At 42.0% G+C, this 288,358-nt stretch overlaps 9 protein-coding genes across 22 annotated transcripts in view; 5 read left to right on the top strand and 4 right to left on the bottom strand.

The window, feature by feature from the left end:
- xpo7.S (exportin 7 S homeolog) overlaps nt 1–33,837 on the top strand; it is a 40,887-nt gene extending 7,050 nt beyond the window's left edge. Inside the window, 26 exon segments of the mRNA NM_001091028.1 lie at nt 1,140–1,233; nt 4,163–4,329; nt 6,284–6,349; nt 13,750–13,854; nt 14,160–14,325; nt 14,483–14,556; nt 14,669–14,788; nt 15,185–15,331; nt 15,551–15,723; nt 15,872–16,065; nt 16,995–17,100; nt 17,289–17,424; nt 20,235–20,308; nt 20,858–20,938; nt 21,651–21,714; nt 26,058–26,166; nt 26,246–26,352; nt 28,941–29,029; nt 29,332–29,439; nt 30,004–30,086; nt 30,262–30,476; nt 30,653–30,791; nt 31,574–31,734; nt 31,949–32,047; nt 32,163–32,290; nt 33,744–33,837. Coding sequence (NP_001084497.1) covers nt 1,140–1,233; nt 4,163–4,329; nt 6,284–6,349; nt 13,750–13,854; nt 14,160–14,325; nt 14,483–14,556; nt 14,669–14,788; nt 15,185–15,331; nt 15,551–15,723; nt 15,872–16,065; nt 16,995–17,100; nt 17,289–17,424; nt 20,235–20,308; nt 20,858–20,938; nt 21,651–21,714; nt 26,058–26,166; nt 26,246–26,352; nt 28,941–29,029; nt 29,332–29,439; nt 30,004–30,086; nt 30,262–30,476; nt 30,653–30,791; nt 31,574–31,734; nt 31,949–32,047; nt 32,163–32,290; nt 33,744–33,837 — 3,099 coding nt within the window.
- A 7,702-nt stretch (nt 33,838–41,539) lies between these two features.
- pbdc1.S (polysaccharide biosynthesis domain containing 1 S homeolog) lies at nt 41,540–49,415 on the bottom strand. The gene is given in 6 exon segments (NM_001094344.1): nt 41,540–43,042; nt 45,845–45,956; nt 46,219–46,359; nt 47,073–47,132; nt 47,227–47,292; nt 49,355–49,415. Coding segments are annotated over 6 exon segments (513 nt in total). The 5' UTR covers nt 49,397–49,415; the 3' UTR covers nt 41,540–42,950.
- A 4,873-nt stretch (nt 49,416–54,288) lies between these two features.
- npm2.S (nucleophosmin/nucleoplasmin 2 S homeolog) lies at nt 54,289–60,028 on the top strand. Of its 2 annotated transcripts, none has more exons than XM_018255051.2 (10): nt 54,289–54,442; nt 54,800–54,870; nt 57,208–57,296; nt 57,386–57,502; nt 57,842–57,935; nt 58,122–58,252; nt 58,447–58,469; nt 58,705–58,735; nt 58,850–58,903; nt 59,962–60,028. In XM_018255051.2, the coding sequence occupies exons 2-9, from the start codon at nt 54,813–54,815 to the stop codon at nt 58,892–58,894; spliced, it is 588 nt and encodes a 195-aa protein (XP_018110540.1). In that variant the 5' UTR covers nt 54,289–54,442; nt 54,800–54,812; the 3' UTR covers nt 58,895–58,903; nt 59,962–60,028. The 2 variants fall into 2 exon arrangements, with proteins under 2 accessions (XP_018110540.1, XP_018110539.1); XM_018255050.2 differs by having other exon boundaries at nt 58,444–58,469.
- Nucleotides 60,029–62,847: 2,819 nt separating this feature from the next.
- Nucleotides 62,848–95,944, top strand: dmtn.S (dematin actin binding protein S homeolog). Of its 7 annotated transcripts, NM_001094335.1 has the most exon segments (18): nt 69,680–69,736; nt 74,801–74,956; nt 75,971–76,041; nt 77,040–77,098; nt 80,865–80,939; nt 81,349–81,504; nt 85,246–85,290; nt 85,377–85,488; nt 85,753–85,809; nt 86,371–86,511; nt 87,651–87,745; nt 87,979–88,084; nt 90,271–90,308; nt 90,461–90,509; nt 90,823–90,830; nt 90,912–90,977; nt 92,099–92,179; nt 94,583–95,944. In NM_001094335.1, coding segments are annotated over 15 exon segments (1,161 nt in total). In that variant the 5' UTR covers nt 69,680–69,736; nt 74,801–74,956; nt 75,971–76,041; nt 77,040–77,080; the 3' UTR covers nt 94,697–95,944.
- Nucleotides 95,945–114,761: 18,817 nt separating this feature from the next.
- Nucleotides 114,762–119,038, bottom strand: nudt18.S (nudix hydrolase 18 S homeolog). Of its 2 annotated transcripts, none has more exons than XM_018255048.2 (4): nt 118,783–119,038; nt 118,277–118,434; nt 116,086–116,299; nt 114,762–115,597 (listed from the first exon to the last, which is right to left on the bottom strand). In XM_018255048.2, the coding sequence occupies exons 2-4, from the start codon at nt 118,430–118,432 to the stop codon at nt 115,053–115,055; spliced, it is 915 nt and encodes a 304-aa protein (XP_018110537.1). In that variant the 5' UTR covers nt 118,433–118,434; nt 118,783–119,038; the 3' UTR covers nt 114,762–115,052. The 2 variants fall into 2 exon arrangements, with proteins under 2 accessions (XP_018110537.1, XP_018110538.1); XM_018255049.2 differs by lacking the exon at nt 118,783–119,038 and adding an exon at nt 118,737–118,777.
- Nucleotides 119,039–120,808: 1,770 nt separating this feature from the next.
- Nucleotides 120,809–144,747, bottom strand: reep4.S (receptor accessory protein 4 S homeolog). The gene is given in 8 exon segments (NM_001093429.1): nt 120,809–124,359; nt 124,854–125,023; nt 126,442–126,574; nt 127,902–128,015; nt 134,430–134,550; nt 135,173–135,249; nt 136,283–136,355; nt 144,694–144,747. Coding segments are annotated over 8 exon segments (786 nt in total). The 5' UTR covers nt 144,726–144,747; the 3' UTR covers nt 120,809–124,293.
- Nucleotides 144,748–145,342: 595 nt separating this feature from the next.
- On the top strand, nt 145,343–223,405 carry sftpc.S (surfactant, pulmonary-associated protein C S homeolog). 4 transcript variants are annotated; one of them, XM_041587727.1, is made up of 7 exons: nt 145,343–145,453; nt 150,252–150,334; nt 219,409–219,502; nt 219,750–219,890; nt 221,393–221,512; nt 222,058–222,165; nt 222,539–223,405. In XM_041587727.1, exons 1-7 carry the CDS (start codon nt 145,358–145,360, stop codon nt 222,650–222,652), a joined length of 756 nt encoding a protein of 251 aa, XP_041443661.1. In that variant the 5' UTR covers nt 145,343–145,357; the 3' UTR covers nt 222,653–223,405.
- An 11,863-nt stretch (nt 223,406–235,268) lies between these two features.
- bmp1.S (bone morphogenetic protein 1 S homeolog) lies at nt 235,269–275,913 on the top strand. Of its 3 annotated transcripts, NM_001090275.2 has the most exon segments (20): nt 235,276–235,542; nt 242,952–243,047; nt 255,747–255,902; nt 256,184–256,301; nt 256,445–256,623; nt 256,974–257,079; nt 257,758–257,882; nt 260,050–260,165; nt 260,451–260,553; nt 260,660–260,776; nt 264,147–264,292; nt 264,581–264,776; nt 265,633–265,758; nt 265,854–266,014; nt 266,361–266,541; nt 268,639–268,764; nt 269,619–269,746; nt 270,815–271,028; nt 274,274–274,524; nt 275,240–275,663. In NM_001090275.2, coding segments are annotated over 20 exon segments (2,934 nt in total). In that variant the 5' UTR covers nt 235,276–235,388; the 3' UTR covers nt 275,375–275,663.
- Nucleotides 275,914–284,314: 8,401 nt separating this feature from the next.
- phyhip.S (phytanoyl-CoA 2-hydroxylase interacting protein S homeolog) overlaps nt 284,315–288,358 on the bottom strand; it is a 10,809-nt gene continuing 6,765 nt past the window's right edge. Inside the window, exons 3-5 of the mRNA XM_018255047.2 lie at nt 287,873–288,047; nt 286,896–287,013; nt 284,315–284,970 (exon numbers count right to left, since the gene is read on the bottom strand). Coding sequence (XP_018110536.2) covers nt 284,445–284,970; nt 286,896–287,013; nt 287,873–288,047 — 819 coding nt within the window. The 3' untranslated portion in view covers nt 284,315–284,444. The remainder of the gene's footprint in view (nt 284,971–286,895; nt 287,014–287,872; nt 288,048–288,358) is intronic.

The following is a 288,358-nucleotide window of genomic DNA, read 5'->3' as shown; positions in this document are numbered from 1 at the left end:
TAAACCTGGGCAGGGTCTAATAGTCCGCTTTGTTTAGCCGAACAATTGACTTTATGGCCACATTCACAACTTATCAACATCTGTATGGCCCAAGTTGCCAGATAACCCTAAGGTGAGCCAGTGTGTTGCCTCCTGGAGAGCAGAACGTAGAGGATAGCATTAATAATTTGGGAAGGAAATTATAGCAGTTTCAGCAAGACGTAACTAAAGACGAGGATAGTTTGAGAAACAGGAGATTTAGGATATGGTGTCTGTGCTCAAATTTTATCTTTTATTTGGAAATGATGTAGTGTGGAGTTTATTAACCTGTGCTTCTGCAAATGGTGTTAAACTACAAATCTTATTATCTTACCTACAGCCAAAGGGCACTTGTAAATTTAATTTAGCAGCATCTGAAAGACTCTAGGTTGCTCATCTGTAACACAGACTGTATGTAGTGAATATGTATTTAGTTTTTATGTAGGGCCTCGTAGTAGTGCACTGAATAGTTTTTGGGGAGAAAGCAAGAGTGATTTGGAGGTAAATTAGGTTAAAAAATGCCTGTGCATTAGATGTACAAGTGGATGTAATGTTAAACGAATTGTTCAGTGTAAAAATAAAAACTGGGTAAATAGATAGGCTGTGCAAAATAAAAAATGTTTCTAATATAGTTAGTTAGCCAAAAAATGTAATGTATAAAGGCTGAAGTGACTGGATGTGTAACATAATAGCCTGAACACTTCTTCCTGCTTTGCAGCTCTCTTGGTTTCCACTGATTGATTACCAGGCAGTAACCAATCGTTGACTGGGGGGGGGCGGCACATGGGTCATACCTGTTGCTTTTGAATCTGAGCTGAATGATGAGGATCAATTGCAAACTTACTGAACAGTTATGTCCCATGTGGTCCCCCGTATAGTCACTGACTAACTCAGAGTTAGAGAGCTTGAAAAACAGGAAGTAGTTTTCTGTTCTGTTAGACATCCAGTCAATCCATCTATTTACCCAGTTTTTATCTTTACACTGAATTGTTCCTTTAAATGTGTGAGTACTCTAACTTTAATGGCATACAGTGTAGAAGGAGATGGTAAAGCTTATATAATGAAGTATGGGACAGTAGTTTTTTTCATGCATAAATAACTTTTTTTGCTTCCCTCCCCAGTCCTCATACTCTCAGTTACTGGCCGCCACCTGCCTCACCAAACTTGTGTCACGAAGCACTAATCCCCTCCCTCTGGAGCAAAGGATTGATATCAGTGAGTATCCGCAGTTTATTATGAGTTTCTCTGCTAGACTGATTTTTCTGGGTGGTGGACTGAAACGTAATTTAAATGTACTTCATTTGCAAGTGCTGTTTAGAGCGTAATGGTTCTGAAGTAAAACATTGTGTCTATGTGGACCCTGTTTGATTGTCATTGACTGCAAGGTGTCTTTTACACACACATTAAAGGGGTTGTTTACCTTTAAATAAACTTTTAGTATCATGCAGAGAGTTAAAGTCTGAAACTATTTGTAATTGGGTATCATGTTTTATAATATGTGGTTATTGAGTTATTTAGCTTTTTATTCAGCAGCTCTCCAGTATGCAATTTCAGCAATCTGGTTGCTAGGGTCCAAATTATCCTAACAACCATACATTCATTTGAACTAGGCACTTGACTATGAATAGGGAAAGGACTGAAAAGAAATATGAGTAATAAAAAGTAGCAATAACAATACATTTGTAGCCTTACAGAGCATTTGTTTTTTAGATGGGGTCAGTGACCCCTTTTTGAAAGCTGTAAATAGTCAGAAGAAGAAAGCAAATAATTAATAAACTTTATAAAAAAAATTTTTAAAAAAAGTTGCTTAAAATTGGTCATTCTATAACATACTAAAAGTAAACTTAAAGGTGAACCACCCCTTCAAGTTATAATGGTCATATCATTCACAATGTGGTGTTCTATTTCAGAAGTAATTCCAAGTTTCCATATAGGCTGGCTGTTGAACAAGGTGGCCTTTCAGGCTGGCCTACTCAGAACCCCCTTTTTTTACAGCCCTTGATTAAAACAATAAACTCGTGTATTTAGCCACTTAGATCAGACCAATGAAGTAGAGAATAAAATACTTCCATGATATGTTATACAGGTATGGGATCTGTTATCCAGAATGCTCGGGACCTCGAATCTGTCCATAATTTGGATCTTCATACCTTAATTCTACTAGAAAATCATGTAAACATTAAATAAACCCAATAGGCTGGTTTTGCTTCTAATAAGGATTAATTATATCTTAGTTTGGATCAAGTACAAGGTACTGCTTTATTATTACATAGAAAAAGAAAATAATTTTTAGAAATTTGGATTATTTGAATAAAATTAAGTCTATGGCCTTTCCGTAATTCGGAGCTTTCTGGATAATGGGTTTCCGGATCCCATATCTGTAATGTACAGTATGTAGCTGTTCATATTGTAATTAGTTGAAATGAATGTTAATGAACCCTTGTGATACACATGGGGCTTCAGTGCTAGTGCAGAGGCCACTGCTAGGCAGTTGCTAGGGTAATTTGGACCCTTGCTGAAATTGCAAACTGGAGAACTGCTGAATAAAATGTGAAAATTTGTCTCGAAATATCACTCTCTACATCATACTAAATATTAATTTAAAGGTGAACAACCCCTTTATGTTTGCCCTGGAGCAGTAACCCATAGCAACCAATCAGCAGGTGATATTTACTGGTCACCAGTTTAAAAGCAAATCTTATTGGTTGTCATGAGTTCCTGCTCCTCTGCAATCTTATTTTTCCTGTTAATAGGAAGGTGACACAAGTGAGCCCTGTGCTTTAGTCTCTGCCTTTAACCAGAGATGAAGTACAGGGCTCCCTTTGTGCATTGCACCAATCTTTACTTGGTTTTGAAATCATTCTCTGTTACGGGGAAACTAAGTACAAGTTCATGGACTGCCTATGTCATGCCCATAAGTGCAACTTATGTGGCATTTAGTAGGAGGTGTACCGTATATACTCGCGTATAAGCCGAGTTTTTCAGCCCCCAAAATATGCTGAAAAACTCTACCTCGGCTTATACGTCCAAGAATAGTCGCCGGCGTCCAAGAATAGTTTTTTTTTTTAATTCAGGTACAGTTTATTTAACAGAACTTGCATCATAACTTGACAAGTAGGGGCAGATTTTTTTTAAGAGTCAAAACTGCCCTGGCCATTTAAGAATTCGAATTAGACTATTCACCTCCTAGAACCTGCAGAATTACGGTATAAGTCAATGGGAGAGGTTCAGTGACCAATTTGGCGTTGTTTGTAGCCGAATATTCGAATTTTCGAGGAAAATAGAATTCATATTAGTTAAAATGAATTTGAAATAAATGGGCCTTGTATTGTACATAGCAGTGGTGGTAAAAACGGAGAAAAAAGTTTTTTTTTTTTTTTTTTAAATAGTACATTAACATTCATAGAGGGCATGTGGATACATTTTTCTTTTAAATATCTACTTTTAGAATCAGACCAGGCTATTTCTTGGCCAGCTGATAAATGCTTGGAGAGAAACAGCCCGACCAATCAGCTCTGCTTTGTGATGTTTGCAATTTATCCTTAGCATTCAGCTCAGATTTAAAAGCAAACCGTTTATGATCCATGATCCCCCCTTAAGTCACTGATTGTTTACTACCTATGTTATAGAATGGCTAATTCTAAGTAGCTTTTCAATTGGTCTTTTTTGTTATGTTTTCTTTTTTTCATCGTTTTTAAATTATTTGCCTCTTGCCTTTTTTTGTTAAAAAACAAATGCTCTAAAAAAGCTACACATTTGTTATTGCTACTTTGTATTACTCGTCTATCTTATCAGGCCTCCTCCTATTCATGTTCCAGTCTCTCATTCAATCAATTCATGGTTGCTAGGGTAATTTGTACCCTGGAAACCAGATTGCTGAAAATGCAAACTGGAGAGCTGCTGAATAAAAAGCTAAAATAACTCAAAAACCACAAATAAAAAATAAAAACCAAATTGTCTCAGAATATCACTCTCTACATCATACTGAAAGTTAATTCAGAGGTGAACAAACCCTTTAAAAGAGACAGTCGTGGGGGTGATCCATCCACTAGGTGGCAGGGCTCATACAGGCAGCTCTGCTTTAATTTTGCTGTCATTTTTTAGGTGGCTGCTAAAGTTTGATGAACATCACTTTTTTCCACAGGGAATTATGTGCTGACGTATTTGGCCACCCGGCCAAAGCTTGCCTCCTTCGTGACACAGGCTCTGATTCAGTTGTATGCCCGGATCACCAAATTAGGCTGGTTTGACAGTCAGAAGGATGAATATGTGTTCCGAAGTGTCATTGGCGACGTGACGCGTTTTCTGCAGGTTAGACATCAATGACTGTTATTGCCATAATTATTATTATTATACATAAGAGTTCATCTTGGTTATTTTTCTAATTATGGACTACAATAGAATCCCCATTTTACTCATTCGAAGTAACGATTTACAGACAATGTATTGATCTTGTTAGTACAGGTACGGGACCTGGTATCCAGAATGCTCAGGATTTGATGCTTTCCGGATAACAGATCTTTCCGTAATTTGGATCTTCATACCTTAAGTCTACTATAATAATATAATGTAATAATAGGCTGGTTCTGCTTCCAATTAGGGATGCACCGAATCCAGGATTCGGTTCGGGGTTTGGCCGGGATTCTGCCTTTTTCAGCAGGATTTGGATTCAGCCGAATCCTTCTGCCCCGCCAAACGGAATCCAAATCCTAATTTGCATATTCAAATTAGGGACGGTGAGGGAAATCACATGACTTTTTGTCACAAAGCAAGGAGGTAAAAAATGTTTTCCTCTTCCCACCCCTAATTTGCATATGCAAAATATGATCCAGGTTCAGTATTCGGCCAAATCTTTCGCAAAGGATTCGGGGGTTCGGCTAAATCCAAAATAGTGGATTCGGTGCATCCCTTCTTCCAATAAGGATTAGTTATATATATATATATATATTAGTTCATATCTTAGTACAAGCTACTGTTTTATTATTATAGAGAAAAAGGAAATTTTTAAATATTTGGATTATTTGGATTAAATGGAGTCTATTGCAGAGCTTTCTGGATAACGGGTTTCCGTATAACGGATCCCATGTATTTTAAATCTTTTAATTTCACTCAAATATAACAATCATGGGGGACAAACGGCAATTTTGTGAACATTATGACAACATTTTTATTTATAATCATGTAAAGGTTTTCTTTTGGGGCCTTGTGGTGTCATTCACGGAGCCCACTGATCACCCACATTATTTGTTTCCTCATTGAAACACAATGTTAAAGGATCAGTAACATCAATTTTTTTTTATTAAAAAAAATCATTCGTGTAGAACGACTCTGAAGATTTTCATTCATCCAGGTCATGGTATATCTTGTATAGGTAAATCTAAAAACAACTGGACTTGCTGAGTAATCATTGAAGACGTTTCACTACTCATCCGAGCAGCTTCTTCAGTTCAATACTGGCGTCCTGTGGCGGATTTCAGCTTGCAAGCGCCCTGTGTGAATTTCCATAGTGCGTTTTCCATTAGTTTCAGTGGTAGTGCAGTTTATGCGTATTTACGCCTGGCTGTTCTTTTTTAAAAACGCAACGTAAAAACGCCACGTCTGGCCTTGCCCTTAGGACAGATGGCTGTTGTTACAAAGTAACAGTAGTTAGCCAGCTTCGCAAAGTAGTCAGAGAGATCATCAGAAGAGCGTTAAAAATCATGAAAAGTCTGCATATTTTTTAATTGATGTATATTGCAAAGTTGCTTGAAATTATGTTTACTTTTCAAAAAAGCTTGTTATGTTTTTGTGGAGTTCCCCTTTAAAGGCAGCTGTTAGAATTGATACAATAGTTGCTAATATTCCACAGATACTGCTGAGAAATGTATCCACTAAGGGGCATATTTATCAAGGGTCAAATTCGAATCAAATTTGGACTATTCCCTAGTTAAAGTACATAAAAAAATAGATCGAAATTTGAAAATTCACCTTGACCTATGATAAATCTGCCCCTAAATGTATCAAATTGTAACAGTCCAGATTCTGCTTCTGGATCACTGAGCTGCCAGACTGAGAGACTAGAGACACGCACTTTAAACTTACATTTTGGAAAAACTGTGAAAAAAGTCTTTGATATTGGTGAACAATCTGAAAACAACTCAACTGAAAAAAGTGTTTGTGAGGTGCAGAACCCCTTTAATGCTCCCTGGTTTCGATTTTTCAGACGTGCCCTGCGTGTATTTTTGAATCTCAATAATAATTTACTTAAATCCCTTTGTCTCCTCAGGACAGTGTGGAATACTGTGTTATTGGAGTCAGTATTTTATCGCAGTTGACAAATGAAATCAATCAGGTGAGTGCTGCTGTGTTTTCATATAGACCAGAAGCTAGGATATTACTTGCTGCATGTCTCCAGTTTGGAGCCCAGCTAGGTTTGCTTTGTTACATATGTTTGGGGTCAGTTTACTACAGTGCATTAAATTTTACATTAACTCTTTAAGTGCCAGCAGAATTGACCATTTTGGTTACGCAAAATGCCAGACGATTTTGAAACATTTTGTGCTCTCTCACTTTAGGGGCATTTTCTGAGGGGAAACCTATAGTTTACCTAGGAAAACTATAAAAAAAAATTTTGGGGAGAAACTGAGTTTTTTTCATGTATTTCCACCTCTGCAAAAAGATTAATAGTGCTAAATACAAAAAAAAATCAAAAATTCCTATTTTTCACAATATATGAACTTATACCAGAAACATATTTCATTTTACGCATGAAAATCCGACTGATTTAGAAAGCCTCATGTCTCTCGAACGTGCCAATACTAGATATGTATAGTTTTAGGCAGATTTAGGACATCTGTACAGCAAAAACTCCCGGCAGTATATTACTAAATCCTAAACCGTAGGTTTACCCCAGAAAACCATATATTTTTGGAAAGTACACATTCTGCTGATTCCAAAATGGGTAACTGTCTCTCTACTCCTAACTACCAAACATCAAAGCTTGTCTGAACTAAGTGTTTTTTATAAAAATGTATTGTACATTTTGAAAAATCACTTCAAAGGTTTTATTTTGCTGCTCTGCATATCACACACTATATTGAATACCAAGAAAAAGCACCCTGAATATGATTGCCAGGGGTCCACTGAACAGTTTAATCCCCATTGTGCATAGGTTTACCAAAGTACCTGGCATTTAGAGATCCAAATTGTCTTGAAAAATCAACACATTGACTGCATTTTTTGTGGGGTAAAAACACAGAAATATACGTTTACCCCCCCAAAACCATATATTTTTGGAAAGGACACATTCTACCGAATCTAAAATGGGTACCCATGCCTTTCTGCTCCAAACTACTGAGTCGCAAGGCTTTCCCAAATTTGTCGTTTTTGGTGAAATATCTGAAAATTGCCTCAAATCTTCAACTCCCAGCACCATTATCACCCATGTATCATTACATACCAAGAAAAAGCACCCTAAATATGCCAGGATTCCTCCAAACAATTTGGTGGCCATTGTTCATAGGTTTACCAAAGTAACTGGCATTTAGAGGCCCCAAAATGAAGTACCGTATATACTCGAGTATAAGCCGACCCAAGTATAAGCCGAGGTACCTAATTTTACCTACGAAAACTGGGAAAACTTATTGACTCTAGTATAAGCCTAGAAACAACTACAGCCCTGTCTCCCAGCAGCGCACATTCTGCCAAAGCGACCCCCCAGCGATCAACCGGACTTCTTTGCAAAGTTGATGGTGACAGAGAATTGCCAAACGGATTACTGTGTGCATTGTCCCACTGTCCCACTACCATGTGCAGAGGGTGCTGTTTAGATATTGCCATCACTGTTAATCTTTCGTATAACCAACAGAGGGCGCTGTGTGATATTGCAGTCACTGTTAATCTTTCATATAACCAACAGAGGGCACTGTGTGATATTGCAGTCACTGTTATTCTTCCATATAACCAACAGATGGCGCTGTGATATTGCAGTCACTGTTATGCTTTCATATAACCAACAGAGGGTGCTGTGTGATATTGCAGTCACTGTTATTCTTTCATATAACCAACAGAGGGCGCACTGTTATTCTTTCATATAACCAACAGAGTGCTGCGTGATATTGCAGTCACTGTTATTCTTTAATATAACCGCTGTTATTCTTCCATATAACCAACAGATGGTGCTGTGATATTGCAGTCACTGTTATGCTTTCATATAACCAACAGAGGGTGCTGTGTGATATTGCAGTCAGTTATTCTTCCATATAACCAACAGAGGGCGCTGTGTGATATTGCAGTCACTGTTATTCTTCCATATAACCAACAGATGGCGCTGTGTGATATTGCAGTCACTGTTATTCTTGCATATAACCAACAGAAGGCACACTGTTATTCTTTCATATAACCAACAGATGGCGCACTGTTATTCTTTCAAATAACCAACAGAGGGTATTGTGGGATATTGCAGTCTCTCCCCAAGTGGTACTGTTGGTATAGGAATGATTAAAAGTGACTGCAATCTCAGCTACTCGGGTCGGGTACCGCTGACCCGAGTATAAGCCGAGGTAGACTTTTTCAGCACATTTTGGATGCTGAAAAACTCGGCTTATACTCGGGTATATACGGTAAGCACATACAAATAGTCCCGTGGGTAACTTCAGCTAATGAAAGATCAACACATTGACTGCATTTTTTCTGGGGTAAGAACACAGAAATATATGTTTACCCCCCAAAACCATATATTTTTGGAAAGGACACATTCTACCGAATCTGAAATGGGTACCCATGCCTTTCTACTCCAAACTACTGAGTCGCAAGGCTTTCCCAAAAATGGCAGTTTTGGTGAAATACCTGAAAATTGCCTCAAAGCTTCAACTTTCCAGTATTGTATCGTCCATGTATCATTACCAGCATAAAGCATCCTAAATATGAATGCCGGGGGTCTACTAAACAGTTTGATACCCAATAAACATAGATTTACCAAACTATGTGGCATACAGAGACCCCCAAATCCAAATAGGGCATATGAATTTTCACGTATAACACTCTGGCTACTACAACATAAGCACCCAATGAGAGCCCCTAACAGTATGGAGACCCTAGAAAACCATATAGTATAGTAACTTACTGAAAATAGTCACAAAGCTTGCATTTTACTCCATTATATACCCCATAATTTTTAACGTACCAACAAAAGTCATCCTAAATATGAATACCAGGGGTGTACTGAACAGTTGGATGCCTGAAATGAAAAGATTTACCAAACTAGGTGGCATACAGAGACCCCCAAATGAAAATAGTACATATGAATTTTCACGTATGACACTCTGACTGCTACAATACAAGCACCTGGTATGTGCATTATGGACCATAAGACTCCCTAACAGTATGGAGACCCTAGAAAACCATATATTTTCCAAAAGTACACATTCAGACAAATCTAAAGCAGGTTAATACATTTTTCTACTGCAAACTACCAAACCGCAAAGCAATGCTAAACATAACACTTTTATGAAATTTCTGAAAATAGTCACAAAGCTTGCATTTTACCCCATTATATACCCCGCATTTCATGACGTACCAGCATAAAGCATCCTAAATATGAAAACCAGGACTGTTATGAACAGTTTGATGCCTGATAAGATTTACCAAACTATTTTGCACACAGAGACCTCCAAATATTTATATAGCAGACAAAATTTCCATGGTCAAAATGAAGTAACAAAGAACAGAGCGCAATGGTATAAAATCACTAAAATCCAACAAAACCGGAAAAATCAATGCTTTTTTTTTTCGCCTACGTAATCAGCAGTCAGAATCAATGTTTGAATATTTTAGTATGGCCAAATAGGTTTTATGGACAGAAATAGGGGAACAACTTCGCAAAGCAAAATCACCGAAACTGCAGTATAATCACCGAAATAACATACAAAAGGTATTGCGCAGTGCAACATAGCATACGCTATTCGCAATGGCAATAAAAGTTTTTTTCAGGCAAAAAAAAGACGATGCGCAAAAAAAAAAAAAAAAGTGCGTGTGTGTGTGTGTGTGTATACTGACCAATGCATGTTGTGCGTGCGTGTGGGGATGCTGTGAATGTGTGACCCCCCTGATCCCCCAAACATGTAGGAAAAGCCGTTCCTTAACCCTGAAATGCTGCAGAACGTAGAATCTACGTTCTATTGCATTTCAAGTGCCATTCCCACAGAACGTAGATTGTACGTGGGGTGGCACTTAAAAGGTTAAGTTTCCACATGTTATAGCTGCGAATATTTTTCCGGCAGAATATTCGCAACAACTAAATTTACTAAACAGCAATGCCCTCAGAAATCATTGCGATAACTGCGTTAACAAACCAGCCTACGTTAGTGGTAATTTTAGCAGGTTGCAAATTTTCTGGCGAAAAATTAAGTTTTGTTTTATGGCGTTTATTATGGCATGATTCATGGCAGGGCCGGAACTAGGGGTAGGCAGAGTAGGCACGTGCCTAGGGCGCAAAGCTGAGTGGGCGCCAGGCACGTACCTGCTCTGTCACCTACCCCGTGTTCGGTCCCGTCTGCCGCTGGTGGCGTGCGCATAAATGCTCTTCTGCGCATGCGCGCACCTATGCGCAGTCAAGCGCGCACAGAGCCGGCGCCGTGGCCCGCCAGGTTGCCTAGGGCGCCTGGCCGGGTTGGCCCGGCTCTGATTCATGGCCAGATATGTATCTTCAAAACTGCTAAACTTTATAGATATTATCAACAACACAGTAAACAGATTTCACCCAATCAAACATGTATGCATCATATAAATCCACATTTCAATACATCCAGTCACAAGATTTACCCCCTGCCAATAGAATCATATAAATAATCCAAAACATCTTTGATTATCCTGTCACTTCTCTCTTCTGTCAGGAATGGCAGCATGAACAGAATGATGGGTAAAACAAGGTGTTCTGGAATATTTCATGTCCCCTTGAAAATCTTCTAGCAAAAAAATAAATTACTAGGGATGCACCAAATTTGGTATTCGGCCGAATCCTTGGTGAAAGATTTGGCTGAATCAGAATCCAAATTTGCATATGAAAATTAGGGCCAGGAAAGGAAAAAGTGGAAAAAAATCTTCTTATGTGACAAAGTCACATGATTTGCCTACCCAACCCTAATTTACATATGCAAATCAGGATTCGGATTTGGTTCGGCCAGGCACAAGGATTCGGCCGAATCCTGGCTGAATCCCGAACTGAATCCTGGATTCGGTGCATCCCTATGTAGATGTCGCTAAAATGTTGCGAATATTCTGGCGTTAATTTTGTCTTTCGTACATTTAGCTGTTTAGTAAACCAGCCATTAATGTGTACGTAGCGTTATTTTCAGCAAATGCGGTAACTGGCGAAAACATATTCTTGCGCAAGGAAATTGGAAATTTATATTTACCGCAGGTTACTAAACTGGCGAAAACATATTCGGCGACAAATTTGTCTATATTTTGTGTGCATATTTTTACCGCTCTTTAGTAAAAGGACCCCCTTAGACTGTGTTGTGTGTGTTGTTATTATCCTTTTATTTGTATAGTGCCAACATATTGTGGCAGTGCTTTACAGACTTTATACACCATTCACATAAATCTCTGTCCATGTCAATCTTACAATGTAAGATGCGCTGCATTGCTCTCTTAGTTATGTACTAACCCCAGGAAATGGGAAGCCTCCAGTAATGTTGATTTGAAATACAGTTCTTCGACTTAATGCTACTCCTACAGTTTTAGGGTTACAACACCCAAACTCTCCACACTTCTTCGTCCTATAGCGTAGCAGGTTACTTGTGCTTTTCTAAGCGATCCCACCCGCTATCTTTTTACGGCGGCACTCAGAACACCCAATTTTTCCATTCACTTTGACAGGGAAGATTTTCAAACTGCTGCCACTCTTCCAGTTTTGAAGCCACATTCACCAAACTTAAATCACATAGTCATGGGGTCACCCCAAAGGAAACAGGGTCATTTGTTGGATGCCCCAAAGTGGGACAAGCCAAACAGCCAATCAAATTTCACCCATTGACTTTCAATAGGGAAATTTAAACTGCTGTAAATGTTAGAGCGCCGCACTCACAAAACTGAATCACATAGTTATGGGGTGAACCCAAATAAAAATGCCATATTGGTTAGATGCCCTAAAATGGGAGAAGCCAACAACAGCCAATTAAATTTCACCCATTGACTTTCAATAGGGAAATTTAAACTGCTGCCAATGTTAGAGCTTTGAGGCCGCACTCACAATACTTGAATCACATAGTTATGGGGTGAACCCAAATAAAAATTCCATATTGGTTAATGCCCTAAAATGGGAGGAGCCAACAATAGCCAATCAAATTTCACCATTGACTTTCAATGGGGATATTAAAACTGCTGCCAATGTTAGAGCTTTGAGGCCAAACTCACCAAACTTGAATCACAGAGTTATGGGGTGAACCCAAATTAAAAGGCCATATTGGTTGTATGCCCTAAGTGGGAGGAGCCAGCAACATTTGAATGGGGAATTTAAATTGCTGCCACTCTTACAGCTTTGAGGTCACACTTGAATAATATAGTCATGGGGTTAACCCAAATGAAAAGCCATATTGGTTAGATGCCCTAGAGTGGGAGGAACCAACAACCGCATTGAGTGTGAATGGGGAAATTTAAATTGTTGCCACTTTTACAGCCACACTCAATATTGGTTGTGGGAAGAGCCAACAGCCAATCAGATTTTATTCAGTTAGCTTACATGTTTTTTCAAACCAACATGAAGTTTGTTCTCAAACTTCCCTTTCTAGTTACACCTGTTTTCTTTTGGGTATGGATAATGTGATGATAAGGCTGTGTTTACACATACCCAAGAAATACTGAAGAGCTTCTTCAAGACTCTCCTTATTATATGCCTGAAGTAAATGAACATGTTTTACACAAACAATATACTGCCCTGCGTCATTTATATTCAAATACATTTTCCAGTAGTTTTTAAATGTTGAATTTAAACCACCTTTTAATGTGTAGGCTCCCAACCTTTCCCTTTGCTCAGACCTTCATCTCAGGTTCCAGTTATAGCGTTTAAAGGAGAACTAAAGCGTAACTAAAGAAGCAGCAAGAAATTTTGTACATTATGTTTTGGGATTCTTTGCCAGCCCAAGGCAACTACTGCCCTTTAGCAGTAAAGATCTGTGTCTCCAAAGATGCCCCAGTAGCTCCCCATCTTCTTTTCTGCTGATTCACTGCACATGCTCTGTGCTACTGTCACTTACTGAGCTTAGGGACCCACTCACAATATACAATACACTTAGAATATAAATGTCACAATATAAGGCTGATTAGTAATTAATACAGATAATTACTACATGGCAGTACAGAAACCAGTGCAACTAGCATCAGAATTTAATAATCTGCCTTGCAGCATCAGCGTATATTACAGGCCAACCTAATTTTTTGCTTGATAATTAGCAACAACCCCATAGCTTATCAAAAGCTGCTCAGAGCCAACTGAGCATGTGAGTGTCGCAGACACTTTCCAAGATGGTGACCCCTAGTGACAAGTTTGAAGTCCTGGATCATTGCTGCTATTGAGAAGCTGAAATTTTAGGCTGGCGCAATAAGTTCAGTATATAAAATATGGCATTTTTGTCCATATATATTTGTAGGGTTTAGTTCTCCTTTAAGCTCCAGTTTTTTGTGGCATGTGTAGTCAAGGATATCTGGCAGACTGCAGTACGATATGTTATAAAAATTTTTGTGGTCATGTAGGCAGATGCCACACACCCTCTGACAAAGCACCGCAAAATCGCCTCATCCTTCAGAGACTCCGCACTGTTTGAAATCTTCACACTTTCATGCAACCTACTCAAACAGGTACGTTGACTTTTCTGTGCAAGGTCTGTACTGATTGAGACATGTTTACTTTAATAAATTTGTTCTTAAAAATCACATTACTGTGTGTTAGCATTTCTTTCTCTATATAAATGTATATTTCTACGAAAAAAAGTGTCAAGCTGTATTGATAGTGTTGCTGTCACCTAATTGGTCAGATGTAAGCTCACATTCTTCCCAGCACTATCAAGACATCCTCAGTATTCATAAATAGGTTCAACTTTCTGTTTTGCTTCCCTAGATGGGAAGTGTTTGTTTTATGTCTCACTAACATTTGACTTTTACAGGCCTCAGGAAAGTCTTTGCTCCTCTCAGATGGTTCTCAACATGATCTTCTCATGCAGCTTCTCAAACTCACTCACAATTGTCTCAACTTTGACTTCATTGGTACTTCTACAGATGAGTCCTCAGATGACCTCTGTACAGTGCAGATCCCCACCAGCTGGCGCTCAGGTTAGTAAATGATATAGTTCAGAACCCCATCAAGCTATCATTTTAGTAGCGGGGACTACTTAGTCTAGAGGAATGGTTCACCCCTGTTGGTGGTTAAGGTCCCTTCCAGCAAACAACATGATACATATGTCTGTGTGACCTTATTATGTCTTTGCAGCATTCTTGGATTCCTCAACACTACAGCTCTTCTTTGATCTGTATCATTCCATTCCTCCCAATTTCTCCCCACTGGTGAGTGCTCACTCAGATTTATAGCAAATGATTTTAATTTCCCTCCCTCCTTCTCCTCTATGTGGGGCCTGCCCTGAATGACCAATTTGCCCGTCTCTCTTTCTTTCCCCAGGTCCTATCCTGTCTTGTACAAATCGCCTCTGTACGGCGTTCCTTATTTAATAATGCAGAAAGAGCCAAGTTCCTCTCTCATCTTGTTGATGGAGTGAAGAGGATATTGGAAAATCCTCAAGTAAGTTTGGGAACGGGGCAGCAGTCTTCATCTACCAGTCTTCTTATGTGTTGATCCAAGTCGGGACTGAGATTCAAAACAGGCCCTGGCATTTCAAGTACACTGAGGCCCCAAAAGCTCCCCACTGGCCTACTAAATAGTGACTGTCTTTAAAGCAGCCCCTATGACATTTGCCAAAATCTACATATTGCCAGTCCGGGCCTGTATGGATGAAGGCAAAGATGACCACTTAAAAAGAAAATATTTATTCCGTTCTTCTGTAAGTTCACGTTTCTCAAACTGTTCTAATAATCAAGCAGCTTCTGGGGCTCAGACATGAATGCACGAGGCAGCAAACTGTGTACAGATTTCCTTATTGGACTTGCATAACGGTTAAGTGCACTTTTATTCCTACAGAGCCTTTCTGATCCCAATAATTACCACGAGTTCTGTCGGCTTTTAGCCCGCTTGAAGAGTAACTACCAGCTGGGGGAGCTTGTGAAGGTGGAGAATTATCCAGAAGTCATCAGGCTCATAGCTAACTTCACTGTTACCAGCCTGCAGGTATGAATAATAGGATGAAGAAAGCACACTATTGATCAGTATAAAACCATTATGGCTGCAGAAATATCAGAAGGAGATCAGGTTGAGAACTGTGATCAGGTAATGTAAGTGGGTACCTTTGATTACATATACCTTCAGGGGAAATGCTACAGGATGTAAGGATATATTTGGGCTGAGTGTATAATTATCTGTGCCTAATTATCAACTTCTCACCCACAGCACTGGGAATTTGCCCCCAACTCTGTTCATTACCTCCTGAGTTTGTGGCAACGTCTCGCAGCATCTGTTCCTTATGTAAAAGCAACCGAGCCACATCTCTTGGAGACCTACACACCGGAGGTGACGAAAGCCTATGTAACATCTCGACTGGAATCTGTACACATAATCCTCAGGTAAGTGTTATAGAAACATTGGACATTTTTAATTGTAAATGGATCTCGCAGAGTTCCATTTTGCAGCAGGATAGCATTGCTTTACTGTGACTGAATCTGTCATAAAATATAAATAGCAAGATCATTTGAATCAATTATCTTGCTACAGGGATGGCCTGGAGGACCCTCTCGAGGATGCAGGTCTGGTGCAGCAGCAGTTGGATCAGCTGTCAACCATTGGACGCTGTGAGTACGACAAGACCTGCGCTCTACTGGTTCAGCTGTTCGACCAATCAGCACAGACCTATCAAGAACTGCTGCAGAGTGGCTCTGCTCCCAGCATGGAACTAGCTGTGCAGGAAGGTGAGACCAATGTGTGGTTGTTGGGGAATAATTTGTCTTACCTTTGAGCTTTCCTGTGTGTCAGATGTTTGCTTTGCCTGATAAGCAGTGGCCATATGGGTTGTAATATCTAAATCAGGGGTGCCAAAAAGGTAGATTGGGGTCTACCAGTAGACCTTTAGCTGGTGATCAGTAGATCTCAAGACACCATCAACAAACAGCTTGTCTTTTCATTCAGATATGTATTACATTAAGGATACATAAGAAATAGATGTTTAAATGTAAGTATTTAAGTATTATTTTCATGGAACAGAATACTTACAATGCTTTTATGGATGTAGATCATAATGTGACAACATTACTAAAAGTAGACCTTGCATTAATAAAGTATGGGCACTCCAGCTTCCAAACCAAAATTTTATAAAGAGACCCACATAACACAGAAACCCCTAATATACCCATCACAGTTACCTGTTTCTTCAAAAAGTATGAATTAATGCAATTTTCTATGCTGAAATCCATATGTTTAACAGTTCTCGTTCTGCATCATTTGAAATCCTGGCAGGGAAGGAGGGACTAAAACAGTGATGTAACAAATTGTAACAACTTCTCCGCAGCTTACAGACAGCATACAGGAACTACATAACCCACAATGCATTGCACTGTGATGTTCTTTTCATTATTGAAATCACGTGTGCAACCAGCTCAGCAAAGTAGTCAGACAGATCAGCAGGAGAGCAGGGGGCTAGGCTTAGGTAACTCTTCCAAACCTTTAAAAATCATAAAAAGTCTGCCTATTTTTTAATTGATGTATATTGCAAAGTTGCTTGAAATTATGTTTACTTTTCAAAAAGCTTAAGTTATGTTTGTGTGGAGTTCCCCTTTAACTTTGCCTACTCTTGAGTTTCTCAGATCTGTATCAGTCTAATCCTTTTCTTCCCTCCCTTTAGGTCGCCTTACGTGGTTGGTTTACATTATTGGGGCTGTAATTGGAGGGCGGGTCTCCTTTGCCAGCACAGATGAGCAGGATGCTATGGATGGAGAGCTAGTGTGCCGGTGAGAATTCTAGATCTGTCTTGAGAATGATAAAATGATATCAACTGCTGGGTTTGAACATCTGGTGGAAGAGAATATAGCCATGAAGCCAAAGAGACTGTGAAAGCTAAAATGGTATAGTCAAGTGCTAGGGTTATGTTTTTGCTGTAGTGCCATTAATCTATTAAATTACCTTTTCTTCCTTACAGGGTCCTTCAGCTGATGAACCTCACAGACTCGCGCCTAGCACAGGCTGGCAATGAAAAACTGGAACTGTCTATGCTTAGCTTTTTTGAGCAGTTTAGGAAAATCTATATAGGAGATCAGGTGCAAAAGTCCTCCAAGGTGAGACTGGAAAGAGAACTTTGTGTTATGAGGGCTTACCACATTTATAAATGGTAGGATAACTGGGAAATATGGACATCAATTCCACCTCCTTTCACTTGTCACCACTGTCAAATGGTTCCCATTTATTTAAATATTAAATGTGCTGTCTATGGCAAAAGCTTCTGATGATAGGCACTATCCCTCAGAAATGCAGAAATCTAGGTTCCAGAGTATTACCAGCAGAAGTGTCTGTCTTGGGCAGCCCAATGCTGATTTAGGTTCACAAGAAACAACTGTCAGTATAGACCAGTAGTTTCCAAAGGTTTCCAAACTGTGGGGCATAAAGCAGTGGCAGGGTTGGCAGTTACTGTATGTTTAGATTTTGGGAAAAATGCATATTTGCTGTCCTAGATAAATTTAGATGTAGGGATGCACCAAATCCAGGATTCGGTTTGGGATTCAGCCTTTTTCATCAGAATTCGGATTTGGCTGAATCCTTGTGCATGGGCGAACTGCATATGAATCCTAATTTGCATAAGTAAATTAGGTGTGGGAAGGGAAAACGTGACTTTGCTGCCCCTAATTTGCATATACAAATTTGGTTCGTATTCGCGAAGGATTCTGGGATTCGGCCGAATCCGAAAAAGTGAATTGGGTGCATCCCTGTTAAAAAGTGTAGCTGGAGGGTAAATTAGAGTGATATTGTAGGGTAAAAACTTATTTGCTGTCCTAAATTATTGGAACCATGGCTTGCTGACTAATACAATGATATCTGTAACATTGTTAAAAGCTAACAGGGATCCCGACTAGTGATGGATGAATAAATTCGGCAGGGGCAAATTTGCTCCGAATTTCCGTGCTTCGCCACCGGAGAATACATTTGCGAAAAAATTTGCCCATCACTAGTCCTGACTAATACTTGGGCCACCAAGGAGACTTGAACTTGAACAGTAGCCTCAAAACATGTTAGGGAGGTGGCACAGGGGGAACTTAGTCACCCAGTGACTAATCTTTTCTACTGCGGGCAACTAATCTCCCCAAATGCCTTCCCACCGACAAGAATGGAAATGTCCGGTGGGATAGCATACCTATTGCTTAGTTTTCCAAAGTTGACCAAAGCCGCCTCACTAGGTAACTTCGGGCAACTTCGGAAAATCAACGCATTTGCCATCCTGCCGGCGATTCACAATCTTGCTTGCAGGAAGGCATTTCGGGGAGATTAGTCGCCCCCACAGTAACGAAGATTTAATAAATAATGTAGTGTTGCTCTGCACTGGTAAAACCGGGTGTTTGCTTCAGATAGACTATTATAGTTTATATCAGGAGTCCGCAACCTTTACTATCAAAAGAGCCATTTTGGACCCCTCTTCCACTTAAGAAAAATGGAGCCGCAAAACATAACACAGCTTATAATCTTTTAAAAGTTTTAACCTTTTTTTTTTAATTGTAACTGTTACAACAATAGAATACAACAAACAGAAGTACAATGTGTATGTGTAGGCCTACTTTGAAATAAATTAAACACTGAATAGCCCTATTAAATGCTAGTGTTCTCATCTGTTTAATGTGACCTTTGTTTCTGAAGCTCCATGCTGATCTTCCCTCTCTTGTCTTGAGTGTGTGACTGCGTTAAGGACCATGATGAATCATCTTGCTGTGGCTTGGTCTTGCCAGTCACTCCTGGGATGTCTATACAGCCCTCGCATCTGCTGGCAGCTTATTGAGTGTGCGACCACGGCAAGTTAACCGTTTGCTTACCGCGGTCGCACACTGAAGAAGCCTCCATCAAGTGCGAGGGCTTTATAGATAACATGACAGCCAAAGCCACAAGACTGAGCCGCAGCAAGCAGGATGAAGAGCCGCATGAGTCTCCGGAGCCGCGGGTTGCCTACCCCTGGTTTATATAAACAAGTTGCTGTGTAGCCATGGAGGCAGCCATTCAAGCACAAGACAAATAGTAGATAACCGATAAGATATGTAGAGTCGCATTGTATACTACAGAGCTGATCTCTTATCAGCTGTCTATCCTGTGCCTTTTCCACTTTTTCAGCTTTGAATGACTGCTCCCATGACTACACAGCAGCTTGTTTATATAAACCAGGGGTCCCCAACCTTTTTTACGCACATTTTAATGTAAAAAAGATTTGGAGAGCAACACAAGCATGAAAAAAGCATCCAGGAGATGTCAAATAAGGGATGTAATTGGCTATTTGGTAGCACCTATATGGACAGGAGTATCTGTTTGTCAGTACATCTGGTTTTTATGCAAACAAGACTTGCCTCTAAGCCAGGAATTCAAAAAGAAACACCTGCTTTGAGGCCACTTGGAGCAACATCCAAGGGATTGGTGAGCAACATGTTGCTTGCGAGCTACTGGTTGGGGATCACTGATATAAACTATAGTAAAGTTGCTGAAGCAAACAAAGCAGTTTTACCAGTGCAGCACAACAGTGCATTATATTTTAATTAATGTAATATTAATTTGTTTGCGTAACTGTTCTTTTAAAAAGTTTGATGGCCACTGTAGTAGACATACTTTAATCTCCCTGAGATAACTGCCAATTAAAACCACCTACATGACAAAAGCCTCCAGGATGACAAACTTTCTACCATTAGAATGACCAGCTTAGCATGCTGGAAGCTATCATTCATCAGCAGGTTGGAGGCATTATCTTCCTGAGGGGATACTTCCTGGATCCTAAATCCGGCTCGCTCTGTTGGTAGAAATGACATTTTTTGTACCAGTTGGTAGGACACAGGTTTACTTTCTCATTTCTTACATAGCAAACCCCTAATTATGGTAATTTTTCCTGTTTCTTGGGTTGCAGCTATATCGTCGCCTTTCTGATGTGCTCGGTCTTAATGACGAGACCATGGTGCTGAGTATCTTCATTGGAAAAATGTAAGGTCCCAAAAAGTGTCCTTTCTAATGTGCTGTGTATTCTTTTTGCTAACTTCTACATGGGGTTTGTCTGCTGAGAGAACCATATTGTTAATTCTTGAGTGGGAGCTGCCATTCTGGTTGGACAGAAAAGCCAAATTGAAGAATAATCCGTAGACTCGGACGAGTCCTGGTGGCCAAGTGGTCCTGGAAAAAATGGTGGACTGCTTACTTGGCTTTACCAAGCACTTACTATTGAGTGTGGAATCTCTCAAATGTGGGAGATCCGCAATGGACTACCTTACAAAACAGCCATTGTTTCCTATCCCATAACCAGACACTCTTTCCAGGTTTTTTTTTTTATAGCTGTATCATTGTCGTGATGATATTAATGATATAGCAATGGCCCCTGACTCTTTACTTGATATTTTATTTATGTATTTTTTTTAAAACATTGTAAATTAGCTTGTTTCCCCCTGTACAATCAAGAAATGTCAGTATATATCTTTTAGCCAAGCACATGCATTTGTTATGTTGTTGTTGCTAATCACTGTTTTTTATCTTGTACAGAATCACTAATCTGAAGTACTGGGGTCGCTGTGAGCCTATCACATCCAAGACGCTGCAGCTGCTGAATGACTTATCAATAGGATATCCTAAGCTGATTGGTTACTTATCACATAGGGATGTTTGGAAAGGAATTAATGGTCCTCTAAAAGCCCAACATATGTATTGGTCATTTGATTTGTGCTGTTAACCCCCCTAACTTTTAGGTTTGTTTGGTATTGCCTGCTTTTTTCTATTTATTGTGTTCTGTTTCTCTACTTGAAACATGCACACTTTTTTTTGCACAGGGCTGCTGTGTGTGTGGGAATTGGTACAAGAGCTGTGCATTTTAGTAGAAACAAAATTACTGATACTTAGGTATGGCCTTCAGCCATGTTTAAGTAATTTTTTTTGATAGTCTGGATATCTCATGGCTGTCAGTTTTGCCTACTATATACATGCATCAATGCCAACAATGAAGTTTATGCTGAATGCCCAGACTTTTATCAACATGGATCCAACTTGGCCTACGGTTGAGAAGGGACTATAGTGACATTAGAGGTAGTGGCACAACACCAATAAGGGATAGGCAGCCCATCTGTAGCACACAGTAAAATTTGGAGGGGGGTATCAGGCCAGTCCATTCACCACTGTGCTAATAGTTTTAATATTGCCCTTAAAAAGAACATACGGGAAACATTTACCAATTCAGTGCATGTTCCCTGCCATACTGTTTAACACTTGTTAAGTATGATATGAATTGGGGCTGAACTGTCAGTCCTTGTGTACAATTTTGCTTATCCTTAACTACCTGCACTTATAGCAGTGTCAGAAAGCTGGTAAAACTCAGCGCAGTCCAGTTCATGTTAAACAACCATACGGTAAGTGAGGAAACGCAGATATTTTTGTGTCATAACTGTGGGTGAAATCGCTCTTCTTGCTGAGATGTGCCAATGTTTAATATAATACTGTGTCTCTAAAATTTACATTTTAATATCTACACCCCTCAGGAGAAATGGGAAATATTTTGTTTACGGGTGTTGCTAATAGAGGACTTTCCCGTGGAAAGATTTCATTATATATTATTAATTCAGTTAATCTATTTAAAGCCTCCTTTAATGTTTGAAATAATGAAGGTGAACTAAACACCTAATTTGTTGATTATATGGAATTCTCATAAATACAGCGCCTGCCCCAAAGTTTAACACCATCCAATCCAAGTAAATCGGTTCTTTTTTTTTGGATGAATGGACATTCAATACATATCATAGGCATTTCTGATTCATACAAGTACCATTACATCCCATATTAAATCACCTAGTTTAAACATTTTTCTTATTGCAATAATACATATCTTTATTTCTATTAAGGGTCTTTATAGCTTCAACTATTGTTACTTACAATGAATCTGTATACATGTGACAATTTCTCTCTTTCATTTCCCCCCCACCTTCTTACATAATACCTGAAATGGCCTATTGTGTTACAATTGGTGGGTGGGTCATGGAGGAGGATTCTCTTTGTATACCAAGAGGTCCCTTGGAAGCATTGCATCAATGCCTGTTGTTTTTCATTATTTAATATTGTGATGTAGCTCTCCCATGTCTCAAAGAATTTTTTAGCACGCACTTCTTTCTGCGTAGAGGCTTCTATCCAGTCCATATTAACAAGTGGGGCAATTGTGACTTAAACAGGGTAATGGATGGAGGCTGTGGTTTAATCCAGCCCTGGAGGATTGTTTTCTTTGCCACTGCTGAAATTATGATCAATAATCTCTTGCCTTTGGTTAATTGAGATGGTAGGTGTGATGTGAGGCCTACTGTAGCCCACTCTGGGGACAATGGGGTATAATTTAGAACAGGGGTCCCCAACCTTTTTCCACCCGTGAGCAACATTCAGATGTAACCAGAGTTGGGGAGCAACGCAAGGATGAAAAAAGTTCCTGGCTAGTGCTAAGTAATGGTTGTGATTGACTATTGGTAGCCCCTATGTGGACTGGTAGCCTGCAGGAGCCTCTGTTTGGTAGGACACCTGGTTTTTATGCAACAAAAACTTTCCTCCAAGCCTGGAATTCAAAAATAAGCACCTGCTCTGAGGCCACTGAGAGCAACATCCAAGGGGTTGGAGAGCAACATGTTACTCACGAGCTACTGGTTGGGGACCACTGATTTAGAAGATTTGCATTGAAGTCTCTTGCCTCCCTCCAGAATTGGTGGGCAGTTCCAGAGTGCATGGAACATGTTGGCCTCTTCTTGGTTACATTTCGGGCACCTACTATGTTGCCACATTTTTAGTTTGTACAATTTTAGAGGGGAATAATAAGAGCAGTGGAAAATCTTTAGGAACATTTCTCTATAGGAGGGCATGGAAAGTGCCTCTTTGCAATTATTCAGTGCCTTCAAAATATCTGCCATGTCCAAGTCAGGTAACCATTGTGACCATTTTCCTGCCCCTTCCTTTCCTTTGGTATAGTCATAACATAACTTGTGCCCCTCCTCTCCAATAACCTGTCTGGGGGGGTTGTCCCAGTCTAGGTCTGAAAAACAATTGCAAACCCTTTTTGTGTAGCTTTGTAATTGCATGAATGCCATGTTGTGTGCATGTACTGTGGGAAATGTTTACCGAAGCTCTTGGGAAAGTCAGTGGTCTTTTAAGGTTTTTCTTCACTACATGTTTTATGGCTGAGAGGCCGTCTTCCTTCCATCTTGTGTATGGGTAAGAAGCCTGACCGTGGAATTCTTCATTGCTTAAAGGAAAACTATATCCCCAAAATGAATACTTAAGCAACAGATAGTTTATATCAAATTGAATGACATATTAAAGAATCTTACCAAACTGGAATATATATTTACATAAATATTGCCCTTTTACATCTCTTGCCTTGAACCACCATTTCGTGACTCTATCTGTGCTGCCTCAGAGATCACCTGACCAGAAATACTACAACTCTAACTGTAACAGGAAGAAGTGAGGAAGCAAAAGGCAGAACTCTGTCTGTTAATTGGCTCATGTGACCTTACATGTGGTTTGTATGTGAGCACAGTGAATCTTACGATCTCAGGGGGCGGCCCTTATTTTTTAAAATGGCAATTTTCTATTTATGATTACCCAATGGCACATACTACTAGAAAAGTATATTATTATGATAATGGTTCATTTACATGAAGCAGGGTTTTACACATGAGCTGTTTTACTCAGTATCTTTTAATAGAGACCTACATTGTTTGGGGGGTATAGTTTTCCTTTAAGAAGGTGCAGTGTATTGAGTGGTGGCAGTTTAATTATGTTTGGATTTTAATATGTGTCACACCTGCCAGGTGGACATTATCAGCGGGTTGTTCAGTAATTCCTGTGTAATTTCCTGTTTGTGCATGTGTAGTGAGTAACATAGTAAGTTAGGTTGAAAAAAGACACTCCATCAAGTTCAACCTTTTTACTTTTTTTGATATAACATTTTCTGATATAACATTATGGTTACCCAGGGGTTCAATGACTTGCACATTTGCTATATGTTCTGGATCACTACATCCAGAATAGCATTTTTTTTTCCGGTTGATTCCTCAACAACCTGTGCCATAAAATTGTCATGCAACAAGTTTATAAACTTGTTCCCATTAACTGATCTGGCAGTACTGTTGCTCCAGTCAATATCTGGGTAATTAAAATCTCCCATTATCATTACTTTACCCAAACTAGCAGCCTTTTCTATTTGCATCAGGAGCTTTGTCTCTTCCTCCTCACTTACATTAGGGGGTCTATAACATACTCCTACAATTAATTTGCTGGACTCTTTACAATTGGTGAAGAACTCCACTCATAAGGGCAAGGCCAGACGTGGCGTTTTTTACACTGCGTTTTTAAAAAAGAAAGGCCGGGGCGTAAATTCGCCACTGAAACCACACGCGACCGCCGACACGCGTTTTTCAGCACGCAGGTTTCTTTTCCCAAAATGCACTTCTCATTGTTCTCATTGAGAATTTGGACGCCATATTTAAAATATGCTGCGTATTTACACAAAGTGTGGTTTCAAACGTGCAGATCCCATAGAGTCTATTGATTTGGTAGTTTCTTGACGTATTGGCACTTCTGCTGCTGAAAAAATGCCAATACTGGCGTCCTGTGGCGGATTTCAGCTTGCAAACGCCCTGTGTGAATTGCCATAGTGCGTTTACCATTAGTTTCAGTGTTAGTGCAGTTTATGCGTATCTATGCCTGGCGGAACTTTTTTAAAAACGCCACGTCTGGCCTCGCCCTAAGACTTCTGCCCAGGGGTTTGTAAAGCATGAGTCAATATCCCACATTGTATACATTGATGTGGTATATAACTAGGGATGCACCGAATCCACTATTTTGGATTCGGCCGAACCCCCGAATCCTTTGTAAAGATTTGACCGAATCCTAATTTGTATATGCAAATTAGGGGTGGGAATGGGAAAACATTTTTACTTCCTTGTTTTGTGACAAAAAGTCACCCGCCTCCGGGGAGGGAAATTCCATGACTTTTTGTGACAAAACAAGGAAGTAAAAAATGTTTTCCGCTTCCCACCCCTTAATTTGCATATTCAAATTAGGGTTCGGTATTCGGCCGAATCTTTCTCGAAGGATTCGGGGGTTCGGCCGAATCCAACATAGTGTATTTGGTGCATCCCCAGTTTTATTTTAGCATACATGCCAGTGTTTGTAAAGGGTATAGCAGTTTGTGGGAAGGCTATAATTTTGATTAGGTTTGCCCTTCCTATGCAGGAAAGAGTATGATGTTTCCAGCTGTTGATTTCATCTTTGAGTGTGGTTATTACCCGTTTAATGTTTAGGTCATATAGTTTGTGGTAGTTGCGCGGGATGGTGATACCTAGGTATTTTTCCATTCTTGTGTTTCGGTGGAGTTTAGTGAGAGGGCTGTTGATTTTTCAAAATTAATGAGGTCCCCAAAGAGTCGTATTTCTACTTAAATGACTGGGAGAGAGTGTTCAGGATCTGATATGTAGAGTAGCAGATCGTCCGCAAATGCGGTTATTTTTAGTTCAGTGCGTATCTTGTAAGATTCTGAGTAGAGGGTCAACTGCTAGGTGAAATAGTAGGGGGCATAATGGGCATCCTTGTCTGGTGCCCCTACGCATTGTGATGGGATCCAGATTGCTATTATTAGCAATAAGTGTGGTCTAGTGATTTTGTATAAATTGCCTTGATGTAATAAATTGGTTCTTTTATCTGGACTTTGTTACAGAGTGAGCACTTCTCCTTCCTGGGAATTAATAGTCAATCCAACCTGTCAGACATGCGGTGCCGAACCACCTTCTATACTGCTCTAGGACGTCTTCTCATGGTGGATCTAGGTATTGCTTGCTTAATACAATTGGGGCAGTCGGCACGAATTGTGTAGACACAGTCATTGTTCACTTTCTCTCTGCTTAGGCGAGGATGAAGAGCAGTTTTCTCAGTTTATGATGCCACTCACTGCTGCCTTTGAGTCGCTTGCGCAGATGTTCAACAGCAACAATTTTAATGAACAAGAAGCCAAGGTAAAAATGAAATGTAAAAGAAGAAACATAATTGATTTTTATTATAAACATTCACGCTGAATGATGTCCTATAAACTTGATGGCATTCAGCAAACTGGATATATTTTTCAGATCCATCTTATAAACTGAGATTACAGATCAGAGAAAAGTCCTATTGTATGAATGGGATATATACTGGTGATCCCTCCTATAAACTGAGATACAGACCAGAGAAAAGCCCTATTGTATGAATGGGATATACACTGGTGATCCCTCCTATAAACTGAGATACAGTCCAGAGAAAAGCCCTATTGTTTAAATGGGATATACACTGGTGATCCCTCCTATAAACTGAGATACAGACCAGAGAAAAGCCCTATTTTATGAATGGGATATACACTGGTGATCCCTCCTATAAACTGAGATACAGTCCAGAGAAAAGCCCTATTGTTTAAATGGGATATACACCGGGATCCCTCCTATAAACTGAGATACAGACCAGAGAAAAGCCCTATTGTATAAATGGGATATACACCGGGATCCCTCCTATAAACGGAGATACAGACCAGAGAAAAGCCCTATTGTATAAATGGGATATACACGGGGGATCCCTCCTATAAACTGAGATACAGACCAGAGAAAAGCCCTATTGTATTAATGGGATATACACCGGGGATCCCTCCTATAAACTGAGATACAGACCAGAGAAAAGCCCTATTGTATAAATGGGATATAAGAGGGGGGTTGTGGGTGCACTCCTAAGGCCATATAAAAAAAAATATATAAATACAATAATCCCCTGTCTAAAAAAAGAAAAACAGGGTTTTTTGTTACAAAGTTATGATCATAAAATTGGTAAGCCGCCATACCACGTCAAGGTAAACCCCATACGGCGGTCCCTAACCTGTTTACCTGCGATCAAAATTTAAAACCTTGGTTTCAATCTGGACTAGATCCTCCCCCGCCACCTGCATATGCGGCTTTTGAAGGGGAGACTGCCCAGACCAACGCCCATTTAAAAAAAAAAAAAAAAAAAAAATGTGAATGTGAAGAGACTTTAATGAAGGTTTTAAATTTTGATCGCAGGTAAACAGGTTAGGGACCGCCGTATGGGGTTTACCTTGACGTGGTATGGCGGCTTACCAATTTTATGATCATAACTTTGTAACAAAAAACCCTGTTTTTCTTTTTTAGACAGGGGATTATTGTATTTATATATTTTTTTTTATATGGCCTTAGGAGTGCACCCACAACCCCCCTCTTGTACCTGAAATGTAGCCGGAAGCTGTGGCTAAGCTTCATGTGGTTAGTGCACCCTCATACCCACCCCTTTAAATTAACGGTGGCCCTATGTCCTTGTTGCTTTTTATTAATCCTTGGTTTGGGCATTTTCTCTCCCTTAAAAGCCACAAATGCTAGCGGCTGGGGAGGCTTTGGCCTTTTTATTACCAACGCCTGTGAGACACTCATTATATTTGCTGCACTTATCACTAGGTAACACTTGCACAGACCCACACACATTACACCTATTACACTCCACATTTAGCTTTTCCTTTTTCATCTCCCTCTAAATCTATACTCACACCTGTACTTATACTCACACACATACACACACAAGTGTGCACTTATATATACAACTTTACTTTTCCTTCATTAAAGTCTCTTCACATTCACATTTTTTTTTTTTTTTAAATGGGCGTTGGTCTGGGCAGTCTCCCCTTCAAATGCCGCATATGCAGGTGGCGGGGGAGGATCTAGTCCAGATTGAAACCAAGGTTTTAAATTTTGATCGCAGGTAAACAGGTTAGGGACCGCCGTATGGGGTTTACCTTGACGTGGTATGGCGGCTTACCAATTTTATGATCATAACTTTGTAACAAAAAACCCTGTTTTTCTTTTTTTAGACAGGGGATTATTGTATTTATATATTTTTTTTTATATGGCCTTAGGAGTGCACCCACAACCCCCCTCTTGTACCTATAAATGGGATATACACCGGGATCCCTCCTATAAACTGAGTTACAGACCAGAGAAAAGCCCTATTGTATAAATGGGATATACACCGGGATCCCTCCTATAAACTGAGATACAGACCAGAGAAAAGCCCTATTGTATAAATGGGATATACACCGGGATCCCTCCCATAAACTGAGATACAGACCAGAGAAAAGCCCTATTGTATAAATGGGATATACACCGGGATCCCTCCTATAAATTGAGATACAGACCAGAGAAAAGCCCTATTGTATAAATGGGATATACACCGGGATCCCTCCTATAAACTGAGATACAGACCAGAGAAAAGCCCTATTGTATAAATGGGATATACACCAGGGATCCCTCCTATAAACTGAGATACAGACCAGAGAAAAGCCCTATTGTATAAATGGGATATACACCGGGATCCCTCCTATAAACTGAGATACAGACCAAATAAAACCCCTATTGTATAAATGGAATATACACCGGGGATCCCTCCTATAAACTGAGATACAGACCAGTGAAGAGCCCTATTGTATAAATGGGATATACACTATAGAATATTAGTTGAGGAAATTCTGTTGTTGCCTGATGTAATTAATAGCTTGCTATCTATCTTTTCTATGCAGAGGAGCCTGGTTGGGTTGGTGAGAGACCTACGAGGAATCGCCTTTGCATTTAATGCAAAGAGCAGCTTTATGATGCTGTTTGACTGGATGTATCCTTGCTACAGCTTGATATCATGTGTATTGCAGAGTGAAACACTGTAAAGGTGACGGACATGCTTAGATAGCAACCCTGCTGTGCTCAAAATAAGTAACAGATGGCCATTACTGAAAGCCACTGGGCATGAGACCTATTGCACAGAAGGGCCATGGGCATTTACTATGCTAGATGTTAACAGGAATGGTTAAAAACTCGGGAATAATAGTAACATTAACATGTTTGCTTTGTCTTAGCCACTCAATGTACAATGTTGGAAATAGAGTTGTCATTGTATTTTACCTTAGCCTTTCTCAGATACCCAGCTTACATGCCAATCCTGCAGAGGGCAATAGAATTATGGTTCCATGACCCAGCTTGTACCACTCCCATCCTCAAGTTAATGGCTGAGCTGGTACACAACAGGTGAGGGCCTCTTAAAGGAAAACTATACCCCCTGAACAATGTAGCTCTCTATAAAAAGATATTGCATACAACAGCTCATATGTAAAACCATTCTTCCTGTAAATAAACCATTTTCATAATAATGTACTTTTTTAGTAGTATGTGCCATTGGGTAACCCTAAATAGAAAATTGCCATTTTAAAAATAAGAAACAAATCATACTTGTTGGGTCACATGAGCCAATTAACAGAGATTTCTGTCTTTTGCTCCCACACTTCTTCCTGTTACAGTTAGAGTTGTAGTATTTCTGGTCAGGTGATCTCTGAGGCAGCACAGAGACTATCACAAAATGGTGGTTCGAGGCAAGAGATGTAAAAGGGAAATATTTATTTAAATATATATTCCAGTAAGATTCTTTAATATGATATAAACTATCTGTTGCTCAAGTATTTATTTTGGGGGTATCGTTTTCCTTTAAGGCTTTTCTGCTTGTACCATCCTTTCTTTCTGTAATGAAGCCCTTTTGATCTTTATTTCGCTTATTCATCTTCAGTTAACCTCTATTTGCTCTCTCTCTCTTTGCAGGTCTCAGAGGTTGCAATTCGACGTTTCGTCTCCTAACGGGATCCTTCTGTTCCGAGAGACCAGTAAAATGATCACAACTTATGGTGCATAAACCAAAGCCCATTGATCTTAGCTCTCTCTTCATCTGTTCCACCACACTTCTTAGGACATTAGTCTGCCACTGTCCAACCTTTGTAGTATCTCCTGTATCTATGTGCAACCTCTAGTAGCTGCCCCTGGCCTTCGCTCTGTACATGAGGCAATCTTTCTTTCAATCAGGTAACAGGATCCTGACCCTAGGGGAGCTTCCAAAGGAGCAGTTGTATGTGCTAAAGCTGAAGGGAATCTCCATCTGTTTTTCGGTGCTGAAAGCCGCTCTCAGCGGGAACTACGTCAATTTTGGAGTCTTCCGTCTGTACGGGGATGAGGCTCTGGACAATGCCTTGCAGACTTTTGTTAAACTGCTGCTTTCGGTGCCACACAGTGACCTGCTGGTATATACATTATTTTTATATATATATATATATATATATATATATATATATATATATATATATATATATATATATATATATATATATATATATATATATATATATATATATATGTGTGTGTGTCTGTGTTGACAAAGTTTCTGGTTTATCAGTGCTAATGCAACCTGTGCTTTCAGGATTATCCCAAGCTGAGTCAGTCCTATTACTCGCTCTTGGAAGTACTCACTCAAGATCACATGTCCTTCATTGCCAGCCTCGAGCCCCACGTCATTATGTATATCCTGTCCTCCATATCCGAGGGACTCACAGCTTTGGGTAAGTCGCCAATGCTTATGGGAAGATTTATCAAGGGTCAAATTTCAAATTCATGCGTTTTTTTTAAACTAGGGTGCACCGAATCCAGGATTCGGTTTGGGATTCGGCCAGGATTCAGCCTTTTTCTTCAGCATGATTCAGCCTAACCGAATCCTAATTTACATATGCAAATTAGGGGTGTGGAGGGAAAAACCCCCACCCCTAATTTGCATATGCAAATTCTAGCTCGGTATTCAGTCAAAGCTTTCGAGAAGGATCCGGAGGTTCGCCCGAATCCAAAATAGTGGATTCGGTGCATCCCTATTTTAAACTCCCATGAACTTGAAATTCAACCAATCGAAATGTGTACAAAAACAATCTAATTTTCTAAACTCGGGTGAATAGGATCTACCTGAAAACTCGAATAGAATTTGATTTGAGTTTTTTTTCTCAGAAAAAACCTTGAATGTCAGGAATGTCTCCCATTGACTAAAACAGCAATTTTGCAGGTTTTAGGTGGCGAATAGTCGAATTTGAGTTCTTAAAGGGCCAGAGTATGATAAATCTCGAAAATCAAATTCGAATATTTAAAAAAAACTTGAATAAAATTTTAACAATTCCCTAGTCAAATTTGACAGTTAAAAAAATTAGAACATTGGAATTTTCAATTCAACCCTTGATAAATTTGTCCCTTTATTGTGTAACTTGCTAGTGTATTACTGTGTGGTGTTGTGTGCGTTACCTCCAATGCGTATTTGCGTCTGTCTCTTGGTTCTTTTTGACTCGGTGTTCCCTTCCCAAAGACACCATGGTGTGCACAGGCTGTTGCTCGTGCCTGGACCACATTGTCACATACCTCTTCAAGCAGCTGTCTCGCAGCGGGAAGAAAAGGGGAGCCCCTCCGCCGCAGGAGAGTGAGCGGTTTTTGCACATCATGCAGCAGCACCCCGAGATGATCCAGCAGGTAACACCTACACTTTCAAAAGGGCTGGTCACTGATCTCTCTACTCTTTGCAGCAGTGTGTGGTTTTCCAAAGAACATTTGCGCAGTTTAGGACTTATGCTGATAAATCAGCTGCAGCTCACTGCATGCCCCACCTAGTGGCGAAATACAGAATCTGTTGTGAATTGAATATAACAAATGTCATTTCTCTCCCATCCTCTGTACTCTCTGCCAGATGCTCTCCACAGTTCTAAATATCATTATATTTGAAGACTGCCGGAATCAGTGGTCAATGAGCAGACCTCTTCTGGGATTAATTCTCTTAAATGAGAAGGTATCAATTTACTTCACTTTTCTGTATGGTCACCCTCCTTCTGCCCCATGTCTCTCCTCCTGCTGCCTTTCCCGGGCCTTGTTATCTCCCTGACTTTATTTGTTTGTTTTGTCAGTATTTCTCAGATCTGCGGAGCAGCATTGTAAGCAGCCAGCCCCCAGAGAAGCAGCAAGCCATGCACCTGTGCTTTGAAAACCTTATGGAGGGGATTGAAGGGAACCTACTCACTAAGAACAGGGACAGGTACATGATCAATCAATTGCCTTGTGAATGAAGGTGCTTTTTTCCCGTGTTGTTACTGCAGACACAAGGCATTTTTATAAGAAACCTGACTGTATGCAGTGAAATTCTCCCTTCATTTACTGCTGTGGATAGGAATTGTCAGACGGTCCCTAACTGCTCTGCAGGGAAAAATCATACTTATGAACAGCAGGGGGAGCCCCCCGCCTTACTTCCTAACCATGCAGAACTCAAGCAGCTTTGTTTGTTTCCCTGTAGAGCAGTCGGCGACTGTGTAGAGATTTGTTTTGAATTTTATTTTTGCCTTTACATCCCCTTTACTGTTTCCACCTCCGGCTGCAGGGACAAAGATCATGGAGCCGTATTTAAACAGATAAACTGGGATTACTTTTGGCTGATTATTTTGTTGCAGCCACTGGTTCTGCAGAGTTGGAGAAAGTTTGTATTTAACAATACAAAAACTATAAAATCCACATTAGATTACATGACAACACAGGACCCAGTGCAGTCTGCATATACTGATGATTAATCTTGCTGTGTCGGCTTCTGGCAAATATTATTTGACTTGTGCTGTTTTGATAATTTATGACGATCCCTAAGCAGCTCAGACCACACTGAGCATGTGCACAGTCTTGGTCTTGCAATGATTAGGCTTGTGGTGCAGTAAGTTTATGTTTAGTATACAAAATACAGCCTTATTCTATATTAGACTTTACTTCCCCTTTAAGTAATTCTCTGCTATACGGATTCAAAGTGCTCTCTGTCTTATGAACTCCCAAGCTTGAGAATGACCGTCCTAGTACTTTCTCAAAAAATCTTAATTTCTTCTGCGTCCCTCCATGTCAGTACACACGGGCATAATTGCCCCTCCCAGACCAGGAGGTAGGACCTATAACATAGCCAATCAAAATGAATCATGACCTGTAAGACCACGTCTTCCTCCTCACAACCGTTATTTTTTTGTCCTACTGGACAGGGTTTTATGTCCAATTTCCTAGTCCTAAATCGGTTATTATTGTGCACAATTACTGCTATAGGACGTCTTTAAATATAGACTGTAATTTTGACAGAGATAGAGAACAGGGTCTGCTCTATTGAAGGAACAATCTGCATTTGCATTTTTGTTGGGCAATGCTGACCCACAACCCAACCTGGACTCGCAGTGATGGCCTGGTTTTTTTTGTTTTTTTATAGCCCACGCAGCACTAGTGAGATTATCTCTAACCATTGTGCCGAGACTCTGATGGCTACAAATGGAAATGTGGTTAGCCAGTGACCTTTGCTGAATGTCATTCAACCTATAGTAAGCTAGGGCTGTGATCAGACTTCAGGCCTATTATTTCCATTACAAAACTGTAAAGTGGAAATAAAATGTAGGGTTAATTTGTCTTTCAGATTTTAAAAATGTATATATAACCCTATATTTAACTGGCCCATGCTTTATCCTCCTCTACAGGTTTACACAGAATCTCTCAGCCTTCCGACGAGAAGTGAACGACTCCATGAAAAACTCATCCTGCGGCCCCAACAGTAACGAGATGATGAGCTGACCTCTCCATTCACCAACCTTGATCACCATCTTCTCTCCGAATCATCTTCCCCTCCCTTGTATAAAAACCTGCACATTTTTTTGGTAACGTTTTGAATTCTTTCTACGGATGGGGAAAATATATATATCTGACTAGTGGATCTCCTGCTGAAACTCCTATTAAATGGAGGCTCGCGGGGAGTTACTGAGCGAATGCGAGAGAGAGGAAAAACACTTGTTCACCAGGACTGAACTCCCTATTGAAAATTACAAATATAATGTATGTATGTCATTTTGAGTGACCAGTAAATGCCCGTTACAGCCCCCATCCCTTTTCCCTTCAGCGTGGATGTACGGAGGACTGTCAGGAGCATTGTGCTGTTATGGAGTAATGCTCTGCAGAGACTGCACTGAAAGTGTTGAAAGGTTCTGCAAGGACATTTTGTAATAAACAATCCTCTTTACTGAGGACGCAGCCCTCTCTGCTTATTTTGGCTATGGGGAATGACATGCCCCCGTTTCTTTTGAATTCTGGGAAGGGGTTATTGCCAAAGGAGGTTGTCAGCACCTTCGTCTGCATACACCACCTTTACACATTAACGGAACATGAGATATTTTAATAAATGTGTCTTATGCACCTGTTTAGCAACATATAGGCAACATTAATACACTGTTCCTATACTTGATCCTCTCCAATCATTGTAGTGGATATAGTGATATATGGGCACACTCATTTTGTAGCTACTTGGTCTCAAGCACACACAGATTTTAAAAAGCATCTTGAGCACCAATTATGCCAAAGCACTTGAAACTAGAGCCCTGCAACGGGTCAGGTACCCACAAAAACCTGGGGGTTGCGGGTAGAAGTTCCGGGTGCAGGTATAGATGCGGGTTGGGCCGCGGGTCTTCTCAATTTGGATATTTACTCTTTTTCTGATCCGATGATGTCACTTCCAGTTTACAATGACAGCACTTCCTGATTCTTGATGGTCAGCAGGTTGCGGATAGAGAGATTTTTGTACTTACCGTTAAATCTTTTTCTCTTGTCCTATATTGGGGGACACGGGCACCATGGGGATGAAGATCCTGCAGCTGGAGATGGACACTATGTTGCAAAAATTGACTCCTCCTCCTCCTGCTCTGGGCTTCATCCCCTGCCTCCTCCTATTACTCTCAGTTTCAACCGAAGAAGGAGCAGAATAGCCCAAAAAGCCAGAAACAAAAATCAGCAACAACACCCGAGTACAACTGGAAAAAACTCAGATCAAAAGGAACTGACAACAAGGTATAATACAATCACAAAAACAGAATGTGAAAACAGTGTCAGAATCGGGAGGGAAGGCCTGTGTCCCCCAATATAGGACAAGAGAAAAAGATTTAACGGTAAGTACAAAAATCTCTCTTTCTCTTGCCTAAATTGGGGGACACAGGCACCATGGGGATGTCCCAAAGCACCCCACAAGGGCGGGACACTGAATAAAAGGTAGCTAGCCAACAACGGCGCTTAGCACCTTCCTCCCAAAGGCAGCGTCGGCTGAAGCGTGTGTGTGGAGCCTGTAGAAGCGAGTGAAGGTATGAATAGATGCCCATGTGGCCGCTTTACAGATTTGATCCGCAGAAGCATGGTGTCGGAGAGCCCAAGAAGTGCTGACAGAACGTGTAGAGTGCGCTCTAACACGAATCGGAGGGTCTTTTCCCTTGACAGTGTAAGCTCTGGAGATAATGGCTCGAATCCATTTTGACAAAGTAGACTTGGCGGCCTTGGTACCACGCCTGGGGCCGGCAGGTATAATGAAAAGAGCATCCGATCTCCTGATGCCCTCCGTGGCCTTGAGATAACAGGAAATAGCCCTGACGACATCCAGCGTGTGGAGTTTGGTTTCAATGGGACCCTTAGGGTTCGGGCATAAGGAGGGAACAACAATGTCCTGGTTGAGGTGGAATTCTGAGACGACCTTGGGCAGAAATTCTGGAGTGGGTCTGAGAACAACTTTGTCCATGTGTAGCACCGTGTAGGGCGATCTGCATGACAGTGCCGCAAGGTCGGAAACCCTCCTAGCCGAGGTGATGGCCAAAAGGAAAACGACCTTCTCAGTGAGTGTGGACAGAGGTAGCTGGTCCAATGGTTCAAATGGATCCTCCTGCAGGGCGGAAAGGACCAGATTGAGGTCCCAAGGTGGAATTGGGCAACGATATGGTGGTATGAGACGGGTTGCTCCCTGCAGAAAGGTTTGAATGTTAGGATGCAGGGCCAGTTTCATCCGAAGGAGAATAGACAGCGCCGACACCTGTACCTTCAGAGAACTCAGCGCTAAACCTTTCGCCAGTCCGTCTTGCAGAAAGGAGAGGGTTTCCCGGTCCCCCGCTGTCTGGGGGTTAAGGTCTCTTTGTTCGCACCACGATATGAAGGTCTTCCATACCCTATGGTATATTTTAGCCGAGACAGGCTTCCGGGCGCGAAGCATAGTGGGAATTGCCTCCACGGGAGCTCCAGAGTTCCGTAGAATCAAGGCTTCAAGAGCCACGCCGTTAAAGCCCAGAGATGAGAATTCGGGTGGGCAAGAGGACCCTGGGTGAGCAGATCTATCCGATGCGGAAGATGGAAGGGGTCGTCTGCTGCCATGTTCACGATGTCCGCGAACCACGCCCTTCTTGGCCAGAACGGAGCCACCAGAATAGTTGGAGTTCCTTCTCTCTTTATTTTCTTGACGACCTTCGGCAGGAGAGCGAGGGGGGGAAAGACATACACCCTGGAGAAGCGCCAGGGAATCACGAGGGCGTCTACTGCGTAGGCTAGGGGATCTAGGCTTCTTGAGACGAACCGCTGGACTTGTCTGTTGGTCCTGGATGCCATGAGGTCGATCTCGGGCAGCCCCCACTTTTCCACTATGAGGCGGAAAACGTCGTGGTGGAGGCCCCATTCCCCGTGATCGATGGTTTCCCTGCTCAGATAGTCGGCTATCCAATTGTCCACTCCGGGAATGTGGACCGCGGATAACGCTGGAACGTTGGTCTCTGCCCACCGAAGGATCACCTGAGCTTCCTTGAGAGCTTTGAGACTTCTGGTTCCGCCCTGATGGTTTATGTAGGCCACCGCCGTCACGTTGTCGGACTGAATCCGCACCGGCAGGCCCCGTAGCAACGGTTCTGTGCGTTCGAGGGAGTAGCGAATCGCTCTGAGCTCCAGAAGGTTGATGGGTAGTTTCGTTTCTTCCGGAGTCCAAAGGCCCTGTACAGTGGTTTGGCCTACGACTCCGCCCCACCCGCGTAGACTGGCATCTGTGGTGAGGACCGTCCAGTGATGGGGTGGGAATAGTTTTCCCTGAGAGGTCCGAAGCGGGTGGAGCCACCAGTGAAGAGAGAGCTGTACATGGCTCGGAATGGGAATCCGGCGATCGAGGTTGGTTCGATCTCTGCGTTGGTGAAGAAGGATGGTGTGTTGAAGAGGTCTGGTGTGGGCTTGCGCATAAGGAATGGCCGGGAATGAGGCAACCATCGTGCCTAGAGTCTGCATGGCTGTTCGAAGCGGAATGCGGTTGGGCCCCATGAGAGACCGAATACGTTTCTGAAGGAGTTCGGCCTTGGCTCGTGGTAGGAATGCTTTCCCTTGTCTGGAGTCCAGGATGAGACCCAGGTACTCTATGGATTGAGTTGGGTGAAGTTTCGACTTGTTGAAGTTGATCGTCCAGCCCAGGGAGGTCAGGCTCTGTGGGACGTGTGAAGTAGGGTTACTGGTGCGGAGGGACCCTTGACCAAGAGATCGTCCAAATAGGGGATGACGGAGATACCCGAGAGTCTGAGGTCCTCCAATGCCGCCGCCATGACCTTCGTAAACGTGCGTGGAGCTGAGGACAGGCCGAATGGGAGAGCTACAAACTGCCAATGCTGTCCATTGACGCAGAATCTGAGGAAGCCGTGGTGAGCTGGGTGAATCGGTACATGAAGATATGCGTCCTTGATGTCGATGACTGTCATGAACTCGTTTTCTTCCATGGACGAAAGCACCGATTGGATCGATTCCATTTTGAAATGGCATTTTTTGACGAAGGGATTGAGATCCTTGAGGTCTAAGACGGGTCTGAGGGAACCGTCTTTCTTGGGAACCATGAAGAGGTTGGAATAGTAGCCTCTTCTTCTGGCCTTTGGGGGAACAGGTTGAATAGTTCCCGCTAAGGCGAGGTCTTGTATGACAGAGAGGAAGTTGTTTCTGTCGGGGTCTTTGGTCGGCAGTCTGGATATAAAAAATCGGTGGGGTGGTGTCTGAGTGAAGTCTATGAGGAGTCCCTGTGACACCACCCTGAGGACCCACTGGTCCTGAATCTTGTTGTGCCACACCTCTCGAAAGGATTTGAGTCGGCCTCCTAAGGGTATCCCTTCGGGAGGGGGCGCACCTTCATGCAGCGTGAGATTTGTCTTGAGAGGATTTGGAGGTAGACTTGGATGTAGACCAAGGCAGTCGTTGCTTGCTCTGGAAGCGGGAGCGAAAGTTAGAAGTGGATTTGTCGGGTTGCGTCTTGGACCTTTGTCCTTGTCGGAAGGGACGAAAAAATGGTCTCCTTTTGAACGGTGGCCTCTTGGGTCGAGTTTGAGGGAGAAGGGTGCTTTTACCCCCGGTCGCTTGAGAAATTATCTTATCAAGTTCGGCCCCGAAGAGCAGTTTTCCTTGGAAGGGTATGCTGACTAGTGAACGTTTGGATGTTAGGTCAGCGGACCAAGTCTTTAACCAGAGAAACCTGCGAGCGGCTACAGACTGGGCTGAAGCTTGAGCGACCATCCGCGCTGCGTCAAGGGCTGCGTCTCCAATGTATGTGGTGGCGTCTGCGATTTGGGAAAGCATATTGTCTGCAGTGGGTTCTTCGGAACCAATTAGCTGTGCCACCTGTTCCACCCAGACTTCCATGGCCTTCGCCACCCAGGCTATAGCGAAAATGGGACGAAAGGCAGATCCTGAAGCTGTGAAGGTGGATTTGCAGAAACCTTCGAGACGCTTGTCGATGGGGTCTTTGAATGCGGCCGCGTCCGCAACCGGAATGGTAGTGTTTCTGGATAGTCTGGAAACAGGAGGGTCCACTGCGGGAGGCGAGGACCAGAGGTCGATGCATTCCCGTGGAAATGGATAAGTTTGTGTGAAGCGTTTGGAAAGTTGCACCCTGTGATCAGGAGTTTTCCATTGGGACTTGATAATGTCATCAAGCTGTTCGTATGCTGGGAACACACATGCGCTCTTCTTGTGTCTCTTAAAAATGTTTTTCGCTGGTTCGACTGTGGCAGCCGAATCGTCAATGTTGAGTGTGTTTAGTACGGCTTGAATAAGGCCCTCAACCTCCCCTTGGGTTCTGGGAGTGTCGACATCCAGATCAGGGTGGTCCTGATCAGAGTCCTCTGCGGACAAGGCCTGACCTTCCTCATCGGATGGGCTGAGGCGTTCCCCCGGAGAGTCTGGAGGGGAGAGCGCGTGGCGCTTTGAGGTCCCAGGACGGGAGTCAGAATGAGAGGGTTGAGATAAACGCTCGAGAACTTTATCTAAGGTCTCGGGTATGCGGGCCAGGTGTTGAATGCCTGCAAGTGAGAGGGATAAGGCCCTAAGGAGATCAGAGTCTGAATTAGTTGCCTGTGAGAGAGGCAGTGGTTCAGGGTTTCCGCAGGCCCCACACAATGAATCAGCCGAGGCTGAAGTAAATTTAGCTTTACAATTGGAACAGGCTAAAAAGGTGACCTGTGGGTGTGTTTGAGCTGAGGACTTGTTGGTCCTGGGCTCTTCTGCTTTATTAGCCATTGCACTCCTTCTCGGTGAGAGAATGGGAGGTGGAGCTATAATCCCAATGGGATCCCTCAGAGTTAAATAGAATCCTCTTTTTTTTTTTTTTTTTATGTAGGCAGGGGAGTGAAGACAGGCACAAAATGTAGAGGTGCTGTAAAATGGCCTGCAGAGAGAAGAGATAACAAGGGGTGAGCCCTCAGTCCCATGGTCCCTAGGAAAAAATGTATACAGCATGTAGATGTATAATACAAGACACAGTTACAGGGTAAGCCAGTTAGTGAAAACTTGCCTGAAAAAAGGGGGTTGAGCAGGAGCTGAGAAACCCGTAGAAAGTGAGGTAGAGGGGGCAGCTACGAAGGAGCTGTAGGTAGGCGCGCTCCAGGGACTCTGCATGGAAGGGAGAAGGTTACATATGCTTCCCTTGACCGCCCCCTGAGGTAAGCCCGTGTCTAGTAACGGCGCTGCAGTGAACTAACCTGCTCCGCAGTTGGAAGAGACAGGATCCGCCGTGCTGTGTGCTGATGGCGACGGACTGGAGAGAGAGAGAGAGAAGCGCCGGATGCGAAGGGGCGTGTGCGCTGTGATGGAACGCAAGTGCGTGTCACAAGAAGAAAGGGCGCGAACAGAGGCGTCGCGCGCCAGAATAAGTAGGGAGGAGGGAAGTGGAACGCAGAGTGCGTGTCACCTCTAGTAGAGCGCAGAATGGCGCCAGTGGAGGAGCGCTAAGACGAGTGGCAGGAGGGGGGGGGGAGTAAATAAAACAAAAGAAATAATAAATAATAAATAAATATATAAATAAATTACTCACCTAATAAACAGATGCCAGCTGAATATTGCCCTGAGTAGAAAGACCCCTGAAAAGAAGGACACACAGATAAATATATAAATCCACAGCTGTGAAATATATATGTATAAGTATGTTAGTATACACTCAGGAGAGTGTATATCACTGCTGCAGACCTCCGTAGAGCGGGAAGACAGTGCAGGGGTGAGGAGCAAGCCTGCAGACCTCCGTAGAGCGGGAAGGCTGAAGGGCAGAAAGGATGAAGCTGGAGAGGCTCTTGAATAAGTTCAGTGGCCCCTAATCGTGGCGAGATCTTAGACCTGGGGCCTTGATCCGTGCTCCAGCCACATATAAAAAGTTGTGTCTTCTCCTTCTGAGGACACTAAAAGAAACTGAGAGTAATAGGAGGAGGCAGGGGATGAAGCCCAGAGCAGGAGGAGGAGGAGTCAATTTTTGCAACATAGTGTCCATCTCCAGCTGCAGGATCTTCATCCCCATGGTGCCTGTGTCCCCCAATTTAGGCAAGAGAAAAGGTACTTGCGGGATGGGTAGCGGGTCCAAGCGGGGAAGAATGCGGGTACGGGTCGGGAACCGGTTTCAAAAAAATGGACCTGCGCAGGACTCTTCCTGAAACTGCCCCACTAACTCCCATGTGGATTGCAGGCTTTTCTTTTGTTGAACAACTGTCACCTGCACATGTTTGTGATTCACATGGAAATTAACAGAGTTTGCAGATTATTTGGACTAAAAACAAGGTTACATAGTAAATTAGATTGAAAAAAAAGACACACGTCCATCAAGTTCAAACTTTTAAGTCTGTATCATAACCTGCCTAACTGCTAGTTGATCCAGAGGAAGGCAAAAACCCGACTGTTCCATGAACTACCTAGGATTGACATTGTTGCCGGATTCAAAATCTGGAGCAAAACAGAGTGCAACAAATCCTGCAGACACAAGTGCTCCGTTTGTGCTTTTTAGGGCTCTAGAAGTTGTACCCATGGGATGAGTAAATAAGACCTGCTAGTTTGCTACGCAGAAGAAAGGGGCACAGGCACCCATATATAACTTCCAATATAAGCACCTGACAGTGAGTTGAGTTCTCCTATTGTAGCTTTTTACAATGAAATCTGTGGCAAGCTTAACATTTAAGAAACACAATGGTGGCAATTAGCCATAGACTAATGGTTCAGCTTGTTTTATTGATATCCGTTTTACCAGCTGTTATGGCAGACTATAATAATAGTTGCAGCAGATGGAAGGAGTTTGACTAGTATAAACCATATCCTAACATTAGCAACTTTTTAACTTCTGCCTCTTTCAAATGAGGTTCACTGCAGCAAAAAAGAAAAACTAATGCTCGGTAATGAAACACTTGTTATTTTTCTATTCAGGGCCTCTTAGATCAATTGCCAACTGTCTCAAGAATATTCGTTCTACATCATTTTTATCTGTTTAAGTGAATGTACAATAATTTCCTTCATGTTCAGATATTTCCATTCTGTAGGGCTGCCCAAGAAGAGAGGATGGTAGGGCACACTCACCAACTTTAGGGCGCCTAAGCTGCTATTTGCATGTTTATCTAAACTTGGCGGAGCCTGGCCCACAATTAAGTTTCGTATCTAAGGGGGTTATGTAATAAAAAGCACAAACTTTGCCCAGGAGAAGTAACCCATAGCGACCAATCAGCAGGTTGAATTTACTGGTCACCTGTTTAAAAGCAAACATCTCATTGGTTGCTATGGGTCTTGGGCAAAGTTAGTGCCTTTAATTACATATGGGGCTAGTGTGAAAAATGTTACTCCCTCCCAATAGAGGGGTGAGCTATTACTGATTTGCCAATACCATTCATTATTGGCTGTTTACTTACAAGTAGGGATGCACCGAATTCAGGATTCTGCCTTTTTCAGCAGGATTCGTCCGAATCCTAATTTGCATATGTAAATTAGGGGTGGGGAGGGAAATTGTGTGACTTTTTGTGACAAAACGAAGTAAAAAAAAATATGCAAATTCCGGTTCGGTATTCTGCCGAATCTTTCGAGAAGGATTCGGGGATTCCGCCAAATCCAAAATAGTGGATTCGGTGCATCCTTACTTACAAGGGATGTTTCCTAGGGCCACTTCCAGCCAAAATAAAAGCCTAGAATGAAAAGTTACAGGCTTAGCTGCCACACAAGCGACTTAATATACAGAAAGATATTGTATAGCGTAAACCTATTTCAAAATAGGGAGTCCAGGAAAGAGTAACAGCAACATCGTTCTAGACAGTGGCGCTTGTACAAATCCTCTGGGGCAGCCATTGCACGGGTTCTCAGATTTAATGGTACCTCTGTTTAGCTGCCAAAGTGGGACTATTACTAGTATTCATTAAAAAAAGAAAAGTGTTCGAGAAGGCTATGGAACACAAGGCTGCAAGTTGTTTTGTATAGCAGAAGATTGTAAGTATGGCTGATGCTGTTCATGGTTCTGATGCTATGAAAGCCAGGGGCCATGGCTGTGAAACAACAAGATAAACCTCAAAGAGGACGATCCCCATTTTCCCACCCCCCAATGTCTCTGTGCAGTGAAGCTGCTGTGGTTGAAGACACATGTTCTAGCTCGATGCAGATTTGCGGCGGAAAATGACATTGTTGCATCCTTCCCTGTTCCGTGCAATTTCAATGGCATAAAACTGGATTCGGGTCGCTGGAAAAGTAAAAAAAAGGACAATTAATTCATCTATAGCAAAGGTAATCCATTTCCTTAAAGAACAGTAACTAAAAAATGAAAGTGTTTTAAAGTAATGAAACTATCATGTAGTGTTGCCCTGCACTGGTAAAACTGATTGCTTCAGAAACACTACTATAGTTCATATAAACAAGCTGCTGTGTAGCCATGGTGGAAATGGAAAAAAGGTTAAATAGCACAGGTTAAATAGTGGATAACAGATAACATCATGTTCTACAGAGCTTATCTGCTATCTGCTGTGTAACCTGTGCCTTTTCTCCTTTGAATGGCTGCCCCCATTGCTACACAGCAGCTTTTTTTTATATAAACTATAGTAGTGTTTCTGAAGCAAATACACTAGTTTTACCTGTGCATTATATTTGTATTACTTTAAAACACTTATTTTTTTGATATTAGTTCTCCTTTAAGGGAACAGTAACATGGCTAAAATGTAATTTTATAAAATTAACATTGCACCAGCCTAAAGTTTCAGCTTGTCAAGAGCAGCAATGATCCAGGACTTCAAACTTGTCACAGGGGGTCACCATCTTGGAAAGTGTCTGTGACACTCACATGCTCAGTGGGCTCTGAGCAGCTGTTGAGAAACTAATCTTAGGGGTCGTCACAAATTATCAAGCAGAAAATGAGGTTGGCCTGTAATATAAGATGACGCTACAGGGCTTAAATTCTGATGCTAATTGCATTTACTTTTGTGCTGCCATATAGTAATTATCTGTATTAATTACTAATCAGCCTCTATGTGTACTGTATATTGTGAGTGGGTCCCTAAGCTCAGTAAGTGACAGCAGCACAGAGCATGTGCAGTGAATCAGCAGAAAATAAAATGGGGAGCTACTGGGGCATCTTTGGAGACACAGATCTTTACTGCTGAAGGGCTGCGGTTGCCTTGGGCTGGTACAGAAGCACAAAACATAATGTACAACATTTCTAGCTACTTCTTTAGTTAGGCTTTAGTAAGGTCAAGAGGCAATGGCTTCTCTCGCTCTGGGTTACCTTTGGCTCTGACTTCGCTAAACACCACTTCATGTGCTTCAAATGCAGCACTTTCCACTGAACAACATGAGATGTAATGTGGAACGAGCCGTTCCAGACGCCACTGTTTTCTGCTAACGTAAGTGGCAGTCACAATATAGCACATGCCATAACCCTAGGAGCCGTTTCCTTTATAGATCTACCCAAGCCTAGTGCAATAGAACACAGGAAGACTGTCTGCTTGTTACTGCCCACATGATGCTAGTACAGCAAGAAGCATTGCACTTGCAATAACCCTGACCTGAAAGGGGACTGTCGGAACCTGCCAGTACACTTGAGAAGTGAGAATCTCGAAATGATGCAGGCAACAAAATGGAGCCAATCACCCAGTTTGCCATCAGTACAGGTAGGGTTATCAGAGTCCAATACAGTCCTTAACGGGATTGGTCGCCTTTGAGTTAACTTCTAGTATGATGTAGAGAGGGAGTTGCAATTGGTTTTAATTTTTTTATCATTTGTGGTTTTTTTGAGTTATTTAGCAGCTCTCCAATTTGCAATTTTAGCAATCTGGTTGCTAAGGTCAAAATTATCCTAGCGACCATGCATTGATTTGAATAAATTAGGAGGAATGATTCTTGGGGGACTGAACCATGAAGCACCCCTATCATTCTGATTGCCCACATATGGATCACCCCATGCCCCTATTTTCATTAGAATATCGGGTACTGGCAAGTTTTTGGTCAAAACTGTCAAATTCGACTAGGGGGTTTTTCAAATTCGATTTGCGATTCTAATTGGATTTTCAAGATTTATCATACTCTGGCCCCTTTAGAACTCAAATTCCACTATTCGCCACCTAAAACCTGCCGACCTGCTGTTTAAAGGAAAACTATACTCCTCAAACAATGTAGGTCTCTATTAAAAGATATTGCATAAAACAGCTCATGTGTAGAATCCTGCTTCATGTAAATAAACAATTTTCATAATAATATACTTTTTAAATAGTATGTGCCATTGGGTAATCATAAATAGAAAACTGCTATTTTAAAAAATAAGGGCCGCCCCCTGAGATCGTATGATTCACAGTGCACACAAACACACCAAAAACAAACTATTAGGTCACATGAGCCAATTAACATAGAGTTCTGTCTTTTGCTTCCACACTTCTTCCTGTTACAGTTAGAGTTGTAGTATTTCTGGTCAGGTGATCTCTGAGGCAGCACACAGACTATCACAAAATGGTGGTTCAAGGCAAGATGTAAAAGGGCAATATTTACTTAGATATATATTCCAGTTTGAGAAGATTCTTTAATATGCCCTTTAATTTGATATAGCTCAAGTATTCATTTTGGGGGGTATAGTTTTCCTTTAAGTCAATGGGAGACGTCCAGGGATTAATTTGAAGTTGTTTGCAGCCTTCCAGACAAACTCGAATCGAGTTTTTTAAATTTGATACGAGTTTTCAGGTCGATTTAATTCATCAGAGTTTTAAAAATTCGATTTTTTTTTTGATACATTTCGATTGGTCGAAATTATGGGAGTTTAGGGGAGTTTTTAAGAACTCGCATGAATTCGAAATTCAACCTTTGATAAATGTGCCTCTAGGTTTCTATCGCCTGTTAATGATAGATGGCGGCAGCAAATGAATTTTTGGGGGCTGGTACTGTAAGTGTTGGGGTGTCTGATGTTAGTCTAACCTGTGTGTAAGGTGACTGGGTGTAACCCTTTATAACCAAGCCCAAGAGTGATGTGAAGTGTTTCGGGACACCTATGTTTCTATATACTCACCAAATATGCTGTTCTCCTCAGAATAGTCTTTACTGCTGTCCAACCGTAGCAAGGTGCCATAGTTAAAGTCCTCTACTTGGGTCTCAAACTGCATGCAGAAGGGACGCCATTTCTAGTAAGAGAAATTTAGGTATGAGGAAAAACTGTCAGTATGTATAAAACAGGCTAGTAGTGTTAGTCTACATAGAAGAATCTACACAAACAAATAATTGAGGCCCTGCCCAAACATATTACTCGATACCTTGTGAAGGTTTTATACGTCTCAATAAATAAAAAGGAATTGGTAGGTCTGGCATTTAGGTTCCCTTTCATAAGAAGCTATTCAGGGAGCCTAGCCATTCCTTCACTATAGGAATATCACTCATACGTGTCACCTCTTTGGCCGCTGGAGACTTCAGCTCCTCAGGGTCCAATATGGCGATCTGAAGTTCAGGAAACTCCTCCCGAAATGCTTTGTAAATTACATCATCCGTACGTGTCAGCTTCAGAATGCCGGGGTCCACAGACGATATGAGCTAGAGATCACGAAGTTAAGAGGCAGTGCATAAGTCGCCACTGGGAAAAGCATTCCTTTAAATGAAAACTAAACCCTAAAAAATCAATATGGCTAAAAATGTATTTAATTATTGCACCAGCCTCAAGTTTCAGATTGTCAATAGCAGCAATGATCCAGGACTTCAAACTTGTCACAGGGCGTCACCATCTTGGAAAGTGTCTGCGACACTCACATGCTCAGTGGGCTCTGAGCAGCTGTTGAGAAGCTAAGCTTAGGGGGTCGTCACAAATTATCAAGCAGAAAATTAGGTTTGTTTATAATACAAGTTGATGCTACAGGGCTGATTATTAAATTCTGATGCTAATTGCACTGGTTTCGGTGCCATCATGTAGTAATTATCTGTATTAATTACTAATCAGCCTTATATTGTGACATTTCTATTCTATGTGTACTGTATATTGTGAGTGGGTCCCTAAGCTCAGTAAGTGACAGCAGCACAGAGCATGTGCAGTGCATCAGCAGAAAAGAAGATTGGGAGCTACTGGGGCATCTTTGGAGAGACAGATCTGCTAAAGGGCTGTGGTTGCCTTGGGCTGGTACAGAAGCCTAAAACATAATGTACAATAATTCTAGCGACTTCTTTAGTTACGCTTAAGTTCTCCTTTAAACATGAAACTTTTCCTCATTGTCACCCTCTTCCATGCCAACTGCGGCCTTTTAGCATACACTTACATTGAAATATACTTCTGCGTGCTGATAGGCCTTCATGGCCCACATCATCTCTAGGTTGGGCTGCAGGAAGAAAAAAGAAAGAATAAGACCATGACTCTCAGCTCTCCAAAACAAAGAACCCACCAGTGGGGCCACACTATATATCACTACTTACATCATTCCCATAGGCTTCTGCAGGCAGGGACAGAGCTTGTGCAACTGAGAGTGCTTCTGTTGCCCCCTATAAAGAGAAAGGAGACATTATGAGGATTCATTTGCCCGCAAGCCCAACCCTTAAGGTGGCCATACACAGAGAGATCCACTCTTTTGGCAATGTCGACAAACGAGCGGAACTCTATAAGATATGCCCACCTTGAGGTGGATGGTTGGGCCCATCATAATGAAAGCAATACGGTAGTTCAGATCGTATCAAGGAACAGACACAGTCCGCAATCCAAAGGGATTTTTAGGCCTGCTTAATCGACATCTGGCAGATATCAATCGGGGAAGCCCGTCAGAGGGGCCCATTCACGGGCCAATAAGCGGTCGGCTCGATTTGTCAGCAGCTTTTATCAGCCCGTGTATGGCCACCTTTAGATGCCCAGTACAAACCAGACTGACCCCCCCCCCCCAGGGTGTTTTCTGTACTGACAAAGAAGACAGGTATAGAAGGAAGTGGTTCCACAATGGTCTACCTGGCACCCATCCAAATATTCCCTGTGAAAACCAGCAGGTAAATCCATGGGTTTAGAGCTGATCTGTCCATCATTATTAACCAGGAAGCACTGGCATAATAATTCTGTAAATACCACAGCTGAGGAGTCGGAGTCAAAAGCAATTTGAAGTACCTGGATTTGAATCTGGAGTCTCTAAAAACGTACTTACTCCAACTCCTAATAAATTTAAAAAAAGAGTTAACTAAAAGGTGAACAACCCCTCTATCAGACTCTCTGATAATCCAGTCTATACTAAGGTAAATGATGGCAAACTGGGCAATTAGCTCCATTTTGTTCCCTGCATAATTTCCAGATGAACCAATGGGTGGCAGATTGCTCACAACAGTCCCATCAAGTGGGTGGATGGCTAACATACAGGCTCAAATTAGACTGCAAATACCGGCTTGGATTGGCAATAGAGTAGTGAATCAGCTTACTAGCCAGTAGTTCTTTGCTTTGTTCCCAAAAGCAGACACCATCTTCATAACTTTATAATTGCTAAGCTTTGGCAGTGAGGAAACAAGTGCCTTGTATATTGTGTTCATAACTTCTTTCAATCAATACGGAAAATACATTGGTACACATAGGTAGGAACCATAGACAGAGGGGTCGGAGTCAGAGGAACCATAGACAGTGGGGTCGGAGTCAGAGGAACCATAGACAGAGGGGTCGGAGTCAGCGGTACCATAGACAGAGGGGTCGGAGTCAGCGGAACCATAGACAGAGGGGTCGGAGTCAGAGGAACCATAGACAGAGGGGTCGGAGTCAGCGGTACCATAGGCAGAGGGGTTGGAGTCGAACAATTGCAGTACCGACTCCATAGCCCTGGTACATACTTCTTCCAGCTGCCCCTCTTTCCTTACACATTAAAGGAGAACTAACCCCTACCCCTCTAAACTTCCAGGCATTGCCCCCCTTCCCACAATGTGCTGAAGCAAATTCCTGACTTGGCCCAGTGCGCATGTGCTGCCAGGCTTTGTGTAGGCAAAAAGACTTGAAGATCCGCAAGATCCTTTGCATTTAAGGGTCAGAATTTTTTTTTTTTTTAAGGTTTTTTTTTTTACACTAAAGCACATCGTGGGGAGGGGAGCAATGCCTGGACGTTTAAGGGGAGCGTTTGGTGAGAGAGGGTTAGTTAACCTGTGCCCGGCAACTACCTGCCCAGGGGGAATAAAGAGCTTGTACCCTGCCTGGCTCGGGTTACCAGTCACCACCTATTAAGTAACAAGTAATAACCTTCCTCTCTCTGGCATGTGAAGCCCTATGAGGCACAGAGTCGGTATCTACACAGCACCAGCTGGTACCACTCCCACTGAATATAAACACTCCAGTGCAGCAGTCTACAGAAGTGACGACAACACGGGCAATACCAGTCTGTCAATGACCAGGGGGTGAGCAGGAACGCCTCATGTCTCGCAGACTGCCTCTCTTGCTTTCAAGTAAGGCATGTGGCGCAGGTCTGTAAGGCACAATAATAACAGCAATATTGTTTTATGTCCCCAACATGGGCAAGCGAGGTAGCGCCCTCTTCCAAAACCACAATCATACACCCAACGGTAACTCGACATTAATAGTTCCCAGACTCACCAGAGACCCCAGGCCTCCCATTCCGTCTAAAGGCGCTGCCATTTTGCCAACCACTCTCCCAACACCCTCCCAACACCCCTGCCCTTTTCCTGTCTAACGGTGAAGCCAAAGCGGCCATGTTTATTTATCCTATTCCAAAAGTAAGTGCTGCGCATGTTGCCACAGGTCACCGCCCCTGTCTAGGATTGGGCGCGCTCAACTCTATCCAATCATATCTATTGCGTCTTACGCAGGGTCGGGGGTCAAATTTGACACATGTACATGTGGAGATGGTTGAGGCCATCTTGTGAGTGGCAGAGGCAAGGCGGTAGTGTATATCACGTGGGGCGACTATGTTACTTGCCATGGCTGTGTAGTTGCTGTCGTACCTCCGTCAAAAGAATCCATTATTTTAGGGTTACAGCCTTCTGAATTATTATTGATGCTGTTCAGTTGAGATTTGGTGCGACTGTGAGGAAACTAACACATAAAACTGAGTCTGAGTGTGGCTTCCCAGGATACCATTTACAGGAAATATTCAGTACCAATGTTATTAATAATAATTAAAATGTTTAGTGGTCACATGACGTGTCACGTGTATTATAAATGAATAAACCTTTCAAACTGGCGATGTTGTGAAACAAGCAAATCTCTCCCCGATATGCCCACATTGAGGTGGGCAATATTGGGCTGATCCGATCATGGGCCCTAGGACCCAACGATCGGATCAGAATGGAGACAATACGGCAGGTCCGATCGCGGGACCTCATCAACGAACAGATGTGACCAACGGGATTTTTTACCCAGCCTGATTGATAGATCGGCCAGATATAGATCGGGGACGCCTGTCGGATTTTATCGGCCCGTCTATGGGGGGCTTTAGTGATGCAATAACCCCACCCTAGACTCATAACACTGTGTCTGCCTCTTATGTCACCACTGCTCCACCCCCAATGCTATCCGCCCCACCCCCTTTGTTCAGGTTTAGGGGCCAGCAAAAGTGGCAACCCTAGCAATGGGGCAAGACCATACTTTGCCAGTCTATGCATGAAATGATTTATTCTTCCAACAGTCTGCACAGCTACATGCAATGGGATTAGCATCACAATGGATGTGCACTGTGCACCGGTATTAAAGAAGCTCAGACACCCAGTTCCTCTCATGCGAAAACACATAGTCATATGAGAAAGTTTGTGAACCCCTCAAAGTAGCAACTTCCTTTTAACATATAACATGCTTTATGGAAACAGTAGTATTTCAGCAGTGACAAAGTTTATTGGATTAACAGAAAATATGCAATATTCATCATAATAAATTTAGACAGGTGCAAAATTTGGGCATCCCAACAGAGATGTTACATCTATACATAGTCGAGCCTACTTTTGCAAATGTAACAGCCTCTAGACGCCTCCTATAGCCTTTGATGAGTGTCTGGATTCTGGATAGCGGTATTTTTGACCATTCGTCCATGCAAAATCTCTCCAGTTCTGTTAAATTTGATGGCTGCTGAGCATGGACAGCCTGCTTTTATTATTATTATTAACATTTATTTTTATAGCTCTAGCATATTTCACAGCGCTGTAAAGTAAATGTGTTTATACAACTAAATTACATTAATTACATACATAGAACATATGGAATTACATACATCACAACCAATACTGGTAAAAAAGGTGAGGAATGCCCTGTGCAAAGGAGCTTACGATCTAACGGAAGGAAATAAAACACAAGGTGTGGGAGTGGGTAGGATCTGAATTAAGTGAGTGAGAGATGTAGTACTGTATGTGGTGTTGCATTTGGTAGTTAAGCAGAGTGAGGGTAGGCTTCTCTAAAGAAGTGCATTTTAAGAGATCTTTTGAAAGCAGAAAGGTTGGGAGAAAGTCAGACCGACCATGGGAGAGAATTCCAGAGGAGGGGGTGCAGCCCTTGAAAAGTCTTGAATGCAAGCATGTGAGGAGGTAATGAGAGAAGAGTTGAGGAGCAGGTCAGTAGAGGAGCGTAGCAAGCGGTTGGGTGAGTATATAGAGATGAGATCAGCGATGTAGGGTGGGGCAGAGTTATGAAGTGCTTTGAATGTCAGGGTCATTATTTTGAATTTTATTCTGAAAGGTAACGGAAGCCAGTGTAGGGATTGACAGAATGGCGAGGCAGAGGAGGAGCGGTTGCTGAGGTTTATGAGCCTCGCAGCAGTGTTCATCATGGACTGGAGAGGTTACAGTCTCTGGAGGGGAAGGCCAATTAAAAGAGTTATAGTAGTCTAGACGTGATATGACGACAGAGTGAATAAGAATTTTGGCAGCATCTTGGGTGATAAATGATTGTATTTTGGATATGTTCCTTAGGTGGAACTGACATGATTTAATATGTGACTGGATATGAGGAGTGAAGGACAGGGCAGAATCTAGGATAACCCCAAAGCACCGGGCCTGGGGAGATGTGTTGATTGGAATTGTTAGCTATGATGGATACTTCCGGGATGTTAATGGTGTTAGTCGGAGGGAAGAGAACCATTTACGTTTTAGAGAGGTTTAATTTAAGGTAGCATTGCGACATCCAAGTAGAGATAGTGGACAGGCAGGAGGAGACTCGAGTTAGTAGTTCTGTGTTGAGATCAGGAGAGGAGAGATAGATCTGAGTGTCATCAGCATATAGGTGGTAATGGAAACCATACGAGTTGGTTAGTTTGCAGAGGGAGGAAGTTTAGTGGGAAAATAATAAGGGGCCCAGGACAGAGCCTTGAGGAACCCCAACAGAAAAAGGAAGTGGAGAAGATGCTACTCAATTGTAGGAGACACTGAAGGAACGATTAGTGAGGTAAGAAGAGAACCAGGACAGGGTCATGTCACGAAGGCCAAGTGAATGGAGGGACTGGAGAAGAAGGGGATGGTCCACAGTGTCAAATGCAGTGGAGAGATCAAGCAGTATTAGTAGTAAGAAGTGATTGTTGGTTTTATCTGTTAAAAGGTCATTAGTTAGTCGGGTTAGGGCAGTTTCAGTGGAGTGTTGTTGCTTAAAACAAGATTGTAGGGGGTCCAGCAGGTTATTGTCAGAGAGGAATGAAGTTAGTCGGTTGTAGAGGTTATCAAGATTGGAGGGATCAAGAGAGGGTTTTTCAGAATGGGAATGACAAGAGCATGCTTCAAATCATCCCATAGATTTCCGATGATATTCAAGTCGGGGGACTTTGATGGCCATTCCAGAATATTGTACTTCTCCCTCTGCATAAATACCTTTGTAGATTTTGAAGTGTGTTTAGGATCATTGTCTTGTTGGAATATCCAACCCCTGCGAAACTTCAACTTTGTGACTGATGCTTGAACATTATCCTGAAGAATTTGTTGATATTGGCTTGAATTCATCTGACCCTCGACTTTAACAAGGGGCCCCAATCCCTGAAGTAGCCACACAGCCCCACAGCATGATAGAACCTCCAACAAATATGAGAGTAGGTAGCAGGTGTTTTTCTTGGAATGCAGTGTTCTTCTTCTGCCATGCAAAGCCCTTTTTGTTATGACCAAATAACTAAATTTTTGTCTCATCAGTCCAAAGCACTTTGTTCCAAAATGACTGTGGCTTGTCTAAATGAGCTTTTGTGGCGTGAGTGCAGAAAGGGCTTTTTTCTCATCACCCTGCCATACAGATGTTCTTTCTTCAAATTGTGCTGAATTGTAGAATGATGTACAGATACACCATCTGCAGCAAGATGTTCTTTGGAGGTGATCTTTGGGTTGTCTGTAACCACTCACAATCCTCCACATATGCCGCTCCTGTATTTTTCTTGGCCTGCCAGACCTGGGTTTTACAGCAACTGTGCCTGTGGCCTTCCATTTCCTGATTGCATTCCTTACAGTTGAAACTGACAGTTTAAATCTCTGAGATAGCTTTTTGTCACCTTCCCCAACCATGATTCTGAACAATCTTTGTTTTCAGATCTTTTGCTTTGCTGTCAAACAGAAACACAACTTGCAATTGGCCACCTTAAATACCTTTTCTCATGATTGGACACACCTGCCTATGATGTTCAAGGCTTTATCAGATAATACAAACAATTTGGTGTTGCCAGTAGTCAGTGTTGAGCAGTTACATGCATTCAAATTAGCAAAATTACAAGGGTACCCACATTTTTGTACAGTCAGTTTTTCACATTTGATTTAATTTCATACAACTAAATACTGCTTCACTAAAAATCTTTGTTCAGAAAACACCCCAGTACTCAGATGTTCCTGGAGAAATGAAAGACATACCACTGTTATCTTTTTTGTTGAAAGTGGAGTAAATTATTATGCAGCTGAGAGGGGTTCCCAAACTTTTTCATATGACTGTACATATGCTTCCTCCTCATGGGCACCGCAATGATTGGCTGGCAGGTAAGGGCACAGCACCACTAGCCAATGCCTTTACCATATCAATGCTATAAGGATATTATTATCCTTATATTTTATTTGTTAAAATATGTTCATCCACCCCAGGGTCCATAGAAATCCCTTGTTGGGCCACATCCAGCCATCTGACATTTATGTGGGCAAAGCCTGATCAAGAAGTTACAGTGGATGGAAAAAGTGCATTGCTTTTCTTTTACCAGAGCAGCTGCTGTAACGGGTTACATGTCAGTCTTATTGAGTTATGTGGCACTCTGCACTGTGGCCTCTATGCTTTATGCACAGTCCCATTTAAAGAAGCAATATTATTTCTCTGCAATAATTTAAAAAAAAAACTGTTTTCTACACATTGACAACTAAGCTGCATAAATCCATATTCAAGGCAAAACAATCCTGTCTTCAAGACTCAGTGTTCCATACTACAGAAAAACCCTGTATCCAGAAACCGCCCAGGTCTGATCCATTCCAGATTAAAAATCACATAGCTGTACTAGCAATGGTTAAACTTCCCCACTTCTGGTTTGGGAGACTCCTAATTGGTGTTTAATATGCTTCATCTGCCCTGCCCTCTTTATTAGCAACCCCAGGGAGGTATTTTTTCCTCTCTTGCTCTCAGTATTTTTTGGAAGTGTATGTGCCTGACAGGAGCTGTTAGTGGATTGCATTAGTGCCGCAGCACTGCTGAGTGAGCCTAAGCGAGTTGCTTTGGGGTGCATTAAACTTACAACAGGTGATTTTGGTTGGAATGAGGGGGAGAGGGATGAGACTCAATTCACAGGGTAATTTATGGGTGTATTTTTCTCAGTTTGGCTTTAGATCAAAATATAAATATCCTGCAGCCTTTAATTTTGTTTAGTAACCCATAAGAATCAGATTATTTATTGCTTCCAATCTCCTGGTGACTGAGCTGTAGATATTTGCTGACTTGTAGTTATTGGTTATCATTCTAAAGTAAGATTGCTGCAGGTTTCTGACTATACTTCCAACTTTGGGGTTAGGTGATCCATGGACAGATGGATGAGTGACTGTGCTACATATGTTCTGTTACCAGGCTTGTTTACAAAAAATGTATGTGTTTTTCATGCAGTGATCTTTGTGACATGGCCTCTACAGCGAGCAACACCAGCAAAGTTGAGAAACCCGTGTCCCTTATTTGGGGTAAGTGGCGTAGATCTATGTGATGTAACAGTAGTGGGAATTCTATCCTGGTTTTATTCAGCTTGGTAAATGGTGCGTGCTTTTAAAGGGGTGGTTCACCTTTACGTTAACTTTCCGTATGTTATAGCATGGCTAATTCTGAGCAATTGGTTGGGTGTTTTTTGTTGTTTTGTTTTTTTTTTTTTTTAAATTTGCATTCTGATGCTTTGCAGTTTTTAAATGGGAGCCACCGACCCCATCTAAAAAGCAAATGCTCTGTAAGGTTACACATTTATTACTTCTAATTTTTATTACCTGTCTTTTCAGGCCCTCTCCTATTAATATTCTAGTCTCTCATATTTAAATCCGTGCACGGTTTCTAAGGTAATTTGGACCCTAGCAACCAGAAAGAATTTTATAAAAGTTTAAAGGGAAAAAAAAACACATCATAAAAAATGAAAACAAATTGTCTCCGCATATCACTCTACATCATACTGAAACAACCCCTTAAACAGTGGGTAAATGTTAGTTTTACTGTACAAGAGTCCTATGGCTATCTGGGTGGTATTTATCCCCCCCCCCCAGTCACAATGGGGCCCAGGTTATCTCTCCTGATCCATGTATTAAAACTCAAATTGAAAACTGTGTGGGGGGAAAAGTTGTAACTTATTTATTTTTTTTTTTTTTGAATTGTTGCCCAAAAAAAAAAAACACAAACGTTTGCATTTTCAAGCGAAAACCAGCATCAAACAGCCCAAAACCTCCTTCAAATCATGAATCATTTTCCAGTTGTAAAAGGGACATCCTGCTATTGACTTCAATAATAAGAAGTAATAAGCTGAAATAACAAATTTGTAGACTGTTGATTTTCGATGGGGTCTGTGACCCCCTATTTAAAAACTGGAAAGAGTCAGAAGAAAAAGGCAAATAACTATAAACTATAAAAAGAAACCATGAAGGCCAATAGAGAAGTCGCTTAGCATTAGCCATTCCATAATCAGGGCCGGAACTAGGGGTAGGCACGTGCCTAGGGTGCAAAGCTGGGAGGGCGCCAGGCATGTACCTCCTCAGTCGCCCACCCCAAGTTCGGTTCCCTTCTCTGCCCGAATTTCTGCATTTTTCTGTTTTTTTGCACTTCTGCGCATGCGAACAATATTGCAAATTTGCGCATGCGCACACGAGCGCAAATTCGCACGTGCTAAACAGTCGCCGGGCCTGCCTAGAGGGCGTGGCCTGGCACTGTCCATAATACACGTAAAGAGATACTAACACTAGAAATTGTTGTTTTTTTTGTTGTTTTTTAAAACATGTATCATAATATTGGCTTTGCATGCTACTTTGCCATAAAGTATTTCCCCCAATGCTTTTACATTACCTGTCTGACTCCCTGTGTTGGGTTTATGAGGAGGCTGCCATATTTGTGCAGCAGGTGTCCATTAGAATCTTTAACTGACATGTTGAGAAGGGACAGTCAGGTTGGCAAAACAGTCAAGTTTAGAAACTTCAACTAACAATTACTTACAAAAACAAACCTCTCCGCAAAAAAACAATCCAGCATGACCTATAGTTAACTTTTACTGTACATTCATATTTAAAAAAAAAAATTCTAGTGTTGGTATCACTTTAAAGTTAACTTAAGGTGAACCACCCATTTAAGTGCCAAATATATGCCACAAATATGTGCTTCAGTATAGGTTTGTAATGGGGTAGAACACTAGGCCAAATCTGTGTTTTCTGGCAAATGCCAGAGGGGCTGCTTAAAGATGATATCTAGATAGATAGTGAGAGAGAGAGACACACATAGCCCATATTTATTGGGATGGTGGGGGTCTGTTTGGGCCTACGTGTACCTGAAATGCCAAGGCCTATTTTTAATCCCAGTCTGGGCCTGGTGAGCAGTAATTGCTTCATGGAAAACTATACCCCCTGAATGTAAAACCCTGCTTCATGTAATAAACCACTTTCATAATAATCCTATTTAGAAGCATGTGTCATTGGGTAATTCTAAATTGTGCACAAACCATACATGTTGGGTCACATGAGCCAATTAACAGACAAGAGTTTTGTCTTTTGCTTCCTCACTTCTTCCTGTTACAGTTAGAGCTGCAGTATTTCTGGTCAGGTGATCTCTGAGGCAGCACAGAGCATATCATAACATGGGGGCTCAAAGGAAAAGATGAGAAAAAGGGCAATATTTACTTAAATAATCTTGCCAAGCTGGAATATATGTTTAATAGTCCACTTAGTAAAATGTAAACTGTTGGTTAAGTATTCATTTTGGGGGTACAGTTTTCCTTTTGAAGTGTTTGTAGCATTGGAGTTCTTTGGTAGACTTGATCTGTTGTTTTCTCTCACCAGGGTGTGAACTGAATGAGCAGAACAAGACATTTGCGTTTAAAATAGAAGACGAGGAAGAAAAATGTGAGCATCAGTTGGCACTGCGCACAGTAAGTGATACTTTGTGACTTGTTACATTTGGCTGTAGTGTCGTGGAATATATTGTGATTATAAGTGGGTTTTTCTCTCTCCTCCCCAGGTATGTCTTGGGGACAAGGCAAAGGATGAGTTCCACATAGTAGAAATAGTTACACAAGAGGAGGGAAAGGAAAAACCAGTTCCGATTGCCAGTCTAAAGCCTTCTATTTTACCCATGGTGAGCTTTCCATCCTCCCTATGTATCCTGTCTGGTGCTTGCTGACTTGGTTGTACGCACAGTTTGAAATCTGTTCTTTCACTCAGAATTCCTTACCTATATACAGAGTTTGTAGAGCTGTTTTTGGTGGGGTGGTCTCTGCCACAAACAGGGGTGCTGAAAGGCAACTCGTAGAACAGGAAGTGCTGGGTATTGAACTGGCATCCTTTACTACCTGTTGCTCTTTGCATTCTCCTAACCATAACCAAGACTCTGCAGTCCAGTCATATTGAGCTGCAAAAGATGTTGCTAAACCAATGTCCTAATCCCAGTGTGTAACTGCTATTGTTGATCTCGCAGGCAACCATGGTGGGCATTGAGCTGACCCCTCCAGTTACTTTCCGGTTAAAAGCTGGTTCCGGCCCAGTGTACATCAGTGGTCAACACGTAGCAAGTAAGTACATTTTATGTGGCCTAGGGTTCTCTGGGTAGTTGCTTTCTGACCTGTTTATGCCTCATGCTTCATTTTTGAATGAGGTCTTAAGCTGTAAATTACACTTTACCCCAAGCTGTAGTGCATAATACTACACTTGCCAGATAGCATGGCTTCAGGAAAGCTGAAATATCTTCTCTGTCCTAGTGGAGGAAGATTACTCATGGGCAGAAGAGGAAGATGAAGGAGAAGAGGAGGAGGAAGAGGAAGAAGATCCAGAATCTCCACCCAAAGCTGTAAAGAGACCTGCAGCCACCAAAAAGGCAGGCCAGGCAAAGGTAGTGCTGGTGTTTATTGTGCAAGACTTTGGACAGCAAGGGACAAAGTGCAAAGGGTGTTTAACTTTACATGGGACACTAGAATTGAGCTATGCCAAACCTACGTTACAAGAGTGTTGCAGCCAATATCTTGTGACAAAATGGCAAAAGCCAATGGATTAGCTGATATATTTTTTTTGTTCTTGTCCTAGAAGAAGAAACTTGACAAAGAGGATGAGTAAGTAAGCCACTCTTAAATGAGAGCATGGGCAATGAATGTGTGAACTGATCTGCTAAAAGGTGGTGCGTGCACATTAAGGGGTTCATGGTTTGGAAGATTGTGTCAACTATTCAGTCCTCCAGAAGTGGGATGAGTGATGTGCTGGCTGAATAAAATGAGGGTAGGATCAAACTTGTCAACTGCTGACAACATGGTCTTCCATGTCCATCTCTTAACTTCTTTCCCTCTGCAGGAGCTCTGAGGAAGACAGTCCAACCAAAAAGGTACGTGTGGGTCTTATGATCACTGAGTCCAGGCTGTCTGCTAAAGCATGAATTTTCCAAGTTATCCCCACTGCTTTTTTATTTTTATTTATTTTTTATTTTTTTTCCCCCTAGGGCAAAGGAGCAGGAAGGGGAAGAAAGCCAGCTGCTAAGAAATGAACCTCTTAGGTGAGAATCTCCCTTGCCTACAGCCTTTAATCCTGTGTTTTTAGGAAATATTACAGCAGGCAGTAACTAATCACCAAAAGAATGAGTCCCTACAACTTGAGATGAAAACTGCTGTTCATATTTGACCTCCAAATTTGTCAGAAAAACCTGCTAGAAGTCCTTATTCCCAATGTGCACTTTTTGTGGCCTGTTTGAGGACTACTACATGACTTGTCACTAGAAATTATTGACTTGGTCCATATGATTTGCATAGGCCCATTTAGAGTGTGGCTAGTTGCTGCTGCATTCTATTCAGGCCACTATATTCAGGGAAAACACAATGCCACAACCAGAGAGGACTGAATGTAGCTATCGACAACAATACAATCATGCTAAACTTAAACCTTGGTCTGTGCAACTACCACCATTGATCTACACCTGCCTGTGGTCTTTCCAAATCCACTACCACTTATAATAAAAAGTGTACCTTTCTGTATAAAGCAGAATCCTAGTTGGACAGGCATGTATAACCTCTAAGCTATAAGCAGTTGATTCCCATGCACTAATGGAAGGTGGCTTTGGAAGTTCTTTCCAGTTTTCTATAAGATGGTCCACTAGCTTGCATTCTATTCCTACATAGAAAGTCTAAATACTAGATTTTTATTGCAACATGTTTTCAACCATCTTCATCTGATTAAACAGCTCCAACCAGTCTGTCTTAAGTAAATATTAAGATAATGTGAAAAAAACAATAACTGCTATTTAAAATATACCTTGTGAAATATGAAGTGTAATTTTCTTATGTCTGGCCCAGTAAAATCCCCCTAAGCCTTTGGCACATGGGCATTTGAGCCACTGCTGCTCTCAAGCAGGTAAGCAGCAGTCGAATCATGCATGTTAAAATAAAACTTCTAATCTTACTGAATGAGAAGAAGCGTTTGAACTTGACCAAACATCTTGTCACTGTACCAGGCAGCAGTGAACATAATGCCCCTGTATCAAAGGCCATACAGCAATTGTCAAATTTTTGTCCATTTAGAGGCATTCCCAGTCTCATGGTCTACCTTTTCTTTCCACAGAGGCTGTGTTCTGTTTCCCTGTTCCTTCTGTGTAATTTGCTTTTGTTTAAATAAATATATAACTTTGTGGCTGCCTTGTGTACAGTTCCTACCTGCATCGCTTAGTTAAAATAAATACTAAGGGAAATGGAAGCATCTGGAGTAGCCATCGGTTGCTTCAGACTCTGCAAGTCCCACACATCAATCAGTTGGTTGGAATGGGAGTCGCATTGCTGTGCAACGTGGCCTTTCTTACAAGGAGTGAGCGGACTGCACAGAACTAGTTGCACTGCATACACAGGGTCTGAATTAACTAGCACTTAGGTGGGTTTCCTGAAGATTTTGGAATGGCATTCTGTCCCCACCATCATTGAAAACCTGTGGGCAGATGTTAAAGGGGTGGCTCGCTTTTGAGTTAACATTTTAGTATTTTATAGAATGGCCAATTCTAAGCAACTTTTCAATTGGTCTTCAGTTCATTGTTTAATTTACCTTCTGACTTTTTCCAGAATCACTCTCTACATCAGTGGTACAGAGGGCTGAATTTTTTCTGGCCTACATAACGAAGGGCTGATAATGGAAGCCAGTGTTGATCGCTCCATGTTTTATAAACCACATCCATGTTACCACATGATCGTGTCCACATTAATTGTGGTAGTGCACCAAAAAGCCAAATGGCTGGTGCTCACTGCAGGGATATCACTTAACACTCATATGTGGGGGAAAAAAAGTGGTCATATTAAGACATACCCTTAAATCCATATGCCTCATCATCCCCTTGGAAAACACAGCACCCCACACATGATTAAACATGTTAGGGGCCCCTAACAATAATTTATTTTCAAATGCTGACAAACCCCCATAACAAATACCAGGCTTATAGGGCACAGAATAGGGCAGAGTATGTCACAACAGGGCACATACAGGGAGCATAAGGAAGGCAGAACAGAGCAGGCGACAGGGAATCCTATCAGGACCACTCTAAGATGTACTACATACAGTGACACAGTGCTGGTGCCCTATTAGCATTTTCTATAAAGTGTGAACATACACACATATATATATATATATATATATATATATATATATATATATATAATATATATTACACAAAAGCCATGAATATCTTGTAAATTATATCCTTATAAACGGTGAGTTCTGATGTCATCAGTTATAAACGGTGAGTTCTGATGTCATTTCTGTCACATGACTCCCTAAAACATGTGTATTATAATAAATAAAGTACCCCCAGTTGCAAAATATGAGGATATTAGAAGTTACCTCAGAGTTCCATGACCTGTATAAAAACACTCGGCCTTCGGCCTCGTGTTTTTATATGGTCATGAAACTCCTCGGTAACATAATATCCTTATATTTTACAAGAGGGGATACTTTATTCACTATATATAGATATATATATAGAGATATATATATATATATATTTATTCAAAACCAGCACCAAGGGTATTTATTTATTTTTTGTTAGAATGTAGCATCTGATATTTGTTCATGCATCTACACAGTCCATGTATTTCAATGGGGAAAAAAGTCAGACATGTTTTGTTGGTCCAACACTATCCTACAAAATCTCCCATGGAGTTTAGCCCAGTGAGTTCAGCTGCTGTTGGAAGTAATGGGCTGCATTAACTCATACATTCCATTGTATTGATACCCCCCAGAAAAGCCACTGCAGGGGATACAAGAAAAAATGGTCATTTGTAAGAGCCCTGTGGCTACTAGGTTAACATAAAGGTTGAGAACAGACAGGACGCTGAAGCAGAGTTACTGCTGGTGTGCAAATTTATTTTCCACACAACATGTTTCGGACAACATATGCCCTTTTTCAAGTGATATATTATATTACTAAATTTTGGTGCCGGGACGGAGCACCAGTAAGACAGCTATAGGACCAGCTATACTCTCCACCGTGTATATATCTACTATTGCTACTAGGTTAACACTTAGCAACCAGAGTTAAAGTTCAGTCTAAAAACGTCTGAAAATAAAACATAACCGTGGGAATTCAAAAGGGGCAATTTAAATTTATTTTAGAGCAATAAGACAAGTTGAGCATTGTGGGTATTAGTATTGAGTGCAGGCTAAGCTTTCTCTTCCAGCTGCAAACAAACCCTCATGCTGTGAGTCCCACAACAGATTTTGGCAGGAGCCAATATCCAGGAATACACAGCAGCCAGAAAGCATGACTGAGTTGGTTAGAGCAGGGAACAGAAGTTCATTATACAAGGAATTTATCTGAGAACGGATCATTGGTTTACTGACTTTTTACTTCAAACAATTGCTCGGAAGGAAATGAGAAGTGATTATACCTGAATAAACTTCTGTTCTACACAGGCACTATTCATTAAACTGTATATTGCCCCTTTAGCTCTGCGGGAGAGTCTTAAAAACGGTTCTGATCTTGTGACAACATTTTAAATCACAGCCATAAAGCATGACAGGACTGCTGCTCTGTGAGATCAAGTGCAGGGCCTTTGGAAGGAACTACAATTCTGTTTTCTCCTACAATAAAATAGCTGTAAATGGCTTCACTGGAGACCAAGAGCACATGGCACCCAAATTGTTAAATGCTGATGCCCTGAATTGCATTGTGCTTCCCTCCGGCTCCTGACAGAGAAAGTCTATTGGCAATGACAGCAAACAGAACAGCACAGTGTTTTCCAGCAGCTGCTGCCTAGAGAGAGTGCTGGGACCTACTGCCTGTCCCACTGGAGCAACAATTATTGCAGTGTTGGAATGAAGAGGCACTTCTGTAACCACAAGCAAGATCTAAGCAAAGGGACCTGCTATCAGCTGTGGCCCTTGGTCCAGCAGATTACAATTCATACAGGCAGTGTGAGGCAAGCTTGCCCTTCCTCTCCTGCTCCTTCATCTGCTGCTCTTTCCTCTGTTAATTTTTAAGTTACCTTGGAGTTTAAGTTAACGGGAGAGTGGAGCAGTGCAAGCCGTGTGTGGCCGTCATCCGGAACCAAGGAGCCCATGCTGCAAGGTATTTACTTGTAGATATTATAAGTAAATAACAGAGCTTTTCTCTGGTCTGTATTTCACTTCGTATGGGGGGTCCTAAGTGTACGTCTCATTTATACAATAGAGCTTTTCCCTGGTCTGTATCTCAGTTTATAGGAGGGATCCCCGGTGTATATCCCATTTATACAATAGGACTTTTCTCTGGTCTGTATCTCAGTTTATAGGAGGGATCCCTGGTGTATATCCCATTTATACAATAGGGCTTTTCTCTGGTCTGTATCTCAGTTTATAGGAGGGATCCCCAGTGTATATCCAATTTATACAATAGGGCTTTTCTCTGGTCTGTATCTCAGTTTATAGGAGGGATGCCCAGTGTATATCCCATTTATGCAATAGGGCTTTTCTCTGGTCTGTATCTCAGTTTATAGGAGGGATCCCCAGTGTATTTCCCATTTATACAATAGGGTTTTTCTCTGGTCTGTATCTCAATTTATAGGAGGGATCCCCAGTGTATATCCATGTATAAAATATACCATTAATACAATAGGGCTTTTCCCTGGTCTGTGTCTCAGTTTATAGGAGGGATCCCCAGTGTATAAGGGAAAATTTAATTACAATACTGTAATACCACCTACCTATATAGCACACCTCCCCCTGTATGCTTTGTCTTTGTGTCCGAGACTGACTCTTTTTTTGGGGGAGAGGGGTGCGGTGTATAGGCTGCCCATAGTAACCAGGAAAGGAAAATTTTGGTAAGTATTGTAGTTAAATTTTCCTCTGGGTCCATAACCAAGCAATCCGAATGGGTGGGTTAAAAAAAAAAAACTATACATATACTTAATCGTCCACATCAAATCAGATTTATCGTTTCTGCCCTGAACATATGTTCAGGGCAGATGGTCACAGGAAGAGAGTTCTCTATGAGTGAATGTTCTGGAACTGAGAGCAGTTTGGAGGGTAATACAATTATTGAAACAACAGCTGCAGGGAACTTCTCTCATGGTGACCCAAAACTTGGGCTGCCACACCTTCATAGTGGTTTATTTGTGAACTTTGTGTTCTCTTGCTTAGGCTTCTGGGTCAATTGACCTCCTCTCCACTGCGATCGTATGGTTTGTCCAGTTATTCTGGACCTTTATTCCGTAAAAGAAGGCCTGCTGCGAAAGGAATGTCTACTCTGAAACACCTCTGTTGATCTCCTGAACTTTCTTTCCTAAGGTAGGAAGACACTCTTCCCACCTGTTACTCTCTTGATGATTCCATCTAGTTTTAGGCCAAAAAGCATTTGCCCCTTAAATGGCAGTTATATAAATTCATCTTAGAGGCCTTGTCCACACTCCATGCCCTTAGCCATAAAGCTCTCCTTGCTGCCACAGACAATGCAATTGCCCTTGAAGATGACCTTACCTTAGTCTACTGAAGACTCCGTGATGAAATCTGTCGCCGGCTTAACTTCTGCTAGTGCGTCAATTATGTCTCTTCTATTAACCCCTTCTTTTTGGGCTGATTCCACATTCTGCAGCCACATCTGCATTGCTCTCGAGACTGATATTAGTGCTAATGCTGGCCTGCAAGTTGCCCCCAATGCTAAATAGGACTTCTTAAGTGATGCCTCCATCTTACTATCCATGGGGTTTAAGAAAGACAACACGTCTTCCACTGGTAGTAAAGTTCTTCTGGACAGTCTTGATACAGCTACATCCACCCTAGGCGGCTTATGTCAGATTTGCTCCTCTTCTACTGGAAACGGATATAATCTTTGTAGCCTTGATGGTACGTTTTTTCCCATTCCTTTACAATCACTTCTTTGATTATTTCATGCAAAGGGAATGTAGCCTTTCTTTTCTCAGAAGTTTAAACGGATTAGAAGATGACTGTTGCACTTGTATCTTCTCTGGTAAATTAAGTTGCGATCTGACTGCCTTTATTAAGGGTTCCACTAGTGATACTTCGAAGGTAGAGAAACTTTCGTCCTCTAATATCTCCTCTTCCTCTGAAACCTCTCTTTCTTCCCATCTTGGAGAACTCCCTCTAGACTCCTGTCTTGGGCTCTGCACCATTTCTTCTCTGGATCTTTTAGCTGACCTAAGTCCTTCTGTTACCGCCTCCTTTATCCAGCGCATAACATCTGCTGTATCTGCTGCTGCATCAGCCAACAACCTTCTTGTGCATCTCTGACACAACTTTGAATGTTTCATTGCTGGACTATCACATGCCACACAATTTTTATGTTTCTCCTTGCTGGTCCTCTTTCTAGGGAGGGACACACTGTGGAGAAAACAAATTATTTTAGCACTCTTTTGTCTGCCTAACAACACTACAAACTTAACGTAATGTGGCTCACCTCCTATTTTCATTTGCAGCATTTTCTGGGCTACTTGACACTTTATCTTCCATATCTGCCTAACATAAACAGCAGCAACCTCTGTGATAATCCAAAAGAAAAACACAGGATAAAAACCCTTCAATAAAGGCTAGTAAACTTACTGCTCGCAAAGAAGAAAAATCCTCCATTGATTTTGGCGCCAGAAGAAAAGTCGCCCTGTTAGTTTGTGGGACAAAGGCTAAAGTCCATGAATTCACAACAGTCTCTCCCTGTGTATCTCTCCCTCTCCCTCTTGCACTCTCTCTGGTATTAGCTGACTGCAAACCTTCCATCCAAACCACTTGAAACGCTGGGTTGTGTTTGTGGCATCATCACTCTCTCATATTCTTTTAGATATTCTGTTAGATTATGTTAGACATATTACAGTTACGGTATTCTTCTACATCAGTGCTGTCCAATTTATATGGTGCAGAGGGAAGGAATTTTTCTAATCTACATGGTGGAGGCCAGTCTTAGCCACTCCCTGTTTTTTGACCACACCCACTTTAAACCACACTCATGTTACCGCAAGACCATGTCCATATTAATAGCACACCAAAAAAACAGATGGTTGGTGCTCACTGCAGGGATCAGGGCCGGGAACTAGGGGTAGGCAGAGTAGGCGGCTGTCTATGATGCCATCATTGAGGGGCGCACTTTTAATGGGGGTTTTTGGGTTTTTTAAAAAAAAATTCAAGCGTTTATTTAATAATTTGTTTCCGTAAACATGGTCACTCAGTTGGGTGAAATCCCCCTCCTTCACCTTCTCCCTCTTGCCAGCAAGTAATAGCTCCTTCTGTGCGGTGCGGCAGTGCGGCAGTGCAGTGTGAAGTGCGTATACGCGTCAATGACCTCACTGATGCGGTTGGGTGGCAGAGAGAGAGAGGCAGAGAGCTGGGGGCCTGCTTGGTGTGGCTCGCGCTTGCTGCTCTCAGCCTTGCACAGTTGCACTGAACTGAAGACATTCTTTCTATTACTGTAAAGTGTGAAGCTTCCTGCTGGTACAGCCAGGTACAGATTTGGGCCGTGGGCCATTTGTTTGCTGTTGCTGCTGGGAACTGGCACAGGTACATAAATACTTGCGGGGAATATGATGTGATCAGATTTATTTTTGGCTGCTGCTGACACAGGTAAAGATTGGGGGCAATATGATGGCTGCAGGAGGGCTGTATGATGGATGGCTGCTGAGCTTGCTGGTACAGGTATGGGGGGGCAGTATAATGAATGGCTACTGGCACAGGTATGGGGGGCAGGATGATGGATGGCTGCTGGGCTTGTTGGTACAGGTACAGGGGGCAGTAATATAAATGAAAAAGTGTTGTACATTTTCTTGCTTTCTTTATTTAAAAACCATCATGGTAAGGAGGGAAATGGTAATGCAGGACAGGGGGCGCTGATTGAAACTCTTGCCTAGGGTGCCAAACTACCTTGCCCCTGCACCGGCAGGGATGCCACACATATTTGAAAAAAATTGTCATATTAAGACATACCCTTAAATCCATATGCCTCCTCCTCCCCTGTGTATAATACAGTACCCAATTAGCATTTTGAATACAGTGTGAACAGGTGAACAATGTGGGCAGTTTCAGTCTGGGTCTCAGGTGTGAACAGTACAGGGTTTTAGGATATAAACAATAGAGGTGTCACATATGTGAACAATGGAGGAGGATCACAGGTGTGAACAATACAGGGGATTAGTTTGAAAATGGATCTCTACAATGCAGGGGCCAGTTAATCTCTGTAGTGATACCTTTGTAAATTTTACAAATGGTAAACAGACACAGCAGGCAGACTTTGATGTGGAGGGCCACATAAAGGGGGGGGGGGTCAGTTTGACAGCCCTGTTCTACATTAATCTAAATGTCTCTAAAACTAAATTTTGTTGGACATTGTTCTTAGAGGAACTTGATTATATATGAGGCATTCTAACACCAGTGGCAGAAGAGAACAGCACAAACTGAACAAGGCCTCAGGCTAATTTACTGTAATTCAAAACAACCTGTGTTCTATACAGATACACATCTTATCACAGACACAGACCTAAAGTCCATGCTTTTCTACTTGTGGCTGCAACAGCCTGTGCCATTACGAGACTCCTGCAAGCTATAGTACAGTAACAGCTCATTTGCCACTACACTACAGTATAGAAGAAACAGACCCTTTTTTCTATAACCATAAAATGAATATGCTGTGGGCCCATAACATCACACTATGGCATTTCTTGCCACATTTCCATATTATTATGAGTACAACTGAGTATGAGTTAATGTTGGGTGCTCACATCCCATGCTTTTGTACATAAACCCTTAATAATATAGACCTGTGTAGGGGGAAAAAGGGGATAAAGGGGACTGTCCTAGGCCAGAGCCATTAGACCCTGGGCCCATGGGAACCTCTGGTATTTAAAGGGGTTGTTCACCTTCCTAACACTTTTAATATTGTTCAACATAAACAAAGACTTTTTTCAATTGCTTTCTAGCTCTTATTTTTTTACCATTTCCCCAAAATTTAAGTTAAAAAGTGAATGTCTCTAGCGTCTCAATCAGGCCGCTCTCCAGATTCTGAACTGTTACAGGGCCCTGTTATTTGCTGCATTTAGTTGATACAGTTAGTTGATACATTTTTCAGCAGTATCTGTGGAATATTAGCAACTATTGTATCAATTCTAAAAGCTGCCTTTAATGAAACTCAGCGATTCTGCTCAAAGATAACAAACATATCAACTAAATGTATTAATTTAGAAAAAGGGTCAGTAACATCAAAAAATTTAATTGTTTTAAAGTAATAACATGCAGTGTTGCCCTGCACTAGTAAAACTGCTTCAGAAACACTACTATTGTTTATATAAATAAGCTGCTGTGTAGCAATGGGGGCAGCCATTAAAAGGAGAAAGGCACAGGTTACACAGCAGATAAGCTCTGTAGAACATAATGGTGTTATCTGTTATCCGCTATTTAACCTGTGCCATATAGCCTTTTTTCAATTCCCGCCATTGCTACACAGCAGTTTGTTTATATAAACTATAGTAGTGTTTCTGAAGCAAATACACCAGTTTTACCAGTGCAGGGCAATAGTACATGATATTTTCATTACTTTAAAATTCATTTTTTGGTGTTACTGGTCCTTTAAAGAGTCGGTGACCCCCCCCCACTTTAGAAGAATTTTGAAAATTAAACTTTACTCTTCACTATTACAAAAATAAAGAGAAAATAGAAATTAACGTCTGGTGAAATTAAAAGTCTGGTGAAGTATCTGAAACCAACTGAACTGAAGTGTTTGAAGGTGAACAACCCCTTTAAAGGGGTAGTTCACCTTTAGATTAACTTTTAGTATGTTATAGAATGGCCTATTCTAAGCAACTTTTGAATTGGTCTTCATTATCTATTTTTTATCGTTTTTAAATGATTTGCCTTCTTCTTTCCAGCTTACATTGGGGTCACTGACCCCATCCAACAAACAAATGCTCTGTAAGGTTACAAATGTATTGTTATTGCTACTTTTTATTACTCATCTTTCTATTCAGGCCTCTCCTATTCATATTCCAGTCTCTTATTCAAATCAATGCATGGAGGCTAGATTAATTTGGACCCTAGCAACCAGACTGCTGAAATTGCAAACTAAAGAGCTGCTGAATAAAAAGCTAAATAACTCAAAAACCACAAATAATAAGAAATGAAAACCAAGTGCAAATTGTCTCAGAATATCACTCTCTACATTATACTAAAAGTTAACTCAAAGGTGAACAACCCCTTTAAGCAAGCCAAACTAGCTCTGCAACTGCTAGAAGCTTTTAACGCTCTGCAAGTGTGCACAGGTTCAATATAGAAGGTTTATATTGTGTTACATTTCTTTGTAGGCAGGCCCCATTCAAAATGTATTGATGGATAATAATAATCTGCGGGCTGGTATTGATCAGTAACTGGTGAGGGAAGACTAAATCATATTCTGTAGTAGATGATGCTCTGCAAAGGGTGAGGGACTGGTGTGGAAAGGATTTATGCTCTACAAGGATGGCAAGAGGCAGTTATGGCAGAGCTGAACATGAGGCACTGAATATATATCCTATATTAAAGGCCTGAAAATGTAACAGCTTCAATGGCCTTCTGATGATCTTCAGGTAAGATGTAGGCTATTCATGCTACTGAGACAGGTAGGAGAGCAGGCAAGGAGAAGGAATGCTGTGCAAGTGGTTAGCGATCAGGGCACACGAATAAGATAGGGGATGCCGCTCTGCAGGTAGCAGACAAGTAGAAAGATGCTCTGCAAGTGACTGGTGGAGTTGTGCAGGAAGCCAGGGAGGAATGCGATGGGTGGATGCAGGCAGGGAGGGGATGATGATGCTGCTGTGCAGGGAGGGAGGATGCTGAGGATTAGGGGTTGCTATGGCGACGGGAGGCAGGAGCAGCAGCTGATGCTGACACTGACAGTCCTGCACGGAATCCCACGGTATTAAACGGGGAATGCGGGGGAGGGGCTCAACGGGTGGGGTGGGGGTAGGTGCTGGGGGAAACCGGGAGTTGCAGCTTGTGTGAAGGGGAAAGGGGCAAAGGGGTGGCGGAATTGTGGCTGCTTATTGTGACTGCGTAACAGGGAGCTGGGCCTGCTCATTGTGTAGGTGTATGAGGATGTTGATGATGATGATGATGGAGGTGTGTGAGAAGCATGGGGAGGAGAAGATGTGCTGCTACTGTCTGTCAGCCTGTATGTATGAGTCTTTATTATATCGCACTCTATTCCCTCTGCTGCATTCTCTGCCTCACTAACTAATGGACTGCCTGATACTCTAACATTGTCTGTCTCTTTTATACACGTCATGTCTGTATAATCTGTGTGTTTCATTACAAGGTGCTGTGGAGGAACATTTATTGTGGTGTATAAAGAGTAGCCCCTGCTTTGCACACATCTAAGAGACCCACGGGGTGGAATAAAACAAAAGAAAAGCAGCATATGACAGTAGCAGGGGGGCCGCACGGAATTACTTCTTTGTGCAGGTTTCCACGTGAGAATGGAATGGAACATGTGCCCAGTGTATGCGGCAGTCATGTGACATGTGTGTGTGTAGGTGTGACTGCAAGAGGGCAGGTGATGTGTTGCCTAGGTAACCTACAGTCTTGTGGGTGAACATGTGAAACTGCAGATCATTACAGATAATATATATAACAGGGGGCGCAGGTGAGAGCGATGAGGGGGCAACCAGAAAATTACATTTCCCCCCAAGCCAGAGAAGATGACAGGTTCTCAGGAATAGATAGAGTGCAAATCAGTGGCGCTAGTAATTATCATGTGTCAGAGAGACTGATATTTATAAGCTGGTAGGGAATAGGGAGGTGACAGGAGCATTAAACCGATTAAATGAATGCCTGACATGTGGAGCTATGTCCATATAGAGTGATATGTACCCAACAGCACACTGTACAGACATGGGCAATGGGCAATATGGCCATTTCCAGATGTTGTTGAACTATAACTTCTATTGACTTCCCAACTCACCTGTGCTGAAGGCTGGGCCCGGCTTCCATAGTGTGCACTGTAATTATGAAATAATACAATGGGGGGATTGTAGTGGCAACAACAGCTGTAGGGCTGCAGTCTCTGACATAATCATGACATTGTAATGTACAGTATTTTATTGTTCTCAAACCATGTATGCGCTGCTTTATTATTCACATGTCAGCCTCACTGTGCTTTTCAGTCAACGTGCCCTGTATTATTATTTTAAATATTTAAAGGGGTTGTTCACCTTTCACTTAACTTTTATGACGTAGTAAGTGATATTCAGAGACAATTTGCAATCATGTTTCACTTTTTTATTATTAATTGTGGTTTTTAAATTCGATTTTAGCTCAGCAGCTCTCCAGTTTGCAGTTTCAGCTATCTGGTTGCTAGGGTCCAAATTGCCCTAACAACCATGCATTGATTTGAATAAGGGACTGGGAAATGAATAGGAGTGGCCCTGAATTGAAAGATGAGTAATAAAAAGTAGCAATAATTATTGATTAATACTTATAGCAACCAATCAGATCTTTGTTTTCTGTATTTTTACTGTAATAAAGATAATTATTGGGTAATATCTATAGCAACCAATCAGACTTTTGTTTTCTGTAGTCTTACGGTAATGAGGCCAATTAGTGATTATTTGCAACTGATTTATGCACTAAAGTAAAGTTACATCAGGGTTGTAAATACCCCCATGCCATGCAGAAAACATTAAATAAATATATGTTCTGTGCCCTGTATAAAGCAGTGTGGCTTGTGGATCTGCACCCCAAAATGGCTTTCTGCTAATTAAAAAAGTACTTTTCTAATATGCATACATTTATAGTCTGTTTGTAGTCTCTGCACATCTGGTCCTGACCCCTGAAACAGTGTAGAATAAGTCAGAGGATTAACAGACCTACAGGAGAACTGACTTCTGATACATTGATTTAGAAGTCAGAAACAGACATTTGCAAATACCTGTTTATAGGAGTGAAGGTATATTGGAAAGCTGTTTAGAATGATTACATTTTCTTTCCTTATGCAACAAAAAAAACATTTTTGGGGTAAACTTCCCCTTTCACATGAGAGAACCCAATGGCATGGCTTCAAATACCCTTATAGTTCCAGCAGTACTGTTATACTTCTGCATACCCAATTGCACCCTTAGTAGGCCATGCACTGCCTGAGTATTCTTCCTGCCGGAGCAGTGATATTTTGCATGGAGTGAGGTCACATGTTCCTTTTGCATTTACTACAAGGTGCTTCTCTTGTTGTGTAAGGTATTTAAGCCTGTCTGTTCCTATACACGTGTGAAACAGAGAGTGAGGAAAGTTAAAAGTCTTGACCTGACACTTTGCAGCTTTGGGCTGGACAGGAAAGTCCTCTCCCTATACTGGAATGTACTGCTCCTCATTCGTGGCTCCAGCTGAGATACACATCACACTCATCATCCCAGTCACTGGCTCACTGCTTATTTCTCTCTATGTATTATTCCACTATTTTCTCTTCTTTTACTCTCTGCACTTGTTACTCTCTCCTTTCTCCCATATCCATTCTGCTTTTCTTTCCCTAACTGCCAGCCTTCTTACCATGCTCTTGGGCCTGTCTCCTACACCAGACTTTTGAGGTCTATTCTGCACTTATCCAATCCATGAGATGAGCTAATATCCCTTTATATGTTTCCCTTGGTGGTAACACCACTTGCTCAGGCTCTTCGTTTTATCAGCTTTTTTAGCTTGGCCCCTCTCCCTCCCTTCCCCTATCATCTTACCTTTCTCCCATTCTGTATTTTTCCTCTAAAGTACATCTCACAGACAAGACCCCCCCCCAACGCCTTATTCTTCTGCTTTTCCCATCCATTTCTTTTTTTTTCATCTGCCTCTTCTCTTTCACTATTCCAAACTGTCTCCTTTTCTGAGTGACTTCTTGCAGTTTATGAACCTTCCCTGTACCTCTAATTACCCATTTTTCCCCTCCTCCCAGATTATGCTCCCATTCTGACCTCTTTTCTAACTTGTTTTCTTAATTCCTTCCCTTTTTTTCCATCTTTCATTCTTCTTTTTAATTATTTCCACATGTAGAATTTATTTCCTTCCATCCTGATATCTATCACTCACTTTCTCCTCTCTTCTATTAAAAAGGGATCCTTTGTGGCTTTCATGAATTGCCGTTGCTAGTCAGGCCAGTATTTTTCATAGAGTTGCTCCTGTGTGCAGGGAGGGGCAGTGTGGCAGAGCAACTGACTGAATAATCCCATTCCAGCAGCAAAGCAGCAGCAGCACATGTAGAGGGGCACAGCAGCTTCCCAAGAGCCCACCCAAACTGCCTGAGGTGTTTTACCCCAGTGTGGGTGTTTGTCTAATGTAACCAGAAAGCGAGGAATCCACTCCGCAGGACTGAGGTGCAGGGGCAAGTTTATGTGTACAGTATGTGTTGGGGGCAGTGCACATGGTGACTGTATATTTTGGGTCCTGTGTGGGCATGTGAGTGTGTGTATGTGGGTTTTGTACTAGTTGAGTCTTTTGGAATGGGGCACAGCAGAGGAACAGAAGAGATGTAAGGAGGCAGCTGTGTGTGTGGGTTGAGAGAACAGCCGAGAGAATTATTGATCTCATGGCACAGCACAGAGTGTATCTGTTTGGGCTTTACAGTAAAGCGCAGAAAGGGGTGAAGTATTTGATGAGTAAAAGCACATAAGCAATTAAGGGTGAGATTTGGGGGGAATGGTTATTGGCTACTTTGGATAACTCCAGAGAGAGGATGAAGAGTGATATTAGGGTTATGCACTTATGTATTGTACTAAATATTCTTGGAAATATATTTGGTTGATTGTATTAGCAATATGTGACAGATCAATTGCTGGCCATATAAATAAGTACCTAAAGTCCAAAAACCATTCTATAAAAACAAGAGAACGCACTGCACTGTGGAGACAGCAGGTGGCAGACAGTGGACTGACAGAGTAATGTGGGTGCTATAGAGGAACAGAAAAGATGTCTATGAAGAGGCCAAGTTATTGTAGAATTGGGGAAAGGTACGAACTGGAGGAAGCGTCAGAGCATTATATTAGATGTATAGCCCCTTATGGTTGCTGACTCTTCAATTGAAATGTACCGGGCTGTTGTTGTTGTAGTACAACTTCAGGGATGGTGGGACGTGTAGTTCAGTGACAGTTTGGAATCCCCGCTGTACCAGGATATGGAGATAGTGGGATGTCCCTGTGCATAGTTGTTTTTATCTTGTTTTTCTCCCCTGTCCTTGGAACATATGACCTCATTACACATGTTATTGACAACTAGTTTCCTTAGCCACACGCTTTTATGTCACTGAAGGGGGTAACCTGCTGTATTTCTACATAAACTTCAGCATAGCACAACTACATGTCCCTGGGCCCCTACAGCAAATTCATTTTAGGGCCCCCCAACATATCCAGAGGTTGTCCTGTTTTACCAGTATATATTGAAATTGCTCATTAATAAAGGTCTCATAAGGCCCCTATACCTCATTGGCCCCCCTGCAGCCACAGGGTCTGCTTCCTCTGTAGTTACTCAATGTAAAGCACCTGCAGAGTTTCAGTTTATCCACAAAGCATTGGCCTATTAATCTCTCCCCTGGCGACATAACTCATTTAACCCGTTGCTTGAGCTTGATCCATCTCTCCCTTAGCAGCCCCCGCCTCTTGCAGGAGATATGGACCCGCCATTGGTTTTCCACTTCACATGTCAAAGATGGGCCGGGTTGATTGTTGCCGTGGAGATGTGCCGAGCTGGGTGGGGTGCAACTGCTTGTGTGTGGTGATAAGGGAAGCATACAGTCAATATGCCCACGTGTCAGACATTAATTCTCATAGACATATTTATCCTGTTTTTATAATCACACCTCCCTTGCTGTGCTTATTAGTTTTCAGTTAGAAAATGAACCCATATGTTTGATTTTGCCTCTAATGTATGTGCCGGTCTCCAAACCGTGACCACTCTGTTTCCATTTTCACAGTATCTCTCCCCTTCTATTGCTTATCTCTCCCTCCCACAGGCGCTGCAGTCAGTATAGGCCATTAGGAAGCTGCGTCTGTATCTTGCACCTTCCCAGCTCCCGGACAGGAACCAGCGGGGACCCAGGAAGTGGGTGCTGTGTAGGAACAGGGAGAAAGGTGGGAGTGAAAGGAATCTGGAGGTCACACAGATACAGGTGGTACCCTACCTATGCCTCTTACTCTTTGCTTCCTCTCCTTGCTATGTTTTTCTTATTGAAGCCATTGTCTCTCTGCTTGTTACTTTGAATATTCATTTTGCCAGTGTTATATATTCCCTGCAAATTGTGTAATATTCATTATAGTGCATAGTGCTGTATTCTTTTGTTTGCCCAAAGCCACTGTTAACCTGTATTTGTTGTAACATGCTTTTTTATTGATCTGGGCTGTTTTGTTTCATGGGGCACACATAAGTCTCTGTGCAGAGACCTTTGTGTGCCCCATGAATAAAGTACTACCTGCATCTGGCAGCACTGTATTCACGAGGATCACACAAAAGGATTGCACACTCAAATGAAGAAAAAAACTAGGTGTCATTACAAGGGTCAAGTATGCGGGTCCTCAGTAAATCGTTGGCTTGTGACGTCATGAGGGGCAAGGGGAGACTTGCAAGTGTTCCTCCTAACTTTATTTATTATTATACAGGTGCACACAGCATCGGACTGGGGGGTCTGGGCCCACTGGCTGCCACATCAGGTGCCCACACCCCCTTAGCCATCCCACAAATCCCCCTGTGTCTCCCCTCCCCCTGCCAGTGTGTACCTAAGCACAGACAACACAGGCAAAAATATGGGATCATTTTCTATATTGCTGTATACAACAAGGGGGCAGCCATGTCTAATAGATTATTCACTACATTCTTATATCACTGACTCTGGGCTCTCTAGTGCAAATTAAATTGTGTTAATGAATTTCATAAATCTCTTTTTATGTATAGACACCTGGAAAAACACCTATAACAACTCCCACTAATTGCAAACTTATAGATATGTCTGGTTCCTTATGAAGAACAGCCTAACAGAATGTTTGGCTGAACTTTGTCAACAAATGTCAACCAAAACCCAATTTATAAACATACTTTAGCTGTGTGTGATTGGAAATTACTTGGTGGAGTGTGCTTTTGGCAAAGGGTATGGGTGATCCTCACACTGTGTCTTCTTGTCATTGGTCAGATAAGCATCTAATCGTACAAGACTTTTGCCAAGCTTGGAAGAACCCGGGATGCACAGCAATACCTGGACTGGTGAGATATGCAGGGATTAGTGTTCAACATATACGTTTCTTTTAAAAAGCTCAAATATCAGGTATTGCACGAGTTCCCAATATTTGGGTATTTTTTATTTTGTCTGTGACTACATGAATAGATGAGTTTTCACTGTAAAGTAATTCTGCATTTATAACATTTGTTTCTTTACTTTAAATAACCTTGCACATAGTACAACACTGGCTGCTGAATTGACTTGTGATTCAAGAAGCACTTGCACCCGTGGTCTTTCTGATTAGTGCTCATTTAGATCTTGATGGAGAAGAATGGGGGGAATTGCACTGTTAGGGTCCTGTCCAAAGGGGTCTCTGTGAGGCACCCCTGCGATTCAATCAGTACTACATGGCCAAGTGATCTGATTACCAGTTAGTAGTCAAACAAGACAAGGTACTACTGGTTTGTAAAGATCATTGAACCAGATGATTTATCTTTGTATGGCCAGCTTCAGACATCAACTGTAGATCCATAAGGACTTTCAGAGTAAGGATTCTACAAGTACAACATTTATCAGATCCATCTTACCTAAGTTGCTAACTCTGCCATATCAGACCATGTCGGCATCTTACTTGCATCTCAATAGTCAATAACTAGATCAACCAGATATCTCTTAAGTTTAAAAATGCCATTGGGTGAGGACTGCATAGGCGCATGGTTCTCTGTAGGCCCTCAGTATGTTTTGAGCATTGGCCTGATTTGGCCTGGCACAGGGTCGGATCTGTTGGTTCTGGAAAATACCAGAGGGGCGCTGTAAGTTACCAAAATAGTCACTATTTATTGTGCCTGTGGGGGCTGTTTGGAGGCTGTTTTGAATCCTAGTCTGGACCAGACCCTAGAATGTGGTGACCTCGCCAAGTAAGCAGATCTCAAGGTTTTTGGTCAGCAGAACTTTGGGAAATACACAGGGGCTGGTGCAGCACAGCATCACAGTGGGACATGCTAATTGCAATTTTTAAACTCATTGTTTTTTTTTCATTCAGATCCCTGGGACTTGCACAGAACACTGACTCACAACGGCTGAATGGAAAAAATTCCTAAGGTAATGGCGCTATACAGAAATAAACAATAAATTGTTTCCTAGGACAAAGGGTGACTCTCAAAGTATTTTCTTTGTCAAACTAGATTATTTATCATTAGAGTAGTTACTTTAATTTTAATAAGACCTATGGTATACAGGTATCACTTCTGTGTCATTTGCCTGGCACATGTTTTGCCTACTCCTTTGTTGTCAGTGATAGTTATGTGAAAATAGCATTTCCCACCTGAAAATATGTTCATGCTCATGTTAGGGCTAAAATTGTGTTCAAATCTCTGCTACTTACATTATGACACAGTTCTCATTAGCAGCAGTGGGGTTACGTTACCAGATCTGGAAACGTTACAAAATCTAGGAAATACATATATAGAAGGACTGCACTGCTGTGTCATAGGCCTGAACCACATTAAGGTTATATATCTGATAACTGCTGCAAGAATATGCCTTACTTTTCTCAATGTGGTTCCTCTAATAATGGTTTCCAAACCAAAGCTGCAGTGGAAGCTGCTGTATATACAGTTCCTCTATTATTTATTTGGCAGGCTTTTATTTTGTGCTTTTAAGGTATAGCTTAGATTGGCTCCATTAATCCATTTGTGCTGCATTGCTACACAGCTTGCGCCAAATTTCCTGTGTTTTACTCAAAAATATTTTACTTAAAATAATCAATGGACACTGGTGGCACCAATAAGTTGTACATCCAGAAAGGGGCACAAAATGATGCATCTGTCTTTGTAAAATGGAAGTGAGTGGCTCTTAGTTGTACTTTACCAGCTGCATGAGGAAATCCCAACCTCCATAGAGATCAGGAGATCAAGACTCTTCTGGACTGACCACCTTGAGTGCATGGTGGGTGGGAGAGGAGTAAAGGCTGTCTGTAGGCAAAAACATTTGAGCAGAAAATCTTTGGGACATCAAAGGAAATGTTGACTGGACTGCATGGAAGAAATGCAGGAATGGAGGTCTGCAAGACTGCACTAAGGGGATAGGAGTAATGAAGCAAAACTTAATTCATCAGGACCAAGTTGGTTTTGTCCCCAACAGGGACGGTGGAGAAAATATAAGGAGGCTGATACAACTTATCTATGTTCTTACTTCTTCCAAAACTCCAGCGCTCTTACTCTCACTAGACATACAGAAAGCTTTTGATACTGTTACCTGGGGTTATTTGTATTATATACTGAAAAAATGGAACTTTGGTGATAAATTTATTCAATTGATCCAAGCTTTATATGATACTCCGCAGGCTTTTTTGAAATGGGGCCCCTTTGCTTCTAACACATTTACGTTGCATAGGGGGACGAGACAAGGTTGCCCCCTCTCGCCTTTACTCTTTATATTAGCTATTGAACCCTTAGCAGCCCTGATTAGGCAGAATTCGGACATACCTGGTGTATTGATAGGTCAGCTTGCTCATAAACAAATGTTATTTGCGGATGATATGTTGTTGACAATTACGAAGCCACTCTCGTCACTACCTCACTTATTTAGCATCCTTCATTCCTTTGGGGTTATCTCAGGTCTGAAGATAAACCCAACAAAGTCTGAAGCCCTTGCTCTAGGTATCACTCAGATACATAAAAAAATCATTCACCTCAACTTTGATTTGCAATGGAATGATAAATATTTGCTTTATTTAGGGGTTAGAATAACGCCGCACCTCGAAGATTTATACCAGGCCAATTATCCCCAACTCTTTATTGAAATAGACAAAATGCTTACAGGTTGGTCTCATCTCTATATATCATGGCTTGGGAGGATAAATACTATAAAAATGATGATTCTGCCCAAAATATTGTATTACTTTCGTATGTTGCCGATTGAAGTCCCAAAATATATTTTAAGCAAATTGCAATCCCGGCTTACCAAATTTATTTGGAATGGCAAGAGGTCAAGACTATCGCAGAAAACACTTATGATGCCTAAGAACAAGGGCGGCCTGGGTGTTCCTAACTTACTTGTTTATTACCAAGCGGCGCAAATTTTGCCGTTAATTCACTTCTATAGGCCCATTCCTCCGTTGTGGACCCAAATAGAAACGGAACTGCTAAAACCAATTTGCCCGAAGGTGCTACCGTGGATCCCCAAGCAAGAAAGGCCTACTAATTCCACCCCTGTTCTCAAAATGGCTCTGGCTGTCTGGGATTCTGTATCGCAAAAAATACCCCTAGCTTCCCCTCATTGTCCGGCTATGCCTATATTTGGGAATCCTGCTTTTGTCCCAGGTGTGCGAAAATCCAATTTCCGCTGGTGGGAAACGCATAATTTGCAGTATGTGACTCAATTTTTAGGCCTGCAGGGTATTGTTCAATGGACCAATATAATTACTTTGTATGACCCTCCTAGAGGCGAATATTTTCGGTATTTTCAGATTCATCATTTTTTAACCAAAGTACTTAAAGGGTGCACTAATATTTTGGCCTTGACTGCGTGGGAGCACATGTGTATCAAGTATCCTTGTAGTAGAGGACTGATTTCCCTATTGTATAAGGAAATTTTCAGCCCTTCTCTGCTTTCTCCTCCGACTTATGTTAGGCAATGGGAGAAAGAGCTGAATAAGACAATTGAACCCATTTTTTGGCAACAATCTTGGGAGATTACTCACAGGAGTTCGATTAATATACTGGCGCAAGAAACACAATATAAAGTGCTATCTGCTTGGTATATGGTGCCTACTAAACTTCATAAATGCTATCCTAGTCTCAGCCCGTTATGCTTTCGGAATTGTGGGCTGGAGGGCTCGATGCTACATGTATGGTGGCATTGTAGAGAGGCGTCTAGATTTTGGTCTAGGATATTTACTTTAATAGACTCTATCACGGGAGTTAATCTTCGGAAAGATCCTCTGGTTGTGCTGTTAAATATAAAACTCCCAGTCTCCTGTAAATATACTCGTCAGTTGATGCAGTTTATCTTTATAGCAGCGAAACAAACCATTGCTGCCTCATGGAAAAAACGATCCCTTCCTATAACGATGTTTCGTCATAGGATGAACTGGATAATGATTAATGAAAGAATGTTAAGTATCACGACTGACAAATTTACTACCTTTACCAAGATCTGGACGCCTTGGATATCTTATACTAATATGTAATACTGATATATTACTGTGTACTTTCCCCACATGTGTGCACTTTCCTTTCCACACTGATTAGGGTTCTCGGATTGAGTTGCAACCTCTATGTCAATGCTTTACTGTTTTTTGGCACTATTTTGGGAGAACGCGATAATTGACGATGGAGAAAAACTCAGCTGTAGACGGTTATGTTTGTTAGTTAAAATTTTTATTGGTATGCAATGTACAAATGGAATGTCATCTCTTTTTGTAACTGATTGAACTGCTGGTGATTCCCTCTGCGTAGGTGAACATCTGATCTCTGCTTAAAATTAGAAAAATGGTTACTTTATAATGTAAATGGATGCATTGTGGTAAACCAATAAAAATGTTTTGAAAAGGAGTAATGAAGCAGGCCAAGGCTGTCCATGGGCTGTAGTGCACACTGGGATGGGATGGATATCTTTGTATACCACCCTAGTTACGTCTGCCAATGAGACATACAGAAAGGGGTAGCACATGGGCAGTATGTGGGAGCCCCCTTGCATGCCTCTGCCTGGCATGTCTTATATATATGCATAAAAGCTGGTTAGGACAGGTGCTAAGAATAGGGTTTCCTTGTCCAGGTACACCTAGTATTAGTAAGTGAACCCTACTACCAAACCTACATAAAAATGATTACAAATAAAAATAATAATAGTTTGTATTCTCTAGGCACCCCAGACATCTCCCGGCAGTGTCGTCTCTTTAAGAGGGTCCAATGTGCCGGGGTCACCCTCTTCCATCTCTGTGAGTAATCAGTCCTTATATTTCTTTGGGAAAGTTTGTTCTTTAGTTCTAACTCCACAAACATCATAATTTTCATGTAATCTGGTTGTGGCCATATTGTATTTAGGCAACTGTCCCACAATGTGGAAAGAAATGGATAGCTATTGTTTGGACCATATTGTTTGAAATCCATCCTCAGTCCCCATCCACAGAGCATGTCTTATAGATGTCCTAACAGCAGTACAGTTAAAAGTATAACTGTGTGGGTAAAAATGGCAGATCCGCCTGGGCTAGTGACTGATCCACCTCCATTTGAGGACATCAATAAAACACGGAAGCTTAAAGCAAATTTGAGAACCAGTTTTGTAGAATCCACTTCCTGCCTAACTGAGGCCACTCTGATAATTTATCAATTATTTTTCCTTGCCAGGCTCGGATGGATAGACGGGGTCTGGGGTATAAGGATCTTGCTGCCCTTCCTCGTGATAAGGCCATTCTAGATATTGAGCGTCCAGACCTGATGATATATGAACCACATTTCACCTACACCGTTTTAGAAAACACAGAAACTCTACGCAGCCGAGAGGTAAATAATGACAACTCTGTGCCTTACCTCTGCAAAATTAAGAAACCTTTACCTTTGACATTCTGAATCTACAAAACATGTATTTGTAAGTTATTTTGTCACTGGTCAGCAATCTGTCAGCATTTTATGATGTTTGGCTTGTATGCCACAATTAATGAATGTTTGTATCAAAGAGCAAAGGAAGAAGAGCATGTGACTGGAGTGATTATTCTGACATTTAAGGTGGCCGTGCATGGGCCGACAAAAGCTGAACACTTGATCCCTCCAAACCAAGTCGGCAACTTATTTACCCATGCATGGGTCCCACCATTGGCCCTGACTGATTGATATCTTGGTGAAAATCTTCTAGATATCAATCAAGCAGCTTTGAAAATCTGATCCTATTATTGGGGTGATTTGATCATTGGTCCTAGGGTCAACAATCACATCATCCATTGGGGACTAAGGAGACCCATCTGCTGAGCACTTTATCAACACACCCACGCAAAGAGCAGAACACTGGACTGTTGATACTGTCATCACCTGACAGGTCTCCACAGTCGCCAAAGGATGATGTGATTGTTGACCCCAGGACCAATGATCAGAGTAGCCTGATTTGGCTAAGGAACCCTGTGTTTTTTGGAGAAGTTTTCTACCCATAAAAAGCAGCCACCAGACATCCCTTAAAATTTGTTAAACAAATGTAATTTAGCACAGCTCATGGAATCTGGAAATAGTTCTGGACTGCTCCCATTACAAAAGGCCAGTATTGGACAAGAGTGTCTGCTATCTGGTGCTTTTGGGAAATGTTTAGTGTTGTGCCAAGTTAGTTGTTTTACTCTTATTAGAAATTAATAGTCACAAATGGAAATTAGCTTGGAAATAAGCTTGACCAACTCCCTAAGCAATACCATGGAAACCTTTTGTTTTATCTTGGTGTTTTTCATTACAACAGTATGATTTGTCCTTGTCGGATATTGTATTGGTATTTTTTACACACAGAGGTTCAATGTTAAATTTTGTCAGTGGTTACCCCAGAGAGCATTGTGTTTATTCATCCTCAGTCATACTCTGTTATCATTTCTCTTTTTATTGTTAATACAAGTTAAATTATGATTTTGCTTGTGAGTAATAGAGGCCATCTATGAAGGAGAGCTCCAAAAACTATAATAATGGCAACTTTCTTTCTGTAATATCCATGATGCCTCAGCTGGGCAGATCCATGTATAGGGTTACTTTAGTGGAGGAAACGATCACAATACAAACTCATAGTTCAACTATGCCTAATTATTCACATGTGTATGGCTCAGATATTAGACATGTTTTCTAAGGGTAATGCAAAGTATTAAGGTTAATCATGTGTTTAGTCTAAGCGATGCCATTTGTATTTTACCAAATCCTTCTCTTCGCCTCTCTCTCCCTCTTACCCTACTATGTACATATGTATATATGAATTTTGTGTCCAAACCAGGGCCACCATCAAAAATCATGGTGCCCTGTATGATGAAAATTTCTGGGCTCCCTAGGCCCCACCCTAGACCTCACACACCCCCACACCACAATAAAAAAAGCCACACAAATACAGGTGCTAAAACATGAACACTAAAAATCCATTGGTGACCAGGGTCCCCCCTACAAGTTAAAAAAAAAAAATTGGTAGTCAGCATCCCCCCATAAAAGTAAAAAAAAAACTTCACTCATGGCTAGCCCCCCCCTCTTACAGGTTAAAAACCCATTGATGGTCAGGGGCCCCATAGAAAATGAAAAAGAATAGTGGCCAGGTGCATCATAGATAATTTAAAAAAAAACATTGGTGGCCAGGGGCCGCATAAAATATTTTTTTTAAAAACCCACTTCAGGTTTAGCTTGCACGCTCTTAAAGGGGACCCGACTAATTTAGAAAGTGCAATACAACAGGCCCCCTCTTTAGGCTCAGGATGACTGTGCCCCCCATGCCCCCTGATGGAGGCTCTGGTCCAAACTAAGCTTCTAAACATATAAATGGTATTTCCAAAGGTGGAACATATTTCCAAAGGTGGAACATACATCACTGTAACAGCCTTGTGTATGGCAAACAATTAGGTCACATTAGTTATCATTGAGTATTTTAACCAAATAAATCAAGTCTTGTGATTGTTTGTGTTTCCAATCAGCCCTCATAGACATCTCCTGTGAGGAAAAAAAAAATGCTTTTGGAAAATGTTCACTACATGTCCAAAAGTAGATGGGCACGACATTAAAATGTCATCAGCTGGAATATTCATTCACTGAGTGTCTCCAGAAGCAATGTCAGAACTATTTGTAGGGAGGATTCTTCAAGTAGATGGAGTCCATAGGACCCTGCAGCAATGGAAATGCATCCACTGTAGTGATAAATGGCATTTCACAAACTGGAAGTCTGATGGAGAAGTCTGGGTGATGCATAATGTCCTGCAATATATGGTGGAGGTAGAATAATGTTCTGAGGCGGTTTTCCAGGGTCTATTCTAGGGCCCCTGTTTGAGTTGAAAGCAAAATTAAGGTTACAGCCTATAATCATATTTTTGGCAATTCTGAAAGGGCCAACATTGAAGGCCCTTTCAGCACAATCATTCCTCTCCATGCCCAAAGCCAAGTCTATACAGAATGGGTTTGCTAAAATGGAAGTGGTAGAACCTGACTGAGGCCTACCCAGCTGAACACCTGTAGGATGAATTGACTGCAGACTAGGCCTGATTCCAAACTCACTAATGCCCTTGTGGCTGAGTTGAAGCAAATCCCACCAACGTCTAGTGGAGACCTTCCTAAAAGAGTAGAAGCTCTTACAGCAGTAAAGGAAGGACCAATTCCGGATTAATACCATGGTGTGGGAATGAGCTGTTGGACAAGCAGTCCAGTCTGGTCACCTTTGACCATATAGTATATATTTTTTCTAATAAGTAACTATAATATATCATCAGAGCAATGGATGATTAATACTTTCTATAGCACCCAGTGTTTTTGCTGTTAATCCCTAAAAATACACTCTCCATGTTTTTAATTATTGTGTGGCCAGCAGGGAGGTCAACATGAGATTTAGCATGAACAGCTTGCTGAATAGATTGAATTAGCAAACCTGGTAGAACTTCTTCCATTCCATCAATGTAGCAAGGATCTGTGTAGTTATTTTTACTGCATATAATTGCTCCCTTCCCTTGACTGCAGGAGAGGAGAGTGAAATTTGGGTTTAGACAGGACAAGCTTGGAGCTTCCAGTGGAGAATTCATAAATATATATATATATATATATATATATATATATATATATATATATATATATATATATATTGGTTGATCTCAATGTCTTGTATGCATTTCTGTATAATTTACACTTTGTCTATATCCATTCAAGAGTGCATGGTTTGTTTGTTTATGTGTTTTACTTCCATTTTGCAAGTCATGGAAGTTTGTTATCTAAAGATCAAGTGAAAACAACAGTTCCAAATCTCATTTAGAGAAGCTTTGCTAGGGAAAGCAGTAAAATAGATGACAAAGAAAACTGAATTTCGTGAGAAAAGCAACATTTTGTGACGTTCAAAATAAACCAGCGGAAAAATCAGATGATTCTTCTATGCTGACTAGGGGTGTTAGGGGATGCAGCATTGGGTTGGCCACCTAAAGTGGCATTTGGCATAGAAACACCCCTACATTTTTGTAGTGCCCATCCCCTAATCCTACCAAACCTGTCTGCATTGATATAGCTGACCATGATAACTATTCATTAAAATTGTTGGTTCTCTTGCAGCGCTCCCTGTCACCCAGGTCCATTACACCACCACCATCTCCCGAGGTAACTGTAGAGGTATTATGGGGCACTGGGAGAAGTGTGAAATGAGATCCAATATGTTAATAGTTAAATTGTTTTCCATTTGCTAGGTCGCTGCAATTTGGGCTGAGACCAAGTCTACTGCTAGTGGCCAAGTTGTGCATGGAGCTCGTGGAGGAACCAGCTCACCGAGAGGAGGAGTCCAACATTTCCACTGCCCAGGTAGTTAAAGGGAGAACAAAGCACTTAAAATGTTAAGTGTCACTTATAGTTGTGTGTCAAATTGTGTCCAATAATTGGAATAGAATTATTGAAAAGGCAGGTCTCATTGTGTATTTACAACAAACAATAACCAATAAGTCCTGTAACACATTAATGTAAGATCATATTTATGACACCAATAATTTGTTGTTTCTTTCATTGTTTTATATTAATTCTAAAATTCTCAGCATTTTTGTATCCCGCTTGTCTGTTTTATCTCTCCAGAGTTGTCTCAGGCTGAGCCCAATTTATATAAGAAGCCACCAATCTACAGAGTGAAAGGTGAGGAGCTCAAACAAACTGTAACCAAACCCAATGACTCATCATACTAACTCTGCCTCTGCCACTGAGAATAGTTTCACTTACAAACCTACGTATGTTTTATTACTTTTTTGTGATAAAACATACTGTATATGTTGTAAAGTCAAGGCTCTACATCAGGCTAATACTTGATGCCAGTGATTCTTACCCACACCTCACAGCCTTGTTTCTTCAGGTGGCCTTTATTACCCCATTGTAGACATGTCAACTCCCCCATATTTGTAGTGAGTCTCCCAGGTTTAAGTATTTGTCCCCATTCTCCTATCGTCAGTAATTTGCACCCAAAACCGAACTATCCAGCATTGAAATCAATAGAATATTCTCCTAAAGTCCTCCGATGCCCATATCAGTATAACAAGGAGCATGGCTGTGGCAGAATGTGGGTGGAGTCAGAGCAGGACAGGCATGGCCAAGATGCCCCCTGATCTCTTCACATCCAGGTTGGAGTCTCTGCTATTGGGACGGCCTGTCAATGGCATTCTTAGCATATACACTTTAATTTAATCTTTCATCATGTCTCAGAATCAGGAATCTTACACAGACTGTCCGATGACCCCATCGTTGAATCATCAAAGTTTCCGGCTGCAAAACCACCAGATCCCAATCAGCCTGCAAAGATTGAGACAGACTATTGGCCATGCCCACCTTCTTTGGCAGTAGTAGGTATGAATGAGGGGTGTTACTTGGTCTTAGTGTGGCGGAAAGCATATTGATAAGATTTGTAGAACATGATGGGATATGCCAGGGGTTGCCTGCACACGTTACAGGTCATTGAAATGCACCCTGTACCTTGATGGGGCTTGATGGTATCAGAAAAGTTAATTTTGTCAAACAGAAAAAGGGAAAGCAAAATGAGAGTCGTTGACCACTAGAGACAGAGAGACAGCGATTGCTCTACGTTGCTTACTTTGGCCCATATGCATCCATGTAGTGGAGAAAGCCCTGGGACAGGGCTCCCCCCACCAGAGCTGCCCAAGAGCAGGAAGCAGATAAAATCAGAGCTGAGAGGGGTGATTAGATTTGCTTACCCTGCTGGCAGTTCCTATTGCAGCTAATCAAATGGGCCCAGATTTAATCCAATGTAGACTAACTCCTTTAGCCACCATTAGTGTACCAACTTTAGTATTTCCTCTGATGCAGCATATTCAGTACAGTGCATGTCAGTACATATATAGCAAAACATGGGGGGCAGAGCAGGGGTGCTGCTGGAACTCTGAATTTAAAATAAATGCCACTGGGGGGGAGCTCATTTATGAACAATATGCAAATCTGCATCTGGGCAGTAACCCTGTGGAAAGTATATTAAGTATTGGTTGCTATGGGTTACTACCCTTGAAAATTTGCCCAGTGTTCATCAATGAGCCCTAGGTGCCCTACAGGGAGACTGGCACTTGCTAGTGAGTAAATGTGACCAAACCCCATCTAATCTGTACGGCAAGCCAAACAGTATTGAAAATAATTGAGCTGATGCTTCTTGTTGTCTATTTATTAATCCTTTCCTCATCAGCCAGTAACACCGTCGATCAAAGAGAAACATGGAACCATAGAATCTTCAGTATTGACATATTACTTTTTATACGTGTGCTGTAGATTCTATGGCAGTTGTCACTAAAATGGCTGAAGAGCCACTTCCCTGTTGATGAATGCAGTCTTACCTGAATCTCTGCATGACAGTTGTGTTTGTGATGTAGTTTCATTCCAGATCTCCTGTGGAATAATCCAGGTGTCCCATACTGCTTGCTATGATGTATCTCTGTGCATCATTGGCTATGTCCCTGCTAATCCCTGTCTTTGGCGTTTAGAGTCTGAGAGACGTCGTTCAAAGTCCAAAAGTGGAGAGGAAGAGAGTGAAGAAGGGGAGGTTGTGAGAGACCTACTGGACATGAAGCTAAACAAGGTATAGAATACACAGTATGCTGGTATATGAATTTATACATCAAATTCCACTAATCTTATCTGTTCCTCCCCCTACTTTTCCCTCCTGATCCTCAACCTCATTGACTGTTTCCTTTAATGCCCCCACACCCCATTATTTGCCTGCCTGTATTTCCTACTTTGCTTTCATCTCCCCTGGTCTCCCACATACCCCTCTACCCCTTTGCCATTTCTGACCTGTGATCTCACTCACAGATCCACTCTAATCTGGGGAAACTCATCCTGAAAGAGGAAATGCAGAAAGGTGGCACTCCAAAGAGGAAGACTCGCTCCCTGCCTGACCGGACACCATTCTATACACGTATGTGTTGACTCTGTGCTCTGTAATACTGTCTCTTCATGGGCAATAGCACACAGAGAGGTTTGGGGGAATTATCATGTCACTTTCCTTCAATACTGAAACCACCCAACCCCATTTCTGTCCTTTATAAAGCATTTTATATAAGCATTTATAAAGAACTAGTGGTGTAACTATATAGGCTCAGGTCCCCTTTCCAAAAAAAAAATTCTGAGCTCCCTGCTGCCCCTATAATTACACCACTGGGGTATGTTTCCTTCTACACTGAAACCACTCAACCCATTTCTGTCCTTTTTAAAGTTGATAGCAGCACTTTCTATATAGGCTCCAGCCCCCTTGCCAGAAACATTTTCTGGGCTCCCTGTAGCCTCTGTAGTTACACTACTAGGGTGCACAGAAAAAAGTTTTTGACTGGTCCACCAGAATACCAGGATAACTCCCAGTAGGCCCAGTAGTCGGTGGAATCCAAAAGCAAAAAGATGCAACTGTAGCTCATCCAAAAGCAAAAAGATACAACTGTAGCCAGGAGTCAGTGGGTCCTAATGCCACCATGTCTTTTTTGCCACCATGTCTTTTGTCCAACAATTCAGTGCATTTTCCCTGAATTCCAGAATGAATATAATAGTGGTGCCATGAAGCTGTATCAACAAGGGATTATATATGCTAGAATGCCAAAATACTGAACATTTAATGGTGTGAAGGCTGTTTCTGTGAGAGATTTTAGGGAAAGATTAGTAATCAATTGGCCATAAGCCAAGAAACTGGATTTATGGAGAGCTCAGTGGCGTCTTTATGCCTTGGAATATTGTTGTTCTTGAAGGCCAATTTCTACAAATGTGGTTGTATAAATACAAGCAATACAAATATCAATTAGTATTTAGCTCAATGCAATGCTCAGTTCTAGTAACACTCTTCATTATAAATAAGAACTTGATGGTTCCATTTAATGGTCAAATAAACAGCATTACTGAGGAGGTCTAATCACTGCAGAGGTCATTAGGAGTCTCCGCAGGATGAGGCCAGTTTCAAGGACAAGAGACAAAGGACCGAAGACTAATGAATAGAAGTATTATGTCTAGGGGGATTTTATGAGTCCAGTCCCAGTGGGAAGTTAAATGTACTGCTTAGTGTGAGTCAATTAAAAAATCCATTGTAGTGTGTGGAATAGCCGACGTGCATGCGCCACTGTAGGAGAAACAATTTAAAAATTAAAATGTAACCATTTTCTAATTCCATTTACTATGTACTAGTAGTACCTCTTTTCAATCAGCACTATACATATTATTATTGATATTAATAATAATTATAATAAGAGTCAACATATTCCCAGACTCTGTATATCAGAAAAATGTATAATGAAACATACAGATTACAGGTAAGGAGGGCCCTGCTCATTAGACTTATGTGGCCTTTTTTCTGATTTGCTCAGAATAGTAATTAATATATAGTGTTCCTTGGGCATTGGCAAATTATCTAAGGCTGTCTGGGGAGATTCTCATTGATCCAGGTGATGGATGGCGGTGAATCACTTTCAAGTAAATGCAGAAAGTCCAGTTGTTTTAGACTTAACGCCACTAGCTAAAATATACAATATATAGAAAAGGGACTGGATTGAACTGCACAAGCTATATGTCCACCAGCACTGCTCCCACTGCCACCCTGTATTGTGGAAGGCAGTACACAAAAGGTGCAGTAGCACTTGCATGCCCACCAGTACAATGACTGCATAAGGGATGAAAACTGGTGCATAGCACTAGAAATGCTACATAGGTGGTAACTCTTAGAGACCAGTGACATTAGATATTTCCACCAGGTTCAAGTTACACAAGTCATATAGTATACTGTGATATTACAAAAGCTACTTCACAATTAGACCATAGTAAAGGGTACAACACCCCACGGTAACACCGACTGTGTACCCAAAGACCAAAAATGCCACCCTATAGGGTCCCTTCAAGCTTCTGAAATCTGCACGTCCAAGGCCCAAGCAGACTGCAACATATTCAGCAGTTTGGTACCCACCTACCATGGTCATTGTTCTCATACTGGCATACATTATGATACATGGCATATACCAGAGATCCAGATATTCTTCCCATATCAGGAGAACTCATAAGGGTTTAAATACCCACATCTGAACTTATCTAATTCTCTACACCCCCCCCCTTCATTGTTTTCTTTCTCTGCAGCGGTGCACTCTGGGTACGGAAGGAGCAGCTTAACAAGGGTATGTAGATTTGGCTAAGGTAATGGTACAAATCATCGAGAAAAGATTTTATTAAAAAGAAAATCATGTGTGTGTGACTGTGTGTGTACATGTACCACACTAAGGGGGAGCAACTTAAGTGACACTTTTCTCTGTCCTTTCCCTTTATTCAGCTCATGTCTGCAGAGTTTCCAGCTCCAGATTGTCCAAAAGAAGGTGCAGGTAAGAAGGCTTTTTTATATTATCATTTATGTCAATAACAGATAGATTTGTCATTGCAGTTAGTATCATAAGACTGGTCCTACTAAATGGGATCTAGACCTTGGGAATTTCCTACTGCTGTCCAACTAGGTGGGTTTGTTAGCAGGACTTGTTATGGGGAATGGGACATTTGATCTGGGCATCAGAGTGGGCCCCATGGCCAGAAGATAAATTCAGCTGATGTGTTTCAATACAGTTTCCCTTTTCATAATTATAATCATATAATTATATATAATATTATATATAATCAATAACATATTTTTTTACTTCATAGAATTTCAGGTAAGCATGCCAAGGAATCATTTGAGTCAGGTGGCAATGACTACATCTTGCAGATATTCTGGAAATATTTATTTCTCACAGAATGGAGAAAGTCAGCGATCGCGGATGGACCGAGGCATTTCACTTCCCAGCATGCTGGAACAGAAGGTGCTAATGCATATCTGTGAATAAATGAATATGCTAAGAGAGAAGGGCCATGTCTAGAGGAAGCCAATAATGGCAGCCATTATTAGGAAGTGGCATGAGGGATATATTTTTAATTGGCCATTACACTGCCTGTTATTTATGGCATGATACCTCCCTCTATAATCACTGTGTGCTGCTATGAGATCAGATCCAGCATATGAGGGACCTGTTGAAAGTAGGGATGCACCGAATCCAGGATTCGGTTCGGATATGCAAATTAGGATTCGGTTCGGTATACGGCAGCATGACGCCAAGCTACCAAGTCACATCTGCGTGGGAGATTTTGACAATCGATGAAATCTCCCTCGTGCAAAGTCACAGTCCTGGCAGATAAGGTATGCACACTTGAGAGGGACAGGCAGGATCAAAATGACTCAGCCGGCCTGGGGGCACCGGAAATAGAGATCCAGCCCTGTTTAGGCGCAAGTGTGCCCTATTGATGCGTGGTGTGCAGGGAATCCTGGAGCCGACCAGGAGGTGGCGGTAGCTCCAGGGTTCCGCTGCACCAGTAGGCCCAGATTTTTAAAGGAAAGCTGGAAAGGCCTGAGTGAAGCCAAGCACAACTATATGAAACTGCAAGGAGTGTTTAAAGTGGTTTTATGTGCACCTAACTGCAGGGAAATTGCGGAGCCCCCAACTGCACTTGTAGATGCACATGAGCCCTATTGTGTTAAATACATTATTGGAATCCTGGACTGGATTATGCTCTTCCTTCCTTTCCACTCAGGCCTGGATTTGTGTAAAGGCCACCAAGGCCCGGGCCTAGGGTGGCAGGATTTGAGGGGGCGGCATGCTTCCCAACCACATTGGTTCAAAAACACTGGGGACGCGCTGGAGATACAATCGTTTTAAAAATTTCCTGTGCGCTAATCCCAATTGCTCCGGTCCCTATGATGAAAATTTGTGCGAATCAAAGGGAGGGAACTGGGGCGATGAACGTCAGCAGGCCTAGGGGTGGCTGCTGTAAGTCCGGCCCTGTTTACACTTACAGTCTATTTCTAGTTCCTTTGAGCATAACACTCTTTTCACAACCCACCCACAGTCCCATAAACTTTCTATTTTGGTTTCTCTTTCTTCTACAGATCTTTCCTTACGATATGCTAATTGTGACTAATAGAGGGCGCCAGAAACTGCCCCCAGGGGTTGACAGGACTCAGCTGGAGGTGAGGAAGATAAGAGAGATCAGTCTAATTAGGGTTATTGTTTATTATCGTGATTTCTTTCTTTCCTGAATTATACATAGCATGGCTAACATGAACACCACATCCAAATGTGCTTATTGAACATTTTATTTCACAACCATCTGAGGCGTTCATATGAAGCCGTCATCCCTTTGCTGCTATTACAGCCTCCAGTCTCATCTGAAGGCTTTTCCCTAGATTTTGAAATATAGCTGCTAGGATTGCCTCCATTCCTATACAAGTGAGATCAGTGAGATTAGACACTCATGATGGGCCATGGCTCCTGGTTGTCAGTCATCATTTAAATTCATCCCACAGTTGTTCAGGTCTGGGCTCTGTGCATGCCAGACAAGTTCTTTCACACTTTCTTGCTTTATGTTTCCACTCAAGGTTAACATCACTAACTTCTGTAGGATTAGCATGGCAAAAATCTGATTTGTTGGAAGGGTGGCCATGTTGAAAGTCACTGAGCTCCTCTGTACGACTAGTTTTACTGCTAATGTTTGTCAGTAGATTGCATGGCTACAAGCTTGATGGTATGCACCCATAATTAAAGGGTTTGGCTGAAATAGCCAAGTCCATTAATTACACGGGTAACCACATTGTGGCCATGTAGTACATTTCTAATGTTGTTTTCTTTGTGTGGAATGCCCCCTTATCAATCAGTTTTTGTGTCTAAATCTAAAGGTTCTATAGCAGGGCTGTCCAACTGGTGTCTCCTGACCCCCCCCCCTTGTGTGGCCCCCACATTAAAGTCTGCCTGCTGTGTCTGCCTACCACATGTAAGATTTAAAAGGTATCACTACAGATATTAATTGGTCCCTGCATTGTTTAAACCTCAAATTCTGACTGTAATCCCCTGTATTGTTCACACATGTAATCCCCCGCTGCATTGTTCACACTTGTAACACCTCTATGGTTCACACCCCTAAAGCCCTGTACTGTTCACACCTGAGACCCAGACTGAAACTTTCCACATTGTTCACCTATTCACATCCATACAAACTGCTGGAGGGGCACAAGCACTGTCACTTTATGTAGTACTTCTTAGCATGGTTCTGATAGGTTTCCCTGTCTCCTGCTCTGTGGTGTCTTCCCTATGCTCCCTTTGTGTGCCATACTCTGCCTACCCTATGTTCCCTGTGTGTGCCATACTCTGCCTTCCCCACGCTCCCTGTGTGTGCCATAATCTGCCTGCCTTATGCTCCCTGTGTGTGCCATACTCTGCCTTCCCTGTGTTCCTTGTGTGTGCCATACTCTGCCTGCCTTATGCTCCCTGTGTGTGCCATACTCTGCCTTCCCTGTGCTCCCTGTGTGTGCCACACTCTGCCTTCCCTATGCTCCCTGTGTGTGCCATACTCTGCCTTCCCTATGCTTCCTGTGTGTGCCATACTCTGCCTGTTTTATGCTCCCTGTGTGCCATACGTTGCCTACCCTATTCTCCCTGTTTGTGCCATAACCTGCCTGCCTTATGCTTCCTGTGTGTGCCATACTTTGCCTGCCCTACAGTGCCTGTGTGTGCCATACTCTGCTTGCCATTTGCTCCCTGTGTGTGCCATACTTGGCCTGCCCTATGCTCCCTGTGTGTGCCATACTTTGTCTGTCCTACTCTGCCTGTGTGTGCCATACTCTGCCTGACCTATGCTTCCTGTGTGTGCCATACCCTGCCTGCCCTATGCTCCCTGTGTGCCATACTTTCCTGCCCTATGCTCCATGTGTGTGCCCTGCTCTGCCTGTGAAACATAAGCTGGTATTTGTTCTGGTGGTTTGTTAACATTTGAAAATTATCGTTAGGGGGCCCTAAGGTATTTATTCATGTGCTGGGGGGTTGATGTGTTATCCACAGGGGAGGAGGAGTCATATGGATTTAAGGGTATGACTAAACTTTTTTCACATATGAGTAATGAGTGATATCCCTGCAGTGAGCACCAACCATTTGGTTTTTGGGGTGCTACCAACATTAATGTGGACATGGTCTTCTGGTAACATGGGTGTGGTTTAAAGTAGATGTGGTTTAAAAACAGGGAGTCATCAAAACTGGCTTCCATTATTGGCCCTCCACCATGTAGGCCAGAAAAATTCCGTCCCTTTGTACCACAGAAGTTGGTCAGGTCTCTATACTCTAACACAGGGCTGTCCAAAGTGGCCCGTGGGCCACATGTGTCAAAATTGGGGATTTTAATTGCCCCCAGTCTGCTTAAGGGCTCCATGTAATTCTTTTAAAAACATAATTTTAATACAATCTAGCTTTGAATATGTGGTATGAGAAATAATAACCCACTATATGTACAACTTTGCACAGCACTGCTCTAATATTTGTATGTTCCTCACTTTGACTGCTTCACTGTCCATTAAATCACATCTTGATTTGTCTCTCCTTGTTAGAGGTACCTGTCCCCTGAAGACTTCCAGCGCCTCTTCTGTATGCCCGTGGAAGAATTTGTTAAATTGTCTCTATGGAAGAGGAATGAACTCAAGAGGAAGCTGCTTTTGTTCTAACCCTACATGGGCCATTGTCTGCCCTTCACCTATAACAAGGAGGTGGTAAAGCCAGGAGATGCGACCTCAGTTCTGTGCAGTCTGAGGGGGAGAGTGAGAGCTTGACGTGTGTTTCTGAAATTACTGTCTACAAATATTAAGTGGCTCTACATTGAAAGGAAACTCCAGTGCTCTTCGTAACTAACACATACTTCATCTGAGACCATATTGTCTTCTGAAGGGCCCATCTCTTAGACATATCATCAGATACCTCACACCATTTTTGGTCCAGTTCCTTAACAACCATCAGATACTCACATACGTGTACAGGAACCTGCTACTAAACCTAGATAAGTAAGATTTATATCTCACATATAACCTGACGTATGACCTCATCAATGAACCTTCTGTGTGGAATCTTCTCTTACATGCATCCTATACAAATATCATAATTCTCTTAGCAAGGTACATAGACTTCTATAATGTTACTACAATATTAGCATCAGTAAACATGCTACATACTAAGCAGGATCATGTTTTCTATATTATGAATACCCAGCAGCACCTTCAACATTCACACCACCACCAGTACATTTGTCATGCACACTAGAAGCCTCAATCACTTCTGTAGAAATATTTAGGATGATGGTGTGGGGAACAAGATGCTGGGCATGCAATCATGGCATAAGTATTTAGTAATTAGGGGTGGAGGTGCTATAAACTATTGCTGTAAGCTGCCAATGCTGTGCGTGTTTAATGGGTGAGTGCTTTCACCTTGCTGCAAACATCTCCTTTCAGTGAAATGGACATTAAGGCAAATCTGGAACCAATTACGGAATTTGCCCAAAGGAACAATTTCAAACATTCCGTTGCTTGCTGTGTGGAATTCTTTGGAACATGCTTCTCACCATTGAGACATTGCCCATCATGTCAAGTCATCTCCTAACAACACATTTGCCTCTTCTTTCATTCATCACTTTTCATCTAACACTTCCTAAATTCCAGCACTATTTACCACACTTTTTGCCACTTCTCATCTAGATTTTAACTTTCCCCTCATCCGCCTGAAGTCATCCTTCAGTTTGCTTTTCCATATGTGACTCCCAGAGATGTTCCTTTCACCAAAAATGTTGACTTATGTGCCTCCTATATGTCAAGTCTGTCTTCTACATGTCTCGTGTCCTTTTTCCACGTGGAAGCTTTTTTCCCATAAAGTTTTGGCTTCTGATGTATAATTAATATTATTAAAATAAATAAATTAATATCCAAGTTGTAAATGTGTTTAATAATGGCTCTGTTGCACATAATGTCACAATGAGGTGGGTTTCTACATTAAAAGCTGGGGAAGGGCAATAGCAAAAGTTTTTTTTAGACCACGGATTTATCTCCAAATGTGAAAATGGATCACTAGCACATACTTGCCAGTGCAATAGCTTGGTGCTCAGTATGGAGGGTCAGCACCCACAAACAATATGGTACCAACACAGCAGAACATATGGAAATGGGGGGCACCCGTACTTGTTTATCATGCAGGGGTTCACCCGCTTGTATATACTCTGCTGTGTTAGTTTCATAATTTTTTCTAAGGTTTACAAGAGGAATTGGCACCTCAGCCTTCCCTCAGGAACAAGTGAGTGCCCGTCTGGAATCACCATGTGCACTGTTGGCCATGCCATGCCACTGCCGTGTCCTTGCTGACACTTGTTGATCCTTCTGCAAACATATGTGACTTCTTTAAAGACTAGCCATTGCCGAAAGGTGTCCAAACACTGCCATATAAGCTGCCAACAGACCAAGTCTGTCCGACTGGCTTCCCAGATCAATGACTATGTTGATTGAAAATTCCATTGGATCGAGGACCACATTGGTTCGTTGATACAGTTCTTGATCCAGCTGCCTGTATTTTCAAAATTGGGATCCCACCATTGGGCCCTAGTGTGGGCATATCAGGGAGAGATCTGCTTGTTTGGCAACCTTAAAGGAGAACTAAACCCTAGAAATGAATATCGCTAAAAATTTAATCTTTTATATAATGAACTTATTGCACCAGCCTAAAGTTTTAGCTTCTCAATAGCAGCAATGATCCAGGACTTCAAACTTGTCACAGGGGGGTCACCACTCACATGTTCAGTGGGCTCTGAGCAGCTGTTTAGAAGCTTAGCTTAGGGGTCGTCACAAATTATCAAGCAGAAAATGAGGTTCACCTGTAATATAAGCTGATGTTACAGGGCTGATTATTAAATTCTGATGCTAATTGCACTGGTTTCTGTGCTGTCATGTATGTCAGCCTTATATTGTGACATTTATATTCTATGTGTACTGTATATTGTGAGTGGGTCCCTAAGCTCAGTAAGTGACGGTAGCACAGAGCATGTGCAGTGAATCAGCATCAAAGAAGATGGGGAGCTACTGGGGCATCCTTGGGCTGGTAAAGAATCCCAAAACATAATGTACAACATTTCTTGCTGCTTCTTTAGTTAAGCTTTAGTTCACCTTTAAGGCTTGTTACAAAGGTTTTTACAGGATCGAGTCCACTGTATCTTATGTAAATCTGACCATATCAAATCAAGGTCACAGTAAACTTGCCATTATTTAATAATACCACACCCTGGAATATGGAGGTGGACGATAATAGAAAAAAGGTGGGGGTATTGGAGCACTTCAAGGCTAAGTAAAAATATTTAAATACAATGGCAGTGTGACTGGTCTGGCCAGATTAGCTACAAGCAAACTACAAACAAACTACAAGATACAAGCAGAGTGCATGTATTTTCAAAAACAGAGGTTTTGTATAAGTCATGATCATAAAATTGGTAAGCCACATCAATGTAAATCCCATTTCCCTGGTTAATATGGCATCATTAACAAGAGGGTAATCTCCACCCCTATATCTGACTGGACAGAGCACCTTGCAAGCAATTAAAGACTCTTAGTCCCTGCCTATATAACCTCGACCCCTCCCCCTTGATTCCTGTCTTTTTTCTTCTGTCCTATACAAAGACTGGCAGAGTGTTTTAGATGGTCCACGGGAATCTGGTGATTCACCAAAAACAAATCAGACCAGTAGGAAGGTTTTTTCTTAAACCCTTCTTTTTTCCTCCTACTGAAGAGCCTACAGTGCGTTGCCGATTGGCTTGCTATTAGGCTATAGTATTACTGCATGGCAAAAACCTTACCTGATGGTATAGGGTGCATGCACGGAAAAGGAAGGATCAGCTGGGTAGCTGATCAGAAATCAGCCGGAGTGCAAGAGGACGCGCGCCTGTGAGTGACGCGGCACGCTGATGTCATCTAAAGGGAGGAGCCGGACGCACGCTGCGTGAATAGGAAGTAGCAGGCTTGCGCGTCTGAGTCCTTGTGCAGAGTTCACGGCAGTGACATAGAGGACAGAACCGGAGCGGTTACAGGTATTTTCCTATTAAGCAACGAGCAGTCTTGTCAGCACATGCAACGGATAGTGTAACAATATCTTTTGCAGCAGGTTATGGATTCTCGGCATTCACACAGCCCAGAAGCAGTGAGCAGAGAGGAAAGGAGGTGGGCCATCAATTTAATATTAAAATGAAGGGTGTTTTTTGGTTAGGAAGGAAATAATTTTTTTTTTTTTTTATTAGTGTGTCTTCCCCAAGAAGATCAAGGGAAAGGTTGAGATGTGCAGCATGTGACAATCCACCGGTCAGGCATTCAAAATTTTGTGCAGCCTGTTCAAAAAAGTTGTCTGGGGAAAAGACAGCAGAATCAGTGGATATTATGGCATGGATCAAGGAGGCAGTTGCAGAAGGCATAAGAGAAGCCTCAAAGCAATCCACTGCAGGTCAATCACGCAAAAGAGTGACAGAAACGGAATGTCTTGTTAGGGAAGAATCTCCTGTAAGAGAATCCTCTGCGGGCGAACTTTCAGAAGATGAAGAGGAGGATGTTACTGAACAGTTCTCCACATTTGATTTTGCATTTGTAGATCCATTAGTAAAGGCAATAAGAGAGGAATTAAAATTACCAGAAATACAAGAGCCACAGCCCTCCACTAGCAACCCCTTCAAAGTTCTCAAGAGAGACAGATCTACTTTTCCGTTGCATGAAGTGATAAAAGAAATCATCACAACGGAGTGGGGTAAAGCTGATGCTAGATTTACTATACAAAGCAAAATCCAAAGATTATACCCGTTCTCTTCAGATCAGGAAAGAGTATGGGAGAAGCCACCAAAGGTGGATTCAGCGGTAGCCAGACTCTCCAGAAGGACAGTCTTACCAGTGGATGACATTGCTTCCTTTGCAAATCCAATGGATCGCAAAATGGAGAATATCTTGAAGAAGAATTATTTGGCAACAGCAGCATCATGCAGGCCAGCAATAGCCCTAACATCTCTATCGCGGGCAATGCAATCATGGATGCATAATATTGAGAAATCCCTCAAGCAAGGAGTGGATAGAGAAAGCATCATAAGATCCTTGTCTGACATGAAGTTAGCTACAGACTTTGTAGCAGATGCATCCATTGATCTGGTGAAGACTTCTTCAAGAGCCTTAGCTCTATCTGTTTCAGCTAGAAGAGCCCTATGGCTCAGAGCTTGGAACGCGGACAAGGCCTCAAAAGCAAACTTATGCGGAATGCCATTTGAAGGGGAAATGCTTTTTGGTTCAAGACTAGAAGATCTTATAAAAAAAGTTACAGGAGGAAAAAGCGTATTCTTACCTCAGGAGCGTAGGCAAGGTTCTGCATCAGATTTTTTTCAAGAAAGACAAAGGCAGTCATTTGGTAATAGATCGTCCTTTAAAGAACAAAGATCATACAGACCGGGGAGAGAGTATACTCAAAATCAAAGCTGGAGAAGAGGTCAGGCAGCTACATCAAGATCGGGAAGAGGAAAGAGCTCTTTCACAAGAAATTCTAAAAAGTATTTCTGAAACAATGGCAGCCCAGATCAAAGACATCCCCAGGAGGTTAACAACATTTCAGAGGGTCTGGGCAGAGTCAATTTCAGATCACTGGGTGATGGATACGATAAAAAGAGGATATTTACTGGAATTTCAAAAGCTGCCACAGGGAAAGAATTTTGTGATATCTCAAATTCCGAAGGACAGAAAAAGAAGAGAAATATTGTTCGATTACCTGGAAAAACTAGAGACACAAGGGGCAATTACGTTGGTACCAAAAGAACAGAGAAAAACAGGGTTTTACTCTCCGATTTTCATGATCAAGAAGAAGACAGGAGACTTCAGACCAATACTAGACTTAAGAAGATTAAACAAATATCTTGTAGTAAAATCGTTCAAGATGGAGTCTCTATTTACGATTATTCCACAGATCAGACCAGAAGATTGGATGCTTTCCATAGATCTAAAAGATGCATACTTGCATGTGCCAATCACCACCTCACATCAGAAGTTTCTTCGCTTTGCAGTGGGGTACCACCGACATTACCAATTCACTTGCCTGCCATTCGGCCTAGCTACATCACCAAGAGTGTTTTCAAAGATACTTATAACACTAATAGCAGAGCTGAGGAAACAGGGGATAGCTATTTATCACTATCAAGACGACATTCTGCTATTGGCAAGAGATCCAGGAATTCTTTCACAACACAGAGACCATGTGATATGGTATCTACAAAGACACGGTTGGGTGATAAACTGGGAGAAGAGTCAGCTGTCCCCTTCCCAAGATTTAGTGTATTTGGGAGCCAGATTTTGTACAAGATTGGCAATGGTAACAATACCGGAAGAGAAGAAACAGAGGATAAAAGAGGAAGTTGCCCAGATGATGGACAGGACGACGTGTACAGCAAGACAATATATGAGTGTCATGGGTCTCCTGACCTCTACAATACCAATGCTACAGTGGGCAAGATGGAACATCAGAATACTTCAAAGAGGCTTTCTCAATCAATGGTGTATAGAAGACCAAGACTGGAATCAGAAGTTATGGGTTACCCAAGAGGTAAAGAACTCATTAGGATGGTGGTTGAGGACAAAAAATCTGTCAAAAGGAAAGAGATTAGGTTGGGGAGCATACTGGAGAAAAGAGGTGATACAGGGAAGATGGTCCCGAGAAGAAGCTTTGCTTCCAGCAAATATCAGAGAGCTAAGGGCGGTGAGATTAGCCCTACAGAAGTTTGGTCACTACTTAAAAGGCAAATCTCTACTAGTCAGAGTGGACAACACAACAGCGATGTCCTACCTAAAGAAACAGGGTGGGACGAGGAGTATACAGTCGATGGAGGAAGTTACACCAATAATATTGTGGGCGCAGGACAATCTGGAGGATTTGTCAGCAATGTACGTGCCAGGCAAGGACAACAAGATAGCAGATTTCTTAAGTCGAAGTCTACTAGACAGACACGAGTGGGAATTGAATCACGAAGTGTTCAAGACAATTGTCAGCAAGTGGTGCCAACCAGTCTTAGACCTGATGGCAACGAGAAAAAACAGGAAAGTAAATCAGTTTTATTCAAGATTTTACGATGCAGAAGCGATAGCAACGGATGCATTGGCACAGGATTGGAGTATAGGTCTCCTATATGTTTTTCCACCAATCCCACTAATTTCGGCGGTGCTAAGGAAGATCAGACAGGATCAGGCGAAGGTGATTCTAATTGCACCAGAATGGCCGAGGAGACCTTGGTATCCATTGCTCAAGAGGATGTCAGTGGACAATTCAATGAAGCTACCAGTGATTTCACGCCTACTAGTCCAGGGACCAGTAGAGCACCCACAGGGGAGTGCATTAGCCCTCAGGGCATGGCTTTTAAAAGGAACAGATTAGCAAAATCTGGATTGCCAGCAAGAGTGGTAGAGACCATGCTAAATTCTAGAAGAAACTCTACAAATAGAAGTTACCAAAGAACTTGGAGAGTATTTATAGAATATCTTGGAGAAAAGAGCATAGAGGTGGAAAAGATATCAGTAGCAAATATACTGGATTTTCTACAGAGAGGTCTTGATAGAGGTCTAAGCATGAGAACCTTAAAGTCTCAGGTATCAGCAATCTCAGCCTTTACTGGTAAAGCCTGGGCTTATGAATCAGCTATGAGACAGTTCATGGCAGCCATCTTCAGATTGCGACCTCCTAGAAAGAATGTGGTTCCCTCATGGGATTTACCATTAGTCCTGAATGCTTTGATGGAAGAACCGTTTGAGCCAATGCAAGACGTATCTGATACATTACTCACTTATAAGACAGTTCTTCTTATTGCGGTAACATCGGCAAGGAGAGTGAGTGAGTTAAGAGCTTTATCAGCACAAGAACCATTTACAGTTATTCATTCAGACAAAGTTATTTTGAGAATGAATCCTTCTTTCCTGCCAAAGGTTTTAACATCTTTTCATTTAGACACGGAGATAGTGCTCCCTTCATTTTTTCCAGAGCCGAGCTCTAGTCAGGAAGAAAGATGGAATACTCTGGATCTTGTCAGATGTTTATCCATATATTTACAGAGAACTGCTACATGGAGAAAATCCCAACAATTATTTGTGATCCCTGCAGGAATGAAAAAAGGTCAAGCGGCAGCCATCTCAACGATAAGTAGATGGATAGTAACAGCTATCCAAAAAGCTTACCAGGCAAAGGGAAGAAAAGTTCCAGAGGGGATTAAGGCACACTCCACCAGAGCGGTTAGTGCTTCATGGGCTGTTGATGCACACATATCTCCAGAGGATATATGTAAAGCGGCAACGTGGAGTTCGTTTTCAACATTCTTGAAACATTACCACTTAGACGTGAGGTCAACGTCAGAGTCGAGATTTGGACAAGGAGTCCTAAGTGCAGTTCAAACTGCTTGAAGCTTAAATAAAGCATCTTTTTGTTGACATGCACAATAGAGTGAAGTTGTCTTTTAAAAACCCTCCCTGTATAGGATTGCTTCTCAGATCCCTCTTGTTAATGATGCCATATTAACCAGGGAAAAAAGAAAATTATTACATACTTACCGAAATTTTCTTTTCCTGGTTAATGGATGGCATCATTTACAAGACCCTCCCTGTGAGGCTTAATTATAAGACAGGAATCAAGGGGGAGGGGTCGAGGTTATATAGGCAGGGACTAAGAGTCTTTAATTGCTTGCAAGGTGCTCTGTCCAGTCAGATATAGGGGTGGAGATTACCCTCTTGTAAATGATGCCATCCATTAACCAGGAAAAGAAAATTTCGGTAAGTATGTAATAATTTTCTTTTATTGTTCTCACACAAAATTCTTTGTGTGCACCACAATTTATTTTGTGCGTTGGCCTCAAAATGTGTGTATGCACGTACAAGTGCTTAGAGGAAACATTGGTCTTGCGACAAAGCAGGCTCATTATTTATACCTGTATTTGAGTTATCAAATTTATGGCACTATGACCACAGACTAGCATACCTCCTGATATTTGAAAAATGTAAAGAGGGACAAAAACATCCATGTCCATTTTAAAAAATTTGGTAGCTTATTAAAGTGTGTGCGGGTACCCTTGTAATTTTGCTAATTTGAATGCATGTAACTACTCAATACTGATTACTGGCAACTGGCAAATTGATTGGATTAGCTCATTAAGCCTTGAACTTCATAGGCAGGTGTGTCCAATCATGAGAAAAGATATTTAAGATGGCCAATTGCAAGTTGTGCTTCTGTTTGACTCTCCTCTGAGGAGTGACAGCATGGGATCCTCAAAGCAACTCTCAAAAGATCTGAAAACAAAGATTGTTCAGTATCATAGTTTAGGGAAAGTCTACAAAAAGCTATCACAGAGGTTTAAACTGTCAGTTTCAACTGTAAGGGATGTAATCAGGAAATGGAAGGCCACAGGCACAGTTGCTGTAAAACCCAAGTCTGGCAGGCCAAGAAAAATACAGGAGCGTCATATGTGGAGGATTGTGAGAATGGTTACAGACCACCCAAAGATCAACTCCAAAGACCTGCAAGAACATCTTGCTGCAGATGGTGTATCTGTACATCGTTCTACAATTCAGCACAATTTGCACAAAGGACATCTGTATGGCAGGGTGATGAGAAAGAAGCCCTTTTTGCACTGACGCCACAAACAGAGTTGCTTGTTGTATGCAAAAGCTCATTTAGACAAGCCACAGTTATTTTGGAACAAAGTGCTTTGGACTGATGAGACAAAAATTGAGTTATTTGGTCATAACAAAAAGCGCAGGGCGGAAGAAGAACACCACATTCCAAGAAAAACACCTGCTACCTACTGTCAAATTTGGATGATGCTTCCATCATGCTGTGGGGCTGTCTGTCTAGTTCAGGGACTGGGGCCCTTGTTAAAGTCGAGGGTTGGATGAATTCAACCCAATATCAACAAATTCTTCAGGATAATGTTCAAGCATCATTCACAAAGGGGTTGGATATTTCAACAAGACAATGATCCTACTACACTCTTCAAAATCTACGAAGGCATTTATGCAGAGGGAGAAGTACAATATTCTGGAATGGCCGTCACAGTCCTCCGACTTGAATATCATCAAAAATCTGTGGGATGATTTGCAGCAGGCTGTCCATGCTCGGCAGCCATCAGATTTAACTGAACTGGAGAGATTTTGTATGGACGAATGGTCAAAAATACCATCCAGAATCCAGACACTCATCAAAGGCTATAGGAGGCGTCTAGAGGCTCTTACATTTGCAAAAGCAGACTCAACTATGTATTGATGTAATATCTCTGTTGGGGTGCCCAAATTTGATCAATATTTTCTGTTAATCCAATATTTCTGTTACTCCTGAAATACTACTGTTTCTATAAGGCATGTTATATATTAAAAGGAAGTTACTCCTTTGAAATGGCTCTCCTCTAACTGCCATTTCACGGATCAATATGGGATTGCGGTAACCCTTCATTGAGGATTGAAGCACTAACAAATTTATCCAGGCACCGGCAGAGCGAAAGAACAATCTCCCTGTTGTTCAGAAGTTGCTACTTTGAAAGCTCAGCCAATGATAAACAAAATTTCAAAAAATTAAGAGGGGTTCCCAAACTTTTTCATGACTGTACTTATCTTAAATTGTTACAATTGTATCTTTGCTTATCTTAAATTATTACAAATGTATCAAAGTGCAGCAGCTCAGAGTTCTCTGCCAAAAAGCCTAATTTTAATTAAGCTTCAGAAACTTTGTATTTATAGCTGAAGTCAGTGCAGGAGATCAAAGACCATTGCAGTAAGTACCTGGGACTGGGGGCTGAGCTGTCGAAATCAGAACTGTCCTGCAGAAAACAGGACAGTTGGGAGGTATCTAGGGTCTATGCACAATGGGTGGCACTGATAAATGTCTTTTATGCACCTTTTTAAAAACTCAGGTCAGAATAAATACAACATTATGGGGGTTATTTATCAAAATCTGAAATTTTCTCACTATTTTCTTAAAACCACTACGACCAAATCCGCATGAACTTCCCCCCTATTTATCAATAAATTTTCACAAATTTTTCTTGTGCGGGAAAAGTCACAATAGGTTTTTTGCAGTCAAAACCTATGATTTTTTTTCTTAAAATCACCAGAAAGCTATGACTTTTTTTTTTTTTCAAAAACCCAGCACAACTAGTAAAATCTTCCCATAAAAACTGTTAATGGGACATCTGCCATTGACTTTTACATGTTTTCAACAGGTCTGAGTTGGAGTACTTTTTAACTTCTAAATCCTGAAAAATGCGGGTTTTTTCAATCGAATCATCCCCTTTAGGGCTCTTACTCACTAGCGTTCGACCTGCGCTCCCCTGCGTTCCGTTTTTTGGCGTTCAGCCGCAGGGGAGCGCAGGAATAGACGCATGTCATTATTTCAAATGGGGCTGTACTCACTCAGGCGCGTGTAGGCGCCGAACGCAGGAAAAATGCAGCATGTTGCGTCTGAACCTGCGTTCGGCGCCTACACGCGCCTGAGTGAGTACAGCCCCATTTGAAATAATGACATGCGTCTATTCCTGCGCTCCCCTGCGGCTGAACGCCAAAAAACGGAACGCAGGGGAGCGCAAGTCAGAACGCTAGTGAGTAAGAGCCCTTAAACGTCCGACCAGAGTAATTCGGACTTTAGTAAATAACCGCCTTTGTGTTTTCTTTGTGCGTGCCATAATTTGTTTTGTGCACTGGCCTCATAATTAGTTTGAGCATGTTTAGAGGGTATATTGGCCCCTTCCCATTATTATTATCCCAACTGCTGCTATAGCTATGCACCAATTTAAAAAGACAGGGGGATATTTAAAGTAAAGTGTTCTTTAATATAAAGAAAACATAAACCTTCCAATTAAGAACTTTTTTTTTTAATATCACCCTATGCCAAAAAACTGGCATTCTGGAACAACAGTTTAACACTTATTAATAACATCTTTCCAATTTTTCGTGGGACAGTCCAGCTCTGTCTGAAGTCCTGGGTTTAGTTACTCAAATGTTACGAGTTTTTCTTTGATCTCCTGCACTGAACAGCCAGAAAAAGTTTCTAACTTAATTGGCTTTTGGCAGAGAGCCCAGAATACATGGCAGGTGCACTTTGGTACATTTGTAAAAATTTAAAATAAGCAAAGAAACAATTGTAGCAATTTAAGATAAGCAGGTCTCTTGGGGAAACTGTGACTTGCAGTGTAAAGGGCAATTCACCTTCATTAACAAAACTGTAATAACATAAAAACCACAGAAATGTGTTCAAACTTTCATAACCTGCCACGTTTTTTAAAATGAACATGGTAATTAGGGGTGTGGCTACAAAATAGGCGTGGTCAAAAAATGTCGCCACGCTACTACGGGCAAATCTTTTTGTCCCTCTTTCTATTTCCAAAATGTTGGGAGGGATGCAATAATTTTAACATCAGGTATCTCATTCCCTGACTTTAAGTTTTCCCTCATTTTATATAAGGTTTTATATATATAAGGTTGATCCCAATGTTATTAATAGGAAAAAAAGATAAATATATAGGAAGGCCGGTATCTTTTTCCAGAAAAGGTGGCAACCCTAAGGGCAGGATGGGGAGAGCAACCCAGGGAACTCTGGGGCAGCACCGATTCAGGGGAAAACGCTGCCTGAGGCGGCTCCTGCAATGCCGCCCCCTCCCCGGTTTACCAGTCGGGAGGGGAGGCAGGATCTCTAATGCGTAGAGCGCAATTGCGCTCTCTCGCATTAGTAAAGCCGAATTTCCGGTTTAAAAACTGGAAATTCGTCTCTTAAAGGTACCAGGAGTGGCTTTTTGCCACCCCTGGAAACCTCTCCGGCGTGCCGCCTGAGGCGAGTTTCTCAACTTGCCTCGTTGGCGGCGCGCCCCTGCTCTGGGGATTCAGTGAGGCCTGAATGGGAATTACGTGATCCGAGTGCATACCTCCCAACTGTCCCTTTTTCGGAGGGACAGTCCCTCTTTTGACAGCTCAACCTGCAGTCCCTCATTTGTACTGGAAAGTCCCTATTTTCTCTGCACTGAACAGCCAGAAAAAGAAACAAAGTTTATAACTTAATTGGCTTTTAGCAGAGAGCCCAGAACAGCTAAAAGGTGCAAATAAGATACTTTGTAACAATTTTGAGACACAAAAAAACAGTTTAGATAAGTAGAATTATTTTTAAACTTTCATAACCTGCCAAATTTTGTAAAATGAACATGGTAATTACGGGGTGTGGCCACAGAATGGGGTGTGGCCAACAAAAATCGGTATGCTACGTGCGAAAAAAATTTTTGTCCCTCTTTTTACTTCCAAAATGTTGGGAGGTATGCAAGTGACTGAAACACAGGGAATGCAGATGGCATTGGCTCCTGACAGGAGGCCTAGTCGAAAACTATGAAGCCCTATTAGAGTACTTCAGCTGTGCAGCCTGGAGAAGGCTGGTTAGGGTTGCCACCTAGTCGGTATTTTACCGGCCTGGCAGGTAAAAATGATGGTTGATTAATAGGGAAAAAAGATAAATATAAAGGAAGGCCGGTATCTATTTCCAGAAAAGGTGGCAACCCCAAGCCCAGTATTCGCCAGTGGCATGTAAAGTCAGCTCTGAGCCTTCCTGCAGCAGGTGAGGAGATGGTGAGAAGACACAGTAATTTACGGCCAGACTGTTTAGGCCACAATGGAGGCTCATACACGTTACAAGGCACTGGTTTGTGGGGCACCCCAGGGTTTCTGAAGGTAAATGCCCTGTAGCCGGATTAGCCCAGTGATAATTTAGTGCAGTAATGCTGTGTGCCTCATGGTTTCAGGGATTACTCCCCCTTTTCCAGATATAGGTATTTTACCATACATGAAGGCGCCATATCATAAGACTACAACTAGGGTTGCCACCTTTTGTCAAATATAATACTGGCCTGGGAGGGGGAATGTCTGTGAGGGGGCTGGGCAATGACGCGTTTTCCTAATAAGAAAAACTGGGTAGCTTCCCCCTCGATTGACATGACGATCAGCCAATTGCTGATCGGGACATCAAAGACCTGCCTCTGTGACGGGACTCATCCTGTGCCTGGCATCACCGCCCTGCGTGACATCACTGGCCAAACCCCTGCCAGGATCGCGGAGCAGTTAAAGGTGGCAACCCTGGCTACAACACCTGCTGCTACTTTCAGCTGAATGGAGACATCCGGCAGACAATAAAGTGATAAAAGAAAAGTCTTGTGATGTCGCTCTGTGTATAATGGACCAGAAAAATGACAGATGATGCTTTTCTTTATTCACTTCATTTTATGAACAGAACTAACTTATTTCTCCACTGTGACACAGGTTTCTCAAAATGATTATACTAGCTGCGTAAAAATACACAATAGCTTGAAAACTAGGGGAGAAAACAGAATGCAAATGTGCTCAGAAGAGCCCGGTTTTGTTCCTGGGGGGGAATGACAACACATTGTCACGTGTTCCTTTTACTTTTAGGGCGTACTTTGGCTCTCCTGACTGGATGTATAATATGGTATTTGTGGTGTGTGTGTGTGTGTGTGTGTGTGTGTGTGTGTGTGTGTGTGTGTGTGTGTGTGTGTGTGTGTGTGTGTGTGTGTGTGTGTGTGTGTGTGTGTGTGTGTGTGTGTGTGTGTGTGTGTGTGTGTGTGTGTGTGTGTGTGTGTGTGTGTGTGTGTGTGTGTGTGTGTGTGTGTGTGTGTGTGTGTGTGTGTGTGTGTGTGTGTGTGTGTGTGTGTGTGTGTGTGTGTGTGTGTGTGTACAGTCTCGGTCTTCACATTCCATAACCAGGAGGCAAATCACAGAAGTGCACAGCTAAAATATGTGTCTGTATTTATCTGAAGTGGCACATTCCATTCATGTAGAATAATACTTGAGGGATGTGGTAAACAACATGATTTCCAATGGGGGGGCAGTATCACTCAAAATGCCCCTGTGCTTCAGTCCTAAAACCTATGCTGACATACAAATAATCAACGCATAAAAACTTTAAAGGGTAATTATAGTGAAAATGAGCTTTTAATATAGGCTTCATCATACTGAAATAAGAAACTTTGTAAATACAATCAATTAAATATTCAGCATAGTTTCTGAAATAATCAAGTTTATCTTCACTATCCCTCTCGCAGCATCTGTTTCTCTTCATTCTGTTGTCATGCAGCAGTTGGGTGTCAGATATTCATTGACAGTTAGATCCAATATATCTTATAGAGGGGCTTCCTTTCCTAGCACATGTATTAGAGCTCACTCAAATAACTGATTCCAGTACAAACAAAATCTAACAAAATAACTGCCATTTGCACAAATCCTGCATGTAGAGAGACAGGATTCCAGGTGAGTTTAATAGAGTGAGTCAGTGTCGGACTGGCCCACAGGGATACCAGGAAAAGTCCCGGTGGGCCAAGGTGTCAGTGGGCCCTCATGCTGCTAGACATTTGGCCTATTTCATGGCCATTCCCTATTTCTATAAGAACAAATTGACTAAATAGATGGAATAATAGATTATAGTATGTAAAGAAAAGGAGAATAGATGAGTGAGGAAAGGAAGAATAATATTACTAAGAGTGGACTCCTGGTCTAAGATTAATTGGTGGGCCCCTAGTCAAAGGTTTTTGGGTGGGCCCCTGGTGTCCCAGTCCGACACTGGAGTGAGTTCTAATACATCTTCTAGGCCAGTGCTGCCCAACTTCTGTGCTATGGAGAATTTTTCTGGTCAACATGGTGGAGGGCTGATAATGAAGCCAGTGTTAGCCACTCCCTGTTTTAGACCACACCCACTTTTAACCACAACCATGTTACCACAAGGCCACATCCACATTAATGGTGATAACACGCCAAAAAAATCAAATGGTTGGTGCTCACTGCAGGGATATCACTCATATGTGAAAAAAGTTAAGTCATATTAAGACATAACCATAAATCCATATACCTGCTCCTCCCCTATGTATAACACAGCACCCCAGCACATGATTAAACACCTTAGGGCCCCCTAACAATCATTTTCAAATGCTAACAAAACCCCAGAACAAATCCCAGGTTTATGTTTCACAGGCAGAGTATGGCACACACAGGGAGCATAGGAAAGGCAGAGTATGGCACACACGGACAGAGTTTGGCACACCCAAGGAGAATAGGACAGACAGAGTATGGCACACACAGGGAGCATAGGGCAGACAGAGTATGGCACACCCAAGGAGAATAGGACAGACAGAGTATGGCACACACAGGGAGCATAGGGCAGGCAGAGTATGGCACATACAGGGAGCATAGGGCAGGCAGAGTATGGCACACACTGGCAGAGTATGGGACACACGGACAGAGTTTGGCACACCCAAGGAGAATATGACAGACAGAGTATGGCACACAAAGGGAGCATAGGGCAGAACAGAGCAGGAGACATGGAAACCCATAAGGACCTGTAAGATGTACTACATACAGTGACACAGTGCCCGTGCCCCATTAGCATTTTAAATAAGGTGTGAACAGGTGAACAATGTCGGCAGTTTCAGTCTGGGTCTCAGGTGTGAACAGTACAGGCCTTTAGAATGTAATCAATAGAGGTGTCACAGGTGTGAACAATACAGGGGGGGATTACATGTGTGTACAATACAGGGGATTACAGTCTGAATTAGAGGTTTAAACAATGCAGGTTAATCTCTGTAGTGATACCTATTGAAGTTTACACAAGGTAAGCAGACACAGCAGGCAGACTTTCATGTGGAGGGCCACACAAGGGGGGGGGGTGCGGGCCATCAGTTGGACAGCCCTGTTCTAGGCAAACGGAGCCCCCTATAAGATATATTGGATCTAACTGTCAATGAATATGTGACACCCAACTCCTGCATTAAAAGATGAAGCTTATATTATATTTTTGCAATAGCTCCCCTTTAACTCTAATAGACTTTGTATATAGTGGTGGTAAGTTATGTAAAGTTTATATTTTAAACAAATATCCTGTTATTTCCCATTCAGAGTGAACCAACGAGGAATCTGCTGCAGTCCTTCATCCAGCACTGGAAAGGAGTCAATGATGGTTAATGGTTCAAAAATTTGGTTGACCTAGAGACCTCAGGTCAGCTACAGGAATGTAAGTCCAAGGTCACTGTAGCACGCTGATCCATTTATTTGAATACAAAGGTGATTTTATTAGCTCACATGTAGACATCAAAACATGGTTGTACTGGGGGGCCTGGTGCTGCTGTCTCAGTCAAAGTTCTGTCAAAGTTCCTTTGTCTTTACTGCATGTGTAGCAGCAATTCCATGTCTTGTCTGTATTATTTCTTTTCATGCCTCTATGTGTCTCTGTACTGACCTGTCCTGTCTGTATATGTCTCTCTGCTGACCTGTCCTGCATGTATTTGATTCTGCACAAAACCCAGCGCACATCTAAAAAATCATTGGGACTTCACCCATTGACTTATATGCAACCGCGACAGGTCTGAGATGCTGGATTTTCTTATTCTGACTTTTCCATCCTCGGGGTTTAATAAATTCTGATTTTTTTTTTATAATTTTAAAAAATAGCGAATATATCGTGATTTTTGCATTCAGAGTTTAGTAAATACCTCCCTACGTGCGCTCTGGCTCATACTGTTAATAGGTGGGATAGGGTAAAGTAGATACATGGGCTTGGTTACACACACACAAACTTAGCTCTGTTTACTTCTGCACTTGCTGGAAATAAGACATAGCAACTGCTTTTTTAATGATCCTTCTCTTTACCCATAGGTTGAATCATTTAACCCTTTGTTGTGGTGCTGTGGCTTTAGAAGAGTTCTGCAAGGAGCTGGCAGCATCTTACGGGACTCACAACTCAGTGCGTCTTTAAGCACTCTTTGTGTTGTATATCCAAGGACAATTCCTACATTCTCAGTGGAGACAACACAGAGAACTGGCCAGAGTGAACGTGCAATAGAAAGAACACTTGCCCTAAACTGGGCAATGTGCTTCTGCTTTTATAAATGTAAAGACTGTTTTTTAATTCTTGTGCCTAATTGGAGAATCATCACATTTTTAAAACCCTGTGCCGTTAAATGTCTGAAAAGTACCACCCTCTTGTTACCCTATTCCCCTTGTTTCTTAAAGAGGTTGTTCAGCTTTAAATTAACTTTTAGTATGTTGTAAGAGTGATATTCCAAGATACTTTTCAATTAGTTTTCATTTTTTATTATTTGTGGTTTTTAAGGTTATTTAGGCTTTTTATTCAGCAGCTCTCCTTTTTCTAATATCAGCAATCTGGTTGCTAGGGTCCAAAATACCCTAGCAACCACACATTGAATTGAATAAGAGACAGGAATATGAATACAGAGTGTCTGAATAGAACACTAAGTAATAAAAAGTAGCAATAACAATACATTTGTAGGCTTACAGGGCATTTGTTTTTAGATGGGGTCAGTGACCCCATTTGCAAGCTGGAAAGAGTCAGAAGAAGAAGGCAAATCATTCAAAAACTATAAAAAAAAATAATGAAGACCAACTGAAAAGTTGCTTAGAATTGGCTATTCTATAACATACTAAGGGGCAGATTTATCAAGGGTCAAAATGAAAATTCAAATTTGAAATTATAATTTTCGAGTTTTTTAATGGTCAAAACTGTCAAATTTGACTAGGGAGTTATGAGATTTATCATACTCTGGTCCTTTAAGAACTCAAATTCGACTATTTGCCACCAAAAACCTGTGGAATTGCTGTTAGTCAATGGGAGACATCCAGGGATCAATCTGGAGTTGTTTGCAGCCTTCCTAACATTCAAGTTTTTAATATTCGAATCGAATTTCATTTGAGTTTTCGGGTCGATCCTATTCAACCGAGTTTAAAAGAAATCAATCTTTATAATACATTTCGTTTGGTCAAATTTTGAGTTTATGGGAGTTTTAAAAAAACTCACATGAATCTGAAATTTGACCCTTTAAGTTAACTTGAAGGAGAACCACACCTTTAACCTTGTGTCCCCAGCTGATGTTGGACTGAAGTTTAATTCTCTCCAAGGAACCCAGGAGTATTTCACATCATACACTTCCATCCGTCTGTCATCCTGGCTGTCTTGTGTAACAGAGCAATTATGTACAGTTCTCACTGCTGCACCATATTGTACTGGTCATTTTGTCTCTGCAACAAGGCTCTGTGCATTGGTGTAAATAAATATGCTATTGCCTCAGAAAGAAATATATAAATCAGACCTTGAAATAACTTTATCATATGATACAATTGCTTTTTTCTTTGTAAGTATGAATGGCACAGCCATGGAAGTGATACCAGTTACAAAAGTAAAGGAAGATGAAGAGGCCAAACTGCTCAGCATGATCCATTACAGTCAGCCCAACAGCCAATTACTCTTAAAGGAATAGTTCAGTGCAAAAATAAAAACTTGGTTAATAGATAGGCTGTGCAAAATAAAAAATGTTTCTAATATAGTTAGTTAGTCAAAAATGTAATCTTCAAAGGCTGGAGTGACTGGATGTCTAACAGAACATAAAGAACACTACTTCCTGCTTTTCAGCTCTCTAACTCTGAGTTAGTCAGCGACTTTAAGGGAGGCCACATGGGACATAACTGTTCAGTGAGTTTGCAATTGATCCTCAGCATTCAGCTCAGATTCAAAGGCAACAGTTATGACCCATGTGCCCCCCCCTCAAGTCACTGATTGGTTACTGCCTGGTAACCAATCAGTGGAAACCAAGAGAGCTGAAAAGCAGGAAGTAGTGTTCTGGCTATTATGTTAGACATCCAGTCACTCCAGCCTTTATACATTACATTTTTGTCTTACTAACTATATTAGAAACATTTTTTATTTTGCACAAACTATCTATTTACCCAGTTTGTATTTTTATACTGAACAATTCCTTTAACTGAATTGAACATATTTTTTGTTATACAAGGGACCACTGCAATAACTTATCTGCTTGTTTGATGAGGTCAGCAACTTGCAATTATCCCTCGCCCCAAGGGATTTCTAAACCAGCCTGATGGACATCATGGCGATTGGCCAGAACTTTTAGAGGTCCCAGTAAACAGTCTCACGAGCGGCCGAGTCAGCAGCTTTAATTGGCCGGTTCATAGCCAACTTAAATTTTAGTATTCTGGCAAATTACATATTCTAAAAAGTTCTTTCATATAAGTTATAAGTATTTAAAATGTATTAATAAATGATGCATTCTGCTTCTAGGGGAGCATGCAAAGAAACCGTTAAAATCCTTGCAAGGCTCCAGGCATCCCTGACCTCAGCTCTCTCTGTAGCCTGATCACTCTGCACTACATAAATTACAGTACCACTTAAAAGTCAAGTTCACCTTCAAATTAACTTTTAGTATGGTGTACAGAATGATATTCTAAGACGATTTGCAATTTGTTTTCATTTTTTATTATTTGTGGGTTTTATATTATTTTAGCTTTTTATTCAGCAGCTCTCCAGTTTGCAGTTTCAGCCATATAATTGCTAGGGTCCCAATAACCCTAGCAACCATGCATTGATTTGAATAAGAGACTGGAATATGAATAGGAGAGGGTCTGAATAGAAAGATGAGTAATAAAAAGCATCAATAACAATACATTTGTAGCCTTACAGAGCATTTGTTTTTAGATGGGCTCAGTGACCCTCATTTGAAAGCTTGGAAAGAGTCAGAAGACTCTATAATTAAAAACTATAAAAAATAAATAATGAAGACCAGTTGAAAAGTTGCTTAGAATTGACTATTCTACAACATATTAAAAGACAACTTAAAGGTGAACCACCCCTTTAAAGTAAGAATCAGGCATGAAGGAGTCTGTAGGCAAGCCCTCCCACCTCAAGCAAGAATAATATGGTGAGGGTTTTTATATAGGTGATAATGTACCCCTATAGCAGATGCCTTGTGGTGCATATTGGCAGGGCTGTTATTAAGCACTGCATTTGGGATATAGAATAGTCAATAAGAACATGCATTTACAGGCACAGATTCCAGTTCATGTCTGCAAACATAATAAAATAAATATCTGTAGATATATAGGTGCATATTTCTAGATAAACTGATCTATATGAAGCATCATGAAGGTAAAGTTCATATGTAGAGCCAGCTCAGCTGTATAAGGGAAGCAGCGTTTTCTCCTTCACTGTACTCTCCAATTGTCCCCTAAGCTCCTCCTCCTTTATAAGTGCCCAGCGGAAGCCTTCTCCTGGCACTGAGGGGGGCTCATTGGTACTGACCTCTGCCATGATGTTAAAGCATACGCCGTCTGCCCCTTCCCCACCTTGGTGATGTAATCCCAGAATTCCACAAGACCTGGGTGGGTCTTTGAGAAGACATCGCAGTGAGTTAAGGAAGCTCGATCTGCTTGTGGAGCAAAGAATAACAGGAAGGCCATGAGAATGGACGACACTCTGTAGCACCCAAACCTGCCCCTCTGAGCCAAAGCACAGGAGAACAAGGCGCAAGGCCAAGTGGGGTGAAGCGAAGACCTGAGGTAGGACAGAGGGATGAGACGGGAGCTTCTGATATTCCATAGCCAGCTTGATGTGAGGTACAATGTCTCTGCAGCGCAAGGGTAATGACGAAACTGTGTCCCACCAAGAGGCCTGCAGGGATTCTGAGTCTGCTGAAAGCTCAGACTTCAAAGAGCCACCTACAATGAAAGAGACCATGTTCCATCCAAATAAATGAACAGCTTTAAAGGAACAGTAACATCAAAGTAAATAAAAATATAATGTAGTGTTGCCCTGCACTGGTAAAGCTGCTGTGTTTGCTTCAGAAAAAACACTATTGTTTATATAAATAAGCTGTTGTGTAGCAATGGGGGCAGCCATTCAAAGGAGAAAAGGCTCAGGTTACACAGCAGATAGCAGATAAGCTCTGCAGAACATAATGGTGTTATCTGTTATCTGCTATTTAACCTGTGTCTATAGCTTTTTTCAATTTTCGCCATTGCTTCACAGCAGCTTGTTTATATGAACTATAGTAGTGTTTCTGAAGCAAACAAATCAGTTTTACCAGTGCAGGGCAACAGTACATGATATTTTCATTACTTTAAAACACTTTCACTTTGGTGTTACTGTTCTTTTAACTAACTATAGCTAAACCCAATGCTCAACCTAAGTCTAGGCCTCTACATACCTGTCTGCCGGGCCAGGAATACAAATCGAATCCAGGCTGTTCCTCTCTCCTCCACAGCCAGGAGGGTGATGGGTTCACATGTAAGTCCCGTCTCTTCTGTTACCTCTCGGCACAATCCTTCCACCAGTGTTTCCCCCTTCTCCAACCGGCCAGCAGGCAAGTACCAGCTTCCTCGGCATTCAGGCTTTGCCTCCTGCATCATCAGCACCTCATCCTGCAAAACATTGCCCTTACTACACAAGCCATCCTTCATTAGTGCACAATCTGGACCAAGGTGTCTCATTCCTGTAACGTCTCTAGCATCTTTATATGGGCTTGCCTTGTGTATTCTATTTCTGTAGAAGGTTAAAGTTTCCCACCCATTTTTAAAGGAGAACTAAAGTCTAAAATTGAATAGGTAGTAATTATGCATTTTATATACTAAAAGAGCCCAGAGGCTCAGCAGCTATATAGCAGCAATGATCCAGGCATTTAAAATTGTGAACAGCAGCTTCCTGTGATCTGATTTTTTGATTTTGATTTTTACAACGTGTTCATTATTTTCATAAACAAGTCAATAATAGAGCCGTACATAGACAAAATTCCAAAATATTGAATGTAGAAGCATAAAAATACAGTAAAAGATGATGATCTTCACAAACAAACCTAGAAAATCATAAAAAGTAGATCTGAACATAATAAAAATTACATTAGAGCAAAGAAAAAATACACAAAAGAAATAAAACATTAAGAACACTAAATGGAAAATAATTAAACAAGTTCCAGGAAATATTTTGACTTTCAGTTCCCTTATTCAGATGACCTTATGAATCCTAATTTAGTCAGTAATTCTTTCTTGGGCTTATTAAATAAATCTAGATATCTGACCATAGACAATAAAAAGAATAGGAGGACATTTCTTTCTCAAAATTATATCTAAAAGCTTCTTGCAAACATAACTGACTTAGAGAAAAAAGAACTTCCTCTAACTTCCTTTTGTATCCAATAATGAGATATAATATTCCTCATGTCACTTATGAAAAGGCATAATAAATTCAGCACCTCCTTGTCTATTTTTAAGGTTGAGTTATAAAAAAAAAAATCCTCAATTAAATCTAATAAAGCAAACATTGGATATAGTTTGATTTTCCTATCTAAGCTAAGAGAGAGGAACCTTTTCAATTTCTCCCATAATAGAGAGAGATTAAAGGGCAGGACCAGAAGTAGTGAAACATGTCCACATTCTCAGCCTCACCTTTTGGGCGATCTGATCTTTTAAGGCCTTTTTTTTTTTTGTGAAACTGCACATGTTCAGTGTGCTTTGGGTTGTTTTTGAGATGCTAAGCTTATGAGTTGAGTTACATCGAGGTTACATCTGTCCTAGTAGCTGATGTTACATGGCTGAATGTTAATCATGTTTGATACAGAATGTCATCCTGCCATGTACTGTGAATCTGAACTCTGATAATCAGCATTCCAATGTGAATTTTATGTTGTGTATATACAGTATATCATACCTCCCAACATTTTGGAAATAAAAAGAGGGACAAAAAACTTGGCGAGCATAGCGCGGCTACATTTTTTTAGCCACACCCATTTTGGTGGCCACACCCCCTGATTACCATGTTCATCTTACAAAATTTGGCAGGTTATGAAAGTGTTTTTTTTCAGTTATTACAGTTTTGCTAATGAAGCGATTACTTATTTGCTTATCTAGAAATTGTTGCAAAAGTATCTTATCTTCTGCTGTGGCTGTTCTGGGCTCTCTGCCAAAAGCCAATTAAGTTAGAAACTTTATTTCTTTTTCTGGCTGTTCAGTACAGAGAAAAACTTGAATACAAGTGAGGGACTGCAGGTTGAACTGTCAAAAGAGGGACTGTTCCTCTAAAAACAGGACAGTTGGAAGGTATGGATATTGTGAGTGGGTCCCTAAGCACAGAGCATGTGCAGTGAATCAGCAGAAAAGAAGATGGGGAGCTACTGGGGCATCTTTGGAGACACAGATCTTCACTGCTAAAGGGCTGCGGTTGCCTAGGGCTGGTACAGAAGCCCAAAACATAATGTACAACTTCTTTAGTTACGCTTTAGTTCTCCTTTAAACCTTAAGCTAAAGTAACCACATTTGCTCAGCCAGAAATTAGTCTTTTTTTACATACAGCCCCCAGCCTTGGCACGTGACACTTCCAAACCTAATAGAGCTTCTTTGTCTCACCCTCTCATTCAGTAACACCCCCATGACGATGTAGCAAATGCTGTGTCGCAGTCTCAGAGGTTTGGGGGATTCAGGGGCCACATCATACGTTTCGGGCAGTGGGACAGCCCCGCCTCCCAGGACGATTGTGAGCTCTCCTTCCAGGGCAGAAGACATAACTAAAATGTGCAAAGGACAAAGGAGCAGGTCAGATTATAAAAAGGCAACACAACAAGCGCAGGGATTTAAATTCAGATTATTCAAAGATATTAAGGATAAGCGTTTTTAATTTCCCTCAATACTTAGTGATTATTTGCCCTTTGTGTCAGCAGGGAAGGTTTACATATAAAGAATGTGGACCTAACAAGGTCTGTGCCAGAGCAATCCTATAATATAGGAAGGAAAGTATTAATTTCCAATAAAATGTGCGAACCCTGCCTGGGACCAGACTAAAGCTGCACAAATAACAATTCCCACTCACGAGAGTTTCCCCCATAACAACGCTACACATCAACATTACTACGCACCTATTGCTTCAGACCCGGAAATAGACTTCTAGCTTCCTTTTATCGGATTGGCCCCCTCCAACCCAACTTTCGCTTCTGATTGGCTTCCGCCGTTGTTTGGTTCATAGAGAATGACAGAAAGGCGAGATGATACGCAGTGCCTCAAACAGCGGTGTCTTCGTGACAGTCCTGGCCCGCGGGTAACTATCAGTACAAAGCCCTCACGCCTTCATCTCCAGCACAGCAAACGCCGTGTTTGTTTATATATTTCCACCACAAGGTGTCGCTAGTCTATAACATTTTTTTTTGCCGGTTGAATGCGTCACAACCAGGAGCATTCTGGGAGTTGTAGTTCCATTAAAGCTGTGGTAAAAAGCTTGCCTTTCTAGTCACCTACCTGAATCTGGCACATCGTCTCTCGACGCCTCTGCTTCTCACATTTTCTGCAGGACAAATCCCATCTTCTTGCCACACACTGACATAAAGGGATTGTGGGTAGTGGTTTAGTTAAATGACAAGACTATAAACAAGATTCTCCTCAGTAGCAGACATGGTTGTGATTCCCAATGTGAGTCACTGGTGCCTAATGGCTCTGTCCCTTAAAGGGTAAGTAAACGTAAACCTTTAAAATAAGTGAATGTAAAACTGATGAGGGGGGCTATTCTAAGCACTTTTGTCATTTATATTCATTCATATTAACAGTACATGTATCCCTTAAATTCTTGGAATAAAAACAAAATAAATAATGAATGTAAATGACAAAAGTGCTTAGAATAGCACCCTCATCAGTTTTACGTTGATTTATTTTAAGGGCAGGGGCACACAAGCAGATTCGGGGGAATTTATTCGCCTGGCGACTAATATCCCCGAATTGCCTTCCCCCTGCTAAAATGTGAAATCGCCTGTGCCAATGCACTAGCGGCCCTTCAATTCCCGAAGTCGCTGAAGTTTCCTCGTGAGGCAACTTCGGAAATCGAAGCACCGCGAATATAGCAGGTGGAAGGCAGGGGGGGAAGGCAGTTTGGGGAGATATGCAAATTAGGGGTGGGGAGGGAAATCACGTGACTTTTTGTCACAAACCAATGAAGTAAAAATGTTTTACCCTTCCCATCCCTAATTTGCATATGCATATTCAAATTCGGTATTCGGCCAAATCCAAAATAGGGGATTCAGTCCATCCCTACCAGATTTACATTGCAAAACCAGCCAAAGACTATTAAAAAAAACTAGCCAAAAAGTAGTCAAAAGCCATTTTAAAAGTAGCCCAATTTGTACACTGAACAATCAATATGACAACAGCATATACAAGCAGCTAACTAGAATTCTATTTGTATGGCCCGTGTGATTATCACATCCCAGATGCAGCGGGCTGCAGGCTGTAGTACAGACAGGTTGGGACGTATAGGCTAGAACTGCAGCAAATAAAAAAAGGGAGTGGTTTTCTTGTAGTTTCACATTAACCTTGGCTGTAGGCATTTGCTAAAGAAAAACTATATTACCCAACATGCACTGGGATGGCACACTAGGGGAGGGAAACTTTGGCTAGTTTTCAAAGTACAAACCCGCCAAGGCTCAAAAACTAGCCATGGTCAGGCCCGGATTTGCGGCAAGGCCGCATAGCCCCGGGCCTAGGGCGGCAAAAAATACGGGCGGCATGCCGCCCAGCTGCATTATGGGGACATTCGCGTCCCCGTTCAACTACACCAGCTGCGCCGGTGTTTTTTCGCCGGCGCGCTGGGAAGGCGACCGCCTGGTCGGACCGCGCAGCCTAGGGGCGGCCGGAAAAGAAATCCGGCGCTGGCCATGGTATGGATTTAGGCTAGTTTGTACTTTGGAAATTCGTAGCCCAATTTGGTGGAATAACTGCCAACCATGCCCTATAGACTTTACAGAGTGGTAGTTACACAAGCCTACCCTTTTTGCTGAACGCACCCAGTCCTATACGCATCACTCAGGCTTATATAGGACACTCCTAAACTGCAGAAGTTTCAACCCTCCAATCTCAGACCCCACGTCTGCCCACAGTAAGACAACAGGCAAGCCAGTATTGGCAGAAAGTGATTTATTAATTTGCATATCAAAACATATATTGCATAGAAGCATTAGGCACTTTGTTCAGCCCCAGATAAGACCAATGTGATTGGAGAGCCCCGTCAGGGCCTAAACAGAGATTCTTTGTGTTTAGGTCACTTGATGCCCATGGGTGGGACTGACCCATATGTTTTCAGCAGGCGTGGAATCTTTGGCACTTGGAAAGGTGTCTTTTGGCTCTGCTGGTCCACTTGAATATATAGCAGATTTGTATTCAGCGACAAACATCTCACACACACATATAAAACACACGAAGGGCTTGACTTAAAGGGGTGGTTCACCTTCAACTTTTAGTATGTTATAGAATGGCTAATTCTAAGCTACTTCAATTGGTCTTCATTATTTATTTTGTATAGTTTTTTTTTTTATTATTTGCCTGCTTCTTCTGACTCTTTTCAGCTTTTAAATGGGGGTCACTGACCCCGTCTAAAAACAAATTCTCTGTAAGGCTACAAATTTATTGTTATTGCCTGCTTTTTATTTTTATTATCTTTCTTTTCAGACGCTCCCTGATTAATTTTCCATATTCTCATTCAAATCAATGCATGGTCGCTGAAATTGCAAAAGGAGGAGTTACTGAATAAGAAGCTAAATAACTCAAAAAACACAAATGAAAACCAATTGCAAATTGTCTCAGAATAGCACTAAAAGTTAACAAAGGTGAACGACCTCTTTCAGTGGCTGTCCAAGCCCTAGTGCAGAGAGAACAAGGCACAGTAGGGGTAGGATGGGTGGCACATCCTAAATCACACAACAACCAATATCATTGGCGTTAAACCATCATTAATATATGGGAAAAAAAACATTTCTACTAAACAAAAAATAGTTAAAAACACATTAATCTCATGTACATACATACATGTATTATTATACATGAAATAAGAGGAAATTGGAAATATTGCACTCAATTAAGAGCCCCTGCCCACCACCAACAAGCAGAACAGGTTTCAGGCTTTCAGCTGTTGCCGGGAGTTGTAGTTAACGACTATTCCTTTCTATGCTCCCTATGACCCCGTCCCCTCTGGTGACATCAGCAGTGGGTGAAATTGGCTTGGGTATAGAAATGAAAAATGTCGGATGGGGTACATCTTAAGGCTGCTAGTGAAAAAACATTAAAAACCTATGCTATCATGAAAAAAAAAAAAAGTAATGTTAATTGCAAAAGTAACCGATTTTGATTGGGATTTGACCCCCTTTACGTAAAAAAAAAGGCATTTAAATTATATTTGCACATTTAGCAGGAGGTCTTGAAATGCATTGCAAGATATCAGATGTTGCTTTCAAACAACCGACCAGTAAATGCCTCATGTAGATTGGTTGCTATGAGTTGCTAAAACGGGAGCAAACTTTGCACCTGCTTCATTACATTCCCCGCCTGGCAGTTGCTAAACTGCCACTGTCAGCCAGATACAAGCTGTACAAAGCCCTGTTTAATAACTATTTACAAAGAGGTCCAACCTACTTTCCACCCAGTGTTGCACTACAACTACCAGCAGCCTTCAAGTTTCTCATAACGGGGGGGAGGGGGGGTTCTCTTGTCCAGCACTATTTGATTAAGAGATGTACTTCACCATAGTAAAAGAACCAACCCAGTGCTCAGAAACATGCAATCTGGCACTGCTATGTACCACAGGCATAACACAAATATTTCAAGCACATTTAAAGGACAGAATTTGTTTCCCTTTGATGGCCCTTAAATGCACTCTCAGTGGAATTGGACAGTGCAAAGGATAAGAGAGTGTTTTCCTTGTGATGTCACATTGTGATAGAGAGAGCTGATCAGTCAGCCTTAAAGGGATTCTGTCATGATCTTTATGATGTTAGTTTTTATTTCTAAATTACACTGTTTACACTGCAAATAATTCACTATACAATATAAACTTTAATTCCTGAACCAGCAGGTGTATTTTTTTAGTTGTAATATTGGTAGAGTTGCCACCCGGCCGGTATTTTACCGGCCTAGCCGGTAAAACACCTGCCAAGGCTGGGCCGTTGCCGGTAATTTGTAATACCCTTTAAAAAAAGGCCCTGACCTGCCCCCAATTCGCAAAGAACCTTTTTCCAGCACCGTTGACGTCTCTGCGATGTTGCTCCGCCCCTTTTGACGCACACCGTGTAGCTCCGCCCCTTTTTGTGACGCGGACCACCCCCTTTTAGTGCCCGCCCCCACTGGCCGGTATTATTTTTAAGTAAAGGAGGCAACCCTAAATATTGGTGTGTAGGTGCCATCTTAGGTGATTTTGCCTGGTCATGTACTTTCAGAAACAGCCAGCACTTTAGGATGGAACTACTTTCTGGCTGTTTCTCCTACTCAATGTAACTAAAACGTGTCTCAGTGGGGCCTGGACTTTTCTATTGAGTGTTGTTCTTAGATCTACCAGGGAGCGGTTATGTTGTGTTAGGGAGCTGTTATCTGGTTAACTTCCCATTGTTCTGTTGTTAGGCTGCTGGGGGGGGTAAAGGGAGGGGGTGATATCACTCCAACTTGCAGTACAGCAGTAAAGAGTGACTGAAGTTTATCAGAGCACAAATCACATGACTGGGGGCAGCTGGGAAACTGACAATATGTCTAGCCCCATGTCAGGTTTCAAAATGAAATATAAAAAAAAAAATATATATTTCTTTTGAGAAACAGATTTCATTGCAGAATTCTACTGGAGCAGCACTATTAACTGATGCGTTTTGGGGGGAAAAAAAACAAAAAAAAACATGTTTTCCCATGACAGTATCCCTTTGAGATCTGTTAGTGGCAATGAAATTCTCCCAGACAGAATGAGGGAAGAATCACTGATGTGTCAATAGGGCAGAAATGTAGTGTACAGTACAAGAGATTCACAACAACACGGTCACCTGCCACAGACGCATAAACACACCTATATATCACTAGCTCATCAACACAGTGAGCAGATGTTTGTACACTTTGTTCCCTGTAAAGAAAAGAATGTGCATGGATTTGTCTCTGCTCCTGGATTAGACAGGAGTACTGCAAATCCTGGGATATGATTGGCCAGGGTTGTGGGAGGCAGCAAAAGGAACAGTAGAAAGGGAAAGGAATGAGGGATACATAAATACAGAAAGCTGAAGAATGGAGGGTGAGGGTGTGATTATTTCTGTCCCGCTCAGCTGTTCCAGGCCGCAGTGGATACTGTCAGGATTGGAACTCAGTAGCAACCAGTGAAAAAGGTGCAAAAATGGTATCAGCAGTTTGTATAGAAGGCCCTGTGTGAGGCAATACAACCCACGTTTTTCATAGATACACATACACACTAACATCCACAAGCATGTCACTTCCATGGCAGGTTGAAATTAATCCGGCACCTCAGAAATCCGCCACCTCAGAAATCCTGCTCAGTGGGGACATCCGCTCATCCATAAAATTCAGTGTTTTTGCTTCATAGAAGAGTTACAGCATTCCCTCAAGTCAGTCAATGAGACCCCATATTAGTTTTCAGGTTCTGATTGGGCAGGCTTCTTCTTTGCTCTGGGTTTGGTTGTTTTTGTAGAGACCTAGGAATTGGGGGAAAATGTGAATTAAGAGGAGCAACTTTCATCTTTCTAAAGTCAGTGTATTAGAAGAAGCTGCACTGATCCTACTGCCAAAGCCGGAGCATCAGAAGTGAGCGATTCGGCAAAGCTTATTAGGAGAGACAGGATCCCTGGACGTCTCCCATTGACTTAAACAGCAATTCGGCAGGTTTTTAGGTGGCGAAGTCAAATTTGAGTTCCTAAAGGACCAGTGTATTTGAAATTAGAATTTTCGAGTTTTTTTTTATGGTCAGAACTGTCAAATTCGACTAGGGAGTTATTCAAATTCGACTTGAGTTTTCGAGTGATAAATCTCAAACGACTTGAATCGAAATTTGAATAGCTCCCTAGTCGAAATTGACAGTTCTGACCATAAAAAAAAAAACTCGAAAGTTCAAATCTCAAATTTGAATTTTCAATTTGACCCTTGATAAATCTGCCCCTTAGTCTCCGTGACAGGCAAGGTTAACACAAACCTCTCGACTCAGCCCCTTCTTCTTGGAAACCCGCAGACTCTGGCTCCTCTGTAGTGATTTAGATGGCATGCCTCCCCTTGTCCTAGCTGCCGTCCTTGTTTCAGCAATTTCAGAATCTGACCAGCGTTCATCCATAGAGTCACTATCAGCTTGAGAGGTGGTTGGGAACCCTGCCAAGAGGAAGTCACAAAACCAAAACAATATTAAAGGGGTTGTTCACTTTTCAAACACTTTTTTTCAGTTCAGTTGTTTTCAGATTGTTCACCATAAACAAAGATGTTTTTCAGTTTCTTTCCATCTTTTAAATTTTTTTACTGGTTTCCCAAAATTGAAGTTTCATGTTCGTGTCTCTGGTGTTTCAGTCTGGCAGCTCAGTGATCCAGAAGAAGATTCTGAACTGTTACAATTTGATACAATTAGTTGATACATTTCTCAGCAGTATCTGTGGAATATTAGCAACTATTGTATCAATTCTAACAGCTGCCTTTAATGATACTGAGGGATTCTGCTCATCAGGGACAAAGATAAGAAATACATAAACTAAATGTATCAATTTAGAACAATTAAAGCGTCAGTGACCCCCCCCCTCTCCCTGAGCAGCTTTAGAAGGTGAAAAATTAAACTTTGCACTTCAATATTAGAAAAACGATCACAAATAGAAAGTGATTGTAAAAAGTGAAACCAACTGAACTGAAAAAAAGTGTCAGAAGGTGAACTATCCCTTTAAATACTATCACACCAGTTTTCCCCAAACTAGTGATGTGCTGGTCGGGCTTTTCCTGCACCTGCCAGAAACCCAACCGGCCTCCCTCCACCTGTGCCTGACTTCCTTTTATAGACCTGCTGATGACGTGACAAAAGGGGTGTGGTGAGATGCACGCGTCTATAAAAGTTCAACCCAGCAGTCGGAAGCCGACATTTGGAAGGTCGCGGATGAGGAGAGCAGTCAAAAGAGCTCACCCCATCCCGGAAAGGGAGGAAGTGGTCGGCCAGAGCCCGTCCGACCTGCAGGTATCAGGCCGGCCCGCACATTACTACCCCAAACACCTCATTTTACTTATGTTCATGAAAAATACTCCTCATAAGTATGACCCTAACCAAACTCGCTTACATATTAAAGGAATAGTGAAACTTTGACATTCATCAGGACATGTCACTATTCCTTTAACTGGGGTCTTCACATTAGCAGGGGGCAGCCAGAGAGTTTATTAAAGGGGAACTATCACGAAAATGGAAATTTAATATAAGTTTCAGCATACTGACAAATTTAATCAATTAAATATCCTGCATCATTTCTGAAATAATCAAGTTTATCTTCACTATCGCTCTCTCAGCATCTGTTTCTCTTCAAAACAAAATCTAACAAAATAACAGCATTTTGCACAATTTCTGCATGTAGAGAGACATGATATTTGGTGAATTTAATAGAGTTAGCTCTACTACATCTTCTAGGGAAAAGGACTCCCCCTATAACAACTCCTTTAACAAATAGTGAATGTTACGTTAAGCCAGTCACTAACCTCCACAAGTGACATGGGGCTTAATGTGTGGCTCAGGCTTATACTCTCTACTTACTCTCTCTACTCACCCATTGGCCTGCGGTGCAGTTGAGGTTCATCAGGATACAGGGCATCAGTGTAGTGTATAGGGGTGTCGTCGGGAAGAGCACGCAAGTCCTGCATACTGAAACTCCTCAGCCTCCCCACTAACGCTCCCTGACCCTGCCACAGAGAAATCACATTAGCAAATGGTTCTGCTGCACATACTAGTCTTAAACACATGCTAAAGAAACACTACAGTCATCCATTAATGGGAACTTGAGAAAGCCAATTTATCAAGGAGCATGGTGCAAAAAAAAAAACAAAAAAAAAAAGGGAAAGCATCATTTTTTTTTTTTGCAATTTCTTCTTGTTCCATTAGATGCAACTCTGAATGGGTTTTATGGTGTTTATGGTTAGACCAGAGGCACAACAATATCAAGGGACACAAGGTACTAGAGAGGCATGTACTTAAATTGACCCCCCCTAAACAGTTTATTTTGCATGATGAAACAAAATATTACAGGTATGCGTTCTGTTTTATCATGAATTCAATGGTTTCAAGGTTATTTGTAAATGTAATTGCAGTAGAAAACAATATATGTCTGGCTGTTTATTTTCTCTGCACGGCTGTTCTGACTCCAAAGAAGCAATTTGATTTACAAACCTGGAGAAAAACAGACAGAGACCCCCTTTTAACACCTGTTTATGGCAAGCCTTAAAGGGATACTGTCATGGGAAAAAAAAAAAATTCAAAATGCATCAGTGTGGCTCAAGCAGAATTCTGCACTGAAATCGGTTTCTCAAAATAGCAAAAATATTTTTTTATATTTAATTTTGAAATCGGACATGGGGCTATACGTATTGTCAATTTCCCAGCTGCCACTAGTCATGTGCTCTGATGTCAGTCAGTCATTCTTTACTGCTGTACAGCAAGTTGGAGTGATATTACCCCCCCCAGCAGCCTAACAACAGAACAATGGGAAGGTAACCAGATAACAGCTCCCTAACACAGATACTGCCTGGTAGATCTAAGAACAGCATTCAATAGTAAAATCTAGGTCCCACTGCAACACATTCAGTTACATTGAGTAGGAGAAACAACAGCCTGCCAGAAAGCGGTTCCATCCTAAAGTGCTGGCTCTTTCTGAAAGCACATGACCAGGCAAAATGACCTGAGATGCGCCTACACACCAATATTACACCTAAAAAATACACTTGTTGGTTCAGGAATGAAATTATATATGGTAGAGTGAATTATTTGTAGTGTAAACAGTGTAATTTAGAAATAAAAACAACATAATAAAAATTGTGACAGAATCCCTTTAAATTCAAGATGCAGACCACAGCCTGCAAAGGTACAGGCGCAAATATGTACCTTAACTTATCATTAGTATATAATTAGCAAATATTTAAGTATGGCTTTTGTATCCATCAGGACTGGCTTTTCAAATCAATCTGGATATAGTGGGTAGATTCCAAGGATAGAATCACGGCCAGTAGAAATTACCTTGGTAGCAGCTTGCACTGCCGCACTGGCTGCTATGTTTAGACCTTTGCGCCCAATGTTCACAAACGACTCGTAACTTCGTTCTTTTGCCTGTATAATGTAGGAATCGATCTCCTATGAAAGAGATATTAGTATTATCAATGCATGGGAAGCCTACACAAAAATACATAGAAACCATTTATGTAATAGGGACTTGGTTATTGGAATCCTAGGTACAGAGAATAGATTAAGTTAAAGGAACAGTAACACCAAAAAAATAAATAAAAGTTTTTTAAAGTAATAAAAATATCATGTACTGTTGCCCTGCACTGGTAAAACTGATCTGTTTGCGTCAGAAACACTACTATAGCTGCTATAAACAAGCTGCTGTGTAGCAATGGCGGAAATTGAAAAAAAGACTATATGGCACAGGTTAAATAGTGGATAACAGATAACACCAGTATGTTCTATAGAGTTTATCTGCTGTGTAACCTGAGCCTTTTCTCCTTTGAATGGCTGCCCCTATTGCTACACAGCAGCTTATTTATATAAACAATAGAAGTGTTTCTGAAGCAAACACACTAGTTTTACCAGTGCAGGGCAACAGTACATGATATTTTTTATTATTACAATTATTTTTTGATGTTACTGTTCCTTTAATGACATTCTGCAATTCCCAAGCATGTGTCCTGCAGCTACCCTGGTGTTGTTATAAGAAACAGGTCCAAACAGGAACTCCATGCTCCGCTGCCTGAGGGGAGAGCTGTCCCTGCTGGAGCTTGCACTTGTACATAGGAATACCAGTACAGCTGCGGGATTGCAAGCTGCTTGGATCCTTTCTTTAAAAAAAGCAGATAAATAGAATCTAAGCATTATAAAGCTGTCTGCAGGCTATAATCATGTCTCTGTAACATGCGCACAAAGATATATAGTCCAGTGATACAACTTTGTTGGATTAAGTGCTGTAGCACAATGGTTGCTTACCAGAAACAGCAGCGGCCATTAATGTGATGCCGAGAGTTGTAGTTAATCCTCATCTGCACCTTTCTAATCCTAATTTTACATGCTATTATAATTATACCACAAGATTTGTTGCCTTCTCTCTAAGGCGTAAGTAACCAAATTTGATTTACTTGCAAATCTGTCCTTTTCCCAACAATTAGAAGCTGTTTACTCTCTGACAGCACTAACCCCTAACCTCCGGCAGCACTAACCCCTAACCTCTGCCCTACCTCATTTCCTAGCAATGTGCTCACACAGGAGGCCACTCTTTGCTGTTCCCATCCATGTGCCTGTATTAGAACACATGTAAGTAATCATGAGATGTGATCTTTTTCTGACTGTAATTATTTTTTCTGATCTGTCAAAGGCAATAAAGATCAGTCCCACCTTTCCCCACACACCCCAATCAGAATGGCCATTAGGAAGGCTGTTGTTTTAGCCCAATGTATGTGCTAATAAACTGGCAGCCAATCTCACTTAACATACTACTAGCTGTAGTACAGTTACTGTATGCATGTCATTTAGGCCTGTGACACAGCTGAGAATCTTACTGGATATTCTGAAAATTGCAAGGAAAATATATGGGGGCGTGGGTCCCAGGCTTAAAGGACCAGTAACATCAATTTTTTTTTATTTAAAAATGCGTTCGTATACATCAAAAAAACAAAAACACACCAAGACAAATTAAACTTTAAAATGGCAAAGTTTTTATTAAGCAATACTTACCTAAACTCCACTTCTGCTTCTCTTGAGAAAAGGCGACAGGACGACCATCCATTGTGCGGCGCTGGATTGCTCCTTCCTGGCTATCGCCCATATTCTACTAACACCTTGTGAAGCGAGTAGCAGAAGTGAAGGCAGATAGCTTTAATCTGATATCCAAGGAATGTTAATCCCTGACTGGCAAGGATGCCAGGGCAAGTGCTTGTCTGTCCTCAAGACCCTGCGGGCTGAGTCAGCCTGTTGGACTTCTTCAGGGAATAAAGGAGAGGGGGAGCCGAAATGCAGAGAGCAGGGTGAGAGATGCTGATGCGGTCCCCGGTGCTGGCCGATGCTCAATGACTTGGACGACTCCGGAGCTCCTGGTCATGATGCTGCTCACCCTTAGATGTTACCATGTTGTGCAGTGAATGCCATTGAGAGGAGGCGGAGTTGGCGAGTGACAGCGGATCCGGGCATTTTGGTGTTCCTTGTGCACTGGCAGCAGCTTCCACTCACTCCAAGGTGCCATCACATCAGCTGTCTCGCGGGGGGCACTTGCGTGCCTTCCTACCCTGTGGCCCCATTCATTGTAAATCCCCATGCCTCTCTTTTCCTTGCCGCAGAGTCACTGGTAGGAAGGCTCAGGCGGTGCAATTAGGCTTGTACCGCCAGATCATGTACCCCAGCCTGACCCTCACTGCTAACCATGCCCAGCCGGGCTACTCCCACGAAACCCCAAACTTCCTGCACTCTACCGGCAATGCAGAGACAGCACTAAATTGAGCACAGTAGCTGGGTCAGACATTACATTACAGTGCCAAGAGCAGGTTGGACCCCGTCACATCACCCAAACCAGTAGTGAGAAGGACAACGCTCAGAGCAAAGCAGCAGTGGGGACATTACTAGAGCAGAGTATAAAGCTCCCAAACTTCCTGCACTCTACCGGCAGCCCCCGGCATATCCGCACCCACATAGGAATAATGGCTGGGGTAAGAGCCAGTTCGCACCAGCACAGCAGGCAGCCCCCAGTCTATGTGCCCACCAGCAGGATGCCAGCCACACTCCAGTCTCTCCCCTACCTTCAGAGCTGCGATTCTGCCCACCAGGGACACCATTTGGCCAATAACTCGGGATGGGCACAGACTGCCAATGAGAGCAGATATGGGTGCAGATATGTCTGGGGCTGCCGGTAGAGTGCAGGAAGTTTGGGGTTTCGTGGGAGTAGGCCGGCTGGGCATGGTTAGCAGTGAGGGCCAGGCTGGGGTACATGATCCTGCGGTACAAGCCTAACCGCACCGGCTGAGCCATCCTACCAGTGATTCTGCGGCAAGGAAAAGAGAGGCAGGGGGACTTACAATAAATGGGGCCACAGGGCAGGAAGGCACGCAAGTGCCCCCCGCGAGACAGCTGATGTGATGGCACCCTGGAGTGAGTAGAAGCTGCTGCTGCCGTGCACAAGGAACACCAAAATGCCCGGATCCGCTGTCACTCGCCAACTCCACCTCCTCTTAATGGTATTCACTGCACAAAATGGTTACATCTACGGATTACATTACAGTGCCAAGAGCAGGTTGGACCCCGTCACATCACCCAAACCAGTAGTGAGAAGGACAACGCTCAGAGCAAAGCAGCAGTGGGGACATTACTAGAGCAGAGTATAAAGCTCCCAAACTTCCTGCACTCTACCGGCAGCCCCCGGCATATCCGCACCCACATAGGAATAATGGCTGGGGTAAGAGCCAGTTCGCACCAGCACAGCAGGCAGCCCCCAGTCTATGTGCCCACCAGCAGGATGCCAGCCACACTCCAGTCTCTCCCCTACCTTCAGAGCTGCGATTCTGCCCACCAGGGACACCATTTGGCCAATAACTCGGGATGGGCACAGACTGCCAATGAGAGCAGTCTGTCACTCGCCAACTCCACCTCCTCTTAATGGCATTCACTGCACAAAATGGTTACATCTACGGAGGAGCAGCTCCAGCACCGTGACCAGGAGCTCCGGCTTCGTCAAAGTCATTGAGCAGTGGCCAGCGCCGGGGACCGCATCAGCATCTCTCGCCCTACTCTCTGCACTTCGGCTCCCACTCTCCTTTATTCCCCGAAGAAGTCCAACAGGCTGACTCGGTCCGCAGGGTCTTGAGGACAGACAGGCACTTGCCCTGGCATCCTTGCCAGTCAGGAAGTAACACTCCTTGGATATCAGATTGAAGCCATCTGCCTTCACTTCTGCCACTCGCTTCACAAGGTGTTAGTAGAATATAGGCAATAGTCAGGAAGGAGCAATCCAGCACCACACAATGGATGGTCGTCCTGCCGCCTTTTCTCAAGAGGAGCGGATGTGGAGTTTCAGTAAGTTATTTCTTAATAAAAACTTTGCAATTTTAAAGTTCAATTTGTCTTGGTGTTTTTTTGTTTTTTTTTGATGTATGCTAACGAATTTTTAAATAAAAAATGTTGATGTTACTGGTCCTTTAAACCTGCTGCTGCTTCAAATGCCCTCTGTAACTTACTGTAGTTCCCATAAAAAAGATCTTTCTATAGAAAGGAGAAAGTACCTCGCATGAACTAATTACTAAACAGTTGGTCCCACCAGATTCTTTTATTTTTCCCCGCCTACTAAATATTCAAGTTTGTGCGATTGGTGATTAATGATTAGTACCCTGCTAAATAATAATTAATTAAATTAATAGTAGGTTAAGAAATGGTTAACCTACTATTAATTTAATTTTTGATTGGGATTCTAACATTATTTATTGCACTGCACTTTAATTGATGAATTTGTGGATAGAGAAATAGGGGATTAATTGACCCCAATTTGTTTTCCAATGATCCAATCTAATCAATTGGGAATTGGTTCATTTATAAATATTGCACTGCACTCTAGTTTTACGAACTGGGAGCTAATTAGGTTTATATTTGAGTTGTCCAGTATACTACCAGCATATTTTTAATCGATGCACTGCACTTTATTTTTATGAACTTGGAGCTAATGGTCTAATATATAAGGCTTCATAACAGCACTCTCCTCACAGTTATCTTAATCAATTGATAAGTATTTGAGCATCATTTTCACTAATTAATTATATTTATTGTATATATTTTTTCTGGTGGTAAAGAGCAGAATCATTACCCTGGTGGGGTACTAATCATTAATCAGCAATCGCACAAGGTTGGATATTTAGTAGGCGGGGAGAAATAAAAGAATCTGGTGTGACCAACTGTTTAGTAATTAGTTTATGAGGGGTACTTTCTCGTTTCTCTCTATAGAAAGATCTTTTTTTATAGTAATTTACACTGACCTGGGTCAGACCTCTGCTATAACTAAGTGGGTATAATTTTAAACAATCAAGGGTACTGTTTCCACTTTTATCTCATAATCCTGTAGTTCCCATTCAATGAGCTCTGATACTATGTATATGTTTTCAAGACTCTAGTAGTTTATTTATATAAGGGACTAAGAATACAGCAAAGTACCTGTAATGGCAAATGTTGGACACATTTATTCTAGCTATATATAGCATGTACTTTAAAGGGGTTGTTCAAACACTTTTTATTTTTATTTTTTTACTGTTTTTTCAAAATCTTAAAGTTTAATGTTCCTGTCTGTGGTATTTGAGTCTGGCAGCTCAGTAAATCAGGTGCAGATTCTAAACGGTTACAGTTTTGCAACAATTATTTGATACATTTCTCAGCAGCATCTCTGCATTAGCAACTATTGTATCAATTGCAACAGCTGGCTTTAAAGGGGTGGTTCACCTTCAAACTACTAGATGTTTTCAGATAGATCACCAGAAATAATGACTTTTTCCAATGACTTTCTTTTTTCTATGCGTGACTGTTTTTTTCTAACATTGAAGTGTCAAGTGTCTTTTTTCACCTCCTGAAGCAGCTCTGGGAGGGGGGGTCGCCGACCCTGTAAACTATTCTAAATGGATACATTTAGTTGATACATTTCTTATCTTTATCATTGCTGAGCAGAATCTCTGGGATTCTTTACAGGCAGCTGTTAGAATTGATACAATAGTTGCTAATACTCCAGAGATGCTGCTGAGAAATGTAGCAATTAAGTGTTGCAAAATTGTAACAGTTTAGAGTGCATTAGAATTACTGAGCTGTCAGACTCAAACATTTAACTTTAAACTTAGATTTTGGAAAAACATTAAAAAACAAAACAAAAAAAAACAACGAAAAGTAATTGAAAAAAGTCGCTATTTTTGGGGAACAATTTAAAAACCACTGCATTGAAAAAAAGTGTTTGGCACATGAACAACCCCTTTAATGAAACCCAGATATTTTGTTCAGCAGGGACAAAGATAAGAAATGTTATCAACTAAATGCATGGTCGGCGACCCTCCCCTCCCAGAGCTGCTTTAAAAAAATGAAACTTTACTCTTCAATATTAGAAAAACAGTGACAAATAGGAAATGAAAGTAATTGGAAAAAGTCTTTATTTCTGGGGAAAAATCTGAACTGAAAAAAGTGTTTTATGGTTTACTGGCAACAAATGATGCAGCACGATCAATTAAAAGATATGCAAAATAAATATAAATGTATTTCGAATATGCATACATTTATAATAAAAAGGAAATAATAAAAAAGTAAAATAACGTGTGCTTGGTTTTTTCAGATGAATTAAAAATGTTAAATAAATGGCTTCCTCCTTGGAGCAATGCTTAATATAATTTAATATATTGCTGCAGGCAAATCTTTAAACCATTTGAGCCATCTTAAACATCACAGGTCATGTCACTACAGGAACAGAGCTCCAGGCCCTGGAATCTATAAACATGTTATTTGTGTGTGAGCTGTGTTATTCATATTTATAGCAAAGCAGCCCCTGCTTACCTTCTCCTTCAAGGACAGAGTAGGATGAATACACTTCCTATACAGAAGGCTGGCTCCTCTTGTGTACGGGGACAAAAGCCATACCACAAAGGCCATCTTAATCTCATAGTAAAAGGGGAACCTGTGAGCAAAACAATGAATTAAAAGTCATGGGAACATGTTTTTTTTCAAAATGCATAAATTAAAAGTGCTGCTCCAGCAGAATTCTGCACTGAAATCAATTTTTTCAAAAGAGCAAACTGATTTTTTTTATATTTAATTTTGAAATCTGACCTGAGATGGCTGCCTACACACCAATGTTACAACTTAAAAAAAACCACTTGGTTCAGGAATTAAATTGTATATGATAAAGTGAATTATGTACAGTGTAAATAGTGTAATTTAGGTATAAACACTACACCATAAAAATCATGACAGAATCCCTTTAACCAAAGCAGAAGTACCAAAGAAAGCATACGATTGGGGGTAGATTTAAAAACTCATCCACTTTCTGTTCATGCCTATGGGATTTTTAGAAGTGTATTTATCAAATAGGGGACTATTTACCCACTGGTAAATACGGTTCTAAAAATCCCGTAGGAGTTTTTCTGTAGGAAGCTTTAATGTCACAATCAAAAAGGGAGAAGCTAGGCTGACCTAGCTCGACCCCTTATTATACTGAATGAGATAAAAAGCTGAGTTTATGGGCTGTGCATAATAAAGAGACACATCCAGGTGGAGGAGAAAAATAAAAACATTCTTACCAGGCAATAAAAATGTCTGTAAATGTTTCTACAGTCATAAAAAGAGCAAATACAATCCAATACATCATCCAACGCACCTGTAAAGGGAAAGTGAGATAAAGAAGAGATTAGAAATAGGCAGTGTAGGTGGATATCTTTATTATTATTACACAACATCAATAATGTAATACAGAAGCGTTTGGGCTAGGGATGAACCAAAACCGCTATTTTGGGATTCAGGCAAATCCCGAATCTTGGCTAGGAAGGTTTAAAGAGCACTATGCACTATACACACAATGTTTACTTCCTTGTTTGTGTGACAACAAGTGATGTGATTTTAAAGGAGATGAAAAGGTTAAAACTAAGCTTTATCAGAAAGGTCTATATAAATACAGCAGTAAACCATCAAAGTAATTGTTTTGAGTCCTCTGTCAAAAGAAATACTGTTTTTTTTCCCTTCTATTGTGTAAACGTGGGCTTCTGTATCAGACTTCCTGTTTTTATCTTAAACCTCCAGGCTTGGGCTTAAGCATGCTCAGTTTTCTCCTCTCCCCCTCCCCTCCCTGCTGTAATCTGAGCTCAGCGCTATGAGCGAGCATGGAGAGACTGAGGTAGGAAGTGATGTCACAGCAAGCTAATATGACAGCTGCTATACTAAACAAACAGAGACAGTGCCTAGAGCTGTTTAATCCCAGCTGAATCCTGCATTTGGTGCATCCCTTGTTTGGCACATTGAGTGAGTTATGGAGACTTCAGTTTCACTGTATATTGACATTGTGTAACACAAAATACAGACTGACAACTGTTGCTGAATGCTATTGAAGGGGGTGCTAAAAACTGTAGTTACCAGGAACAAAACAACACACACACACACCCCCCCCCCCCAACTTAGAGTTTGAGTGATTAGGGAATACCAGTGCAATATTGTGGGAATAATGGAGGCTAAAAAATGCTGATATGACCTGTAGGAGGATCCTAAGAGGGCATTGTGGGAGCTACAGAAGAGATAGCTGCATGTAATCTGAAGTCAACTGATTATATAGCATTTAGCCAGTGTATAAATGTACACCTGCAGGGAGAAAGTAGAAAGCTTTGGCCATAAATAACTTGTTGATAATGCACAATACTTACATAGTCCCGAACATTCTTTGTCTTCACAGCTTTGTATGAGGCATATGCAGGGTACAGCAAACCAAAGACAAGCCTGTGACAAAACAACACGATGCTGTGACACATACACAATGAATACTGGAAAGACAATACACAGAAATATACTCTAATTTGTTATGTATGTACTCATAGGCTCTGTTTGCTTACTGATCCCACTGAGCAATCAGTGCGCAATTCTGGGGAATTTGTTTGACATTCATAAATACAGAAACATCATCATGATGTCATTTATAACAAAGAGAAAACATGCACCGGTGCGTACATATGGGCACCTGCACAGCACATATTTTACAACACAGGTGGGCTTCCTGAACAGGAATCAATAAAATTATATTATTTCCTTAAAGGGGAACTATGAAAATGTAATATAAGCTTTATCATACTGAAATAAGAAACTTTCTAAATACAATCAATCAAATATTCTGCATTTTTTCTGAAATAATCAAGTTCATCTTCACCATTCATCTCTCAGCATCTGTTTCTTTTCATTCTCTCTTCATGCAGCAGTTGGGTGTCAGATATTCATTGACAGTTAGATCCGAAATATCTTATAGGGGGGCCCCTTTTGCGTAGAAGATGTGTTACAGCTCACTCTATTAAAATCACCAACCATCATGTCTCTCTACATGCAGGATTTGTGCAAAAGGCCGTTATTTTGTTACATTTTGTTTAAACTGGAATCAGTTATTTAAGTGAGCTCTAATACATCTGCTAGGCAAAAGGAGCCTTGTACTTGATCCCAACGAAGATATCATTAATCCTTATTGGAAGCAAAATATTTACATAATTTTCTGGTAGACTTAACAGTATGAAGATCCAAATTAAAGAAAGATCAGTTATTTGGAAACCCCAGGTCCAGAGCATTTTGAATAACAGTTCTCATACCTGTACATATATCTATTAACTTACAGCTTGAAGGAAAAGATACAGAGGACAAAACATATATAACTGCCCACACAGTTAAAGGGTGGATTATGTGCATGTTCCAATTGTATGCAGCACCATTGCATAATCCCGTATTGATACAACCTAAGATCTTAAAATTGGTTTTCAACTGGAAAGAAGTATCATCTCTACTAGAACCTGTTTTGGGACACAACCTACAGCCAGACCCACAAACCTTCCTACAAGGAATGCCATTTCCCAAACTCAAAAAACATATACAGAAATTAGCCACTCATATTGACTGCATTTAAATGAGTAATAGCTCGTAACTGGAAAAATGCACAGCCCCCCACAGGAAATTAACTAAAGTCAGCAATTCAAGACATCAGACAGATGGAGAGTGTGGTCTCCATGGGACTCTTTGCACCCATTGATTACATAGTAATGTGTCACAAAATAACAATACTCCCTCCCCGATAAATATCATAGACTGGGGCCGTAGAACTATAACTATTCTCCCCCCCCAAAGAACCCCCAGGCTCAGATGGTTAAAGGGAAAACATGTTTTTTTTCAAAACACATCAGTTAATAGTGCTGCTCCAGCAGAATTCTGCACTTAAATCCATTTTTCAAAAGAGCAAACAGATTTTGTTATATTCAATTTTAAAATCTGACATGGGGCTAGACATATTGTCAATTTCCCAGCTGCCTCCAGTCATGTGACTTGTGCTCTGATAAACTTCAATCACTCTTTACTGCTGTAATGCAAGTTGTGATATCACCCCATCCCTTCCTCCCCCCCAGCAGCCAAACAACAGAACAATGGGAAGGCAACGAGATAGCAGCTCCCTGAAGGTGGCCATAGACTCAAAGATCTTTCCCCGATATGCCATTAACGGCATGGCTATATCTTGGGTAATTCGAACGTTAGGCCGTATGGGCGAACGATCGAATTACGATGCACCAAGGGGCTCCGACGGGTCGTCGGGTAAAAATCAAACCTTCCCGATCGATATCGTGGCCAGATCGGGAAGACCCATCGGAAGCCCCCATACACGGGCAGATAAGCTTTCAAATCGGTCCAAACGACCGATATCGGCAGCATTATCTGCCCGTGTATGGCCACCTTTACACAAGATAACAGCTCCCTGGAAGATCTAAGAACAGCACTTAATAGTAAAAGCCAAGTCCCACTAAGACTGATTCAGTTACATTAAGTAGGAGAAATAACAGCCTGCCAGAAAGTAATTCCATCCTAAAGTGCAGGCACAAGTCACATGACTGGGGCAGCTGGGAAACTGAAAAAATGTCTAGCCCCATGTCAGATTTCAAAATTGAATATAAAAAAAATCTGTTTGCTGTTTTGAGAAATTGATTTCAGTGCAGAATTCTGCTGGAGCAGCACTATTAACTGATGTGTTTTGGAAAAAACATGTTTTTCCATGACAGTATCCCTTTAAAGTTTTTTCTTCTTTCTTTCTTGACTATACTATTAATGTTACACTTTTAACCTTTTCCCCTTTTTTATTTCTTATTATCCTCTAACCATACGATTCACATAATTTACCGTACTCTCTCACTGGGAATGGATGTTCCACAATGTGTAAGGCTTATTTACATACCGAGTAATGTGTTTATCAGAAGACAATGTGTGAAATTTCTGCCTTCCCTAGAATGTACAATGTGAACGTATGTATGATTTGACAGGAAAATGAAAACTCAAACATAAAAAGTTAAAAAAAAAAAAAATTGTTTTCAGCCCTCCCATTGTGACTATAAAGTGCAAATGTTAATGGCATGTTTGGTTAAAAGGGTGGAGACATATGTGAATAATCAATCCCAGCAATGTTCTCAATTAAAATGCTTCAAATACTTTTTAATCACTTATCTAAATTAGCTCTCTGATCAGCAGCACCAAAATTTAAGGACACCTGGCAAACAAACCTAATAAGGGGAAAATTCTTGGAATTTGGAGCTCTCAAATGAACAGTAACACCATAAAATGTAATTGCTTAAAAGTAATAACAATATCATGTAGTGTTGCCCTGCACTGGTAAAACTGATGTGTTTGCTTCAGAAACTCTACTATAGTTCATATAAACAAGTTGCTCTGTAGCAATATTTAAAAAAGGCTATATGGCACAGGTAAAATAGTGGATAACAGATAACACTATTATGTTCTACAGAGCTTATCTATGTAACCTGAGCCTTTTCTTCTTTGAATGGCTGCCCCCATTGCTACACAGCAGCTATAAACAAAAGTAGTGTTTCTGAAGAAAACAGCAATTTTACCAGTGCAGGCAGCACCAATCCTTGCTTTAAGCCGCCTGAGGCGGCCTTCCATTGCCGCCCCCACCCCTCCTCACGGCGCTCACCTTTTCAGCGCCGGAGGGGGTCGGGGGCGCTGCACGTCGCTAGTGCAGAGAGTGCAATAGCGCTCTCTGCACTAGAAGAGCCGAATTTCCGGGTTGAAAACTGGAAATTCAGCTCTTAGTTACCAGGAGCGGCATTTTGAGTGCAGAGCAACACTACATTATATTTTTATTAATTTAAAACTTTAATTTTTTAATGTTACTGTTCCTTTAACCGCTTCCATGGCAGGGAGTGCTACTGCTAGCAGACAACTGGTTTAAAGTAGACATATTGTGTAAAAAATAAGAACATACCAGTGCATTATACTCATTTAGATATAGAAGAATTGTGCTTAAAAAAGTAGTGTTTTCAGGCTGATTTATTGAATATTTCTGCAAAAACCCTAATAATCCATCCTTTCTCTTCCACTTCCTGTTCTCTGAATTCCCAGACTGTGCAGAGGAGCTGGCATCTCTCAGCTCACTGCACTGTAGGACAGGGACCAATCAGCAGCTAGCAGGACCTGATAGGGAACTGAAGCATGTCTGTGTGATTGGCTGTCCCCCTCCTACTGTGCTTCTGGCAGGGACAGTTAGGACATGCCCACCCCTCATTTGAAACACAGACAGGGACCAGAGAACATCTATAGGGAGCTCTAATAAAGGGGCAATTTTTAAAGATAATATTAATTTTTAGCACCATGTAAAAGCAACACCATATATTACTTATAATTGCCTACAAAATTAGGGTTTTTTCATTTATCCTATATGTCTCCTTTAAAGCTTCATTCAAAGCAATCCAAGCACACTCTGCTTAGCTTTAACAATGTGAAACAGTCATTGTATCAATAACAAACAAACATACAGTAACTGATTCCTTCCTTATCTTTACAGTTCTTCCCTAACCGAGAGCCCTCTCAGTGACTCTGCATTGGTTAGCTCTTCACTGCAGTAAAGCAAGCCATAACCCTTACGAAGTCAGCGTCTCTGTCTATGGATAGGACACAATCATTCACATAGCGATTGGAAAGCATGGCAAAAATCCCACTGGATTCCATGGATTTGGGTCTGCAAGGGCCCCCCATGTGATCCCTATATTTGACAACACCAGCAAACAAGTGGAGCTTAACGAATATGGGGTAGTGTTTTCTACTCTGTTCATCGCAGCAGAATTTAGCCCAAAGTCAATGCAAAGAATAACTTGTCACCCTGCCCATGGCAATACACTCCTGTCATTTGAAATCCATTCAATTGACTGCACACGACTGCTGGGAATGCCAAGCTTGTAACAGGTGACCCTGGACCCTTGCAACCACATAGCTGCTGAAATTCCAAACTGAGGAGCTGCTGAACAAAGCACTGAATTATTTAAAGGAGATCTAAAGCTTATAGGGAATGTAAAGGCAAAAAAAATCCAACTTAATTAAAAAGAAATCTCTCTCTAATACACTTCAATTGAAAATTGTCTACCGTTTTTATAATAAACCTGACAGTATGCAGTGAAATTCCCCCTTAGTTTTACTTGCTCTGACAGCAACAGATAAAAAACTAGAGACGGTGCAAAACTTCTCTGCAGGGAAACGATCATACTTTCAAATAATTCTTACTTACCTAACTTCCCTGACCTCGAGCAGCTTTGTTTGTTTCCCTGTAAAGCAGCTGGCAACTGTAGACTGTAGCTTCTATAACAGATATTATTTGACTATCCCTAAGATTAGCCTCCCAACTGAAGCCCCGACTACACTGAGCATGTGCATAGTCTTGGTCTTGCAAAGATGTTTAACAAAGTTACAAGATTACCCCCTGCGGCCAACTTTGAAAACATAAATCATTTGTTTAATTAAACTTCTGGTGCAGCAAGTTTATGTTTAGTATTAAAATACAGCATTTTGAGCATTATTCTATTTTAGACATTAGTTCCCCTTTAACTAAAGAAGTAGGCTAGAAATGTTGTACATTATGTTTTGGGCTTCTGTAGCAGCCCAAGGCAACCACAGCCCTTTAGCAGCCCTTTTGCTGTGTCTCCAAAGATGCCCCAGTAGCTCCCCATCTTCTTTTCTGCTGATTCACTGCACAATGCTCTGTGTTGCTGTCACTTACTGAGCTTAGGGACCTGCTCACAATATACAGTATACATTGAATATAAGGTTAATTAGTAATTAATACAGATAATTACTACATGGAAGCACAGAAACCAGTGCAATTAGCAGAATTTAATAATCAGCCCTGTACCATCATCTTATATTACATATATTAAATTATGAATAATTGGAAAATATTAAAAAGTATCTAATTTATCGCACACAGTAATTTTCTTCATTTTTTAAAAGAATATTTATTTATTTAGTAGTACTAAATTAATTTGCGATCTCCTAATCAATTTATATGCACATAGATCACTTACAATAAATTCATATATTAGAATATTAATTTCATAGTGACTAAACACATTTCATATTGCACTTTATAAAATACCATCAAATATGCAAATATACTTTATAGGTTCTATTTTCATGTTATCTGAAAATTATATGCACATTTCACCATTTTCAATGCACTGCGTATCTTGACAGCGCTATATAAATAAATGATGATGATGATGATTTTCGGCTTCATCGGGGTGCCACAAATTAATTTAGTACTACTAAATAAATAAATATTTTTTTAAAAAAATGAAGAAAATTACTGTGTGCGATACATGAGATACTTTTTAATATTTTCCCATTAACCAGAGAGAAGGTCACTTATTGGCTATTATGAGACAAAACCATTTATAAGTTAATAAAAAAAAAAAAAAAAAAAATAGTGACGCCCAGTGTCATGTGACTAGGACAGAGAGTCCCGGTGTACCAGAAAAACTGGAAAGTGCAGTACAGACTGGATACATTATTAATAGATTACAAATGTCTAATGACACAAAGAATTTTGACAGCTCAACCTGCAGTCCCAGATTGTTAGTGAAATGTCACTTTCTCCTGCACTGAACAGCCAGAAAACGATACAAAGTTTCTAAAACCCAATTGGCTTTTGGCAGAGAGCCCAGAATATGTGGCAGGTGCACTTGGATTCATTTGTAACAATTTAAGATAAGCAAAGAAACAATTGTAACAATTTAAGATAAGCAGGCTTCTTGGGGAAACAGTGACTTGCAGCTTAAAGGGGACCCGTCACCCAAACAAAATTATCCAAATCTTATTTTATCATGTTGGTCAAGCAAAATTAACTTTAATTACACTGTATAAATTATTTGAATCTTGTTTCCATCAGTCTGGGAATTCATAATTATAACAAGCAGGCAGGAGCCATTTTGTGGACACTGGTATTAAGGCAAGTCTTGTATCATCTCAGAATCTTGTTTGTGCACCAGGGAACAGGGACCTAATGTCTATCCCCATGCCCTGGTTACACAATTAAATCGTTAAGAGAGCTGGGGGAATGTAGGGAGAGCGGTGACATCTAGGAAGTGCTGAATGGAAAGTGAAAGTAATTGCTTGCCCCACCTCTATGCCTAGGCATAGAGGCGGGGTAGGCAATATTTGATTGACAGCTTATATTTTTAAACGAGTTTACAACAGCTATGAATGCTTTAATAAAAAAAAGAAATTGGATTTCATATTTAATTTAAGAAGGACTTTTATTATACAGATTTTTATGTCTGGGTGACAGGTCCACTAGTGGACCCGTCACCCAGACATAAAAATCTGTATAATAAAAGTCCTTTTTAAATTAAACGTGAAAGCCAATTTCTTTTTTTTATTAAAGCATTCATAGCTGTTGTAAACTCATTTAAAAATCTCAGCTGTCAATCAAATATTGCCTACCCCGCCTCTATGCCTAGGCATAGAGGCGGGGCAAACAATTACTTTCACTTTCCATTCAGCACATCCTAGATGTCACTGCTCTCCCCACATTCCCCCGTTCTCTTAACAATTTAATTGTGTAACCAGGGCATGGGGATGGATATCAGGTCTCCTATTCTGGTGCACAAACAAGATTCTGAGATGATACAAGGCTTGCCTTAATAACAGTGTCCACAAAATGGCTCCTTCCTGGTTACTATAATTATGAATTCCCAGACTGATGGAAACAATATTCAAATAATTTATACAGTGTAATTAAAGTTCATTTTGCTTGACTAACATGATAAAATAGGATTTGGAATAATTTTGTTTGGGTGACGGGTCCCCTTTAAAGGGCAATTTCACCTTCATTGGCAAAACTGTAATAACTAGGGATGCACCGAATCCAGGATTCGGTTCGGGATTCTGCCTTTTTCAGCAGGATTCGGCTGAATCCTTCTGTCTGGCCGAACCCGGATCCTAATTTTCATATGCAAATTAGGGGCGGGGAGGGAGATTGCGTGACTTTTTGTCACAAAACAAGTAAGTAAAAAATGTTTTCCCCTTCCCACACCTAATTTGCACATGCAAATTAGGATTTGGATTCGGTTCGTTATTCGGCCGAATCTTTTGCGAAGGATTCGGCCAAATCCAAAATAGTGGATTCGGTGCATCCCTAGTAATAAACACATAAAACCTGACCCTATAACCCCCAGAAATGTGTTCAAACTTTCCAGAACCTGCCAAATTTTTTAAAATGGACACGGTAATTATTAAATAAGGGATTGTGGTCATAAAATGTGCGAGGTCAAAAAAAAAAAATGGTTGTCCCCCATTTTCAAAATGTTGGGATGTATGTTTTACACAGGGCACAGAACTCCGAGCTGACTTGTAGTAAGTCCATATTTCACAACAGGGGTACTTTATTATACTACACCAGAGTCACGTGACACAAATGACATCACGAAGCAGGGATTACAAGTCATGACGTTACTAAGCACTACAATGATATCGTTTATCAAATAATCATGGCTCTTGTGTATTCATAGAATTGTTTTCCCTAAACAATTGTTACACATGATAAAATGTCTCTTTTGGAATGACCTAATGGGCCCCAGGAGACAAACCCTCTCTCTATCCTTTCCTAACAGCAGCTCCCATTCTCTACCCAAATAACTGAGGAGACAAGTTGTGTGTGACCTATCACTGGCCAGGATATCCTGCGCCCCACCAGTCCCACCACACACTACATATACATAGGAGCTCCATATAATCTTTACGCCGTGTTATTACTCACACCACAGCACGGGAGATGATCCAAGACACCATCTTCACTGTCACTGTCTTTCTCACAGCCAACCTGCTTTCTCTAACGCTTCCGCTTCCTGTGGGCGGGGTCTGCTGCACAAACTTTTGAAAAAACAACTATTAGTCAATGGGCTCGCTGGGCGCCGAGGCTCCTCCCACTTTCGCTGTTTGGTTGCTGAGGAAACGCACGTGGCCTTATAATACCGGGAGGGAGGAGCCAATAGCGAGAAGGGGGACAAAGTTCTCTGGTGAATGTTTTAGATCTTCCTGAGGGAAAACTTAATCCCTTACAATAGCTATGTCCTCCCTCAATCCTGCCTCCTCATTCGTCAGCGTTCATTTTCCCAAGGACCCTGACTATAAGGCTGGCGAATGAGGGGTTAAAGCTGAGAGTGGAGATCGTTAAAGTAGGAGGGGGTAGATATGCTGCCAGGACGGAGGAGTAAATAGATTCTTATTAGAAGTATTAGAAACATACCAGCTAAACTCAGATTCCCCGCTTTATCCCACCCTAGCAGGTCTCAGCCAATGGCCTCCCATCAGAGGGTGGGAATATTTATTTAATCCAATCAGCAAACAGTATTCTATTATCGCTGTTGCAGAGGAGCCAATAAAAAATGACTGCCCTGTGCAGGTTCTGATTGGCTGTAGCCATGGTGATGCGCAACTTTCTGTCAACAAAGATAGCCGAGGCGGAATATGAAGAAGAAGAAATATTGTGCAGGATAGATGACATGGATATACCTCAGGTGGGAGTAAAGACACCTGTCCTCAGGACACACAACTAACTTTGAAGGAGGGATAGAGGAGGGAGCATGAAGCATATGGGGAGGGAGGATACAGGTGGGCGGGGTTAGGGGACGGTGCAGGGCGGAGAGTAAAAATGATGGATGACACAGGGAGCAAGGGAATAATCAGTGTGAATGTTGAATAGTTGAATGTTAACATTGGGGAGATGGGAGCGCTAATCCAGTTTTCTATTGGCCCACGGAGCCGTGTTACCTGATGGGAAAGAAGACGGTACTAAATCTGATCCCATATAATCCACAGTGGGGCTGCGTGTTATGGATTGGAAATTACTAGGGGCGTGTGTCAGGAATGGGCTCAATATGTCAGTGGTTTCTTGTCTTTTGTGAATTTGATTCACTGTTATAGCTGCAAAATGGGCATGGGGACTAAGGGTTAATATGGGGTGCCACTTTTAATCCACTACAACTGCCCACATTCTGTATTGACCAATGCACATAGCCCTCCTTTCTGAAGCCACGCCCCCAGTGATGACAGTTAGTTCAGTTGGAAGAAGGAATAAGGAGGATGGATTGATGGTTGTGGGGTCTTGCTAGTATCCAGCAGACTGCAGTGTGTACCCCAATAATGGCATGAAGGTGAGATAGTTTCTTTTTATAGTTATAGCAGCAAGGGATGAAAGCATTTACATAACCATCAAGGTTAAATTTTTGTTTAACTCAATTATACCTAACTTGTGAACTGCCAAGTATGTAGTGATGACAGTTAGTTCAGTTGGAAGGAGAAATCAGGAGGATGGTTTGCTGGTTGTGTGGTTTGGCTAGTATCCAGCATAAGGTACCTGAATGTCAGGTTGGTCGATTTTTCCTTGTTTGAGGTTTGAAAAAAGAACATTTCTTGCTTAAATAAAGCTTGCCTAAATTCTGGGGTGAGTAAGAAGCAGCATGGGTCCGGCTTGTATGCCTGGGAAATAAAATCTGTTAGTATATGTAAGGATATTGTCATTATATTTACATAGTTATAAATATTGCTATTACTGTAGCTAGTTTATAGAGATCTAAGGAGATTCTATCTCTATTGCACTACATTTTATACCAAGCAACTGATGAAGCACATGTCTGAGAAACTTGTGGAGCTTGGTTTGCTAACGGGAAAGAAGATGAACAATTGAGGAGCCAGTTTTGTCTTTCGAGATTTTAGTTGACCCTGCTGTCAAGGTCCTAAATCTGATCCCATAATCCACAGTGGGTCTGCATGTTATGGATTGGTAATTAGAGCTGTAGGGGTGTGTACCAGGGATGGGCTCAATATGTCTTGTTTTCTGTCATTCTGGTTTCTTGTCATTTGTGAATATGATTCACTGTTATAGCTGCAAGATGGGCATGGGAACCAAGGGTTAATGTGGGGTGCCACTTTTAATCCACTACAACTGTCTCTGCCCACATGCTGTATTGACCAATGCACATAGCCCTCCTTTCTGAAGCCACGCCCCCAGCGATGACAGTTAGTTCAGTTGGAAGGAGGAATCAGGAGGATGGGTTGATGGTTGTGGGGTCTTGCTAGTATCCAGCAGACTGCATTGTGTACCCCAATAATGGCATGAAGGTGAGATAGTTTCTTTTTATAGTTATAGCAGCAAGGGATGAAAGCATTCACATAACCATCAAGGTTAAATTTTTGTTTAACTCAATCATACCTAACTTCTGAACTGTCCAGAAGATAGTGATGACAGTTAGTTCAGTTGGAAGGAGAAATCAGGAGGATGGTTTGCTGGTTGTGTGGTTTGGCTAGTATCCAGCACAAGGCAGCGTGTACCCCAGTAATGGCAGAATGCGAGGTACCTGAATGTCAGGTTGGTCGATTTTTCCTTGTTTGAGGTTTGAAAAAAGAACAGTTCTTGCTTAAATAAAGCTTGCCTAAATTCTGGGGTGAGTAAGAAGCAGCATGGGTCCGGCCTCTATGCCTGGGAAATAAAATCTGTTAGTATATGTAAGGATATTGTCATTATATTTACATAGTTATAAATATTGCTATTACTGTAGCTAGTTTATAGAGATCTAAGGAGATTCTATCTCTATAGCACTACATTTATACCAAGCAACTGATGAAGCACATGTCTGAGAAACTTGTGGAGCTTGGTTTGCTAACGGGAAAGAAGATGAACATTTGAGGAGCCAGTTTTGTCTTTCGAGATTTTAGTTGACCCTCCTGTCAAGGTTCTAAATCTGATCCCATAATCCACAGTGGGTCTGCATGCTATGGATTGGTAATTAGAGCTGTAGGGGTGTGTGTCAGGGATGGGCTCAATATGTCAGGTTTTCTGTCATTCTGGTTTCTTGTCATTTGTGAATATGATTCACTGTTATAGCTGCAAGATGGGCATGGGAACCAATGGTTAATGTGGGGTGCCACTTTTAATCCACTACAACTGTCTCTGCGCACATGCTGTATTGACCAATGCACATAGCCCTCCTTTCTGAAGCCACGCCCCCGGGGATCACAGTTAGTTCAGTTGGAAGGAGGAATCAGGAAGATGGGTTGATGGTTGTGGGGTCTTGCTAGTATCCAGCAGACTGCATTGTGTACCCCAATAATGGCATGAAGGTGAGATTGTTTCTTTTTATAGTTATAGCAGCAAGGGTTGAAAACATTCACATAACCATCAAGGTTAAATTTTTGTTTAACTCAATCATACCTAACTTCTGAACTGCCAAGTATGTAGTGATGACAGTTAGTTCAGTTGGAAGGAGAAATCAAGAGGATGGTTTGCTGGTTGTGTGGTTTGGCTAGTATCCAGCACAAGGCAGCGTGTACCCCAGAAATGGCAGAAAGTGAGATACCTGAATGTCAGGTTGGTCAATTTTTCCTTGTTTGAGGTTTGAAAAAAGAAAAGTTCTTGCTTAAATAAATCTTGCCTAAATTCTGGGGTGAGTAAGAAGCAGCATGGGTCCGGCTTCTGGCGATTAGGGATGTAGCGAACGGCGGAAAAAATGTTCGCGAACATATTCGCGAACTTGCGTCAAAAAATGCGAACGGTTCGCGAACGTCGCGAACCCCATAGACTTCAATGGGAAGGCGAATTTTAAAAGCTAGAAAAGACATTTCTGGCCAGAAAAATGATTTTAAAGTTGTTTAAAGGGTGGACAGTGGCATGCCAGAGGGGGATCAAGGGCAAAAATGTATCTGAAAAATACATTGTTGACACAGCGCTGCGTTTTGTGCTGTAAAGGGCAGAAATCACACTACGTCACTCAGGTGATGTTTCTGGACACGGAATGTGAAAAAGCTCACACAGCTAGGTGGCACTTGGTTAAAGACTGGGCAAGCAATGCCTGCAAGGGCAACGTATACAGTAGTGGGTACGGAATATATTATTGCTGCTGTAAAAACATCACTCAGGTGATGTTTACGGACACGGAATTATTATTGTTATTTAGACAGAATGTGAAAAAGCTCACACAGCTAGGTGGCACTTGCATACCTCCCAACTGTCCCTCTTTTGACCACTCAACCCCCTGTCCCTCTTTTGTACTGGAAAGTCCCTCTTTTCTCTGCACTGAACAGCCAGAAAAAAAACAGTTTCTAACTTAATTAGCTTTTGGCAGAGAGCTCAGAACAGCTAACAGGTGCAAATAAGATACTTTGTAACAATTTTGACTCTGGTTGGTGCTGGTAGTGGTGAACTACTAGGAGGAGCAGCACACCAGTCCCTCTTTTCTCTGAACTGAACAGCCAGAAAAGAAAACAGTTTCTAACTTAATTAGCTTTTGGCAGAGAGCTCAGAACAGCTAACAGGTGCAAATAAGATACTTTGTAACAATTTTGACTCTGGTTGGTGCTGGTAGTGGTGAACTACTAGGAGGAGCAGCACACCAGTCCCACTCCCCAACACAGCTAGACTAATAGCACTGGGCTCTTATAGTAGCAAAGTAAAAAAACAAAAAAGAAAATAAAAGCAGTCCTTACAAGGACTATTGGGTTACAGGCAGCAGTCAGCAGATGAGAGATCAGAAGCAGTGCCCACAGCAGCTACATACAGAGCACTGCAGTAGAAGGTAGATTACTAGCCAGCAAAGCTACCTAACCTAAAATGTCCCTCAAATCCCTGCAGAGTTCTGTCCCTACAATACAGAGCAGTATCAAGTAGATTACTAGCCAGCAAAGTTACTATCAACTGTCCCTCAAATCACTCAACAGCTCTCTCCCTACACTAGCTCTTCCAAGCACACACAGGCAGAATGAAAAAACGCTGCAGGGCTTCAGTTTATATATGGAAGGGGAGTGGTCCAGGGGGTGTGGGGGTGGTCCAGGAGGGAGAGCTTCCTGATTGGCTGCCATGTATCTGCTGGTCTGGGGTGAGAGGTCAAAAATAAGCGCCAGCTAAGGCGAACCCAAATTGGCGAACGTCGCGCGACGTTCTCGAACATTCGGCGGACGCGAAACAGTCGATGTTCGCGCGAATTAGTTCGCGGGCGAACAGTCCGCGACATCCCTACTGGCGATAGGGTGTAACACTTGTATCTTTATATTTAAGTATTATTATTGTTTAATTTATGTTTATCTTTTATGGTATGCCAGCTTAATTTATATAAAAATATATATATATATAATTATATATATATATATATATATATATATATATATATATATATATATATATATACACGGAAGTGCAATAAGGAGATCATTTTGATCCGTCTACTATAAGGAAGAATTTGATTGGTTGCCTCTGGAATATACTCTGATGGAGTTAGGCATTTTTATATTAAATATAAAACTTTATTTTTCCCACCTCTACAGCTGCTGCTAAACAAGGTATGGCTAGGAAAGGCTAGTTCATTCCAGAAGAAAAAGAAAAAGCCCCAGACAAAAGAACAGGGCAGGTAAGTTGGAATTATTAAAAATGTTATCATGTCCCAAAGGAGCAGTGGCAGCTTACTCAGAAATGGCTATTTTAGGTACTTACACATTAGGCCTCTGGCACACAGGATATTTTGTTTGCAGCGGAGGCAGAGGCCACTGCCCCCTATCAACTTGTGACTTCTCCTTACTGCTCCTTATACTAATCATAAACTAGGTCTGTATTGAACGCATACAGAATAGTGACTGACAGATATCCGTGTTCAAGCTTTCACGCTAGTGTTTGGTTGGGGATCCTCCTGTCACTGTTCCATCTCATCTGTGTTCAATTACAAGCTTGTCATTAGTATTAAGCGCAGTGACAGGTAGAGAGGGGTATTTTGTCTGCCATTGTTCTGCCCTGAGAGCAAATGCCAAGGGCCATAGTGCTGTACTGGCATTTAAGGTGCCTGTCATTTCTGTGAATTGGATGCCATTTGCTACATTTGCAAGGTATGGTGTGGACATAGGTGCAAACAGGCATTTTTGCTTATTATTACACATACAGGGATGGAGAGAGGTGGCGTCGGCGGATGCCTGGGGCATTTGGTTGGCACACGGGACACTCCCTGGTCCTTTTGATTGCTCAAGGATCATAGTGGAGCAATCCAAAGGGGCCTGCTGACAATTTTTTCACTTGTGACTTGAAATAGTGTTGCGTTTGGTCTACATCCACAGAATTTTTTACTCAAAAAGGTTCAATATTGTTGTTATTGTATTGGATATATCTGTTGATATTTCTGTCTCATGGGTGTGCTTTTGGTAAAGGTTTATTGCATTTCATGCTTTCCTATTTTTTGTCCAGGTTATTGCTTTCAAATATGTATTTAGTTAAGGTTGCTAAGAATGCGTTTAGATGGGCAGGGTGTCTTTTTGAGGTTTCTATATTTCTTAATGTCATTGTGGTGGTCACTGAAACTTGATGCGGTGTAGACATGGGTGCAAACAGGCATTTTTGCTTATTATTACACATACGGGGTTGCCACCGTTCTTGCTTTCTCCCGTACAGCCCGGTTTGTGGAGGGGCTGTCTGATTTAAAAGTGCCTTTCCGGATTTCCTAATTTGGAAATCCGGAAAGGCACTTTTAACCCAGACAGCCCCTCAAAAAAACATTGAAGTGAATGACATGGCGATCAGTCCCACCCCTACATCATCTGTCCCAACCCTAAGTCACCCTCCCTGCCACTGGCTTCATCCGTCCTGCCCCCACCATCATCCGGCCCACACCCCGATGCCACAGGCCCGCTCCCTTCCAGGTCTCCCCAATCAAGAAAGATGGCAACCCTACATTCAGGGGCGGAGAGTGGTGGCCTCAGTGGGGGCGACATGTGTGCCTGGGGCATTTGCTTGGCACACAGGTTGCTCCCTGGCCCTTTCGTTTGCTCTAGGATCATCGTAGAGCAAAGCGAAGGGACCCGTTGACAATTTTTTTCACTTGTTACTTTAAGTAGTGTTGCACTTGGTCTACATCCGCATCTTTTTTTGCACATGAGCAAAAGTTATCAATATTGTCGTTATTGTATTGGATTTATCTGTTGATATTTCTGTCTCATGGGTGTGCTTTTGCTAAAGGTTTATTGCATTTCATGTTTTCCTATTTTTTGTCCAGGTTATTGCTTTCAAATATGTATTTAGTTAAGGTTGCTAAGAATGCGTTTAGATGGACAGGGTGTCTTTTTGAGGTTTCTATATTTCTTAATGTCATTGTGGTGGTCACTGAAACTTGATGCGGTGTAGACATAGGTGCAAACAGGCATTTTTGCTTATTATTACACATACGGGGTTGCCACCGTTCTTGCTTTCTCCCGTACAGCCCGGTTTGTGAAGGGGCTGCCCTGATTAAAAGTGCCTTTCCGGATTTCCAAATTCGGAAATGTGGGCAGGACATTGATGTGAATGACATGGTGATCAGCCAATCGCTTTTTGACCTGTCATTAGTCCCACCCCTACGTCATCAGTCCCATCCTAAGTCGCCCTCCCCGCCACTGGCTTCATCCTGTCTAGCCCCCACCATCATCCGGCCCACACCCCGATGCCACCGACACGTTCCTGCTAGGTTTCTCCAAGCAAGAAAGGTGGCAACCCTACATTCAGGGGTGGAGAGTGGTGGCATCAGTGGGGGCGACATGTGTGCCTTGGGCATTTGTTTGGCACACAGGTTGCTCCCGGGCCCTTTCGTTTGCTCTAGGATCATCGTGGAGCAATGCGAAGGGACCCGTTGACAATTTTTTTTCATTTATAACTTGTGTTGCACTTGTTCTACATCCGCATCTTTTTTTGCACATGACCAAAAGTTTTCAATATTGTTGTTATTGTATTGGATTTATCTCTTGATATTTCTGTTTCATGGGTGTGCTTTTGCTAAAGGTTTATTGCATTTCATGTTTCGCTATTTTTTGTCCAGGTTAATACAAATATGTATGTAGAGTTAAGGTCGCTAAGAATGCGTTTAGATGGACAGGGTGTCTTTTTGAGGTTTCTATATTTCTTTATGTTCTTGTGGTGGTCATTGAAACATCATGCGGTGTAGACATAGGTGCAAACAGGCATTTTTGCTTATTATTACAGATAAGGGTAGGGTTGCCACCTTTCTGGATTTCATCCGCACAGCCCGTTTTTTTTGAGGGGCTGTCTGGTTTAAAAGTGCCTTTCCGGATTTCCTTATTTGGAAATCCGGAAAGGCACTTTTAACCCAGACAGCCCCTCAAAAAAACATTGAAGTGAATGACATGGCGATCAGCCAATCGCTAATTGACCTGTCATCAGTCCCACCCCTACATCATCTGTCCCAACCCTAAGTCACCCTCCCGGCCACTGGCTTCATCCGTCCTGCCCCCACCATCATCCGGCCTGCCCCCACCATCATCCGGCCCACACCCCGATGCCACCAGCCCACTCCCTTCCAGGTCTCCCCAATCAAGAAAGATGGCAACCCTACATTCAGGGGCGGAGAGTGGTGGCGTCAGTGGGGGCGACATGTGTGCCTGGGGCATTTGCTTGGCACACAGGTTGCTCCCTGGCCCTTTCGTTTGCTCTAGGATCATCGTAGAGCAAAGCGAAGGGACCCGTTGACAATTTTTTTCACTTGTTACTTTAAGTAGTATTGCACTTGGTCTACATCCGCATCTTTTTTTGCACATGACCAAAAGTTTTCAATATTGTCGTTATTGTATTGGATTTATCTGTTGATATTTCTGTCTCATGGGTGTGCTTTTGCTAAAGGTTTATTGCATTTCATGTTTTCCTATTTTTTGTTCAGGTTATTGCTTTCAAATATGTATTTAGTTAAGGTTGCTAAGAATGTGTTTAGATGGACAGGGTGTCTTTTTGAGGTTTCTATATTTCTTAATGTCATTGTGGTGGTCACTGAAACTTGATGCGGTGTAGACATAGGTGCAAACAGGCATTTTTGCTTATTATTACACATACGGGGTTGCCACCGTTCTTGCTTTCTCCCGTACAGCCCGGTTTGTGAAGGGGCTGCCCTGATTAAAAGTGCCTTTCCAGATTTCCAAATTAGGAAATGCGGGCAGGACATTGATGTGAATGACATGGTGATCAGCCAATCGCTTATTGACCTGTCATTAGTCCCACCCCTACGTCATCAGTCCCATCCTAAATCACCCACCCCGCCACTGGCTTCATCCTGTCTAGCCCCCACCATCATCCGGCCCACACCCCGATGCCACCGACACGTTCCTGCTAGGTTTCTCCAAGCAAGAAAGGTGGCAACCCTACATTCAGGGGTGGAGAGTGGTGGCATCAGCGGGGGAGACATGTGTGCCTTGGGCATTTGCTTGGCACACAGGTTGCTCCCTGGCCCTTTCGTTTGCTCTAGGATCATCGTGGAGCAATGCGAAGGGACCCGTTGTCAATTTTTTTTCATTTATAACTTGTGTTGCACTTGTTCTACATCCGCATCTTTTTTTGCACATGACCAAAAGTTTTCAATATTGTTGTCATTGTATTGGATTTATCTCTTGATATTTCTGTTTCATGGGTGTGCTTTTGCTAAAGTTTTATTGCATTTCATGTTTTGCTATTTTTTGTCCAGGTTAATACAAATATGTATGTAGAGTTAAGGTCGCTAAGAATGCGTTTAGATGGACAGGGTGTCTTTTTGAGGTTTCTATATTTCTTTATGTTCTTGTGGTGGTCATTGAAACATCATGCGGTGTAGACATAGGTGCAAACAGGCATTTTTGCTTATTATTACAGATACGGGTAGGGTTGCCACCTTTCTGGATTTCATCCGCACAGCCCGTTTTTTTTGAGGGGCTGTCTGGTTTAAAAGTGCCTTTCCGGATTTCCTTATTTGGAAATCCGTAAAGGCACTTTTAACCCAGACAGCCCCTCAAAAAAACATTGAAGTGAATGACATGGCGATCAGCCAATCGCTAATTGACCTGTCATCAGTCCCACCCCTACATCATCTGTCCCGACCCTAAGTCACCCTCCCCGCCACTGGCTTCATCCGTCCTGCCACACCATCATCCGGCCCACACCCCGATGCCACCAGCCCACTCCCTTCCAGGTCTCCCCAATCAAGAAAGATGGCAACCCTACATTCAGGGGCGGAGAGTGGTGGCGTCAGCGGGGGCGACATGTGTGCCTGGGGCATTTGCTTGGCACACAGGTTGCTCCCTGGCCCTTTCGTTTGCTCTAGGATCATCGTAGAGCAAAGCGAAGGGACCCGTTGACAATTTTTTTCAATTGTTACTTTAAGTAGTGTTGCACTTGGTCTACATCCGCATCTTTTTTTGCACATGACCAAAAGTTTTCAATATTGTCGTTATTGTATTGGATTTATCTGTTGATATTTCTGTCTCATGGGTGTGCTTTTGCTAAAGGTTTATTGCATTTCATGTTTTCCTATTTTTTGTCCAGGTTATTGCTTTCAAATATGTATTTAGTTAAGGTTGCTAAGAATGCGTTTAGATGGACAGGGTGTCTTTTTGAGGTTTCTATATTTCTTAATGTCATTGTGGTGGTCACTGAAACTTGATGCGGTGTAGACATAGGTGCAAACAGGCATTTTTGCTTATTATTACACCTACGGGGTTGCCACCGTTCTTGCTTTCTCCCGTACAGCCCGGTTTGTGAAGGGGCTGCCCTGATTAAAAGTGCCTTTCCGGATTTCCAAATTAGGAAATGCGGGCAGGACATTGACGTGAATGACATGGTGATCAGCCAATCGCTTATTGACCTGTCATTAGTCCCACCCCTACGTCATCAATCCCATCCTAAGTCACCCTCCCCGCCACTGGCTTCATCCTGTCTAGCCCCCACCATCATCCGGCCCACACCCCGATGCCACCGACACGTTCCTGCTAGGTTTCTCCAAGCAAGAAAGGTGGCAACCCTACATTCAGGGGTGGAGAGGGTGGCATCAGCGGGGCGACATGTGTGCCTTGGGCATTTGCTTGGCACACAGGTTGCTCCCTGGCCCTTTTGTTTGCTCTAGGATCATCGTGGAGCAATGCGAAGGGACCCGTTGACAATTTTTTTTCATTTATAACTCGTGTTGCACTTGTTCTACATCCGCATCTTTTTTTGCACAAGACCAAAAGTTTTCAATATTGTTGTTATTGTATTGGATTTATCTCTTGATATTTCTGTTTCATGGGTGTGCTTTTGCTAAAGGTTTATTGCATTTCATGTTTCGCTATTTTTTGTCCAGGTTAATACAAATATGTATGTAGAGTTAAGGTCGCTAAGAATGCGTTTAGATGGACAGGGTGTCTTTTTGAGGTTTCTATATTTCTTTATGTTCTTGTGGTGGTCATTGAAACATCATGCGGTGTGGACATAGGTGCAAACAGGCATTTTTGCTTATTATTACAGATACTGGTAGGGTTGCCACCTTTCTGGATTTCATCCGCACAGCCCGTTTTTTTTGAGGGGCTGTTTGGTTTAAAAGTGCCTTTCCGGATTTCCTTATTTGGAAATCCGGAAAGGCACTTTTAACCCAGACAGCCCCTCAAAAAAAGATTGAAGTGAATGACATGGCGATCAGCCAATCGCTAATTGACCTGTCATCAGTCCCACCCCTACATCATCTGTCCCGACCCTAAGTCACCCTCCCCGCCACTGGCTTCATCCGTCCTGCCCCACCATCATCCAGCCCACACCCCGATGCCACCAGCCCACTCCCTTCCAGGTCTCCCCAATCAAGAAAGATGGCAACCCTACATTCAGGGGCGGAGAGTGGTGGCGTCAGCGGGGGCGACATGTGTGCCTGGGGCATTTGCTTGGCACACAGGTTGCTCCCTGGCCCTTTCGTTTGCTCTAGGATCATCGTAGAGCAAAGCGAAAGGACCCGTTGACAATTTTTTTCAATTGTTACTTTAAGTAGTGTTGCACTTGGTCTACATCCGCATCTTTTTTTGCACATGACCAAAAGTTTTCAATATTGTCGTTATTGTATTGGATTTATCTGTTGATATTTCTGTCTCATGGGTGTGCTTTTGCTAAAGGTTTATTGCATTTCATGTTTTCCTATTTTTTGTCCAGGTTAATACAAATATGTATGTAGAGTTAAGGTCGCTAAGAATGCGTTTAGATGGACAGGGTGTCTTTTTGAGGTTTCTATATGTTCTTGTGGTGGTCATTGAAACATCATGCGGTGTGGACATAGGTGCAAACAGGCATTTTTGCTTATTATTACAGATACTGGTAGGGTTGCCACCTTTCTGGATTTCATCCGCACAGCCCGTTTTTTTTGAGGGGCTGTTTGGTTTAAAAGTGCCTTTCCGGATTTCCTTATTTGGAAATCCGGAAAGGCACTTTTAACCCAGACAGCCCCTCAAAAAAACATTGAAGTGAATGACATGGCGATCAGCCAATCGCTAATTGACCTGTCATCAGTCCCACCCCTACATCATCTGTCCCGACCCTAAGTCACCCTCCCCGCCACTGGCTTCATCCGTCCTGCCCCACCATCATCCAGCCCACACCCCGATGCCACCAGCCCACTCCCTTCCAGGTCTCCCCAATCAAGAAAGATGGCAACCCTACATTCAGGGGTGGAGAGTGGTGGTGTCAGCGGGGGCGACATGTGTGCCTGGGGCATTTGCTTGGCACACAGGTTGCTCCCTGGCCCTTTCGTTTGCTCTAGGATCATCGTAGAGCAAAGCGAAGGGACCCGTTGACAATTTTTTTCAATTGTTACTTTAAGTAGTGTTGCACTTGGTCTACATCCGCATCTTTTTTTGCACATGACCAAAAGTTTTCAATATTGTCGTTATTGTATTGGATTTATCTGTTGATATTTCTGTCTCATGGGTGTGCTTTTGCTAAAGGTTTATTGCATTTCATGTTTTCCTATTTTTTGTCCAGGTTATTGCTTTCAAATATGTATTTAGTTAAGGTTGCTAAGAATGCGTTTAGATGGACAGGGTGTCTTTTTGAGGTTTCTATATTTCTTAATGTCATTGTGGTGGTCATTGAAACATCATGCGGTGTGGACATAGGTGCAAACAGGCATTTTTGCTTATTATTACAGATACTGGTAGGGTTGCCACCTTTCTGGATTTCATCCGCACAGCCCGTTTGTTTTTGAGGGGCTGTTTGGTTTAAAAGTGCCTTTCCGGATTTCCTTATTTGGAAATCCGGAAAGGCACTTTTAACCCAGACAGCCCCTCAAAAAAAGATTGAAGTGAATGACATGGCGATCAGCCAATCGCTAATTGACCTGTCATCAGTCCCACCCCTACATCATCTGTCCCGACCCTAAGTCACCCTCCCCGCCACTGGCTTCATCCGTCCTGCCCCACCATCATCCAGCCCACACCCCGATGCCACCAGCCCACTCCCTTCCAGGTCTCCCCAATCAAGAAAGATGGCAACCCTACATTCAGGGGCGGAGAGTGGTGGCGTCAGCGGGGGCGACATGTGTGCCTGGGGCATTTGCTTGGCACACAGGTTGCTCCCTGGCCCTTTCGCTTGCTCTAGGATCATCGTAGAGCAAAGCGAAGGGACCCGTTGACAATTTTTTTCACTTGTTACTTTAAGTAGTGTTGCACTTGGTCTACATCCGCATCTTTTTTTGCACATGACCAAAAGTTTTCAATATTGTCGTTATTGTAATGGATTTATCTGTTGATATTTCTGTCTCATGGGTGTGCTTTTGCTAAAGGTTTATTGCATTTCATGTTTTCCTATTTTTTGTCCAGGTTATTGCTTTCAAATATGTATTTAGTTAAGGTTGCTAAGAATGCGTTTAGATGGACAGGGTGTCTTTTTGAGGTTTCTATATTTCTTAATGTCATTGTGGTGGTCACTGAAACTTGATGCGGTGTAGAAATAGGTGTAAACAGGCATTTTTGCTTATTATTACACATACGGGGTTGCCACCGTTCTTGCTTTCTCCCCTACGTCATCAGTCCCATCCTAAGTCACCCTCCCCGCCACTGGCTTCATCCTGTCTAGCCCCCACCATCATCCGGCCCACACCCCGATGCCACCGACACGTTCCTGCTAGGTTTCTCCAAGCAAGAAAGGTGGCAACCCTACATTCAGGGGTGGAGAGTGGTGGCGTCAGCGGGGGCGACATGTGTGCCTTGGGCATTTGCTTGGCACACAGGTTGCTCCCTGGCCCTTTCGTTTGCTCTAGGATCATCGTGGAGCAATGCGAAGGGACCCGTTGACAATTTTTTTTAATTTATAACTCGTGTTGCACTTGTTCTACATCCGCATCTTTTTTTGCACAAGACCAAAAGTTTTCAATATTGTTGTTATTGTATTGGATTTATCTCTTGATATTTCTGTTTCATGGGTGTGCTTTTGCTAAAGGTTTATTGCATTTCATGTTTCGCTATTTTTTGTCCAGGTTAATACAAATATGTATGTAGAGTTAAGGTCGCTAAGAATGCGTTTAGATGGACAGGGTGTCTTTTTGAGGTTTCTATATTTCTTTATGTTCTTGTGGTGGTCATTGAAACATCATGCGGTGTGGACATAGGTGCAAACAGGCATTTTTGCTTATTATTACAGATACTGGTAGGGTTGCCACCTTTCTGGATTTCATCCGCACAGCCCGTTTTTTTTGAGGGGCTGTTTGGTTTAAAAGTGCCTTTCCGGATTTCCTTATTTGGAAATCCGGAAAGGCACTTTTAACCCAGACAGCCCCTCAAAAAAAGATTGAAGTGAATGACATGGCGATCAGCCAATCGCTAATTGACCTGTCATCAGTCCCACCCCTACATCATCTGTCCCGACCCTAAGTCACCCTCCCCGCCACTGGCTTCATCCGTCCTGCCCCACCATCATCCAGCCCACACCCCGATGCCACCAGCCCACTCCCTTCCAGGTCTCCCCAATCAAGAAAGATGGCAACCCTACATTCAGGGGCGGAGAGTGGTGGCGTCAGCGGGGGCGACATGTGTGCCTGGGGCATTTGCTTGGCACACAGGTTGCTCCCTGGCCCTTTCGTTTGCTCTAGGATCATCGTAGAGCAAAGCGAAAGGACCCGTTGACAATTTTTTTCAATTGTTACTTTAAGTAGTGTTGCACTTGGTCTACATCCGCATCTTTTTTTGCACATGACCAAAAGTTTTCAATATTGTCGTTATTGTATTGGATTTATCTGTTGATATTTCTGTCTCATGGGTGTGCTTTTGCTAAAGGTTTATTGCATTTCATGTTTTCCTATTTTTTGTCCAGGTTATTGCTTTCAAATATGTATTTAGTTAAGGTTGCTAAGAATGCGTTTAGATGGACAGGGTGTCTTTTTGAGGTTTCTATATTTCTTAATGTCATTGTGGTGGTCACTGAAACTTGATGCGGTGTAGAAATAGGTGTAAACAGGCATTTTTGCTTATTATTACACATACGGGGTTGCCACCGTTCTTGCTTTCTCCCCTACGTCATCAGTCCCATCCTAAGTCACCCTCCCCGCCACTGGCTTCATCCTGTCTAGCCCCCACCATCATCCGGCCCACACCCCGATGCCACCGACACGTTCCTGCTAGGTTTCTCCAAGCAAGAAAGGTGGCAACCCTACATTCAGGGGTGGAGAGTGGTGGCGTCAGCGGGGGCGACATGTGTGCCTTGGGCATTTGCTTGGCACACAGGTTGCTCCCTGGCCCTTTCGTTTGCTCTAGGATCATCGTGGAGCAATGCGAAGGGACCCGTTGACAATTTTTTTTAATTTATAACTCGTGTTGCACTTGTTCTACATCCGCATCTTTTTTTGCACAAGACCAAAAGTTTTCAATATTGTTGTTATTGTATTGGATTTATCTCTTGATATTTCTGTTTCATGGGTGTGCTTTTGCTAAAGGTTTATTGCATTTCATGTTTCGCTATTTTTTGTCCAGGTTAATACAAATATGTATGTAGAGTTAAGGTCGCTAAGAATGCGTTTAGATGGACAGGGTGTCTTTTTGAGGTTTCTATATTTCTTTATGTTCTTGTGGTGGTCATTGAAACATCATGCGGTGTGGACATAGGTGCAAACAGGCATTTTTGCTTATTATTACAGATACTGGTAGGGTTGCCACCTTTCTGGATTTCATCCGCACAGCCCGTTTTTTTTGAGGGGCTGTTTGGTTTAAAAGTGCCTTTCCGGATTTCCTTATTTGGAAATCCGGAAAGGCACTTTTAACCCAGACAGCCCCTCAAAAAAAGATTGAAGTGAATGACATGGCGATCAGCCAATCGCTAATTGACCTGTCATCAGTCCCACCCCTACATCATCTGTCCCGACCCTAAGTCACCCTCCCCGCCACTGGCTTCATCCGTCCTGCCCCACCATCATCCAGCCCACACCCCGATGCCACCAGCCCACTCCCTTCCAGGTCTCCCCAATCAAGAAAGATGGCAACCCTACATTCAGGGGCGGAGAGTGGTGGCGTCAGCGGGGGCGACATGTGTGCCTGGGGCATTTGCTTGGCACACAGGTTGCTCCCTGGCCCTTTCGTTTGCTCTAGGATCATCGTAGAGCAAAGCGAAAGGACCCGTTGACAATTTTTTTCAATTGTTACTTTAAGTAGTGTTGCACTTGGTCTACATCCGCATCTTTTTTTGCACATGACCAAAAGTTTTCAATATTGTCGTTATTGTATTGGATTTATCTGTTGATATTTCTGTCTCATGGGTGTGCTTTTGCTAAAGGTTTATTGCATTTCATGTTTTCCTATTTTTTGTCCAGGTTAATACAAATATGTATGTAGAGTTAAGGTCGCTAAGAATGCGTTTAGATGGACAGGGTGTCTTTTTGAGGTTTCTATATGTTCTTGTGGTGGTCATTGAAACATCATGCGGTGTGGACATAGGTGCAAACAGGCATTTTTGCTTATTATTACAGATACTGGTAGGGTTGCCACCTTTCTGGATTTCATCCGCACAGCCCGTTTTTTTTGAGGGGCTGTTTGGTTTAAAAGTGCCTTTCCGGATTTCCTTATTTGGAAATCCGGAAAGGCACTTTTAACCCAGACAGCCCCTCAAAAAAACATTGAAGTGAATGACATGGCGATCAGCCAATCGCTAATTGACCTGTCATCAGTCCCACCCCTACATCATCTGTCCCGACCCTAAGTCACCCTCCCCGCCACTGGCTTCATCCGTCCTGCCCCACCATCATCCAGCCCACACCCCGATGCCACCAGCCCACTCCCTTCCAGGTCTCCCCAATCAAGAAAGATGGCAACCCTACATTCAGGGGTGGAGAGTGGTGGTGTCAGCGGGGGCGACATGTGTGCCTGGGGCATTTGCTTGGCACACAGGTTGCTCCCTGGCCCTTTCGTTTGCTCTAGGATCATCGTAGAGCAAAGCGAAGGGACCCGTTGACAATTTTTTTCAATTGTTACTTTAAGTAGTGTTGCACTTGGTCTACATCCGCATCTTTTTTTGCACATGACCAAAAGTTTTCAATATTGTCGTTATTGTATTGGATTTATCTGTTGATATTTCTGTCTCATGGGTGTGCTTTTGCTAAAGGTTTATTGCATTTCATGTTTTCCTATTTTTTGTCCAGGTTATTGCTTTCAAATATGTATTTAGTTAAGGTTGCTAAGAATGCGTTTAGATGGACAGGGTGTCTTTTTGAGGTTTCTATATTTCTTAATGTCATTGTGGTGGTCACTGAAACTTGATGCGGTGTAGACATAGGTGCAAACAGGCATTTTTGCTTATTATTACACATACGGGGTTGCCACCGTTCTTGCTTTCTCCCATACAGCCCGGTTTGTGAAGGGGCTGCCCTGATTAAAAGTGCCTTTCCGGATTTCCAAATTAGGAAATGCGGGCAGGACATTGACGTGAATGACATGGTGATCAGCCAATCGCTTATTGACCTGTCATTAGTCCCACCCCTACGTCATCAGTCCCATCCTAAGTCACCCTCCCCGCCACTGGCTTCATCCTGTCTAGCCCCCACCATCATCCGGCCCACACCCCGATGCCACCGGCCCGTTCCTGCTAGGTTTCTCCAAGCAAGAAAGGTGGCAACCCTACATTCAGGGGTGGAGAGTGGTGGCGTCAGCGGGGGCGACATGTGTGCCTTGGGCATTTGCTTGGCACACAGGTTGCTCCCTGGCCCTTTCGTTTGCTCTAGGATCATCGTGGAGCAATGCGAAGGGACCCGTTGACAATTTTTTTTCATTTATAACTTGTGTTGCACTTGTTCTACATCCGCATCTTTTTTTGCACTTGACCAAAAGTTTTCAATATTGTTGTTATTGTATTGGATTTATCTCTTGATATTTCTGTTTCATGGGTGTGCTTTTGCTAAAGGTTTATTGCATTTCATGTTTTGCTATTTTTTGTCCAGGTTAATACAAATATGTATGTAGAGTTAAGGTCGCTAAGAATGCGTTTAGATGGACAGGGTGTCTTTTTGAGGTTTCTATATTTCTTTATGTTCTTGTGGTGGTCATTGAAACATCATGCGGTGTGGACATAGGTGCAAACAGGCATTTTTGCTTATTATTACAGATACGGGTAGGGTTGCCACCTTTCTGGATTTCATCCGCACAGCCCGTTTTTTTTGAGGGGCTGTCTGGTTTAAAAGTGCCTTTCCGGATTTCCTTATTTGGAAATCCGGAAAGGCACTTTTAACCCAGACAGCCCCTCAAAAAAACATTGAAGTGAATGACATGGCGATCAGCCAATCGCTAATTGACCTGTCATCAGTCCCACCCCTACATCATCTGTCCCGACCCTAAGTCACCCTCCCCGCCACTGGCTTCATCCGTCCTGCCCCACCATCATCCAGCCCACACCCCGATGCCACCAGCCCACTCCCTTCCAGGTCTCCCCAATCAAGAAAGATGGCAACCCTACATTCAGGGGCGGAGAGTGGTGGCGTCAGCGGGGGCGACATGTGTGCCTGGGGCATTTGCTTGGCACACAGGTTGCTCCCTGGCCCTTTCGTTTGCTCTAGGATCATCGTAGAGCAAAGCGAAGGGACCCGTTGACAATTTTTTTCACTTGTTACTTTAAGTAGTGTTGCACTTGGTCTACATCCGCATCTTTTTTTGCACATGACCAAAAGTTTTCAATATTGTCGTTATTGTAATGGATTTATCTGTTGATATTTCTGTCTCATGGGTGTGCTTTTGCTAAAGGTTTATTGCATTTCATGTTTTCCTATTTTTTGTCCAGGTTATTGCTTTCAAATATGTATTTAGTTAAGGTTGCTAAGAATGCGTTTAGATGGACAGGGTGTCTTTTTGAGGTTTCTATATTTCTTAATGTCATTGTGGTGGTCACTGAAACTTGATGCGGTGTAGACATAGGTGCAAACAGGCATTTTTGCTTATTATTACACATACGGGGTTGCCACCGTTCTTGCTTTCTCCCGTACAGCCCGGTTTGTGAAGGGGCTGCCCTGATTAAAAGTGCCTTTCCGGATTTCCAAATTAGGAAATGCGGGCAGGACATTGACGTGAATGACATGGTGATCAGCCAATCGCTTATTGACCTGTCATTAGTCCCACCCCTACGTCATCAGTCCCATCCTAAGTCACCCTCCCCGCCACTGGCTTCATCCTGTCTAGCCCCCACCATCATCCGGCCCACACCCCGATGCCACCGACACGTTCCTGCTAGGTTTCTCCAAGCAAGAAAGGTGGCAACCCTACATTCAGGGGTGGAGAGTGGTGGCATCAGCGGGGGCGACATGTGTGCCTTGGGCATTTGCTTGGCACACAGGTTGCTCCCTGGCCCTTTTGTTTGCTCTAGGATCATCGTGGAGCAATGCGAAGGGACCCGTTGACAATTTTTTTTCATTTATAACTTGTGTTGCACTTGTTCTACATCCGCATCTTTTTTTGCACTTGACCAAAAGTTTTCAATATTGTTGTTATTGTATTGGATTTATCTCTTGATATTTCTGTTTCATGGGTGTGCTTTTGCTAAAGGTTTATTGCATTTCATGTTTTGCTATTTTTTGTCCAGGTTAATACAAATATGTATGTAGAGTTAAGGTCGCTAAGAATGCGTTTAGATGGACAGGGTGTCTTTTTGAGGTTTCTATATTTCTTTATGTTCTTGTGGTGGTCATTGAAACATCATGCGGTGTGGACATAGGTGCAAACAGGCATTTTTGCTTATTATTACAGATACTGGTAGGGTTGCCACCTTTCTGGATTTCATCCGCACAGCCCGTTTTTTTTGAGGGGCTGTTTGGTTTAAAAGTGCCTTTCCGGATTTCCTTATTTGGAAATCCGGAAAGGCACTTTTAACCCAGACAGCCCCTCAAAAAAACATTGAAGTGAATGACATGGCGATCAGCCAATCGCTAATTGACCTGTCATCAGTCCCACCCCTACATCATCTGTCCCGACCCTAAGTCACCCTCCCCGCCACTGGCTTCATCCGTCCTGCCCCACCATCATCCAGCCCACACCCCGATGCCACCAGCCCACTCCCTTCCAGGTCTCCCCAATCAAGAAAGATGGCAACCCTACATTCAGGGGCGGAGAGTGGTGGCGTCAGCGGGGGCGACATGTGTGCCTGGGGCATTTGCTTGGCACACAGGTTGCTCCCTGGCCCTTTCGTTTGCTCTAGGATCATCGTAGAGCAAAGCGAAGGGACCCGTTGACAATTTTTTTCACTTGTTACTTTAAGTAGTGTTGCACTTGGTCTACATCCGCATCTTTTTTTGCACATGACCAAAAGTTTTCAATATTGTCGTTATTGTATTGGATTTATCTGTTGATATTTCTGTCTCATGGGTGTGCTTTTGCTAAAGGTTTATTGCATTTCATGTTTTCCTATTTTTTGTCCAGGTTATTGCTTTCAAATATGTATTTAGTTAAGGTTGCTAAGAATGCGTTTAGATGGACAGGGTGTCTTTTTGAGGTTTCTATATTTCTTAATGTCATTGTGGTGGTCACTGAAACTTGATGCGGTGTAGACATAGGTGCAAACAGGCATTTTTGCTTATTATTACACATACGGGGTTGCCACCGTTCTTGCTTTCTCCCGTACAGCCCGGTTTGTGAAGGGGCTGCCCTGATTAAAAGTGCCTTTCCGGATTTCCAAATTAGGAAATGCGGGCAGGACATTGACGTGAATGACATGGTGATCAGCCAATCGCTTATTGACCTGTCATTAGTCCCACCCCTACGTCATCAGTCCCATCCTAAGTCACCCTCCCCGCCACTGGCTTCATCCTGTCTAGCCCCCACCATCATCCGGCCCACACCCCGATGCCACCGACACGTTCCTGCTAGGTTTCTCCAAGCAAGAAAGGTGGCAACCCTACATTCAGGGGTGGAGAGTGGTGGCATCAGCGGGGGCGACATGTGTGCCTTGGGCATTTGCTTGGCACACAGGTTGCTCCCTGGCCCTTTCGTTTGCTCTAGGATCATCGTGGAGCAATGCGAAGGGACCCGTTGACAATTTTTTTTCATTTATAACTCGTGTTGCACTTGTTCTACATCCGCATCTTTTTTTGCACAAGACCAAAAGTTTTCAATATTGTTGTTATTGTATTGGATTTATCTCTTGATATTTCTGTTTCATGGGTGTGCTTTTGCTAAAGGTTTATTGCATTTCATGTTTCGCTATTTTTTGTCCAGGTTAATACAAATATGTATGTAGAGTTAAGGTCGCTAAGAATGCGTTTAGATGGACAGGGTGTCTTTTTGAGGTTTCTATATTTCTTTATGTTCTTGTGGTGGTCATTGAAACATCATGCGGTGTGGACATAGGTGCAAACAGGCATTTTTGCTTATTATTACAGATACTGGTAGGGTTGCCACCTTTCTGGATTTCATCCGCACAGCCCGTTTTTTTTGAGGGGCTGTTTGGTTTAAAAGTGCCTTTCCGGATTTCCTTATTTGGAAATCCGGAAAGGCACTTTTAACCCAGACAGCCCCTCAAAAAAACATTGAAGTGAATGACATGGCGATCAGCCAATCGCTAATTGACCTGTCATCAGTCCCACCCCTACATCATCTGTCCCGACCCTAAGTCACCCTCCCCGCCACTGGCTTCATCCGTCCTGCCCCACCATCATCCAGCCCACACCCCGATGCCACCAGCCCACTCCCTTCCAGGTCTCCCCAATCAAGAAAGATGGCAACCCTACATTCAGGGGCGGAGAGTGGTGGCGTCAGCGGGGGCGACATGTGTGCCTGGGGCATTTGCTTGGCACACAGGTTGCTCCCTGGCCCTTTCGTTTGCTCTAGGATCATCGTAGAGCAAAGCGAAAGGACCCGTTGACAATTTTTTTCAATTGTTACTTTAAGTAGTGTTGCACTTGGTCTACATCCGCATCTTTTTTTGCACATGACCAAAAGTTTTCAATATTGTCGTTATTGTATTGGATTTATCTGTTGATATTTCTGTCTCATGGGTGTGCTTTTGCTAAAGGTTTATTGCATTTCATGTTTTCCTATTTTTTGTCCAGGTTATTGCTTTCAAATATGTATTTAGTTAAGGTTGCTAAGAATGCGTTTAGATGGACAGGGTGTCTTTTTGAGGTTTCTATATTTCTTAATGTCATTGTGGTGGTCACTGAAACTTGATGCGGTGTAGAAATAGGTGTAAACAGGCATTTTTGCTTATTATTACACATACGGGGTTGCCACCGTTCTTGCTTTCTCCCCTACGTCATCAGTCCCATCCTAAGTCACCCTCCCCGCCACTGGCTTCATCCTGTCTAGCCCCCACCATCATCCGGCCCACACCCCGATGCCACCGACACGTTCCTGCTAGGTTTCTCCAAGCAAGAAAGGTGGCAACCCTACATTCAGGGGTGGAGAGTGGTGGCGTCAGCGGGGGCGACATGTGTGCCTTGGGCATTTGCTTGGCACACAGGTTGCTCCCTGGCCCTTTCGTTTGCTCTAGGATCATCGTGGAGCAATGCGAAGGGACCCGTTGACAATTTTTTTTAATTTATAACTCGTGTTGCACTTGTTCTACATCCGCATCTTTTTTTGCACAAGACCAAAAGTTTTCAATATTGTTGTTATTGTATTGGATTTATCTCTTGATATTTCTGTTTCATGGGTGTGCTTTTGCTAAAGGTTTATTGCATTTCATGTTTCGCTATTTTTTGTCCAGGTTAATACAAATATGTATGTAGAGTTAAGGTCGCTAAGAATGCGTTTAGATGGACAGGGTGTCTTTTTGAGGTTTCTATATTTCTTTATGTTCTTGTGGTGGTCATTGAAACATCATGCGGTGTGGACATAGGTGCAAACAGGCATTTTTGCTTATTATTACAGATACTGGTAGGGTTGCCACCTTTCTGGATTTCATCCGCACAGCCCGTTTTTTTTGAGGGGCTGTTTGGTTTAAAAGTGCCTTTCCGGATTTCCTTATTTGGAAATCCGGAAAGGCACTTTTAACCCAGACAGCCCCTCAAAAAAAGATTGAAGTGAATGACATGGCGATCAGCCAATCGCTAATTGACCTGTCATCAGTCCCACCCCTACATCATCTGTCCCGACCCTAAGTCACCCTCCCCGCCACTGGCTTCATCCGTCCTGCCCCACCATCATCCAGCCCACACCCCGATGCCACCAGCCCACTCCCTTCCAGGTCTCCCCAATCAAGAAAGATGGCAACCCTACATTCAGGGGCGGAGAGTGGTGGCGTCAGCGGGGGCGACATGTGTGCCTGGGGCATTTGCTTGGCACACAGGTTGCTCCCTGGCCCTTTCGTTTGCTCTAGGATCATCGTAGAGCAAAGCGAAAGGACCCGTTGACAATTTTTTTCAATTGTTACTTTAAGTAGTGTTGCACTTGGTCTACATCCGCATCTTTTTTTGCACATGACCAAAAGTTTTCAATATTGTCGTTATTGTATTGGATTTATCTGTTGATATTTCTGTCTCATGGGTGTGCTTTTGCTAAAGGTTTATTGCATTTCATGTTTTCCTATTTTTTGTCCAGGTTATTGCTTTCAAATATGTATTTAGTTAAGGTTGCTAAGAATGCGTTTAGATGGACAGGGTGTCTTTTTGAGGTTTCTATATTTCTTAATGTCATTGTGGTGGTCACTGAAACTTGATGCGGTGTAGACATAGGTGCAAACAGGCATTTTTGCTTATTATTACACATACGGGGTTGCCACCGTTCTTGCTTTCTCCCGTACAGCCCGGTTTGTGAAGGGGCTGCCCTGATTAAAAGTGCCTTTCCGGATTTCCAAATTAGGAAATGCGGGCAGGACATTGACGTGAATGACATGGTGATCAGCCAATCGCTTATTGACCTGTCATTAGTCCCACCCCTACGTCATCAGTCCCATCCTAAGTCACCCTCCCCGCCACTGGCTTCATCCTGTCTAGCCCCCACCATCATCCGGCCCACACCCCGATGCCACCGGCCCGTTCCTGCTAGGTTTCTCCAAGCAAGAAAGGTGGCAACCCTACATTCAGGGGTGGAGAGTGGTGGCATCAGCGGGGGCGACATGTGTGCCTTGGGCATTTGCTTGGCACACAGGTTGCTCCCTGGCCCTTTTGTTTGCTCTAGGATCATCGTGGAGCAATGCGAAGGGACCCGTTGACAATTTTTTTTCATTTATAACTTGTGTTGCACTTGTTCTACATCCGCATCTTTTTTTGCACATGACCAAAAGTTTTCAATATTGTTGTTATTGTATTGGATTTATCTCTTGATATTTCTGTTTCATGGGTGTGCTTTTGCTAAAGGTTTATTGCATTTCATGTTTTGCTATTTTTTGTCCAGGTTAATACAAATATGTATGTAGAGTTAAGGTCGCTAAGAATGCGTTTAGATGGACAGGGTGTCTTTTTGAGGTTTCTATATTTCTTTATGTTCTTGTGGTGGTCATTGAAACATCATGCGGTGTGGACATAGGTGCAAACAGGCATTTTTGCTTATTATTACAGATACTGGTAGGGTTGCCACCTTTCTGGATTTCATCCGCACAGCCCGTTTTTTTTGAGGGGCTGTTTGGTTTAAAAGTGCCTTTCCGGATTTCCTTATTTGGAAATCCGGAAAGGCACTTTTAACCCAGACAGCCCCTCAAAAAAACATTGAAGTGAATGACATGGCGATCAGCCAATCGCTAATTGACCTGTCATCAGTCCCACCCCTACATCATCTGTCCCGACCCTAAGTCACCCTCCCCGCCACTGGCTTCATCCGTCCTGCCCCACCATCATCCAGCCCACACCCCGATGCCACCAGCCCACTCCCTTCCAGGTCTCCCCAATCAAGAAAGATGGCAACCCTACATTCAGGGGCGGAGAGTGGTGGCGTCAGCGGGGGCGACATGTGTGCCTGGGGCATTTGCTTGGCACACAGGTTGCTCCCTGGCCCTTTCGTTTGCTCTAGGATCATCGTAGAGCAAAGCGAAAGGACCCGTTGACAATTTTTTTCAATTGTTACTTTAAGTAGTGTTGCACTTGGTCTACATCCGCATCTTTTTTTGCACATGACCAAAAGTTTTCAATATTGTCGTTATTGTATTGGATTTATCTGTTGATATTTCTGTCTCATGGGTGTGCTTTTGCTAAAGGTTTATTGCATTTCATGTTTTCCTATTTTTTGTCCAGGTTATTGCTTTCAAATATGTATTTAGTTAAGGTTGCTAAGAATGCGTTTAGATGGACAGGGTGTCTTTTTGAGGTTTCTATATTTCTTAATGTCATTGTGGTGGTCACTGAAACTTGATGCGGTGTAGACATAGGTGCAAACAGGCATTTTTGCTTATTATTACACATACGGGGTTGCCACCGTTCTTGCTTTCTCCCGTACAGCCCGGTTTGTGAAGGGGCTGCCCTGATTAAAAGTGCCTTTCCGGATTTCCAAATTAGGAAATGCGGGCAGGACATTGATGTGAATGACATGGTGATCAGCCAATCGCTTATTGACCTGTCATTAGTCCCACCCCTACGTCATCAGTCCCATCCTAAGTCACCCTCCCCGCCACTGGCTTCATCCTGTCTAGCCCCCACCATCATCCGGCCCACACCCCGATGCCACCGACACGTTCCTGCTAGGTTTCTCCAAGCAAGAAAGGTGGCAACCCTACATTCAGGGGTGGAGAGTGGTGGCATCAGCGGGGGCGACATGTGTGCCTTGGGCATTTGCTTGGCACACAGGTTGCTCCCTGGCCCTTTCGTTTGCTCTAGGATCATCGTGGAGCAATGCGAAGGGACCCGTTGACAATTTTTTTTCATTTATAACTCGTGTTGCACTTGTTCTACATCCGCATCTTTTTTTGCACATGACCAAAAGTTTTCAATATTGTTGTTATTGTATTGGATTTATCTCTTGATATTTCTGTTTCATGGGTGTGCTTTTGCTAAAGGTTTATTGCATTTCATGTTTTGCTATTTTTTGTCCAGGTTAATACAAATATGTATGTAGAGTTAAGGTCGCTAAGAATGCGTTTAGATGGACAGGGTGTCTTTTTGAGGTTTCTATATTTCTTTATGTTCTTGTGGTGGTCATTGAAACATCATGCGGTGTGGACATAGGTGCAAACAGGCATTTTTGCTTATTATTACAGATACTGGTAGGGTTGCCACCTTTCTGGATTTCATCCGCACAGCCCGTTTTTTTTGAGGGGCTGTTTGGTTTAAAAGTGCCTTTCCGGATTTCCTTATTTGGAAATCCGGAAAGGCACTTTTAACCCAGACAGCCCCTCAAAAAAACATTGAAGTGAATGACATGGCGATCAGCCAATCGCTAATTGACCTGTCATCAGTCCCACCCCTACATCATCTGTCCCGACCCTAAGTCACCCTCCCCGCCACTGGCTTCATCCGTCCTGCCCCACCATCATCCAGCCCACACCCCGATGCCACCAGCCCACTCCCTTCCAGGTCTCCCCAATCAAGAAAGATGGCAACCCTACATTCAGGGGCGGAGAGTGGTGGCGTCAGCGGGGGCGACATGTGTGCCTGGGGCATTTGCTTGGCACACAGGTTGCTCCCTGGCCCTTTCGTTTGCTCTAGGATCATCGTAGAGCAAAGCGAAGGGACCCGTTGACAATTTTTTTCAATTGTTACTTTAAGTAGTGTTGCACTTGGTCTACATCCGCATCTTTTTTTGCACATGACCAAAAGTTTTCAATATTGTCGTTATTGTATTGGATTTATCTGTTGATATTTCTGTCTCATGGGTGTGCTTTTGCTAAAGGTTTATTGCATTTCATGTTTTCCTATTTTTTGTCCAGGTTATTGCTTTCAAATATGTATTTAGTTAAGGTTGCTAAGAATGCGTTTAGATGGACAGGGTGTCTTTTTGAGGTTTCTATATTTCTTAATGTCATTGTGGTGGTCACTGAAACTTGATGCGGTGTAGACATAGGTGCAAACAGGCATTTTTGCTTATTATTACACATACGGGGTTGCCACCGTTCTTGCTTTCTCCCGTACAGCCCGGTTTGTGAAGGGGCTGCCCTGATTAAAAGTGCCTTTCCGGATTTCCAAATTAGGAAATGCGGGCAGGACATTGACGTGAATGACATGGTGATCAGCCAATCGCTTATTGACCTGTCATTAGTCCCACCCCTACGTCATCAGTCCCATCCTAAGTCACCCTCCCCGCCACTGGCTTCATCCTGTCTAGCCCCCACCATCATCCGGCCCACACCCCGATGCCACCGACACGTTCCTGCTAGGTTTCTCCAAGCAAGAAAGGTGGCAACCCTACATTCAGGGGTGGAGAGTGGTGGCATCAGCGGGGGCGACATGTGTGCCTTGGGCATTTGCTTGGCACACAGGTTGCTCCCTGGCCCTTTTGTTTGCTCTAGGATCATCGTGGAGCAATGCGAAGGGACCCGTTGACAATTTTTTTTCATTTATAACTTGTGTTGCACTTGTTCTACATCCGCATCTTTTTTTGCACTTGACCAAAAGTTTTCAATATTGTTGTTATTGTATTGGATTTATCTCTTGATATTTCTGTTTCATGGGTGTGCTTTTGCTAAAGGTTTATTGCATTTCATGTTTTGCTATTTTTTGTCCAGGTTAATACAAATATGTATGTAGAGTTAAGGTCGCTAAGAATGCGTTTAGATGGACAGGGTGTCTTTTTGAGGTTTCTATATTTCTTTATGTTCTTGTGGTGGTCATTGAAACATCATGCGGTGTGGACATAGGTGCAAACAGGCATTTTTGCTTATTATTACAGATACGGGTAGGGTTGCCACCTTTCTGGATTTCATCCGCACAGCCCGTTTTTTTTGAGGGGCTGTCTGGTTTAAAAGTGCCTTTCCGGATTTCCTTATTTGGAAATCCGGAAAGGCACTTTTAACCCAGACAGCCCCTCAAAAAAACATTGAAGTGAATGACATGGCGATCAGCCAATCGCTAATTGACCTGTCATCAGTCCCACCCCTACATCATCTGTCCCGACCCTAAGTCACCCTCCCCGCCACTGGCTTCATCCGTCCTGCCCCACCATCATCCAGCCCACACCCCGATGCCACCAGCCCACTCCCTTCCAGGTCTCCCCAATCAAGAAAGATGGCAACCCTACATTCAGGGGCGGAGAGTGGTGGCGTCAGCGGGGGCGACATGTGTGCCTGGGGCATTTGCTTGGCACACAGGTTGCTCCCTGGCCCTTTCGTTTGCTCTAGGATCATCGTAGAGCAAAGCGAAGGGACCCGTTGACAATTTTTTTCAATTGTTACTTTAAGTAGTGTTGCACTTGGTCTACATCCGCATCTTTTTTTGCACATGACCAAAAGTTTTCAATATTGTCGTTATTGTATTGGATTTATCTGTTGATATTTCTGTCTCATGGGTGTGCTTTTGCTAAAGGTTTATTGCATTTCATGTTTTCCTATTTTTTGTCCAGGTTATTGCTTTCAAATATGTATTTAGTTAAGGTTGCTAAGAATGCGTTTAGATGGACAGGGTGTCTTTTTGAGGTTTCTATATTTCTTAATGTCATTGTGGTGGTCACTGAAACTTGATGCGGTGTAGACATAGGTGCAAACAGGCATTTTTGCTTATTATTACACATACGGGGTTGCCACCGTTCTTGCTTTCTCCCGTACAGCCCGGTTTGTGAAGGGGCTGCCCTGATTAAAAGTGCCTTTCCGGATTTCCAAATTAGGAAATGCGGGCAGGACATTGACGTGAATGACATGGTGATCAGCCAATCGCTTATTGACCTGTCATTAGTCCCACCCCTACGTCATCAGTCCCATCCTAAGTCACCCTCCCCGCCACTGGCTTCATCCTGTCTAGCCCCCACCATCATCCGGCCCACACCCCGATGCCACCGACACGTTCCTGCTAGGTTTCTCCAAGCAAGAAAGGTGGCAACCCTACATTCAGGGGTGGAGAGTGGTGGCATCAGCGGGGGCGACATGTGTGCCTTGGGCATTTGCTTGGCACACAGGTTGCTCCCTGGCCCTTTTGTTTGCTCTAGGATCATCGTGGAGCAATGCGAAGGGACCCGTTGACAATTTTTTTTCATTTATAACTTGTGTTGCACTTGTTCTACATCCGCATCTTTTTTTGCACTTGACCAAAAGTTTTCAATATTGTTGTTATTGTATTGGATTTATCTCTTGATATTTCTGTTTCATGGGTGTGCTTTTGCTAAAGGTTTATTGCATTTCATGTTTTGCTATTTTTTGTCCAGGTTAATACAAATATGTATGTAGAGTTAAGGTCGCTAAGAATGCGTTTAGATGGACAGGGTATCTTTTTGAGGTTTCTATATTTCTTTATGTTCTTGTGGTGGTCATTGAAACATCATGCGGTGTAGACATAGGTGCAAACAGGCATTTTTGCTTATTATTACAGATACGGGTAGGGTTGCCACCTTTCTGGATTTCATCCGCACAGCCCGTTTTTTTTGAGGGGCTGTCTGGTTTAAAAGTGCCTTTCCGGATTTCCTTATTTGGAAATCCGTAAAGGCACTTTTAACCCAGACAGCCCCTCAAAAAAACATTGAAGTGAATGACATGGCGATCAGCCAATCGCTAATTGACCTGTCATCAGTCCCACCCCTACATCATCTGTCCCAACCCTAAGTCACCCTCCCGGCCACTGGCTTCATCCGTCCTGCCCCCACCATCATCCGGCCCACACCCCGATGCCACCAGCCCACTCCCTTCCAGGTCTCCCCAATCAAGAAAGATGGCAACCCTACATTCAGGGGCGGAGAGTGGTGGCGTCAGCGGGGGCGACATGTGTGCCTGGGGCATTTGCTTGGCACACAGGTTGCTCCCTGGCCCTTTCGCTTGCTCTAGGATCATCGTAGAGCAAAGCGAAGGGACCCGTTGACAATTTTTTTCACTTGTTACTTTAAGTAGTGTTGCACTTGGTCTACATCCGCATCTTTTTTTGCACATGACCAAAAGTTTTCAATATTGTCGTTATTGTATTGGATTTATCTGTTGATATTTCTGTCTCATGGGTGTGCTTTTGCTAAAGGTTTATTGCATTTCATGTTTTCCTATTTTTTGTCCAGGTTATTGCTTTCAAATATGTATTTAGTTAAGGTTGCTAAGAATGCGTTTAGATGGACAGGGTGTCTTTTTGAGGTTTCTATATTTCTTAATGTCATTGTGGTGGTCACTGAAACTTGATGCGGTGTAGACATAGGTGCAAACAGGCATTTTTGCTTATTATTACACATACGGGGTTGCCACCGTTCTTGCTTTCTCCCGTACAGCCCGGTTTGTGAAGGGGCTGCCCTGATTAAAAGTGCCTTTCCGGATTTCCAAATTAGGAAATGCGGGCAGGACATTGATGTGAATGACATGGTGATCAGCCAATCGCTTATTGACCTGTCATTAGTCCCACCCCTACGTCATCAGTCCCATCCTAAGTCACCCTCCCCGCCACTGGCTTCATCCTGTCTAGCCCCCACCATCATCCGGCCCACACCCCGATGCCACCGACACGTTCCTGCTAGGTTTCTCCAAGCAAGAAAGGTGGCAACCCTACATTCAGGGGTGGAGAGTGGTGGCATCAGCGGGGGCGACATGTGTGCCTTGGGCATTTGCTTGGCACACAGGTTGCTCCCTGGCCCTTTCGTTTGCTCTAGGATCATCGTGGAGCAATGCGAAGGGACCCGTTGACAATTTTTTTTCATTTATAACTCGTGTTGCACTTGTTCTACATCCGCATCTTTTTTTGCACAAGACCAAAAGTTTTCAATATTGTTGTTATTGTATTGGATTTATCTCTTGATATTTCTGTTTCATGGGTGTGCTTTTGCTAAAGGTTTATTGCATTTCATGTTTTGCTATTTTTTGTCCAGGTTAATACAAATATGTATGTAGAGTTAAGGTCGCTAAGAATGCGTTTAGATGGACAGGGTGTCTTTTTGAGGTTTCTATATTTCTTTATGTTCTTGTGGTGGTCATTGAAACATCATGCGGTGTGGACATAGGTGCAAACAGGCATTTTTGCTTATTATTACAGATACTGGTAGGGTTGCCACCTTTCTGGATTTCATCCGCACAGCCCGTTTTTTTTGAGGGGCTGTTTGGTTTAAAAGTGCCTTTCCGGATTTCCTTATTTGGAAATCCGGAAAGGCACTTTTAACCCAGACAGCCCCTCAAAAAAACATTGAAGTGAATGACATGGCGATCAGCCAATCGCTAATTGACCTGTCATCAGTCCCACCCCTACATCATCTGTCCCGACCCTAAGTCACCCTCCCCGCCACTGGCTTCATCCGTCCTGCCCCACCATCATCCAGCCCACACCCCGATGCCACCAGCCCACTCCCTTCCAGGTCTCCCCAATCAAGAAAGATGGCAACCCTACATTCAGGGGCGGAGAGTGGTGGCGTCAGCGGGGGCGACATGTGTGCCTGGGGCATTTGCTTGGCACACAGGTTGCTCCCTGGCCCTTTCGTTTGCTCTAGGATCATCGTAGAGCAAAGCGAAAGGGACCCGTTGACAATTTTTTTCAATTGTTACTTTAAGTAGTGTTGCACTTGGTCTACATCCGCATCTTTTTTTGCACATGACCAAAAGTTTTCAATATTGTCGTTATTGTATTGGATTTATCTGTTGATATTTCTGTCTCATGGGTGTGCTTTTGCTAAAGGTTTATTGCATTTCATGTTTTCCTATTTTTTGTCCAGGTTATTGCTTTCAAATATGTATTTAGTTAAGGTTGCTAAGAATGCGTTTAGATGGACAGGGTGTCTTTTTGAGGTTTCTATATTTCTTAATGTCATTGTGGTGGTCACTGAAACTTGATGCGGTGTAGACATAGGTGCAAACAGGCATTTTTGCTTATTATTACACATACGGGGTTGCCACCGTTCTTGCTTTCTCCCGTACAGCCCGGTTTGTGAAGGGGCTGCCCTGATTAAAAGTGCCTTTCCGGATTTCCAAATTAGGAAATGCGGGCAGGACATTGACGTGAATGACATGGTGATCAGCCAATCGCTTATTGACCTGTCATTAGTCCCACCCCTACGTCATCAGTCCCATCCTAAGTCACCCTCCCCGCCACTGGCTTCATCCTGTCTAGCCCCCACCATCATCCGGCCCACACCCCGATGCCACCGACACGTTCCTGCTAGGTTTCTCCAAGCAAGAAAGGTGGCAACCCTACATTCAGGGGTGGAGAGTGGTGGCATCAGCGGGGGCGACATGTGTGCCTTGGGCATTTGCTTGGCACACAGGTTGCTCCCTGGCCCTTTCGTTTGCTCTAGGATCATCGTGGAGCAATGCGAAGGGACCCGTTGACAATTTTTTTTCATTTATAACTCGTGTTGCACTTGTTCTACATCCGCATCTTTTTTTGCACAAGACCAAAAGTTTTCAATATTGTTGTTATTGTATTGGATTTATCTCTTGATATTTCTGTTTCATGGGTGTGCTTTTGCTAAAGGTTTATTGCATTTCATGTTTTGCTATTTTTTGTCCAGGTTAATACAAATATGTATGTAGAGTTAAGGTCGCTAAGAATGCGTTTAGATGGACAGGGTGTCTTTTTGAGGTTTCTATATTTCTTTATGTTCTTGTGGTGGTCATTGAAACATCATGCGGTGTGGACATAGGTGCAAACAGGCATTTTTGCTTATTATTACAGATACTGGTAGGGTTGCCACCTTTCTGGATTTCATCCGCACAGCCCGTTTTTTTTGAGGGGCTGTTTGGTTTAAAAGTGCCTTTCCGGATTTCCTTATTTGGAAATCCGGAAAGGCACTTTTAACCCAGACAGCCCCTCAAAAAAACATTGAAGTGAATGACATGGCGATCAGCCAATCGCTAATTGACCTGTCATCAGTCCCACCCCTACATCATCTGTCCCGACCCTAAGTCACCCTCCCCGCCACTGGCTTCATCCGTCCTGCCCCACCATCATCCAGCCCACACCCCGATGCCACCAGCCCACTCCCTTCCAGGTCTCCCCAATCAAGAAAGATGGCAACCCTACATTCAGGGGCGGAGAGTGGTGGCGTCAGCGGGGGCGACATGTGTGCCTGGGGCATTTGCTTGGCACACAGGTTGCTCCCTGGCCCTTTCGTTTGCTCTAGGATCATCGTAGAGCAAAGCGAAAGGACCCGTTGACAATTTTTTTCAATTGTTACTTTAAGTAGTGTTGCACTTGGTCTACATCCGCATCTTTTTTTGCACATGACCAAAAGTTTTCAATATTGTCATTATTGTATTGGATTTATCTGTTGATATTTCTGTCTCATGGGTGTGCTTTTGCTAAAGGTTTATTGCATTTCATGTTTTCCTATTTTTTGTCCAGGTTATTGCTTTCAAATATGTATTTAGTTAAGGTTGCTAAGAATGCGTTTAGATGGACAGGGTGTCTTTTTGAGGTTTCTATATTTCTTAATGTCATTGTGGTGGTCACTGAAACTTGATGCGGTGTAGACATAGGTGCAAACAGGCATTTTTGCTTATTATTACACATACGGGGTTGCCACCGTTCTTGCTTTCTCCCGTACAGCCCGGTTTGTGAAGGGGCTGCCCTGATTAAAAGTGCCTTTCCGGATTTCCAAATTAGGAAATGCGGGCAGGACATTGACGTGAATGACATGGTGATCAGCCAATCGCTTATTGACCTGTCATTAGTCCCACCCCTACGTCATCAGTCCCATCCTAAGTCACCCTCCCCGCCACTGGCTTCATCCTGTCTAGCCCCCACCATCATCCGGCCCACACCCCGATGCCACCGACACGTTCCTGCTAGGTTTCTCCAAGCAAGAAAGGTGGCAACCCTACATTCAGGGGTGGAGAGTGGTGGCGTCAGCGGGGGCGACATGTGTGCCTTGGGCATTTGCTTGGCACACAGGTTGCTCCCTGGCCCTTTTGTTTGCTCTAGGATCATCGTGGAGCAATGCGATGGGACCCGTTGACAATTTTTTTTCATTTATAACTTGTGTTGCACTTGTTCTACATCCGCATCTTTTTTTGCACTTGACCAAAAGTTTTCAATATTGTTGTTATTGTATTGGATTTATCTCTTGATATTTCTGTTTCATGGGTGTGCTTTTGCTAAAGGTTTATTGCATTTCATGTTTTGCTATTTTTTGTCCAGGTTAATACAAATATGTATGTAGAGTTAAGGTCGCTAAGAATGCGTTTAGATGGACAGGGTGTCTTTTTGAGGTTTCTATATTTCTTTATGTTCTTGTGGTGGTCATTGAAACATCATGCGGTGTAGACATAGGTGCAAACAGGCATTTTTGCTTATTATTACAGATACGGGTAGGGTTGCCACCTTTCTGGATTTCATCCGCACAGCCCGTTTTTTTTGAGGGGCTGTCTGGTTTAAAAGTGCCTTTCCGGATTTCCTTATTTGGAAATCCGGAAAGGCACTTTTAACCCAGACAGCCCCTCAAAAAAACATTGAAGTGAATGACATGGCGATCAGCCAATCGCTAATTGACCTGTCATCAGTCCCACCCCTACATCATCTGTCCCAACCCTAAGTCACCCTCCCGGCCACTGGCTTCATCCGTCCTGCCCCACCATCATCCGGCCCACACCCCGATGCCACCAGCCCACTCCCTTCCAGGTCTCCCCAATCAAGAAAGATGGCAACCCTACATTCAGGGGCGGAGAGTGGTGGCGTCAGCGGGGGCGACATGTGTGCCTGGGGCATTTGCTTGGCACACAGGTTGCTCCCTGGCCCTTTCGCTTGCTCTAGGATCATCGTAGAGCAAAGCGAAGGGACCCGTTGACAATTTTTTTCACTTGTTACTTTAAGTAGTGTTGCACTTGGTCTACATCCGCATCTTTTTTTGCACATGACCAAAAGTTTTCAATATTGTCGTTATTGTATTGGATTTATCTGTTGATATTTCTGTCTCATGGGTGTGCTTTTGCTAAAGGTTTATTGCATTTCATGTTTTCCTATTTTTTGTCCAGGTTATTGCTTTCAAATATGTATTTAGTTAAGGTTGCTAAGAATGCGTTTAGATGGACAGGGTGTCTTTTTGAGGTTTCTATATTTCTTAATGTCATTGTGGTGGTCACTGAAACTTGATGCGGTGTAGACATAGGTGCAAACAGGCATTTTTGCTTATTATTACACATACGGGGTTGCCACCGTTCTTGCTTTCTCCCGTACAGCCCGGTTTGTGAAGGGGCTGCCCTGATTAAAAGTGCCTTTCCGGATTTCCAAATTAGGAAATGCGGGCAGGACATTGACGTGAATGACATGGTGATCAGCCAATCGCTTATTGACCTGTCATTAGTCCCACCCCTACGTCATCAGTCCCATCCTAAGTCACCCTCCCCGCCACTGGCTTCATCCTGTCTAGCCCCCACCATCATCCGGCCCACACCCCGATGCCACCGACACGTTCCTGCTAGGTTTCTCCAAGCAAGAAAGGTGGCAACCCTACATTCAGGGGTGGAGAGTGGTGGCATCAGCGGGGGCGACATGTGTGCCTTGGGCATTTGCTTGGCACACAGGTTGCTCCCTGGCCCTTTTGTTTGCTCTAGGATCATCGTGGAGCAATGCGAAGGGACCCGTTGACAATTTTTTTTCATTTATAACTTGTGTTGCACTTGTTCTACATCCGCATCTTTTTTTGCACTTGACCAAAAGTTTTCAATATTGTTGTTATTGTATTGGATTTATCTCTTGATATTTCTGTTTCATGGGTGTGCTTTTGCTAAAGGTTTATTGCATTTCATGTTTTGCTATTTTTTGTCCAGGTTAATACAAATATGTATGTAGAGTTAAGGTCGCTAAGAATGCGTTTAGATGGACAGGGTGTCTTTTTGAGGTTTCTATATTTCTTTATGTTGTTGTGGTGGTCATTGAAACATCATGCGGTGTAGACATAGGTGCAAACAGGCATTTTTGCTTATTATTACAGATACAGGTAGGGTTGCCACCTTTCTGGATTTCATCCGCACAGCCCGTTTTTTTTGAGGGGCTGTCTGGTTTAAAAGTGCCTTTCCGGATTTCCTTATTTCGAAATCCGGAAAGGCACTTTTAACCCAGACAGCCCCTCAAAAAAACATTGAAGTGAATGACATGGCGATCAGCCAATCGCTAATTGACCTGTCATCAGTCCCACCCCTACATCATCTGTCCCGACCCTAAATCACCCTCCCCGCCACTGGCTTCATCCGTCCTGCCCCACCATCATCCGGCCCACACCCCGATGCCACCAGGCCACTCCCTTCCAGGTCTCCCCAATCAAGAAAGATGGCAACCCTACATTCAGGGGCGGAGAGTGGTGGCATCAGCGGGGGCGACATGTGTGCCTGGGGCATTTGCTTGGCACACAGGTTGCTCCCTGGCCCTTTCGCTTGCTCTAAGATCATCGTAGAGCAAAGCGAAGGGACCCGTTGACAATTTTTTTCACTTGTTACTTTAAGTAGTGTTGCACTTGGTTTACATCCGCATCTTTTTTTTGCACATGACCAAAAGTTTTCAATATTGTCGTTATTGTATTGGATTTATCTGTTGATATTTCTGTCTCATGGGTGTGCTTTTGCTAAAGGTTTATTGCATTTCATGTTTTCCTATTTTTTGTCCAGGTTATTGCTTTCAAATATGTATTTAGTTAAGGTTGCTAAGAATGCGTTTAGATGGACAGGGTGTCTTTTTGAGGTTTCTATATTTCTTAATGTCATTGTGGTGGTCACTGAAACTTGATGCCGTGTAGACATAGGTGCAAACAGGCATTTTTGCTTATTATTACAGATACTGGTAGGGTTGCCACCTTTCTGGATTTCATCCGCACAGCCCGTTTTTTTTGAGGGGCTGTCTGGGTTAAAAGTGCCTTTCTGGATTTCCTAATTTGGAAATCCGGAAAGGCACTTTTAACCCAGATAGCCCCTCAAAAAAAAACATTGAAGTGAATGACATGGCGATCAGCCAATCGCTAATTGACCTGTCATCAGTCCCACCCCTACATCATATGTCCCAACCCTAAGTCACCCTCCCCGCCACTGGCTTCATCCGTCCTGCCCCCACCATCATCCGGCCCACACCCCGATGCCACCGGCCCGCTCCCTTCCAGGTCTCCCCAATCAAGAAAGATGGCAACCCTACATTCAGGGGCGGAGAGTGGTGGCGTCAGCGGGGGCGACATGTGTGCCTGGGGCATTTGCTTGGCACACAGGTTTCTCCCTGGCCCTTTCGTTTGCTCTAGGATCATCGTGGAGCAAAGCGAAGGGACCCGTTGACAATTTTTTGCACTTGTGACTTGAAGTAGTGTTACACTTGGTCTACATCCGCATCTGTTTTTAGCACATGACCAAAAGTTTTCAATATTGTCATTATTGTATTGGATTTATCTGTTGATATTTCTGTTTCATGGGTGTGCTTTTGCTAAAGGTTTATTGCATTTCATGTTTTCCTATTTGTTGTCCTGGTTATTGCTTTCAAATATGTATGTAGAGTTATGGTCGCTAAGAATGCGTTTAGATGGACAGGGTGTCTTTTTGAGGTTTCTATATTTCTTTATGTTATTGTGGTGGTCACTCAAACTTGATGCGGTGTGGACATAGGTGCAATCAGGCATTTTTGCTTATTATTACACATACGGGGTTTCCACCTTTCTGGCTTTCACCCTCACAGCCCGGTTTTTGGATGGGCTGCCCGGGTTAAAAGTGCCTTTCCGGATTTCCAAATTAGGAAATGCGGGCCGGACATTGAAGTGAATCACATGGTGAGCAGCCAATCGCTGATTGACCTGTCATTAGTCCCACCCTTATGTCATCTGTCCCAACCCTAAGTCACCCTCCCTGCCACTGGCTTTTTCCGGTCTACTCCCCAACATCATCCGACCCACCCTGATGCCACCGGCCCACTCCCTGCTAGGTTTTCCCAAGCAAGAAAGGTGGCAACCCTACATTCAGGGGCGGAGAGTGGTGGCGTCAGGATGGGCGACATGTGTACCTGGGGCATTTTGACCTGCCATCAGTCCCACCCCCATGTCATCTTTCCCGCCCCTAAGTCACCCTCCCCGCCACCGGCTTCATCCGGCCCGCCCACCAACGTCACTTCCCTGCCCTTGACGATATCCGGCGCTTGCCCCCAATGTCATCTGGCCCACATCCCTACATCACCGGCCCGCCCCCTGCCAGGCTTCCTCAAGGAAGCAAGCCGGCAACCCAACAGATAACCCCTGTGTTCACTGCTTTCCACAGCAAACATGGTAAATACTCTGACCTCCTGGGTCATGGCATTATTTAAATAAATAATAATGTGAAGACCAACAGAAAAGTTGTTTAAAATAGTACACTGTTCAAATTCAGCTACAAAACCAGCCCAAAACTAGCCAATAGGCACTTCAGGCACTTCAAAAGTAGTCCACAATTAGCATAATATATGCAGTGAAAAAACATCAAAAGAATAGGAGGAGGTATAGGGGCCCCATAAGGCCCTAATATACAATTTTTATAAATATTGGTAAAACAGGTCAACCTCTAGATTCTTTGGTCGCCAGCAGATTTTTGCCCCAAAATTGTCTAAAATTGAGGAAAGTCTCCAGAAAATGCGAGAATGGGATGGGAGACTGGAGTACAGAGCCCAGAAACTGGTAACTGACCGGCTTCTACCGAAGTCAGTTCCATTGCATGCTGGGTATTGTAGTCACATTAAAGAGGTGGTTCACCTTTAAGTTAACTTTTAGTATGAGATATAATGACCAATTCCAAGCAACTTTTTAATTGGTCTTCATTATTTATTTTTTATAGTTTTTTTATATTATTTGCCTTTTTCTTTTGACTCTTTCCAGCTTTCAAATGGGGGTCACTGACCCCATCTAAAAAAAAAATGCTCAGTAAGGCTAAACATTTATTGTTATTGCTACTTTTTATAACTCATCTTTCTATTCAGGTCCTCTTCTATTCATATTCCAGTCTCTTATTCAAATGATTGTGTGGTTGCGATGGTCATTAGGACCCTAACAACCAGATTGCTGAAATTGCAAACTGAAGAGCTGCTGAATAAAAAACGAAATAGCTCAAAAACCACAAATAATAAAAAATGAAAACCAATTGGAAATTGTCTCAGAATATCATACTCTACATCAGTGATCCCCAACCAGTAGCTCGTGAGCAACATGTTGCTCCCCAACCCCTTGGATGTTGCTCTCAGTGGCCTCAAAGCAGGTGCTTATTTTTGAATTCCAGGCTTGGACACAAGTTTTGGTTGCATTAAAACCAGATGTACTGCCAACCAGAGCCTCCCATAGGCTGCCAGTCCACAAAGGGGCTACCAATAGCCAATCACAGCCCTTATTTGGCACCACCAAGAACATTTTTCATGCTTGCGTTGCTCCCCAACTCTTTTTACATCTGAATGTTGCTCATGGTGTAATGGAAACTTCAACTCTCACCCAAGATGGCGTCCAAGATGGCAACCTTCTGCTCCACCGCATGGCTCCTGCCGGGCGCTTTTCTGTGACATCAGCGCCTTCTCCATCTAGGATTGGTCGCCGGCGACGGAACGGACGCCGGCGTCAGAATCGGGCGCCGGCGTCAGGACGTCAGCGTGGGGACGCTGGCGTCAGCGTCTGACGCCACCGCGTCAGCGTCTGACGCCAGCGCGTCAATATTTTGGCGCCAAGACTTGGACTATTTAAACCCCATTTCCCCTGTCTTCATTGCCCAATTATAGGTTCCTTTGACTAGTGTTCCTGGGTGTGACTTCTATTCTGATTATTCGTGTATTGACCTTTGCCTGTTTTTCGTATCTCCATTGTCTGCCGCCTGAATTGATCTTTTGCCTGTACCTTGACTACTCTTCTGGATAAACCCTTTTTGTACCTCGAACCCGGTTGTGTCTCCTCTTTGGTCCACTACTATTACTGCTGCGCCTTCGGGCCCATTACAGTATAATTGGGCCATGGACCCTTCGGAGGAGGCCCAAGCACCTCTTGATGTCGGAGGGGCTATTCGTGGGTTGGCTTCTCGTATGAAGACTTATGAAGCTCAACAATCCCATTTTGGCCAGGCCCTCGAGGCGATTCTGGAGAAGTTGACTGCTCTGTCTCCCGTGGTTCCGCCGGTTGTGCCTGCTCCGGCCATACCTATTCCGCTCCAGGTTTCTGAGCCTCGTATTCCTGCTCCACCTCTCTTCAGTGGTGATCCTGAAGCGTGCAGAGGCTTTATTAACCAATGCGAGATTCAGTTTGCCCTGCTTCCTGGTCAGTTCGTTTCTGAACGTGCAAAGGTGGGTTATATAATCACTCGTCTGCAGGGAAAAGCTTTGGAGTGGGCATCACCCTTTTGGGAAAAGGAGGATCCGCTGATTGACAACGCCAGGGCGTTTGTCCAAGAGCTTCGCACCGTGTTTGATGCTCCAGGTCGTGCCACTGCATCCTCCGCTAGGCTTTTTCAACTGCAGCAAGGTGTTCGCTCTGTCTCCGAGTATGCCATTGAATTTCGCACCCTGGTGGCGGAGACTTCTTGGAACAACGACGGTTACCATGCTGCCTTTTACAATGGTCTAGCCATGCGGATTAAGAATGATCTGGTGTCCCGTGAAATTCCCCCCAGATGGGAGGACCTGGTCGCTTTGGCAGTGAAAGTGGATACTCGCCAGCGAGAATTCCAGGTCGAATTAGACCGTAAACGCTCTAAAAGAAGTTCCAGATTTCAGCCTATCCTGGCTCCCCGCTTCCAGAGACCGTTACTCTACGACCCTGCTTACACCTCGTCCTCTCCAACCCCCGCGACGTCTGCTTCTTCCTCTTCATTACCAGCAGAGGAACCGATGCAGATCGGACGGGCCCGTCTTTCCGAACAGGAGAAGAATCGGAGAAGGGCGGCGGGGTTATGTCTCTATTGTGGGGGCAAAGCTCACTTTGCTCTGGAATGCCCAGTGAAGCCGGGAAACGCCAAAGCCTAGGTAAGTTTGGGGAGACTTACCTGGGTGGGATTTGTCGCTCTCCCCATTCTTCTGCTCAACGTTTCCTCCTCCCAGTGCAGATCCAGTTTGGTTCCAAAGAGATCTCTTCTCAGGCCTTTCTTGATTCCGGTGCCGCAGGAAATTTTATGGACCGTGTGTTCGCTGCAACCCACTCCATTCCTCTCCAATCCTTGGCGATTCCGCTTCGAGTCCTGGCAATCGATGATCGGCCCTTATCTTCTGCGACCATCTCACAGTCCACTCAAGAACTCTCTTTCAAGGTGGGCTCTTTGTCTTTTCTTCTTATTGATTGCCCCTCCACTCCGGTTGTTTTAGGTCTACCTTGGTTATGTCTCCACAATCCTGTTATCGATTGGTCCTCTACTCAAGTTTCCAGGTGGAGTCCATTTTGTGTACGGAACTGTTTACCTGCTGCTCCTGTCGTCAAAATTTCTTCTGTGTCTTCAAATTCTTCTCTTCCCTCCGTATATCAAGCATTTGCCGATGTCTTTAATAAAAATTCTGCCGAAAACCTTCCACCTCATCGTCCATACGACTGTCCAATTGAACTTTTATCCGGCTCCATGCCTCCTCGCGGCCGCACCTATCCACTTTCTCCCTCGGAGACTTCTGCAATGAAATCCTATATCCAGGAGAATCTGCAGAAAGGATTTATTCATCCTTCCATCTCCCCTGCAGGAGCGGGGTTCTTCTTTGTTGAAAAGAAAGATGGTAGTTTGCGGCCCTGCATTGATTACAGAGGACTTAACAAGATCACCATTAAAAACAGGTACCCTCTTCCTCTCATTTCTGAACTGTTCGATCAACTTAGGGGTGCCAGTCTCTTCACTAAATTGGATCTTCGTGGGGCCTATAACCTCATTCGGATTCGTGAGGGGGACGAATGGAAGACCGCTTTTAATACTCGTGATGGTCATTATGAGTACCTAGTCATGCCTTTTTGTCTCTGCAATGCCCCTGCGGTCTTCCAGGAATTCGTTAATGACATTTTTCGAGATTTATTGGGGCAGTGTGTGGTCGTCTATTTGGATGATATTCTTATTTTTTCTAAAAACCTCCAGGAACATCGCAGCCAAGTACGTGAAGTACTATCCAGACTGAGGAAAAACAACCTTTACGCCAAGTTGGAAAAGTGCACCTTTGAAGTCTCTTCTATTCCTTTTCTTGGGTACATTATTTCTTCCCTAGGCTTCAAGATGGATCCGGCCAAGGTCTCTGCAATCCTGGACTGGCCTCTTCCTACCAGTGTTAAAGCTGTTCAAAGGTTTGTTGGCTTTGCCAATTACTATAGACAGTTCATTAAAAACTTCTCTTCCAGACTTTCTCCAATTCTTGCCCTGATCCGTGGTGGAAACAAACCTCAGCACTGGCCCCCTCAAGCTTTGGAAGCCTTCAAATCTCTCAAAGAAGCATTCTCCTCCGCTCCAGTCCTTAGACACCCCGAACCTCTTCAACCCTTTTTCATCGAAGTGGATGCCTCGGACGTCGGTGCTGGTGCAGTGTTATCCCAGAGATCTTCTTCTGACGGTAAACTTCATCCATGTGCCTTCTTTTCCAAAAAATTTTCTTCCCCCGAACAGAACTATGACGTTGGCAACCGGGAGCTTCTTGCTGTTAAGCTGGCCCTGGAAGAGTGGAGACACTTATTAGAGGGCTCTTCGGTCCCGGTAACGATCTTTACTGACCACAAAAATCTCGAATTTATCCAGTCTCTCAAACGCCTCAATCCCCGGCAAGCCAGGTGGGCACTTTTCTTTTCTCGTTTTAATTTTGTTATTACTTTTCGCCCTGGGTCCAGGAACAGGAAGGCCGACGCATTATCCAGAAGCTTTATTCCTGAAGACTCTTGCTCCAAAGATCCTGAACCTGTTGTTCCTTCCTCCACGATCATCGCAGCTTTGTTTCCTTCCTGCGCTTCTCAGTTACTCTCCGCTCAAGCTTCTGCTCCTGAAGAGACTCCCCTGGGTTTAGCTTTTGTTCCTCCAGAGTTTCGTCCTGCCATCTTGTCCCACTCCCACAATTCTAAACAGGCTGGTCATCCTGGGATTAAAAAGACTACTGAACTTTTGTCTCGTTTGGTCTGGTGGCCATCTTTAAGGAAAGACGTTAAAGACTTTGTTTCATCATGTTCCACCTGTGCCGTTTCTAAGTCTGGACATTCCCCCCTAAGGGTTTTTTGTTGCCTCTACCCATTCCTTCTAGACCTTGGACTCATATTTCCATGGACTTTATTGTCGATCTTCCAAATTCTTCCGGCCACACTGTCATCTGGGTGGTGATTGACAGATTTAGTAAGATGGCTCATTTCACTCCCCTCCGCAAACTGCCATCTGCCCCGGAACTTTCTGAACTCTTCATTAAACATATTTTTCGTCTCCATGGTTTTCCTGCTGAAATTGTGTCTGATCGTGGTCCTCAGTTTGTGTCTAAATTTTGGAGGTCTCTGTGTAAAGCTTTGAACATTTCTCTTCAATTTTCTTCCGCTTACCATCCTCAATCCAATGGGGCCGCCGAACGTGTCAACCAAGCATTGGAACAGTTCCTACGTTGTCACGTGTCCCTGTGTCAGGATGACTGGTCAGACCTTCTTCCATGGGCGGAATTTGCCCACAACAATTCCCTGCATTCTTCTTCCCAGAAGTCTCCTTTTTTCTGTGTTTTTGGTTTAAACCCTTTGGCATTTCCTCAGGACCTCCTACTCACCAACGTGCCTGCCGCCAATGATCAAGCAGCTCATATGATGGCCATCTGGCAGGCTACTGCCGCTAATTTGGAAAAGAGTGCTTCTTCCCAGAAGAAATTTGCCGACAAAAAGAGGATTGCTTCTCCAACATACTCTCTTGGTGACAAGGTTTTGTTGTCTACTCGTAATATTCGTCTCAAGATTCCCTCTCCTAAACTTGGTCCCAAGTTCATCGGTCCCTTTCCCATCATCGAGGTCATCAATCCTGTGGCTGTCCGTCTTCTTCTTCCACCCGAAATGAGGATCCCTAATGTGTTTCATGTGTCTCTTCTTAAACCTGCAGTCTCCTCTCCCTCTTCTTCTTCCACAGCTCCTGTTGTCGTCAATGATTCTTTGGAGTTCGAAGTCAATCGAATCTTGGATTCCCGCATTTCCAGGGGTACTCTCCAATATCTCATTGAATGGAAGGGTTTCGGTCCTGAGGAGTGCTCCTGGGTAAAGAACTCTGACGTTCATGCTCCCATCCTTGTCCGCAGGTTCCACAAACAGTTTCCTTCTCGTCCTGGTCCTGGTGGTCCTGAGGCCCCCCCTAGGGAAGGGGGTACTGTAATGGAAACTTCAACTCTCACCCAAGATGGCGTCCAAGATGGCAACCTTCTGCTCCACCGCATGGCTCCTGCCGGGCGCTTTTCTGTGACATCAGCGCCTTCTCCATCTAGGATTGGTCGCCGGCGACGGAACGGACGCCGGCGTCAGAATCGGGCGCCGGCGTCAGGACGTCAGCGTGGGGACGCTGGCGTCAGCGTCTGACGCCACCGCGTCAGCGTCTGACGCCAGCGCGTCAATATTTTGGCGCCAAGACTTGGACTATTTAAACCCCATTTCCCCTGTCTTCATTGCCCAATTATAGGTTCCTTTGACTAGTGTTCCTGGGTGTGACTTCTATTCTGATTATTCGTGTATTGACCTTTGCCTGTTTTTCGTATCTCCATTGTCTGCCGCCTGAATTGATCTTTTGCCTGTACCTTGACTACTCTTCTGGATAAACCCTTTTTGTACCTCGAACCCGGTTGTGTCTCCTCTTTGGTCCACTACTATTACTGCTGCGCCTTCGGGCCCATTACACATGGGTGAAAAAGGTTGGGGACCCCTGTCCACTTTGGCTGGAAAACCACCAACCCGGCAATTCTGCTTAAAGGAGAACTCAACCCCACCACTAATAAAACCCCCTACCCAGAACTCTACAAAGTCCCCACTCCCTGCTCCCTTCCCTGCATAGGTGATAACACCTATAAGTGCCCCTACAACTTTTCTCACCATTATAGGTGCAGAGTAAGCTCTGCGGAGCTTATGGGTGCCATTTTCTGGTTGTTTGGCTTTCTCTGGGAAGTTAGAGACTTATTGGCGCATGCACAGTTGGAGCAGTCTTCTGGTTCGTAGAAACTGCGCATGCGCCAAAAGTGACGGAAATTGCCAGAGGGAAGGAAGAGGAACTGAAAAAAATTTAAAGAGCCAGAAGATTCCATCCATAAGCCTTAGGTTCTATCTATTCTACCCCATGGATTCTGCCTTAAAAATTCACAATTGTGCATTTTCTGGCCAAATTTCACCCATCCAGAAATCCAGAATGGAGCAGAGGTGATTATAACAGATCATCTTAGGTAAATTCCTGATGACCAAGGGAGTGGTTTATGTAGTGAATGCTAAAGGCTCTTAAGGGTAAAACTCCACAAGCGGTTTTGATTAGATTTGTGGGTCACGTTTTTATCTGATCATGCCACACAACACCATGCAATAGCATGAGATTTTGTAGGATGGTACAAAATCTGATCCCCCTATAGCAGGATTGTAAAGAATTGAGTCTTTTGTTCATTCCTTTACAGCCACCAGTCAATGTTTTTCAATGAGAAAAAAGGCTTTCCAACACCATAAGTTTCTTGTCGGATGAAAACACAGCCTGCAGAGTCCCTGGATGTAAAAGTTTACATGTAGTTTACACCTCAGTCCCATAATATTATGGCCCACGTGACTACATCTGACTTGTGGGATGCATTTTGTTGATTCGACAAAAGCTCTTGTGGAATTCAGCTCTTACACACAAGCGTTTTTATTTCCATTTTCAAACACATGCTGAGTGTGAAATAATGCATGTGTTGCGTTTTGGCAAAAATAATATAAATGCAAGTTATACACTAAATGGCAGTGTGTTGGGAGTTTCCTTAAATTAGAAGATCTCGGGGTTTTTGTAGATAACAAGTTGTCTAATTCTCTACAGTGTCATTATGTGGCTACTAAAGCAAATAAAGTTCTGTCTTGCATAAAAAAGGGCATTAACTCAAGGGATGAAAACATAATTATGCCTCTTTGGTCCCTGGTAAGGCCTCATCTGGAGTATGCAGTGCAGTTTTGGACTCCAGTCCTTAAGAGGGATATAAATGAGCTGGAGAAAGTGCAGAGACTAAGTGCAACTAAATTGGTTAGAGGGATGGAAGACTTAAATTATGAGGGTAGACTGTCAAGGTTGGGGTTGTTTTCTCTAGAAAAAAGGCGCTTGCGATGGGACATGATTACACTTTACAAGTACATTAGAGGACATTATAGACAAATAACAGGGGACCTTTTTACCCATAAAGTGGATCACCGTACCAGAGACCACCCCTTTAGACTAGAAGAAAAGAACTTTCATTTGAAGCAACGTAGGGGGTTCAGTCAGGACAGTGAGGTTGTGGAATGCACTGCCGGGTGATGTTGTGATGGCTGATTCAGTTAATGCCTTTAAGAATGGCTTGGATGATTTCATGGATAGACATAATATCAAAGGCTATTGTGATACTAAACTCTATAGTTAGTATAGATATGGTTATATATAATCTATGTGAAAGTATGGAGGAGTGTGTGTATGGATGCTGGGTTTTCATTTGGAGGGGTTGAACTTGATGGACTTTGTCTTTTTTCAACCTGATTTAATTATGTAACTAAATCTTTTTTAAATGCAACTAAATGACTTTTTGTAAATTCCAGAAGCAACTCTCTATTCTACTGGTCCCTGAAAGTCCGTCGAGTGCAAGAAAATGCAGCATGCTGCTTTGAATGAAACGTGATAAAATATAAATGGAGTAAAACGCAACTCAGAACGTTCATGAGTACAATCAGGCAGGATATCATGGAATCCGTTAGCAAATGCGTTTAGGTGTGCTCAAATCTGAATCTCAAATGCTTAAAAAATCCCGTGTGCCCATGGGTGGAAGCAAAAAAATATATAATATATAGTGATGGTCAGGGTCGGACTGGTCTGCCGGGGCACCGAGAGAAAACCCGGTGGGCTCCGACATTGGCGGGCCTCAGGCCCTCTGATTACATTAGTGGTTACTCCAGGTCCCACTCCATAGCCAGCCTGGCCGGTATGCACGTCGCATCACTTCACAGTGCTACACAGTGCTTCCTCTGAGCTTTACTTATTTGCAGCCCGACTTTTCTTTATACAGCTCCCCTGGTGCTCACTCCTCCCTTGTCACATTCTCTGCAGCCGGATCAAATTACTTTGGCTGTGACAAGGAGAGAGCACTAGCAGTACCTGTAGAGCATCTGATTGGCCAGCATTGAAACGGATTTCAGCGCAGGAGAAAGGGAAGCAAGGAAGGAGCTGCTTATCAGACTAATGCACTGCAGTCTGCAGCCTTCTCAGCACCCTCCCACCCACACGGTCAGTCAGTGCCTCTGCTTTTGTATTATTCAAAGTTGTCCCTGGATGATTGTACTGGCTACTGATCCACTTTCTAGTCAAAGCCAGAGAGCACTGCTGGCAGTAAATCATGTAAAACTAATATGCCATTCTGCTATGATTTCTGGGGGTATTTATTAGGGATGCACCGAATCCAGGATTCGGTTCGGGATTCAACCTTTTTCAGCAGGATTCAGGCGAATCCTTCTGCCTGGCTGACCGAATGCGAATCATCATTTGCATTTGCAAATTAGGGGCGGGAGGGAAATCATGTTTGTCACAAAATAAGGAAGTAAAAATGTTTTTTCCCTGCCCACCCCTAATTTGCATATACAAATTAGGATTAGTATTCGTTTCAGTATTCCACCAAATCTTTTGCGAAGGATTCGGGGGTTCGGCCGAATCCAAAATAGTGGATTCAGTGCATCCCTAGTATTTATACATGGACGTGCCGCTGTGCCATCTTTTTGTGAGCTCTGTGGGTAATTATACATTTAATTGCCACTGCGCTTTACTTTATATTTAATAAAAATAAAAAATGTTACTTAAAAAAATCAGTTTCAATGTCAAATCTGTTACTGGGGTGAGGATAAGCAGACAAAAATATTGGTTTTTTATCACCTAAAAACTGTAGTGATGAGTGAATCTGAACCGTTTCATTAACTAAAAATTTTGTTACCATGGGGAAACAGGCCCTTGAGATCAGGTTTCCTGGTGGGCCCCAGGCACCTCAGTCCGACACAGTCCGAATCTGTTCTGTTTTGTTTTGCCAAAAAATTTATGAAAAATTGCAAAACGACAAAAAAATTTGTGGAACACATTGAAGTCAACGGGCGTCAAATGTTGACGCGCAACAACTTTACACGTGCAACTTTTTTGTCCAAATGCGTTAAAGTCAATGGGCATCAAAATGAATTTAATGCGCAAACATTTTTATGCGTGCTTCATTTGTTACAAGCGCGACTCTTTTGTGCAAATGCATTAAAGTCAAATGGCGTCAGAGTCATTTTAACGCTCGTCAATTTTTACATGCGCAACTTTTTTGTTGCAGCCAATTTTTTCGGTGGCGAATTTTTGCAGCAGTTTAGCGAAAAAAATTGCAGGTGACGAAATGCTGAAATTCGCTGCGTATCCAAGAAATTCATATAAATTTGCCCATCACTAATAATATTCTGTTGTGCTGCACTGGTGCAACTGGTTTGTTTGTTTCAGAAAATTTACAGTAGTCTATATAAACAAGCTGCTGTGTAGCCATGGAGGTAGCCAGGTCCGGACTGAGAATTAAAATAGGCCCTGGCATTTCAGTTACACAGAGGCCCAATCAGCCCACACAGAGGCCCAAACTGCCCCCACCAGCCCACTAAATGCTGACTTTCTATCTGACCTTATAGCAGCCCCTCTGGCATTTGCCAAAACCCACAGATTGCCAGTCCGGTCCTGGGGGCAGCCATTCAACGATGAAAAAGGAGAAAAGGCACAGGATACACAGCAGATAACATTTTTTTTTTTTTAAAAGTTTTTATTTTCATTTTAACAAGGAAAAAGGAAGAAAAGAAGAAAGAAAAGAAAGAAAGGAAGAGAGAGAAAAGAACAGCAAGATTGACATTGTACATCTTTGGAGCCATAATAAATACAAAATCCGTGCCATTACATGTGTTCTGTTGTTGTCGTTATCTAACAGCTTGAGAGCAACATATCATAATTTAATTTTAATTATTTTATTTTTTAGCTAGTGTCCTCCATGTCCAACCACTGGGCCCAAACCTTCTCAAATCTTTTGGGGCATCCCCGAGCTATGTAGGTAATTTTTTGGTTTGGAAGGGAATCATTGACCAAATTTCTCCAGAAGCCTAAAGATGGAGGAACCGTGGACTTCCACTGTAGTAAAATGGCTTTCTTAGCATAGTACAACAACTGGAGATAGCATAATTTAACACCGGCCTGCATGCCAAGATCATCCACAACCCCCAATAGACATATCCGAGGATTTTTTATACATGGGACCCTCAATGTGGCAGAGATATGGTGTAGAACTTCCCCCCAATACCTTTGGATATGGGGGCAGGACCAGAAAACATGCAAAAAAGTGCCGACTTCCTGTAAGCATTTGACACAATGGTCTGGGGTTAAGGGATATATCCTAGCCAACCTGTGAGGGGTTAGATACACTCTGTTGAAGAATTTTGCCTGGATATATCTGTCTCTGACTGACATAGTGATAACCGGTATCTGCTTCAGAGCGTCATCCCACATCTCATCCTCCAAATCAGGAATATCCCTAACCCACATCTGCTTTACCTTGGCTAGGGGGTCTGGGGAAGCCTGGCACAGAATGGTATAGAACCAAGTCGTTGGTTTTTTAAGATCCACCCTTCGTAAATATTTCTCCAGTGTGGTGTCCATCAAATCGATGGGTGGGGTGGGAAACTGCATTCTGAATGCATGTCTAAGTTGTAGATACCTAAAAAGCATAGAGTTGGGTAGCTGAAATCTTTCTTTTAGGTTTTGGAACCCCTCGATGTCCCCATTCTCTATGATGTCCCCAAGTGTTTTAATTCCTCTAGATGCCCAGGTATTAATATCAGGTATTGACAGCAGATAACATTTAAGCTTTGTAGTATACAAAGTAGTGATCTGCAGGTCGACCTGATTCTCAGGGGTTCAGGTCGGCTTCCGCACACTGCGGGTCTTTCTTCTTTCTGCTCTCTCCTCCAGCGACCTTAAGGTGCCAGCTTCTGCTTCTGGTAGCCACTATATATAGATGCGTGCTCTTCATGACATCATGTGGGTCTATAACTAAAAGTGCCGATAGGGTTCGGGTGAGGTGCTGGTTAGTAATAGGCAGGTGTGGGTCGACTTTTTGTCGACCCACACATAACTAATACAAAGGGTTCTTCAGAACTTCTATCTTTTGTGTATTCTAAATACTCATGGGTACAACCCGGCAGAATTATATGAATTTGCTAGGCACCTTTCTCGACTGAAACTGTGGATAAGGTCCCCTTAGACATAGGGCCTAATTGCAAATCTCTGCATTCAGTTCTCACTTGGTGAAGATTTGCCCAGTTGCGGGTCTGACAGCTGAAACAACATGGTCACAAGTGCAACAACTGGTTCTGCTAAAAAATAAGAAATGGTGCCATGTCTGATTGAATGAATGATGAACAAGCACACCACAAATTTGCTGTAGCTGTAAAAATATTGTGTAGAGCTTTTTAGAAGCTGTCTCTATTACCCTTCTGCTTTATGGCGAGGTCCCCAGCCCACCCATTTGACCAAAACATGCTGACCCAATCATTGGCACACAGTTGTATCATACTATGGACCTACAGAACTTCCAGGTAAGGACCTTGTCAACATGCTCATGCTGTATACAATTCCAGTATACACATCATTTTGTAAAAAACTAGGTGGGCTTTTACTGCTGCAGACATATACAGTATAGCGTCTGCCTGCCATAAGATGTAATGGACATCGAACCAGTTCAATTTACCAAACATTGTGGAATACCTCTGTTACGGATTTTCTACCAAAAAGACATACTGGGGAATGTAATAAAAATCGGTAACGGAAATGCGAAAAGTTATGCCTTTGCGCAAACAAAGTTTGCTTTGCGCAAATTTAATATAGCTTTTGCGAACCCGGAAACTGTTTAGCGACCACTTCCGACAGTGGAAAACCATTTGCGAATTTTATCGTTTGCGTCAATGCGCAGTCAATGTAAGAAAACTCCTCACTGAAAAAGCACTTATGTTTGCTACAAAAGAATACGACACCTTCAAGCACTTCTTAAGAGTGCGCAATTAAAATTTGCAATGTAATAACAGTTTAAAGAACAATATTACATTGCGAGATGTGGATTTATATTCTCATTGGTGCAAATAGTTTTGCTCTTTGCGACTTTTATTACATTCCCCTGTAAGGCTTATATACAGTAGAGATGTCGCGAACTGTTCGCCGGCGAACTTGTTCGCGCGAACATCGGGTGTTCGCGCTCGCCGGAAGTTCGCGAACGTCGCGCGACGTTCGCCATTTTGGGTTCGCCATTGTTGGCGCTTTTTTTTGCCCTCTCACCCCAGACCAGCAGGTACATGGCAGCCAATCAGGAAGCTCTCCCCTGGACCACTCCCCTTCCCTATAAAAACCGAAGCCCTGCAGCGTTTTTTCACTCTGCCTGTGTGTGCTGAAGAGATAGTGTAGGGAGAGAGCTGCTGCCTGTTAGTCATTTCAGGGACAGTTGAAAGTTTGCTGGCTAGTAATCGTTTTGATACTGCTCTGTTATTGGAGGGACAGAAGTCTGCAGGGGTTTGAGGGACATTTAAGCTTAGGTAGCTTTGCTGGCTAGTAATCTACCTTCTACTTCAGTGCTCTGTATGTAGCTGCAGTGGGCAGCTGTCCTGCTTCTGATCTCATCTGCTGACTGCTGCAATAACAGTAGTCCTTGTAAGGACTGCTTTTATTTATTTTTTTGTTGTTTTACTACTACTACTACTACTACTACTATAAGAGCCCAGTGCTATTAGTCTAGCAGTGTTGGGGAGTGGGACTGGTGTGCTAATCTGCTGCTCCTAGTAGTTCAGCAGCACCAACTTTAATTTTTTTTTTTTAATATTCATTTTTTTTTTATTTTACTTTTTTTTATTTTACTACCGCTGTAGTAGTGTATAAGTTGACCTTTTAGGCATTATTTGCCCTGTAGGCATTATTTGCACACTGTTTTCTTCAACCCGCCATCGAGCTGTGTGACCTTGTTCACATTCTGTCTAAATATCCATAATATTACCGTCTCCAGAAAAAACACCGGAGTCACTTTTTTCAAGCAGCCATAATATATTTTACGTAATCCGTATCCACCGCTGTAGTAGTGTATACGTTGGCCTTGTAGGCATTATTTGCACACTGTTTTCTTCAACCCGCCATCGAGCTGTGTGACCTTGTTCCCATTCTGTCTAAATATCCATAATATTACCGTCTCCAGAAAAAACACCGGAGTCACTTTTTTCAAGCAGCATTCATATATTTTACGTAATCCGTATCCACCGCTGTAGTAGTGTATACGTTGGCCTTGTAGGCATTATTTGCACACTGTTTTCTTCAACCCGCCATCGAGCTGTGTGACCTTGTTCCCATTCTGTCTAAATATCCATAATATTACCGTCTCCAGAAAAAACACCGGAGTCACTTTTTTCAAGCAGCATTCATATATTTTACGTAATCCGTATCCACCGCTGTAGTAGTGTATACGTTGGCCTTGTAGGCATTATTTGCACACTGTTTTCTTCAACCCGCCATCGAGCTGTGTGACCTTGTTCCCATTCTGTCTAAATATCCATAATATTACCGTCTCCAGAAAAAACACCGGAGTCACTTTTTTCAAGCAGCATTCATATATTTTACGTAATCCGTATCCACCGCTGTAGTAGTGTATACGTTGGCCTTGTAGGCATTATTTGCACACTGTTTTCTTCAACCCGCCATCGAGCTGTGTGACCTTGTTCCCATTCTGTCTAAATATCCATAATATTACCGTCTCCAGAAAAAACACCGGAGTCACTTTTTCAAGCAGCATTCATATATTTTACGTAATCCGTATCCACCGCTGTAGTAGTGTATACGTTGGCCTTGTAGGCATTATTTGCACAGTGTTTTCTTCAACCCGCCATCGAGCTGTGTGAGCTTGTTCACATTTTGTCTAAATATTGATAATATTATCGTCTCTAGAAAAACCACTTGAGTTACTTTTTTTCAAGCAGCATTCATATATTTTACGTAATCCGTATCCACCGCTGTAGTAGTGTATACGTTGACCTTGTAGGCATTATTTGCACACTGTTTTCTTCAACCCGCCATCGAGCTGTGTGACCTTGTTCACATTTTGTCTAAATATTGATAATATTATCGTCTCTAGAAAAACCACTTGAGTTACTTTTTTTCAAGCAGCATTCATATATTTTACGTAATCCGTATCCACCGCTGTAGTAGTGTATACGTTGACCTTGTAGGCATTATTTGCACACTGTTTTCTTCAACCCGCCATCGAGCTGTGTGACCTTGTTCCCATTCTGTCTAAATATCCATAATATTACCGTCTCCAGAAAAAACACCGGAGTCACTTTTTTCAAGCAGCATTCATATATTTTACGTAATCCGTATCCACCGCTGTAGTAGTGTATACGTTGGCCTTGTAGGCATTATTTGCACACTGTTTTCTTCAACCCGCCATCGAGCTGTGTGACCTTGTTCCCATTCTGTCTAAATATCCATAATATTACCGTCTCCAGAAAAAACACCGGAGTCACTTTTTTCAAGCAGCATTCATATATTTTATGTAATCCGTATCCACCGCTGTAGTAGTGTATACGTTGGCCTTGTAGGCATTATTTGCACAGTGTTTTCTTCAACCCGCCATCGAGCTGTGTGAGCTTGTTCACATTTTGTCTAAATATTGATAATATTATCGTCTCTAGAAAAACCACTTGAGTTACTTTTTTTCAAGCAGCATTCATATATTTTACGTAATCCGTATCCACCGCTGTAGTAGTGTATACGTTGACCTTGTAGGCATTATTTGCACACTGTTTTCTTCAACCCGCCATCGAGCTGTGTGACCTTGTTCACATTTTGTCTAAATATTGATAATATTATCGTCTCTAGAAAAACCACTTGAGTTACTTTTTTTCAAGCAGCATTCATATATTTTACGTAATCCGTATCCACCGCTGTAGTAGTGTATACGTTGACCTTGTAGGCATTATTTGCACACTGTTTTCTTCAACCCGCCATCGAGCTGTGTGACCTTGTTCACATTTTGTCTAAATATTGATAATATTATCGTCTCTAGAAAAACCACTTGAGTTACTTTTTTTCAAGCAGCATTCATATATTTTACGTAATCCGTATCCACCGCTGTAGTAGTGTATACGTTGACCTTGTAGGCATTATTTGCACAGTGTTTTCTTCAACCCGCCATCGAGCTGTGTGAGCTTGTTCACATTTTGTCTAAATATTGATAATATTATCGTCTCTAGAAAAACCACTTGAGTTACTTTTTTTCAAGCAGCATTCATATATTTTACGTAATCCGTATCCACCGCTGTAGTAGTGTATACGTTGACCTTGTAGGCATTATTTGCACACTGTTTTCTTCAACCCGCCATCGAGCTGTGTGACCTTGTTCACATTTTGTCTAAATATTGATAATATTATCGTCTCTAGAAAAACCACTTGAGTTACTTTTTTTCAAGCAGCATTCATATATTTTACGTAATCCGTATCCACCGCTGTAGTAGTGTATACGTTGACCTTGTAGGCATTATTTGCACACTGTTTTCTTCAACCCGCCATCGAGCTGTGTGAGCTTGTTCACATTTTGTCTAAATATTGATAATATTATCGTCTCTAGAAAAACCACTTGAGTTACTTTTTTTCAAGCAGCATTCATATATTTTACGTAATCCGTATCCACCGCTGTAGTAGTGTATACGTTGACCTTGTAGGCATTATTTGCACACTGTTTTCTTCAACCCGCCATCGAGCTGTGTGACCTTGTTCACATTTTGTCTAAATATTGATAATATTATCGTCTCTAGAAAAACCACTTGAGTTACTTTTTTTCAAGCAGCATTCATATATTTTACGTAATCCGTATCCACCGCTGTAGTAGTGTATACGTTGACTTTGTAGGCATTATTTGCACAGTGTTTTCTTCAACCCGCCATCTAGCTGTGTGTATTATCGTTTCCAGAAAAACCAACTGAGTTTTTGTTGTTGTTGTTGTTTTTTTAAAAATAATGCCAGGCAAAGGCAGGCCGCCACGCAGAGGCCGTGCTAGGGGCCGTGCTGCTATGCAATCCTGTGGCCCTAGCAAATTGCCCAGTTTTAAAAAGCCAATGACCCTGAACTCCCAAAATGCTGAAGAGGTAGTTGACTGGCTTACACAGCACACCCCATCCTCTACCGTTTCTAACTTTACCACAACATCCTCCTCATCCTCCACTGCTATGGCCACCCCACGTAACACTTCCTCCACCACCGGTGCCCCTTCTTCACTGGGGTCAGAGGAGTTATTTTCCAATGAGTTTCTTGAACTGAGTAATGCGCAACCATTATTGCCAGAAGAAGATGAAGGAGATGAGGACCTTACACCAGATTTAATTCTGGCAGAGAACACGATAGAGATGGACATAATGAGTGATGAGGAGGAGGTCCCCGCTGCTGCTTCCTTCTGTGATGTGTCAGAAGAAATTGATGCATCTGAGGAGAATGATGATGAGGAGATTGATGTTTTGTGGGTGCCTAGTAGAAGAGAGCAAGAGGAGGGTAGTTCAGATGGAGAGACGGAGAGTCAGAGAGGCAGTAGGAGAATAAGACTTAGAAGAAGCAGGGAGGACAGCCCGCAGGGATCAGCAGGGCAACAACATGTATCGGCACCTGTGTTCAGCCGGCCAACGCACCCGCCATTGCCGCCAATACCGCCAACTCCGCCAACTTCTACTGTTACCGCCAGATCGCACACTTCCAAAAAGTCAGCAGTGTGGGATTTTTTAATGTGTGTGCCTCTGACAAAAGCATTGTAATTTGCAATGAGTGCAGTCAGAAACTGAGCCTTGGTAAGCCCAACAGCCACATAGGTACAACTTCTATGCGAAGGCACATGAGCGGCAAGCACAAAGCACTTTGGGAGCAACACCTCAAAGGCAACAGGCAAACTGAAAGCCACACTCCTTCTGGTCCAGCATCTTACTGCTCTACCTCTGCTCTCCTTGACCCGTCTGAACCACCCTCCACTCCGCCTTCCACCTTGACCACCTGTTCCCAGTCATCTGCCACCAGCCAAGTTTCTGTGAAGGCCATGTTTGAGCGTAAGAAGCCAATGTCTGACTGTCACCCCCTTGCCCGGCGTCTGACAGCTGGCTTGTCTGCACTCTTAGCCCGCCAGCTTTTACCATACCAGCTGGTGGACTCTGAGGCCTTCCGCAAATTTGTAGCAATTGGGACACCGCAGTGGAAGGTACCCAGCCGCAATTTTTTTTCTAAAAAGGGAATACCACACCTGTACCAACATGTGCAGAGCCAAGTTACCGCATCTCTGTCACTTAGTGTTGGGCCAAAGGTCCATATGACTACTGACGCATGGTCCTCCAAGCATGGTCAGGGCAGGTATGTCACCTACACTGCCCACTGGGTGAACTTGGTAATGGCTGGGAAGCAGGGAATGGGTAGCTCAACAACAACAGTGGAGTTGGTGTCACCGCCACGGATTGCACGCGGTTCTGCCACCACCTCTACTCCTCCATCGCTCTCTACCTCGTCTTCTTCTTCTTCTTACTCTGCTGCTGGGTCCTCCTTCTCCTCCTCCACACCTGTGCACCCCCAGCTCCCCCTAGGCTATTCGACGTGCCAGGTACGCCGTTGTCACGCTGTCTTGGGGATGACGTGCCTGGAAAGCAAAAAACCATACCGGATCTGTACTCCTGTCATCTCTGCAGTCACAGGCCGATCGGTGGCTGACCCCACACCAACTGCAGATCGGAAAAGTGGTGTGTGACAATGGAAGCAATCTGTTGGCAGCGTTGAGACTAGGCAATTTAACACATGTGCCCTGCATGGCACATGTGTTAAATTTAATAGTCCAACGTTTTGTCTCCAAGTACCCAGGATTCCAGGACGTTCTCACCCAGTCCAGAAAGGTGTCGGCCCATTTCAGACGTTCCTACACAGCCATGGCACGCCTTGCTGACATTCAGCAGCGCTACAACATGCCAGTCAGGCGTTTGATTTCTGACAGCCAGACTCGCTGGAATTCAACGCTCCTTATGTTGGAACGTCTGCTGCAACAACAAAGGGCCGTCAACGAGTACCTTTTTGAACTGGGTGGTAGGACTGGATCTGCACAGCTGGGGATTTTTTTCCCCCGTTACTGGGTGCTTATGCGCGATGCCTGCAGGCTCATGCGACCTTTTGAAGAGGTGACAAATATGGTCAGTCGCACCGAAGGCACCATCAGCGACCTAATACCCTTCGCTTTCTTCCTGGAGCGTGCCGTGCGACGAGTGACAGATGAGGCTGTAGACCAGCGTGACGAGGAGCTGGAAGCGCACGATTTCTGGTCGGAATCACCAGAACGAACCCAGGCACCTGCTGCAACGCAGGGAGAGGTGCCAGAAGTGGAGTCAGAGGAGGAAGGTGGCTTTGTGGAGGAGGAGGAGGAGGACCAACAGGAGCAGGCTTCCCAGGGGGCTAGTGGTGACCTTTTGGGGACCCCTGGTCTTGTACGTGGCTGGGGGGAGGAGACCGTGGATGATGCAGTCCTTGATAATGAGGAAGCGGAGATGGATAGCTCTGCATCCAACCTTGTGAGAATGGGGTCTTTCATGCTGTCATGCCTGTTGAAGGACCCCCGTATCAAGAGGCTTAAGGAGAAGGACCTGTACTGGGTCGCAACGCTACTAGACCCTCGGTACAAGCATAAAGTGTCAGAAATGTTACCAACATACCACAAGTCCGAAAAGATGCGGCATTTACAAACCAGCCTGCAAAACATGTTGTACAATGCTTTTAAGGGTGATGTCACTTCAGGAACTCATCAACATTCCAGGGGCAGAGGTGCCAGTAATCCTGCCACGAGCACACCTGCAAGGACAAAGCCCTTTGGCCAGTCTGTAACGTCAGACATGCAAATGTTTTTCTGTCCAAGGCAGCGCCACAACCCTTCTGGATCCACCCTCAAAGAACGCCTCGACCGGCAGGTAGCGGACTACCTGGCATTAACTGCAGATATCGACACTCTGAGGAGCGATGAACCCCTGGACTACTGGGTGCGCAGGCTTGATCTGTGGCCAGAGCTGTCACAATTTGCCATGAACCTCTTGTCTTGCCCAGCCTCAAGTGTGCTCTCAGAAAGGACCTTCAGTGCAGCAGGAGGGATTGTAACTGAGAAGAGAACTCGCCTAGGTCACAAAAGTGTCGATTACCTGACCTTTATTAAAATGAATGAGGGGTGGATCTCGGAGGGTTACTGCACGCCGGAAGACTTGTTCTGACTTCTATGCAGCTGTCCTTCTCTTCAAGCCTCATGACTCCACACACAGCTGTCCTTTAGCGTCCTCCTCCTCCCTCCGCCACCGTTACAAACTAGGGTGCAAACCCTACTGGTTTAATTTTTTCTGGCCTCTGTGCTTCAGTGGCTGCAACCAAAAAAACTGGGCAAACAATGTCTACAAGGTCAACGTATGGCAAAAAATGACTATTTTCAGCATTTATATGGCATATTTTTTCTGGCAACTGTGCTTCAGTGGCTGCATCCAAAAAAATGCATATTTTCTGCATTTATATGGCATAATTTTTCTGGCCTCTGTGCTTCAGTGGCTGCAACCAAAAAAATGCATATTTTCTGCATTTATATGGCATAATTTTTCTGGCCTCTGTGCTTCAGTGGCTGCAACCAAAAAAATTTATATTTTCAGCATTTATATGGCATAATTTTTCTGGCAACTGTGCTTCAGTGGCTGCGACCAAAAAAATGACTATTTTCAGCATTTATATGGCATATTTTTTCTGGCCTCTGTGCTTCAGTGGCTGCGGCCAAAAAAACTGGGCAAACAATGCCTACAAGGTCAACGACGTTGACCTTGTAGGCATTGTTTGCCCAGTTTTTTTGGCCGCAGCCACTGAAGCACAGAGGCCAGAAAAAATATGCCATATAAATGCTGAAAATAGTCATTTTTTGCCATACGTTGACTCAACGTATATGGCAAAAAATGACTATTTTCAGCATTTATATGGCATATTTTTTCTGGCAACTGTGCTTCAGTGGCTGCGACCAAAAAAATGCATATTTTCTGCATTTATATGGCATAATTTTTCTGGCCTCTGTGCTTCAGTGGCTGCAACCAAAAAAATTTATATTTTCAGCATTTATATGGCATAATTTTTCTGTCAACTGTGCTTCAGTGGCTGCGACCAAAAAAATGCATGTTTTCTGCATTTATATGGCATAATTTTTCTGGCCTCTGTGCTTCAGTGGCTGCAACCAAAAAAGTTTATATTTTCAGCATTTATATGGCATAATTTTTCTGGCAACTGTGCTTCAGTGGCTGCGTCCAAAAAAACTGGGCAAACAATGTCTACAAGGTCAACGTATGGCGAAAAATGACTATTTTCAGCATTTATATGGCATATTTTTTCTGGCAACTGTGCTTCAGTGGCTGCGTCCAAAAAAACTGGGCAAACAATGCCTACAAGGTCAACGTATGGCAGTTGTTTAAAGAGAACAGTAGATTACTAGCCAGCAAAGCTACCTAAGCTAAAATGTCCCTCAAATCCCTGCAGACTTCTGTCCCTCCAATACAGAGCAGTATCAAGCAGATTACTAGCCAGCAAACTTACTATCATCTGTCCCTGAAATCACTAACAGCTCTCCCCCTACACTATCTCTTCCAAGCACACACAGGCAGATTTTTCAGATACATTTTTGCCCTTGATCCCCCTCTGGCATGCCACTGTCCAGGTCGTTGCACCCTTTAAACAACTTTAAAATCATTTTTCTGGCCAGAAATGTCTTTTCTAGATGTTAAAGTTCGCCTTCCCATTGAAGTCTATGGGGTTCGCGAACCGTTCGCGAACCGCTCGCATTTTTGCGCAAGTTCGCGAATATGTTCGCGAACTTTTTTTCCGACGTTCGCTACATCCCTAATATACAGCAGGAGGCTGCAAAAAATAGAATAAATAGAAATAAAAAGGGGATTTCCACCAAACATGAACCCTCTGCACAGCGTGGCCCCACTGCGAAGACGGAAAATGGAAGCTGAGCACCCATTCCAGTAATCTAGATCCAGAGCAGGTTTTGCTGAGTAAGATAACATTTGTTTTTAATGTTTTGTGCTGGAACAAAATGAAAAGGGCTCCTGTTTGGAGAAAGTTTTTCATTGTTGGGGAGGCCTGTCTGCATAGAGAGTGCTCTAAGACCTTGGTAAACACATCTCAGACTAAATGGAGTATGTGCGATGCACTTACTGGTGTTGTAAGCACTCTCTGTATGGCTCTACTGAATATTGAGTAAGACACACACTTTGGCAGTTTCATTTACCCTTTCACTGCAGGATAAAGCAATTACACCAACTCCATGACACTGCTTCATCTACAAGCCTGCTGTGCCCTCAAATTTAACGATGAGAAGGGACAGATTCCCATTTATGCCTCCTTAGGGTGCATTGAGTGCTCCCCTTTACACCAAGCTGATGCAGAGACTGATAACCTTGATCTGTTGCATCTATATAAAATAAATCAAAATTATTAACGCACCACCACCGTCTTCTATGCATTTTGCAGCCCATGATACTAAGGGGCAAATTTACTTAAGGGTGAATTGACTAATGCTGGCGAAAATTCGCCAGTGTGGCCTCATTTCAGGATTTCAGCACCGATTTACTAACGGGCGCTGGCGTTACTTCGCAAGCGAAGGAGATAGACTCTAAAGTTACTTCGCATCCAAACGCCAAGAGAATTTTCGATACTGGCGAAGATGCGGATTTTACTGAACGTTACCTCTTGCACCAGATTTGCCTTCGCCACCTAAGACCAGGCGAAGTTCAATAGAGTAGATAGGTAGAAAAATTTTCTTAGTCCCAAAAAACGCTGGCGTTTTCTTTTTTTCAGGGTGATAGGCTGCAATAGTCTGTAATAAAAAATTTTGGGTACCCGGGCTCCCCCATACATTTCCTAACATATGGCACATAAACTATACACTGGGCTCATGTGTAGGGCAATATAACAAATCTATTTTCTTTTATTAAGGTTCCCTGGGCTTGTGTAGTGTAATGTATTTGATGCAACATATACATCCATTAAACTTTAACTTCCACCTTTAACAAATTAGTTAACGATAGCACAACTTCGTTCTGCGTTCCGAATTAATGCTATTGCAACTTCGTCAGCGTTCCGCGCCCTGGACGCAATGTCGCATCTTAGTGAATTAGCGTTGTCTGAGCGTATTTACGCCTGGTGAAGCGTTGCGCTCCCTGCGAAGCCGACGCTCGCAAATTTTCGCTGATTAGTAAATTTCCCCCTAAAAATCTAAGGCCTTATGCAGATATATGGCCAGATTTTAAAAGGGTGGTTCACCTCTCAGTTAACTTGTAGTATATTATAGAATGACCAAGTCTTAGCAACTTTTCAATTTGTCTTCATTATTTATTATATTTTATAGCTTTTAAATTATTTGCCTTCTTCTGGCACTTTTCAGCTGCTTTTAAATGGGGGTCACTGACCCCATCTAAAAACAAATGCTCTGTAAGGCTACACATTTTTAGTTATTGCTACTTTTTATTACTCATCTTTCTATTCAGGCCTCTCCTATTCATATTCCAGTCTCTTATTCAAATCAATGCACAGTTGCTAGTGTAATTTGGAGCCTAGCAATCCGATGATTGCTGAAATTGCAAACTGGAGAGCTGCTGAATAAAAAGCTGAATAACTCAAAAACAACAAATGATAAAAAATTAAAACTATAGCAAATTGTCTCAGAATATCACTCTCTACGTCATAATAAAAGTTAATTTCAAGGTGAACAACCCCTTTAAGCCTTTCTATCCTTCCGACCGATCTGGACCTCATAAGGCAATATGAACAAGATGTTTTTGTATATAATAAAACCATTTCTCACACTGTCTGCCTGTCATCATTTTAAGGGTACTAGAGACGGGGGTTGAATTCTTTAGATGGGTGAATTGAAAGATTACAGTTGTATTATTGGGACATATGTTTGCTATAATATAGTATTGCCAAGTCAAACTTGAGTCAATCCTTCCCTTTGTGAATTCACTTTTATAAGGGCCCCCTTATACTCATAAGTGGATGTAGGTGTGTGTTTGATCTTAATCATTGTCATGTTATGGGCACGTATGCTTTTAACATGCACTGGAGAGCAGAAGCCTGACAGAAACTTTGAGGATTTTGGATTTCCCAATCTCAAGGGAAATTAGCATGAGCTGAAATATGATGGGGGACAGCGATCAGTTCTGTATCCAGGTTTTCAGCTATAGATGATTATTAATGGCCATATTCTATAAGATTTCATTTGGCAAAGTTTACATACAAGTGGATCTTTGACCAATAAGCCTGCCTTGAAGTGGGAATCTTTGGGCTGATCCAGTCGTTTGACCCTCGGGGCACGATCATAAATGGATCATAAATACTGTAATGCAGACGGTCAGATTCAGAACTGCATAAATGTGCAGATACCTCGATCCAACAGGAAAATCAAACCTGCTAGATGGACATCTGACTGAATTGGCCAGGCATCAGTCGAATAGGCCTGCTAGAGGGCCCCAAACAGCAACAGATAAGATGCTAAATTAGTCTGAAGGGCCCCAAACAAAGATGCACCTCAATTCCATTTCAATCTCTTTCACCTTTGAGTTAACTTTTAGTATGTTATATAATGGTCTGTTATAAGCAACTTTTCATTGGCCTTCATTTTTTATTGGTTTTGAATAACTTGCCTGCTGACTGTTTCCAGCTTTCAAATGGGGGTCACTGACCAACACGTCTAACTAAACACAAATCCTTTGTAAGGCTACACATTATAGTAAGTGCTACTTTTTATTACTCATCTTTCTATTCAGGGCCTCTTCTATTCACATACCAGTCTCCTATTCATATAAATGCATGGTTGCTAGGGTAATTTAGACCCTAGCAACCAGATTTCTGAAACTGCAAACTGTAGAGCTGATAAAAGGCTAAATAACTCAAAAACCACAAATAATCAAATCTGAATATCACTCTCTACGTCATACTAAAAGTTAATTTAATGGTCTACAACCCTTTGGAGTTTAAGAGCACAAGCATTTATTAAATATAGTTTGATTAAGCATCACTTTATATGAATGATTTTCATTATATTATACACATTAGCTATTAATAACCTATAGCTTTTCACACACACACTTATTGGTCCTTACTGACTTTGCTATTCCTACATCATTTATTGTAACGTAGAAATAATCTGCCCACTACATTAAAATATATTAGAAGTCCCCTATGAATTTTATGATATAACAGCACTCAGCCACAGCCTTTTCCCCCGGGAGCCACATCAGGGATGTGAGATTGGATCTGTTATTCCCAAAACCTATTATCCAGAAAGCTCAGAATGAGAAGTCTGTCTCCCATAGACTCCATTTTTTCCAAATATTCCACATTTTTTAAAATGATTTTCTTTTTCTCTTATATATTAAAATAGAACCTTGTATTTGATCCAAACCAAGATTTGATCCTAATTAATAACTAATTAATCCTTATTGGAAGCAAAACCAGCCTATTGGCTTTATTTAATGTTTACATAATTCTCTAGTAGGCTTAAGGTACAAAGATCCAATTACAGAAATATCTGTTATCCGGAAAACCCCAAGCATTCTGGATAACAGATCCAATACCTGTATTTAATATATAAGATATTCATGAATCTTGGGTATTATATATAGTGTATTTAAAAATTACATTACATTTGGAACGACATTTGTTTCATCACAGAATGTTGCTTGTAAATATTAGGATATGGCTACTTCTCCAAAATGGATTAATTTAGTAACAAGTACAAGGTACTGTTTTATTTCTACATTTTAAAAAATGTGGATTATTTCCTTCTCGTAATTCAGAGTTTCTGGATAACAAGTTTTATCTTGAAATTACCTTGGGGGGATCCAGTTGATTAGGCAGCCCTTAGTTAAAAATAGGTTTTTTGTTATTACCCCAGACCAGCCCTCTTATTTATTAAGTTAAGGCTCAACACCGGGTACTCTCCAGCAATGTGTTACACTACCATTTTCCTGACTTCTGCCAAGGTAGCCATCGGAACAGCAGCCCTGGGCAGGCACATTCACAGGATAATATTTTTTAGAACTTTACTGTACATTTGCCCAGGAAGAGATGCCTGACATAAGGGAGGAAGACATTGTCTTGGTGTTGTGGTGTTTTGTTTATTCTACTCTGTGGTTTTTATTTAAAGAAGAGGAGCACCAGCCCTGGTGTTTTACTAGAGGTTCTATGCGTCTCTCGGAAATAATTAAAAAACGCACCAGCTAATAGCATATTTTGCCCTTAGCTATAATAAAGGAGAGTCTGATAAGGCTTCAGAAATAATAAACATATTAGAGTATACATATGAGAATATCCAGAAATTTCCAAAAGTCATAAAAAGAACAAGTATTAGGTCATCAAGCATCAAGTTGATTAACTCCCCTTCCACAAAGCTTCATTATACAAGATTAAAACTGCTTTGTATTTGATGTTCAATGCTGGTATTATACAAGAAGCTACTGGGTTCAAAGTCTTAAAAGCTGCAAGCTAGCAGCGGGGAAGGATCTAGCCCTCAGACTGAAACCAATGTTCAGCAGACATTTACTTCAATTAATGCTACTATGCAGAGAGGCACAAGATACTTTATACTATGACCAGAGGTAAACAAGTTAGGAACCACCGTATGGGGTTTACCTTGATGTGGTATGGTGGCTTATCAACTTTATGATCATAACTGTGTACCTAAAAACCCCTGTCTTGTGAACACATGCACTTGCATATATACTGAATTACTTAGACTGGGGCCCAGGGAATGTGCTCTGATTAATTTGGTCAAGTCAGTAGCACTTCCATTATACTTTAATACATTTTTACTTAGCCTTAGGAGTGCTCCCACAACCCCCTTGTATTTTTGCCTTGAAGCAGGCGCTGCTTCCAAGTGGTTTGTAGCACCCCCTACCCGCCCCTTCAACTAAAGTGGTCCGATGCCTTTAAAAATGGCCATTGGTATGGGCAATCTCTCTCTCTCATAAAAGCCACATTAGTCAGTGGCAGGGGAGGATCTAGCCCTCTGATTAAAACCAAAGCCAAGGTCAGGAGGCACTGTTCCCAAGGATTACTACTTTTACACTATGACCAGAGGTAAACAGTTAGGGACCACCGTATGGGGTTTACCTTGACGTGGTATGGTGGCTTACCAATTTTATGATCATAACTTTGTAACTAACAACCCTTGTTTTTATATATACACATGCACTTGCATATATACTGAATTACTTGTGAGACAGGGAACCAGTGAATGTGCATCAATTAATAGGATGTCAGTTGCACTTCCATTGTATTTAAATGTATTTTTTTAGCCTGGAGTGCTCCCACTACCCCCCTTGTATTTTTCAATCAAAGTATTACCATGAGCCATTATTGATCAAAAAATCCCTCTCATTACACCTGGGTAGAAAGTCATCGATTTTTAATACTGGGTGGGGGTGCTTAAAGGAGAAGAAAAGTCCTTTTTACTTGGGGGTGCCAAAAGTTAGGCACCTCCAGGTGATCACATTTACTTACCTGAAACCCTGGGTCGGTGCACCTGTGAGCAGAAAACTGCACCGGCCTGGAATTCTTTCGGCAAGCACCAAGAAGCAATCATTTTCCTCCTGCTTCTTTCTTCAAATTTCCTGGGGCAGACTCATGCTCAATAGAACAAAATAGCCAACTTTTCCATTAAAGTTCAGCTTTTCACTCTACTGTGCATGAGCACCCGCGATTTGAAAGAAGGAGCCGTAAAAGGATTGCTCCGTGGTACTGGCTGGAATAACCCCGGGCCAGTGCAGTTTTCTGCTGATAGGAGCACTGGCCCATGGTGTCAGTTAAATAAATGCAATCAGTTATGGTGCCTAACTTTTGGTACCCCCAAGTATAGCAGGTCTTTCCTTTTCCTTTAACATATTTACCTTATTGACTAGCTTTTTATCTCTCTCTATTCTGCCTTGTTAAAATACAGAGGCTGCAGCTGAAAATAATAATGGGAATTGGCCCGTAAATCCAATGGTAATTCGTTCCTATAGCTCTGTGATTTAAGGAGATATAAGACTTTTTTATTTTAATTCAGATTCTTTAAAAAAAATTAAAAACAAAATTAAAAAACACTTGGAACGTTAGTTAAGTATCCTAAGTATTCAAATTTTCTCCACATTGTGAAATCATGAAAAAACATCATTAAGGGGGTTCAGGAAACCATTCTGACAGACTGTCACTGAGACAGATGAAGCTTCTGAATGACCATTATTCTATTGGGCAGGTCTGAAGTGCCGTCGAGTAAGGGTCATTTGTAAGAAGGTGAAATATACTTTACTGCAGTTTAAGATTAAGAGGTTTTGCAAGTAAAAATAGGTAATCACAAGTATCGAAGGGTGTAGCAACGATTTTATGCAATCAAATGAAAACAATGAACAATGTTGGGAAAGTAACAAAACAAGAGTTTTTTTTTAGAAATTGGCATTTCAAATATTTAATGGAAAAGGGATCTGCTATAAAAAATGTAAGACTGGATACTAAACCAAGTATCTAGCCTTTGCTTGCTCAGGCACCATTCTATCTCAGTGATAGAAACGATGATACAACCCATGTTGTCCTGTACTGACCTGTATTGCCTCCAGACCAAGTTTGATGCCTACTGACCTTTGTATGAGGTGCCTCCCACAGAGCTGCCCACCCAATATTTGATCACTATCTATTGGGCAGGTCTGAAGTCCCGTCAAATAAGGGTCATGTGTAAGAAGGTGAAATGTACTTTACTGCAGACTGTAGATGCCATAGAGGTTAGTAGGCTGCACCCTGTTAGGACTAGGTGAGGTTAGTACCAGGTAGCTGTGCTAGTCAAGTAATCACAGCCTGTGGTCCCAATGAGTATAAATTATATCTTAATTAGGATTAAGAACAAGGTACTGATATAGACAGATAGGCAATATATGCAAAGATCTTATCAGTAGCCAATATAAATCTTTTAACCTGTCCGACTAAATTGTGTAAACAATATATAATGAAAACGTCAGGCCTCCCGTGCCCCAGTATTCATTTTGCAATTCCTGCAAGAAGCTGCTAAATAAAGTCTTTGCCTTGGTTCATTGCATTACTTTGTGAGGTGCCTACTTCTTACAGCAAAGGCCTACTTAATCATTTTGCTTGGAGCGGGAGTCAGTTGCAGGTGACCCCTTTACCCATGCCCAAAGGATCTCTGTACGATCTTAGAGATTGGGTGGCCAAATCGGGCAAAGATTGTTTGGTGACCTCACCATAGGGTGACTTTCTCCACCTGACATATAACATCTCTTCTTCTAAGTAAGTTGCAGTGTTGACGTGTGTGCGCAACTCTGGTGGTTTTGACACTTTGGTCACAATTGCACCAGACACAACTCCTGGCTGATCGTAATGACCCTGAAATTAAAATGGCAAAAACGATACATTGTGAGTAATGAACATGACGGCTGTGCCCAATATTGCACTGTCCGCCCTGCATTTGCAGTTTTAATTGATCATTTTAATGTGTACATTTCTGTCCATTATCATCAGTTAAACTGTTACAATATTGATCCAAACCCAATAAAGAACATCTGAAACAGAATTGTTTTTCAATATTCCCCATCATTGACTTCAGCATCTGAAACATGAAGCACTATAAATGCTTAAAAGAACTATGTGATTTATGAGAAGGTGAAGGTTTTACTTAGATGTAAGGTGAATGTTTTTTCAACTTTGGGAAAAGATTAAAGTTCCTAAAGTTACTGAGGTGCTCAGTAATAATTTAGTCTCGAGAATTTAGTAAAAAAGCAGATTTCCCATTGTCTCAGGGTGTCAAAAGGTACAGATGCTAAAAGTCTTTGGAAACAGAAAAGCAAATCTGATATCGCTAGATACTGATTGTTGCTGTGAAGTCTATATCTAGTCCTCAACATTCCAATGAAGGACAGTATCAGTTATGAGAATCATGTCAAGTCAAGCCTGTATAAAATAAATATACACTGGGGCAACAAAAACCCTGAGTTTCAGAAATGCACATTTTAGCTCCTTAAGAACTGCCCTTCAGAGCATTGATTTGGGGATTATATTTACTTTACAATGATTTTAAATTGTTCCTGTTCTCAATTTATTCCCTTGAGAAGTAAATGTAGAAGCACCAGAAACCACCCTATGTGGCTTAATATAGAAGTAAAGAAGTTAATATGAAACAAGAGAAAGGCATGACCGAGGTCATGTAGAAGTCAATGGCAGATGTCCTGTTTACAACTGGAAGATATCATGATCTGCGCTGGGTTTCATACAATAATCCAATGAATTCATGGTTTTCGGGCGATAACCAAACAATTTTATCGAGTCGTTTCCTGCATGAGTAAATGTATTGATAAATATAGTAAAAATGTGCACAGGAGTTTGGTTGAAGTGGTTCTAACATGATAGTGAGAAATTTTCGGATTCTAGTAAATAACCCCCTAAATGTTGTAAAACAGCAATCCGGAAGTCAAAGATAGAAAATGAGGAGAACATTGGGGCAGAGGCAAGTCTAACCACAAAAAGTTTTTTTAATATATTAATAGTAAAAAGATGTGGATTGAGAATGTTTCTCCTTTAAATAATGGTACCAGTATGGTTGTAACAAATACTGAAAAGGCAAATGTGCTAAATCAGTTCTTTTCTTCAGTGTATACAATAGAGGAGTCGGAGTTCCAAGACTTACCTCATAGCTGCACTGTTGGTTCACCTCAGAAAAGTCAGTGACTGACTCAGGATATGGTTCATAAAGCTTTACTAAAAATTAATGTGAACAAGGTGCCAGGACCAGATAGAATACACCCTTGGGTACTAAGAGAGCTTCGTTCAGTTTTAGACAGACCTCTATTTCTGATTTTCTCAGACTCTCTTTCATCTGTTGTGGTACCTATGGATTAGAGGAAAGCTGATGTGATTTCTATATTTAAAAAAGGGATTGTATGAGAAAGATTGGCCAAGTTGTGATTGTTCACACTGGAGGTGCTTAACTATGTATAAATATATAAGGGGATCATATAATAATCTCTCTAATGCTTTATTTACCAGTAGGTCTTTCCAGCTGACACAAGGTCACCCATTCCGATTAGAAGAAAAGAGGTTCCACCTAAATATTTGGAAGGTTTTTTTTTTACAGTGAGAGCTGTGAAGATGTGGAATTCTCTCCCTGAATCAGTTGTACAGGCTGATACATTTGATAGCTTTAAGAAGGAGTTGGATGGTGTTTAGTAAGTGAGGGAATACAGGGTTATGGAAGATAGCTCATAGTACAAGTTGATCCAGGGACTAGTTCAATTGCCATTTTGGAGTCAGGAAGGAATTTTTCCCCTCTGAGGCTTCAATGCGTTTTTTTGCCTTCCTCTGGATCAACTAGCAGTTATGCTGGCCATAGACGCAAAGATCCGATCTTACGAATCGTGGATTCATACGATTTTCGGACCATGTGTGGAGAGTCCCGACATTTTTCGTCCGTCGGAGATCGGTCGTTTGGTCGATCGGACAGGTTAGAAAATTTCTGTCGCCTGCCGATAATATCTCTGCGTGTATTGCCGATCTTACGATTTTCAGTGGGAGACTGTCACTAGTGTTGTCAGACATAAGTATCGTACGATTGCTGTCAGGGGCAGAACATTGGGTGATCTGTTCTTATTTGATCGGAATGGTAAAGACTTTGATCTGAATGGTTAGTGGAGGGTCGGGAGATGGGAAAGTCCGATCGTACGTTGATTCGTACGATCGGATCTTTGCGTCTATGGCCAGCTTTAGGCAGGTTATATAAAGACTTAAAAGGTTGAACTTGATGGATGTGATCGACCTAACTTACTATGTTAGGTGTTATTGCATTTTATCAAGGTGGTAATTTATATCAAGGTTGCGTGACAAAGTTGCTATCTAAGTTGCTATCTAAGTCCTCTTTGAGCAGCTCCTGGAAAGACTTTTTTGAGTTTCAAAGGTGTGAAATCTGAAAGAGTAACAAAATAAATCTGGAGCAGGTTTTTTTTATGCATTTCTATACATACATTTCATCACTTCTGGTGCAAAGCCTCAGTAACTGCAAGGGAGAAAGTATCAAAAATCAAATTTTCTAGGTTTTTCTAAATTATTATTTTTTTTGGAAAAACTTAAAAACCTCAAACATGCTCTTGTTTATTAAAAAACTTGAATCTCCAAAATTAAAACATAGTGAAATCACATTCTGAGAATTTCAAATGAATCTGGAAAACATTCATTGAAATATAGCTTGAATTTTTCTAATACATCTTCCATTGGCTTCTACATGAACTTGTCAGTCTTGTCTTTTACAGGCTGACAAGTTTTCAGTTTCGAGTTTTTGCAAAAACCTCAAATAGCAGTAAAAAGATGAGTAAGAAGTGTTTCATTCATTGGATGCAAGTCAGATCCGTGTGTTGGTGCAGCCCATTAAGGGAACCATGGAATTACCTGCAGCTCACATATTAATTCCACCAGGCACCACAGAAGATCATTTTTGGCAGGGGGTAGTTTTCGCCACTACACTCAACTTTTCCTGCATCTCTGCTCAGCCATATGTGAGACTTCTAGAACGGGGGTGGAAATTCTGGGGGGGCCCTATGCCCCCACCCAGTATTGATGCTCATTAATTCCACTTCACCCTTGTGTCCATTCTAACATTTGCATGCAACTGCAGGCAGTTCATCAGTTTCTTCTCTGACGTCACATCATTTTATGCTTCTGTTTCCACTCTAGAATTATTCACACGGTGGAAATGTTTTCAGGATTATTGTATCATAGTTTACTTTGGGTGCTAATTATACAATCCTTGCTGCTGACACAAAAATAACAGTGTGCCAGAACCGTAGATTCTATATTTGTGGGTTATATGTAACTGTATGGGAAGAATGATTTGCCTAGAAAAGTGTGGTGACAGTTGCGGCCCTTTATTTTAAAGGTAAATCTAAAAAATTTTATTACATATGAAAGTATCTAATTAAAGGAAACTCAAATGTGGATTTTTGTACGTAGGAGAAACAGCATCTGCACCGGAACATTTCACATAGTACAGTATATTTTTAGTGTATAGGCCAGCAATATAGTGTTTAAACCTGTAATATAAGGTTTACTGTAAAATGGGGAAATGTAATGTAAGAAATGCAAGCTGTCTACTCATTTTGGTGTTTTAGACTTTTACAGAACCATAGGTTTTGGGTTATGGACTCTGTGGGAAATGTCATCCATAGCTTCTCCAATAAAGGCAAGCTTTTTACACAGGGTTGTATTTGTCCTTGTGGTGCCCAAGGCAATCTCAAGGTGGATTATGGATCCTAGCATTGGTAAATCCAAAACCATCCAAAATGTCCATTGGCATCCCTTCTAGATAAACACATAAGAAAAGGCATTTTGTTCAAGGGAGTATTTGTCCTTGTGATGTCCAAGGTTTTAACAGGAGGTTGAAACCCATAGTTTATGGGCCATGTACACAATCCTTGGGAAATCTTTCCAGAACTATCCAAAATATTTGGATAGATGTCATCACTCCCATCTCCTTGGGTTATCAATTTTTCATTATTTGCTATTGGTTAAACTTTGTGTAAGGTACCTGTGCCAAATATATCTAGTGCTCTGTCCGATGTGGGGCGCAGGCGCAGGGGTGCGCAGGCTTCTGGGCATCTTCGGCGTCTGGCGCCCACGTTCGCGTCTTTGCGCGGGCGCGCGTCCGTTTATTCGTACACGCGCGCGTCGCGACGGACGCGAGCGCGTCTCAACGGACGCGAGCGCGCTAATTGACGCTCTGCGTCAATCACGCTGCGGAGTCACGTTTGGCGCCAAATCTGTCCCTTTAAATAGTCTTCAGCAAAAGCAAACGGTGCTTGGTTATTTCCTTGCTTGGACTCGTTCCTGTTTGTTCCTGTTTGCCTTTTGGATTTGCTTCTCTCGTTACCGACCTCGGCCTGACTTTGGATTTCGCTTGTCATCTGCTTGCCTACTGACTTCTGCCTGTTTACCATTTCGATAATCTTCTGCCTGCCTTTTGACCTCGGCCTGTCCCTCACTACGTCTTGTCTGCTGCCTGCCTATCGACCATCTGCCTGTTCTAAGACTACGACTTCGCTTCAACTTGCACTTGAATCATCCCTACGGGTTCAGTGAGCTGTACACTAAACAGCAGTTCTAACTGCTCTTCCTATATTGTCTCCAAAGAGCCTGACACTTTGTGACTTTTTTTTTACATTACCCTCACTGGCTTTTGTCCTTCCTACAGCTCTCCCTGCTGTTCATAAGTATGATTGTTTCCCTGCTCAGCAGTTAGGGACCATCTGACAATTCCTATCCACAGCAGTAAATGAAGGGAGAATTTCACTGCATATAGTCAGGTTCTTATAATAACGGTACACATTTTTTAATTAAAGCAATATTGGAGATAGGTTTCTTTTTCATTAAAGAAAGTAAAAATTGGATTTTATTTTTTTGCCTTTGCATGCCCTTTAAGTTACTTATGCAGTTTTGACTAGATATATCGCTGACATACTGAAATTCAGAAAACATCTAGAGGCAATATGGTAACAAGCTGATCTTATCATTAATGGATCGAGTCATGAGCCCTAAGGGTGTACTCTGAAGAACATGCAATACAAAACCTTTCTTAAATATAATCAAGGAAAAAGAACAATGTAAACAAAAAGAATCTATATACCCAACAGCATTGCCAGTAATTAAAAAGCTGAAATCAGTCTTTTGAAGACAAATTGGGAGGACATATGAGATTAAGCATGTTATTTTAGTCCACTGATGAGGAGTGTGTATGGAAGACTTTCATGTTAAGTTTTAGTATGATTTAGATAACAAGGCAGGTAGGGCTCCATTTATCAGGAAGGTGCAGGGGGCTGACAGTAGGTCCCACACTTTGTGGCTTGTGCCTGTTTGTTGCAATTTGCTCCCTGCTCCACCATTTGTAAATGAGCCTGATAGGGTGCTCTTACCTTAATATACCATTATCCACCACCTAGCTGATGGTCCAGGGTGCTTCATCTCCACCCCCTGTTAGGGCTAGTCCACACGAGGAGATTCGAGGAGATTTTGTCGCCTGGCGACTAAAGAAAACGCATCGCCACGTGTGCTTTACCGCAGGCGACTTTTCATTGCAACATATGGGGAAAAACGCTGAGGCAGTTCGGGGAGATAGTCGCTCAAAAGACGAGGCGATTAGTCGCCAGGTGACAAAATCTCCTCGAATCTCCTCGTGTGGACTTACTCTTAATCCTCTGTGTTATTCTTTATACTGGTCAATATATTTGTATTGTCTACTGTACAGAACTTTAGGCCAAAGGCTACTAGACACATTCTTACAGATACCAAATAATGTCTAGAAGACCAAGACAAATGTGTTTATAAATGACTTTTTCGAGGTGACCCTCATTGTATGCTTCGTTTGATATAAGACCATCAACTCTAACCCGGGCAACATTCTAGAAATTGCCTCTTGACATTCTGGTCACTGGTGTCAATGTTTTCATAATTTTTGTGGACTTTTGTCATACACAATACTTGCTTCTCGTGTTCTGTGGGTTAGAGGATCTGTAGGGACATCTGGCTTCAGGTCAAGTATTCCCCTCCACGAACACCAGGGAACATTAGGAAGAAGCCTGGGGAAAAATCTTGTGGAGGGTACTACAATCACTCTGGTGAACATCTTTGTTGTCTTGTACAAACTGTGTTGAAAGAACCATTCTGTGCACGGAAATGAAATATGAATCCTACTGTAAAGGAATGTCAATTAAAAAACTGGAATTAATGCACCAATATTTGGCACGATGCAATGAACTGCACGTAATTATCATCTTCATTAACTTTATAGACATTGCTGTGTATTACTGGGTTTGGCAATTGAAGCATGGTGTAAAATGGGCAGCAATTGCAGCAGTCTGAAATCTAAATATAAAAATCTCAATAAGATTTTGAACTTGAAACCCTTTGCCAACTGTGGCAACAAAGCGTCAATTATTAAAGCCTCTTAAAAACCCTAGAAGTGCTTCTGTTCTTTAAACACAAGTAGAGTATGCACAAACACTCAGAGAAGGGGCGGGAAACACTTCAACACGATTATTCTATTCCAGGCAGATATATAATTGGACCGACCTCAGCAAAAGTAGACTGCTGCAATATCCTGAAAGACATGGATCAGAGCAAAGTTGTCCTTATGGAGAGACCACCTGTAAGTAACACGGGAGGGTTAACTTGATATCGCCATTAGTTTATAGCTCAGTAGCAACAAAAATTCAAGTATCTGTATGGGACGAGAATGACAGCTGAGCTCTGCAGATACATGGATATGTATACAGAAGGGTGCATTATTATTATGTATACTGTATGGTGCATTATTGGGGTTTAAATACGTCTGTTATTGCCTTTAAAGAAAAGCTTTTAACTTGATTATACCCAACATCTCCCTTTCCTTGCAGGTCTATTCAGAGTTGCCAATCCCATGTTTCGGTGGGGTTAAGAAGCTTGTCTGTGTGGTCCTGGTGGTGGTGGTCCTTGTGCTGGTTCTGGTTGGGGTTCTGCTGATGGGGCTGCACATGAGTCAAAAACACACAGAAACGGTGAGATTTACATTTACATTACATTAAATTTACAACAAATTGCACCATTGTCTTAATTAGAAAACATAACTTGTAGCCAACAAATATCTCCAGGTTAGTAAAGCTGTACCACTTAACATCTATAGGCTAGTCACCCACACCCGCCAAATTTATACTCAAGCAAACCCAGAACAATAAGAACAAATTATCCAATGTGCTTTTGATCTGGATGATGATTAGTTTTACTTGTAATGCCAGTTAAATTACAAGGGTATCCTGTAGCCAAGCAGCCAACACGAGATATCATTTGTGTTCCCATCAAAATGAAAATAATATATCCCCATTTCATTAATTGTACAACATATTGTTAATGAGCAGACAAAAAAATGTTGTTTCCTCTGTAATGACTAGACTAATGAACAAAATAGCAAAGCTTCAAAAGCGAGCATATGTCTGTAAGAAGCAGCCCCACCAATTAGAAGGATCAGATTAATTAGCAGATCACTATGGAGCAGAAACCCTTTATATAAAGAAATGGTCGAGCTAATGAGAAGAGCTGAGACAAATTAGGACACTGCCTCGTGTATAAAGACTTATCACGTAACTCATTTGTCTATGTAATGGGCCAACTCCAGCCTCATTTATTGAGCAGAATCCTAATTAGTCATTATGGTAATGAAGATGCCAATTAATGAACACAGATGCATTTAATACTCCAGTCAGTTTCCCATAGGCTGATTTATAATTCAGGGGATTTAGCCTTCCCATCACATTGAATGAACCCAACCTGGAATGTCCTTCTGAGCATCTCACTTATTTGTCAAATGAGAATTTTCTGCTCATTCCATTACTGGGGTGGTAGCTCTGAATTAAGGTTGTCTATGCTTGGATTATATTATATATCGGTTCAGGCTAGAGACTGAAGCTCCTATGCACCGAGGGGTAAACTGTAGGGATCAATTACTACATGCAGGGCAGGGTGCAAATGTAAAGAAACAGGCACAATTCATCATGTCAAAAAGGCTTGCAGAGACCTGGATTTGCCCCATGAATACAGAACTGCCTTCATTCATCAGCCCTTTATTCATGAGCAGTGGAGGCACCCCCACCTGTCCTCTGACTTGGATGCCCCCTAATTTATGCATTTGTGCACCCCTTTGTACTCTTTCATCCCTTGCACATGAGCACAGAGACCTGTGCTTGCCCTATGAATATAGCACTGTCTTCATTCACCAGCCCTGTATTCATCAGGATTGAGCAAAGGAGGCACAAAAGTGTTTCCCCTACCTGTCCCCTGACTTGCATCCCCTGCAATTTTGCACCCCTTTGTGCTCTTTCACCCCTTGCACTTGTGTCCGGGATCTCAGTGAATGACCCCTAATATCACCAGCCGCCAGAAACATTGAATCATAGGACCATAACTGTAATATTCAATAAACCAAAAATAGGATCATAAAATAGTTGCCATTACCTGTATATAAGAGAAAGCATGAAGCCCCGACCAATAAAATACTTCATTTCAGATTTTCCAGATGTCTCTGCAAGAAGGAACCAGCTCTGGGACCCAAGGCACAGGAGTGGCAACCTTTCACCTGGATACAGGAATCAATTCCTCTGCCTCTGTTGTGTATGATTACAGCAAGGTATGTCACACCATCTATTAAGAAATACATACGTCATTGGAAATATTTCACTCAACTTTCTCTGCTGATATATATACTAAATTTAGTAAACTACAGTATATATAGATCATAAGCGAGCTATCCCATATCTAATTACGTTTTATGCATGGCTTTCAGCCTGTGGGCTGAACCCTACCCCCTGTTCTGAAGAGGTTTTCTAGGTGGCAGAAACATGTGGGTTTCCTTATGTATAGAGCTAGCAATTACTATCCTTCTGGACAAGGCAGAGTAACATAAGAAGGCTGAACAAAAATGTTAACTGAAAACAGTTCTTCTGGAATACTTCTAGATTCAGTGAAATGATACTGGTAAATAGCTTACCTAATTATATTTACCATAGCTTTATGCTCGTCTGCTACAGATCTTGTAATCCATAGCTGGTAGCATTTACTGGTTGGAAAAACTGGAATAATGACAACAAAAATCAATGTTTGATGGTTTAGGGTTCAGTCTAGAATGTTTTTTTTAATGATTGTGACAAATAACTTCTCGTTCTTTCTCCAAAGCTGTTGATTGCTGCCCGCCCCCGCCCTGGACATGCATGCTACGTCACACAAATGGATCCGGAACAGGTTCAAAGTCTTGAAACCATTGCAGAAAGTGTGCTCAGCAAGGTGAGACTCAAAGGCAGTTACTACCTGTTACAGTCCTATATAAAATAATATTCATATTTCTCTACCCAACACTTAAAGATGCTGAATAGGACTCCATGTAATAAGATTCATCAATTAGTTCCATCAATACAGCTGTACTGAATGCATTTCATACCTCCACAAAACCATACTGCCCTGTGCTGCATCATCATGGAGGGTTCAGGTGGTACCATTATAGGGGGTATTAAAACAAATAACTAGTATGAGACAGTATGACACAACAAGGGACCCCACTTGTTGTACCTTTTCCCTTTTCTTCGTGCATCTCTAAATGACACAAGGCACTATTAAATCAGTTTATCGTTAACCCATTCATTGCTTGTTCTGCACCCAGATCACCTCTGATGCTTCAAGACAGAACGACTCCATGAAGCCTGTGACCGACCGCTCTCTGTTGGGCATAACCATCAAAGTCCTGTGCGGAAGCCTGCCTGTATACTGGGCTTAATCTCACACACACACTAAGTCTCACCCTCCTACATAACAGTGTGAAGAGGCCGTACACTCTAGAAACTCTGTAAACCCTTTTAAAGCCTCAAACAATCTATGAAGAAATTGACTTTCCCTTCAATACTTTATGGGGTCACAGAATTACTTGTTCAACACAGGGACCGTCAAGCCTTTATATAGTATGTTCTCCCTGTATTTATAGTCATATTTAGAGTTCATCTTTTAGGATATAGAGATAAAAGGGATAATACCCTCCCCTGTCAGCAGCTGATAGAGCTCTGTCTTGAAACGAGTAGGGAATGTCATGTGTACCCTTCTCTACTGTATTGTCTCCTCCACAACTCATCCTAAATGCTGGAGGTGGCATCTTCATTCTTATCATAGCATGAGCTCTCATCAGATATGCACAGTAACTCCTCAAATCCATGTTACTGAAGACACATCTTATTGTATCATTCATCCTGCACCCTCTTTGTCCTTGTCTTTCTTATTTAGACCACGTCTCCTTTTTCCTCAAAACAGGTCATCTGACTGATCCACCACTCAGAGCACTAACATTCCTCCCTTTATTCTTTCTTCTTCTTTGTTTGTTGTCCCACCTCACACCCTGTGTTGGTTTTCCAAAAAGTTGTAGATTGCCTCTTAATGCATTTGGTATATTGTTATACATGGAATAGTTTAAGTATACACATGATTTCTTTATATCTGTGATTTGTAATGGTGTTTCAGAAATTAAAAGTATCAGCATTTAGCAAGTGTGTATTTATTGTCTGCATATATTACAATACACTGTATCTGTATGAGACAAACAAGGGCTAAATGTGTGACGGGAAGCAAAGTGCCAAGATATTTTGCTACACTTCCTTCTCAATCCCTAATGCCGTGTTTGCCCAAAGGAAAACAACATTATGGGTGTAAAATGATCACTGCTTTATAATAATTTTTTTTTTAATAATCTGGGACATCTTGCCTATTATGTATCCAGTATGGCAGACACATGCAATACCAGGCTTGTGTCCAATATATATCATAGAAAAGCTGCACAGAGCTCTCCAGTTCTCCTTTTTATACTGTCTACATTTTAATTGTCGTCTAGCCAAGATATTATGGTAATGCCACGCAGGGCTAAAACTCAGCCTGCTAAAAAACGCAAACATTTTTAAAAATCAGCCCCTACTGTGCAAACTGTCCCTTAACTAGCTTGCAATCAGAACCATTGTGTTGGCCCAGGCACAGGCACACACAGCATAGTTTGTGGTTAGAGACACTCCTGGGGTGCAAAAGTGCAGAGCACCCAGTGGGTGTTGGCTGATTCACTGTTTTAGTATTCTTCAGGTATTTATGATTACAACTCAAATTACAGTTGAGTTGATACTAGTTAGTTTAAATATAACTGACCACTAATGATGTGCGGGTCGACAAAAAGTCCTCACCCGCTCTTGACCCACACCCGACCCATACCCTACCAGCATTTGTATTTATAGACCCGCACCCGACCCAAACCCTACCGGCATTTGTATCTATAGACCCGCACCTGACCCAAGCCCTACCGGCATTTGTACCTACAGACCCACACCAACCGTGACGTCAAGAAAGGAGGCCATGTGGGACAGGAGCACTTCTATAAATAGTGGATGCTGGAAACAGAACCTGACACATAAGGTTGTGGTCGGGAGAGCAGAAAGAATAGCTCAACACAAACCCGCCCACAACCTGCAAACAGAGTGCGTAAGGCGACCCAATCCGGTCTGACCCACTGGTAAGCCCACGGGTCCATAAGTATCAAGTTGACCCACACATCACTACTGACTAGCCTATCTAACCTAGACAACAGCGGGGCTCATTTACAAACCCTGGGCAAATTTGTGCAGACAAGAACTACAATGTTCCTTGCACAACTATTATGGAAGACCCTCAGTTATTAAGCACCCCCATTAATATATAAAAAAGTTTAATAATATACTAAACCAGGGCAGAATATAAGCACTCACCCCATTCCACCCTACCGTCCTTAAGTCTGGGCCACTTAGATTATGACATGGTCACATACAGTATATAAATAGAAACATTCAGGGAACAATCATCCTGTTATATTTCCAGGGGTACCCAGGGTACAGATAAACAGTCACCCCTAATTTCACCCTACTGACCTTCAGGCTGGGCCTCTTTAGCTTATAACAAAGTTACAGATTTATAGAATAATTGTGGTAACAATCACCCTGCTATAGTTTCAGGGGTACCCAGGGTACTTATAAGCACTCACCCCAAATCTCACCCTTACTGATGTTCAGGCTGGGCCCCCTTAGCTTATAACAAGGTTACCCTGCTATAAGAGTTTTGGGCCTCTTAGATCATGACATGGTCACATACAGTATATAAATCGAAACATTCAGGGAACAGTCACCCTGTTATACTTCCAGGGGTACCCAGGGTACAGATAAACAGTCACCCCTAATTTCACCCTACTGACCTTCAGGCTGGGCCTCCTTATCTTATAACAAAGTTACAGATTTATAGAATAATTGTGGTAACAGTCACCCTGCTATAGTTCCAGGGGTACCCAGGGTACTTATAAGCACTCACCCCAAATCTCACCCTAACTGACTTTCAGGCTGGGCCCCCTTAGCTTATAACAAGGTTACCCTGCTATAAGAGTTTTTAGGAGTACGCAGAACAGCAAATCAGCATCATTTCACCTGTCACCCTAACCAACTTTCAGTTTTAGGTGCCTCCATTGCTTTGGGCCCCAAAAATAGGCACAAGTGGGGAACCCTCTTTTGTGCATCTATTATTAAGATCAGAGTAACTGTTCTGCTGCCCTTTGCCACCCAATGCCACAGCCTCAAACCCCACAAAATCTATCTATTTTAAGTATATAACATGAAGTATTAGCCCTTGACCCCAATTCAACTCACTTAACAGTTTGCAGTAAACAGCTAAAGTAAGTTATATGAGCACAGTGTTAAAGCTTCAGGTTCCGTTACAAAGAACTGAACCTCTAAACCTGTGAGCAAGCAAAAGGCAGTGCACTAACTGAAGTGTCAGGCAGACTTTATTTTTGTATTAGACCACTCCAACAATGTGCCCCAACCATGCCCCACTACACTCAACCACTTCCTGCACTATTACACCCAATCATTCCCTTGCTCTGCCACCACCTCAGGTATAAATATGGTCTCCCAAAAAATCCAGTGAAGGTTGATAGGACTGCCAATCTGCCATACTGATACTTGCTGATGTGACCATAAATACTGATACTCGATGATGCGACCATAAATGCTAAGAGTGATTGTTCCCATTTTTGCGAATATTATTATTGTTCTTGCTTAGTCCCACCCATACTGCCATGGAAACCCTTGATTTGCTTAAAGGGGATGTAAATCCAAAATTATCCTTTTTTAACTATGTAAATAATACATACAGTATATTTGCCTTAGAAGCTATTCCAGTAGGGGCCACATGATGTCACTGTCACACACAAACTGGTCTAAATGTAAGTGTGTGTGTGTGTGTGCAGCTGCTGCTGGGCAAATAAAGAGAATTATGCAGAATTATTGAGCGATGGTGGGGAAGAATACTGGCATAAATGGTGGGATTCTCTAATTTTTGTAATAATACCTGGAAGTAGACTGGTCCCAACTAACTTATTGGTTGCTGTGGGCAGTGAATTAGTCCTAGTGTGTGCTACCTACTACTGTGTAATGTACAGCACTGACTGCATTGTTTATAAAGTGCAGGAAAGACTGCAAAGTGCAAAACTTGCAAACCATGTTTTTTTGTATGATTGCACTTAGGTGTGGACTGAGCTTCAAAATAGACCCTGGCATTTCAAGTGCACAAACAGCCCCCACCAGCCCAATAAATAGTGAGTGTCTATGGCATACTTTGCAGTGAAATATTTTTGACTATGCCCATTTTGTGGCCACACCCCCTAATAACCATGTTCATTTTACCACATTTGACAGGTTATGGGAAGTTTGAACACATTTCTGGGGATTTTAGGGTCAGGCTTTATGTGTTATTACAGTTTTGCTAATGAAGGTAAATTGCCCTTTAAAGGAGAAACAAACCCGTTACATAAAAAAACCCTACCCTTTGTAGACCTCCCTCCCAGCCTAGGTGGTAACTTTTTACTTACCCCTAAGTGCAGATTCTGTCCCCCGCAGTTCACGGCAGCCATCTTGTTTTCTTTGTTACACTTCGGAAGCACACCTTCGTTTTCGGCGCATTCGCAGTTGGAGTAAATTTTCCGGTCCCAAACAACTCCGCATACAAATTTATTGTTATTGCTACTTTTTAATACTCATCTTTCTATTCATGCCTCTCCTATTCATATTCCAGTCTCTTATTCAAATCAATTTGGATCCTAGCTACCAGATTTTAATAATGCAAATTGAAGATCTGCCGGATTAAAAGCTAAATAACGCAAAAACCTTAATTAATAAAAAAAAATGAAAGCCAATTGCAAATTATCTCAGAATATCACTGTCTACATCATACTAAACGTTAACTCAAAGGTGAACCACCCCTTTAAAGGCCACGTCCATTTGGACAGCCCTTTTGCTAAGGTTTGTTTTACTCAAATGGTTTTATTGTTTCTCACCTCAAATATTGTTTCCCTTCTGCAATCAATCCAGCCATGCTGTTGCCCAGTAGCAGATTGCAACAAATAATGCGCCCTAAAGTGAATTGTTCTGGTATAATAATGTCTCATGTGACATCACTTCCGCTGAAGTCATTTGCTGATGGGCACAAAGAGGTCTGGTGTGTAGGACTGCACCAGACCAGAATACATCCCTGCCTGCCCTAAGCCATTATTGGAGAACCCCTTGTATGTCTGTGCACCACCTCCCCATGTGTGCACTTGCTGGTTGCTCGGAAACAAGAAAAAGGATGGCACCAGATGAGCCCCCACCTTTCCCGAGGCCTCCCATGGTCACAGGGTCTGCTGTTTGGCTCTGTGTAGACCTACAACTCCCAGTATCCTGTGAGGTTAGTTCAGGTCCCACTGCTGCACATTCAGTTACATCGAGTAGGAGAAACAACAGCCTGCCAGAAAGCAGTTCCATCCTAAAGTGCTGGCTCTTTCTGAAATCACATGACCAGGCAAAATGACCTGATATGGCTGCTTACACACCAATATTATAAATTTAAAAAATATACTCGCTGGTTCAGGAATGAAGCCAGTGAATGAAAGTTGGGACATTTCAGTAAGAAACCCAGGACTGCAGGTGGAGCTGTTAAAATTGGGTCTGTCCCGTGAAAACCAGAACTATTGGGTGGTATGGTTTGTGTGACGAAAAGTACATTTTAAGGATTTGGTTCGGCCTGGCATGTGGATTCTGCCAAATACTACTGATCACTATAGAATGCTGAATCCTGGATTTGGTGCATCCCTAATATATTGTTACATTTTTTCTGCTTCCAGGATTTTTCCCATATGTACAGATGATTTGAGGGTGCCAAACCTTTCAATTAATGCAGCCTGGGGATTTTACACAGACGGCAACTGTCAAGGTAAACTCTTAGTGATGGCCTTTCCATCTGCAGTAACCAGGTGTTCTGTCCATTAGAGCAGTATATCACAGACGCTTTGATGCAGAGGCCGTCTGGCAGCTCCACTAGGGACACTGAAACAAATGTCTCAACATTTAAAGAGATATCACATCACCAATTAACCCTTTACTTGTTAACTTTGATCTATGGTCATGTGGGAATTGCAGTTAGTGACAAATGGTGCAGCCTGGCAACTGCCATTTATTAGTAGTGCCTCTGATTATTTTATACTTATCTTAGATTGTGAGATCCAAGGGTTTGTTCACCTTTAAATCAGCTTTTAGTATGATTGAGATTCAAAGACAATTTGCAGTTGGTTTTCATTTTTTATTAGTTGTTGTTTTTGGGGCAGATTTATCAAGGGTCGAATTTCGAAGTACAAAAAACTTCGAAATTCGACCATCGAAATAAAAAACTTTGAATTCGAATATCGAATTTGAAGTTTTTTCAGCAAATTTGGCAATCCTGCAGTCGAATAAAAATCATTCGATCGAACGAATAAAAATAAAAATATAGATTTTAGCATACAATCGAAGGATTTTTAGTCAATGTGTAAAGACTTAGAAAAATGTTGCAGAAGGTCCCCATAGGCTAACATAGCACTTCGGCAGGTTTAATTTGGCGAAGTATTGAAGTCGAAGTTTTTTTAAAGAGACAGTACTTTGATTATCGAATGGTCAAATATTCAACTATTTTTACTCCGAATCGAAGTCGAAGTAAATTCGAAGTCGTAGTATCCTATTCCATGGTCGAAGTATCCAAAAAATTACTTAGAATTTCGATTTTTTTTTATTTTGAAAATTCCCTCGAATTCACTTCGACCCTTGATAAATCTGCCCCTTTGAGCTATTTATCTTTTTATTCAGCAGCTCTTCAGTTTGCAATTTCAGGCACCTGGTTGCTAAGGCCCAAATTACCCTAGCAACCATACAATGATATGAATAAGATACTGGAATATGAATAGGAGGAAGTCTGAATAGAAAGAGGACTAATAAACTAATAACAATAACGCTGTAGCCTTACAGAGCATTTGACTTTTAGAAGGGGTCAGCAGCCCCCATTTGAAAGCCAGAAAGAGTCAGAAGAAGGCAAATAATAAATTAAATAAATAATTAAAAAATAAATAAATAAAGAAGACCAATTGAAAAGTTGCTTAGAATTGTCCATTCTATAACGTACTAAAAGTTAACTTAAAGGTGAGCCAACCCTTTAAAAAAGAAGTAAAGTGCACAAGTAGGAGAGAAAAAACCCCATCAGGCATTTTCAGCTAAATCTGGCAGCGGAGCTGGAGGTAGACTGTACTGAACAGCTGGTTTTGTAGCTAGGACAGCACAGTATCAAAATATGCCCAGTTTGTTAATCAAATATGTATTTAGTTAAGGTCGCTAAGAATGCGTTTAGATGGACAGGGTGTCTTTTTGAGGTTTCTATATTTCTTTATGTTCTCATGGTGGTCATTGAAACTTGATGCGGTGTAGACATAGGTGCAAACAGGCATTTTTGCTTATTATTACAGATACGGGGTTGCCACCTTTGTGGATTTCACCCGCACAGCCCAGTTAAAAGTGCCTTTCCGGATTTCCAAATTAGGAAATCCGACATTGAAGTGAATGACACAGTGAAAATCCGGAAAGGCACTTTTAACGTTGTTAGTGTAGGTATAGTTCACAGTCCAAGTATTAGGATATTCAGTTTCATTGTATCAATGTTGAATAGTCGAACAGGAATTATGGCCACAAAGGCCCGGGCCTAGGGCGGCAAGATATAAGGCGAGGAATACCATCCAGCTGCATTCTAAGTTGCAGTGCTCTGGCGCATTCATGTGCGCACTTGTGGGCGGGTGGGGTTGGGGTGTGTGCAAGGACCCTGCAGCCTAGGGGCATCCAATACAGAAAACTGGGCCTGGAATACCAGTTGGTTGGATAAAATGTTACTTCAAGAGCTTCCCTGCTTGTTTCACCTACAAACAACCACGGCCGGGCCAAGCCAATCGGTTGCCCTAGACAATTATTATTGCACCTTATGCCAATGCCATTTCTCCCACCACGTGCACCATCACAACAGAGATAACAGCATTCACAAGTAAATCAGTTGCTGCACCTTATGCTTAATTTACCAATCAAGACACTAATTCCCAAAAAAGAAACCTGCATTGTGGGTAAAAAAAAACCATAAACAAATTCTTTCATATGAAAGTCAAGTGTTTATTATAGTATGAAAACAGGGTTAACTTACCAAAAAGTATGGGGGTCCAGGTGCACAAGCACCAGACCTTCAGGTTTTGGGAGGCAATGGATGCAATTTGATATTCATGTTGGACTGGCACAACCCGAACTTCACTCCAATGCTTGATGCCATTAAAAGTATATTTTATTTAACAAAAAACATCTCAAATGATTTATTCTCATAATAAAATATACTTTTAATTGCATCAAGCATTGGAGTGAAGTCCGGGTTGTGCCAGTCCAACATGAATATCTAAAAAAAAAAAAAACTATGGCTGTGTGTATTTTTGCTCTTTGCACTTATTACTTATTGTTACACTATCATAATTATTTAAGGTTTTGTGTTCTTTAATAGGGAAAGAGCTACTGAAATACATTTAAGTTAATTTCCAGTGTGTTAAAATCTCAACAACATTTCAGCTGGTCTTTTTTTTTTTTATAGTTTTTGAATTATTTGCCTTCTCCGTCTGACTTAATTCTTTTATGGCATTGGGTTGCTTTGTATATTATAACTGTCAGCAGCCCCATGTCACATACAATAGTGCCCCCATGCAGCTACCTATTTGTTCCTCTATATACCCATTCATTTTTAAAGATTTAGATGTATTTGATTATAATGGAGTTTATGGAAGACAGCCTTTCCGTAATTCTGAGCTTTCTGGATTATGGGTTTCCCAATAATGGATCCCACACCTGTAGTTGTAATGTAAATCCAGCCCTAGGTGATTCTTCCCATTTCATAATGTGCAGTAAGGATGTAGATAAAAACCAGGGTTCGTTTTCGTGAGGATGGTGGGAGTTGTGGCTTTACACCCACGGGAATGACAATATTGAATTCATTAGAAAAAATGAGATATCTGTATAATCTAGCCCTGGATTATTTACGGGTTGCTGCAAATGTAACAGCACCTGGGATTATTTAGGGCACAACTTGTCCCCCCCCCCCACCAGGCACAGACAATGTGTAGGAGGAGGAGAACAAAACTGCAACAGCCTTTCCGGATATTTTATATACACCAATTCTTACAAGACTCCACAGTGCAGCCAGCAGGTCCCAATATCCATGACAGTGGGAAAGACATATCATTCTAAGCAAATTTTACAATTTTTTTGTCTTTTTTTGCGCAGTGAAAAAGAAATATATGCAGCATCGGACTGGAGGGGTTTGGGTCCACTAGAGCTGCCCAAAGGAGATCTGTCTCCCACACACCCTTGTAAGAGATAATTACAATGCTGTCTAGTGCACAGTGGTAGAGGTCCGGCAACCCCAAATCCAATCTAGAAGTCAAACAATCCAGAGGCACATAGAACTGATGCAAGCAAGGAACACCTTGCACGTTTATTGTGTGCCTCTGGATTGTTTGACTTCCACCAGAGCTGCTACATCTGGAGCCTGCAACCCCCCAAGACACCCCCCTCCAGCTACCCCCACAGGCCCGGCACCCCGGGGCAAATCCCCCTCTTTCCCCTCCCGAGCATACCATCTTCGCACACAGATTCGTACTGAGGTCAGGTGGGGGAGGCCAGGAAGGAATCGGCTCTGCCCGTGGTGCAGATTTTGGACCAGTGGGGCCCACCGGGCCAGTCCAACTCTGAATATCTGTCTGTCAATTGCCCTGACTTTTAAGCAATGTAGCCGAAGCCAGATGATTAGCAGACCTGTGAAGCGGCATGCAAGGCTGATTTCTACTATATTGTTTCAACAGGTAGAACCAGCAGTGTAGAAAGGGACAAATATTGCTTTCAATTACAGTTTCATTCAGGGCTCATACAGACAATCGTTTTTTCCCCTGCGCTCGGTTTTAATGCATTCAACTACAAAGGATTGCAGGAAGAATTGAACTCACAAAGGGACTTCCACCTGCGTTCAGTACTTACATGTGTCCTTGTGAGTAACGCCCAGTTTAAAAGAATTGATTGCATTTCATCCTGCACTCCCTTGCTGTTGAACGCATTAAAACTGAGCGCAGATAAAAAAAAACAGAAAATAAAAAACCCTCAACTGTACAAGCCTTTACATATAACAGAATATTTGTAACAAATGTTTATTAGAAAGGCAGTTAGACTGCCAATTTCTTTCATTACCCACTTTTAGATTTAGATTGTAAACTCTACAGTGCAGGGAACCTCCATCTTTTTGTCTCATTGATAGATAATTGTAATTTGTAACTGTACTTTATATATATTTATTATTGTACTTATGTGAATTTATATTGTAATGACCCCTTGCTTGTTCTATTAATTTATTGTTTTGCTGTAAAGTGCTGCATCTCAAGTAGCAATATTTAAATAAAAATATCCATACATACATTTAAAAGCATCCGTGGTGCCTGGATTCTTTTGTATGCCCAGATATGACTTGTATAAATCCCAAACAGTATTTGGTTTCCCACCCCGCATTCCATTTTTCATTATGAATAACTGGGATGATTTATGATTTCCCTGCAGCTCCCACAGTGTAACTCCCTAAAGTTCAAGTGACGAGAGCATCCAGCATTAAGTGCTCACTTAATTAAACAATTAAGCCTACTGAGCTCAGATTACCACTTGAGAATAGCAAATGGAAAGCAACAAAAAGTCAGGAGCTTTGTGTGCATCTGGGGTCCACTATTACTGCAGTGCATAATTGCTCAGAGGCCAGGGTACCCTAAAGTATTGTGCCTGGGCCACCCTTAGATGCCTGGTCCCTTTCAATACAAAGTTGAAATGCAGTAAATGACTGCTGAAGCTCTCTGTACGTAGGGTTGCTTCAGTTCCCCTTTAAAGCTGTAATTTTTTCTGAAATTTTCTGAGTTTTAAAAATGTCTGGCCAAACTAGAATCCACGATTGGATCTTATTTATTATTAAAAAAGCATGATTAAATCAGATCAGGGACAAACTTTATAAAATCGAGCAGAAATTCAAATTGCAAGGTTTTTTTAGATTTTGTATCCTGAATCGCTTGATTTTTTCGGGCTTTTTCCAAAAATGTCTGAATTATTTGGATTTTTGTCCGAAAAGCCAGAAATAGTCGGATTTTCAGACTAAATCCAGTGCAGACCAGAGAAACTTCCAAATAGGATAGAGACCTCTCCCATGATATGGACCTCTGCCATTGACTTATATACAACCTCGGCAGGTCTGAGATGGAAGATTTTTGGATTCAGACTTTTTCCATTCTCTGGGTATAATAAAGCTCTAAAAATTTTATAGTAAAAAAAACCAAAATATTTTCAAGTTTTTTTGCATTTAGACTTAAATAAATAACCCCCTGTATCTCCATGCTGCAAGCCTGATGTGTAAGAGTGATGCCAGCAGATACCTGTCCTGGAAGGGAAACTTATTAAAAAGCAATATAGTACTGATGCCATTGAAATTAAGAAAGCAGATGCCAGTCCAATGAGCAGTGTGCTAGATAGTCCATTGGCCTTTGTAGCCTCGCCACTAATCTGGGTCTGCTAGAGTGGGAATTAAAACCAAACTGGTGTAAGAGTTCCGTTTGGGAGTTAAATATCAGTTAAAACATGCCAGGTTCCCACAAGCATTACTCTGTTTCTGGAATATGTCATTTTCATACCCCCTTGCCCCCTTGGGCTGAGGTTTCTGACGTTCTTAAAATATTATTGGCATTAATTTCAAATTAGAGCTTGCTCGGTGTTCTATTTTAAATCGCTCAGCCACAGGAAGAGCAGGAAGGAATGCACACTATTCATTTAAAGTGGCCTGCGCTGACACAGGCACATGCAAGCACTAGGGATGCACCAAATGCAAATTAGGGTCAGAAAAGGAAAAGTGGAAAATCATTTTTTACTTCCTTGTTTTAGAAGGAAATGTCTCGTGATTTCCCTTCCCGTCACTAATTTACATATGCAAATTAGGATTTGGTTTGGCCAGGCACAAGGATTTGACTGAATCCGAATTCTGCTGAAAAAGGTTGAATCCTGTCCAAATCCTGAACCGAATCCTGGATTCGGTGCGTCCCTAGTAAGCGAAGAACACAGATGGAACAAAGAATTTTGCATTCCACCTGTGTTTGAAGCTAACATGTGCCTGTGTCAGTTTCGTGCCCATTAGATTTTCCCTGTGCTCCCCTGCTTTCAGTTTAAATGCTTTCAGCCACAGGGGAGCGCAGGGCTAAATGCAGCCTCAATGGGTGACACATATAAGCGACGAATGCAGCATGCTGCGTTCCACGTGCATTTGGCGCTTACAGGCAAGCCCAGATCCGCACCCTGCGCTTCTTCTTCTCTTCCTGCTGCGACCAGCCAGACGGACCCTGCTTCGTTGTTGTGAGTACTTTAAAAGGATTAATTGCATCTGGGCCTACACTCCCCAGCAGTTGAATGCATTAAACTGAACACAGGGGAGCTCAGGTAAAAGCACCCTGAAGAGCCCTGAAGAAGAGTTGGATGAGGTCCTTCCTGCGCTCCCCTGCGACTGAGCTCCTAAAAATGTTACAATTCTTACCCAAAATTTTAACATGATTACCTGATTTAAAAAAAATAAAAAATCCAGCAGAGGCAATTAGGAATCTGTCAATTTCTGGCCTGAATGAATTTTTTAAATTCCAATTTGCTGCCACTATTGTGAATTCCCCCTTTAACAGCAGAACAAATGAACCAGCCTGGACGGATTAGAGACATCAGACAGGCAGATAACCGTAATGCCCAGGGATATCCCAAGCTAGATTTATGCATGGGGGGAAAGTCAGAGATTGCTTCCCCCACCATCAAGTGCTACTATAAACCTCTGGAAGGGGTGAGGAGTCCACTCTACTCTTCCCCTCCCCATCAGCTTGGCTGTTTCGCAGGGACACAATGATATCCCACAGGCTGTAGGGGGCTGATCCGAAAGAATCCCGCCTCCCTGAAACATCACATCCCAAAAAATAAAAAAAAAGAAAGAAAGAGAGAGGGAGAGCATAGGCTTCCCAGAGCCCAGGCAGAGATAGCTGTGCAGCAGGAGCAACCAGGATGCCCTGGTTAGGCAGCCTCCCTTTACTCCTCTGCTGGGCATTGCTTGCAGGGATGCTCCATCTGGGACAGGGGCAGGTATTCATGGACTATTCCTATGATCTGGAGGAAGTAGTGGAAGAAACCATAGATTACAAAGACCCCTGCAAAGCTGGTAAGGGGGGAGAAAAGGAGGAGGAGGAGGAGAAGGGATAGTGTGTGTGAGAGAGAGAGAGAGAGAGAGAGAGAGAGAGAGAGAGAGAGAGAGAGAGAGAGAGAGAGAGAGAGAGAGAGAGAGAGAGAGAGAGAGAGAGAGAGAGAGAGAGAGAGAGAGAGAGAGAGAGAGAGAGAGAGAGAGAGAGAGAGAGAGAGAGAGAGAGAGAGAGAGAGAGAGAGAGAGGGGGAAGGGATAAAAGACAGAGAACTTTGGACAGTTCAGCTGAGACTTTGTTATTTGCAGCTGTGTGTGTATCAGGGTGTCCATTACTGTGTGTGTATAGATATACACCTTGACAGCTGACATGGAATACACAGCATTGTGTGCACAGATCAATACTTTACGTTCTGACTCATTAGGGATCGATGTGGCGGCGCTTGCAGGACTTGGTGTACAAGCCAGGAGTACGCCTGTGTTATCTGTTACAGCTGTGTGCTACATTCCTGCTGCTGTGTGTGTGTGTGTGTGCATTTACTATTAGGCAGTTTAGTCTGGATTTGTGTGTGAACAAATACTTTAGACACACCTCAGTGTGACTGGTAGGATTGTTGTACTGATGAGTTGCATAAGTTGTGGGTTAGTGTGGTATAAGGGCTGATTGGTTTCATGGGAGGTGTTGGAAATTTATATAGCCGGGGGGTTGGTATCGCCATACAGACAACAGGAAAGACAATGTGACAGTTTCTGGGTTTTATCCTATCATGAATGGCTGGGATCTGCCACGGTGGCTCTGTTACTGTAGCTGCTGCTCAACTACAAATCCCAGCACCCCCTGACAGGCACAAAGTGAGCATGGACTTTATGTGTGTGTGTATAAAATACACTAGATCTTAGGAAATGATATCCCAGCTATGTAAATTACTTTTACTTTTTACTACCTTTTGTGGGCTGTAGAAAGCAATTGTTGGGTGAAACGCTGACATAAATTCATTCCAATACCCCAAAATACTGATGCACAGGATAAGCTGTTAGTTCTAACCAGAAGTGGCCTCTTATAATGGCATTTTCATGAAGTGGCACAGATGTTCCTACATATGGGCACCGACACACACACTCGCCTCCCTGGGAACACTGCTGCTGTCACTCGCACTCCTACACTAAGTTGTGTATCAATACTGACACATAGACAATTTCTCTCTTTCCCCTCCTCCCCACACATGAAAAATCACTGCCACATAAACACAAAGACAGACATGCAGACACACGCATTCCCTGACACACTCATTCACACACAGCGCAGTGAATCACACACACAGTGACTCATGAGCACTACACAATACACACAAATAGACGCACATGCTGGAGGGTGCTGCAGGTCACAGTCACACTCACATTTCAGAAAGTTGATGTACTGAACAGAACTACTGCCCGACCCGCTGCGCTTGCATGTTCCATCTTCACAGCACTGGCCCCTTGGCATCCGACTGATCGGCCTATGGCCTAAATGGACAATCAACCCAACCCATTTACCAGAATATGGGCACATATATTGGGGTATTCTGGCTGAATAGGGAGGTGAACTAGAGATGAACGAATCTGTCCTTTTTTGCTTCGACAAAAAATCCGCATTTAAGTCAATGGGCGTCAAAATAATTTTGACGTGCGACAATTTTCATATAGTTACATAATTACATCGTTAAATCGGGTTAAAAAAAGACAAAGTCCATCAAGTTCAACTCCTCCAAATGAAACCCAGCATCCATACACACACCCCTCCATACTTTCACATAAATTATATATCCCCATATAATACACAAAAGCCATGAATATCTTGTAAATGATATCCTTATAAACGGTTCTTAGTGATGTCATCAGTTATAAACGGTGAGTAGTGATGTAATTTCTGTCACATGACTCACTAAAATTTGTGTATTATAATAAATAAAGTACCCCCAGTTGTAAAATATGAGGATATTATAAGTTCGGAGTTCCATGACCTGTATAAAAACACTCGGCCTTCGGCCTCGCATTTTTATATGGTCATGAAACTCCTCGGTAACTTATAATATCCTTATATTTTACAAGAGGGGGTACTTTATTCACTATATAATACACAAAAGCCATGAATATCTTTTAAATTATATCCTTATAAACGGTGAGTTCTGATGTCATTTCTGTCACATGACGCACTGAAACTTGTGTATTATAATAAATAAAGTTCCCCCAGTTGCAAAATATGAGTATATTAGATGTTACCTCGGAGTTCCAAGACCTGTATAAAAACACTCGGCCTTCGGCCTCGTGTTTTTATATGGTCATGAAACTCCTCGGTAACTTATAATATCCTTATATTTTACAAGAGGGGGTACTTTATTCACTATATCTATACTAACTATAGAGTTTAGTATCACAATAGCCTTTGATATTATGTCTATCCATGTATTGCCACTTTTAGGGGCAAATTTACTAAAGTGCGAAGTGGCTAACGCTAGCGTAATTTCGTTACTTCGCCGATTTACTAACTGGTGCTGGCGTAAATTCGCTAGTGAAGTGGACCTACTCTAGCGCTACTTCGTACCCTTACGCCAGACGAAGTTGCGCTATGGCAAAGGGACGTAACTACGCTAATTCACTAACTTGCGGATTATACTGAACGTTACTTCTTGCACCAGACTTGCCTTCGCCACCTCAGACCAGACGAAGTGCAATAGAGTATATAGGGCTTCAAAAAAAAATTGAAATTTCTTTCCCTAACATATGGCACCTAAACTATACAGTGTGCACATGTATAGGGCAAAATAACAACTCTATTTTTTTTATGAAGCTTTCCCAGGCTTGTGTAGTGTAATGTATTTGCTGATACATATACGTCCATTGTACTTTAACTTGGAACCGTATGCAAATTAGGAATTGTTAGTGTAACTTCGCTTTGCTTGACGAATTAACGGTAGAGCAACTCCGCTACCTTTCGCCTCCAAGAGTGCAGCTTCGGATTTTAGTGAATTAGCGGCGCCCTGTCGAAACTTCGCCTGGCAAAGTGCGGCAAAGGCAACGCTGGCGCAACTTCGAAGGTAAGTAAATTTGCAGGCTGAATGGAGTGCACGACTGAATGACAAGCAAATTAGGGGACAGGTAGGGGTGAAAATTGGGGGGGGTCACCTAAATACAGCACTGCCACCAGCAGGCAGCATTGTATTCATGGGGGGTGCGGCCAAAATAGAGCGCAGAGACCAGTGGCAATCCTCCGTGCAAGGAAGGTGGTGTGCAAAGTCCAAATACTGTAATAAATGACCCCTAGTGTGTTGCATATTAATAAGGGTTCTTCCATTGGAGACCAAAGTTCTCCCATCTTTTTCTTGGCACATCTTGTCATCGTCTAGCCAACTTGTCAGAGAATTCCCAGCATGATTAATAAGTGGTGGTGGAGACAAATGTGCAAAAGCAGGAGGAGTGCAATGGCATGTAGGTTTGAGTGAAATCTTTTATCAGGTTTCGCAGCAAAAAATATGCTTATAGATTCCGATGGGTGAAAAAAAATTGTTATGCGGAATAAATGCTTTTGACGATTTTGTTGCTGTTTCGTGAATTTTCAGCTAATCGAAACAGGTCAGGTTCGCCCATCACTAATGGCAAACCATGTATAGGCTGGTCCATTGCTTTGGGTGCTGTAAAGCAGTTCTATGATCTTAACTTGTGCAATTTGTATATAAGGGGCTTTAATATGACCCCAAAAGGCATCATTGGAGAAGCAAAGATGTCTTTACTTATGTCACAATGTGTGCATTATAAGGTGTCGCACTATGAGTAACATGATGCTTCGGTGTTGCACTGTGGGTAGTAAAAGTGTCGGCTGAGCGGTTGTCTAATTATTGTATATGGGAAACAGATGTTGTCCCAGATTGTCCTTGTGCCAGTGTGTGTGTGACTTGAGGACTTGCTTGTGTTTCTTACTATTGTGTTGCCTGTTGACTGCTGCTGCATGCGTGAATTATGAATAGTGTACTTATATTTTCTTTCTATATCTAGTTAGTGTGTCTGTGTGTCATGCCATGTGTTTGTGTAGCCAGTCTGTGTACTCTCTGCAAGAATTTGAGGGAAAATTAGTTTACACAGCTCCCTCTGTCTACAGATTTCATTAGGGACTCTGTTCTCCGGCACACACCGACTGCTGTAGCATAAGCACTCTATTTTAATACTTACCTGGGATATCTCCGGCTTCTTCCTAATACATTCTCTGGCCTCGCTATAACCCTTCTGTCCAAATATCAGGGATGCAGATATAAATAATATATACATTGTCACAATGGTAGATGCCCAGGCTTTAGAATACAGAGCAGCAATTCCAAAATTGCAGACTAAAAGTGATTTTATTTATACAGTATATCTTGCAAACACAGAAATATAACAGTAACACATCTATGATATATACACACAATTGATATGCACAGACATCAAATAATATCAATCTCCTGTATAAATTAAATGAATCCCTCTTCTCATAACTGCCATGAAACAAGGGCAACTAACATTTTACTTAGAGGGTGGTTCACCTTTAAGGTAACTTTTATTATGTCATAGAACAGCCAATTCTAAGCAATGTTTCAGTTGGTTTTCATTATTAATAGTTTCATATTTATTTGCCTTTTTCTTCTGACTCTTTGCAGCTTTCAAATGGGTGTCTCTGACTCCCTTCTAAAAAACAAATGCTCTGTAAGGCTACAAATTTATTGTTATTGTTACTTTGTATTACTGATCCTTCTATTCAGCCCTTCTCCTATTCATATTCCAGTATCTTATTCAAATCAATTCATGGTTGCTAGGGTAATTTGGGCCCTAGTTACTAGATTGGTTAAGATGCAAATTGAAGAGCTGCTGAATAAAAAGCTAAATAACTCAAAAACCTTCAATAACAAAAAATAAAACAAATTGCAAATTGTTCCAGAATCTAACACTCTATATCATAATACAAGTTATCTCAAAGGTGAACAAACCATTTAATGGGCTCCTCCATCTACAGGCAAATAATGAATGCAAACTTATGCATACCACTTTTTACATATAAACCTCAAAGCAGGAACACCAGAATACAACGTCTACCACATACCCTCAAAGCAGGGACACCAGCATACTGTACCATTTCTTCTATATACCCTCAAAATAGAGACTAGGGTTGCCACCTGACCGGTAGATTACCGGCCTGGCCGGTAAAAATTATGGTTGATCACAATGTTACTAATAGGGAAAAAAGATAAATATATAGGAAGGCTGGTATTTTTTTCCAGAAAAGGTGGCAACCCTAGTAGGGACACCAGCATACTACTTCTTCTATACACTCTCAAAGCAGGGACACCAGCATACCACTTCTTCTATATACCCTCAAAGGAGGGACACCAGCATACCACTTCTTCTATACACTCTCAAAGCAGGGACACCAGCATACCACTTCTTCTATATACCCTCAAAGCAGGGACACCAGCATACCACTTCTTCTATATACCCTCAATGGAGGGACACCAGCATACCACTTCAATATCCAATATCTCACTTTCTCTATGTAAAGAGGGCTAGGGCTCCACTATCTACATATTCTCAAAGACAGGCCACTGATGCTTTTGACTCAATAATACACATTCAGAAACTCACTAAATGGATTTTATTAATTGAACTATTTACTGTCTATTGTCTAGGGGGCCTTTTACTAACCTTTATATTTTTTCTTTTCCACAATTTGTATCTTTTAACTCTAAAAATCATGGATTTTTCTGATTTCTCTAAACCGCGAAAAATTTGTTAAACCATAAAACCGCAAAAAACACTTATACAAAACTTGCCCATATGAAAGCTGTCAAGGTCATGTAGTAGTCGGTGGGAGTTATCCTTTTCCAATTCGAAAATCTTTTTTTGACTCAAGTTTTTAGAAGATTACAGTTTTTTTTCTGTTTGTAATTGCACGAAAAATCTGCGTATTTCAAGGGTTTTGTATCAGTATTTGGATTAGTTCCACATATTAATCCGTTCTTGGTTTTTAATAAATCACTTGGCATTTGTGGTTTTAGAAAATAAATCTTTTTTTTTTTTGTGGTTACTAAAACTCACTAAACACAGAATGTTGCTAAATGGGCCTCCATACGTTTTATATATGTCAGGTGTTCGCTTGTCCCATACATTTGGGGGCAAATTCATCAAGCGCCGAACGCTAGCGTTACTTCGCTAGCTTTTGGCATTTTCGTTACTGCGCAAATTCACTAACGAACGCTGGCGTAGTTTCGCTAGTGTTACTTCGCACCCTTACGCCTGGCGAAGTTTCGCTGGCGACGTAACTACGCAAATTCACTAACGCGCGCAGTGTACTGAACGCTACCTTTTACGCTAGACTTCCTTCGCCACCTCAGACCAGGCGAAGCGCAATAGAGTAGATAGGGATTGATTCAAAAAAAGTCAAAATTTTTTCTAAGTCCCAAAAAACGCTGGCGTGTTTTCTACATTATGGGTGATAGGCTGAAAAAGATCGAAAAAATTTTTGGGGCTCCCCTCCTTCCTCCCTACATCTCCTGACTCATGGCAGGACAGTGGGCACATGTGTAGGGCAAAATAAAATTTTTATTTGATGTTTTGAAGCTTTTCTAGCCATTTGTAGTGCTGATACGTATTCCTCCATTGAAATTTGAATTTGGCGCCGTATGCAAATTAGCCTTCGCTAGCGTAACTTCGCTTTACTTAGCGAAGCAACGCTAGCGCAACTTCGCAACCTTACGCTACCCCTGAGCGCAACTTCGGATTTTAGTGAATTTGCAAATCGCTGGCGAAACTACGCTTGGCGAAGTGCGGTGAAGTTACGCCTGGCACAACTACGAATCTTAGTGAATTTGCCCCTAGGTATCTGAGAAAAGCAAATCATGTTCCAGTTAACAGAAGCTTCACAATGAGGCATAAGTACAATAGCCTTCAGTTTTTAGGATAACAGATCTTTCTGTAGTTTGGATCTTTGTATTTTAAGTCTACAAGGAATCTCATATAAACATTAAATAAAACCAATAGGCTGGTTTTGCTTCCAATAAGGATTAATTATATCTTAGTTTGGATCAAGTACAAGCGACTATTTTATTATTACAGAGAAAAAGGAAATTCTTTTTTAAAATTTGAATAAAATGGAGCCTATGGGAGACAGTCTTTCTGTAATTAGGAGCTTTCTGGATAACGGGTTTCCGGATAATGGATCACATGCCTGTAATGCATTTTCTATAAAGGTATTTTTTGCTCAGGATTCCAAATCTTTTCCATATTGTTCTTCTTCCTGTTAATGAGATCAAATTCAATAAATTGTTCCTGTCTGTTCCACGGATGTGTTCTTATGGGATATTCCTTGTCCAGGTTTGTATGATCCTTATATAGGTAACTGACTGTGCTCTTTCTCTCTCTCCTTACAGCTGCATTCTGGGGGGACATTGCTCTGGATGAGGAAGACTTGGCAAACTTTAAAATTGACCGAATAGTAGATTTAACAAAGCACACAATACATACAGGTACTGGAATACAGCTTTTATTTTGTGGCGTGTATCCCCCAAAAATGTTGTTTTTCTATTGCTCCTGCATTGTATATACTGTATTGACCTCTTGCCACTGTATTGTGTGTCCATACAAAATGTTTCTTATTTTCAGGGGAGTAACTACAGAGGAAGGAAACCCTTTGGTTACAGAGGGGCCCAGGAGTGTAGAGGGTCCAGTACTGATCAATCTCAATATATCTTGATAGAACAGATCAAATCGCCACTGTTTTGGGGCCCTGGATTAAATTTGCTGTGGGGCCCAGTAACATCTAATTACACCACTGCTCATTTTGTTTGTTATAACTTGAAAGAGGGAGTACAGCCCCTTTAACATATTATCAATCTCTCGTCCCTTTACTTAGTCCCCTGTGTAGAATGAATCCCAATTCTATTCATGGGTAGGTATTTAGGGTGATCCACATAAAAAAATAATTAAAGTACAAAGGGGTAAAACTAGTTGCAAACTAATTTTTGGGCTGCAAGTAAAAAGCACCCAGACAAAAGGGTTAAAAGGGGATCTAGATACCCCCGCCCCCAAAAACAATGAATGCAAAATTTGCTGGGTGCTCTTTTGAACATTTGGAGTTTACATTAATTTCTTTTCTTTAACAATATTAGCAGTTTTACATTGCTAATATGCTGTTCTTGGCACAGAAGCTCTGACAGCTGGTGAGCTATCTGTCTCCAGAGGGTTGAGGCAGGGGCATATCCAGACACTGCTCTGCTCTTTGTTTCAGACTCAACCAGTTCTCTACATATTACTGTACATTCTTTCTTCTGAGACACTTCTAACTTTTGCATCTCAAGCACTTGCTTTGTCTTCTGCTGTGCTTGGCCTTCTAGACCCTTATCTCTCTGCAGCACTTTCTCCAGTATATATCCCGCATTCTCTTCCTGCTGTTTTGCTCTTTTCCTGTTTTGGTGAATCCCCATCGAAGTCAGGTTCTGATTACATTGAATAGGAGGAAAGTAAACAGACTAAGTGCCTGTATATATGTGTATGTATATGTATGTATGTATGTATATATATATATATATATATATATATATATATATATATATATATATATATATATATATATACACATACACACACACACACACACACACACACACACTCGGGTATATCCCTGTGGGAGTATAGAATATAAATATATTTATAGAGAGAGAAGATAAACAGGCTATGGAGCATCTGAGTGTAATGACATCTATACACACACTATTCATCTACATAATTGTGGCCTGTTTTTAGTAACTCATAAACAGAATGTTAATTTATTGGTAACCATCATTGCACTTACTAGAATTGTTTAGATAAACGAGAATGATAAATGGTTCATTTGTTGCCTAAAACATATGGTATGCAGCCGTGGGACCTTAGGAGTCCTGTCTTTGAGAACAAGAGAAAATCTTTCATTTTCTCTGAAAATGAGCTGAGTTGCATCCAAAGAACTTCTAATGTCTTGCCACCCATTTGCTTCATTGTCAAGGTTTATATCCAGGTCCTGCCAGTTTAACTTGTCACAAATGGGTTTGTCTCCCACAAGAAGCCACTATACATCATGAGATACCCATTGTCCAACTTTTAACCTTACCATCTACGGAACTCATAGCATTATTTTTACTTGGTTTCTCTGCAAAATCTATCATGGAAACCACATTCTTTCTTTCTGTTTTTTTCCCTTTAGACAAAAGAATCATTGATTTAAGGTGACTATACCTGGGCAAATACCCATACACGGACCAATAACATGCCGACTCGGTCCGGAAGGATTGAGTTGGCAGTTAGTGGCCTGTGTATTGAGCCTACTGATGGGCCTTCCTGACACATATTTGGCCCAAAATCATCCGGTTTCATTTTCCCATCAGGGAGACAACTGTGTTGGCTGGTTGATGCCCTCCTCCCCCCGCTGGCCTGCCTAAACCATCCCTTTGACTAGCCCAATGTTGGCCCGTTCACGGTGGGCATATCTGGGAAAGGTATGCTTGTTTGGTGACTTTACCAAATGAATGATTCTAAAGGTTTATGGGCCGTTAAAAAATGGTGGGTACCATGGTGGTAGCAGGCATTGCTGCTTTGAGTGCTTTTAAAGTCCCATGACTTTTGATTCCATTGAGCAAAGCATTGAGTATTAAGCCAAATTGGAATCCTGGATTCAGCCAAGCGATAATGTGCAATCATTCCTTTCACAGCCTGTAATTTGGTGATACATATATATATCATAAGGAAAGCTATAAAGCAGCTCTCTATCTCCCCAGTACTTAGCTGCTACCTTTGCCCTGTTTGGTACCCTCCATTGACCAGTGATTTTAATTCAATAACATCCACTAATATGTGCCACTCCAACATTAGGAGACAGGGGGGTACACTGGATGCGTCCAACTAAATTGTGCTGCTTTTTGAATTACAATGTCAGGAGGTCTGCAAGTACCCCATCTGCAGAGCATCCAATGGCCAGAACTTAAGCATAGGGCAAATAACAGACATTTTAAAATACTTTTAATATCATTACTTCTACTGAAAACATGATGGCATCTTGGGTCTGTTTTTTTACAGACCCCTTTTATATTGACTTCACATGTCTTCTTCTCAGTACTACCACTATATTTCTGGAGACAGGCACCATGCTCAGAGAGAAAAACAAAAATGTCAAGTGCAATCTCAAGTGTTCCTCGGCCTTTTGGGAATCCCAACACTGGTTGGGACAGTTGGGTGAAGTCGCCCGAAATTGCCTCACGAGAAAACTGATGAGATTCCTTCGGAAAAAACGAATCGCTTTGAGTGCCATCGCGCTGGGGAGACGGCCTGTGTGCCCTGACCCTTAAAATCTGCTACATTTAGTTGATACAATTAGTTGATACATTTCTCAGCAGTATCTATGGGAATATTAGCAACTATTGTATCAATTCTAACAGCTGCCTTTAATGAAACTCCGAGATTCTGTTCAGCAGGGACAAAGATAACAAATCTATCTACTAAATGTATCAACTTAGAACAGTCAGAAACCTCACCCCCACCTTGAGATGTTTTTCTCAGAATTTCACTCTCTACATAATATTAAACGTTAACTCAAAGGTGAGCAACTCCTTTAAATCCTTCCAAAACTCATCCCTGCACAGTACCTTTTCCTTCTGACCTGACTTTCTGGTTTCCATTCCTTCTGTTCCGTGATCTTTTTGTGCAACTGCCCCTGTCAGAGATGGGCTAATTATTTTACCAGGACGGAACTACTTTAACAGAGCATGCTAATAAACAAGGCTAATCTACTGTAAATGTAGGAGGCTGATCAGGAGCACAAAAATGTAGGGAAAAATGCATTAAATCTCACGACTCCAGGAATCTCACCCGCTGTGTCATGACATCCCATGTTAATCCCTCATCAGTCTTTCCTACTGACACAAAATTATGTAATACCGTTCTCTAAACAGGATGTTTTTAGGAGTAATTTGTTCTTTCTATTAAATGTAATAACACTTTTGTCAACGGTTGGCTTCTAGCGCTGCCAGAAATCCTTCATCTAGGACAGTGCTTGTCAGACTATTTCAATTCAAGTCACACTTAGAGGTTCAGCCTTTGGCCAGGCCCCCCCTTAGCTTATAACAAAGTTACATGTATAGGAAAAACATTGGTGTATCAGCCATAGTTCCAACAGTTGCTCCTATTGTTTGCCTGCAAGCCTTCTTATAGCCTGACTAAATTCTTTCCTTTTGGCTAAGAATGATTTATTATTCAGAAAGGAGAATCCACCTGCTCCGTCGAAGTTAAGCTGGAAGACACAGAACTTTCTGAAATAGCTGGGGATCTAAATCACAGTCTCAAAAGAAAAGATGAAGTACAAATGTAGAGGTTAAGGTGACCCCTGATACAACTTTATGACTATTAGCACAGGGCTGCAAATATAAGTACAGTATATGTTACAATCTGTGTTGGTAGGAACTATGAGACTGTTAAAAATCGGTCTCTTAGAAGACAGGAGACTAGTGATGTCGGGCCAGCATGAAGCCTGTCAGGTCAGGCAAGTTCAGGCCGACTTCCACACAATGTTTGCAGGCCATGGGTGGGTTTGGTCAGATCTCAGACACTTGTGTGCATCTCTGAGGAAGTGCGTAGACACGAAATGCGTCAGACCTCAGACGCTTGTGTGCATATCTAAATGTTTCGATAAAAATGATACCTTTTAACGTGGAACTTGACTTCGGTGGCTTTTTCCTGTGGAGTGCGCTGCCGTACAGATTGACTATGGGTTTGGGCTTAACTTTACTTTGTGCCCACAACCTTACAGTGCCCTGCTTAAAAGCTTTTTTTATAGCCTTGTGTCTGCATGCCCCCTTATGTGACGTCAGAGCAGGGCAGGTCTATAAATACCGAAGCACACCAGGTTAGGGTCGACATTTTATTGACCCATACATCACTACAGGAAACCCCTCCCAACATTGGTCATCAGAAATGCCCTTTTAGTTCCCCTGAACCTTCTGCCACAGAATCAATAAGTAACCACAGTGCTGTGCAATATGTTGGCACTCTATAAATACATGTTAATAATAACAATAATAACCTGAAAACATGCAGAAAGCAGAACAGACAAGGGTCAAACAAAAGCATAGCCAAAAATAGACAAGGATTATCAGGGCTATTTAATAGTAGGCATTGGCACCAAAGTGTTCCCTGACCAAGAGGCAATGGCAAGCACTAAGGTGTGCTGTAGTCACGATGTATCACAGAGGCAAGAAACACGCCAGCAGAAAGAATTCTGGCAGCTGCACATGCACAGGGGCTGCCACACCCAGATGGTCTTCCATTGCTCATAAAAAATCAAGTTATGTGTAGGTAATGGGTATGTGTTTGCATTTTAAAATGTACACTGCCCAACCAACATCTCATTCCCAAACCAAGGGTAGAAATATAAAGTTGGTCCTCTCTTTGCAGCTAAAACTGCCCTGTGTGGAGGCTTTCCACTGGATTTTGGAAAATTGTTGGTTGGAATTTTCTTCCATTCAGGCTTGCAGTGAATCCTAAAGTTGTATATTTAGGTTTAATGTGCTGAAAAATTACATTTTATACTGCAAAGTAGCTGGGAATTTTTAGCCATCTAACACCGTCTGAACTGCGCTGGTTTATAAGTATACATACATTGCTTTATCCATGTTCTGAATGATTTTATATCCATAGTTAATTCTCAAAAATGTTTTCTTCTTGCCAAAAATGTAAAATGACTTTTCTACCACACTTAATTTATCCACCCCAATATGCACATGCTAACAATTACTCTTCCTCACATCTATCCACCCATCCTTGTGACTGAACACCCTCACATCCACTCATTGCCCTTGGTCAGCTGCCCGGTACTTACTCATCTTTTAAATATGTATTTACTCTGACCTCACACATGCACATGTTACACTATTTAAAAAAATTGGCTACTCCACCCAATGTTTACTTCCCACTTAACTTACCTGTCCATATACGGAAATTAAAAATTCTGTTTCATGACCCACCTACTTCACCCTTGTTACCCATATGGCCTTGATCTTTCTACACTCAAAAAACAAGTCACCAGAGCAGAAAACTATTCACCAAATTCATTTTGCCCTATATACAACCAGCTCCTAGAGTTTCAGAGAAAATGTAAAGCCTCAAAACAAATTTATGCACAATTGCTCAGAGTGCTCTTTTGAGCACTTTTGCAATTTGACATTTATTCATTTGTTTTTGTTTTTTTTTTTTAGTTTTTATGACCTTAGAAGTTTTTACACTACTAATATAATAAATCTGAAACAACAACTCCACCTGCTGTTGAATTTGTCTGGCTGGACACAGTTGTTAGAAAATTGTGTTACTGAGAACGGAAAAGACAATATCCTGCTTAGAACAGACCAGAGAAACATCAGGTGACTTGTTGTAGAGCAACAATACAAGACTTTTTTTTTTTCTTTTCTAAGGAAATAATGTAATTACTACTGACTGTAGATTTGTTGTGAATTGGGCTTTGTGTCCACCTCTTCTATATCTTCCATAATACTGCACCCTGTGTCTTGGCTATTTCCACCCCCCGCCCCCCAAGAGCATTTCTTTATGTGCAGTACTGGGGAAAATGTTGGCACTCCATAATCAAAGTAGTAATAATAAGTTAGCAAATGCTTGATTTATAATGTAATGAGGGATAAAACTTGCCTACAGGAAGGATAATTGGCTGCTGATATAATGTGACCCTTGTATTTTTTACTGGGATACGGGAAAGATGAGATTGATGTAGATTCTGTAAAGACTTGTAGGGTATGGGGTGTAATATATATTAAATAAAAATAATGATAATTATAGCGATAACAAGAGAGAAGCTGTTTAGAACAGTTTGAGGATAATCAAATGTATAGGCCAAGAGACAGACTATCCTAAGGTGAACCAAGAGGATCGGGCATTTTATGTGAGGGCAGAGTAAATAGAAGTGGGTGGCTGCTTAGAGCTGGAGTTAGGGAATTTGCCAGCCTTGCTTGAATGTGAATGGGAGCTTGACTGAAAGATGCCGCGGGCCTATGATGTTTTGAGTCACTTAAGGACATAAACAGCTTGACAATTCTTGTCTATTAGCTTATTGTGAGCCAATGTAGACTGGAGGAATATAATTATATTGTGGAACTTGTCCAGTTGGCTAAAATAGTTGGACTCAGCCTGTGTCCTGACCTAATTTGAGGTCACAGATCACATTTGAATAATATGAATTTGAATAGGAAACATGAAGATCTCTACATGTCCTGCTGCAAGCAATAAAACGTCTATCGACATAAAGCATGCCCATCTCTTTTTATGGTATTTTCTGTTCATGCACATGGCAGTGTTGAGCCATTACATCTAACCTGATGTTACTAGACTAATGTGGGCAATCCATGGTTCATTCAGAAAGATAGCCAGACGGTTCCTGGAGATATATCTCTCTGCCCATACACAGAATAATCATAATGTTCCTCTCCTTATCCGTGCTCCAACATGAAAAATGCAGGTCCGTTCTGGAGAGCCCTGGTACTACCTTGCCATGCCGGTGCATGATAAATAATGTGCAATTGCATGACTGCAGCGGCCAATAATATGACTTTCATTAATGGATTATATACTTGTTATAATATTATTCCTCTCTGTTACTGGTTAAGGGGAAATTTAAAATGAATACATTCACCAAATATCTGCTACATAAACCTGGAAAAAAGAAAAGGCACACTTTCAGCCTATTAGATCTTTGCAACAACCCAAGCCTGGCATGTGCAGCACATGGCAGAGTTACATAGTAGTTGAGGTTGAAAAAAGGAAAAGAATGATACAAGTCACGTTTAAGCTTTCGTCCAAGTAAAATTCTATTAAGTTGATCCATAGGAAGGTTAAATAAGAAACTGCCTCCAACTTTCCAGTTTGACCCAGAATGCAGGGGCGTAACTACAGAGGGAGCAGACCCTGCGGCTGCAGGGGGGCCTAGGAGGCCCTAATTAATTAACAATTTCAACATATTTTGGCAAAACAGGACAACCTCTGTATATGTTGGGGGTCCTAAAATGAATTTGCAGTGGGGCCCAGTTACACCACTGCCAGAATGGGTAAAGAAAAACATTTTTGACTGCAGTGCTTCTACAAACTTTGTACTAATATTAATAATGTTACATCTCAAGGTAACTAACATATTTGCTTCTCTTGGTTTGCGGACATTATTTCAGGATTACAAATTAGAGCATTCTGCTCCTAGCTGCATCGTTTCCACTGCAGTTGCAAATGTCCCAAACTGTCAGCATTCAGACTGCAATACAAGTTCTTTTTAATGGCTTTTAGGCACATTCTGAGAACACAGCAATTTGAACAAATAATATCTTAGAATATTAAAGGAAAACTATACCCCAAAATGAATACTTAAGCAACAGATATTCGTGCAAATTTTCATCATCTGGACCGGAGCAATGGGGATTGGCGCACGGGAAATTTAAAAAATGGTTGTATCTCCTGAGCATCCCCAGTGTTTTTGAACCAATGTGGGTGTGGTTGGGCAGCAGGCCACCCCCTTAAAATCCTGATGCCCTAGGTCCAGGCCGTGGTGGCCTTTCCACAAATCCGGGCTTGAACAGGAAGAAGTGTGGAAGCAAAAGACAGAACTCTGGCTGTTAATTGGCTCATGTGACCTAACATGTATGGTTTGTTTGGTATGATTGTGTGCACAGTGAATAATACGATCCTATTTATGATTACCCAATGGCACAAACTACTACAAAAATATTTTCTTATGAAAATGGTTTATTTACATGGAGCAGGGTTTTACATATGAGCTGTTTTATGCAATATATTTCTATAGAGACCTACATTCTTTGAGGGGTTTCGTTTTCCTTTAATGGGATGCCGTATTCTCTGGGGAGGATTTTCCTTATTTTCCCAGGTATAGTCACAGGCGTCACTTTGCCATCATGTTTTATCGACAATGTCAACTCAAAATCTGTCCTTCATCTGATGCCTGTTATAAAGTGTTATTGTAAATTGTAGCTGGATTTGAGCTTGTAGTGTACACTGATTATCACAAAAAACACCATGGAAGGAGAATGGGAGATGCCACTTAATTTGTTAAGGTTGCGGGCTTATCTAATAGGTAACGGGACAAGAGAATGGATACTGTACGAGGCCATACACAGGATGATCATGAATTATCAGATGAAGTGTAGAGATGCTTTAAGTACTCATCTGCCGACCCACCGTACACTGGAATAGTGCATCGACAGTCAGTACTAGATCCCCAAACAGCTTAATATCCATAGAACATGACTATCGATCAGGATTAATGGGTCACCATACACACACACACATACACTGACAAATCACATGAACATGACATGAACACGTAAGTAGAGAAATTCATCTCAGGCCGCAACACCTCCATGGTTGCCAGGGGCAGTAAAAAGCAGCTCCTGGTAATTTTAAGAGCCAACTTTCCGGTAATTAAATCAGAAATTTGTCTTTTCTAGTGCAGAAAGTGCAATTGAGGTCTCACAGGAGCCACCTCAGGCGGCAAGAGGCATAGGGGTAAATTTACTAAGCGTCGAAAATTCGCCAGCGACTGCTTCGCAGCCATCGCAACACTTCACCAGGCTTAAATTTGCTCAGGGCGCCGAATACTGGATAATTTTCTCTAGTGTTACTTTGGCAATGCGAGCAAATCAAAGCGAAGATACACTAACGTTTAATTCTGCCTAGCGCAACTTCGTTACAGGACTTTGCTAATTTTCATATGGCCGGAAATTTAAAGTTGAATGGACGTATATGTTGCAGCAAATACATTACATAACACAAGTCCAGGGAACCTTAATAACGAAAATAGAGTTGTTATATTGCCCTACACACGAGCCCACTGGATAGTTAATGTTCCATATGTTAGAAAATTTATGGGGGAATCCGGTTACCCCCAAAAAAAATTTCAAGACTTTTGCAGGCTATCACTCTGAAAAAAAGAAAAGATGCCAGCTTTTTTTTGTTTTTGGCCTTAGAAACTTTTTCCACTAAAAAATAGATGTAAGTAACAGACGAACAAGAAAGATTTATGCACTCCAGTTCTTTTCGCCTGGCGAAGACAAGTCTGGCGAAAGAGGTAACGTTCTGTAAAATCCGCATCTTAGTGAATTTGCGGAGTAACGTCCATTCGCCAGAACGACAATTCGTCTGCCGATAGACTGCGAATAACCACTTGCATCTGTCTCTTTCGCTAGCGAAGTTAAGCCTGCGGTGAAGTCCCTCAAAACTGTAACGTTACTCACTTTGCCCTTTAGTAAATTTACTCCATGGACTGATTTTGTCAGTATGTATATGGCCAGCTTTAAACAGGAAGAATTGCATAATAGTATCACTTTGAGATACCGATGTATTTGGAATAAATATATTATTGGATATTTCATCAGACACAGAGACATACTGAGGTTGGGCATCTGTAATATAGTGGTGTTGTTGTCCCACTGGTGGTCCAAAGGCTTTATGCCAACCTTACCCGTTATTGCATGGCCACCAGCCTGCCAAGGAGAAACTGTTTTGTGTTTGTAGGATATAATCCAGCCTTGAGATATGGGTCAGAAAAATTGAGTATTGACATTGTGCAACAGTGAGGAGAATCAACTTACCATTCAACAGCTCAGTTTGTGAGTTAGGGTTTATAAACCTGAGGACAGAGCATTTATACATACACAGTTTACTGGAAATACTGGGAGCAAATTGACCCCTCTTTTTCATAGAATTTAGAGGTTACATTAGATCAGTTTTATGTTTTTACTGATTACAAAAACAAAACCCACAGTACATTGAAGTATCAAGATTGGAGGTTTCTCTGAATAAGAAAAAAACCAAAACCCAGGTTCATAGTATGAAATCAGAGCATCACTGCCCGAGGCTATTAAATTTCCAGCTCTTGGTTTGGTAATACTTGGCAGGCCAGACACATTGCTAGGTAATGACTAGTCTTTGCTAATAAGTACCTCTGGGGAGCAGAACCCAAGAACACTTCTCTGTTTACTTCTATAATTACATTCCATTGGAATTCTACCTCAGTCCTTTACAATCACGCACTGAATTATTTTTCCCTGGAAAATTCACACAGTTCAAGTGTAACCAGGGAGAGAAAGGTGAGACTGGCGTGCAGACTGAGGGGTTCCCACTAGGGGTGGGATGTTACATAACCAGAAGGGGGGGTGCAGAAATATCAGCTGTCCCTCCCTTTTTTATTGTTTGTTGGTCTTTGTAGGGTATATTATATCTATGCCTATTAGGGATGCACTGAATCCAGAATTCAGTTCGGTATTTGGCCAATAGTGATAAGCGAAATTTTTTGGCAGGTTTCTCCTTGAAAAAGACGACCATAGTTTCCAGTGGGTGAAAAAAAATGTGTCTCCCATTGACTTCAATCCAGATTTTTTGCCATTTTTCGTGAATTTCATTTAAGCGAAATGGGTCAGATTTTCCCATCACTGTTGGCCAGGATTCTGTGTTGGTTTTCTTTTCGTGCTTACAAATCATGATTCGGTTTGGTATTTGGCCATGATTTGGCGCAAATTTTTAATTTATATGAAAAGATTTTAATTTATATTCATTATACTCATTTCCATGAGATAAAGCTACAAGGTATGAGATCTGTTATCCATTTTAATCAAATAATTCACATTTTAAAAAACAACTTCCTTTTTTACTGTAATAATAAAAACTCAACTAAGACATAATTTATCCTTATTGGAGACAAAACAATTATATCGGAAAACCCCAGCATTCAGGGTAACAGGTCCCATACCTATATTACATTTTTGTTTGCCTGATCATTCCCTTGCGGTGTTTCTTCGAAAACCACTCCACAACATTTAGCAGTGGTTTCCCACATAACAACCACATAACAAGTGAGAAAAGTAGATTTGGTAACATTACTTTATATCAGTGATTTCCTACAATTGGCTGCCAGAGCTGAATATAAAGCAAACAGCAAATTGAAAACTAAATCAAAATATATATCTCCATAATAATTAAAGAATGGCCCTGCCTGTTTCCATTCAAGGAACTAACAGTTAGATGATCATTTATATATGAGAGAGATATAAATGAGACAGAGATATAATGATAATTGAGACCGAGATAGAATGATAAATGAGACAGAGAGAGAGAGAATGAATGAGAGAGAGAGAGCAAGAGAGAATGATGGAGAGAGAGAATGATTAATAAAAGAGAGAGAAAGATGAATGAAAGAGAGAGAATGATGAATGAAAGAGAGAGAATGATGAATGAGAGAGAATGATGATCGAGAGAGAAAGATGAATGAGAGAGAGAGCGAGAATGATGAATGATACAGAGAATGAATGCGAGAGAGAGAGAATGAATAAATGAGAGAGAGAATGAGTGAGAGGGAGAATAATGAGCGAGAGGGGGAGAGAATGAATGACAGAGAGAGAATGAATTAGAGAGAGAGAGAGAATGAGAATACTGTATACTGAGCTAAGCAGTGTGTAGCTCATCTCATTTTGGAATCCCATATCATAGCCATGCTAAAAATAATTGAAAGTTCTTGGAAAACAAACCAATATGCAGAGATATGAGTGGCAGGTTACTGGTATGACCCAGAAAGGATATGCACTTATTGTTTCCTGGTGCCGTAGTCCTAGAGCTTTCCTGGACAGAGTGTTCTGTGTCCAACAATACTGGCCCGATAAGAAGGGTCACGGGGGAGTGGCAGGGAAGTGCACACTCAGACATTTGTGCATCCGTGTGATTAGCAACATCAGCAGAAATGTGACAATGCTTTTGCTCATTGTTTCCAGCCCTTATTTATGGTACAGGATTCCTGAAGAAATGCTTCTCTCCCTCTCGCCTCCTCCTCCCTCCTTAAATAATGTTATGAACTTCTAGTGGTGATATATCTTGTGTAACATAAGCAATATTGTCCATGATTTGGCCAGTCCGCAGGCAGCGAGTTAAAAATCCTGATGAAGGAGCGTTGAAACTGAATGTAACTGCAATTTAGCACCACCATATAGTGCAGGAATTCTGACCCTCTCCTACTGATCTCTCTATCTGACTACCACTAAGGTACTTAAGTCAATTAAAATGGCTGTTTGTAATGCATGATATCCTAATCCTCCTCTCTAACCACAAAGCAGCAAACTGAACCTGCCTCTTTCTTGCTGTCTCCCCAGTCTCAGGTGCTGCAACCAACATCTCCAGGCCAGAGAAAGGCAGACGCACACGGAAGGAAAGACGGCGCTCTCGAGAAAAGAGAGCCTCAACATCCCGGCCTGAGAGGGTTTGGCCAGATGGCGTCATTCCTTATGTAATAAGTGGAAATTTTAGTGGTGAGTTGGAAGCTATGGTAGGTCAGTGGTACAGAAGTGGTACAACATTGTCTTATTGGCCAGTTTATCATAGCTGGTCATATTGATCCCATTCCTGTTAACTCTCCTTCCCTTCTATCATATCTCCTCCACAACTTGGTTTCTCTGCCATATTTTTTGCAATTTATTTCCCACTCTATTTTATTTTTTCTTTATTCTCTGTTACCCTCCTTTTTAATCCTTAATTCATCTCACCCCATTGTTTCCTTTCTGCCCTATTCTCCCCACCCAATCTGTCACAGGCAGTCAGAGGGCAATATTCCGGCAAGCAATGCGCCACTGGGAGAAGCACACGTGCGTCACTTTCCTGGAAAGGACGGATGAGGACAGTTATATTGTTTTTACATACAGACCATGCGGGTAAATAGAAACCACAATGGCAATACCCATTTTGGATGTTCTCCTTCATAAGCCCAATCTTCTCCACCCTTGATCCTTCACACAGGATCATGTATGCACATCTTCTCTTCCAAAAATAATCATATTTTATCCATCCTCTACAGATGCTGCTCTTATGTGGGCCGACGTGGTGGAGGCCCACAAGCCATATCAATTGGCAAAAACTGTGACAAATTTGGCATTGTTGTTCATGAGTTGGGTCATGTGATAGGATTCTGGCATGAACACACCAGGCCCGACCGGGACGATCATGTGTCGATCATCAGAGAGAATATTCAACCGGGTACTTGTTGAGAGTTGCAGTAGAAAAAATGTGGGTTCTTTTGAAGGTAGATGGAGCAGGTTGATTTTAGAAGATTCCCTTCTGGTAGGCGAAACATCTTGGGGAGGCTGCTAAATTTAATTTGGATCAGGCTACTACTAGTGACCACAAAGATTTGATTGGTTGTTATAAGTAACTGCACTGGTGCAATTTAGTCTCATTTTTTAAAAGGGGTGAAAGAGGACCTGCCCACATGCAGCCTTGTAGCACCTTGAATACCCAAACATAATGAAAATGGCAACATGAATACATTAGCATATGTCTCCTGACCCATTGTCAACATGCTCCCTGATTTTGTGTTATTACCTTAGGACAGGAGTATAACTTCTTGAAAATGGAGCCAGAAGAGGTTGAGTCCCTTGGGGAAACATATGATTTTGACAGCATTATGCACTACGCACGCAACACCTTTTCCAGGTGAGGATGCCCCAGGCTATCATTTCTTAATGTTTAACCAACTAAACTAGTGGAACTGCTCAATGTATGCGTGCATGGAAGAAAAAATTCTCTTCACTTAGCAATCTATGCCCTATATCTACTGTCTATGTAAAGGAATATGTAATTTAATTTATGATATAATATATAAAATAATTATTATATGTAATTTAAAAAGTGAACCACCACCAGTCAAATAGGACTAGTTGGACTGAGTGTAAAATGACAAACTGAGTTTCTTGTGTATTTCAGCTGCAGAACAAAGCCAAACTCAAAGTACAACATTTTTTTTTCTTAGAGTTCTATATTCAATCATTTTATTTGTGAGTTCTTCAACCTAGCTTTATTTTTCTGACTGTAAACAACAGGCTCATGCTTTGAGTCACTGACAGATTTCACCTGCTTTTAACAGCATGAGTCAACAATTTACAGTGCACTCCTGACACACGAGCAGTGTTGAGTTGTTTGCAAAATCCACCCATAAACCATTTATTTCTGGAACTATAAGAAAAATAATTAGACCTAATTAGAAAAACTACAGTTTGGATTCCTTTTAAAGTAGTGAGATTCCTTTGTACCTTGAATTGTATGTGGGACAGCCGTTGATAAGGCTCAACTTCTTGGGGAGGTTTGATTTGTCCATTTGTGGCTTTGTCGCAGAGGGATTTTCCTGGACACCATCCTTCCCAAATATGATGTGAATGGCGTGAGACCTCCAATTGGCCAGAGAACGCGGTTAAGTTCTGGAGACGTTGCACAAGCCAGGAAGCTGTACAAGTGTCCAGGTAATACACATGATTTATTGGCATATCTATAGCTGAATGAAATGGTGATAGGTTGCTGCGGTTATAGGGCAGGTATTACTAATGATATAAGATAAGCCTGAGTCTAAGGCAGACTTAAAAACCATAAGCTGGCATGGCAGTCTTCTGCCTGGGAATTCTAGTTTAGTATGTCTGCCAAGCCACCAGTTGAATATTTTCAATTTGAATTAAACTCAATATTAATAGAATGTTAGATAGAATGGTATTCCAATACCTCAGGGGTGCATCCCCTCAATATAAAGGCCGGTTGGTAACACTAGGACCCAGATTCTGTCCTGGCCAGCCTTGTTTATTTTCCCCACCTCTTCTCTCTATTCCTTTATTTGCTCTCCTTCTTCCTCCTCGTCATTTTCCTCTGTGGCTTGTTAGTTTTAACATTTCCTCCATTTCCATGACAACAGTTGGACAAAGTTGTTTGCCATCCTGAGCAACTGCCTGTATGAGATCTGCGGGGTGTAAGAAACATCTACTTTATTAACCAGTTGCCTTCCAAATAATAACTACCACCACAACACCTCTCAGAAGAGAAGTGAACAATCACTTGAGTAACCCTTACATGCCACACTTTAGACTTTGTCAGCAAGTCAAAGGCTGCTCCCATGACTTCACATGGAACTGATCATGTCCCTTAACCAATTAGGTATCAGGGACTTTCAGTGCAAGGACCCTTTACAAGATGGTGACCTGCAGATCTACACTCAGATCACCCCTTTCGAGCACAACTGTCACCTTATTTTCCGCCCTTTAGTCTTGTCAAATTTCTTTTAATTATTATAATAGGTAATAGGCTTGCTTCAACACATTACAGCAGCAAAGAAAATGACATTTTTCAGGCTATTGCAAATAATATGAAACTTATCATGAAAGTGATACTTTTGTTTGTTTCACAATATACCTTTAAGCCCATGTTTATTACTATTTGCACCTGTTGTTTTTTTTTACAAAATGGAGACCTGTCCCTTTAAGTCTTTGGTGGATAAGGATGTACTGTGTCACTTGCTAAACTGCCAGCGTTCTTCATAGCGCTACTCCTAATCCCCTACGCTAGAGACTGGCATGGCACCACCCATTAACTCCTTATAAGTCAGAGGCCCGCAGAGCAGGGCTCTTTTAATGAGGACCTGAGGCTGAAGTCTTGCCTGTGTTTTGCCCTTTGACATTGCAGTTTCCACTCCTCACGAATAACCTAGGAACATCTGTTTGATATCTGGAGAACATGTGGCAGTGACATCATAGGCAGGGGAGCTATACCGCAGGAGAAATAGACAGGGGTGAAAGACCACTGGGGGGGGGGTAGGGAGCGAAGTAGAGAAGCAACATGAGAGAGACAAGCCACAGAGAACCCATAATTTGATGTCCGCTTAGGCCTGTTTGCTTGATCCACCTCATCTGAACCCTTTCCTATTTAGTCATCGTTTTCTGATTCATGCACTTCAGTAAGTTCTGTCTTTATCCCACGGTATTCCATTATTGGACTTTCCCACATATATTTCAGTGGAACAGCCTGGGAGTTGGGAGACCAAGCAAGGAGGGCTAGGGAGATGGGAGGGAAGCTGCAAGTAGATGGGGAAAGATGGACTAAAGTCTATAAAACAACACCAGAAAACATTAAGGACTTAAACCCCCAGATGCTTAGACTTAACTAAACGTATATTTACAGTTGAAGAAAAAGTCATGTTTATTAATCAATTATACCTTTAGCCAGCATAATTAAAAACACCCTGACCCATAAAAGAAAGACAATGCAGATTAGATCATGGGACCATTGTCTATATAATCCCATTCAGATATGAGTCATATAATCCACTATTAAAAGTTCCCAATGTCAATACCAGGGGATATTAGATGTATAGATCTGATTCTGCAGATACATTTTGTCCATTGGTTTATCCCAAAAGGCAAGTAGTAAATATGTGTATACAGCTGCATATGTGCTTTGGTGTTGTTTCATATAGTTTATACAACAGGACACCCCAGAGCCTTATAGTATCTATTCACCAATAGGGATTCAATATGTTAATTGTATTTGGACTAAAGTCTGTGTCTGATTTATTGTCTGGACCTTGGTATTTGTTCTCTCTGTTTTCTGTCTCTTGTGTGTGAGTGTCTCTCTGATCTGTCTCATCAGCTTGCGGGGAGACTCTCCAAGACAGCCAGGGTAACTTCTCATCTCCTGGCTTCCCCAATGGATACTCTGCGTACATGCATTGTGTTTGGCGACTGTCAGTCACTCCCGGGGAAAAGGTATCTGAGCTTTTGTACCAGGCTTGTAATTGTCATTCATTGTCTTTGCTGTTCTTTCACTTTCTCCCACTTTCTTTCCATGCATCCCAGTCTGGTGGACTTTACCCTTTCTGTAAGTCTTTCTTCCTTGTTCAATGCCCTTTATTTTAGCCACACCCATACACACACACACACACTTATATTTACCCTTGCTTTACTTAAACATCTTATTCAGCCCTATTTTTGTCAAGCCCCCTATCTCTTCCCTTTAATCTCTAACTCCTGCTTTGCAACCTTCCCCCTCAGATTATACTGAACTTTACCTCTTTGGATCTGTACCGCAGCCGCCTCTGCTGGTATGACTACATTGAAGTCAGAGATGGTTTCTGGAAAAAGGCCCCACTCCGAGGTACGGCCCTTTTCATTTTATCTTGGTGCCAGATGTTTGTGTTCTGGATGGCTGGTGTGATGTTGAGTGATATTATTGTGTATGTGTGTCCCTGTCCTAATTGCAGGGCGATTCTGCGGAGACAAGATACCAGAGTCCATCATATCCACAGAGAGCCGTCTGTGGATTGAGTTCCGGAGCAGCAGCAACTGGGTGGGAAAAGGATTCCAAGCAGTATATGAAGGTAATATAGTAGGTTGAAAGCCAAAGGCCAAACATTAGAAGACATACCACGAATAATTGGAAAGGACTCAAAGTAAAGAAAAGAGTGGAATTATATAGAATCCCTTGCAACGTTTGTCCAAGTCTGGTAACTCATAGCAACCCAAAAGCAGTCACAGTCTAGTGCAGATCAAACATTTGGCTGGTTGCTCTGGGTTACTAGATTTATGTTAAAGCTTTCCTGAGTTCCCGTATAACTCCAATAAGGTTTCAGAGGAACACAGCCAGTAAAATATATAATTTTTATTCCAGGTGTCAAAAAAAAAAAATAAGCATGCCTCCTTATAGGTTAATATACATTGAAGGCACAAAAATGTGCCTATGACTTTTTCCAGCTGTAAAATAAACCACTTTGTATGCTGATGATATTATCCCTTTTAAAGGGACAATATACACCTTTTTCAACATGAGCAAAATCATTTGAATGTATGTTTATAAATACATTCAGCTTTTTATTCTACTTGTAATATTATTTTCAGGTCTTTACTGCAAAGTAGTAACAGAGTGTTGTTTTGTTTTCCCGCTTGCTATCTCATTTGTAATTGGCTCAAGTTAGGTTAATTATAATGAGCTCTGTATAAACAACCTCTTCCCTCCAGCCTTTGTTGTGTGTGTTTTGGCTCACAGAATAGCAGAAGTCCTTTAGGCAGGGGGATTATCTGTGTACAAGTAATCTGATTCAGTAGCTCGCAATAAACAAACATTGAGTATCCTGTTTGTCCTACTTTGCCTATTATTATGTTCAGCAGGCATCCAGTTCAGTGAACTATTTTCTTGAACAAGGGGTTATACTCCCTGTCTTAGTAGAATGTGCAATTGTATAGCTATTTTTTCCACTGAACGTTGGGTAATGCTTTATTCAGAGAGTCGAGAGGTAGCATTAGTAGCCTTACAACCTCTCTTGTTTTTCCAGGAGGCATATTTGTTCTATAGACTGCAGCTGAGCATTTCCACAAGCTATGACCTGTGCTGCAGACATACCAACTGACTGACATGTGATAACTTTTTAAAGGGGCCATATTGCCTTTTGTGTATAAAATACTGTATCATTTGTTTCTCAAAACAAATGTTTTGCAGCTGATTAAATTGTAGGATGCACCGAATTCACTGTTTGGGATTCGGCCGAATCCCGGAATCCTTCACGAAAGATTTGGCTGAATACCGAACGGAATCCTAATTTGCATATGCAAATTGGGGGCCGAAGGGAAAACGTGGAGAAAACATGGTTTGCGTTTTGTGACGAAAAATAACTTGCTTTCCCTTCCTGCCCCTAATTTGCATATGCAAATTAGGATTCGGGTTCAGTTACTGTTGAAAAATCCTGCCGGTGCACGTTTTTGGCGAATTTTTGCCGCGAATTTTCGCAGGCGTTTCGTACATTTTTTCGCTGGTGGCGAAACGCGCATATTCGGCGATACATTCGCCCATCACTACTGCTGGGAAAGGGGGGGATTTCTTATTAACTATAGAGGAAGCAGACCTGGCAGTCCAGGCCCCCCTTTTCCCGGGGCCCCCCTGCAGCTGCGGTTCTGCTTCCTCTATAGTTACACCACTGGTTTCAGCACAACAGCATTTATTACCTTTACATGGGTCTTAGACTTATTTGTGTGCGCTGGCTATTATTATTATGCAGTAATATCTGGGCATAACCAGAGGCAAAGGAATCTGTTGTTTATGGTGGGAATAGAGAAAGACCTCCAAGCTGAATGCTGTAACATCCTTTATGACTCAGAGCCAGCACTTAACCTACTCTAAATCTCTTGCATTCCTACTTGGTTTTCTTTCCACATCACTCCAGTTTGATTCACCTTCCCACCAATGCATTTGTCCTGAGCTTCCTCCCATAACTTACTTGAACTGGTTTTCTTTCCCACATTATCATATGCTGTCATATTTCCTGTTCCTAAGACTCTGCAACACATCCAGCATTTGAGATTCCCCCAACAGTTCCCAACATTTTAAATTGGAGGTTCCAAAGAAAAGAGGTAGAAAGTAGGAGGGGGGGCTTAACTTGCATCTACCACCAAATGTAATGTTGCATTATTGTGTTGGGACTATTCTTTTTCATTCAGTAATCACTGCTATATTTTAGACACTTTTTACATATGACTAAACTTCTATAAATGTTCTTTAGACTTAGCCTTCTTAATGTTCTTGAGTTACCATTTCTAACCAATTAGTCTTCTTTGGTTAGAAATGGTAACTCAAGATTGTGTTCTATAGGATGCCAATAAATGGTGTATTGAGTTTGGAAATAAACATCAATTGGCATTCTTGTTCTTAAATACTGTATATTTGTAGTATTGAACTAGCTCTAAGCATATGAAAAAGGGAGGCCCCTGGAATGGTGCAGGCCTAACCGGGGTTATGGTGTGAAACCATTTTGATTAACCTAACAGGGGTCAATGATATCCCTAAGATGATCCCATATTTGGTTTCCATGTGTCCTGTCTAGGGTGAGTCATTATATTACTTACTGCATGCTTTGGATGAAGGAAAAAGTTATGCCATTGCTAGGGAGTAGCTTATGTGGGGAATGGGAAATAAACAAAAGGGGGTGGTTCAGTTATGGAGATGTAAATGAATCCAACAGAACCTGATGTAAAAGAGATACTTGAATATATGCTGGTAAACTAAGCATCAAACAGTGTCGATATTTATATATGTGAAATCAAAATGCTGCCTTTCAAAATATTAAAAAAAGGCTTAAACTTAAAAATCAGTTTAGGATTCAAAGCAAGAATTGATCAGTAAGAGCTACAAAGTTCCAGGTCTTTGCTTACCTTTCAAAATGACTGTAACAGTGGCATGAGAGATCAGAGTCATCATCAAAGACCTCAGAGAAGGTTGCCACCTTTTCTGGAAAAAAATACCGGCCTTCCTATATATTTATCTTTTTTCCCTATTAATAACATTGGGATCAACCATCATTTTTACTGGCCAGGCCGGTAAAATACCGGCCAGGTGGCAACCCTAGAGGAGGTTTGGTGAAGACTGAATGCTATTAAATGTGTGTTTATCTGGTACAGAGCAGCTGCAATAATATTTGGCTTGATTAGAATGAGTGAAAGGATTGCTTCTACGTCCGTGAAATTCTCATTTATAAGAGTCAAGTATCAGGCAATTGAAGCTAATGAAATTAACAGCCCTTTTCTTGTGATGAGGCATGTCATAAAGCTTGTGCCCTGGTGTTTCATCTCTAGTCCCAAGACTCCTGAACTGCATCACTGGCTTTGCTTTACCCCATTGTTATTATTGTTCTCTTCACTTCTGGAAATGAGATCTTATCTTTTCAGCCCAGTCTTCAGTCTTTTAACTTTTTCATTTCGCAGCACTGTGTGGTGGAGAAGTAAAGAAAGACTCTGGTCATATCCAGTCCCCCAATTACCCTGATGATTACAGACCCAACAAGGCCTGTGTATGGAAGCTCAGCGTGTCTGAAGGGTTCCATGTCGGAATCTCATTCCAGTCCTTTGAGGTAAGTACCATGGGATAGGACACTGTAATAATCACAGAGGCATTTAACCCAATAAGGTTAGCACACCAATTGGGAAAATAATATGGGGAAGTACAAGAGAATAAGTAAGAAGAGTAGAAGAGCAAATGTTTAACCTAGGTAAGTACAATTCTCCCAAAATTGTGCAGTTATTTAAATAGCAGAGAAGTATAGCAGAACTGCTGGGTTAGTAGACAGATGCAAAATCATATGCCTGTGTAAGCATATAAAACCAGCATATGTCACAAAGCTTGCTCATTCTTCCATCAGATTGAACGGCATGACAGTTGCGCGTATGATTATCTGGAGATCCGAGATGGCAGCTCAGAAACTAGCCCGCTGGTTGGCCGTTTCTGTGGTTATGACAAACCAGATGACATTAAAAGCTCAACAAACCAGCTATGGATTAAATTTGTATCTGATGGTTCAATCAACAAGGCTGGCTTCTCACTTAACTACTTCAAAGGTCAGTAGGATTCATTCCCCTATACAATGATTAGAAGAATAAATCAAGGCACTTGATGAGATGCCAGTATACAGTATATACACAGGGTTCCGTTATAAGTGTGCCAAGTCTAGCAAAGAGGCAGACCCTGTGGCATCACCTAGTGAGAATTAATGATGTGCCTATGTTTGGGCATTGTCTTCAGAAGCCTCATCGGGGACCTTTATACTTTTTATCAGATGACACCTGACATATATTTCTGCAGGCATATATGTTGCTGAGTTGCATCTCATAATATTTTCCTCTCTGCCTACTGAGGTTCCATCAAGTCCCATTTAGGAGCGGAACCGCCTTGTATGTTTTGTTTTTTTTACATTGATACAGTTATTTCTTATCTACTCTGAATCTATCTACTATTTATTCTTAATAAGCCCTTAAAAATACTTACCATTTCTGGAAATATTGTGAGAACTCACAATTATAACTCACTAAAATATTTTCTTTAGCATAAGTGTTGCTTAATTGCTTTTATTGTTAAGTAAACTTCCCTTTCCACGTAGATACAAGACACACCAGCACAACTTGGATAATTCTAGCAGGATTTAACCTTGCTCGTTTATTTGCGGATGCATGCTTGAGAAAGGGGTCACGCCCCGAAACGTTGCATCCGCAAATAAACGAGCAAGGTTAAATCCTGCTAGAATTATCCAAGTTGTGCTGGTGTGTCTTGTATCTACGCTGTTTTTGAGGTTGTCCAATTCCTCTAACATCTAGCACCTGGAACTCGTGTGACTTCGGACGGCCAGGGTGTGCGAGTGTAAGTTCTTATTTTTTGCAACTTCCCTTTCCACCTCATTCATGGTGCCTTTTCCCACAGAGGTAGATGAATGTTCCCGCCCTAATAATGGAGGATGTGAGCAGCGTTGTGTAAACACTCTGGGCAGCTACAAGTGTGCCTGTGATCCAGGATATGAACTGGGACAGGACAAGAAGTCCTGTGAAGGTGAGATAATATCTCAAGAGCTTAGTTCAATCCATCATTGCACACCAGATATCTGGGCAGAGTTTTAACGGTAGTCTTTGTTTTTTTCACCATAGCTGCCTGTGGTGGCTTCCTGACCAAACTAAATGGCTCAATCAACAGCCCAGGATGGCCCAAAGAGTATCCTCCAAACAAAAACTGTATCTGGCAGCTGGTGGCCCCAACCCAGTATCGCATCTCACTCAAGTTTGATCAGTTTGAGACAGAAGGCAATGATGTAAGTGGAAGCTTATCCCACTAGTATAGACACATAAAACCCAAACAACACAGTTGGTGTCTACATAATGAGATACAAAATCGAATGCTCACAAGCTCTTGGACTTTATGATGTTCTTATCTTTGTTTCCTATTGCCCCATTTATTTGACTGTCCAAACCTCTGTTAAAATGGAAAGTTATATATGTCATAAATGTCCGTAGGGCATCATCTGCAAGAACTTTGTATACTCCCAGTGCCCACCAGTTTCTTCCCACAGAATAGAATACAGACAGGTTCATTGGCTCCTGAAAGATACATGACTTTCTCCTTTTGTTTTATTTCCCCCTTCTCTCCTACCTGCTCAGGTGTGCAAATATGATTTTGTGGAGGTTCGCAGTGGCCTAACTTCAGACTCCAAACTGCACGGGAAGTTCTGTGGCTCTGAGCTCCCGGCGGTGATCACCTCCCAGTACAATAACATGCGCATTGAGTTCAAATCTGATAACACTGTGTCTAAGAAAGGTTTCCAAGCAAATTTCTTCTCAGGTGAGCCCCTTAACTGCACGCTGCTCTCACATTCTCCTTTCTCCTCCTTGAACTTTGCACTTGGGATGTCTGGTCTGTGACACCCCATAAAGACTAAGGTAATGTTTGTTATGAGATGATGACATCTGATTCTTTGTCACTTGCCTGCATTGCTTAGGAATGTCATCATTCCGTATTCCATCATAATGCACATGGGTAGTTTGTGGCTTAGAAGGTATACATCAAAAGTGCAGTTGGTCCCAGATGTTGGCGAAGGTCAGGCAAACAAGATATGTTGAAGGGCATTAAGGGCTGATCTGTGATTCCACTCCAGGGTATTTAAGAGACACATATAGCAGCAGTTGTGGGAAGTGCAAGTATCCATCACTCTGACAATAAATGGTACACTATATGGCCACAAGTATGTGGACACCTGACTGTCCAACAGTTAATTCCCAAACCAAATGTGTTTACATGAAGTTGCTCCTCTCTTTGCTGCTACATTGGCCAGTATAGCTCAAGTTGGGTGGATGATTTCATTGATCACAGCATTTTACCCTTGCACATAAATATGTCTACTGTGTCCAAATGGTGGCAGAGATAAGAAAAAACATAGCCACTTAAATTGGCACAATATAAAAAGCTAAAGGCCACACACTTGAAATCCAGATTCTACCAAACATATGTGATGTGGACACTAAAGAGGGAAAATGACTGTTCCAGGTCTGGTTATCCATAGCAACCAAGAAGCAGTTAGCATTTAGTGGTGCCACCGTTGAAATAATGAAAGCTAACTTCTGATGCTTGCTGAGGGTTTCTAGACCTGAAGGAAATGTTACACCTGTTACTGTGATATTCAAAACTCCATAGCAAAACAGAGGCACAACAGAATGAGGCAATAATAATGGCTTGATGATGGAATTCTTTCTCTGGGGTGAAGGGTATGTAGGCCTTAAATTTGTACTGCCCTGCACCCCTTGTTATGGCTGCATGTGGAGCTTGGCATGGACGCTGCATGATGTCTCCTTTCTTCCTGCACAATTTCCTAGATTGTTACAAGGAAATGGCTGCACTCCCCTATCCCCAGTCACTCCTTCCTTTGTCCGCCATCTTCCTGTCCTTCCATCTTTCCATCACTGCATTTTCTGCCTGTTTCTTGCTTTGTTCTTCATTTTTTTTTCTCCAACGTATCTTATCTCTTTCCTCCAAATATGCTTTCACATGCTTTTCACATATTCCTTGCCTGACATATTTTCCCTCCATCACGGTCTTTTCTACACGTGCCTCTGTCTCTCTTCCGATCCTCCCTTTCTCCCCCCTCTGTCATTACAGAGAAGAAGAACAACATTCAGAAGTTGCAACAGCTGAACGAAGTCAACCGGGGGCAGCAGAACCAGGCTCCCAAAAGGGTCCGACCTCGAATGAGACTCCGAACTGTGAAAAAGACTCGTCCTCCTTAATGACAGCTCCAACTTTTCTTCCTGCCATCCTTAAATAACCCATACACATGTCTTCCTTCTGCCCCCCCCCCTCCCCCCCAAAAAAATCCTGTCCAACCTCCTTTACTCTTATCCATCCGGCACCTTTAACCCACAATAAAGCCCTCACCAAGAAAGGGTATCACTCCTCCCTTCAGAGACGTTATGGGACTGGTGTGTGCTTGGGGGGGAGGTCTTGTTTGTTTATCTTTTTTTATTATTATTTTAGTAAATAAAGATTTATTTTTAACATTTTTTTAACCAGCAGCATCAGTACATTAATGATTTGGATGACCAGGGGGTAGACAAAATTGTGGGAAGGGGTGCTTCATGGGCAATTCTGCTTCCCATTTATATGGGGGCTTGGCCTTTATCAGTTAATGGTGGTATATATATATGTGTATGGGAGGGGAGCCGTGTGCTGGCAGGTGACAGGTGTTCACGCAGTATCTTCCATCCATGCACTCCACTGGCCCCTGTGCTACTCTGCTCTCTATGTGGTGCTCCCCTCACTTTCTCAGGTAATGGTGGTGGTGGTGCTGTATGGGGGGGGGGTGGCTGGGGGAACCCAAAAGTTGCTTTTTCAGTCCATCTTTCTCCCTTCTGAAATGCTGAATCTGCGCTTTACTTTGTGTTTCAGATAAGGACGAATGTTCCCAGGATAATGGGGGCTGTCAGCACGAGTGCACAAACACACTGGGAAGCTATATCTGCCAATGTCGAAGTGGTTTTACCCTGCACGAAAACAAGCATGACTGCAAGGAGGGTAACGCAACCATCCACAACGTCTTCATGGGGCCCCTTATGGTTTTTTTCTTTATCCCTTTTGTTTTGTGTACCATTAAACCATCAGATTTGCAAAAAACATTAGGGATGTTATGTAATAAAAGGCACTAAGTTTGCAGGGCCGGATTTACATAGTGGGCACCCCTAGGCCATTCGTCGCCCCTGTCCCCTTCCCTTTATTGTGCAAATTTTCATCATCAATGGGGAGTGGTGCACAGGAATTTAAAAAATGATTGTATCTCCAGCACATCCCCAGTGTTTTTTTGGTTGGACAGCATGCCGCCCCCCTAAAATCCTGCCGCCCTTGGCCCGGGCCTAGGTGGCCTTTCCACAAATCCAGGCACAGTAACCCATAGCAACCAATCAGCAGTGAGTAATTACTAGTTCCCTGTTTAACAGCAAACATCTTATTGTTTGCTATGGGTTACTGCTTCTGGGCAAACTTGACCTGAGTGCCTTTTATTACATATGGGGGGGGGTAGGTGTCTGGGTTAAATCTCCCTATTTATTGCACCAATGTGGAAAAAGGCAGTATACTGTTCTTTTAACTACTTAAATGAGATGTAAACACTTGGCTGGGCCCTTTCCCATACGTTGATTTAGTTCTGGACCCGTAAAAATATTTTAACGTTCCCCATAGGATTCATTTATTAGATTTCTTCAAAAATAAGGATTTGGATGGATTGATATTCAGAGGACAACCTATTTTCCTTCTCTACTTATCTCTTTTTTTTACAATGAATACACATTGTTCGATTCCTTGGCCATGTTTGCCAAAGCATCCAGAATCCTTTGCAGTTATACTATCAGCTGACGAAAAAATTCTTCTTCTAGCTGGTTGTGACCATAAAATGACGAGCAGCACTGGGACCATCTCGAGCCCTAACTGGCCAGATAAGTACCCAAGCAAGAAGATTTGCACTTGGCAAATTACAGCCACGCCAGGCCATCGTGTCAAACTGGTGAGCCAATTGTGTGCACATACTGTAGCTAATAACACTTCTTGCATGTCTTTTTGATATCATTACAGGTGTGGGATCGATTATCTGCTTGGGATATTGGAGATTTCAGACAAGGGATCTTTCCATAATATGGAGAGACATTCTAGACTACAGTATTATTTTGTCACCAAAATGAAAGAAAAATGGTATAGGATTATTTTGTCACTAAGTTCCCATCGAGGTGCAGTTTTTTATTACAGGAAAAAGGAAACAAAAAATTAATTTCTGAAAGGAGAATTAAACCCTAAAATTGATTATGGCTAGAAATTGCATATTTTATATGCGGAATGTATTGACCCTATCTAGAGGTTCAGCATTTCCATAGTAGTAATGATCCAGGCCTTCAAAGTTGTCACAGGAGTTTCCCATCTTTGAGTCTGTTAGGAGTGTCAGTGACACTGCACATGCTCAGTTGGCTTTGAGTGGCTCAAATCATCAAGCAGAAAATTAGATTTGCCTGTAATATAAGCTGATGCTACAGGGCTGATTATAATATTCTGATGCTAATTGCACTGGTTTCTGAGCTGCCATGTAGTAATTATCTGTATTAATTACTAATCAGCCTTATATTGTGACATTTCTATTGTGTGTACTGTATACTGTAAGTAGGTCCCTAAGCTCAGTAAGTGGCAGCAACATGGAACATGTGCAGGGAATCAGCAGAAAAGAATATGGGGAGCTACTGGGGCATCTTTGGAGACACTGATCTTTACTGCTAAAGGGCTGTGGTTGCCTTGGGCTGGTACAGAAGCCCAAAACATAATGTAAAACATTTCTGCCCTACTAAAGTTCCTTTACTTAAGTTACTTTAGTTAAGCTTTAGTTCTCCTTTAAAGAGGACTATATGGGAATTGGCATTACTGTATTTTTGAGCCTTTAAGATAATGGGTTTCTGGATAATAGATTCCATACCTGTAATACAGAAGGCCTTTTCTCTTATGCAGTTTCCCAGTATACGCTTCCAGTTTCGAATCTCCTCTAATGTCTCATCTGTCCATCTCTTTTATCTTTTTTCACCTATTCTTCCAGACTGTGTCTGAAGTGGACCTGGAGTCCCACCAAGAGTGTCTGTATGACCACGTGGAGGTTTATACAGGGCGTAATGCACAGTCTCCCGTACTCACTCGCTTCTGTGGCAGTAAGATTCCAGATCCCATTATTTCTCCTGGCAACACCATGTTCCTGAAGTTTATGTCTGACAACTCCGTGCAGAAGAGAGGCTTCCTAGGAGAGCTATCATCAGGTCAGTCATTTGACTCTACATTTCATGATATGCATCATGGAGCAGCTACCAGCAGGGATGGACTGGACATTTGGGGCCCACCGGGTTCCACACCTCAGGAGCCCCCATAGTGCACGTGACACGAATGTGCGAAAGCCGACACACAGTGTACATGCGCGAATGCTGGCGTGTATGCGCACATGGGTGGACGCCACCATGCCGACATGCAATTTTTTTTTAATGGAGCTGGCTGAAGGGGGAGCGGATCATGGTCGGTGGGGGCCCATAAGGACCGGGGCCCACTGGATTTTTTCCTGGTGTCCCGCCGGCCAGTCCGAGGTTAGCATGTTTTATTGCTACCATTGAGTAGATCCTCATGTATCCCAGAAAGTATGAAAAGGAGTATCTGTAGAAATAAGTCAAATCAACTGTACTTGCTGTGTTTTTCTTGAAGACGTTTCACCAGCCATCCAACTGGCTTTCTCCAATCTGAATGGCTTGTAAATATGATCTTTTGGGAATAAATACCCTGGATTGTTGCTCCAATCAGCATAATCTGTTTATCATAATCATCATAAAATCTGGAAGGTTTAATAGTTCCTCAAAGCTCCAATCATGCTAATACAATAAACACCTAACTTCATGATATCCTTGCTTATAATGATAAACACATTATGCTGATTGGAGCAACATTTATTCCCAAAAGATTTTATTTACAAGTCATTCTGAATTGAGAAAGCCAGTTGGATGACTGGTGAAACGTCTTCAAGAAAAATACAGCAAGTCCAGTTGATTTGACTTATTTCTACATATATACCATGACCTGGATGAATGAGAATCTTCACAAACATTTTAAATGGAGTATAAAGAGAAACATTCTTGCTAACGATAATTTTACCAGACCTCCAAACTGCCCAAGAGCTCCACTATCCACTTTTCCTAGGTGTTGATCAGTCTCTGGCATTCTTGGCTTTTATATTGGTAATGATCTGGGCCAATCATGACAGAGCCTGGCCACCCAAATCTGGTCAGACCCATTTCTTACCTCTGGACCATCTGGATAGTCTGGACAGAGGAAGCCATGTTGACTGCATAGCAATCTCTCACTCCGCCAACCTTCCTCTTTTTCAGATCTTAACGTTCCTGAAAGAAGGTGTATGAATATACTCTAGGTAGTTATATGCCACCCCTGCAGGAATGCCAAATGAGGCAGAATTCTGCAGTCGAGACCCATGGGTTAAAAAAGCTAAAATGTCGATATGTTGTAAGTGGGTCTCAACGTAAGCACTGCTTCACTTGCCACCTTCCTTAGCTCTTGGATAATGTCACTTCTGGGTTTTATAAGAATGACACTTCTGGTCTACAGCGTGGTCACCTCCAACTTTATTATAGACCATCAGGTACTGGGTTAGGTTGCAAATAAAGCAGTTGTGGACTGGACTGAGAAGTGGGTCTAAGCAGGTGAAAATGCAGTTTGCTGGTCCAGGAGCATGTCCTGGTTAGACCAACACAGGCCTCTAATATGAGGCAAGCACCCTCTGAAAAGTTCTTTTACCTTACAATTTGCCTTTGGTCCTGTATAGACTTTACGTGTTTCCTAAATATGAATACTTGCTCTTCATCTGAATTATATAAACGTGATGTACAAGACTGGGCTTGATAGTAAGGATATGTGTGTGGGAGAATGTTGTCTCTATACAAATATTAATGTTCTGCAGTCAGCTGCAATGACAAGCATAAAACAAATAGCTAAATGGTCAAAGTGATCATGCACAAGTGTTCCACATGCTACTTATTCACTGCTCACCTAACATTAGTTTTAAGGGCATGTAAAGGCAAAAAAATAAAATCCCATTTTTACTTCTTTAATGAACAAGAAACTTATCTCCAATATACTTTAATTAAAAAATGTGTACCGTTTTTATAAGAAACCTGACTGTATGCAGTGAAATTCTCCCTTCATTTACTGCTGTGGATAGGAATTGTCAGATGGTCCCTAACTGCTGAGCAGGGAAACAATCATACTTATGAACAGCAGGGGGAGCCCCCGCCTTACTTCCCAGCCATGCAGAATTCAAGCAGCTTTGTTTATGATGATCCCTAAGCAGCCCAGACCACACTGAGCATGTGCACAGTCTTAGTGTTGCACTAATACACATTAGTCACATATTGTCTCATAAGTGACCAGTGTTTAATGGATGTGTTATAATAATGACCTCCAGATAATATACACAAATGTAGTATGGCTGGGAGAGTTTGTCATTGCGTCGGTCGCATATCCTAATGCCTAATCATTACTGCATTATTCTGAACTGTCCTAAGTGTCTCCTGTGGAATATTCTCCTGAATTACCCAACAGTTTACTGTATATGATGCAAGCAAACCTACCATGGAGTATTTTTTTCATTTTAAAGATTGGATTTGGTCAAGTTTAAAGTGTATTAACCTTTAAATAAACTTTTTATTATTTGTGTTTTTATGGAGTTAAAACCACGGTTATTTAGCTTTTTATTCAGCAGCTCTCCAGTTTGCAATTTCAGCTGCCTACTGGTTGCTAGGGTTCAAATTACCCTAGCAACCAGGCGTTATTAAATCGAAAAACAAGAAATAAAAAGTAGCAATATCAATAAAATTTTAGCCTTACACAGCATGCTACTGAACATGCTCACTGCCTCTGCTCCAGTGGAAATAAATAAGGCATATGCAGTAGGTAGGCACCTCTTTGGGGTGTTCATATTCGGAGAGAACAGGAGAGCTCAGAAAGCCACTATAGTCCTTTGTGCCGCATTGTCTAAGCTTTCAATTGAAGTGAGAAACAAAGCTTCCAGGGCTGAGGCCAGATTTCCAGGGTCTAATATTTTCATTTTAGTACATGCAACAAGAAATCACATGCTAGTTAACTGCACAAGGACACAACTGCACACCATCTGCATGAAACAAACATTGCACTCGAGTTTTTTTACTTCTATTATTGGCATATCTGGCTCCCAGTATGCCCAGCAAGCTAGAACCATGGAGTTGGAGGCTATATTGTTCGATATCCTTGATATGTGGCACCAAGTAGCAAACTCTAACACCAAATTAAGTGAGCGTAAAATATAAAAATAGATGTCTGATATCTATAAACCCTAAAATGGTCCTTTAGGTGATGATAGTGTAATTTTAAGAGAAGTCAATATGCTAACCAACATGCTGTTTATAGACCTTATCATGTTGGTGGCCTAGTCAGATGTGTAGCTATGTAACTGTGCATCTTTCTTTCATAGTTTGTGGCGGCACTCTTCATGCAGAAGTCCGTACTCAGGATCTTTACTCCCACGCCAAGTTAGGGGATGACACACACCCTTCTGGCACAGAGTGTTTGTGGCACATTGTGTCGGAGGCTGGTTATGGTGTGGAGCTGGTCTTCCAGAGCTTTGAGTTAGAAGAAGAACCAGACTGCGGATATGACTACATGGAATTGTATGATGGTCCAGATGAAGCAGCCCCTCGTCTGGGGAGGTTCTGTGGGTCAGGGGTAAGTACTAAATTTCAACACATATGTCTTGGTTTTTACACTGAGACTGCTGCCTTTACTGATTATGCTATTTTGCTTTTTTAATTGGGCACATACCGTTTGCTGGCACTTTGACAGCAATTAATAGTATATATCTGTTTTATTGTTATGGGTTACTTGACCTGGGGAAACAGTTTATCCCAATTAACTCAGTGAGACTAAGTGAGATCTGAGCAGGTTTACAGAACTGGAATATCTAAGGCCAAGCCTGTTAAATACCCTTATTTAAAGGTCAAGGAAAGGCAGAATCACTGGAAGGTGGCAAGTTGTTAGGCACCCCCTAGTGATTCTAGTCACTTACTTTAGACCCCAGAACCTGCTGATCATTCCAAGGTACTTTCAAGCATCATGCTGCCATACTGTTTTGATGCCCCAGCATCCTGGTTGAGCATAGGTTTGGTAATGAAATGATTTGTTGTGTATGCACAAGTACAAAGCTTGCTGTGGCAGTGGAAGAGTATGGTGGTGTGGCTCTGACAAGAAAAGTGTATTTTTGGAAGACTAGTGCAAGACTGTTTTTCAAGTAAGCCACTAAATTCATTTTAGAGATTCACTGGAGAGGGTCCAGCTTAGGTGGGATCAGCAGTGACTTTTATACCGTTTGCATCTTATTCAGTTTGATTATATACTTTCAGACTGGCCTGTGCCTAAATCACTCATAATATGTCACCCACAGCCCCCCGAGGAGGTGTACTCTGCTGGTGATGCATTGACGATCAAGTTCCACTCAGATGATACAATCAATAAGAAGGGATTCCACGTTCGATATACCAGCACCAAATTCCAGGACACTCTGCACGCCCGCAAGTGATGCCCCTAAACCATTAGTTCCCCAAAGCATTCATAGGACCCAGCATCTGTCTGTGGGGACAACTCCTGAAGTGCAGGAACCCCAAAACAAGATCTGCATGTGTGAGGCCCCCAAACTCCACTGCGCAGAATTATGGACAGGCAAAAGCCTCAGGGATATGCAAGGGTTCCAATATTTAAGACATATAATGCCATAATATGTAACTTGGTATTCATCGCTACATTCCTTGACACACATTTGATGTCCGTTATACATTTTGACATAAACTCACACTGCCTCATAGACTGTATGTTTGTAGCATAAAAGTACTGTCTCTTTTTTATGGGGCCCGGTAAAAAAGATTCTGGTTAGGTATATAATAGGGAGCTGGCCACTGCCTCTGATGTTCTTTTCTTACAAGCTCAGAACAATCAGATTCTATTATCTACTGACTGATACCAGTCAGGACTTGAATCCTGCTTTTATCTCCTGGACCTTCTAACTTGTGTCTTTTACTTTTAAATATTTACTGATTTTAAGTTAATTACATTACCTTAGACCAACCTTGAACCCAAGTTCATTCCTCTTATTCTTTTGTTTCAAAAATATGACTTGCCCCACCTGTTCAACTAGGTCTTATCCCTTTACATGGAGTCTTCTTTCTGATTCTTACAATTTCTTACAGTAGACCCCAGTGGTTCCCAGCCTGATGTTTTGTTATCCTCACAGTAGCACACGTGGAGAGGAATTCTTTGTATCTATGTGCTATGACTAATTCATCTATGGTGCTGTGAGCATATCCAGAAAACGCCTTCTGACAGTGGCTCTCATAGACTTGAGAGGTTTGGAAACCACTGCCGTACACTCAAACTTTCCCTTAAAGGGATACTGTCATGGGACAACATGTTTTTTTTCAAAACACATCAGTTAATAGTGCTGCTCCAGAAGACTTCTGCACTGAAATCCATTTCTCAAAAGAGCAAACAGATTTTTTTATATTCAATTTTGAAATCTGACATGGGGCTAAACATTTTGTCAGTTTCCCAGCTGTCCAGCTCATGTGACTTGTGCCTGCACTTTAGGATGGAACTACTTTCTGGCAGGCTGTTATTTCTCCTACTTAGGGTAAGGCCACACGAGGAGATTCGGGGAGATTTTGTCACCTGGCGACTAATCGCCTCGTCTTTTGCGCAACTATCTCCACGAACTGCCTCTGCGTTTTTCCCCATAGGCTAGAATGAAAAGTCGCCTGCGCTAATGCACACGCGTCGATGCGTTTTCTAAAGTCGCCTGAAGTTGCCTCACGAGGCAATTTCGAGCGACTTTGAAAAACGTGTCGCCGCGTGTGAATAGGCGCAGGCGACTTTAGTGCTAGCGGGTGTAAGATACCAGCAAGCCATTCAGGGATATTAGACACGGCGATTAGTCGCCAGGCGACTAATCTCCCTGAAATCTTCCCGTGTGGCCTAGCCCTGAATGTAACTGAATCAGTCTCAGTGGGACTTGGCTTTTACTATTGAGTCTTGTTTTTAGATCTATCAGGGAGCTGTTATCTTGTGTTAGGGCTAGTCCACACGAGGAGATTCAGGGAGATTTTGTCGCCTGGCGACTAATCGCCTCGTCTTTTGAGCAACTATCTCCCCGAACTGCCTCAGGGTTTTTCCCCATATGCTACAATGCAAAGTCGCCTGGGCTAATGCACACGTGGCGATGCGTTTTCAATACTTCGGGCGACTATATAAAACGCATCGCTGCGTGTGCATTAGGGCAGGCGACTTTGTATTGTAGCCTATGGGGAAAAATGCCGAAGCAGACGAGCAGCTCAAAAGACGAGGCTATTAGTCGCCAGGCGACAAAATCTCCCCGAATCTCCTCGTGTAGCCTTACCCTTAAGCTGGCCATAGACGCAAAGATCTGATCGTACGAATCGAGGATTCGTACGATTTTCGAACCGTGTGTGGAGAGTCCCGACATTTTTCGTCCGGCGGAGATCGGCCGTTTGGTCGATCGGACAGGTTAGAAAATTTCTGTCGGCTGCCGATAATATCTCTGCGTGTATTGCCGTCGTACGATTTTCAGTGGGAGACTGTCACTAGCTTTGGTTGGACATAGATATCGTACGATTGCTGTCAGGGGCAGAACATTGCTGATCTGTTCTTTAACTAATCTGACTGGTAAGACTTTGATCTGAATGGTTAGTGGCGGGTCGGGAGATGGGAAAGTCCGATCGTACGATGATTCGTACGATCGGATCTTTGCATCTATGGCCAGCTTTAGGGAGCTGCTATCTAGTTACCTTCCCATTGTTCTTTTGTTGGGTTGCTGGGGGGGGGGAAGGGATGGGGGTGATATCACTCCAATTTGCAGTAAAGAGTGACTGAAGTTTATCAGAGCACAAGTCACATGACCGGGGGCAGCTGGGAAACTGACAATATGTCTAGCCCCATGTCAGATTTCAAAATTCAATATAAAAAAATCTGTTTGCTCTTTCGAAAAATGGATTTCAGTGCAGAATTCTGGAGCAGCACTATTAACTGATGTGTTTTGAAAAAAAAACATGTTTTCCCAATGACAGTATCCCTTTAACCTCAGATCCTGATTATCACCATGTTTTAAAGACATTGACCTGTTTAAACTGGTTGCAGAAAAACAACTTTTTATAGCCCCCCTCCCCATAATGTCTCTCTCTGAAATTCCACCAAGAATGTCATTGTTTACTATGGACTCATTAAAGATGGACGCCACTGTGTTTCTGAGTGTTGGAAAAGTACTTTACTCACAGAGAACATCCAGGGGTCAAAATATGCCAACAGGTTAGCTATGGCTGGGTCTATACCTGTGTGCATATCTGTGTATAATACACAAAAGCCATGAATATCCTGTAAATTATATCCTTATAAACGGTGAGTTCTGATGTCATCAGTTATAAACGGTGAGTTCTGATGTCATTTCTGTCACATGACTCACCGAAACTTGTGTATTATAATAAATAAAGTACCCCCAGTTGCAAAATATGAGGATATTAGAAGTTACCTCGGAGTTCCATGACCTGTATAAAAACACTCGGCCTTCGGCCTCGTGTTTTTATATGGTCATGAAACTCCTCGGTAACTTATAATATCCTTATATTTTACAAAAGGGGGTACTTTATTCACTATATATGGCTGTGAATGTATGGATAGATGCATTCAATGTAATCCCTGAATCACCAGCAATTTCACTGCTCCTTGAATATGTCATGGTCACCTTGCTTGGTTTTTCAGAGCGACTGTTACTAGTCCTATCAGTGTTAGGGGAAAATACGTACACATGGGTCGTGGGAATATGCTCACGTGTTTGCAGTACCGGTAAGATGTGTGATGGGTGATGGGTGAAGGAATATAAATCCATGATATCAACTAAAAATGTATCTACAGGTTTTAACGTATTGCTGTAAGCTATGGATGAAAAATTGTAATAGATAAGCAAATGGCTGTTGAGTGAGGTCAGTTTTCCTTCACAGTGGTGTGTTTTCCAGTACACCTGTGATGGTACATAAGGGGCAGATTTTTGCCTTGCAGAACAAGTAAAGAAAAAATGCATTGTCCTAAGAACGTTGCTTCTACTATGTATCGGCTCCTGCAGTTAAATTTATATATCTATATATCTATCTATATCTCTATATCTATATATATCTCTCTATATCTCTATATATATATATCTATATATCTATATATCTATATCTATCTATATACCCCTCCACAGGCCACACTCTCCTAATTGTCTCTAAAGTGATTCCGGGTGCTGCACAAAGTTGTATATTCACATCAAAGCAAGAGGGATGTGCGCACATATTTAATTCATAGGTTTTCAGATGGTTTAAAAGCCCCCTCCTGTTTATATTCCAATCTTGGGTTCAAACCACTGTCTGGTTGCTAGGGTAAATAAGATGCTAGCAACGGGAGAGCTGCCGAATAGAAAGTTATATAACTGAAAAACCACAAAAAAATGAAGACCAATTGCAAATTGTTTCCAAATAACACTGTCTATGTCATACTAAAAGTTATTTTAAAGGTGAACATTCCCGAAGTGCAACAAACCCCATTATAATATATATATATATATATATATATATATATATATATATATATATATATATATATATATATATATATATATATATATATAAATGTTTCTGTTTGGATCATAGTAATGCCTACGGAATAGGAGTAAATAGGTCGGGAAAAAACAAGCCTTCTCTGCAGTTATCTTATTACAGCAGTTTATTTATAAAGAGCCAACATTTTCCGCATTACAATTTGCTACTGTAACCAAAGCAGCTGTACAAAAAGCATTTCGCTTACAAGGTTTGGACATTTTATTGAAGATGTTGGCATTGACATTAAATAGAACCATGAGATAAGATAATTAAAATGGAATGGCATTACCAGTGATTCTTTGCTTCACATGGATATATTTCCTACTGAACTGCCTGTTGAGACTGCCTATTTGCCCAAGGCCAATATGCAGGTGCTCAATCCATACAATAATACATGCCCTTGTATTATGTCTTTTTGTCCCATAAAAGCAAAACAATCCATTATTCCCTCTGTATCACTTGGTAGTTCCAGTCTTTTGCACATACTATACTGCTGGAGCTGAATGCATGTACACACGTCTGCACTGAACTCACGCGTATATTTGTGTTTTATAATTCATGGTCACACTTTTATCTGATGGTTTAGTATTCCAGTTATAACTGTGAAAGTGCTATGGATTTTTACTGGTCTACACAAGAACAAGACATCACAGGTTTATATCTACTATATACACCATCTTATTTATTTCGTTCCTCATTACTAGACTAGACTTATTACAAAGACAACATAGCATAGTACTCCTGCATCTGTCTCTAAAGCCTGAAACTATGATTGTACTTCAGCGTGTCTAATAAGCTATCTTAATTTCATTTCTGCTTGGGAAATGCTTAATGGAAGTAAGAAACCATCCATTTCCATTAATTCTTCATCACTCATGCCACGAAGTCACCAAAAGCAGATGGTTTGGGGAGTGCAAGTCTATATAACAACAAAGGAAACCATAGGAACCACAAGGCCTATGGCTCTGGCAAAGATGTTTCCTTAATAAATATATACAGTACATACATCTATGTTTGCCTGGTGGAGTACCAACCCTTGTTTCTTTTACAAATTCTGCTGTGGGGCTGGAGCTTGAGCACTTGGACCACAGTTTTTACTTGGTGAATTCTGGGATGTCTATTTATGCTATAAATATTTATTGTAAGTAAGTGAAGTAAATGCTACTGGCTGACCTTGCACTACTTATACAGAGATATATATATATATATATATATATATATATATATATATATATATATATATATATATATATATATATATATATATATACACACACACACACATACTGGACATTTTTGGTAGTTGTATATCAGGAGCAGTATATAAAGAGATGCTGATGATATATATTGCCTAAAAATATAGGAATTTTTTATAAACATATGCTTTGAGCAAAAATTGCCTCAAAAATTTGTAGGAGGTGGAGGTATAATGAAATACAGGTATGGGACCCGTTATCCGGAAACCCGTTATCCAGAAAGCTCAGAATTACAGAAAGGTCATCTCCCATGGACTAAATTTTATCCAAATAATCCAAATGTTTAAAAATGATTTTCTCTGTAATAATAAAACAGTAGCTTGTACTTGATCCCAACTAAGATACAATTGATCCTTATTGGAAGCAAAACCAGCCTATTGGGTTTATTTGGGGGCACATTTACTTAGGGTCGAATATCGAGGGTTAATTAACCCTCGATATTCAACTGTCGAATATCGAAGTCGAAGGATTTACCGCCATTTGTTCGATCAAACGATCGAAGGAAAAATCATTCGATCGAACGATTAAATCCTTCGAATCAAACGATTCGAATGATTTTAATCCATCGATCGAAGGATTTTCCTTCGATCAGAAATTGCAAGGAAAGCCTATGGGGACCTTCCCCATAGGCTAACATTGATGTTCGGTAGGTTTTACTTGGCGAAGGGGGTCGAAGTTTTTTTTAAAGAGACAGTACTTCGATTATCGAATGGTTGAATGATTTTTAGTTATAATCGTTCGTTTCGAAGTCGTAGTCGAAGATCGAAGTACCCAATTCGATGGTCGAAGTAGCCAAAAAAACGTTCAGAATTCGAAGTATTTTTTCTTCTATTCCTTCACTCGAGCTAAGTAAATGTGCCCCTTAATGTTTACATGATTTTCTAGTAGGGTATGAAGATCCAAATTACAAAGACCCCTTATCCGGAAAACCCCAGTTCCTGAGCGTTCTGTATAACAGGTCCCATACCTGTAATTGTATATGTTGGACTGGCAATGTTGAATCAGGGCAGTGGGAGAAATGTTCCGGTTCTGTGCATCAGGTATGTGCATGGCAGGCAGGGATTTGTGGCTACGGGGCAGAAGGCATCAGTGGGTTGGTCAGTGGTGGTTGGCCCTGGAGTTCAGATCCTTTCCACTCCGACATTTTATCCTGGACATTACAGGTGTCATTTACAGCTGCAACTGCAGATTGCAAAGTGCAATTTTGGAAGCAAATCTCCATGTTTAATACGAACAATTCAAGCAGCGTGGCAGTCATGTGGACAGTCCAATTGCACCTGATGTGTTGAAAAGAATTGCATTGCCTTTTGACACAAATCTGTCGCAGCTAAAGTATTTGTGGGGATGAAGTAATTTTTGGTGTTTGAACAGCAATAGCATGTGATTCGGTGGATGCACATCTGCAGAGCCTATTAATGGAGAACAGTGTCGGACTGGCCCACTGGGAAAACAGGAAAACCCCCGGTGGGCCCTCTTGATTCTAACCATTTGGCCAATTTCATGGTCATTCTCTATTTCTTAATGAGAAAAAAGAGACACTATTGTAATAACAAAGTATAGTAAGTAGACTAGGAGAATAAAAAGATTGAGTGCGGAGAGGAGGAATAATATTTTTGAAAGTGGGCCCATGGTCTAAGAACTTCTGGTGGGCCCTTGGCATCTAAGTCTGACGCTGATGAAGAACATTGAGAAAACTCCTGCACTACCACTACATTCAGGGGCGATCCTGGGCCTAGATGCCCCCTCCTCTCCCACGACATGCTTAAAACATCCGCATCGAAGCGGGTCAAAGGGGGGGGGCAGCATCGCTAGAGCAAGAGGCAGCTTTTTGCTGCCTCTTGTAACTGGCTGCCACCTGAGGCAAGGTTCTAGCTGACTTCTTTCAAGGTGGCAGTAGGGTTAGGGTTCTCCAGCATCAATAGGTGCACCTGTGCTCAGTTCAACAAAGGAGTGGAGTGGACAAAATGGTGTCAAGTGCAACTATACAGAAGAGCCTGTTTAGATGCACAACATACAATTTTGCTTCTTGCTTTATAAATGTTGTATCTGAAAGTCACCAATAGCAATGTATCTCGACATACTACTAAACTAAGCTGCCGCAAAGGGGGCATGGAATGGACAGACTGCCACACGACATGGGGAAAATGAAATAGGAGCCTAATGAATATAAAGGTGCCCATGCAAATGCCAAAGCCAACAGAAACAGCAGCAATGGAATAATGCAACCTCTATCTATGCAGAACTCCAACTTCACAGTAGAGCATAATAATACCTAATAATGTAGAAAGGGATTGCTATAACCATGCCTCATTCTGCTTCTCAAATGTTTAGATCTGAAAGGAAGGTGATAGGCCGACAAGTGGAATGAAAGGCATTCACTTACACTGCTAGAAAAGTGGCTATAATTACAATTTTGAAACCTTACACTAATCACTACATTAATCATTCCCAGGTGTAAAAAATATATTTTTCTTGTATCCCTCTAAGAGGAGGCATCAGGATTGATGTATGTTCTAGAGCAGCAGTCTTTGCGGTCTAAGGTTCCCCTCTATAGTCATTTAACATATGGTTACACAATTAGCTCATAATAAGGAAACATGGTCATAGCAGTCATTCTTCTAAGGTAGTAAATAAAGATCTATCCTCTCCATTTCATTCATACATGACCTTGACTGTCCTCAGCCATACAGTTTGGGAATCCTAGATCTAGAGTAAAAAAAAAATCTTGATAGAATATTGTGTTATTTGAAGGTTAATAAATATATATATATATATATATATATATATATATATATATATATATATATATATATATATATATATATATGCATATATGCACTACTTGAATATGTATTGTGCACCAGGACAAAGCTGGAGGAGTGCATCAACAAATGAATATATAGATAGAAATCAACACAGATATAGCTGATGTTGTTCAGACCCGTCTGGGTTCAACATAGGCTGATTGTTGCATATTAGCAGGGTATCTGTAGGGTTCCTTTCAAAGGTCATTTTGACTCACTCATTGGACACAAATCCTGCAGGACCAGTAGGGTTCACTGATGCTTTTGCACCAATATCACACAAACACAGAACCTTCCATACAGCAGAAACATTAACCCTTAAGGGGTTGTAGTGTTCATGCCTGTTCACTACTGGGAGTTTTCCTATAGAAAATATATTTCAACAGCTTTCCATTACTACCTGAGAATCATGGGGCTTTGGGGAGCTTTTCGAAGTAATGTCTGAGGCTTGTTGAGGGCAGATATGCTCCATTTTGAATACAATTCAGATTAAGCATAATGCCTTTAATGTAATTCTTCCCTATATTATGTACAGTAAGATGATAGTATGATGTCACAGGAAGTTCTACTCCATGACATCACAGATGCGCTTACTTTGAATTGAACTTCTATCTACTTTTGTGCATCACATTCATTTATCTGACGCACGCTAGCAGATGCTGCACTCATTGACTATAAACTGTTTATGTCTAAAGCCTTTTACTATATGATTCACAATTTCCTATTTACATGTTACATGTTTACATGTCACTGATACTGCATATTGTCATGTTATTCAACACACCCCCATTTTGACACCATTTATCTTCCCCTAGTGTCTAAACTGAACTACCCTTATTTTTGTCCTGTGTTTTCTAATCTTCTTCTTTCATACTGAGCCTCAGTACTACCACCTAGCGTCCCCCACTCATATTGCACACCTTACAGCTGGGGTCCTTTTTGGCATTTGCTGTGGAGAGGCTCATCAGTTGATGCCCACTGATCTCTGCTAGCTGCCCCAGCCCAAGTGGCACTGGGTCTGTGTATAACACTTCTAGGATGAGATCCTGTGCATGCCTGTACCCTGCCTTCTCCCCACGGGTCAAGAAAGGGTTGTCCTGTGGGTCCAGCAATGGCAGGCGCTTACTGCAGAAGACATCTCCTTGAGAACCTTGAGGTGACAAGACCAGGACAACATAGTGGTAAGCACTATACATACAGTAGAAATCTGCAAAGTACAGGTTTGTACCCTCATGGAAGAGATGCCCAGCAGGAACGGTCAGCCTCCATCTGCCATAGGGTGAGTCATTTGGAGGAAGCCCTGTGTTGAACTCTGTGTTGCAGCTAAAAAACACTCCATGGAGGGTCCCACTGATGGGCGAACCATGGCTTCCACTCTGGTCTTTTAGGGAAGGTAACATTACGCATCCCCATTTATCCCTGTCCAGAAACAGAAAATGAGTTTGTATAATAACTTGTTAGTTTCCTGCTTGTAGTAATTATTTCGATTCTTAAAGTGAGAACTGACTTTAGTAGTGGCGATTATACCTGTATTCACTTGTACAAAAGTCAATGAGGAGGATAATTTTTTGTCTTCAAAAAATGCTTTCTTAATTTAAAGCCATTTGCTGGAACTGGTACCTGCCTTCCCTTGGCTGTAATAAGCCATACGATTCTCCAGAGACAGAGCTAGCAACAGTACTATCTTCGATGCCCTGATACTAGTTAAAGTGGTTGTCCCCTTTAAATTACATTTTAGTAGGATGTATAGAGTGATAATCTGAGACAATCTACAATTGTTTTTCATTTTTTATTATTTGTGGTTTTTGAGTTATTTATCTTTTTATTCAGCTGCTCTTTCAGTATCGGCATCTGATTGCTAGGGTCCAAATTACCCTAGCAACCATGCAATGATATGAATAAGAGGCTGCAATGTGAATAGAAGAGGTCTGGACAGATATAAGCATAATCAAAAGTTGCATTAACTATAAAATTGTAGCCTTACAAATCATTTGTTTTTAGATGGGCTCAGTGACCCCCATTTGGAAACTGGAAAGAGTCAGGAGAAGAAAGGGCAAAATAATTCGAATACTATAAAAAAGATGCTTAGAATTGGCCATTCTATAATACACTAAAAGTTAACTTAAAGGTTAACCACTCCTTTAATGCCAAAACAGCGTTTGGTAAGTCTAGAACCCACCCATGAGACATGCCCATTCCCCCATGTACTCAAGGCAGACAGCTTGACTGCTATTGTATTTCAATCTATAATATACATAATGAAGGATCCCATGGTCCACATGGTGAACAACATGATGTGAAAATTGTGATCATGGAATAATTCAAACAAAACCATATAGCTAAGCATCCAAGATCAGTACAAGGTTGTCCCATGTAAACAGAGAATTAGCCTTAAAGGAAACAAAAACCCAAGAAAGCATTAGATTAAAAATGCTACTCCTTGTGTGTTAAGCTTCTGTACTAGGCCAGTGCAAGCACAGCCTTTTAGCAGTAAAGATCTGGGTCTCAGAAAATCCCCCAGTAGCTGTTGAAGAAGACATTGTTGAGCCATAAAGGGACCTGATAGTCTAAGGTCTATGCTAAGCCCATCTTGATGGCCATGCCCCATATTGTTGCTACTGCTGTCATGAGTTTCAGGGTGTCCATACAATGAGGGCAGGATGGCAGTTGTTATATGAGGGGTTAAACGCAATTATACAATGAATGCAAGAAGATACAACCTCATACAGTAAGGCAGTGATCCCCAATATGTGGCTCATGAGCTTGAGAAACATGTTGCTAACAAACACCTTGGATGTCGCTTTCACTGGCCTCAAAGCAGGTGCTTATTTTTTAATTCCTGGCTTGCAGGATAGTTTTGGATGCAAAAAAAATAAGTGCACTGCCAAACAGTCTCCAGTTCACATAAAGGCTGCAAATAGCCAATCAAAGCCATTGTTTTGCACCCATGGGAACATTTTTCATGCGCATTTTGGGACCTCTGCACTAAGGTGCATTTATGGAAAGTAAAAGAAGAATAAAAAATAAAGCCTGTTTGTTAATAGATTATTTTTACCTTTATAAGTAATCACAGTGTGTTGCCATCTCCTCAGTGCCACTAATGTGCCTCGTGCAACCAAGAGTTCTATTCTTTGATGAATCTGCACTTTTAAGCAGCCAGGGCTTATAAATAAACATATTCCCAAGAGTTTAGAAGGAACACTGCAGTCAAGGAGATGTGTTCCATTTTTACTAGTTTTATAAGAACATACTGTCCTATGTATTGAAAATAACAAGTGTGTATGCTGAAGCTTTGGGGAGACCTCACAGAGCTGCCATTGTTTATGTGCAGAGTTAAGACCCACCTGACATATTGGAAATATTCCGAGGTCTGGTTCCTGTAGAAGACTTGCAAAGGTAACATTCGTCCAGCGATGTCCTCTGCTTTTACCTGCAGTTGTCTCACTTGCTCCATGGCATAATCTGTATTGGATATGACAAGAATCAGTTGTGTCGTTCTTAATTCTGTGAGTATACTTTGTTTGGTAAGGGATAAAGGAATGTATAATTAAACTATAGTTCCTCTATAGTTACACCATGCCAAGAGCATCTCAGAGTACAATGAGCATAGTTAATATTGCGGACACTAGAGGAAGATTGACCAGTCAGCATCTCTAAATATTACAAACCCCATCCATAAATATTGTCTTTTGTAGTTCAGCAATTGGTGGCAGTGGCAGACACAACTTCCCCAACTTTTTCCCCCAAAACAGAACACTTTGCTCCAAATGTATTTAAAGGAGAAGGAAAGGTGCTCTTTACTTGGGGGTGCCAAAAGTTAGGCACCCCCAAGTGATTGTACATACTTTCCTCACAGTCCGGGCTGGTGCTCCTATCAGGAGAAAACTGCAGGAGAAAACTGCACCGGTCCATGGGTTCTTCCATCGCGCGACGCAGAGCGATCGGCTTCTGGCTTCTTCTTTATTCTCACGGGTGTGCATTCTCAGTAGCGTGAAAAGCGGACCTTTAACGAAGAAGTCTGCTATTTCGTTCTACTGCACATGCGTTTGCCCTGGGAAATTTGAAGAAAGAAAGAAGAAGGAAGCTATCTCCGTGGTGCTCACTGGAAGAACCCCGGACCGGTGCAGTTTTGTCCTGATAGGAGCACCGGCCTGGGTGTGAGGTAAGTAAATATAATCACTTGGGGGTGCCTACATTTTGGCACCCCCAATTAAATATGTGCCTTTCCTTCTCCTTTACATAGGATGAAAAATGCTATAAAAGAGCAGTTCTAGACGTGTTGATACACTTGTGCGTGTTTGTGATAAATGGTATGTCTCACCCCCAGTGCAGAAGCTGAGTGTTTCGCTCCAGCCAGACACAGTATATTCGCCATCACTGCGTTTAATTGCAGTCTGCACGGCCAGTGTGTACTCAGTGCGTGGACTCAGGAACCAGTGACCACGAACCATCATGGGTAGAGCTACAGCCTTCGCCACCAATTTGGTTGGCACATCCTTGGTATAAAAGATATTCCCCATCAGATTACAGCTCAGCCACACACATGCAGACATTAGTGGGTAGTTCTCAGAATCTGCACAGTGTGTATTGCCCTTTCGCAAGATTAAAGGATAAATCAGGTCTGGATATAATCTGAGCCTGCTTGCATCACCTCCACTAAAAAGTCTCCACTGTAACCAATGTTCTAGCAACATATTTATAAATATTGATAATGGGCTATGCGAGAGTGAGCAACAAAGCCCCAGGAAAGACCAAGAATCAAAGCATCGAATTAATACTGGAATTGATTTTGATTGACTTACCCAAT

The sequence above is a fragment of the Xenopus laevis genome, chromosome 3S (genome assembly GCF_017654675.1).
Source record: "Xenopus laevis strain J_2021 chromosome 3S, Xenopus_laevis_v10.1, whole genome shotgun sequence".
In the NCBI taxonomy this organism is placed as follows: domain Eukaryota; kingdom Metazoa; phylum Chordata; class Amphibia; order Anura; family Pipidae; genus Xenopus; species Xenopus laevis.
The sequence above is the reverse complement of the archived record's forward strand: the minus strand, read 5'-3'. Positions and strand labels throughout refer to the sequence as shown.

Coding starts and splice junctions, on each gene's coding strand:
- npm2.S (XM_018255050.2), top strand. CDS start 54,813: ATGGCCTCTACAGCGAGCAACACCAGCAAAGTTGAGAAACCCGTGTCC. Junction 57,297..57,385: donor ATCAGTTGGCACTGCGCACA/GTAAGTGATACT, acceptor TCTCCTCCCCAG/GTATGTCTTGGGGACAAGGC. Junction 58,470..58,704: donor AAACTTGACAAAGAGGATGA/GTAAGTAAGCCA, acceptor TTCCCTCTGCAG/GAGCTCTGAGGAAGACAGTC.
- sftpc.S (XM_041587727.1), top strand. CDS start 145,358: ATGGTGATGCGCAACTTTCTGTCAACAAAGATAGCCGAGGCGGAATAT. Junction 150,335..219,408: donor CAGACAAAAGAACAGGGCAG/GTAAGTTGGAAT, acceptor TATTCCAGGCAG/ATATATAATTGGACCGACCT. Junction 222,166..222,538: donor CAGAAAGTGTGCTCAGCAAG/GTGAGACTCAAA, acceptor TTCTGCACCCAG/ATCACCTCTGATGCTTCAAG.
- bmp1.S (XM_041587563.1), top strand. CDS start 235,389: ATGCCCTGGTTAGGCAGCCTCCCTTTACTCCTCTGCTGGGCATTGCTT. Junction 256,624..256,973: donor CAGAGAGAATATTCAACCGG/GTACTTGTTGAG, acceptor TTATTACCTTAG/GACAGGAGTATAACTTCTTG. Junction 264,777..265,632: donor CTCACTTAACTACTTCAAAG/GTCAGTAGGATT, acceptor CTTTTCCCACAG/AGGTAGATGAATGTTCCCGC.
- dmtn.S (XM_041587670.1), top strand. Junction 80,940..81,348: donor GGTCACCCTCTTCCATCTCT/GTGAGTAATCAG, acceptor TTTCCTTGCCAG/GCTCGGATGGATAGACGGGG. Junction 88,085..90,270: donor CCGGACACCATTCTATACAC/GTATGTGTTGAC, acceptor CTTTCTCTGCAG/CGGTGCACTCTGGGTACGGA.
- nudt18.S (XM_018255048.2), bottom strand. CDS start 118,432: ATGTCTTCTGCCCTGGAAGGAGAGCTCACAATCGTCCTGGGAGGCGGG. Junction 116,300..118,276: donor GGGTGTTACTGAATGAGAGG/GTGAGACAAAGA, acceptor AATGTTTTGCAG/GATGAGGTGCTGATGATGCA. Junction 115,598..116,085: donor ATTCCTGGCCCGGCAGACAG/GTATGTAGAGGC, acceptor CTTTCATTGTAG/GTGGCTCTTTGAAGTCTGAG.